The following is a 215,242-nucleotide window of genomic DNA, read 5'->3' as shown; positions in this document are numbered from 1 at the left end:
TAAAAGCTGAACCTACCTGCATAGGAAATTAAAACTTATATCTACATTCATACAATAACGTAAGGCACACGTAGGTCTGCGATGACGCACTTGGTGTTGCGTAGCTTAGAGGCTTAACTTCATTAAAGTCTGTACATTTATATTTTAAAACCATATTAACTAATTAATTGTATCGTTTTTATGCTAAATTTTTGGCTGTCATATATATATATATATATATATATATATATATATATACACACACACACACACACACACACACACACATATATATATGTACACACACACCCAGTGGTTTATTGATTTGGTTCCATACATCCTCCTCCTACAGCACAGAGAGAACACTGCGTACGAACCTCTCTCTTCATATCAAAGCCTGAATGAGAAGCAGACGGGCGTGTGACCCGAGGGTGCCACTGATTTCCATTAGAAAAGCTTTTTTTTTTAAGTGTGGGATGTTGGGGATGAATAGAGGACTGCACTGCCACACCAAGTTCAGTGTCCATGCACCTCAACAAGCGCTCGATTTGCCCAAGTGCCTTTATTCCATTAACAATAAGTTGATTTTATTTACCCATGTGCTATTGGGAAATGCAAATGTTTTCCCTGTGCGGGGAATGGACTTCAGTCTGTCTTCTATAGCAAGTGTTATTCATCCATTTGTTCCATTAATCTAAGATGCGGCACCAATTTACATAAGCAGGAGTATTTCTGAAGGATGCTTTGGCTCTGTTTGACCGTCATATTCTGTATATTTTGTTGATATAAGTTCTGAGAGCCCACAGCATCAAATTCAAACATGAACAGGAGGATGTTAACTTCTCTAAACCTGTCGTCAGGCCAGGTTGTTGCATTCAATATGTCACATGAAGTGAACAAGTCCTGTTGAACTTGGTGTGCAGGTGAAGAGACTGTGGATAGGTCTACACTAATATTCATAACTTAGCTTTAACGGGGGGGGGGGGGCTCCACGGTCACAGAGCCACTCTGGACTGGAATTTAATCATCCTCACCACTGTGACAGCTCATCCGATTAACAGATGGAAGGGGGAGGTGAGGAGAGAGGGCTGGAGAGAAGGAGGTGACGGAGCTTTTGGAACCGTGAGAGGGAGTAACCACGAAGGAGGAAGAGGACTGAGGAGGGAGACAGAGGAGGTAAAGTGAGCAGGGCACTGCCCAAGTTGAGGCACAGAGATAAACGGATATGCAGATTACATGGGGAGATGTGGACAAATGGGACATCGGTCCACTGAGGCCAAGAGGCGTCTGCGGCCGCTACTGCTGTGTGGGTAATACAATCAGCTGGACGGCATAGCAGGTCACTGTGGACACTTTAACTTTGATAAGGCATCCAGCAGCAAATGGGACTCTGACATGCTGATATAATGCATGAATACATTAGAGCAGAAGTCGATCATGTGCATGGAATGAATCCAAAGCAGATCATTTGTTGAGTCAAAGCAGCGCTGTGCCAACAGTTAATGCAGGTGCTTGAATTAGAAAATCCCACGAAACATTCAATTTATATTTCAATTCAAACAGCACGACGATGCTAAATAAAAACAGAGATGTTAAAATATGAATTATTGGTTAAACTGCAGTACCTACCATGTACTGTGTGTAACGTAATATACGACACTGCCAAATGCAAGAGGGAGGTAATTACTTTTACTGTAATTACACTGTCTGGCTGTTAATGTGCTGATAATTTATTGATGTTAAAATGTGGTATCGTTACCATCTCTGTGAGACTTGACAAAAAGTGCACCATAATGTTTTCATTCTTTCAAATTAAAGATGCTGTGATAAGTCACCACATGTTCATTTTCTCTGTGGGTGTAACAAGCCTGCCAGATATTTCACTACAGGAGCTCAGGCAGCTCATTTTCCAGCACGAGAACCTGATGGCAGCGATCGATAAAAACAAGACACTCCAACATGTCCTCCAAACTGAACCACTAAGCCCCTCCGCAAAACTGTCAACACATCGTCAGTACCTTCCACAATGCATTCGACCAGAACAAGGATGATTCACATGATGGTTTTCTGATCTGATCTGCGTCCTCTGTTGTTAAGGTTTAGCTTAGTAAGCAACTACTTGGTTTAAAGCTCCATATTTTCTTCTTCTCCTGTGTTTTATTTAAAGTGTTGATCCATAAGAAGATATATTTGTGGTTTTAAGAACCAAAAACCATCTCAGTGTAGTTTTAGATAGCCTCTCTCAGGCTTCTCTCTGGAGCTCTAGCAACAACGGGTCAGTGAGCCAATCAGAAGAGAGGAGGCTCAGAGCCTGTTTTCTGACTGATCCAATAAAAATATAGCATATTTTAGGTAAAACACTCAGAGAAACCAAATCTTGCAAGGTTTGGATGGTGGGTCCAGGTGGGCGGGGCTTGGTGGCTGCTTTGTTGAGACATCACAAAGTTCCAGAAGTCCTGACGGCTGGTTTTAAGGCTCAGTTTCTGAATACAGGCTGTGTGCATTTCTCTGTGGACTGAGGCTTTGATACTTTCACTGTATTAATATAGAAGCTAGAGCTGATCTATAATCACACTACACATGGACACAGACCTTTAGACTATATGGACCTTTAATGTTAAGGAAAAATCAGTCTTGTGAAACCAGTGTTGGAAAGTACATTTACTTAGTTTACTCAAGTACTGTACTTTACTTGAGTATGTCCTTTATATGCTAAATTATACTTCTGCTCTACTACAGTTTAGTGGGAAATATTTTATTTTATTTATTTTAATTCCACTACATTTGTTTGACAGCTGTACTTTGAAAACAGTGTCTATTTCAGATGTTTGAGTGTCAGCAGCCAAACAGACAATTCAACAAGGAGAGACTTATAGAGGAACACAAGAGGAGGAGATATTGGAAGTACAATGGAATTTACTGTGAACAGAAGGAATAGACGTTGGCACTCAGACACTTGCAGGAAGTGGACCACCATGGAAAGCGGCACACAGGAGTAAGGTCGTTCCAATGAGAGGAACGTTCCCCCGGAGACTAGACACTGGTGGTGGTGATGAGGGATGGAGCTTGAGGATGCAATGTCTTCATGAGAGGGAAACCTCTGATTGGATGGTTTGATTGGAGATGGTCAGGCTCCACAGCTGAGGTGGTGGAGGCTGGAGGTGGGTGCTGAATGACAGCGAAGAGAGAGACACTTTAAAGTTTGACAGCTTACAAGTGATTGGCTGAAGGCCAGCATGTCAGGTTGTGATTGGATGAAGATGAGAATGAGTTGGTGGAGCTTAGAGAGAGCGGGAAATCTGCTTGGGACTTGGCATGGAAGAAATAATCTTCCTGACTGAACTTTGACTAAGCTTCATTTCAAGTCAAGTCAAATTTTATTTACTAACTACTTACAGCAATGCTTACAGCTTGCTTAGCACTGTTCTTGGACCCTAAAATCAGACAAAACTCACCTGAAAAACCTTTAATGGGAAAAAATGGAGAGAGACGGCAGGAAGAGTAGCAGAGGAGGGAGATGCAACAGAGGTTGGGTTTTCAGAATAGAACAACATAGTAGATTTACAGTGTGGACAATCAGGATAACAACATTATAAGATTGTAAACATTAATGTAGAATATGATCTGGGAGGACAATATGAAAACCTGGACAGAGGACAAACCACACAAACACATCATTCACACGTCTACGAGAGGGAGGGAGACAGAGAGAGGAAACCAAGAAGGGCTTTCAATATCATCAAAGAAAAAACATTTCGACTGACATCCCAATGAGGACGGGTTCAAAATTCAAAATTCAGACCCAATAATATTAGTGAAGTTTGGGGTCTCCCAAATCGGAAAACATCAGCTCCATGCAGAATTGTGCAAAAACAGACACACAGCCACTCACACATACAAGGCAGAATTTGGACACTGCCCTTTAATATTTTAATATTACAATTCAAAAGCGAGCCAACTAATTTTCAGTCAGGATTTAGAGTACATCATAGGATAAAAACAGCTCACCAATGATCTCCTCATGGCCTCAGACACTGGACTTCTCTCTATACTTTTCATTTGATACCATCGATCACATGATCTTATTACAGAGACTAAAACATGTCATTGGCATTAAAGGAACCAGACAGTCAGACTTGTTAGATAGATTCCAGTTTGTTCATGTTAATAATGACTCTTCTATGCACACAAGAGTTTGTCATGGAGTTCCACAAGGTTCTGTGCTCGGACCGATATTTTTCACCTTATGTCTGCTTCCTTCAGGGAATACTATCAGGAAGCACCAGATACATTTCCATTCTTACGCAGAAGAAACCCAGCTGTACTTATCTATGAAGCCATACTAACCAGTTGGTCAAACTTCAGGCGTGTCTTAAAGACATAAAACATTTTTACTTCTTAACTCAGACAAAACTGGCATTATTGTACTTGGCCCAAGCACCTCAGAGACACACTATCTGATAATATACTTGCTCTGAATGGCATTACCTTGGTCTCCAGACAGTCAGAAACACTGGGGTAATTTTTGACCCGGACATGTGTTTTACTTCACACATAAAACGAGTCTCTAGGACAGTGTTCTTCCACCTGCACAACATTATGAAAATTAGAAACATCCTGTCTCAAAGGGATGCTGAAAAACCAGTCCATGTACTCTCAGTGACTCAGTGAAAAGCCTTCAGCAGATTCAAAATGCTGCAGCATGAGTACTGACAGGAACTTGGAGAAGAGATCACATCTCTCCTGCATTGGCTTCTCTGCATTAGCTCCCAGTAAAACCCAGAATAGAATATATCTCTAAATGAAGGCCTGTTTGTGGTTCCTAGAGTTTCTAAGACTAGAATGGGAGGCAGAGCCTTCAGCTATCAGGCTTCCCTTTCTGTGGAACCTCTCTCTCTCTCTCTCTCTCTCTCGCTCTAATAACACCATCATACCTATGAGTATTATTATTATTATTATTTTCACCATGACAATCAACATTCAACGGTTATGATTTGACACTGTATGAATCAAATTGAATTGAATTGAATATTATGTGTGTATGGAGATAAATCTGTGGAGCAGTTTTCACTTTTCAGATGAAAATATCTGGAACTAAACATTTTAGCAGATGCACAGTACAATATGGAAAGATCAAAGTCTATCAGTGAGTGCTTTAAAGCTTGAATGGAGTCTGAGGCTCCACATATGGTTTATATAAAGCTGAATCTGTGCACTCATATGATCCTCTTCATTTTAAAAATCATAAACATATTAATATAAAATCCACCATTAAAGATGTAATCACCAAAAGTCATTGCACCTGTCTCCTCAACTCGAACCATACGCTAGTATCACGCCAATAATTATTTTCAGCAATCACACAGTCAGTGTGTGAGTTAACACACACTTTATTTAGAGTCGTGTGTATTCATGCAGGAAACCACATGATGAATTATAGTATAGGCCACATGTAAGGCTATAGTAGCTGCTGCTGAACTGAGTTGGATTTATTGCTCACTAAAACCACTACAAGCGTCATGTGGCTCCACAAAGGCCAAAATATTGTTGTCACATTTTTTTATAAGTGTGCTGAGCACACACGCTCTGTTCCTACATCATTTATTCCTTTATTTCACATTCATAAACTTGTGTGTGTTCACATTTGGTGTGTCATCAGTCTCCTGCTGGTGGCTGCTCACAACTTTGATTAAAATAAGCCTATTTTATTTCTACAGCGCAGGAAGACAGAGAACATAGCACAAGTTCCACAAAGAGCTATAGAACAATTATTATTTTAATAATGATGAGTTTGTGTTGGGCAGGAAGTGAAGCGCTTTACTCCCGTGGTCCATTGATAAATCTCCCAGCAAAAGACTAATTAGATCTTATCACTATTTAATTTCCCAGATGTTTGATTAAATTCGATCCCAAGGAACACAAATATCAAATAAATGCCAGATATGACCTGGTTCAGGAGCACAAAGTGAGAATGTGTATGATTTATTGGATTGGACTGATCACATTTGTGCCCTGCTGCTGGTGTGGCCTGAGGATGTCCGTCCGTCTTTCAACACTCTGGTCCAGATATCTGGTCCAGCTGCTGTGGATATTTATGGTCCCCAGTGGTCAGAGTCCAGGCCAGAGTCACAGTGTTTCTGGTGGACCCCTAAACTCCAGGCCTACAACATCTGTACCTGGGCAATGCTCATGTTATCATTCTCACATTCACAATCATTTGCTAGATATACTTACCCTCCATCCTTGGTCCAAGTTTCACTAAACCTGGTACATCCCATGTTTGGGCGACCCTGAACGCAGCCCACGTATGTGATTTGAGATATCGTATCGTTTTTCAATGATTGGCTAATACACTTTTGTGGGTGTGGTCAAACGAAGTCAAACTGCTTTAACCCTGAAAAAAAAGCGGTTACCGAGACCTTACATCACAGAATGATTCTTTGTGAGTTTAAATGGAGCCCATTGCACCCATCAGGCTCATGCAGACGCTTCGAAAGGACACTGACCTTTGATTAGTGGGAATAAGTGAAAATGATCGTTATGCTGCTGATGTTTTATTCTGCTTTGTAATTATAGGGGTCTGGTTGCAAACGGGCGGGAATTTGTGGACTAAGATAAAGCAGAGGTATTGTGTGTTCAGGAAACTGTGTTCCCAGGGTTTGAAAGTATCAGACAAGATGGGAATGAGAAAGCAGGAGGAGGCTGTGCAACATTTGACCTCATGTGCTGTATATGAAGGTGAAACCTACGTCTCTGCTGGAATATGTGGTAGTAAATGAACATCAAGGAGCCTGAGGAGGTTATGGAGCTAATGAGTGCCATTCATTTGGGTATGTGACTTTAATGCACACAACCTCTTTTGGGGCAGTGCAATGAATATAATAATGGAGACACTGTGGAGGAATTTGGGTTAGGGGTTTGATATAAGAACAGGGGCAGTTTCATGCATAGACTCAGCTTTAGCATCCAGTGAACTGGCAAGGGCTGGAGAATGGGACTACATGGACCAAACAATGTTGAACATGTAACTTGCTATATATATACATTTATTATCGTTATTATCATTATTAAAGATGGAATAACATCTTGTGTGGATAGTGTTTTGCGATGCATGTGTCTGCATTCCTATAAAGAAAAACCCCAATAAAAACCCTATATTTTTCATCTGTACTGTTGTTAATCTGTATATTTTAGCCATACTGTTAAAACATTCCTAGAGAAGAGCTCCTGGACAGGATGGAATTAGCTGTGAGATCTTTAAGATTCAATGAATCTGTGTTGCATGAATGACTTGCTCTCATAAACAGTGTATGGAAAGAAGGAACTCTCTCCACCTCATGGAGGCAAGCAGCAGGGGACCGGAAACCGGGGTAAAGATGCCTCGCAGGCTCACACAGACCATTGATAGCGCTGTTGTCTCTGATAATGAAAGAGTGGTCACTGACAGGCTGGTGTGTCAGCTGCAGAGGGAACAACAGGCTTCGGCAGAGGGAGGAGCACCATGGATTCTCTCCTTTGATTCTGAGATAAAGAAAGCTATGGCAAATAAAGAGGGAAATGGTGGTGGCGTTACACATGAAATGGGAATAGGGTCTTACATGAAAGCTGTATAAAGCTGGGGTAAGAGGGTATCGCTCTAATACACCTATATATTCTCGATTTGTCTTGGTTTTTGCGTTTTTGGGGTAAATAAAACCAATATCTTCATCTAAACTCCAGTTTCCTCATTGCTGAGGAAACAACATACTATAAACGGCATTATAGTTTTAAAACACCACAAGTACTGTCGTGCATCACCAGCTGTGGGTCTGGCTCAATGCTGGAAAAATTCAGGTTTGTCAAAACAGGCTATAATCAAGTTTTGATTCTCACCCAAACCTGCTCTTTCCCTTTGTGGCTGAATTGCTCTCTATGCCAAGACTTTGGTTGCATGAACAATGCTGTGACCTTCTGATAGAGTTGCCCCCCTGGGCTCCATCTAGATAATGGATACTCACTTGTGGGTGAGTGGCTGATGTGGAAGGAATATTGATATCTGAAGTGTCTAAGGTACAGAGGAAACAAGCTTCACCACAGACACTGATGTTGGATGTACTGCACAGGACAGGGAACCCTCAGTGTTAGAATGCCACTTAAAGATACCTTGTGGTATTTTAAGTTTATATATATATATATATATATACTGTATATATATATATGTATATTTTAAGAACAGTTGACAAAATCTTTTTTTAAATGATAAATGATGGAGAAAAAAATGGATGCACACTAGAATCTCTGACCTGCAGGTTTCTGCTCATCCTCACTCCAACTTTGCCCTATGAACATTATCAAAGAAAAAAATGTGGTTGAAATTGTTGTGGGGTAGTGTGCAGCCACAAAGGAAGTGTTCACAAGAGAGTGTGAACTGGGGGCAGAGAACTCTTATTTGCAGATCCTGTAGATCCCAGGAAACAAAAGTCACAAAAGGCTTTTTCAGGTAGCAAGAAGCTTTCTTGCAGTTGAACTGAAGAGTCCATTTCCAGCTGTTGGAGCCACTTTTTAAAACGTCAAATTACTTTTGCAAATCTCAGCACACATTTAAATCCATCCATGCATTTCCCACCACTTACCTAGGTGTGGGTCACAGTTGCTGTAGCAGATTAAGTAGGTGGCCCAGACATGCCTCTCCCCAGCCACGTCCTTCAGCTCGTGCCTTGGGGATCCCACGGCTTCCCCAGGCAGATAATATGTAATGACAGTCAAACACAACAGGCACAATACTGCTGACACTGCACCAACTCACTTGTCTTTATTTGCCTCTTAATTGTAGCACAGGGGTTTTCATGTCCCTGTGGCCCCGCAGCAGGAACTGTAGGAAACAAAGGAACAAAGACGCTCAGGGCCTCATTGTCTTCAAACAGTGTCTGAAACCTCTTACCCCGACCTAGTGGGAGGACTGTGTCCAACAATTTTTACAGAGCTCACCATTCAACAAGCAGTGACTGTCCAGGTGAGAAAGTGTGCACTAAAAATAATTATATTTGGATCAACATAACACTGATGCAAGACCGGGCCTGACAGTGTCTGCCATTAGCTTTTAATCACATTACGTCTGGTTGAAGAGGCTGGTAGAAACAGCCAGTTTGGATTTTTTTGGTATACTGCAACTTTTTATAGTAATTTTTTAAACATAATTGAAAAACAGGCCTTTGTGTCACTATACTGTAAATTATACATTTTAAAAATGATGATTCAAGAACCTCTGTGAGTCTGGATTGTTGATGTGGTGACTTCTGCCAAAACAGGGAGACCAGGCTTCTGTCCTTGAGCCAGCCTGGAGAAGGGAAGTTGTTGTCAAGTGCCTGGTGGCCAGACTGGTTTCCATTAAAGTTCAGTTAAGCTCAGTCCAAAGAGATAATATAGATCCCCTGCCCTGAGGGCGGCACTGTGGTACAGTGGTTAGCACTGTCTCCTATCAGCAAGTTAGGAGTTAAGTTAAGGTTCAAACCTGCTGGTTGCTGTTTGCATGTTCTCCTGACTGAGTTCCCTCCTGGCTTCCTCCCACAGACATGCAATTTAAGTGGCAATTCTAAAGTGCCCATAGGTGTGAATGGTTGTTTGTCTTTATATATCAGCCCTGATGACCTGTCCAGGTTGTACCCCTCCCTTGCCCAATGTCAGTTGGGTTTGGCTCCAACCCTCCTGGTATGGATAATGAATGTGAGCCAGCCACCATACATGCATAGGCTGCAACTCGGATGGCAGGCTTGCTAATCCCTGGCTGCAAAAATGAGATGAGGAAAGGGCACATTTACGTTTTTTTTTTGCTGCACATTAAAAAAAATCTACACCACTTTTAAACCTCCTACTGACTTAAATACACTCACAGATTTAGATTCATCTTCACAACTCTCAACACACATTTGCAGATGATTTAACCATAATCTACTGTTGTTCCCCACCAAAAAAAACCCCCCACAAGTCATCAATGTTGCCACAGTCAACTGCTGCAGAGTAAAGTGGCTGTGTTTGGCCATCAAGCACCTGGAGTGCCAGGAGTGGGGTTTGCTTCCAGTGTGAGAGGCGTTTGAACAAATCGATGAACAATTGTCATCTGTACTTGACACCGTCACCTTCAGTTCACTATTGTTATTCGCTAAATGTCAAGCACCAGGGAAACAGTAGGATGTATCCAGCAGTGGGGGATGACATCATGTGGGTCCTGCTGGAGTGGGAAAAACAATAACAATAATTTTATTTAATTTTTTAATTTTTTCCTCCTTCACAAGTAGATACAAGACACAAGACACAAGTAGATAGTTGATATTTGAAAGCTGAGTGAACAAGCATGATCACATTACCACGGCAGCGTATTGTTGCCACCATGATTTAAATTTTGTATCAGTTTGTCATTATAATAAAGATACTTTGATTTTGTGAAATAATAAAGTTGTACTGTTACAGCAAGAGACATTTCTTGTTAAAATGTAATAATTTATTATGATAAATATATATAACAAATCAAATCAGAGAAAGACTTAAAAGACACTACTGATATCTGATGATGAACAAAATCCAAAAGTTAACCTGATCTTTTGGAAAACAGATATATCAGCACGATCCTTGTAGAAATCAACATTACACATGAAGTTAAGAAAATTCATTTAAGCATGCATGACTCAGAGTCTTCCTTTTATAACCTGAGCCTATTTGAATGACTGCATCATTGAGTAAAGTCACTCTGCTGTTTCACGAGCAATGACGAAGAGGACAAAGCCCAGACGCTATCAATCACACTCAGACAGGGAAATACGAAGGAGCTCCCCTGGCACGACTGCCACCACAGCGAGGAGCTGGACAGAGTAAGAGGGAGGGTGTGGTCCTCATTCAGCACTTTGCTGCTGCAGTCTTTAACTCAATTGACAAAAAAGCTCCTGCGTCAGAATGTCCGAGTGTTCCTGTAACAGCATTTGACAAGCACTTTTTGTATTTTGCTTCTTCTTTACACTTCTGGGAAGCCAGAGAATGCTGTTGTACCTCGGGGCACTTTCGCAGTATTGAGCCGTGTCACGTCAGGATGAAACACAGACTGCATACCAACAACACTGTGTTCAATCTGGATAATGAATTCAATACTGCTGCTGCTGGACACAGGCCTACTCAAGATGTATGGTTCTCCTCAACCATGCCAATGCATTTTCTAATGTCGTTATCTAGGATTTGAATGGGCTCATTCATTCAGTAAGTCATCATTTTTAGTGCATCTGCTCCCTAGTGGCCATTCAGTGGAATGACAGACAGAATGTACACTGGTCCCGCATCAATGACTCATCCTCTCTGCAACACTCTAAATGATGCTTTCTACAAAACTTAAGATGATATACAGTGAGCAACTGACACTATAACATTATCCAAAACTAAACCCATGAAATAAATGTGATGCTCTAGAGGATCATGTGCACTAAACCTAATCATTGTTTATGATTTCACACTTCTGAAGAACCTTAACTTCATTTTAAGTTTATAATATCTATAAATTTAATAGCACTAAATATAAAAAAACTAAATAAGTTAAAAAGTAACTGTACTTAGACACAGGGTCCTTTGAGCTGAATCCATACTCAGAATGCTAACATGCTCACAATGATAATGTTAGCATGTTGATGTATAACAGGTATCTTGTTTACCATGTTTACTGTTCACTCTACATGTTAACATTTGACTAATGTAAAGTACAGCTGAGGCTGATGGGAGTGTAAATAATGGATGTGTGTACCAAATTCTGTGCCATTCCATTCAATAGTAGTAGGGATATTTCATTGTCAGACTTCCTCTCCTGCGGTAGAGGAAACATCAGGGTCTCGATCAAAGTGGTGGAGCGACCAACATTGCCCCTCCTAAAGCTACATCGTATAAGTATAAATAGGTTTACTCTGTAAGGTGTCTGAGCTCAGCCTTGGAGATAGGGTGAGGAGCTCAGACATCCAGAGGGAACTCAGAGTGAAGTCACTGCTCCTTTGCGTTGAGGCGGTTTGGGTATCTGATGAGGATGCTTCCTGGGCACATTCCATTGGAGATTTTCCAGGCACGTCCAACTTGGAGAAGATCCTGGGGTTAAACCCAGAACACACTGGATAGACTACAGACAAGAAGGAGCTGGAAAATTTTGCTTGGGAGAGGGATGTTTTGATTACCTTGCTTAATCTGCTGCCACCGTGACCCGCCTCCAGAAAATGAAGATGGATGGATGGATGGATGGATGAATGGATGGATGGATGGATGGATGGAAAAACACAAAAATAGAAATGATGTCACATTCATTTTCAGGTTTCACATGTTGGAATTATAAAGTTCGATTCTGCATTCTTTTGAGATATTGAGCTTCAAAGCTTTTGCATTCCAAAAAGCAAAACTGATGTGATAGATAAGCTTTTTGTTTTCTAGATAAGGAAAACTTAAAAAACTACAATAACCGTCTGCCTCCGCCACTCAAATCAGTTTAAGGTTACATCCCTGTTTATCCAGAGTCGTATAAAATATCAACAGTGACAATTTCTCATAACTGCTGTGTGAAGTCTTCAGTTATGGTTAAAAAGTGTCTTGCGCCGTAACACTGACCTTGACCTTTGACCTTTGACCTTTGACCACCAAAATCTAATCACTTCATCCTTAAATTCGGGTGAATGTTTGTGCCAAATTTGAAGAAATTCCCTCAAGGTGTTACTGAGATATTGCGTTCATGAGAGACGGTCAGATGGACGTACGTACAGATCTACGGACAACCCAAAAACATAATGCCTCTGACTCTGGCTATCGCCGGTGCAGAGGCATGAAAACACCTCACACAAGATGAACAGAATAAAAATATGTGAACTCAATTTAGACAAAAATGTCAGATAGAACCTTGGAATTCCGACGGGACAATGTTGGAGCATATTGAAATCTGATTGCTTATATTTTTCATTGGTACTAATAAGATCAACTTGTGGTATCTTGATTCATTTTGAACAAATTGCAAATAATTACACTGCAGTTGATTAGAATTACACGCATCATATGCATCAGTTTATAAATGTCTGCCCAAACTTTTCAAGGACAGCCACTGATACTACATGCTTTTCTACTTTTTCTTTTGGCAAATAGAGCGCTGTCTTCAGCTTGCCCTTTTCTTTATGCATACACAGGACAAGGTTCCCTCTGGAGTATTTTGCCTTGAATAATGAAGAGATTTCTGTCAATACCTGATTAAAGATGCTGCCAGTCCCCGGCTCCAGAAGTTTTCCTGTCAAGGCCATGTTTCCATCTAACTATAAAGGAGGAATCTGTCTGTATTTCAATTTTCTTGACAATCCCCTATCTGATTGACTTCAGGCTTAGTGGGTGTACTGCTGAGGACCAGAGACTGTGAATGTTGACTGTTTTCCTGAGAAAGCTTTTCTACATGTTACTTGATGTCAAGAAAAAAATGACACAGATGATTGGCTGTCCCTGTGTTCATTCAAATCAGTTACACTGTTGTCATACAATACGATTTCTTTATCAAAACAGGAAACACTTTTATATATTTAAATCTATTATATTATATCATTATATTAAAGCTCCATATTTTCCTCTTCTTCTGTGTTTTTTTTTAAGTGTTGATAAGAAGATATATTTGTGGTTCTAAGAACCAAAAATCATCTCAATGTAGTTTTACATCTCCTCTCTCAGGCTTCTCTCTCTCTGGAGCTCTAGCAACAACAGGTCAGTGTGTTGGATCAGTCAGAAAACAGTCAGTCAATCAGAAGAAAGGATCAGAGCCTACGCTCTTCTGATTGGCTGACTGTTTTCTGACTGATCCAATAAAAATATATAAGATTTCAGGTAAAAACTCAGAGAAACTGACTGCTTTGTTGTGACATCACAAAGTTGCAGAAGTCCTGACGGCTGGTTTTAAGGCTCAGTTTCTGAATACAGGCGGTGTGCATTTCTCTGTGGACTGAGGCTTTGATACTTTTCACAGTATTAATATAGAAGCTAGAGCTGATCTATAATCAAACAACACATGGACATCTACCTTTATACTATATGGAGCTTTAAATGAGAGCAGCTAAATTATCCTGAAGCAGGATCTTTAGATTGACACAGAAAGTTCAGCCACCTTATGTCTTTCTTCATTCTGCAAGTTGAATTGTCCTTGGGCAAGATTCTGCACCAAATTGGCCTGATGTATCATTTGTGTGTGTTTGCGATAAAGGGAAGTGGCAACTTCTGAGTCTGAAAAATGAAGCCAACACTGGAGAACCAACACCTGCAGTTCCTCTAATGACCACTAGAGTCTGGCTCCAACAGTGAGTCAGTCCCCAAAGACTCCCATGTTAAAATGTCCAACTTTACAGCAGAAATAAACATGTTTACAGCCTGGTACAAAAACCGTTTTGGTTTCTACGGCTAATTTCCTCCTTCATGACACCTGTTTATATAACTCACCTGTTCACATTTTATTAAGGTTAAAGTTATGTAGAATTGAAGGCGTGGCCTCTTTGAGTGACAGGTGGTTGAACATATGCCTGCCACAAGCTAGCATGCACCGAAGTCTCGGCTCCTCTTTGTGCATTTTGGTGTTAGCCGAGAGTCAGACACTGCCAAGCTTGCTCTGAGCTTCAAAACCACACTTCAGAAACCTGTGGGTGACATCACAGAGGCTACATCCATCTTTATCTACAGTCTGTGGGTAGAAGCGATGTATCTGTAGAAGAGAGTGCTGTATGAATGTGTGTATGAATGGGTGAATGTGGCTTGTAAAGTGCTTTAAGTGGTTGACAAGACTAGAAAAGCTCTATATGAGAAAGACCAAGATGCACCTGGAGGTTTGACAATAATCTCAATAAACTGGTTTGAGTCAAGTCGAGACTCAAATTTGCACGTGTGAAGCAATGCAGTACAAAGTCATTTGTCCGTCAAGCTTCCACTGAAGAGACAAAAAATGGCGGCAGACAAAAACATAGAATCTGTGCGGAATGACGAGGAGATTTCTTATATTTAGATATTTCATCATGTTTTCTACATTGTTTTTATTTGTTAGAGGTTTGACTGTTGCTCTTTTAATTACATCATCATTACACCTTTTCCTTATGCACTGGCTTCATGGCACCTGGCTGGAGAAGTAGCGCCACTAATTGTGAATGGAAAGACACATTAATATATCAATATACATTTTCATTCATTGTATTGGAAATTTTAATCAAATCTGTCCTACATTTAAAAACCTGGCTGATAAAATACAGTATAAAGCAACCAACCTGAGCAACCATACAGGTGGCTTTTTTCAACCCTCTGATACGACCCATAGGAGTCCTGAAATAGTGCCCTGATGGCAGGCATTCTGGACCTTCATCGCCATGGTTACTATACTAATCATGTCATGGCTTGGTTAGGTTTAGGAAAAGATTGTGGTTTGGTTTAAAATAAGTACTTCCTCAACATTAGATGATCTTTGTTGTCATGGTTACAATAATAACAACGAACAGTCATGGATAATAGAAACAACGTGGGATCACCACTCTCCTGTGTCATATTCATCCATCCACCACAACCTCCTCCTCACGTGGACTTTGTCTCTCTTTATACTACGTTACCAAACTTCCTTTGCTCCTGTCATTATTACTACCACCACTAGCAACAAAACCCAACTATGATCATCATGAATTTCCCCTTAGGGATAAATGAAGTATCTATCTATCTATCTATCTATCTATCTATGGGTCATAATAACCTGCTGCACAGACGACTTGTGGGCTGGTTTCTTACAGGCGGACAGTCCAATGAGTCCAGTAACAGACGCGATTTTACAAAGCTGGAGAATTGTCAGTTCTTGTAAATTTCTATATTGCATTGCAAAAAACTGCAAGGTAAACACTAGAAATCCAGTGTTCATGTTACAAAATAAACCACTTGGAGTGTCTGCTTCAATAAACATTATGTGATGATGTCGCATTGTGTCAAAAGTGGAGACAGTGTCAACATTTTTCCCGGGAACTCTGCAGTTGCACCTCTGCAGTGCCGCAGGACAGGCTCCATTCAAATGACTAAAATCACCTGAAGGCAGTTTTAAAACCTCCTCATGTCAGAGTTCTCATCAGTTACATGAAATGAATGTTTTATTTACAGGATGAAATGGATTAGCTGTGTGTGTTAAGCTATCTGTTCTTAGTGTATGTTTTCCAATCAATTGTCTGGACATATGGAGAGTACTTTTATAATCTATAACAATGATGTCTTTGATAAGGTGACCTCAGGGATTCAGCTATCCAACAGTATCAATAGGAAATGGGTTTTCAGCAGGTAAAGTGATTGTCATGTGTGAGTGGAATAAACAGTGGCACTTCAGTGGAGGCCCCAGACACACAGTCTGATCTGCTGTTGGTATTTCCTCCCGTATGTTGACAGAAAAAACTTCATTTCCTGGTTAGATGATCAAGTGGAGCAGAATGCAGCAGCACTGGTCTACTGAACAAATAAAGCTACCTGAGTTTATAGTTAGCCTGGAACCTGCTGAGTGATTTCTAAGAGGGACGACGGGGGGCATGGACTTATGACTATGATGGTCCTCATCATAGTCATAAGTCAGTTCTGTTACTCATAAAAGTTTATCACTTAACAACGGAAATTGATGTCCTTGTTCAATTATGTATTTATCATTTGGTGGGTCATTGGCGTGGCCATTAGATCTTAGATTTACCACCATAAACCCTCACCTGGTCTATGTGACAAGTGTTCCATTTCCTTAGCAGTAAACCCGTTTAGATAGAAATCACAGTATAATGCAATGTCTGCACTTTTTTCTTCTCATATCAAAATGTGTATTAATCACAATCAGCCCTGGCGTCTTTTTAAAATGCAAGATCAATACTATCGCCCGCACCACATTGATCATGATCGATGGTCATGATCAAACCCAGGGCTGACAGTGAAAGCTGCTGCTGTGGTCTTCTTGTTTTCATTAAAGACGTCTACAATGCATTTACCAAGCAGTGTCAGGAAAAGAATTTACAATGTCAACTAAAGTGCTCATGCTTCCATTTAGCAAACCAGTGAGCTTCCATTCAGCACATCAAATACTCTCCAGTAATTGACTCGGTCCTTGTAAGTTTTCATTGTGGAGAGAGAGTTTAAAAAAGTGCTTGACAGCCGGTGAAATAGCCTGAATCACATTGCATGAATATTCATGACATCAGCAAGTTGGTGTCATGTCGCACAAATGCTGTAGATGCTGATCTTGATGTGGCCTCTCCTCTAGTAGTGAAAGGCCTTGGTGTCGATCGGATGGAACCTGAAATACTTAAAGTCCCTTTTAAAAATATCACTTTTCCACAGGACTGGATGTGCCATACTGAAGTAGCTTCATACTCTCAGTCTGCTTCACAGATACATGTGAAAAAAGAGTAGAAACTGCATGCAACAGTGCTTATTGTCAATGGACACAAATTAACAATGCGTTTGACAATTTAGACTTAAAAATCAATTTTGTTACTATCAGCATGTTAGACTTAACCAATACTGGGCAACATGTACCTGTGGCTCTTACTCCGCCCCATTCCTCCCATTTTCATCAATATACAAACACAAGTGTGTGTGTGTGTGTGTTTGTGTGTGTGTGTGTGTGTGATGTTCAAATGAAAGATGATCTTAATACAACAATAACAACAACAACAAATACAACAACAACACGACAACAACAACAATAATAATAATAACAGCAATGATATTGATATTTATAATTATAATGCTGACAATGATAAACAATAATATTAATAAAGTGGTAATGGCGGCAATGTATGTGTGCACGTATATATACAGAATAATAGTAATAATATATGATAATAATAATTTATACAATAATAATGTAATACTATATAATAATGACAATTGGGACGGTAATTATAATATTCATGTAGTAAGGATGGGGGAGAGGCCGCACCAGAATGCGAGAGGGGCAGGTGAGGGGACTCCAGTCCAACCACCCAGCGCCACAATGGGGGGCCCCTGCAGCAGACAGTCGGGTGGCCGGCATGGGTGGACCCCCTTGTGTCTTGTCTTGCTCGGGGAAACCTCCAGAACATTTTGGAGGGGTCTGCCCACCGAGGAAAGACGTGCCTCATTCTCCTCACCCTGAAAGAGAAAGGGGGGAGACAGTTGTCTTTTTTCTGGATGGTAATCAGGCCTTGACTATTGTGGTTGATTCAACACAAGATTTTAACCATACCCAATTCATGAAAACAATACATTTCCTAATCTTATGTTGTCAATAGCAACTGATGGGTCTCAACCATAGACTGTAAATCAGGATGGATACGGCCTCTGTGATGTCACCCACAGAAAAAAAGAAATGTATTTTCATGTGGAAATACCGTTTTACTGCTGTAGTGTCGCGGCACTGTGACGTGCAGCTTTACAGTACAAGTGACACATGATCCAAGTTGTGTGTGTGCACTTTCCAAAACCCATCCGTCTGACACAGTGGTCTTTCATTTCTGATAAAGGAGGACCATCATGCTTTTCTTTCAGATCACACTCATGCAAATACTTACTCTGGCATTTCTGTATCACATTAAAATATGGCTTCACTGCTAAAGACAAAAATCTTTGAACATGTTTTCACAGCTGTGAAAGACAAACAGATCAGTGGCACCACCATGTCCTTGACTTTGAGATCAGATTCCCTACGTAGATACTGTAATTTCTGCAGCTGAGCGCCACTAAATTTATTGTAATTACATCCCTTACAGAGCAGCACATTGTGTACTGACAGTAAAAGAGATGTTAAGAGCTGCACTCTCTCCACAACAGGATAATTACTGTGACAAGAAAACATTTAGGAGAGCCCACCTATTTTTGGCCCTATTGTCTAAAAAACATCTACAGGGATGTCAGAAAGTCTAAAGCATCATACTGGAACATTACCCTACACAAAAACACTTTCTCCATTTTCATCCAATTTTCGAGAGTATTGACACCTGAACAATAGTATAGAGTTCGGTTGTATAGTGCTACTAACATATATGACAATAACCCAGTTTTACCCACATCACAACCAAACATGTTTTCCCCTTACTGGGAGTGATATCAAACCACGCAGATGCTTTTAGTTTTATCTGCTGAAGCTTTAACATATGCAACCAATCCAGTACAATGAAGGTAAATGGAATTTAATTTGTTGTATTTAAAAAAAAAAAAAGAAAATAAATAAAACGAAAGTGAAGACCAGGTGGATAGATACCACGGGAGATATCTTCATATATCTAGAGGAGACATATATGTGATAGTAATATAAGTGACATACTGTATTTGACAACATCACTCTTGATATAGGCACATGTATGTCATATATTAAATGCTTGATCTCAGGGAGGAAGGATTATGAAATTACTAAACCAATACTGGCCCACAGACTAGAGAGAGACAACTCTGCTTTTTGAGTGAAATTAGTTAGGAATAAGGAATGACACCTATTCTCTCACTTGGCAAGTCAGTAGTTTCTTTTGTAAACTGTCTCTTTGAACAGCTGATTTGCAACAGATAGCGTGGGCCAGAGTGTGCCACTATTATAAAATGAACATGAGTTGATCAGGAGCAGTTTGTAGGTATTACTGGTCACACAGGCAGCCTGCATGAATGTAAAATATACATGAGGCAAACATGGTGTTTCAGTTACGTTTTGAACATTTATTTAAATAAAATACTTCAGATCTGAATTTGACAATGCATCCTATTTCATATTTCACCTTAGATGAAAAAAAAAACACAAATCATTCTCTTCCACACATGAAAACCAATCAGATAAACTCAAATAAACACTATTTTAGCATACCTCGTTAGATATATATAAATATCATATGATGATTGAACATCATCATTCAAATTATTCAACAAAACAATATGTAACAAAACAACAATATTTAGTTAACAATGAAAAAAAATATATGTATTTACAACACATCAACAGTGATATACTCTCTCAACCTCGTACTGGGTTTCTGACCTTTGCTCATATTACAGTATATCCTAGAACGCACAGAAGAGGCAGCACGATGCCTCTCTAACCAGGTCCTTGTACACTTTCTAGGATCAAACTTGGAAGTATAGTCTATGGTATTGTAGCTAGGCTGAGATAAGGTTTAAAAAAACCAAGAAAGAAAAAGTCAGAAATGAATTGCATGTGTTTGGCTAGATGCAAAGTCCAGTCTACAACATGACCCTGGGCATTACCACCTTGACTACCACATGCTGACTTACATAAAGACCGCACTAGTTCCTGCTTGTGTCAAAGTGACATACCTGTGTACAGAGTACAATATAAATGTAATTCCTGGGGAAACTGGGAAAAAGTAACAAACCTGATTACTTGCAGCTGTAACTTTGAAGGTGTTGTAAAGCATCGAGGAGCTTTTGCTTTTGTCCACGGAATTTAGCAGAAATGACAACAGAGGCCTATTTTCTTGTGGGATACATACTTTAATGCTTGAGAAATAACAAAGGCAGCTACTTGAGGTTGAAATTAATTGAAAGTGCCGTGTGAGCTCATTCATAAGTAGTGGGCAGAGAGGGCTCCACGAATGCTTCTAATCAGTAACAAAGCATGGCAATGACTTCCACCACACTACCTCTCACACTAATGGCTGGTTGCTGTCACAGTGGCACACAGAATGGACATTTTTTCGACTTTACATTCTTCATTTACATTAAGAAACTAGTCACTTTTCCTCTGGCATGCAAGCCTCCCACACCATTCTCCATTTAAGCAGCTCAGTATTGTCAGTACATGTCCAAGGCTGTGCCCCTCACATCAGCATGACCTTGAAGCGTGCTCCACTTCCACACCGCCAGGGTCAGTCCTACAAACTGAGAGAATAAAACCCTTCCACGCTGGCATTTTTACAAAGCCACACAGCCTTGATCCCAGCTTTTGCAAATTAAAATGGGGTGTCGTAACTGGAAGAAAGACCAATCATTCAGAAGCACCTCTCAGGGTTGTTTGCCATTTTCCAAATTGAAATAAATCGCATTCTGTTGTGAGTACGCAGAAATAAGCTACAGTCATACAACAAAACTATTTGGTGAAAAGAGGAATGGAAAATGGACCTCAGATTCAAAATAATCCAGCTCATGGCCAAATATGAACACTGTTTACTGCAGAACAGTCATTCCTGCTGATAATCAGTCAGAGATGTGACTCATAAGACTGATCTTGTCAGAGACCGTGTCTGCTTTGTCAACTTCTTCAGATTGAGGGCTCCCACATTTGACTGGACATTTATATTTGTGCAAAACAAGATCAGACAACCAAATGCCATTGTTCAGATGTGGAAGTGAGAGCCCCTCCATGAGTTCTTATATTCATTTATATGCCAAGTATATGTAAAAAAAATAAATATGGTTCCAGGGGATGGCAATATCAGGCAGCTGGTCCACCACTTGGGTTCAGACTTAAACATCTTTGAATTTTGTAGAGATATTCATGAGATTTAGTTTTATTCATGGCACCTGGAGGATGGATCCTACTGACCTTGATGATCCCCAGTCTTTTCCTTTCAGGAGCCAATCAGCTGCAGGGTCAGGTGTGTTGGGTCTGAGCTCTAACTCATGAGCTGGACACCAAATATGTTGGATTTTGGTTGTCTATCAATTTATCGGCTATCATAAATTAAGAAAAATATTAATATTAAAAATATTAATGTTAAATAATAACTTTAAAATTAATTAAAGTCCTCTGGGCACCAGCCTAAACTAATAGGCAAAATAGCCAATATAGTTTTAGTCTCAATTTATTACCATTAATCTGGAGCTCTGATTAACCATTAGCTTACTAACTATAATCAAATCACCATATCAACAGTAAGTTAAAGTTGAAGGATTGGAATTCTACAAAGTAGAGGTTGGCAATATTCACGCTTGTGCAACATTAAACACACCAGTAGTTATACTTAAAGACATTTATTTACAATGGAACAGAGTAAAACACAATGTCTAATCTAGTATATACAGGTGTGTGTATGTGTGTGTGTAGGGGTATGTGTGTGTGTCTGTGGGGACACAAACACAGGCAAGATGCCCCTTCAGGTAGATGGCATCTGTGTACAGGGATCAGTCCAGTTTACTGTCCAGGTGCACACCTAGGTATTTATAAGTGTGCACCACCTCAATGTCCTTCCCTTGAATGTTGACTGGCTGAAGGGCCTAGACCTCTGAAAGACCATGACCATCTCCTTGGTCTTCTCCCTGTTGGTCAGATCCCTGTACTCCTCTTCCTGCCCGTTCCTGATACGCACCACAATAGCTGTGTCATCCGAGTATTTCTGAATGTGGCAGGACTCAGAGTTGTATTTAAAGTCCACCGTATACAGGGTGAACAGGAACAGAGCCAGAACAGTCCCCTGTGGAGCCCCAGTGCTGCTCATCACTGTCCCTGAGACACAGTCACCCAGCCTGACGTACTGTGGTCGTCTTGTCAGGTAATCCACAATCCAGGACGTGAAGCAGGGATCCACCCTACAAACTAACAAAAATATCAAAGATGTTACAATTATCCCTGGGCTCCTCTACTACACTGTAAATGCAAACATGGTATTTAATTAAAAATAGTAAATTGACTTAAATCAGTTTTTATCAAATTGCTAATAACACTCCTCACTTAACACTAGTCGATATTCGTAGCTGTGCCGTTTCCATGGTTACCACGTGTAGCTCACCCACTGTTTACTCGCGTAGTGCTTGTCTGATCACACGAGGAGCGCAGTGAGAGCCCGCAAGTCAGACTCTGTACAGACAAAAGTGTCTGAAAAGATCTTTACTCAGTTTATCATAGCCTGTTATCATAGGGAACGTATTTGCTGGCATACTCAGTGGCCTAAGTTATTCTTTTAGGTCATGTTGTCTAGAATATGTACATTACAATACTGTCTTTGTGGGTAATAGGCCTATGTTACAGTTTTCACTTGTACTGGACACAATATGTTTATGAGTTGTGGTGAGCTTTGGTTGTGTTAAATTGTTGTATTATTTTTAACTGTCCCCTTCCAGGCTCAGGCAGATGGTGATCAATCTACATAACCCCAGCAATAAGTTCTAAATGAGATGATCCAGACCAACCTATTCTATTTCCTGTCTGACTTGTGCTTGTGCCTTGCAAATTACTCTGTTAACTGGTCTTTTCTCTCTGTGTATTATTAGACACCAGACGTGACAGTACTTCGCTCTGTTGTCCTCAAAGGCATTCCCATTTTACTTTGTGACGACTCCAGTGAATTCTTCAAGACATGCTCTGTAAGTACTTGCACGTAAGAAAAAGTTTGGTCTGCATTAAAATAGAACTATATCTGTGCTGACATAGAAGATGTAATTCTATCTGCACAATATACAATATACATTTTGTACAGTGATTGATGTATTTTGTATAGCAATTCCTCCACAGCTAATCTGAGACGTATTTAAACAGCCAGTAAATAAAAATTAAATTTGACACATAAACGTTGTACACATTCATTCATTTTAAATCTAAGGAGCAGGAGTCTAAGTTGAAAAGTCAGTGTCACTGTTCAAGAATATATGGACCTTGTGGACCATAGCTTTAGTTTAACCATACCAAATTTATTTTGTTGGCTATATTACAACAATCCAGTGTGAACACATATTTGTGTTGTGTCCATGCTGAAGAAATTGTGTGTGTCTTTGTAGGATACAGCGAGAGACGAGGCCCTAGAATGCATCACTGTTGGTGTGCTGACAGTTGTCAGTGAAGATCGTCCTCACGAGGGTCCGAGTTCAGTGGACCTCCAGCCCATCTCCACTGCCATCATTCTGGAGGGAGGTATTGTCATGGATCGAATTAAAAACTTGCCTCAGGCAGTTTGTCTGTTATTTGGGCTTACATATGCTTTGCATTTGGATTACCCAAAATGCATGGCAAATTTTCCCCACTGGGAAAGAAAAACCTCCCACCAAAACTGTTAACTCTGAAGAACAGTCTACTGGGTTAGACCAGTAAGGAGCCATCTTGGACTGATGCTCGCTTTGGGACACAAAAGCATTTGTTGTACTTTCAGTCTTGATCAGAAATGCAATGATTTTGCATGCACTGAAGTCCTGTAATTATCAGGTGTTTACCTGTTTAATATTGTGAGACTGTTACATGCATAGAATTAGCTCACAAAAATGTGGTTTTATTTTTGCCTTGTCCGTGTCATGTTCTACAGTCAAATCAAACCACAAGTTTGTTGTTAAGCTGCTGTTTTGTACTTGAATGTACAAGAAAGTGATACTTGGGAACAGAACACTTGAGGCTGAATAATAGATTTAATGCATATTGTTATTACAATAGCCTAACAGACAGATCACACTGAGCAATTTTACAATTAACTTTAAAATACATTAAATATGACAAGAGGATGGAGAACAGTAATTTTATTGATTATTGTAAGGTTATTACATGAGTAATAAAACACACATTTTATATTGGAGAATTGGAATCAAAAGTAATAACAATATCAAATGTTAATTGTTCATCCTAGATCTGTCAATGATGCAATTATTATATTTTTAATAAATATTGTAATGCAGCTGAATCAACCCAGTGAGTTTTCTTTTAAAGTATATTTTTGTGGTGTTGTTGCCTTTATTAGGTAATAACAGCTAAAATAAATAAGAAATGGGAGAGAGAGAGAAGAAGGACAAGGACCCATTCAAGGAAATTGGTTTGTTTAATTTAAATGAACTTGAAAATGAGTGAGTAGTAAGTTGTAGGTATTTAGTCATTTTAAGTGGGGTTAAATTTGTATCAAGTAGTCCACACAAAATGAAAAAATTAAGTTAACACTAAGCATGGCTATTAAGTTACATGAACTACTTGATTTAGTACTGCACACTTAAAATAAACAAGCTTTTCTAACTCACTAATCTTAAGATTACTTTGCTTAATTCTTTTGAGGCAACGAGTTTGTATACTTTTTTTTAAGTAAGGTCAACTAATTAGATTTTACAGTGTAATAAGTACAAGTGAACAAGAAGTGAAGTCAGGGAAAAATGGGGCGACATGCTGGCAAATTAAAAAGAACTTACAGTGTAGGTATTTTTTAATGGGCACCTGCATCAGAAGCAGTTTATAGGTTATAGTTATGAGATACGCTGAGCTTGAAATATCAAGACGTAAACTATAGCTCATTCTGTCATATTTTAGCTTTGATATTGTGGAATGAACAGAAGCCTGTGAAACTGAAATAACCAATAATGGTTCTTTACAGACCCAAAAGCAGAACACAATGGAGCTTTTTGAACTGAGTTTATTGTAGAGATAGTGGCAGGACAGGTGAAGGCTGTATGAGCACTGTGAGGTGGGCAGGCGATGACTGGCGGAGTGGAAAATCTGAGAGGAGGGAAACGGGGCAAAGGGACAGGTGGGAGGTGAGTGTCTGAATGCAGAGTCCATCGGTGAGGGATGGCGGGATGGAAAATGAGCAGCCGGCAGGCAAGACATGAGGAGTATGCTTCACTAGGAGGCCTAGACGTTATACCACAGTGGTAGACTGAACGATCTGGTGAAGAGTGACTGGAGACCTGAAAGGTGAGGGCAGGACATGGAGAGAGGGGGAGAGTGGCTGTGTGTGGACCAGTGTGGTTCTAATCTCACTCTCTCCTCCTCTCTCTCCTTATACAGAGGAAAGTGAATCTACATTTTTAATGTGCTGGTTGTTCTTTTTGGTGTATTGATCTATTGATAATTCATTTATCCTCAGTTTACTACATGTTTGTTGTCCAGTGTGAGAGAGGCTGTATGAGATGGTGTGACTCCAGATGAGATTTGGTGGGCCCTGCTGAGCATGATGCTATTAGGCTATCTGAATATTCCTGTCTTTGTATTATTGTTATTATCATTTATCTTTAACTACCTCTGGGGCAGTGGACCAGTGGTTATCACGGTGGCCTCACAGCAAGACAGTTCTGGGTTCGAACCCGCCGGCCGGCTGTGTCCTTTCTGTGTCTATGGGTTCCTCCCACAGTCCAAAGACATGCAGGTTTAGGTTAATTGGTGACTCTGAATTACCAATAGGTGTGAATGTGAGTGTGGGTGTACCTCACTGTCACCCAGTGTCAGCTGGGATTGGCTCCAGCTCCCTTGCGACCCTATAAGGGCAATCAGCAGATAAGCAACAGGCTAGTGGATGGATTAACTCCTTCTCCCTCCGTTCTCTTACCCACTTTAGACAAATATCCCAAAACACAAAACCTCTCTGAGTGGGACCCCTGATGATGTGTGCTGGTCACGTCTACCAATAGTTTGCATGTGAGGCATTTAGGGGACATCTGTAAATTGTAGCATCTACCTGTAGTAAAAAATAAATAAATAAAATAAAATCATGAATTTCCCTTAGGGGATAAATAAAGTATCTATCTATCTATCTATCTATCTATCTATCTATCTATCTATCTATCTATCTATCTATCTATCTATCTATCTATCTATCTATCTATCTATCTATCTATCTATCTATCTATCTATCTATCTATCATCTGTGGCAGCATAGTCTATGCACTGCACCTAATGTGCCTTGAACGCACCTTGATGGCCTGATAGCCTATCCGTGAGCAGGGGCCAGTATTTAAGACGGCCCTCTCCCCTGCTCTTTGGCTTCCCAATTCACTTCCGGTAGCAGGCCGGCTTCCTTTTTACCACAGCGTGCGTCCCGCTGTGTGTACTGCTCTGTTGCTCCTGTATGCTCCTGTTTGGCATGGAAATGCTGATGTCCAGAGTTGTCCCTCTCGTCCGCCCACCTGTATGAGTGTGTGTGTGTGCGCGCATCCACTTCTGCTAAAGCTTGCGTCCTGCTTTTGCCGCTTTGCTGCTGTTTTACTTGCTGCTTGGGTGGCGATTGGCGGTTGCAGTTTCCGACGGACCTTTTGAAAAAGCTATTAAGCTCTTTCAAAATAAGACTCGTTGCTGCAGGCTACCTGGAGCCTTCAGGTCCCCCCTACAGTATCTCTGCATGGCATGCTTGTGCTAAGCTGGATTTGCTCTTTTATCAATATGATTGTATGAGTGAGGTGTGGTTTATATGATTTGAATTTGGGTTAATTGCTTAGGTTAATTTGCTTCTTTTCTTTGTGTTTCTTTTGATTTAGTTAATTAGATTTCCTTTGTTTTTCCTGTGTTAAATGATATTTTGAATTGTGTACTTTCTTTGAATTATTTTTCTTTGATTTCTATTGGGCAGTTATTATTTGGACATTTAGGTTTTTCTTTGTTAGTTATACATCTGTTTTTTTAGGTTTAACTTGCCCATTAATTGTTTTTCTTGGTTGAGTTGCAACTCTCTTAATCTTTTCTTTTTGTTTCAGTTGTCAGAGGCCGGTGGTGGTGGTGGCGTCGGTGACTGGTGGTGGTGTCCCCCTCATTTGATGTGCTGTGCTCCCTGGTGGCGGTTCCTTCAATGTGTGTGTGTGGGTGATTTATTTCTATTTATTTTGGGTGAACCGCTCCTGTTCACTAGTACCTGCCCACCTGGTAAGCCTCTGCTCCTGACTAGTTGCCCTTTTTTTGGTGTGAATGATTTTGATTGTTAATTATTTTAACCAATTGTAATAAAATATATTTTTATACCTCGAACCCCGTCTCATGCCACCTGAATAGAACGAACCTGTGTGTCTAGTAGTTAGAACTGAATTTCCCTGGGTGCAATTCCCAGGGTGGCGTTGTTGAGCAACTATATAAATCTCTCAAACATATTTGACATCTGAGTGCAAGCATCCACCCTGCCCTTGCCACATATCTATCTATCTATCTATCTAGTCTACATGTAGACTGGGGGGGGGGTTTGGGGGATGTGGTCTTCGATGGGTGTCTTTGGTTTGTCTCTGTGTTTCTGTTGGATCTGATTATTTAGCTCACTCTTCTCCATTAGTCAACATTTATGACATAATTTGTGTCACGTATGGGTCTCCTTAACCTTTTGCTGATGTTTGCATCAATAAAGGTCAAAGGTCACTAAATGTGTCTTGAGGCACACTGGATAATGAGAGGTGGTACGTATGCGAGTGTAAACAGCGTTAACAGAACAAGCTTTAACTTTGACTTTAACTGTGAAGTGAGTAAATTACATGTACAAATCAGGGACATTGGAAAAAGCAGATGTGACCAAACCCTGTATGTTCAGAGCTTTGGAGAGACACAGCTGTGTCACAGGTTTCCAGGTCCAGTGCTTTTAAGAGGTAGGTGTGATCAAATGCTGGCTGCAAGTAGAGCAGCAGCTCAAACAAGTTAAGACAACGAGCTCACCAATCCAGGGCAAGTCAAATCTTGACTGCTGGGAGGAAGCGTATTACAGTGATTAGACAGCAGAAGGTGCAAATACCATCATCAGTGATACATCCCCTGAGGAGGCTGCCACACATAAAAAAGCTGCACCCCAGAGTGCAAAATGTTTTTCACCAAAGATTGGATGAACTGCTGCTGTGCACAAGAGCTGACACCATGAGCACCATTCAAGAGGCTTGTAAGTTTTACTGTTTATTTCTTTTACTAATGCACTTTCATCTTCCATTTCGCAGAAACATAAAATGCAGTTTGATTTAATTGATATCTTGTTAATTGAAACTTTTAATGATGAATTTTTATTTATCTTTTATAACTTTTCTCTCTTTTAAGAGTTTTTAAAAAAGCATAATTCAAAAGTAAATTTTTAAAATGATTCTATCCTACAAATAAATAGAGGATTTTTTTAGGAAACTGAAGTTCACTGAACTCACTGTCATGTTGATGAAAGCAGTTTGTGACATGGAGCATGATCCTGCTGGAAGGAGCTATTAGAAGATGGTGAACTGTGGTCATGAAGGATGAACATGTTCAGCAACAATACTCAGATAGACTGTGACATTCAGACCATGATTGATTGGTATTAAGAAGAAAACATTCCCCACACCATCACACCACCACCACCAGCCTGGACTGTTGACACCAGGCAGGTTGGTCCATGGATTCAGACTCTGACTCTACCATCTGCTGCCTCAGCACAAATCCAGATCCATCAGACCAGGTCCTCAACTGTCCAGTGTTGGTGAGTCTGTGTTCACTGCAGCCTCAGGTTTCTGGTCTGGGTGACAGGAAGTGGAACCTGACGTGGTCTCTGCTGTTGAAGGTTGGACGTGTTTTTCCCTCTGAAGCTTCTCTGCTCAGCACAGTTGTAAAGAGTGGTTATCTGAGTGACCGTAGCCTTTCTGTCAGCTCCAACCAGTCTGTCCATTCTCCTCTGACCTCTGACCTCTCTCATCAACACAGAGCTGCTGCTCACTGGATGCTTTTGTTGTCTCTCCATTCTGAGTGAAAATCCAGAAGATCAGCAGTTTGAGAAACACTCAGACCAGCGTCTGACACCAACAATCATGTCCAACAATTTGTCCTCTTTCTGATGTTTGATGTGAACATGAACTGAAGCTCCTCACCTGGATCTGCAGCACTTTATGCTGATTGGCTGATGCATCATGGTGTTTATTCTTAATGGAGTTTTTCCTTTTTCCTTTTTTTTTCTCTTAAGTCACAGTTTTCACCTTAAAGCCTGGAATGCAACTCTATGTCCTCAAAATGACATTTCTATACCACTGAACTGAAACAGCGTATATGTTTTATAGGAAACATATTTATGACTTGATTACATTTCTATAAATATAATGACACGTCACATGTCAATAGGACACACTACTATCTAAACACAGTGTCCCCTGAACCAGAATGTGTATGAGACAGTGTCATCAGCCCAGCAAACACAGAGTCACAGGTGAATGTAAGCTAATAAACATTCTGTTTTCAGCAGCGTTCAAAAACACCCTTGTTTTCCAGCATTAATTCAGGTCTGAGGATGTCTTTAGTGTGAATTCACAGGGTGCTCACTCTGTTGTTTAGTCACACTGGATCACACAGAGAAGGTGACAGTATAATTACAGCGATGTGGCATGGAGTGGGTGAATACTTAGAAAGTTTTTCTTCCCTGTGTCCTCTGTGTCAAAGCGTGCATTCAGCATCCCTGCATCCCTGCTGCACGCCATGCTGAAACGAAGTGAGGCGGCGAGAGATGCTGCGAGGACCCTCCCGGTGTCCCCTGATCCCCTGCATGCTTTGATGCTGGAAATATCCTTCAGCAGCTTTCAGCTCACCTCGGTCTGTCGTGAGGCTAAAATAAGCCAAAGAACAAATGAAAGCCGCTCCCAGACATGTCTTCATGCCGTGCAGATGAATGTTAATCATCAGAAACAGAAATAGTGTGAACACAGTAGGAATACATGATGGTCAGCCAGAATAGCAATGTGCAGATTTGCAACGACTGTGCCTTCCAAAGACCTCAGTCTGTTGATTCTCAGCTTCTCTGTTGCAGAATGCAGAATTTCTGTCTCCTGATTTACTAAGAAATGAATACAAATCAGATTATGGCACAAACCAGCTTTCTAAAAGAGCACCTTGCAAGCAAATGGCTCCTTAATAATTTATACTGCTAAGTGGAAATAGGAAGCCCTCCGAGACAGGTACTCTCATTTCAAGTGCCTTTTTAAAACCGGAGCTTTGGAGATCTGCTGAGAGTTAGAGGTTGAAAACATTTCATCTTATTCCTCAGCAGAAAAGCTCAGTCGTCATGGACATGTAGCTCATCACAATTTGGTTTTTTTCTGAGTATTTTAAAAACTAATACTGTGTTCAATCACTCCATCCTGTTCCCTTCAACATGTATTCAGTTTGATGTGGCTCTGCTCATGTGATGCTTTGAACAACAGTGTTGTTGAGACTGAATGAGCCAAATGTTGCAACCACTCCTCCAACCTAAACAAACATGTAGCTCGTTTTTTCAACCCTCTGATACGACCCATAAGAGTGTCTCCTGAAATAGCGCCCCTATGGTGGCATGCGTACCGGACCTCGGTTGTCATGGTTACCACAATAAACATGCAACTATACTGAGAGCAGCGTGTCGAAGGTTCCCGTGGTTACTATAATAATGGTAATGGTTCGGTTAGGTTTAGGCACAAAAACTACTTGGTCAGGGTTCGGAAAAGATCATAATTTGGGTTAAAATAAATACTTCCTCATCCTCAACATAGAATCTACATCATCACATCATGGCGTAGCCGTCCCTTCAACCGTTGCTGCTTAAAGGCCTTGTTATTCTGCTACAGGGGAGAAATGCTTTGGCTTGTTTAAATTTGTTTAAACCAATCACAATTATTGTGGGTGGAGCTGAGCCCAGGATGCAGCAATAGTTCTGCTGCAAAATAGAGTGAGAAGGTAGCTTGCCAATTGCATTCACAGTAAATATATAATAGTGTTACTGTTATCCAGTGACAATAAAGGGTTATAACATGTATTATTGTATTAATATAACATTACTGTGTTTCATCAATTGAGCAAGTACAAAGTCATAGTTGGTTAAGTCCCGGTCCTAGCTGAACATGACGGACAGATTACAAGTATACCTGCGCGATCAGGAGCTGGTTTCACAAAGACAGACTTTGACTGTGTCTTAGATAGAACCAACAGTCAGACTTCAGATACACTGAGTCTTAATTCATCTGTTGCACAAAGCAGTTTAGTTCTTGACTCTCTTTTAGCCAGACTGTGGTACAATGAATTCTGGGTCAATTTAAAATAATGTCCGAGGAACCACATCCAACCTCTGAGCTCTGTTTACCTCAGTAGGAAACATTTGTCTTCTGAAAGAATTCAACAGTTACAAGCGTGTATGACTGGTCGAATAAAAAAATAAAAATCTAATTTGGAAAAAATGCCTTTGGTCTCAAAAACCACTTTCCTTTCTCGTTGCTCTCTCCATAACAATGTTAGCAAACTACAAATTATGAGCCATGTTTTCCTGTTTTTTTGTTGTTGGATATTACTGGTCAGTGCAGGTGTCATTGACTGTTACCATGGTAACATTGGTCTTAGGCCCCAGTTAGCCTTGGGGTAATGTGTCTCATGTTTTGTCTATATTTTTGTGAAACGGTCTGACTAACAGACTGATCTATGAGCAACATTAAGACCGGACCAACACTACAGACCAGTCTGAGGTATCAGTGTGAAACCAGCCCCAGGACTGAGACAGAGACAGAGATGAGATGTGCTTGTGTGATGGCGAGCGGAGCAAAGAAAGTAGCATGTAGCAGTAAAAAGTAAACCTACCAGCTAACGAACCAACACAGAAGATTACCAAAGTATAAGCAACTGGAAGTTTGAACGCTGGGTTTTATCTCTTCCAGTGTCTCAATCTGGTTTTATGGACAGAGTGAGAGCCACTTCTAAAGATCCATTCCTGTTGATGGCCAGCCTCCCAGCTGATTCTGCCTGGAACCCAGAACTGACTCATCAAATACTCCACGTGATGATAGGGTGGTGCATGTCACCAGGACTGCCACACATCCACAAAGAGTGTTCTACAGACCACAGACAGTGGATGGACCAATACCCAAAGAAGACTATTACTCTTGATACCAATTTCTCTATATTTTTATATTCATTAATCTGTTATTTACATGTTGTGAATGATCACCTGCAAGTTCATTTCACTAAAGGTTCCCATTTGAAACTTACCTTGTATTTCATCTGTGGTTATTTCAGTTATGTTACTGAGCTCCTGGTGTAATTATCAAGAGTGGGTAACAATATACTTCATTTTTTCAGATTACTTACATACTCTTCCTTGAGTCATATTTTAAATGTAGCAATGTTGCTTGTAATTGATTCTTTTCAGCATAAAGAACATGAATACTGCAGCACTGGTTGTGTTTGTGTCCTAATCAAAGTAAGTTCAATATTCACACTTTTTTTAAGCTCTGTTTTGGTCTCAGAAACAGCCAAACTGCTACAAACTGCTACTGAATGTTCAGATGACGATGCATGAAGTGAATAATGTTAGCTACAGACAGGTTTAAAGTGGTTTGATTTGTATGCTGTTGGCTGCTGTCCAGGTAATGTGCATCTTCCTGTTACACATATTCCCTGATGTTAGTCGGAGCCCATATTTTGTTGCGCTGTTGGGGCTGTAAATCAGCGCAGGCAGCCAGATCCTCCTCTCTAATGCCTGCACAGGGAGATACACACATATCACTGACGTTAAAGATTCAGATTAACCGGTCCTCCTGTGACACTTGGATTTTTATCTACATTTCAAGCCTTTGTTTGTGGGACAGCCGATCGAATCTGACCTTTGCGTAGATCAGATCCTGCTTCTTGTGCTAATCCATTGTGTGAAACCACAGCACCTGAGGGAATTGAGCAATTATCAAGACGGTGGCAAGGGGGTCTCCTTCCTGTCACAGATGTGAATGTGTTAACTCTGGTGAAACATGGAACACAGATTAATAGGGAGATACTGCTCTGCAAAGTGTACTGGTTATTATTCCAAATCAATAAGAAGGACAAAGGCTTTTATTTATTAAATTATAATCTGTAACTTCTCCACATCAAAATGTCTAAAAACAACCAGACCTATGTTCTATATGTTGTTGTTGAGACTCAAACCAGAGAAATCTGTGATTTTAATCATGGTAACGCTGTTTTATTGGCCGCCTGTCAATGACATCATATCTAATCTCATCTCATCTGTCATATCTGACAGACTCTCAAAATGGACTTTTATCCAGTTTTAAATCACATTTTTAAGATTCACTTTTTACATGTAGCATGAACACCACAATTTAGAGTTTGCTCTTGTTGAAGGGGGGCACCAGTCCTCAGGGAGGACAACGATGAATTACTCAATCTCATATCAGAAGCCATGACTTCTCGATTCAATGGATCTCCAGTCTCTACGTCAAAAGAATACAACAGGACAACAGCTGGGTGTAAATAAAGGAGTTTATTAACTAAATTACTATCTACAGAGTAAATGCAAGGTGTAATAATCATAAAGATGAAAATAATAATGAATGAGCAGTGTGATGAGTTGGCATTGGTGGGAGAGGATATGTTATGGATATACACTCTGGCTATACAGCTAATGATGCTACATCTACGAATTAGGTTTGATGATTAAATATTACTATATTTCGACATCAACCCAGTCATGAGCAGAGTGTTAAGACCGGCCTACTGTGAGTTGCGCTGTAGCTGAAGACCCTCGGCTGGAACCCAGGTGGCTGTGGTTGCCATGGTAACCCTGGAGACGCGGGATCTAGGTGGATTCTCCTGGAGGCCGTGTCCCGTTATCACGATGACGGATTCTGCCGGTGTCTCAGCGGTTCAGCTCTGGTGGAGTTTGCCAGGAGACTTTCTGTCTCGGGAACTCTTGATTTCTGCTCGGCTTCTCTGCAGGCGGCCGTGCAGATGTGTCTCTGCTGGTGTCTCTTGTGGGTAGATGCGAAATAAACTCTAATGCTCTTCACTTTGGCTGGATAACTTTAGAGGAGACTGGCGTTGACCAGATGAAAACTTGATAATAACTAAAAAACCTACGAAATGACACTCCTGTTGTTTTGGTTCAGTTGGTCTTGGCTTGGCTTATAAAAATAAAAGATCGCGCGTGTAGACAAAAAGAATGTTACTTGGAGCACGTGCCAAAGAAAGAATAAAGGACGCGCACAAACGATAACGTGCAAAAATGGCTGTGAGCCATGAGTTTGTGGCGAGCAGCTTAGAGCTAACAGCCTGGAGCTACATCGCTGCAGAGCTGTTGGTAGGAGCTTGGACTACAGAGCAATGTGTGAATTGTTTTGTTTCAGGGACCTCACTCGTCTTCTCCTGTGTTTCCACTTGGAGAAGAGAGTAATATTCCACTGAACTTTTGAATAGTTTAATTCTACAGTTTACCTATAAATTGCACATCAGTCCTCCAACATCACCACAAAAAAAAAACACCTCAACATCAGCCATACTTTAACACACACATTATTTCACATGTTCTCTAAGCAGGAAAATGCTGAGTTACGTGGACATTCATTCAGGGAAAAGGCCAGAGATGATGCGAAAAAAGAAAAAAATTCAGACTGTGAGAAGACGGGAACAGAAAACAGCAACCATAAACACTGCTGTGACATGACCAACAGTTATATATATTATGACATATATTATACATGACTTTCATGACAAGCATTGGAGGTGGCTGGATATATTTTAAGATGGCTTTAAAGGGACAAAAGAAGGGGATCTGTTGCAAGCGACAACATTTAAGGAATAAACTATAGTGACTGGGGTGAAACGCTAGATCACAAAACTCCACGGTGCTGGATGACAGCAGAAAGAGAGACACTTTTAGAGTTTGATAGCTTATAAGTGATTGGCTGTGGGCCAGTGTGTCAGGTCGTGATTGGATGAAGAGGAGAATGAGCTGGCGGAGCTTCGAGAGAGTGGGAACTGTACTTGTGATTCCATCCTGACTAAACTTCATCTGGTATAATATGCAAAATGGGAAATTCCTTTTTTTCTGTATAGAGTCCTGCACGTTCCCAGTTTTGCAGCATTGAAACTAACCTGCATTGGCTATAGCGAGTCACCCATTATGCACAAATGTACAAAAAAATGCAGCTCAGCTCTCTGCTTGACAAGGAGTCAGCCTTTACCAAAAGGACACAGTCACGACCACAAAAATGACAGAAACTATACTCATAGTCTATTGTCATTACAATGGCTGGTAGTCAAGCTAGCTTCCAGAGACAATAGCCTGGTGTGGCCACAAGAGGGCAGTAAATTACATGATGAATGCAACAGGCATCAGATCCTTTATGAGACAAAACCACAGACTGTAAATAAAGATGGACGTAGCCTCTATCGTGTCACCAACAGGTTTCTGAAGAGCGGTTTTGAAGCTCAGAGTGAGCTGCTCCACCATTGCCAGTCAGTGTCTGACTCCGCCCCTAACTCCTAGTAAAAAGAGGAGGGGCGTGTGTGGAGCTGAGACTTCGGTGAATGCCAGTTTGTGGCAAGCATACGCTCGCCCACCTGTCAAAGAGGCCACGCCCTCAATTATACATAACTAATTAATCTTAATAAAATGTAAACAGGTGAGTTATATAAACAGTTGTCATGAAGGAAGAAATTAGCTCTAGAGACCCAAACTGTTTTTATACCAGGCTGTAAACATGTCTATATCTGCTGTAAAGTTGGACATTTTAACATGGGAGTCTATGGGGATTGACTCAATGTTGGAGCCAGACTCTAGTGGTCATTGGAGGAACTGCAGGTTTTGCTTCTTCAATGTTGACTTCATTTTTCAGCCTCGGCTGATGCTTGGACAGAACACTGTTCAGATGTGAGGAGAGATTTCTCTTCCACTTCATCATCGTTCTTTAGCTTTACCTGGTCAAGCACTGCTTGCCTTGCTTGCCCTGACGGCACACCGCTGAGTTGTCCATAAATCAATTCCAGACCTGACCTGGCCTGACACATTAATATATACTCATGATCTGACCAGAATTCTAATCAAATATGCTCTGGGCTGCTGCTGGGCATTAATGGCAAAAACGGTGGGGGCACAGAGCAAGGATGTTAGTGAAATGTTAAAAAAGATAAATAAGAAAGCGGTTAAACATGCAGATAGCAGACGAAGAAGCACCTCCACTGTGTAGGTAAATTATTTTCAGCTGTGTCTCCTCCTGCTTAGACCCACCTGATGGCACAGACACACACTCACGCCTCTGCAAAACTGTGTGTGATATTACGCAAACCTGTCACAGCATGGATGCCTTCATTAATTAGTTCAATCTTCTGACACAACACCAGGATTTAACAGGCAAGTGGCCTTGTGTGCTGTTCTGAAAGATTCACAGTACATAAGAAGGAATGGTTGCAACAAGTTATTTTCCTCCAATCAGAAACATGCTAGAATCAAACGAACTTACTGAGTTAGAATCATAGTTTAGTTGTCGTGGTTAGCATGTGTCCAGGTCAGCGTGTCTAGCTCATGATGCTCTGTCACGGCTGACAGGTTGGAGACGGTTGCGACAAGTTTTTGTAACTGTCCTCAAACTGAGCAGCCGGATCAACACAGACCACACTACATATATGTAGCTCATTTTGTCCCGTAGCTCAACAGATACGACAATAACAGTTCACTTCAACACATAAGAGAAAACAAACAAGTTACCGTGTGAATTATTTTGTGGCTTCTCATGGTCTTATAATATAGTTGCCTGTTCTGCAATAAAATAAAAAAAAAAAAGCATATTTTGCCTTAAGATAGGTTCCATTTTCTACACAAAACAAAACTCAATAACTGTTCATGATAAATATTAATAAATAGATAAAAAATACTGCAAGTTTAAGATGTTTTCATGCTGTATAATGTATAATGTTAATTTACAAAAATATATTTACAGTGTTTATACAGTTAATTATTTACACATTTATATTCACACAATTATTATTAACATATTTACATCTGCATCTTTAAAAACAGTTACAGTAACCTCCTGAATCCATCTTTGTAGTTTTCCTCTTATTTACCTCAGTCCGAGACCTTCTAGCCTCTAATTGGTTAGTTTAGCGACTTGTGACTTATAGACAGGAAGTGTTGCTGTTGTGAAGTAAAGCTACTTCTTAAAGAGTTAATCCATCTTCATGCAGCTGTAATCCAACCCTCAGACCACACTGCAATTTAAGAAAACACATGCAAGGAGACAAAACACATACATCTTCATTAGTTTGACAACACATGAGCTGTTGAACAAGTGCGTCCCAGCCAGATTCGTCGCTTTTTAGCGTCCCCTGGAAACACCTCCGTTGTGTTGTGAGTGTTTGCGGCTCATGCGTTGTCAGACTGATGATGTTTTCCTGAATGTGGTGGTGTTTTGTCTGTTTGCATGGGTTTTCTTCAGCTGTAGTGTGTTGAGCTCTCAGGGCCACCGTATAATTCTTCTAATCAAATGAATATAGTAAATGATATGTGATATGTAATCATGTGTAAATGGTATAGGCAATGAGCAGACAGATGGAAGTTTAATATAAAACCGTTGTGGTTGGTGTGGTCCAAATAGTGTCTGAGTGACTGAAAGAAATGTTGCCACTCTTCTGTACACTGTCTTTGCCCACAGCTATGACAGCACGCTGCCGACAGCAGACTGAGCTCCTCTTGTCACATTTTCATTCACTCAGGTTTTTCAATCAAATCTTCCAATCACAATGATTGTCTCAAAGTAAAGAGCTGTTGCCTGACATGCTGCCTGTCAACTTGACTGAAAGCTACCAATAACGCTTTTGCCAGTCAATTTTTTGGTGATGATGAGTGGGTGCTTCTTGTGTCTGGTGTCTGTGCCCCCTCCCTCCCTCCCCTTCCTCTGAGATCATCATAAATCAAATAGATTGAACATGAACTGAAAGAAAAGCCATCACTTCACTGATGATAATCAGTTCCTTCACAGTACATACAGAATCATGCCTCGGGGAGTTGCACTGCCCTGATGAAATGTTGCCTATTTCTGGACACTGATCTAGAGTTTATTCTGAGTTTGTGAATGATGACAATGCAATGATAGACATGTTTATATTTATGTGAATGTGATTGCTTATGTAAGATTATTCAGACACTTGAATTTCTTCAGGATCTGTTATGACATGGGGACATCAGGTGGCAGGTGCTCTTGAATGAGCTACTCTCATGACATTTGTCAAACTAAAGAGGGATCAGAAAGCTGCCTGGTGTCTCTGAGTTAATTAGTCTCTGCTTGGCTCAGTTACCGGGGTGACTCTCTTTGATGGGCTCAGCTCCGACTGAGACCTGACCTTTGACTGAGCTTCAGTCTACATTTGGGAATACAATTAGTCCTCAAAGCTCTTGCAGGCTGTTTTATCTGTCATTGTCCATTGATGAGAGGAATAATGGATTTTCTACTTAGCAATATTTTACACTTAATCAATTAATCATGAATGTTTTGGGGAGCATGAATGTGGATAGTAAATGTCAGAAGATTGACCCAAAAGAGAAGTTGATACTGTGGTGTAAAGAAATAAAATGTGTCAAATATGGAAAGAGTTTATTTTCTGGGGAACATGAATGTCCACAAAACTAAATGCTAAACTCGCAGTTTACCTTCCATATGAGCATTTTCTGATCCGACAGCTCTATCAGTAGAAAGCAATAAGTCCTCCAAATCATTTGTCCATGCACTCTTGAACACAACATAGTGTTTCCAGAGCTGATGCCCCTATCAGCAGGATAGCACAATTTGACTTTTACAAGTTACAGTTGGATAAATACATAATAATAATATGTTTTATGATGTGACAAAGCTCTGGGAAGTTTTGGTTAAGTTTAGGCACAAAGACAGGTCGGCTGGTTTGGGCGAAAAAACCTTCATCCTTTACCCCAACTCAGATCGTAAGAATCCTGGGTGTCGCATTTGATGACAAATTATCCTCCTCTGACCATGTTGCATCCATCTCTCGGCCGTGTCTCTTTGCTCTATACATCAGTAAAATCGGACCTGACTCAGTACTCCACCCAGCTCTTGGTCTCTCACCTCGACAACTGTAATGTTCTTCTGGTGGACCGGAAACCCTTACAGATGGTCCAGAATGCAGCAGCTCGTCTGGTCTTTGATCACACGTCACTGTGTTCCTCTAATGAATGTGGTCTGGTATCAACATCCCTGCACACAAGACAGTCTCAGTCCAGACTGTTCTGCTCTGTGGTTCCCTGATGGTGGAACAAGCTACCAAAGTCTATCAGAGCAGGGTGTCCCTCTCTATCTTCATCTCTTCTCCTCACACCTCCAACACCCTAACATGTCTAACTGGCTCTTATTGTGAACTTTCTCTGCACTTCTTCACCTGCTCTCCTTCACTCATTGAATAGATGTAGTACTGTACTTAGTTCTTACACCAAGGTCTCCTACTGCTCTGAAGCTTTAGTGATGTCCCTCATTCTAAGTCGCTTTGGATAAAAGTGTCTGTCAGATGACTAAATGTAATTTCTCACTGTCCATCGACACCTCAGCAGTGCTCATAATATAAACTTTGGGAGGCCGGGTTCAAACAGAATTGGCTTTGGCATACTTTGTGATTGGACTGACTGACAATGAGGTGAAGTTTATGACATATGAATGACGTCTTTGACAGGTCTGAAGTAGCATCTTTGAAAGAAGTCGCCACCATCCAACTTACCCCTATTCACGAAAGTCAGTTTGAGGGTCAGGCACCACTGGATTTCCTGTCCTCATCTTCAAAATCATGATCTTACATTTCATTTATCAATTACTTTCTGAAATAAGTGTCTTTACAGTTATTACTCTCTCACTCTCGCTTCATGAGAGAGCCTGAAAAATACTTTCGATTTTTGGGTGTAGGTACTGTTGAAAAAAAGGTGAACTTTGGGGGATGGACACTATCCATTAAACTCAGGAAGGTTTCCTCATCAATTCCCCCCTCAGTAATGTTAAGGACCTGACTGCATTAGGCAACAGGGTTTCATCAGAGCCACATGATTCTCAGATCTTACTCAGGAACTTCCAAAACCACCCCACATGTCAGCAGACTAATGTTTTCATCTTGGAACAATGGTGGCAGTGATGGATTTGACCAGAGAACTTACTGTATCAGGGTCTTCTGTTAGGCAGTGGTCTCTCTGTGAGTCATGCTCCATTGTTTGCATGTGTCTTCAAATACAGAAGAAATAAACTCAAACAGGGGCCATTCTACGATCAGACCTTTAGGGGGGCTCAGCCCATTATAAGAATGACATGCATACAGTACCTTGCAAAAGTCTTCAAGAGCCTGTGCTAAAACAATAATCCTTTATGTATGTAGTATTTCTTAAAAACAAGTTTGGTGCTTTACACACATTAAAGTAGAAGATACACAATGCACCAATGAAATGCCAGTGGAAAAGCCAAAGGTCACTGACACATTATCAGCGAGCAAGGCAACATTAGTCATTAATTAAATATTTAATACATTAATTAGTCATTAATCATGAAAAGTGAAATGATCTTGGAGATGGGGCTACACCCCTTCACCTGTGCGTTTACCTGGCTGACTTGCTGCAGCTCACACACGTCTGTGTCCACACCACAGCCCTGTCTGTCTACGTTCAGTTTGCTTTTGATAATGCACGTAATTAATGTTCTGTTTGATTTAATTTCATTATAGCCTTGTTCAGAGACATAGAGAGAGAGAGAGAGAGAGAGAGAGAGAGAGAGAGAGAGAGAGAGAGACCTAATTTTCTGTTAACCTATTGACATAATATATTAATATAATTTTAGCCTATAGTTCACATGTAGCCTCCATCTTCTCCTTTAATAACAGGAAATTGCTAAAATAATTAAAGAATATATTTCAATTTTTTCCATGTCTGTGATATATTCAGATAATGACAGTAGGCAGTTTGAGGGGAAAATCGGGGGATGAGGGAGGATGAGGGGAGATGACACCCCCATTGTTAGAAAAATAACCAAAATGTGCACCACCCCTTGTTAACCACTACCGACTGACACCCCCACCCCTCTCCATCCCCTTGTAGCAGAGAGAATGCAGGGTCTAGTCTGGTGGACTCATTGATCCTTTATCTGACTGAGGTTTGTGTAAGTCAGAGCCTATTGATAAATCCATGGCGCTGTCCGTGGTGCTGATGCAGCTGATGGAGTTGGAACTGTGGCTTTTTCTCTCAGTCAGTTGTGGATATAATCCTCACTAAACTATAAATACCCAACTCAATATCATACAAGTCTTTTCCTTGACTAAAAGTAGACCAAAAAGTTTATGTTTTTTTTATTCAGATGAAATTGACTGACTAGCAATAAAAAAGATGAGGTTGACTAAATATGACTAAAGCTAACATGGAGTTTTGATCTCAGGACTGAGACTAAATTTAAATTTTGTTGACAAAATGAACTCCAGTGCTTTTTCTACACGTCCGAACTCCTCACTCCCTAGTCCAGACCACCTGAGAGGGATCAGGACCACTACCACCGTTAAGTGAAAGAATGACATACAATTCATCTAATCATGGGTTCATTCTATGTATTTATTTAGAAGTTTTAGGGACTGTACAAAAATCATTAGGGGGTGAGACGGGGTCATTGAGAAGGGAGGGTTTTGTATTTATTCATTTAGTGAAGGGAGGGTGGTCTTATCTTTCATTTTGATATTTTACTGTGTGCCATTTGGGAAACCTCTGCAACATGCCTGGTCATGTGACTGACACATCATGTAATTGATCTGACTGACAGTTAGAAATCTGATCTATAGCATCATCCGATTCAATTCATAGGTGTATTTTCTATAGTGGTTTCCAGTTTGGGGTAAAGTATTGTGGTGCCCAAATCCATCAGGAATTCAACTGTTTTGCTAAGATTTCCATAAATATTTCATTTGAAATATGAGAGGGTGGGGGCATTGTGTTTTCTTCCAGTCCAAAATACTGATTCAGCCCTGCCCCCACCTCAAGATTTTCTTGTGCAGTCCGTCAACATTTGTGGTGGATTTAATGTCCATAAGCAAAAGCAAATAACTGAATTGAACCTGTACAGACGCTTAGTGCCAACATGTTCCATAGACAGTGTCCTTCCACAGCAACCTCCTTCTCCATCAAACCAAGCACAGCTGTCCTCAGACGGGCCTTCAATGACATTTTCTTTAAGATCCCTCCGCTGGTCATTTGTTATGAAACTCTCCATACTCATTCTTAGCTCTGACCAGTGGTGTGAGGGAGTGAGAGATGTGAGCTCACACCAGAGCCATCGTTTTAACTGGAAGGAGAAAAGAAGCGAAGCTAACCTGTTATGTCACATCATTGTGTGTCTCTGAAGCTTGAAAATGGTGTGATGTGGTGTGTGTGAGTATGTGAGGTGGTGCTGAGCTTGTTGCTCACGGGCGCTCTGCTGCAGAGTTGCTGTGCTAAGCTGGCGGAAAACATGCCCAGATGACATGTCACGCCTTCTTATGAAGGTGTCACTCAGACGACTGACTCTATTCTCTCTGCTGCCTCTTCGCATTAGGTTCGTGATTACTGTTACACTGATTGACCCTTCCTGCTGTACCAGCCAATCTCTGTGCACTCCACAAACACAAATACAACATCACAGCACCTCTCACTCCGGGGAGAAAAGTTCATCCATAAATCAATACCAATGAGACTCCCAGTCTGCTGTTACAATAAGTTACAATAAGGACAGACTGGTTTTATTATCTGTCCAGTCTTGTCCTTTTACAAAGACTCTGACTGAGGCTTCTGATCTGATGGCAGGGGCTGGTGAAGCTAGTGGTAATGGACAAAAAGCTGGGACTACTTAAAAATAATGAGCTGTGTGGGTTATAACCTCCAATCATATAGTTGGTCAGACCAGCAGGACTGAGATCCATCAGCGTTATGCAAATCACATTTGCCTGAGCTCTGTGCTGCGACTCCTGTGAGCTGAAGGAAAATAGTCAGTGCAATATGATGAAAATAAGTAATTGTCTCTGTAAAATTGGCTTATTCACAGTCTAAAATACATTTTCTAGTGTGTAAGATATAACATAATGTGAAGTAGAATTAATTATAGGTTATTAATTTATGTGTTATGGAGGCAGCAAGGTTTCAGCCATATTATTCAGCAATGTCATTTTCACATGCTGACTATTAATTAGACTGAATCTTTCCAAGATTGTACAGATGTGTTTACAGGAACATAATATGAGGTTATACTAGAGAAATGTGTATCCTGACTCTTGGTTGGTGTGTTTAGAGACAGGCATTATGCTGGTAGGAGCATGTGACATTATTTACACATCCAGCAGACATTGGAATTTGGAGCAGTGTTTCTGTCCAGATCTTTAATGTAAGTTGACAAACGCTAAAAGGCTGCATTGGGCTGAGTGGAACCGCGTGATAATCATAGACTGTAGATAAAGATGGATGCAGCCTTGGTGACATCACCCACAGGTTTCTGAAGAGCGGTTTTGAAGCTCAGAGTGAGCTGCGCCACCGTCACCATCTCGACAGTGCCTGAATCCACCCCTAACTCCATGCTAATCGAAAAATGGCCAAAGAGGAGGAGCGTGTGTGGAGCCAAGACTTCAGTGCGTGTGGTTTTCAGTAATAACTGGCAAGCATACCTCCTGTTAGCACAGCTGGGCATCTGAGCAACTTGCTCTAAGGCAGAGACAGCTGAGAAAGGAGAAGACGCACTTACAATCATTTCCTGTATCTGTGTCACATGGTTTCTCCACCTCCCCGCCCCTTTAGGAGACCAGCAGCAGGTCTGAGTCTGTCCACTCCAATAGGAGAAGTGAACATGATCACAGATTAGGATTCTTTCACTTCATAGTCACTGAAATAAATATTGGATCCATTTTTCACAAGCCTCACATCTTCTAAAATTCTGACATTAAAATGTCATTTTTCTGACAGATCAGTAGCAAATGGACTTTGTTCGAGACGTGTTTCTGTTTCAGCAACAAACTCTGAGATCTGACAGATCTCTCTTCTCTCTGTTGGTTCTGGTTTCACTGCTGCAATAGAGCTATCATCACTTTCCAACTGGGTCAAAAAGATGTAAATATGTGAAACCAGGAATTAAAAGTTAAAAGTGAAAACTTGTGTTTCTTTGCTTATTAATGCTATTATTAGTGCCACGGGTGCTCAGCTCCGAGGCACTCCTCTACAGCTAGAAGAGCCCCGAGGCATCTATTAATCTTCTGTTTCGGGTTTATTATTCTTCCGCCAAATTTCGGCGCGTAACTCGTCCCGCAGCTTTGAGAAAACCCTGGTAATATATACATCAAAACGTGCGTCTTGATCCCGCAAGGGGTGCTATGACTTTTGGTGTTAAAATTCCAATTTTTCCCAAAGTTATTCCCAAAAAACTGGGAATAAATAATGCATTAGAAATGCATTGGAATTTTCTTTAGAAACCCACCTTTTTTCGACAAAATTGCACCTTTTTTCTGAGTCACCCAGCTCCCTCATACCTGCACGTAGAAATGTGATTCAAACTGTAAAACGGAGGAAAACTTCTGCTCTCTCAAAAAGATAGGAACTGTTTTTACATAACATGTAAACTTTTCAAACTGTGAGCACTCAAAGGAGGAGTGCAAATCACTTTTTCTTCAAAGTTAGAGTGAAAGCGTCAGTTGGCTAGAGTGCGTGAAGTAGTAAAAAATAACCTTTATTTTTATTTTTAACTCGAGCTCGCGGCCAAACCGTAAAAAGGAGACAAATAATTCTTTCTGAAAATGTAGACATAGTTGTTGGGATTCATAAAATGTAACTTTGACAGGCATGGTCTGCACAAAATTTAAACGGGGGTGCCGAGTCCGGCAGCAATACCTGTCTCACTCCCATTGACACCTAATGTAATCGTCTTTTCTTTTCAAAATAATCTCACTCTGTCTTCGCACTGAGCTTACTTACTCATTTTAAGGAATATCTGAATAAAATAGAGACTGTAGAAACTTCTGGCTTCAGTGTCTGGCACGGTCTTTTCGGTTTATGAAAAGAAGTAACGGTTTTCTCATAATTTGCAGTTGTTTGAAGCCGTGTAGAAGCCAAATTCTGGGCAGATTTTCACATTGCCATGGCAACGGCAGCTCCTGACCTGTGTGTGTGCCTGCGTGCGCCTAGCAACCAGAGAACCAACTCTCCAAGCTCTGCTAGCTTTACATTAGCCGCATGTTAGGTCTTAAATGACATTTAGTTAGGTCTTAAATATGTAAGTCCATTTACTGCTTCCTTCGTTGCTTTTTTTTTTGTTTTGTCAAAAGAGTGAATGAAGTTGTGACGGTCTCCGCTGAGACAGATAAGAGGAGAAGCTACTAGCCCTCTCTCGCTGTCACTTCTAGTCGCGTTGCTCTCCTCCCCAGTAATGTTAAATTTAGCACAGAAAAAAACATAATAGTGGTAATTTAAATAGCGGTTCATGGGATTTATTAACCCTCAGGGGTCCCTCTGTCCTTTTTTGGACATTTTCTTCACTTTTCTTTTTTGATTTGCTGATCATTTTGGCTGTGTTACAGCTGAAGGTATGGATTTCTGCAAGAAAGTGTCTTTTTTGACATATTTTTAAAATCTAATGTCAGTTACTGTTACAGGTCTATTATACACTGGTAACACATTTTGTACCCTCTGGGGTTCCTCGCGTCCAAAAAAGGACACACAAAGAAAATGCTATAAAATCATCATATATCAATATTTTTTTCTGCTTTTTTTGCATAAATCTCTTAAACCACTTCAGTTCTGCTCAAACCTACCAAATGTTTATTAGTTTTCAGGATTTTAACCCTTTAAATGCCAGTTTGTAGACATGTTGCTTTTATTTAAAAAAAACAAGACAGAATATGAGATATTTCCCACATAATACATGATTGAGGGATGTGACATTGTTTTATATCAGAGTCTTTTATATCAAGACATTTCTCATAAGCAGAATATGATCAGGGTGACTTTTGAACACTGGAAATAAATCATGTACTCATCCCGGCAGTAGCCCCCGTGGCACTCAAAATTTCCCTGGAATTTTCTAGTTGTTATTATTATTTAACTGCTTTGTATGTAACTGTAAATTCGAAAAAAAGTCATATATTAAGCTAGTAAATGTCAGTAATAAGATTTGTGAGACTTTGTCATTTCTCAAAGTGCTGGTCACACAAAGGTTTTGATCCAGTTTTGACCTGAAAGGTCAGTAGTTGACTGAATCAATAGGAGTTATTTTCTGGAGTTCATGAATAACCACAACATATTTCATGTGAGTGTAGCCAGCATACTTGCTGTAGAGCCAAGTGTTGGATGATGTGGGGATGTGGGAGGGGATTTTACTTCTGAAGGTCTATTCTCTTCAGTCTGTTTTCTCTTCTTCTGTTTTACTACTGTGGTGTCAATCTAAGAGCATTATGACACGGTGGTGCCGTGGTTAGTAATGTTGCTTCACAGAAAGGAGGTTCTGGGTTTGAGCCTGACGGCCAGCTGGGGCCTTTCCGTGTGGAGTTTGTTCTCCTCGTGCCTGTGTGGGTTTTTTCCCCTGGCTCCTCCCACAGTCAATAATCGGAACTACACACACCGGTCTTGATTGAAGTGAAGTAAGCATCTTCAGTTTTCCCTTGGGTGTAACCTCACTGTGGGTCATATCTGTGTTTCAGTGGTGCTGTGGGGGTTAAAAAACACAGCACAGGCTTTTCTCTCAAATTCTCCAATTGACTGACGTTGATCCACTGCTAAACTAAACAAGGCACTAGGATTAATATTGAATACATAAAGGGCTGCATGTTTCTATAAGTTATAAACTGTAGGTTAGTCCAAGGTTTGACACCTTATGGATACAAGTGTCACATTCTTCTACAGTGTGAGTGTCTCTCAATCGGAGCCTTGTTGGTTGTTGTTTGCTTGGAGGGACATGCATGAGACATTTTCAGATATGTCAAAATAATAAAAATGTTAGTTTGAAAATATGCTTTTTTCCTCTGAAGAGATGCCATCTATGATAAAAAGGATTCCAGACCTTGAGGCATCAGATATGTAAGCTGAGATCGGAGCTTTGATGCTATTGGTGGCTTAAACAGCATGTTTTACTTGCTTAAGGACAAAGTGCTATCTATTTGGTATTGTCTCACACAATGAATAGTATAAATACACAAGCAGTGTAAGAGTAAAAGTACTGGAGACGACAAACAAATGCAAATGTGTTATACTAGATCTGTGTGACTATAGATCAGGCACAGATATCCAACATGAAAAAATTCTAAAAATAACTGTGAAGCAGGCAGCAGACATCATCCACTGTGTCCCATAGAAAAAACCCCCTGCTGAGTAATTGACTTTGAATAATTGATGCTCTCCCCAGCTCCCTATTTATTTTCATGAAGCTGAGGTGAATGTTCAGGAGGGAAGAGATTAGGAGCGGAGAACAGTCTTTATCACTGTTCGGTCTGAGGAAGTAACAAGAACAGTGGTTTAACAAGACCATGACTTAACTGCAGATCTATAACATTTCCCAGCGCATGGTGTCAGAGCAGCTGGGAAAAGGTGAAATAGAATATACCTCATGATTTTATTTTTGAAACACCTATGATGCAGCAGTAATTGTTCTCCAGGCTGAAGGAAAGAAAGTGGATTTTAAATAGGACCAGTGGACGTCATCAACATAGCCTTTTGTCATCTCTGTCACTGAGTCAACAGGATGTGACAGAAATCATGTCGCTGAGGAGTGAAGCCTAAAACTGCCTGGTAATTGCAGGACAAACTCTAGAGATACAGTTTGAAAGGAAAATCATGAAATGAGGTTACCCTACACTTAAAGGTCAGGTAAAGAAGAATACAGTTCTCCAGGTGGCACCATATTCCATAGAAGGTACTGTTTAGTTTAATCAATACAGCTCTTAAATAGGGAAAAAATGTGTAAGAGCTGATGTGTTGTGTTCTGTTGAGCTGTGGCTGGTGTATTTATTAGCTCTGTATGTGGTTAGATGTTCACAAAGTGTCTGTCTGCCTATGAATCATAAACAATCTGTAGGATTAGTGTACACACAACTCAGGGAATTATACATTTGTATAGAATGTCTATGCTATCCTCTTGGCTTTTATTTTGAAACATTTACCTTTACCTTTACCTGACTATCTTTCTTCACTCCTCAGTTCAACTATGAAAAATGAAAAAATAATAATATAAAAAACAGCAGAATTGGAGAAAGAAAAAAAAAGGCTGTTCTTCTATTTTTTGTTTTTGTTTTAAACAGAAAAACAAACTGAAAGTACACGGACCAAGTACACACAAGTATACAAGCCATGTTTCCTAAGCTGTGAAAGAGGAATTCACACACACACACTCACACACACACACACTAACACACACACACACGCACGCACGCACATGCACACGCACACACACACACACACACACACACACACACACACACACACATATTGTTATCTTATGTTTGCAGAGAGGACACTCATTGACCGAATACCCCTACCCTATATCTTTAACCTGAATTTTAAACCTAAAACCAAATCTTAACCGTCAAAAAGCCCTTTGAAGTTCTGAGGTCCTCACAACAATGGTTTAAAACAATGTCCTCACAACCATAGAAAGAAATGTACACATACACACAAGCACAGCACAGCTGTTGAGCCTACATCATTTTAGTTTGCCTGAGCACAGTGAGTCACTGTTGACCATATGGACCTGTGATATTTCAAGTTAACATGGAGTGCATTAAAAAGCGTGTTGGTCTGCGCTACAGCAAAATGGGCCAATTACTACAGGTATTTGGAACACTCAATTTATTTTTCAAAGTGGTGAGAAGAGTCTCCAATAAACCCAGGGCTTAGACTGCTCTGTCAAAACATCACTCCACAGAATGATTCGCCATCAACTCCTCTGCTGACACCTCAGTTTTATAATACTGGGCATTTTAAATCAAAAATCAATCATCTCAAAGTGTATGATTTCTTGCAGACATGTTTGTAAATGCTGCCTCATAATCACTAACAAACTGTACATGTTTTAATTATGAACTTATGCTGATTTAACAGTGTGCAATAGTAATATGTTGAAATTGGATGGAGTTTTGACTGCAGGTAATAGATGAGCTGTAACTGAGTTCCCTGGGGTTCAATGCATTACATTTACTTTTCATATAAATGGTATCATTAAATGTTCTTGCATGATATATTAGCAGCCCCCTGCTTAGAATTTAAATTTGAATAAAGACAGTAATGTATATTATAACTAAGGTTTAGATACAATAAAAGCTGATAGCACTCTACAGAAATATCTCATTAATTTGAATAGAAATAATAGAAAGTGTTTTAGTGGCCCAGCCTCAGAGTGGACTGATATTTTTTATAGCCCAATAAATAAATCATATCTCAACACAGATTTCCAATTAGGAGCTTTACATGCCCACAGATGTCCCTGTTATGACTTATCCTGGTATCAATCATATTCTATGATTACAGATGGATATCATATGGAATGAAAGAAACCTGCTTATTCAGCTGTATGATTTGAATATTCTAGAGGTTTTGGAACCTCTTTGGGTCTTTTGGACTGTCCTTTATGTCTGCATTGACGTGCAGATGTTATCAGTAACTCACTTTAACTTAGTTATGGCCTGGCCATGATTTTGATCCAGTATCTACTTTGTGTTTAGTTGCAGTGTTTGATTCTGTTTTGTGAATTTTTATGTTTTAAACTTTTTTTTAATTATATCTAGCACATATTCTAGTCTTTGGTCATAAAGCAAAGTGGTGATGATGCCAGAGAAAAAGTGGTAGGACCCCAATAGTTGTATTCATTCTGAGAAAGGCTTGAATGTGAGAAGCAAATGTTTTACCTCCAACAGGAACCAACCAACCAACCAACCAACCAACCAATCCAAAATCATAAACCAACCGACCAACCAACCAACCAACCAACCAACCCAAAATCATAAACCAACCAACCAACCAACCAACCAACCAACCAACCAACCAACAACCAACCAACCAACCCAAAATCATAAACCAACCGACCAACCAACCAACCCAAAATCATAAACCAACCGACCAACCAACCAACCAACCAACCAACCAACCAACCAATAGAGAGCGATTTGTCTCAATAATGGTTTGGTGACAAATCCATGTTACATAACCTTCAAATGCAAAGAAGATTCACAAATATTCATGAGGATTTATGGGTAACTTTCAAATATTGTTTTTATTAAGCCAAAGAACATACAATGCTACAATGCTGCCTCTCTCACTCCTTTATTATACAGGTTACATGTGGTATATGAGGGTATTACATTGTGGGAGTCCGTGCTTTAAAACATATCTTATCCTCTCCAAATATAATGAACTGGTTAGATCACAGCGCCACATTTAGGAGCCTTTGTTTCTTCCTATAACCTAAGTAGAGTTTTTTTTTTTTGCTATAGCAGCGAAAGAGGAACAGATACTCCAAAGGTCCTGGTTCTGGTGGAATATTAATCATTTCTGAGATAATATTGAAGATATAATACAAAGCTGAGGAATGACATGTATCACATGTAGGTGATACATTTGGATATTTGCTATTTGGATATTCTTGTCTATGAGTAATGGAGTCTATGTAGTATTTCAAAAGTGTCTCACATTGTTCAAGCATTTGTGCAGATGTATGGGTAATTTATGGGGTTCACAACTGTATCATCCGATCCTAAACAAATACTGGCTAATTGTACAAATTTAAAATAATTTTACAAATAAATACATCGCAGCTTGAATAAATATCTGTATAATATTGATCTGTTAAAATTTGCTTTGAAAAGCTACTGTGCTTATGAATATCTATTAAATGTATGTCCATGAATCGACACCTGTAGATCAGGTTACATTTGTGTGTGGAGTTTTGAGACTTTTCATGTTACCTGATCCACCAGTTCTGCTGGAAAATTTGGACTTTGGATTTTTCAGGACATTCATGTGTATTATAAAAATGGGAAAGACAGCTGGAGACAGATGTTTGGTGAGGAAAGGAATGAAGTTTGATGATGAACTCTCAACACTTCTTCCAGACTGGTATAAACAGCAATGTTAACATTAGCTACAGTATATAGCAAAACTTATAAATAGCTCCTTTAAGAATGACGGAAACTGTTTTGTATATAGACAGGTGTGTATCTGTCCACATCATGTCCAATCAGCTTTGAGTTTACCACAGATGGACTCCAAATAAGGTGGAGAAACATGTCAGAGATGATCCAGAGAAATGGGAGAAACCTGAGCTAGTTCAAGTGTCATAGTGTCTGAATACTCATGTCAATGTGATATTTCAGTTTCTCCTTTTTAACAAATGGAAAGGTTCTGAATGCTCCGTATAATACAACCCAAATGCAATGTTTTATTATGAGAAAAAAAACTCAAATGAACCCCATGAAGGGCAACAGCTTATTTCTTTGACTGCTGTTACACATAATTCAATCATTTCTTTTTGTCCCGTCACGCTATTGACTGACTTCAGCAGTGTTTGTTCTCCAACACTCTAATTTCACACTAAGAACACACAGTGTTTGCCAATAATAATTGATTCATAATGGCTCCTGGCAGAGGATCTGGTCCTCTTTAGATAACCCTGCTGGGCCTGCATTTAACAACTATATAATATTCTGTTGTAATTTCACTATATATATGACTCATACAGTATAATAGAACATTCACAATACCTTAAATATTTAATAGCGCTTTATTATTATTTAAATGCTTTCTTTAGCAGTAAAAGTTAAAATTCTTAATAGCTAATAACATGGAGGTTTTATTCAAAACCTTGTTCTGTTGTTGACAAAAACTTATCTTATTTTATGTTAAAGCTGCATTCAATGACCATGTGTATTGATGTGTATTGAGAAAATGGTTGCCCATACGAATTTGAATTTTCACCTCTGCTCTACAGGATGTTTTAGCATCTTTAAGCTCATTGTGTTGGTTTTACAACAAGACACCATGGCTCAGTCTCACTGCTCCAGTCAACTTTATTTGGAGCAACAGCAGGAAGCTAGAAGCCGGCAGGTTGGGTCCATGGATTCAAACTCTGACCCCACCATCTGCTGCCTCAGCACAAATCCAGATCCATCAGACCAGGCTAGAGGTTTATAATGTCCAGGGGAAAACCCCATAGTGTGTGGCCATGAAACTATGCGTTCAGTCACACATTATGTCAGGACAGTTCCCTCCTTCTGCCTTTTTAACCCATCTTGATATTCTTCTGTTCTAGAGCTAACCGACGGTCAAAGCAAGGCTGCAGCCCCGCAGCTGCTGGAGGGGCCTGTGTAATCTACAACATGGCTCTCCAGTGCCATTACTAGTCACTTGTTAATCTGGTCTTCTGCTACCTCCGAGATGTCTTTGTCTTTAAAAGTATACATAAAACACTATTTGGTACCTGGTTTGAGGGGTGAATGGTGTCTATGACTCCACAGTTTTCAGTTTTCAGACTTTCAAAAACACTGCTGGACCAGTTTTAGTCTGAAAGCTCTGGGGTTGTTTTATTTTGAAAGCCTGTGTATATTCTCATTTGTCCAGGTCATAGTATCCTAAAGGAGTTTTTAAATCGAAAACAACTGGACTAGGTTATTTGTCTGTGAAGACGTTTCACCTCTCATCCAAGAGGCTTCATCAGTTCGTGTACGCATCTGACCAGGCTAGGACTGGTCCTACTTTCTGGTGTGGAGACCCAGGTATTTAACCTCTTGTGGGCGTTCACAAGGATGATGATGTCACTGGTTCCCTTTTGTGCTCCAAGTGTCAACGACAGTCGTTTGCATGACTGTCGTTGGTGGAAAATTGGTTTTGACTTCGTTAGTGCTCTATTGTGTTATAACGACAGTCGTTGGAGTCACTCGCCACTTGTGAACAGTTGTTATTCTTGGAGGCTAGATTGTTGAGTCTCCTGGGAAGGGATGAAAGAGCAGCATTGTAAATTGGAGATAGGTGGTGTCTGAGACCTCCTCCCCTGTTGAGGGATGGTTTCTCTATTTTAACATAGATGGCCTCTTTTACTCCTCTTTCGAACCAACTGTCCTCTCTGTCTAGGATGTGGACATTGCTGTCCTCAAAGGAGTGGGCTTTCTCCTTGAGATGTAAATGAACAGCAGAGTCCAAGCCTGAGGAGTTAGCTCTCCTGTTTTATTTTGAAAGCTCTGGGGTTGTTTTATTTTGAAAGCTCTGGCATTGTGTTTTATTTTGAAAGCTCTGGGGTTGTGTTTTATTTTGAGAACTCTGGGGTTGTGTTTTATTTTGAAAACTCTGGGGTTGTGTTATCGTCTAGATGGACAAAAACTGAGACCAATCTACTTCCTGTTTACACCGGCTTGCACATGCTCAGTTTACGTGAATGGTCATGTGATATGTGTTTTCAGGTGTGTTAGTATTTACAGAGATTATTTCCGATATGGAGTTAATTCGCTTGTCTGGACGGAGATCGCTTTCATTTTAAAACAAAGTGACCTCAGTGGCCCTCCGCTGAAGATAATTACCTGGTACTCCCCACCAGTCAGTAAAAACTGAAGAAATGTCCTGGATGGGGGTGAAATGTCTGTAAGTATCTACAACCAAGTCCAGTTGCAGAGAAACCCTTCGTCAACTATGACCTGGACGACTGAGAACACTTTGCCATTCAAATACTGTTAAATCCACCTTTAGTGACACACCTTTACATAAATGTAACAGCATTATTTTTGACTGAGCAGGTTAAAACAAGAGGCATCTACTCAAACACTCTCTCAAACACCCAGACTCAGTTCTGATCATTCTGCCCTCACACTCATTCTGTATAACAATGCTGTTTGGTCCTCTCCGGTGCAGAGGCGTGATAAACACTTGTGCCTTTTCAGCTCTTATTGGACATTCATCACCAGGTATAACATCTGTGCTGGGATAGTACTAACTGTACTCTACTAAGTCCTGCAGGTTTACTCTGAACTTGGAAAATCTGCCAAACACATGGAATAATCTACAACACGAGATGGACACGCTCACTACCCCTGGACAACTCAAGACCATGATTTCAAACCACTTGACTGAGTGTGTTAACGCTTTCACTCAGTATTGTCGTCTATGGAATTTTTAACTCTGTGTATTTTTCATTGTAAATGAGAGAAATGGGTTTAAATAAATAAATGACAATGAAGAATATCTGCAGAGATCCCACATGAGCCCTTACATTAAATCTGATTCAATTTCCATAACTTGCAGGAGTAGGATTGTCTAAAATATGAATTCCAAGCTGATATTTTAATCGTTTCTTGAGAGTTCATCAGTCTGCTACTACTGACCACTCTGGAAAATTCACTAATATCCTCTAATTTCCCTGAAGAACTAATTAAAACTTTTTGTAAATATTAAATTATTCAAAGACCGTTATGATCCTTACAGGAATTAGTCTTCGTATTTAATAGATTTGAAAGCACTGAAACACCTGAGTGACCTGAGTGATTGACATCTCTCTTTTGTAAATCAGATTTAAAATGCATCCAAAATGGTTTTGATAGTGACAAAGGAGGTGCCGGTCCCAAACAATTGCCAGTGCCAATCTGGATCCTGTTCTAGCAAGATCCGGTACAAATGAAGCCCTACTTCTCCCTCATTACCATCACTGTTCATCACCGTGGTCAACAAAACCTCCGCATCTTCAAATTGATTCCACTTGATTAGCAGATTAATACATTGGGGCTTTTTCCTCCAAATGACGTCAGCTCACTTAACACCGCAGATGAAGCAGGACTGATGTTTTCCTCTCAGACTTACTGCACACACCTCTATACACAACAGGTTTGTGGTGAAGGAGCGGTGAGGGTCAATGAGCCTCAGATACTCCCGGGCAGTGGCTTCTGTCAGCAGGTTACAGGTGAAGCCACTGGACAGGTGGTGTAGAGTTGTGGTGTCTTTTAAAGAGTCTCATTCTTAGCATTAGCTCATTGTTTGTTGCTCTGTGTGTGTACAGGCAGTTGTCGAAAGCTGTACACACAAACAATATGTTGCCTTGTAAATTTAGTATGTGTTCAGAGACTGTTAAGATCTTTCCTTTTAAAGTTCCATATTTTCTTCTTCTGTGTTTTAAGTTCTGATCCATAAGAAGATATATTTATCTCAGTTTAGTTTTTACATCTCCTCTCTCAGGCTTCTCTCTGGAGCTGTAGCAACAACAGCTCAGTGAGCCAATCAGAAGAGAGGCTCAGAGCCTCTTCTCTTCTGATTGGTTGACTGTTGTTGACTGTCTGAGTGGTCCAATAATAGCAGATTTCAGGTAAAAACTCAGAGAAACCAAATCCTGCAAGGCTGAATGGTGGGTCCATGTGGGCGGGGCTTGGGGAGTGGCTGAGAGCGGTGACGGCATTGTTGCGACATCACGTCAGACGTTCCAGAAGTCCTGACGGCTGGTTTTAAGGCTCAGTTTCTGAATACAGGCTGTGTGCATTTCTCTGTGGACTGAGGTTTTTATACTTTCACAGTATTAATATAGAAGCTAGACCTGCTTTATAATCAAACAACACATGGACAGAGACCTTTATAGCGTACACTATAACTAACTATATACTGCCAACCTGTGGTGTTGCTACAGAAAAGGCAGAGACTCACAGTGGTTTAAATGTTTGTTAATGTTGATGTCCTCACATACTCTGCTGTAATATGAAATCTTACATATACATGTATGTGCAGGTTATCTGAATCTGTAAATCTCTGCCTCAACCAACCTGAACTGAGCTCCGTCAGGTTCTCGTCTAGAGTGTGGAACCACTGGCGTTGCTACCTGCTGTGTCCTTAATAAAGATTGAATGAATTAATGAATTAATATTACAACTTTATAAGATGATTATGTAAATGTTCTAATAGCTAAAATGTACATGTAACAAGGTCCATTCTGTTCTTGGTTTGATGGCTGGCTGGTTTTTAAGCAAACCTCATAAAGGATGGAGTCTTTCAGTTTAATCCAATTCTGCTGTTTTCCAACAATAAGAAAATTGAGTTCATATATTCAGTCAGCCAGTGAGTCCAGTCAGTCAGTGAGTCCAGTCAGTCAGTGAGTCCAGTCAGCCAGTGAGTCCAGTCAGTCAGTGAGTCCAGTCAGTCAGTGAGTCCAGTCCTGTGCTGGCTTCCACTACAAAGTGGGGAGAAGTGGAGTTGTGCAGCAATCTGCATAAATCAAAGGAGCTACCTTGTGCTGTGAGAATGGATGGAAAGATGATAAGAAGGATTAAGAGTTATGTCCTCTCTTCTCTCTCTCACACTGAATGACTGAACATAAAAGCAAGTGGTTTGAATGGTGGCAAGAACCAGGAATCATAAGTAAGTGGGTGTTTCTGAGGGGGTGTGTCTTGGCTTCCCCAGGCAGCCAAATCCAGTCAGCATTTCTAACTGGTCCAGATAAACACGCCTCTGCAATGACTGCGCATATCGCCATGAACTTCAGTACGTCATGGCATCTCTGTCTTAATGGCAAAGAATAAATAAAGAAAGAAACGATCAGTATGTTCCTTACTCTCTCCAGCTCTATGTTATTGAGAGCTGTAATGAAGACTGCACACCCTCGGGTGCCCAGGCTGTCAGTCCCTTCAATAGTCTTTCTCCCCGTCACTGTTACATAAATGCCATTCATAAGCCAAGTGGACCTCTATGAGACCGATTCTTCATGGGCCACGACAACAGGTGAACAACAATGAGCGTTTCACTATTTAACAAACTGAAAACTGAAATTTCTATTTATGCTGCAGGTGCACATCTTACCCAGAATGCATTGTAATTTATGCTCCCCTGTATAGATAACAACTAAAGCAGAGTAGTATACATTTGTTACTCTCATATTGTCTGTAGGTCAAGTGTGCTCCTTTTTCCTCTTCTGCTCCCTGCACACACCCCCACCCCACTCTATAAGCAGCTACTTAGTAACATATGGTGCTGCTCATTACCAAGTGCCAGGGGGAGTGATGGAGGTCGTATTAAACAATTACTGAAAGAATCCCCTTGCTTATCATCCCTCAATCAATTACAGCCCGGGCCTATCACAGTTCATATTAATCACTGATTTCATTAAGAGATTGGACTGTGTGAGATTTACATATCATACCGTTACATACAGAATATCACAAATAGTAATTAAAAGTTGCTCCGTTTGTATCTCTGCACTAAAACCGAAGATTTTTATACATTTATTTTTTGTTCTGATGAATTAAGGAAGGATATTGATGCAGGCTGCAGCTTTTAAACCAGTTCAGTCTGTAGAAGGATGCAGGATTTCTTCCACAGTCCAAAGATATGCAAATCGCGTCGGTAGACTGACATTGTGTCCCTGTGTCTCACTGCTGTCCATCTAGTGCATGCTGGGAGAGATGAGACATCTGGAGATTGTGACGGCCACAGCGTATGATTCACATTATTTTCATACGCATCAAACAATCAGCGAGCCCTCCTGCTCTGTGGATGGAGGGTTAGGGTTAGGGTCATTATGGCTTCAATCAGACATGACAGGACTGTGATGAAGAGAGCCACAAAAAGAGGAAGTATCTTCTGCTGCTTGTCCAACAGTGCACAAGCATAGCAGGCCTCTCTTTGCTATTTCCTGTTCCTTTTTTCTAATAAAACATTTTTTCTCAACATCTTTTTTTGTCAACATCCCATTAGACATTAGCAACAATGACTAGCACAGCAGATGATATGCTAAAGTCTCATTGGGAGAACCGAAGCTTTTCCCAGTGGGCTGCTCAACACATTGGGCCGGTGGCTCAATGGCTCAAGAAATAAAACATGAGAGAGAGAGAGAGAGAGAGATGTGTCTGTGTTGTGGCCCAGTGGAAGGCTAACTCTGGTGCTATGAGGCCGTCATCTCTAACACGTCCGTCTCCCTCTCCTCTCTGTTCAGTCCTGCAGCTCCGCCCACACGCTTATATTCATATCATATCATGGTTCAACTCTGAGGCAGCAGTGGACTGTTGCTGACAACAGTGAACATAGTCAATAACAGGTTATTTCTTTCAGGGAAGGTGCCAATACGCTGATTTATTGACTATACACTGTGGTTTTTTTTGTGTGTGAACGTCTGAGTTGATACTACACCGGACTGTTATGCTCTCTATGATGTCATTCAACTCAGACTTTTTAAAGATGTCACCTGGTCGGACGTCATGTGAGTGGCGCTGTTTCAGCACTAATTCAGACAATGAGTCAGACATGTAAAGTCGACCGAGGGGCGCGTCTGAAAGAGGCTTTAGTAGGTGAAATGGATGACTGAATGTGTCTTGTCAGTTTTAATTACAAAACATAACTGCAACAAAGAAAAGCATCCCATTATCCAGCTGTTAACAAACAGAACCGATGTAAAAAAGTGGAGAAGAAAAACTGAAATTTGAATTTTGAGAGAAGACATCACTGGCTCCTGTGGCTGTCAGGCCTTATAAAGACTGGCAGATGTTAGGTATTCCCAAGCACAACAAAAACAACATCAACAGGACGCAGGGGTTCAAAGCAGCCTTTTACTTTGAACAGATGCAGGACTCTCGGTCACAATTAATACATTTGTAAGTTGCATGACTGATTACTGTTTAATTGTGGGGAAATGAATGGGGTGTTTGAAGTCTGTGGGAGGGAAATGGCACATCAACAACCATGAGTTGACTTTTATAACAGCCCTAACACCCCCCGTCTCTCCCCCTCAACACATAGCTTGTGGCTTTTGTGTGGATTCAAGTGTTCATATTCCCACATTAGGGCTTCACCCCAACAATGGCGACATCACCCCTGAGGCTGATGCAGTGCCTCTCCCTCACAACCATGAGCTCACAAATGTATTCATATGAAGAAAAAGTTGACAAAAGAAGTAATTAGCGCCATCTTAATGCACCGGCGGAGGAGCACGACGAGCTAACTCTTATTAAAACAGTAAGAGAGACAAGCACAGGAACACAGAGATATTACACAGCACTTTAATACAGTCAAATGTTCTTAAAAGCCTCTACTGGCTTTGAGTAGCACTCTTCATCTGGAGCACTCAGAGGTAAATATCAGTGGCCTGAATAACAGCGCCTTGTGTTATTTGATGTGGGAGGCCGGCGGCCTCACTTGCCATCCTCCTGGATGTCAAACTGTCTGTTGGGTTTGGTGGACTCCAACATGAGTTCGTACAGTTGGCCGATCTGCTCTTCCTGGAAGTCACTGAGTTTCCTCTCTGACAGTTCAGCTCCAAACTTGGCTGAGCTGAGCTGCCTCCCCGCCGAATCCAGTACCTGAGTCTGCAGGGTGTCCTTGTATAGCTGTGGGGGTGGGGGGGAGGTGGGAGCACAAAGACAAGAACAGCAGCAGCATTTAGCACTTGGTCTTCCAGCCCATCACCACTTTCAGATTCACTGAACAACTTTTAGTTCAAAATAGACTGGCATTGCATAGTTCTCTGTGTGTGTATCAAAACCTGATGTATCGTATTCCTCTGAGCTACACACACACACACACACACACACACACACACACACACACACACACACACCGTCCTGCTGCCCCGAACACTACAGCACCAAATGTGGATTAATCCACCGCTGAAAATAGTTCCGACAAATGTTCTGTCTCCTCCTGTTTGAGTTGTGTTTGTTAAAAACTACAATGTCCAGCTATTTTAGGAAATTACTCAAAAGGACTGGTATAAACTGTATGTGTTTTAAAGGTTCAGTATGAAGGAATGGGCTGGGGTCTGAGAGCCACACAGACATCAGGGAAGTCAGGACGGACTAACACATCGTTGGTTTTTGTCTCTTCATGGCATTTGCTGTCTATAAAAAACATACAACTAGAATCACCACCTCACTGCGGTATCCCTCCACCAACCCGCCGAGTAAATATGGTCACAGTCTCTCCTTCTTGAGTTACAGCAATAGCGTTTTCACAGAGCATTATGATGTCACAGTGAAGTTGACCTTTGACCTTTTGGATAGAAAATGTCCTTACTTCATTTCATCTTTATAGACATTTGATTTGAATTGTGTCATAATTACTGTATGAATTTGTGAGTTATGGCAAAAAATATATTTAGTGAGGTCATAAGTTCCATCTTGAGTCCAAGTGAATGTTTGTGCCAAATTTGAACACACTGCCTCCGACCCTGACTGTCACTGGCATAAAAAAACCTTATCGTTTCAGACGGACATCAGCCTTACTCCACTGACGTAGGTCACTCCAGCAGAACTGGAAGCTCAGACAAATCTGAGAAATTCAGCCGGTCAAAACTACATTCACTACTTGGATGGCGTGGTGGCAGGTAAAGTCTCAAACTGATGCAACTTGCTGTTGAACTTGTCCTGATCCAGGACACGACATTAACTGGGAGTTTTCAGCAGTGTTTTGCTGTGGCAAAGAAATCTACACCAAAGCCTGAAAAACTGACTTTAATATTTTTCTTAAGCATGAAATATTCATATTCTTTATTAACAGCTTACTATTGAAAAACAAATTTTCTTCATCAAAAATGTCAAACACTATCAAACCAAATGTTACGAGACTCTGATTCAAATAGTTCTAAATCCTGATTGGTTCACTGGAGTATGTGACATCACTTTTATCTAACAGAGCTGCATCTACTTCAAGCCAATGAGAAGAGTTCAGAAACCAGCACAGACAGAAATCTCTAATGTGAAACAGCCACAATTATTCCCATTTTTTTCCACATAGGAGCCCATCACTCGCTGAAAAAAAATAGATGCTGCCCTGAAAAACTTTATAAAAATATATAAATAGAACTTCATTGAAACTTTTTTTTGCCCATCGTTACGATCGGTTATTATTGTAATCTCAAAATAACGGCGGGGAACGGTGGGAACAAAACACTGAGCAGGAAACACGTAAATGCACAAACAGTTAACCTGATTAACAAAACCACTTTATTTAAAGTAAAATCCAAAGTGAGCATACCGGGAATAATCCCTAATAATCCCTCGCTCCATGGGAAAGCTTTGTAATCACGTCACCATGTTCCCCGATTTCAGCAATCAACTGGGTGAATAAAAGCTGTTTGGAGGATAAAAGTCAAAGACCTAATAATGATCTTTAGCTTTTTACTCCATGTGTTCCTTTAAGACCAGACGGATGCTGTTAGAATGAAAGCAACGTGACTGCATTGGCTCTGTGTTCCTCTCTATCACTCTCATCTCCAATGGTACAACTAGTCCTTGAATTGAAAAATTAAAGTGTAATATTTACTGTATTGTAAAATCAACATTATGCTGTTAAGTTACAACACTGATACCACTCAGGATCAATGAAATCGATTTCTTCCTCCAACAGCATGAACTGTCCAGTTAGTCTCAGGCCATGTGTGACGTGCCAAAGCTGTCAGTGGTGTGTATGAATCATCCTGAGCAGATCCACGGCCACCTCCATGTGTTTGACTTCTGAGAAGTCATTCATCATCTGAGCAAAGAGCACGCAGTCACTGTCTGGTTTCCCCATTCACAAAAGCATCTTGTGTTTTTGGAACGCTCCCACTGTAAGCAATAACAAGCCTTTTATCTAAGAGGCTTTTTCCTGCACATAATGTAATTATGTTGAACATTTGCCAAGGGAGAAATTTCCTCCCTGAAGTGGGAGGTTACAGCTCAAAGGAATACTCCGATAGTTCATTACACTTGTGCTCGTACATTTTACTTTTCCTTCCAAAGACCTACTGGAAAATTTTAGGTGATTAAATGTGTGTGTTCTTCTCTCTTGTGTGTGTCAGTACGGCACAATAGAAAACAGGCAGTTTTGAGTACTTTATGTTTATATATCTGTGGGTCTGTGGACAGACTTTGTCGCCATAACAACAGCATCACAACCTGCAAGATACAGTCACAAAACGCTACAGGTGTGTAGCTGAGATCAACATGAGGCCGAGTTCAAAGGTGGGTGCAGAGTTCAAATGGGAGTGGTCTGACCCATGACCACCGAGTACTCATGTAATAATGTGGTAATATCTACTGAGCACTCATGTGATGATGTCGTAATAACTACTGAGTACTCATGTGATAATGTTGTAATGACCACTGAACACTCATGTGATGATGTCATAATAACTACCGAGTACTCATGTAATAATGTTGTAATGACCATTGAGTACTCATGTGATGATGTCATAATAACTACTGAGTACTCATGTGATGATGTCGTAATAACTACTGACTACTCATGTGATGATGTCGTAATAACTACTGAGTACTCATGTGATGATGTTGTAATGACCACTGAGCACTCATGTGATGATGTCATAATAACTACTGAGCACTCATGTGATGATGTCATAATAACTACTGAGTACTCATGTAATAATGTAGTAATTAATACTGAGTACTCGTGATAATGTAGTTATGACGGCTGAGTGCTCATGGGTCAGAAGGTCAAACTGCTGATGGGTGTTTCGTTGGTGTGATGCCTCCCCTGTTCCCACTCACAGTGCACTGAGCCTGGCTCCCCACTGCCTCTGAGGCAGGACCCGGTCTGTGGGATAGATATTGTTTGTGTACAGAATTGAAAAAATGCGATGAGAGAAAGTTTAACAGCTATAAGGGTTTAAGAAAAACCTCAAAAACAACACTGAATTCGAGATTTGCAGACTTAAGAACAGCAGAGAGGATGTAAAAAACTAAATTTGAGAGAAGGGCTGATGATAGTATTAAAGAAAAGACTCGTGATCCCCAACAGTTTTGAACTGAAATTAAGACTGTGCCCCAGAAAGTCAAGGGAAATACCCATGGAGATAAAACTAGAGAACTGTTGCTCTGCTCTAAAGAACTACAAAAGTGACTTGATAGGGAAAGGTGGCCGCGGTTTGCCATGAAACAGGAAGTCGCTGTAACTCAACTCCATTCTTCAATCTGCCCCAAATTTCACGTTTGATGACAGTCTCCCATTGACATCGGTGTGATAATATGAAGTCATAGTCACCGCGGCACCTACTGAAAACAGGAAGTACCCCTTGATGGCCATCATCATTTGATTTTAATAATAATAATAATACATTTTATTTGGCAGCGCCTTTCACAGCACTCAAGGACACTGTCTTTTCATGACATTTCCATCATTGGCTCTACGCTTGATATACAGGAACATATTGTGAGCTTGTTGCGTGGTCTCTGGCTTCACACAGTGGACACAGTTGCATTTATATAAATAGAAAAATGCAACAGAATGTTTAGAATGTACATTGCCCAATGCACTGTGTTGTTGTATTAGGTGTGTGTCTATTTCCTGAAATATGAAATGACATTGAAGTATTTTCAGCTCTGGATCAAAGTTGAAATAGATTCTCTAGGCCTGGACGCAGGGTCCATTAGAACAAAACACCATTAAAGCTCTCACCATGAGAATTTCTGTCTGCTCTGGGCCATCAGTCCAGCTCAGGTACCCATTCAAAGACCAAAGGTGGTTTTTACACCAGTGTATCACAGACAGCTTTGGCTTTGTGTTGTTTTGCTTTGGCTAGATGATGCAGCAATTGGACAGAAGCTACGTTTCCCTAGAAATGTTCTCATTTGGAATACAGCCAGAGGTTTGGGTAACTATGACAAAAGCCCCATAGTCCCTGATTGGGACCAATTCAGATGGACTCTGGGTTTGAAAACAATGCATACTTGATATAGTGAGGTGTAATGAAAGTATCTGCCTCCTCTCCTGTGGCTTCACAGCTACTGCAATAACAAAGAGATCTCTCTGGATTTCAGCAGCAATCACCATCTACTTCATTAGGGAAATTACCTGCAGATGGGTGATTTACCATTCCCCTGCTCTGTTTAATTGTTCTGGGAAACATTGGCTCTCCCCCATACTGAAAAAAAAAAAATACTTGGCACACTCTCACAAAAGATTATTTTGGGAACTAGAGGACGAGTTGCAAATGTACTGATCCCATGTCAGCACATGAATATTAATTATATTAAATTACTCAAATTTACAGTCACTGTGGTCTAACTCTTATACTCAATATACCTTACATTGGGCCTATTTTACCTCCCATTGCACAGCAGGAGGTCCTAGGCGCACGGACGGTCCGACAGGATTGGCTGAGGTGGAAAATGAATGGGAGGGTGTGCTGATTATTAATTCACTCTTACCCAGGCATAGTGCTGGTCTCATTGCTCTGAAACAGCTGTGGCAGTCAGTGACACATGACAGCTCAACAACTGAAAAGAAGCTGGATGACGCAGAGCGATACAACCTGAACACACAGCATCTTGAGTATGTGACCACATCAATCCAACGCCATTTCAGCTTCTGATTCTATCTCGTAAATACTCACATTATATCGGCAAATGTAACACAACATTTACAATGTAGTGCATTTCAAGAGTAACACACGAAACACAACTTTTGCTAAAAAATAAAGTTAGAGAGGAAGCAAAGACGTACGCGACAGATGAGCGGCTGTAATCTCCCACTGAAACATCAGAATACCAAGTGTCTAGTGTGTAGTATAGGGCTGTCCCAAACCATTATTCTTTAAACGATTAATCTAGAGATTATTTTTTCAATTATTCGACTAATCTAACGATTCTTTTTTATTATTTTCCAATTAGTCATTTAATATAACAATTTGCCCCGTCCAACATCTTGACTCGCTGCACCAGGGTGTTTCCTCTTTATGTGCTCGTGCATGACTGTCGTGCTAGAGTGATATGCCAGATGCACTTTGCAGAGTCTGCAGACTACCGCACTGTTGGTGTCAAGATTAAAGTATTCCCAAACTCTGGAGGACCGTGTGCGAGCTTTTTTGCCGCGTGTTGCTCCACACGCTCCGTCGTGCTGCTGGTAGACGCCGCCGTGTTTTTCAAATAGATTACACAGACGCAAATCATTCACGTATCAATGACTTCAATTACGTCACCGCGTTGTCCCAGTCCGTGCGCTGCGCTTGTATCCGGGTAAACCAAAGACGATGGATATAAACGGTCCCATTAGAAAGTTCCGGTTTTGTTCTATGAACATTTACCCTGTGTGGTTTTACACGACGCGTCGACACTAAAATTCCACGTCGAATAATTTTTATAATCGACAACGTCGATTACGTCGGATAATCGTCCCAGCCCTAGTGTAGTATTGTACGTATTGTATACTCTGTAGGAGCCTGGTGTCATTAGCACATGATTTAATGAAAGTAAACCCAGTGGCCATCTGTGTAATGGCACTGCACTCCGGTACTGCTCCAATCAGAGGCTGCTGGGAAGCCGGAGCAGCTCAGTAGACTGCCTGTAACATGAAGTGTAGTCCTGATCCCCCTGGTCAGCATCCACACACGCTCCAGAAAACAGGTTCATACCCAGTCTGTTTGAAACAAAGTCTCTAAACCCAGAGACAATGAGCTAAGTTAACATAAGTTAACAACACTGCAGCTGTAAACACCCAGAAATAGAACCTGTTTGTACCAGAAATACCAACTCAGTGACGAGGCACTGGGCTGACCAGTGGTGGAAATATGATCAGTCAGTCAGTCAGTCTGTCAGTCAGTCAGTCAGTCCCCTCCGTTGTGGTCCAGCCAAAAAGTGGCAGCAGAGTGACAAGGTGCCAGAAACATACATTTCATTTAGGGCTGCTGCGGTAGGATAACAGTAAATACACAGTAAACAGTGTATGTGATATAGACAGGTCTGTTGTCAGTGTAGAGAGATATTGTTGATGATGACTGCAGGTGGTGTTGGGTCAGATGACTGGAGAAGGCAGTGTGTGTGGCAGCCACCGCTGTGGCTCCAGCTCTGTAGACAGTAATGTTCAGGACAGACACTAGAACCTGCTGATATACGCTCAGTATTAGACGTTACTAATAAAAACTACTGACGCTCTGTTCTTGAACACTGTAATGCTATTTTATGTTATCTTGCATGATAACTGAATCAGTTAGCCGCATCAACATACTAACATTCCTGGCATCACAGCCACTGAACAGAGAGTTGACACTGATGACGGCTGACTGTAAATCTAGTCTAGTGTGGAACTTTTTTCAGTTCTCAGCAAAGCAATGCCGCTGTGTGTGAAGTGTGTGGGAGGACTGTGAGGTGCTGTGGCAACACCACAAACCTTGTTAAGCATCTGTGATTCAATCACAGTACAGACTCTGATGAGGTTATGCAGCAGTGGTCTGGAGAAGAGGAGAGGTGCTGCTTGGGTGAGACAGACTTCACTCAGTGTTTCAGGTACAGCGACAGAGAGAGAGAGAGAGAGAGAGAGAGAGAGAGAGAGAGAGAGAGAGAGAGAGAGAGAGAGAGAGAGAGAGAGAAGCCATTGGTAACATTCATCACTGTCACTGACTGTTGGGAAAGTGATTCACATCTGTCCCAGCCTCAGTTTGTGTGATGATGTTCCCAACATTCTTAAAACCATGTAATGCAGTTTCATTCAAAATGAAATAAATATGCTAGATAATTAAATAAATATGATAGATAGATAGATAGATAGACAGATAGACAGACAGACAGACAGACAGGCAGACAGACAGATAGATGGTGGTTAAGGTTATGAAGGAAGTAATTAAATAAACAATTGCTACAATAACAAGCTCTATAAAGATCAGGCCTGCAACTGCATCAGTTGTATGATTATTGGATATTGTTTATTTGATTTATTTATTTTCAAAGCTGAAATGTTTTATTGTCAATATTCTGTATATTCTAATGACACTTGCGTATCCAAATACATACAGTAAATGATTTACTCTACAGGCATCAAACCTCATCTCATTAATGTAGGCCCACGGTTTAGACCCGGTCTACCTTGTTTCATTTCATTGTGACATTGGCAAAGGTATATGCTATCAGTGATGACTGTGCTACAATCTTTAACCCAATCAGGGTTTAAGGATCTAAAAAGCTTATAATAAATGTATGACGTAGACAGAGCTTCAGAAAGACGATCATCGACCAAACTGTTGCCAGTGGTGTTGCATTGTGGGTAGAAGAGTTCTGACAAGGCAGAAAAATATTTGGAATAAATAAACACAATATCTCTGGTTCTGCTTTTTGATTGGACCGCAACAGGGCCAGCCATATAACAACAGATGTCACTGACTGACTGATGATATTTCCGATCCGCAGCCTACTGAGCTGCTCTGGTTTCCCGGCTGCTCTGTAACTGCAGGGGAGAGGACGAACACTTCCAATACACTGAGCCTCATCTCCATCTCAGCAAATAAACTACATTCATTATGTGTACTAAAGGAGACAGAGGAATAACTAAACATAAGACACACTGAGCAGAGAGAGCAGGAGAGAGGGAGAGAGAGAGAGAAGTCATTGGTAACAAGGCTTTGTACTAATGACTATGACAAACTCTACATGTGAAACAGAGGGAGTTAGATATAAAGACCTGCCTCTAATAAAAGTCTGTTACGTTCTGGAGTTGAAGTAACTAAAGACTTAACTGTTGTGGATCCAGACAGAGGCTGTGCTCTGTGTGAGAGACTTAAATAAGAAAGATATTGTGTCTCTTCTAACTTTCTCTGAGTGATCATGTTACAGTAAATCCAGCTGAAATCACAGCTCAGTCTTTGTCTTTCACTTATGTATTTTTTGTGATTTTGTCAGATGATGTCACAGTTATAAAATCAGGATTTGACCATAGGTCCAGACATATACTAGGTTTAGTCCTAGCCTTGTTTTAATTTGAAGAAGTCCAATATCAAATCCTCTTATTGAACCTGATTAAGTTTTGCTTTGATCATTTGCAAATGACTAAAGTTTAAATAACTACAATTCCAAGATTCAGTTTAGATCTGTGACCAACTGTTGTCAGGTGAGAAGCCAGAAAAATTTCAGTTTTTAGTGGTATATAGACTGATTATTCTGACACATTATGGAGGTCCTGACACACAACCACAAACTTGCTGGGCTCCAAATATTGGTTTGATCTGCATTCATAGTTGGACTGGGACTCCCTTACATTTAATGTGCTGCAATCAGCTGATTAGTCCTCTGGAGAGGAGTCATGGTATTTACCAACAGACAGATGTTTCAGTGCATCTGTTATAGAACTCACATTCGATAGCTACAACTACAGGACAAATATCAATGAGGGATATATGGTATTACACACACACACACACACACACACACACACACACACACACACACACACACACACACACACACACACACACACACACACACACACACACACACACACACACACGATCAGGCACACCAGAGACACACACTCAAACACAGCCATCAGCAGCCAGGCTCTATCTCACCTCTAGATCAGGTCTTTTATTCTCACAAACTGACACACACAGGTATCATGACGAGGAAGTGGCGGGTCAGCAGTCTGCTGCTAATGAGACTGAACTTAAATGTACACACAAACACCTACACACCGGGCATTTCTCTGGCATCTGAATCATAGCTGCAAGATGATTGAGACAGAGGCTGCAGTCCGCAAGTCTGGATGCTGATATGTGATACGAGCGATGTGGGAAGCGAGACAGAAGACTGTGGCATGTTGATATGTTGATCTACAACATTAAAACAAGTTTGTATGTACACTGTGTCAGAAACTGGCACATAACCACTGCACAAGAGCGATGTGTAATCACATTCGGCACAGGCATGAGGACGTGCTGGTGTTAGCACTGCTAATGTTAGCCACACTTAACAAAGCAGTATGACAATGTTTACCAGCAGGCGCCATTATTAGCTCAGTGTTTTCTTTCTTTTAGACAAATCAAGGGGTCTAAATTTGAGCTTACGTTTGAACAGGGAAATTAGACAACATCCCTATTACTCAGCTTACTTTGTGTGCAAAGCTAGGTCTAAATATTATTTTCACAAATCTATTTAAATGGTAGTTTACAATCTATTATAAACACTTACTGTATAACATAATCTAGTACAACACTACCACTGAGGCCGACAAAATCAGCATCTTTGTACCACAGTCCGAGCAAAACCGAACATTATTAGTGAGGTGATTTATTTCAAGGTTCTTTTTGATTGTGGAGGATTTTCTTTTGTCTGGATACTTTCTGACTGACTCACATTTCAAGTGGATTTGCTAATGCTGTTGCATCTTTGTTAAACTTAATAATCATATAGTATAAAGGTAGATGTCCATGGGTTCTTTGATTATAAAGCAGGTTTAGGTTCTATATTAACAATGTAGAAGTATCAAGATGGTTTTTGGTTTTTAAAACCACAAATATATTTTCTTATGTATCAACACTTCAAATAAAACACAATATGGAGCTTTGACTGTTAAAATCAGTTTGATGAAATCTTACTGCTAAAAAGAAGTTTGCTGAAGTTAACTGAAATGTTCATCCTGGGTTTTGACTAAAACGTCCAGAGTTTTGTCGACTAAAAACGTAATGTACGTAACGTAAATACCTAATGTAGATGGTTCATGCACGATGTTACCATGCAACAAACTTAAGAAAGTAAAGGAAGCACGATGTTCACTGTGATGGCTCACCAGTCTCTCAAGTCTGTGCCAGTTGGATTTTCTTGCTCTGTTCACAGCTGGTCAGAATGCTGTCGGCCATGTTTTACCTATTGTATGTACAGTGTTCGAGTCATGTGGTGGTCTGAAGAATTTCCAATGGACAGGTGGGGCTTGGACTAATATCAGGTCTTGTTAACAGTTGAATTGGAGATATGTGCCTCACCTTTACCTCAGGGTCAAAATGTCTGAAAGTGTCTGAGGACAACAAATACCTCTACCTCCGGGTTAAAACCTCTACAGTACCGCTGGCCTAACAATAACTATTATAACAGCAGCTACAACATTTACACAGTGACCTTTTACAGTACAACACAATTCTAATTATTAGTTAAATTTATGGACATCTACCTCTATCAGACTCTTAATGTTACCCTTGCTGTTTTCTAAGGCTGCTCCGCCATCATGTGGTGTTGGACTGATATTACACTCAAAGATAACATTACTGATGACAGGAAAATCTGTGTTTAGTGCAGTGTTTAGTGTTTTATAACAAGGTGAGACACCTATAAGATTTCTTATCTTCCACTTTAACAAATTCAACACATTTAACAAACACAAAACATAGACACGATGATGGTACATACTGTACCATCATTAGTACTCCACCCACAAAACTAAACCAAGCCAAATAAGATTATAATTATAATTAAAAAAAACCTCTCCATGAGCTGTGGAAAAGTTACTGAAGCACTATTGGATGTGCAAGGATGATCGATTTGATGTGGGTCAAATGTTTTCTTCTTCTATGCTGTGGTCTGCTGCAGCAGCATCTCCACTGCTGACATTAAAAGGCCGAACAGGCTGATCAAGAAGGCCAGCTCTGTTCTGGGATGACCCCTCCTCCCAGTGGAGATATTGGGCGACAGGAGGATGATGGCTAAGCTATCATTCTTGTTGGAGAACATCTCCCACCCCGTGCAGGACTGACAGCACCGAGCAGCTCCTTCAGCAACAGGCTGCTGCTGTCAGGTTGTACAGCAATTATTACTATAACCTGCCATACTTCTTACTCGTCCCTCAGCTTTGAGAAAACCCTGACAAATTATCTATCAAAACACGTGTTCAATCTGGAATGGTGTGCCATGACTTTCTTAGCGATTCGAGTAACCATGGCGATGTAAATGGCAATAAACAGTGAAAAATTAAATATAGAAAATGAATGAAGCGATGCCGTGAAAACGGCCAAACCCACTCCTCTTTGGACCCACACTGCTTCGCCGTACTTAAACATGAAGACATGGTTGGAACTTTAAACTGGTTAAGAGACTTAAGACTTTTTTGGATTAAACTGTTATTTTAATAGCTATTACAGTTTTTACAAAATCACAGTTCACATTTCATGTCATTTCCAGATAGTTTCAGATTTTATAATGGGTGTGTAGTGCACGGACTGTGGGAGAGTTGCCATCCCTGAAAATTGTCTCGGAAAGAAACAAAAATCTACTGATGTCTTGGGACACCAGTAGTGAAGAAAGCTTTCTGATTTCACTTGTAGTTTTCTCCCTGTGATCCAATTTTCTATGCAAAGTTTCATCTCCACCATGTGGACTCACCACCAAGAGTCTCAGACAGGTAAGAAGAGCTTACTGGAGGCTCTGTGGTAGAAAGGTTAACTAGTTTCTACCAACACACACACACAAAAACATACAGCAATGCTTTCAGGTACTACGAGGTGAACGCCACCGTCACATCCAGCCTCTGGCTACGATGCAGTGCTCCCTCACATGCAATTACACAAACACCCAAACAGCATCTGACAGCTGATTGATATGAACCTAGCAGCTTGTGCACCAAGAAGCAAGCACGTTAAAAATTTCACCAGGAATTTTCTAGTTCAACATATTTTTTATATCTATTGTACATACCAGGTTTTTCCTGCGTAGAGAATTGGGAAGCGGCCGCCTCTGTCAAATTTAATGGGCGGTACTTCCTTTCTCGGTACTCGGTGGATTTGACGTTTGTAACTGCAATTGCAGCTGTTTGCCACTACGGCAATGTAGTGGCACTGTATTGTAATCCATCGTAATACTAACGCGACCTGGTTTTGCAGCTCTTCAAATAGTTGAATAGGGTCGCCACCCGTCCCGCATAATACGGGATCGTCCTGTATTTGAAAATAAAATGCTGCATCCGCCTCCTGACAAAATTCTAGTACTTGTTTTCTTGCTACTCGGTGGATTTGGATCAATACAGGACACAATTTGTCCCCATATTTTCGTTCAAAGTGCTGTGAATAATGTAATGTCAATTAAAACCAAAGCAGTTGCCACCTTGTTTCACATCTCGTTTATATCCAAGCACACCCAGCTTCTTGAAAAGTTTCCCTAAATTAACGTTACATCCAATCGTGTATGTTTTTTTTTTCAGAAATGCGTCAAATCACAGAGAGTTCGCGAGGAGGAGAATCATGAGGACAGGTGAAACAGTGCAGAGAACAGACATCTTTAGTTCTTCAATATGGAGAGAAAAGTAAATTCATGTTACTGAGGAGATACGGTTAATGTGTCAGGACTGACAGCAGGCCTGGTTTTCAGCCACAAGTGCAAGGTGCCGGTGGAGGAGAGGATCAGAGCGCGAGAGAGGAGTCAAGGCGAGAGTACCAAGTCTTTAGGAGTGTATTAAAACTGACGTTCATTTATTTAAAACATCAACCCCCCCCCCCCCCCCCCCGTTTTAGGCTTAGTACCACCACCGCCTAATTTTCGCCTAGGAAAAACTCTGCATACTATATTGCTATACTATATTATATTTATCTACTATTCATCTTTTGTTAATTGTTAGTATTTGATGTTTTCATTTAGCATTTATTTTGTACTGTCCACATTGTTCCTGTAACGCTGCAAATTTCCCCACTTCGAGATTAACAAAGGACTATCTAATCTTATTTTATCTAATCTTATTTTATCTAAATAACGTCAGAGACAGTAGAGAAGCCGAGACGCTTCATTTCCGTTTATTTCCTGTATCTGTGTCACATGGGTTTCTCCACCTCCCTGCCCCTCTAGGAGACCAGCAGCAGGTCTGAGTATATTCATTCCAATGGGCGAAGTGAAGGAGATCACAGACTGTCAGATTCTTTCGCTACATAGTCGCCAAATTAAGTATTGGACCCAGTTTTCACAAGTCACACGTCTTCAGAACATTCTGACATCAAAATTCCATTTTTCAGATGAACAGATCAGGAGAAAATTACCTTTATTGGAGACCTGCCTCTGTCTCAGTGCCATACTCTCGCGAGATCTGTCAACTGCCGACATCATTTGCCAACCGATAACGAGATGTTTAGATGGACCAGAGTTATTTTTGGATTGACTTACTTATGTGTGAAACCATGGATTAAACTTTAAAACTTAAATAAAACTTGTTTTCTTTGCTTAACAACCGCTAAAACAGATAATTAGCCTATTAAACTGACATGACTTTGTACTGGGCTGATCAGATGTCGTTAGTAGATAAAAAACATCGTCAAAAAAGGCCCAAATTTGTCCGTGTTGTATCGTCTACTGCTGTATTCTTGTGGCAGGGATAAGTAATCCATCAGTTAGTGTTAGAAATGCCCGAGCTTCGTGCAGCAACAGGCTTTAATAACAAGAAAAACAGATGCGTCTTTTCTTTTCCCAAAGGATGCAGAGAGGTAAGTCTAGACAGGGATAGATTTTAATATTAGCTACTGTCACATTTCATGCCAGTTGCATTCGCTTGAGGGAGGGAGACTTTGGAGACTGGAACTGTGCCCCATTTCATACCACTGGTGCTGCCTCTAATGCGGTATCTTCTGTATAGAGGATCTTTGATAACATCAAGAAAAGTCAGAACCCATTGTCTGATCGGCAGAGTGTGTGGGAGCTTCCACTGTACAGCGATCCTCCTCTTAGCGGCTGTTAAACCAACAAGCACCATTCGCTTCTGATATTCAGGGACCCGAAGTGAAGAAATGTCGTTCAGTTCCATCACCTGAGGCTCATAGACTTAAGACTGATTCCCACTGTGTGATTAATGAGATCATACACTGTTGATGCAGCAGTCATTACTGTAGGAACAAACTGTTTTAGCACATGATTCAGAATCAGACATAGTGACTGAACAACTCCACTGTTTAAATAATGACTATGTTTAGGCCAAATGAATAAAGTGGTATCGTGTCTCTCCACCTACATTTTACTCCTGACTCATGTAGACTTTAGCCGGAAACACTTCTTTACAAGTCAGTAACGTTTTAATCATTTCCAAACATTTTTTTCAGTAATCAGTGTAATACTATCCAAGAAAAGGCAATATTTATTATTTTATTTTACCATTGCTTCTGTCTTTCATCCTGACCACTGTGCAGATATGGTCAGCTAATGTATTTGTCAGGCTGTCACCACCACACACTTGACCTTTGTGTTGTGCATGTGCAAAACTCACATACAGTCATTATGGATTCAGCTCCAGAGTCTCAGCCCGAGGAAGAATCACCATGGAGACACTGAAGCAGTTATTGTTTACAAAAGCAAAGCTGACAGTATTTTACTTTTTTGGTTTATGTTATGGCCAGTGAACAAGTTGGCACTATTTTTATTTTTCTTATTTTTAATTTGATCCTTTTTCTTCTTCTTCCAGTGTAAAGTAACTGGTAGCTTGCAAAGCTCTGCTTTTACAGTAACTTACCCAACACTGTTTATATATTTAAACTATTGACACAAACGTGTGTTAAATATAAATCCACAAAATACCACCTGAGTTACTCCATACACACACTTTGATTAAACTAATGAAGCTGAACTTTTCTACTTTCTTAAGTGAAAGTAGCGCCAGGTGTTGGTGCGTTCATGAAGATTTTTTCTGGTTTACCTGCCACTCCGTCATGAAGCTCTTCACCTCCTCGGATGACGCACTCTTGTGTCTCCTGAACTCGTCCTTCACGTACTGGTCCCCGAGGGCTCTTAGATCTATAGGCAGGAACCGGTGCAGGACCAGAATCCTCTTGTACAACGAGCGGACCGTGGAGACGTGAGCCGAGGCCGCCATTACGTAGTAACTCTAGTTTCTAACAGTGTACGTTTAAAACTGATGACTGGTGTCCTATTGCTCAAAAACAGCGACAGACATTACGGTGTGTGTGAAGCTAAAGACAGAATATCCTCAATGATAGTTATTCAACACATGTCCTTGTTTATTCCGGAAGTTAACCTTCTCTTTCTTCTGTGACAAACGAACTAAGAACCGCATTACCGCCACCTACTGCACCGGAGCAGTAGCGCGGCAGAAAAAACTACATTCTCTGCATTTTCATCAGAGTAGTTAAATAAGTATCTACGAAGAAAATAGTCCCCTTCGTTCATCATAGACTCAACATTACAGAGCAGCCTACACGTTCAATGCATACTGGCATTACAGTGAGTGTATAATCCAAAATGGATAAATGTTGACCATTCGTTGATATTATATTTAAATTTCATTGGTTAAGTGTTCTATAATTTGTGAAGTGAATGTGCTTCCAAAAGCGAAGTGAGACATCACGTCCTTTTAAAAGAAGAACAAAGTTTAAGTAACAGATGAGCTCAGCAAATAAGAATGTTCTGTAATCAATCCAGATGCTGGTCCTCTTTGAAATGCCTATGTACAACCTGCCTCCCCTTTTTCTATGAGTTGATCAAGAGCACAGTTCTATTATTCATAAGGTAAATAAGCCACCGCTTGTCCAACTGATTTGTTTGTTAATGTTAGACATCATATTGTTCTGGAAATCCTGGCAGCAGAAGCCTGAGCGACACAGACACACAAACAGGTGAGCGTCGGGCTCTCAGGTGAGCTATGATATCACAGACACACAAACAGGTGAGCGTCGGGCTCTCAGGTGAGCTATGATATCACAGACACACAGACAAGAGTTGATACTGAAAGGGAGAAAGAGAGAGTGTCTAGCTGGAAGGTTTAAGGCAAGATGACTGAATGTCCATCTGGGTGAAAAAAATACAAGGACTACTAAAAGATTATCAAAAAGGAAGGTTGCTCGGTTGAAGTATCAGCTTGTATTTCATTGATCTTATCAGGTAGTTTGCCAAACTTCTTTATATGTGAATGTCAGTGTCAGGTACAACAGTAGTTTTCTTCAGCATGAGCATTGCTCCCAGTTTCTATGGCAGGAAAGTGATTATTATACAATAATATAATTATATTAATAATAATCATAATAGAAAAACATTTTGTTGAATTTATAGAAATAGACTACATTGTTTTCAAAAACATACTAATAACTAGAAAATTCCAGGGAAATTTTGAGTGCCATGGGGGCTACTGCCGCGATGAGTACATGATTTATTTCCAGTGTTCAAAAGTCACCCTGATCATATTCTGGTTTTGAGAAATGTCTTGATATAAAAGACGCTGGTATAAAACAATGTCACATCCCTCAATCATATTCTGTGTTGTTTTTTTAAATAAAACAAGAGGCAACATGTCTTCAAACTGGCATTTAAAGGGTTAAAATCCTGAAAACTAATAAACATTTGGTAGGTTTGAGCAGAACTGAAGTGGTTTAAGAGATGTATGCAAAAAAAAGCAGAAAAAAATATTGATATATGATGATTTTATATAATTTTCTTTGTGTGTCCTTTTTTGGACGCGAGGAACCCCAGAGGGTACAAAATGTGTTACCAGTGTATAATAGACCTGTAACAGTAACTGACATTAGATTTTAAAAATATGTCAAAAAAGACACTTTCTTGCAGAAATCCATACCTTCAGCTGTAACACAGCCAAAATGATCAGCAAATCAAAAAAGAAAAGTGAAGAAAATGTCCAAAAAAGGACAGAGGGACCCCTGAGGGTTAATAAATCCCATGAACCGCTATTTAAATGACCACTATTATGTTTTTTTCAGTGCTAAATTTAACCCTTAAGGACGGTTGTCTCATGCCCTATTTATGTTCTGGATGGTTCCATGTTAAGTTAATCCTTGATTTTTCACTCATGAAGTCCCAGAGTAACACCTATAGCGCATTTATGATAGGTCATGTGACCAGTGGGGTGATCATGTGTTTCCATACCAACCGACTGAACTTGACTGAAATTTGCATTTGGAAAAACCAGCTACCTAGCTAATTTGAAGCTGCTCTTTCTGAGGCAAAAAAGTAAGATTTATCCAATTCAAGGATTGCAATGTTTAAATATCATGCTGTTTGTTAAAAATAAAATATTGTTTACACATTTCTTGAAGAACTTTGTATAAAACGATCAAGTAAATATTGGTGTGACACAAATGTCACATCGGGCGATTAGCCTAAAAACTGTTGAAAAAAATTGTTGTGACTTATGTGTCACAATAAGAAAACTAATCATGATCTGATCAGTTTACTTGGCTGATTCAATTATATTTAGTTATATATTGTTTATTTTAGCTTAATTGAACCAATATCACTTATATAATTTTATTCATGGGTTGCAATAGACCTGTTGGGCACCAAGTAGCTAGCTACTAAAATGGCAGGTCTAGGACTACATCATGACATCAGCTGCAAGGCATGAATATTTACCATTTTTTCTCTCTAGATGAACAGGGAAAAGAGATGGGATTGGGATAAGCATAGCCAGTTGATTCTGGACATGATTCAGAATGGAGATGAAAGTGAGATTGAGGGATTTGGTGGTACCAGCTCAGATGAAGACGATCCTGTCGAAGATCCAGATTACACTCCCTTGAATCAGGAGTCAAGTGAGTCTGAATGTGAGTCAGAAGGGGAAGTGCCTCAACCAGAACGGGAAGTGCCTCAACCAGAAGAGGAAATACCTCAACCAGAAGGGGAAGTGTCTCAACCAAGAGAAGTACCTCAATCAAGTACCTCAACCAAGAAACATCCTACTGGCCAAGAAAATAAGTTCTCTTGGAGAAAGAAACCTTTTGAAGCCCCTGACTGCCCCTTCAAAGGAGAGAGTGTCACACCTCCAGATGAGCTTCCCACTCCCCTGCAGTACTTCAGGAGGTTCATTACAGAAAAGATGATTGAGTCAGTGATGGAGCAAACCAATCTGTACAGTGTCCAAACCTCTGACACGCTCAAGAATGTGAACACCACAGTCAAGGAGCTGGAAATCCTAATTGGCATGTACCTGTGCATGGGTCTTTGCCAGCTTCCAGGAAACCGTACCTACTGGGAAAACAACACAAGGTGTGCCATTGTAGCTGATAACATGTCACACAACTGTTTTCAGACCCTCCTCGCATCTCTTCACTTCGCTGACAATACGGATTCATCAAACAGGCAAGAAGGGGACAAGTGCTGGAAGATCCGGCCATGGCTTGATATGTTCCGCAAACAATGTCTTGAGATCACCCCAGAAGAGTACAACTCTATTGATGAGCAAATAGTGTCTTTCAGAGGAACGCGCAGCCCAATAAGGCAGTATGTCAAGAGCAAGCCCCATCCCTGGGGATTCAAGATCTGGGCCCGTTGCACTTCCACAGGAATCTTCTGTGATTTTCAGGCATATGAAGGTGGCACTGGGTAAAGAACCACACTTGGCATGGGAGGAGACGTGGTGCTCAAGCTGTGTGAAACTCTTCCACCAGGCCAGAACTACAAAGTGTTCGCCGACAACATCATCAATTCATATCACTTCCTTCCATAATTATTAAGATAAGCAGTTAAACCTACTCTATGAGGTAACATGTTTTTTCATTGTTCAGATGGTACTTTTCTTGTTGTTGATCTGAGAAAATGCCTAGACTAAATCTACAAAGAGTTTTGTTTTCATTATTCAGATGATATTTATGTTGTTGGATGTTGATCTGAGGATATAAAAATAAAAAGACAAAGAAATACATTCTCAGGCTGATTTATTTTAAACAAATTAAGATTAAGGTTTAACGTATAATTTAACTATTTTAGGACCGAAGTGACATCATGAGTTATGCGCATCTATTAATATTCCTCAGACTTATTATTATTCTTTCGCCAAATTTTGGTGCGTAACTCGTCCCGCAGCTTTGAGAAAACCCCAGTAATATATACATCAAAACGTGCGTCTTGATCCCGAAAGAGGTGCTATGACTTTTGGTGTTAAAATTCCAATTTTTCCCAAAGTTATTCCCAAAATACTGGGAATAAATAATACATTAGGAATGCATTGGAATTTTTCAAAAACCCACAAAATTTCACCTTTTTTCTGAGTCATCCAGCTCTCTCATACCTGCACGTAGAAAAGTGATTCAAACTATAAAACGGAGGAAAACTTGTGCTCTCTCAAAAACACAACAATTGATTTTACATAACATGTAAACTTTTCAAACTATGAGCACTCAAAAGAGGAGTGGAAATCACTTTTTCTTCAAAGTTAGAGTGACAGCGTCAGTTGGCTAGAGTGCATGAAGCAGTAAAAGATTATTTTTAAATCGAGCTCACGGTCAAACCCTAAAAAGGAGACAAATAATTATTTCTCAAAATGTAGACATAATTGTTGGGTTTCATAAAATGTAACTTTGACAGGCAGGGTCTGCACAAAATTTAAACGGGGGTGCCGAGTCCGGCAGCAATACCTGTCTCACTCTCATTGACACCTAATGTAATCGTCTTTTTTTTCAAAAGAATCTCTCTCTGTCTTCGCACTGAGCTTACTCACTCATTTTAAGGAATATCTGAATAAAATAGAGACTGTAGAAACTTCTGGCTTCAGTGTCTGGCACGGTCTTTTCGATTTATGAAAAGAAGTAACGGTTTTCTCATAATTTGCAGTTGTTTTGAAGCCATGTAGAAGCCAAATTCTGGGCAGATTTTCACATTGCCATGGCAACGGCAACTCCTGACCTGTGTGCGTGTGTGTGTGCGCCTAGCAACCAGATAACCAACTCTCCAAGCTCTGCTAGCTTTACATTAGCCGCATGTTAGGTCTTAAATTACATTTAGTTAGGTCTTAAATATGTAAGTCCATTTACTGCTTCCTTCGTTGCTGTTAAAAGAGTGAATGAAGTTGTGACGGTCTCCGCTGAGACAGAGGAGAGGAGAAGCTACTAGCCCTCTCTCGCTGTCACTTCTAGTCGCGTTGCTCTCCTCCCCAGTAATGTTAAATCTAGCACAGAAAAAAACATAATAGTGGTAATTTAAATAGCGGTTCATGGGATTTATTAACCCTCAGGGGTCCCTCTGTCCTTTTTTGGACATTTTCTTCACTTTTCGTTTTTGATTTGCTGATCATTTTGGCTGTGTTACAGCTGAAGGTATGGATTTCTGAAAGAAAGTGTCTTTTTTGACATATTTTTAAAATCTAATGTCAGTTACTGTTACAGGTCTATTATACACTGGTAACACATTTTGTACCCTCTGGGGTTCCTCGCGTCCAAAAAAGGACACACAAAGAAAATGCTATAAAATCATCATATATCAATATTTTTTTCTGCTTTTTTTGCATAAATCTCTTAAACCACTTCAGTTCTGCTCAAACCTATCAAATGTTTATTCGTTTTCAGGATTTTAACCCTTTAAATGCCAGTTTGAAGACATGTTGCCTCTTGTTTTATTAAAAAAAACACAGAATATGAGATATTTCCCACATAATACATGATGGAGGGATATGACATTGTTTTATATCAGAGTCTTTTATATCAAGACATTTCTCAAAACCATAAATATGATCAGGGTGACCTTTGAACACTGGAAATAAATCATGTACTCATCCCGGCAGTAGCCCCCGTAGCACTCAAAATTTCCCTGGAATTTTCTAGTTAGTCATTACCACCTTTAATGTCAGATGAAGACACCAAACAGACAAACCAAAACCTTTCTGCTTAGCATTACATTCTTTATTCCTACAATTGGAAGTGTGCACACACAAAATCAGTTTATCATGCATGCTCTACATTTTAAACTGTAAAGCTACATCTGTACAAGTTCCTTATATCAGTTCTTGATAAGATATTAGGGACATTAGTCCACACTTGCTTCCTTCCAGTGTGAAGAACCTTAAACAGAAGCCTCCTCCAAATCACTGTCCCAACGTGGAAAAGCCTGCCTCAGAAATGCATTCAGAAACAGACTGCAGGACAAGGAATACAGAGCACCTACAATGTGAGTCTGCAGTGAATACTGTTTATAATCGGCTGACAATAAGATTTCGACCATAAACTGTAAATAAAGATGGATGCAGGCTCCATTTTGTCACCCACAGGTTTCTGAAGAGCGATTTTGAAGCTCAGAGTGAACTGGCTGAACACATGATGATTATTATTTTCTGAGAGATGTGCATCCCTTTTGCTCAGTGTGCCCAGCTTATCAACATTTTAAATTCAATATTTAACCAATAGTCAATGCCAATCCATCTTGCATAAATCCAGGGTTGTAACTAAAGCTTGACTCAGGGATTAGATAATGATTGTCTTGTTTTACAATTATTGTCTGAACTGGTCTCATGCTGCTGGAAAGCACCAATTTCATTTGGACTTTGTTCACACACATGACACAGTCATCTGTACTAAAGTGCAGCTTGTAAACATTATTGACTTTTTGCATCCATCAAACATAATAAACTGCTATATTTCAGACAGTTATTTGGTTGGAACCAGTGTATGGATTTACAATGGTAAATTGAGGGGGGCAATCCTCAGGAAGGAGGAGGGGGGCATGTCTGCCTGTCGCTGGTGGATTTTGTTACTTTTGAAGAGAGCTAGTGTAGTTGTTGATAGCAAAATTAGCTTAGCATTAGCTGAGGGATGCTGGATTAACAACCTTTCAGATTGTTTATCATGTCATGCAAAGCATCATTGGTGAGAAATAAAGTGATTAATGTGTAATTTTCATATATGGAAGTCATTTTTACAAATTGTCTTGTCATTATATATTATATCTATAATAAATATCTCAATATACATTTCTCTATAATGTGTTTTATGTGCAGTATAAAATTTGCCATTGGTTTTAATCTGTTCTTATGTCTGTAAATCACTTTGCAAAGTTGTAAATTTAATGAATTAATTATGATATAATTGTAGGGATGTCATTATGCCCTTACTTATCAAGAAACATTATTTTGCCATGCTGCTGAATCAGCTCCATGTCTGCAGCAGTTACCTGTTGGCAGGTGTTTATAAGTTTTTCCAGTGGGTGGGGATCATTCTTTTTGATGACGTGACGGGATGCGTTTATTCAGGCTCCACCCGGACTGAGACTGCAGAGATCAAATCAATTTTACTGGGAACACCTGTGAGGGAAGGAGTGGTGGTCTTATCCTGTGAAGTCTGCCTTTGTTCCTCAACAACCTCCGGCTTTGGGCTCAGCTGGTAAAAAAAATTGAATTACTGATAAATAATTAGTGATTGAAATGATTATTTCCATCGCTCATTCACAGTTCTTGAAGCATTTAAGGTTTTATTTTAATGGCATCAGTTTATCTTCAGACAGCTGATTTAAATTCAATTGACCGGAGAGTTTAACACAGGTAAACCGTGTAGTTAGTTATTTAATAACTAACTGTTTAATCCCACACTGTCCCACAGGTAAATCGGGAGGATGAGGCGCATCCCGTCTAATTTAATCTTCACCACTGGACTGTTGATGGGATTTTTCTGCCTTCGGTTTGTATTTGACTCGAACTTTTCACCACAACAGCGTGATGTCAGACCCGCTTCACAGCCGGTCCACAAAGGTAAGGCTTTCTGTTCTAAACTTTTTAGGTGTGGGTCATAAATAAATGCATAATATGGTGGAATGGTTTCTAGTTGCCGCACCCGTTAACTTGTTCTAAGAAGACCGACATGTTGCGTTTACATTCTATTAAAACTGATATATTTAATTTTGGGATGTCAAATATGGACACAGGTTTTCTTAGAGCCAGTGAGTAAATGACTCAATATGCTGCCTTGTACCAGTGTGACGACTTAATTGTCGTGACTCATAATCCATTCTGAAGTTTTTTCCTTGCTGTTTATTTTGAAAGGGCGCAGTCTGCGTACTGCTGACTTCTTGTATGTTTTTGCAATGGACTGCACACAGCTGGTGCTGCCACATTCAATGCACAAGCATCATTCAATGCACAAGCCTGCCTCACATGCAAAGTACGTGTATGTAAAAACGGAAATGTCACAGAATGATCTTTGTTTTCTGGATGGAGGGTGGTCCAGGACGTTTTTATCCCTGCCGCCGTCTTCACATGTATTTTATAAATGTAGGCTGTTAGAATCAACATGAAAAAGCTGCAACCAGTCATAAGTTAAATACAATGCAGGTTTTATGAAACCATGTGTATTAGAAATGAACTAAATTGCGATTGTGACCAGATGACCTTTCCTGTTCTTGGGTCTGAGCTCTGCCTCATGAGCTGGACACCATAAATGTCGGACTTTCAGTTTTCTATCTATTTATTGGCTATCATAAATTTTGAAAATATGAATATCAAATAACTTTTAAATGAATTAAAGGCTTCAGGGGCACCAGCCTAAACTAATAGGCAAAACAGCCAATAAAGTTTCAGTCTGAATTTATTACTATTAATCTGGAACTCTGATTAATAATTACCTTAAATTACCATAGCAACAGTAAATTGAAGGATTGGAATTCTACAAAGTAGAAGTTGGCAATATTCACAGTCTCAGTTTGCATTGTATTAAACTGTAGCTCTGGGGCATTGGTTGTAAATCAAAGGTGAACATTTCACCACATTCAGCTCCAAACAATGTTACAAAAAGGTGGTGTGAAAAAAAAACAACATTTTTTTCCACCACATTTACTGCAATTTTTGTGGAACTTTTGTCATATTTACTTGTTGAATGTCAAATCAAAATATTTAAACTCTTGTAGGCAAGAATCCGAGAAAAAAAACACGTTTCATACACACACACACACACACACACACGATCAGGCACACCAGAGACACACACTCAAACACTGTCATCAGCAGCCAGGCTCTATCTCACCTCTAGATCAGGTCTTTTATTCTCACAAACTGACACACACAGGTATCATGACGAGGAAGTGGCGGGTCAGCAGTCTGCTGCTAATGAGACTGAACTTAAACGCACACACAAACACCTACACACCGGGCATTTCTCTGGCATCTGAATCATAGCTGCAAGATGATTGAGACAGAGGCTGCAGTCCGCAAGTCTGGATGCTGATATGTGATACGAGCGATGTGGGAAGCGAGACAGAAGACTGTGGCATGTTGATATGTTGATCTACAAGATTAAAATAAGTTTGTATGTACTGTGTCAGAAACTGGCACATAACCACTGCACCAGAGCGATAAGCCACATTCGGCACAGGCATGAGGAAGTTACCCGCAAGGTAAGAAGGCTGCTGGTGTTAGCACTGCTAATGTTAGCCACACTTAACAAAGCAGTATGACAATGTTTACCAGCAGGCGCCATTATTAGCTCAGTGTTTTCTTACTTTTAGACAAATCAAGTGGTCTAAATTTGAGCTTACGTTTGAACAGGGAAGTTTCAGTCTGAATTAATTACTATTAATCTGGAACTCTGATTAATAATTACCTTAAATTACCATATCAACAGTAAATTGAAGGATTGGAATTCTACAAAGTAGAAGTTGGCAACATTCACAGTCTCAGTTTGCATTGTATTAAACTGTAGCTCTGGGGCATTGGTTGTAAATCAAAGCTGAACATTTCACCACATTCAGCTCCAAACAATGTTACAAAAAGGTGGTGTGAAAAAACAACTTTTTTTTCCACCATATTTACTGCAATTTTTGTGGAACTTTTGTCATATTTATTTGTTGAATGTCAAATCTAAATATTTAAACTCTTGTAGGCAAGAATCCGAGAAAAAAAACATGTTACACACACACACACACACACACACACACACACACACACACACGCACACACACACACACACATCACAGCCACAACCTTTGGCTATGGTTAGCAGGAGGCTAAACTATTAGCAGCATTCACCATAGCCCCTTACCTGCTTCCATGGTAAATCTACCTACACAACCAACTGCTACAACACATTCAGAATGTGATGGGATGTGATTTACCAAACTCGAGGGCTAGATTTTCTAAAAACGGAACGTCTGAAAACGGAACCAAGAGCAGGGGTCTGTTCCAGAAAGCTGAGTTAATGAGCCCTGAGATGAGAAACTCTGTTTTCAGTTCCTGAACAGCTGATCTGAGTTAGTTCAATCAACTCTGAGTTAACCACGTGCATGAAGAATATAAAAAGCCATCATCAATGGACCTCTTAGTCAACGATTCACTTTGGCAACGGGTAAATAAAGAGCCAAGCCTCCATTTTGCTCAATTTACAGTAAAGGTTTCAGTGCAGAGGAACTGACTGACCATATGACAGGTGTCCTCATAGTTTCAGTGTTATAGAGACGGACAGTGCAGATTTAAATCTGAGCTGAGGATGAAGCCTCCATGTGTGACATTTGAATGTCAGAGGTCTCTGTCTTCGTCCTCACTCTGACTGATCACAAAACAGGTCATGCAAGTAAAGACAGGTCTTGGGTAACAAACTTATATCCAATCGGAATTTTCCCAACGTAAACCTGTTTATAACTGGCTGTGATCTGCACTTTGGTCCAGAGCGTATGAGTCAGGAAATGACGCACTATGTCAAAAATACTTCTTCAGGCCTAACAAGAGGAGCTGGAGAGTAACTCAGGCTTAGTTAAAGAAAACCTGCCAGCAAGCAGGTCAGCTTCACAGACTCAGTTACCATGGTAACAGACTCATCTCCGTTTCTGGAGCAGAAAACCCAGACTCATCTCAGGGTTAAGAAACTCAGTTTTCCCTAAACCCGCTATCTAAAAATGATCCCTCAGGAGCAGCTGTGTAGTTTGCTCTGAAAACTTGAATGAAAACATGCTGAAAGGTAATGCAATGTTTTCAGAGGCAATACAAATTTTAGCTTTGCTATGCGTTGAATAAGAGATACTGCTCCTACACCCATCTTGTAGTACGAAAACCACAAATCCTATAATTAATCCAGGTATCTGGTTTGACAGGTTGACTTGGGCCACTGCCTGTAAATGTTCCAACTGTAACTAGACTCTTCCTTCTTCTCATGATGTAGTGGAGAAAATATGATTTTAATGTGTGAAGACAATGAAAATGAGAAACTGTAATGCATTGTATGGATAGGTGTTTTTTCTTGCACAATTTAAAATGCACAGAAAATGACAGAAAACAAATTACAGTGCAGGGAGAGGCAAGAGTCCAAATGGCTCATTTAAAGCCCCGCCTAAGTAATGTTGAAATATTACAAAATTATTAAAAATACAAAATGAACATACAAGAAAATAACCTGACTATATAAAAATGATGAGAAAATAATACACAGAGCCGGACTTTGAGCAAAGTTCTCAGCTTCTAGTTTTCTGCATCGTTCTTCTAGCTTCAGCTTTTCAGCCTCTAGTTTTTAGCTTCGTTTCTTCGGCATCTCGCTTCTTAGCATCTTAGCTTTTTGGCTTCTCCCAGTTTCTAGCAATGTGTGAATTGATCACGACTGTTTTATCCCCTGGGGGCTGGCGCATGTTTCAGGGGCGTCGCCCGTCTTCTCCTGTGTTTCCACTTTGAGAAGAGAATCATTTTCCACTGAACTTTGGAATAATTTAATTCTAGAGTTTACTTATAAACTCGCACATCCGTCCTCCACCATGACCATAAAACATTAAATGAAATAACATAAAAACCTAATGGCACTAATAATGACAGATGGGAATAATACGAGTGTTGATTTCATATCACATCCTTCAAACCTGGAATTAATCATAATACAAGTGGTTAACTGATCAAACAGCAATATACACATTTCCTTAAGCTAATAGTCTATAAATGTGGATTACACATCAGTTCTTTGACTGTAATAATAATAATATGGACATTCTGGATGTCATGTAGTGTGTGTTACCTCATGTGAAGGGTGCTGACAGTATGGTCACATGAAGGACATTGTCTTAAAATCTACATGTTACATTTCAAACATTCTATGGGATAGAAGTTTGGGGTTGAACTATTACATAAGAACATCTCATGAGTTACAGAACAGTTAGATATTTAATTTTACATTCTTCCTCAGATCTGTGTCTGTGAAGAGAGTTCTGCTGGTCACTACCCAGGATTGGAATGTGGGTTGTAGTTTGATTCTTATCTAGAGAGGGACAAAGGAAGGGAGGTTGGTGTGTGTGTGTTCATGTGTGGCACAGAGTGACCAGTGTTCACACCTTAGTGATAATCAGACCTTTTGTTGTTACTCGTCCTATATAAGAAACAATCGAATATCATTAGACAAAATCTTATTGTTACAAACTGGAGATTTTGCCTATGTTTGACCTTTGGTCTGGTTCTGTGTCTCTCTGGCATAATAAAAGCATGGACTGTTTGTGGGAGACGGGTCCTTTGAACTGAGTAGCTATTCTATAATCTAGGCAAAGCTGAATTATTTCTTATCCTTTGTGGAGAGTTATCTTTTGTTATGGCAGCTATGTTAGCAGTTAAACAAAAGGGCCTATGTCTAACGAGAGAGAGAGAGAGAGAGCGCAAGCTATATTGCTTAAACTAATTGGACCTAGTTTCTCAGGGGTTAACTAGTCATACAGGGTTATCTAACATTTATCACGTTATTTACACCATCTCAGTCTGTTGTGGTGCTGACTAAGGTGGAAAGAGGGACAAATATGTATAAGTAAACATGTCAAATGGTACAATGGCTAAACTAAAAATTGTGGGACCAGTATCCCAAAGCATAGCAGGCAATAGCATGGTTACCAGTTGCGTGTGAGCATAGACAACCTATAGTATTGATAGCGGCATAGCAGTGTGTCTACTGCACCTGTGGTCTTGAGCAGGATCTTACAGTGCCTATAGAAAATCATCATACCCCTTTGAAATAGTTACTTTATTTGTCATACAGCCTGAAATCAAAACCCATTTAAAAAAAAAAAAAAAATCTTTTTCCAGTTTTATTTACAAATTTAGCCGTACAACATCAAAATAATGACAAAAAAGGCAACAGTTCTGAAAATTAATGAAAAACTAGAATAACAGGGTTGGAAAAAGTCATCAGCCCCCTGATTTAATACTTTGTAGAACTTCCTTTTGCTTTAATTACAGCCATCAATCTATTTGGATATGTCTCTATTAGCTTTGCACACCTAGATTGGGGAATATTTGCCCATTCTTCCTTGCAGAATTGTTCAAGTTCAGTCAAATTCTGTGGGGAACGGTGATGGACTGCTCTCTTCCACTCAATCCACAGATTTTCTATAGGATTTAAGTCAGGGCTCTGACTTGGCCACTCAAGGACATTCACCTTCCTATCCTTAAGCCACTGCTTTGTTCTTTTGGCAGTATGTTTAGGATCATTGTGGTGTTGGAAGGTGAATGACCTGCCCATCTTCAGCTGTCTAGCAGAGGGACGCAGGTTTTCCTCAAGAATTTGGGTGCACTTGGCAGCATTCATTTTCCCTTCGATCCTGAGCAATTGCCCAGTCCCCGCTGAAGAGAAACATCCCCACAACATAATGTTGCCCCCACCATGCTTCACATTAGGTATGGTGTGTTTTGGGTGTTGTGCTGTGTTTGCTTTTCGCCAAACATAGCGCTTGGAGTTCAGTCCAAAAAGTTCAATCTTCGTCTCATCTGACCATAAAACCTTTTTCCATATGGTAACAGAATATTCCAGATGTGTTGTGCATAGCGCAGATGAGAATGTGAGAGTGTGGCACTTTTTCAGAAAAGGCTTCTTTCTTGCCACCCTGCCATACAGACCAGCTTTGTGTAAAGCTTTTGAGATTGTTGTCACATGCACAGACCGACCAGTCACAGCCATGAAGACTTGTAAGTCCTTCAAAGTTGCCTTTGGCCTCTTGGTAGCTTCTCTGATCAATGTCCTTCCGGCTCGGTTATCCAGTTTGGACGGACGGCCTGATCTAGGCCAGGTGTTGGTGGTGCCATATGCTTTCCACTTCTTAATGATGCTCTGAACGGTACTCAGAGGGATAGATAAAGCTTTCGAAAGCTTTTTGTAGCCTTCACCTAACTTGCGCCTTTTTACAACTTTATCCTGGAGTTCTTTTGAATGTACTTTTCCAACCATGTTGAATCCTTTCACTACCATGCACTACGAGTAGTGGAATTTTCAAGAAAACAGCTGGGTTTTATTCTAAAGTAATCAAAACCATTGCAATTAATATCAGGTGGGAGGCAATTAGCCTGGTGTTTGATCTGGAAGTTGATTGGTTGCACCTGAGTAAGTTTATAATGGTATACTCTATTATATATATAGAATATTTTAAAATGTTATTTTCACTTTAATGATGAGGGTTATTATGTGTACATGAAGCTCAAAAAAGTTTGATTTAATTTATTATAATTTCCAGGGTGTCAAGTGACAAAAAGTAAAGATTTTCACAGGGTATGATGATTTTCTATAGGCACTGTATAAGTGTATTTGCAGCCTGGTGAATCACCCCCACTTGTACACATTTTAAGCAGTCGACAAATACCGTACGTTTAAATGGCAGAGAGGATTGTGAAAGGTGGATTTGACTGAAGACACAACACCAGCTCTTTTCAACACAACCAATACTAAAACTGTTTACACTCGCACCTGGCACCTTAGGATGTTTCAAGTGTGCACTTTATTTCATAGTCTGATTCTAAAATTGTCATAAAGCATGTAGTGAGAACGGTTGTCAAACCTCAACTACTGGTAATAGGCACCTGTGGGTGCTTACAGATTTTTGTTATTTATGACCTGATTGGGACAAGATTGTCCCAGAAGAGTCTCATGAGGGCTTTGTGTGGTTTGCACTGTGTGCAGTTGAGACATTTGGGAGTTAGCTTTTCTTGAGTTTTGCTAGCCTTGTTGTGGTGCATAACAGGAAGGAGTTCATCTAAGAACTTGTGGGGACGTGAGCAGTGGGGATGGGACATACAGGTAAGTCTTCCAGTGCTTGAACTGGCTGTTTCAGTTGTTTGCGTGAGAGCGTGATACAACCATGTGTCCCCCACTTGGAGTTTGTCATGGGAAGCTTTTTGGTCATAATGGGCCTTGTGATTTCTCATGCTCTTTTCCAGGTGTGTCTGGGCAAGGGCAGAAATGGTCTTGGTCCTCCTGTGTCTTGCACATGGTGATTTGTGCGCCTGAATTGGCATCATACCCTGTGGTTTTGAGGCACCACGAGCATAGGAGAAGTGAGTGACTCAGAAACATGGACCTGATGGCAGGAACCAAAGAAAGTGGGCATGGCAGCAATGGCAGTTGAGACATTAAGACATATAGAAGGCGCAGCAGCTTTTGAGTGACAACGCAGAAATCAGGGCTGGGAGGGTGGGAACAAAAGTAGGGGTGCGATGGAGACCCCAGGGTGGATGTCCTAGATGTGCCCTCCAAAGCGCCATGTTTGGTTGAAACATCAGTCGGTCAGATGGGACACATTGAGCCATTGTTTTGGTCTCTTTCACCTCAAGAGCACAGCACAGAGCTGCAGTGTTTAGGGGGAGGTAGGCAGAGGTTGGCAGACTTGTGCTTTGGTCCACTGGGGCCATGGTAAAGTTCTTCAACCACCTCGATGGGCTGGTTTGAGAGACTGTGTTGCAGTGTACCCTTTGGTGCTACCAGTGTGACTGGGAAGAGATCAGCTTTCTAGCTTTCTTCCTTAAGCCAGTCTCTGAAAAGACGTTTGATAGTTTTTAGGTCTTCTTGGCTAAGACTAGATGTTTTAGTCTTAATTTCAGCATTGTCGGTTTTCTGCTGAAAGGATCATTTGCTTTTGCCTTTGTTCATGTTCTCATCAGATTGATGCTGATGTAGTGGAGTTTGGTTTCGCCTTTTCTGTCCCTTATAGTCAAAAGCATTACAGTTTTCCCATTTGTTAGGTGGGAACCTGCTTCGGTGGGGATTTGAGGCGTAAAAGTTTGACTTAAGTCTTGAGTGTCTCTGTCCTTTGTCAGACCAATGTGTTCTGGAAGCCTTATGGTCCTCACAAGTTGGTTGGGGCAGAAAATGTTTTTGCTACTTAGCAGGCCAATAAGTTTTGGAAGGGTGTGCGTCTGAGCCATGCAGTTCAATGCCAGGAGCACCTTGTAGCTCCATGGGCAAGAAGAATTTGTGCTGAGGCTGAAAATGGTAGCCGGCTCTGCCTGTTTAGTGTGGGACTGCATTTGTTTTGCAAATCGAAGCGAGGCGAGTGCGCGTAGCCATTGGCTGGTTGATGTGCATGGGTTTGCCAAGACACCAAGATGATGACTGGTACCAGGATGGAGGTTTTGGACGAAGAGGGTTTTGAAGTTCAAGTCTTCCTCCATCCCTTGTTTGTTTCTAGAGCCAAAGTATGCCTGAAGAAGGTGATAGTAATATTGCTGGGGAGGTTCTTGTCTTCCCTGCTTAACTGTTATAGCAGCGGTTAAGCCAGCTGATGAAGTATGGTCAGAGAACTCCTGCTCTAATGCTTGGCGGAGAAGGTCATAGTTCACTCTGACATGGTTTGGTTGATGCTCAATGAATCTGCTTACCTCATGACTAGATGTCACCTTGATCAGGTACATCCTGTCATTAGCAGTAGACTTTGGGAACCTTCACAGGTAAAAGTCGATGTCATTCAAGTAGGTGGTGATGTCATGAGAACCATCAGGACTGGGTTCAAAGTGTGATATATTGTGAGCAATCTTATCTAGCTCTGGATCTGAAGGACCCTGTGATATGTGGGTGCCTGAAGATAGATAAGACCTCGAAGGAGGAATCACTCTAGTCAAGTCCAGAGGAGTTCTGCTGGCCCCGAAGGGGTCTGGCTTAAGAGGTGAGAAGAAACGCCTCCTTGAACTCCCCTATTAGGTGGCTCATCTTTTCTTTCCTCTTGGGAAGTTTCAGTCAGGTATGGTTGTTGGGTTCGATCTATCTTAAGAGAATGTTGCAGTTCTCTTTTAACGGCTACCCGTTCTTTTTCTATAATTTCTTGTTGCTGGCAGGCCTCTGAGAGTTCGTCTCTAGGCTCACTTAACTGTTCTTGCATCTTTTGGATCTGCTTTTGTTAAGCATCAAGATGCAGGTCATAGGCTCTGTTCTGAGCTTTTAGCTCATTGATATGTGTTTCAATCTGTGTTAAATACTGTTCTGATTGTTCAAACTGTTGGAGTTGATTTTCTCCCTATAGTTTCTATAAATTTTGTGGGCCACAGGATTTCAGTTTATTTCCTGCCCATTCGAACCGATTGTGTGCATGTCTGACCTGTGCAGTTAACACAACAGCCAGGCTACTTAACATTTTGGTCAGTGCCATGTCTTTTGGTTGCTTAGTCAGGGACTCGTCTACGAGTCAAAATTGTCCAGGTACAGTAACTGTCAAAATTGGAACCTCCAATTGAAGGGATCACCTTTATAGTGTCAAAGCTGAGAGCAGAGCAGACTGAGGTGCACAGGCGACAGGAAAAGTTACTCTGGAGGAGAGAATCAATCACCAAAAGGAAGCCACTCTTGTTTCAGTTGTGCCACTGTAAGCACAGTAAGCAGTCCTCAGCAGTGAGTAACTCTAAGGAAGTTGGACCTCAAAGGGATAGAACTCAAAATCGGAAAGTTAAGGACCCGAGTTACTGTCAAAATTGGAACCCCCTCCCAAGATGTCACTGGTGAGCAGTGATCACCTTAGAGATAGAACTCCAAATTGAACAGATCCAGGTGCAATAACTTCCAAAATTAAAACATCCAATTGATAAGCCCACCCTATAGTATCGAAGCTGAAAGCAATGCAGACTGAAGAGCATCGGCAAAAGGGCAGTCACACTGAATAGAGAATCAAAAGACTCAGATATTGGCAAGTTTTACAGTAAACTTAAAATCAGTATATGATGTTCACCGATGTAGCCTACTAGAATGTGGGGGAAAATGCCTTTTAAAAGGAGAGAACAATTTAATTTGAAGTGATATATAATAGTGTGAAGACACACAAGAGTACATGTGAAATCTCAAATTCAAATAGCGTTGACACTTAATAAGAATTTGATAATGTAATCTAAATCTGGGGTTAGTATAGGGATTTATACTAAAGGGAGAAAAGCTAAATTGAAACTATTTGTCTAAAATAGTTTTCCTTAATGCTGTTACTAGTGTTAGCTTACTAGATTCATAGAACCACAAGCAGTTTTAAAATGATTAGGCTTCAATTGAATCAGAACTTTAAGTTTAACAACTACAAGTGTGTTAGATTAATCACTTCAAATGTAGAATTAAGAACTTGGGTTAATTCAATAGTGTGAGTAATTGATATAGCCAATTATGAATTTACAAAGCTAGCAGCATTAGATTTTAATCTGTTGCATGCACACCTTCATTGTTTGAATAATGCAATCCTCAAACTTAGTTAACCAAATCGGCCACCAGATGATGCCAGATTTTTATCAGCTTGATGTACAAGGAGAGGGGGTGAGGTGACGTCAGTATTGACGACCTTAGTACCGCCCACTGATAGACCTGCGTTAGCCAGGTAGGAAAAGCTTCCTTTCACTCAGAGCACAGACAGAGAAACTTCTTTGCTAAGTTTCAAAGAACAGACAGCGAGGCGCGGCACCCTCAAGCACGCCTAGCGAGTGGGTATTATGTTGAATAAATTTGTAACATCACTGCAAGTCTGGTCTGGGACGTTCAGTAAAGCACAAGCACTTTCATGCACAAGCTCAACTGCAAAAGTGTTCACCGGGTTCGGTTACGTTCAGTAACCACAACGTTTTAACAAAAGTCCTCTCTGGAACTTCGAGCAAGCAGGCACTTTATTCCTTAACACATTTTTTTAAAAAAGGGGTGTTTACAGAGCAAGAATTACTTCAAGTAACTGCTGTTTGCAACACAAATCATCTGAGACTTAAAGCAATCAAACACAATTATATCGCGTTACTACTCAGACCACAGGGTATTCACACAGTAACAAAGTAACAGCTATTGTTCAATACGGGTCTGCTTAAAGACTCCAAACAGGCAGTTAAACACTTTATTCTCTCCCAGTCCAACAACACGGGTATTTTCACCCTTTTCAAGACACAAACGCTGTGAGTCTGATCACACGGGGGAGATAACTTCTTTACTGTAACGGCAGTGCCAGCTACAGCTGCTAGCGGGTCAGGTAGCTAATCTGATTGGTTAGCACGGAGGATCTGAGATGGTCTAAATTCACTGGAATACGCGGATAAATTTAGCCACACTCAGGGCGGATCAACGACTATTGGGACACGCAATAGCCGGTACCAACCATCAGGCCTTTTCTATGAGCGTTTCATCACGCTGTTGCATGTAATTTCTGACAAATAGCTTAAAGCTACAGTCTGTAGCCTCAACACTTTTATCGGTGTTTTTAGCGGAGTTGCTTAGAGCTACACTACAGCCACCACTGGTCTGGGCGTTACTGTCGGCGGTGAATGTACAGACAAGGTTACAGGTTTTACCATTAAGTGCCAATATGCAGCTTAATCAAATATTCTTTTTGTAGTAGAGACGGTGATATTAAAAATCGCCTGACACGGGGCACCAATAATATGTAGCGTTAACGCCATAATTTAGAATTTACTCTCGTTGAAATGGGGCACCAGTCCTCTGGGAGGAAGACAACAGTGATGTTGCTAGTTACGTTTACTGCAGTAAACTCACTATCCATGCATCCCAGGGACGCAACTCATTTTTCCTATGAAAAACGATACATTGTGAAAAAACAACTTGTGTTTAAAATCACAGTAACTAGCAAAAGTAACTTCGCTGTCAGCAGACCAGGCAAGCGCTGTTTCAACCCTCTGCGCATCTACTCCACGCAGACTGTGCACAGTATCGCGACATGCTAGTTTAGCCACTACCACAACAATTAGCCAATCACCGCGGATTTCATTTCAACAATTAAAGATACGAACTTTATAGTAGTAAATAAACTCATGTTTCCACTGCTCGATGCTGTGTTCACTCATGTCGACAATGTTTTAACGTCTAGGGGACGTGCTGTAATGAAATAAATAAAACATACTCCTGAGCTTAATAAGCTGCTTACAATACACCACAAACATATCTGCATCACTTTATTTTTCTCAACAGACTTTCCACTGTGTTAGTTAAGTTTCATTTGTGTGCTAAAAGTTTCACAGTGATTGATTCAGTTCATTTGATTTAGTTGATGTTCAGACAAGAAGATTTTGGTCTTATTTTGGTGAAAATTTATTTGTTGACTCTGTCATGGTGATGAGAATGTTTTCTTTATGTGTTAAAATCAGCACTTTTATTGATAATTTAATATATTAGTCCGATTATGATTTATTGTGATTTTAAGCAGTAAAGCTTTTAACTGAATAACTCGTTTTCCCTTTAACCACACAAATAACTCTCAATACGAATTTTCCATGATATCAACAATCATAGGTTTAACACCATCTTACTTTTCAGAACATTATCTTCTTTGTTTGTTGCTGTTGTCATTTGTATAAATTGATGATTTATGAACATGCAGCGCCCAATCCAGAACACCGTCTGCTCGTTATCATAGCCCAGAGGCATGATGGGAGTGACACTGCTGCGCATATTCAGTGGGCCGCATAATGCAGAAGTAACCCGGAAGCCAGCAATTTCTGTACAACTGAACAGGTGCCATTTTTAGATTCGGTATCCAGTTCTTATAGTACATCCATGATGCAAACACATAGCATTTCCTGTACCTGCTTCACAATAAAAGCGTCCCGCTAGTTCTTGGATGTAGAGCTTTTATTGTGAAGAAGCAGCAGGCATGTGCAACACAGCTTTCTCTGTGATGTCCCGGAACAAACTCATGTATTGTACGAACTGTAAACAGTGTTGCTATCGCCTGCTGTGAGTAATGTTCATAGACTTAATATAAAGTTATACAATGATATTTACATACCATGCTTACATATGCTCAAGGATTGGCAGGGCTTGGCGGGATAAAATTAGACCGACCTGGGTCATGCAGCAAAGTTAGCTAGCTAACATGTCCCAGACCCACCTGCTCTCTAAAACTACATGAGCACGCCAAAATATTGAACACGTCTTGTTTCACAAACCCAAAATACAATCATACTCAACGTGAAAATACAAAAAATATGTATGGGTGAAAAGAAATATCCTCCTACTTTTTCCGACTCACAAAATGAAAACAAACGGCAACCTTTCCGCAAAATTAACTGAAGGAAGATCTGGAGGTCAAGTGGCCGTACACATGTGCAGTCTGACTCACCTTAAGCATTCATAAAGTAGCCAAAAGTTAATATTAGCATAACAAGTCATATCCAGGTTTACTTGTGCCTTTACTGTCCTTGCTCAGCACCGATGACAGTTAGAGCCAGAGGCAGTATTTCAGGTTTTTCCACCCGTCAATAGAATATCCCTGTAACGCTTTGAGAGAATTTCTTCAAATTTGGCACAAATGTCCACCTGGACTCAAGGATGAACTGATTTAGATTTTGGAGGTCAAAGGTCACTGTGATCTCACAAAACACGTTTTTTGCCATAAGTCACGAATTCATACACTAATTATGACACAATTTAAATGTCTCCAAGGATAAAATGAAGTGATGACATTTTATATCCAAAACGTCAAAGGTCAACTTCACTGTGACATTATAATCTGTAAAAACACCTCTGGCCATTAGTCAACACTGTAACTCAGGAAGGAGAGACTTTAACTTGGCTGGTTGGTGGAGGAGGTGATTCTAGTTTTGACTGGTTATTTTATAGCAAATCAAACTGCTAATGAAGACGGGAGCGCCATGCTGAAATTATTGAAAGTATTGTTACCATCAGAATATTTCACCATGATATAGTGGTGGAACTGAATATGTAACCAGAGATTACTTACTTAGTTTTGTTACTTTAGTTCCATACAACACTTTTCTGATGTTTTGTGCTTGTTATACTTCCAGGTGAGAACAACAGCTCAGCAGCTAATGTTTCCCAAACAACACGGGTCTTATGTTGGATCATGACGGGACCCAAGTACATGGAATCCAGAACCAAGCACATCAGAGAAACGTGGGCCAAGCGCTGCAACAAAGTGCTGTACATGAGCTCTGTCAAGACTGACTTCCCCACTGTGGAGCTGAATGTGAGTGAGGGGAGGGACAACCTGTACTGGAAGACCATTCGTGCTTTCCAGTACATACACCAACACCACCTGGATGAAGCAGACTGGTTCCTGAAAGCGGATGATGACACATTTGTGGTCGTGGAGAATCTCCGCTACACCTTGTCCAAATATGACCCAGAGAAGCCTTTGTACCTGGGCAGAAGATTTGCCCCTTTCATCAGCCAAGGCTACATGAGTGGAGGAGCAGGTTACGTCCTCAGTAAGGAAGCACTGAGGAGATTTGTGAAAGGCTTTGACACCGGGGAATGTACACACTTCTCCACCATAGAGGACATGGCGCTGGGGAAATGTATGGAGACTATGAAGGTGGCGCCAGCAGACTCCAGAGACATGAAGGGGAGACAAACGTTTCATCCTTATCCACCAGACCATTACCTGGTCAGACAGCCCCCAAGACCACGGCCTTGGTATCTGCTGTATGATCACTACACTCCAGTAGAGGTACGCAACACTAGACACAAAAACCTACTCAGTATCTGGTTTTAGCTTGGTCTCAGGAAATTTCATGAAATGAGCACAGTGTCTCAAGATGCTCACTACCACTGCATGCATTCCTGAATTAATTCCTAGTGGATGATTCTGCATCAAACTATGTTCATCCAGTGTCTATGCAAGAAGTAGTTTGCCTTTTCAAAGTCAACTTTGTCAATTCTGCCATATGTAAATATGACATACAGAGGATCGAAATGCCATTTTCCCCACACCCCAGTGTAGACATACACAAGTACTAAATGAAACGGCAATGGGTTAAAAAATATTAAAATACTAGGATTTGCTGGAGCTTGGAGCAATTACATTACAAAACTGTAATAATATGGTGCAAATGGTTACAGACTTAAAATTCGTCATCCACAGGATGAGTAATTAACTAGATATTAAGTAGTATTCTGTACAAAGTGACTGGTGCTGGAATGAAAAAGGGTACATCAGTTAGTAACATTAAAGCTCAGGCTCTGCATTTGTGGTAATTAATACCACCTACATTTAGTTGTTTTTAATGAGGCTTAATAGATTTCTGCAGGAATGAGTCCTAAAACTGGATATTAGTTGTATTTTAACACTTCCCGTTCCCTGATCCTTAAGTCTCTGGTTTGTTGAATGTGTTTTTGGTTAGAGGGCTGAAATAAGGTCTGTGATTAAAACACAAGCTCAAGACACTTTCACGTTTTATTCCAAAAACGTAAAATGCATCAGTTAATACCCCAGTCCTGATTTCTTGAAGCTTTAAAAAGGCCGGTTGCTAACAACATCAGATCTTGATGAATGAATTATTCGAGTTTAAAATCTTTATTGATGTACAATGTATAATTTGTTGAGAACAAAATGATAACAGTTTGATCAGAAAAATGTACACCAGTAGCCTCATGTTGTGGGGCTCTGGCAGTGCTCCTTCTGCGCCTCCTTGCACAAAGGATTTGGTTTTCCTGTTTACAATTACCTCCTCGTCCTGTGATGGTGCAATAGTTTTTACATGTGTTCCATCTGTGGCACCGATCACAGAGGGTAGACCGACCATGAAGCTGCTTTATTTCTCTGTAGTTGTTGAACATTGAAAGGAAATGGTATGAATGATGATGTGGGTCTACAGAGACATTTTTCGTTTGGTGAGTAGATCAGCTTACAGACGGCTGACAGATCTCCAAGTTGTAAGCAAGTTACATTTTCTCTGTTGCCAAGTAAAGCAATGTTGCTGAACACTTCATTTCTGCTCTAATCGGGTGGTTTCAGTTGGTAGGAGCATCCTTCACAAACCCCACAATGATCATTATTCCCTCGTGACTGAGTCGTATCTTCTAAGTAACTCACCTTTGCTTAAGGTTTCCAGAACATGCCAATACATGGACATAAGTGTATTGGCTTATATTCGGAAGCTTTTCAAGTAATGCTGCAATAGTAATTTCAGCTAGAAAACACCTGCCTTATTCATCATAGTTTGAATAGAATAGAAAGCTTTTATTGTCAATTTACAAACTATTAAACAAAATTCAGAGTGGTACTCCTGATCAGTGCAAACAGGAACACTAGGGGTGGGCGATCTGGCGATCTTATATTGTGGACAATCTTATTTTGGTATATGAACTACCTTTCAGATGAATTGTACAGATTGCGTCATTAAAAGGTACTATATTTAGTTATTTCAAAAGTTCAATCTGAAGGAGCTTTTGCTGTTTAGAGAAAAAGGGTGAGTGCAGTGTTCAAAATACTCAAAAGACCAGTGAATGTCCACACCAAAGAATTTAGTTCAAATTGTTTAGTGAATCTTTTCAGCAAGCAATGAACAATTACAGAATTCTGGATCAGATGTGCCTTTTCCTAACCAATAACAAGTGTTGGTCAGTCCACAGTCTGACAAACTAACTCTCCCTGATCCAGTGTATTTATACAAGTACAAACAAAGAAATGTGCACGGGCGTTTTGTCGTCTTCTGATTGGCTCTGCTGGCTTCCTCCTTCCCATCTGACTCCGACCTTAAATGTCACCTAAAGCTCAGCACGCTCAAAGGAAGACAGTTAATATATACATAAATTACTACTAATCTACCTCTGTTACCTCCGGCTGCCCCCCCCCCCCACATGCCCATAGGGTGATCTTTATCAGTGGTTGTAAATAGTTTCCCTGAGGCAGATGTTTAAAAGACCACTCACCCTTAGCACCTAAATATCCACTAGTATAAATCATTAAACAGTTTTAACTTTAATAGCCTGAATTACTACAACAAATCAAAGCTAACCAGCCCACTGTCAACTGTTGAAAACTAGCAGCTAGCCCGCTAACTGCAGCTGCCAATGTTAGTCCTTGTTCTGCTCTGCAGCCTTGCGAGTTTGGCGTAGTGGCACGTGGCAGTCCTCCACCTGAGCAGAACAAGAGCCACTGTCACAAGCTGCAGTACAAGATGGTGGAGTTAGTCTGCCTGTAAGACATGCCTGTAAGTTAGCAGTTAGCTGGGGGCTAGCTGGTTAGTAGTGACTGAACTTTCAAATTAAAGCACTTACATATAGCACCTCATAGATAAATAACAGTACTGTCCATACGAATACTCCGGATGAACTAAGCAAAAAGTCTGATTGATGATGGCTGATGGCTGTGACACAGTTTGACACAGAAAACAAGCGTCCAAAAACAGCGTCAAGATATAAGAACTGAAGTCAAGACTTTTACAATAAAATCAGAGCGGAAACAAAATTGTGGTTTTACCCAAAAGGATTTCACAGGTTGAAATTTGGAGGGAGGCTGCTTTGATGTGATATGAGATTAGTCTTTCAAAACATTTTGTGGCTACTGATGTTAGTGCAGTTGTTCTGTGGTCATTGAGGCTGTTGATGGCTTCTTTGGAACAGGGATGATGGTGGGTGACTTCAGACAAGGAGGGATGCTGGCTTGTGGCTAGCTTCAGCAGTGCAGAAACAGTGATGCATCAACTTATTGTATTACAGACTTTACATCATTTACATCAAGAAGTATTTTCTGTGGCCGTGTTCTGTTTACCTCTTTACTGTTAGAGTTTATGTCTCTCCTGTGACCTTTGTCAGATTGCATTGTGTAAGAGCTTGGTCTCACGAGTGTACACAAGAGGATGGACTCTGACCTATAATGACTGAATGTGTGGGGAATAAAAGAAAAGTATGTAGAAATCAGTGGCGGCTGCTGGTTTTATAAGGAGGGGAAGCTCATTTTCAGCCTACATCATAAAATGTGTCTGTTTATTTATATATAAATTCGCAGAGTGACAGAAGAGAGTCGCCAAACACAACGCTAGTCGTTTTTAACAAAGACAAAGTCGCTGAGGATCAGTAACGTCTCCAGATCAACTCCGAACAACGGAATGAAAAACTTAAACGGCTCTGGTGGATGCTTATACTTCAAGATCGCTGATTCGCTCATTTCGCTGTCAGCCTCAGACAGATCATCCAATCATCATGCAGAAGCCGAGCGTCCAGCCCACTGTCCCATAGATCCCCAGAGACGCTGAGCGTCCGATGGGCGGGACAAAGCCCAGCATTTATCCAATCACCGTCTAGTTTGGCTGCAGTGGAACAACCCACTCTCTGCTTCCCCATTGAAGTCAGTAGACGCTCGGCGTCTGCACTGTGTAAAGCTCTGTGGTGCTGTGGGGATGAATGAGAAGAAGTCGTGTCGGTTACCTGTGATAAGCAGCTGATTCTGAACAAAAGATGAACGTGTTCTAGCGCATATTTAGTCAATGAAATGTTCACACAACAGCACATATTTGACCACTTATTTTGTTGACATTTTAGGGGAAGCTGAGCTTCCCTTGCAGTCTTAGAGCAATCGCCACTGGTAGAAATTCTGAACCAGAGAAGATTGTATCATAACACCTGAGCTGTTTTTGGGTACAATGTTGTGCTCTGTTCTCACCCCAAAGGGTGCTAAGATGTTTTGGGGCTCAGTGTATGCAAGACTGCTCAAATGCAGCCTGTGCCTGTCTGTTCCGCACCTGTGCCTATTCTCTAAATCTGTGGAGAAGGTGCTGTTGAAGTTCTTCTCTTCAGAGGTGGAGTCATCCAAAGACCCTGTTTGCCATCGCAGAATACAGGCTAGAGAGCACTGTGCAGCCAATTCCTACTGGCTGGTTAACATGTTAACAATATTTACAACACGTTTAACTGTTACTGGTTACTAGTGTCAATTCCATACACTTGTAAAAACTACCATCCATACCAACATTCCTTTGAACAGATAATGTAACGCTAATTAAAGGTTGATAGAACACCTGTTAAGCAGAGTGATACATGTAGTTAAAAGTCCCAGTGCTGTTGTACTTGTGACGGCCTCCTGCCTCTAGGGCCTGCTGTTGGGTTTTGTGTTGGCTTCTTTTGTGTTGTGTTGGCTTGTCCTTCCCTGCAGGTCGTAGGTGGGGCTTGCCACACCTGGGTGGACCTGGCCAGTCCACAGGTGATAAGAGCTGGCACTGCTCCTCACACGGGCTCTGCCCTGCTCTGCTATGGGACCTACCAAAACGACTGCGCCCGCGATCCCTCGGCGCATTGTGTTTTGGTTTAGTTAGTTTATTTGTTAGTTCAGTTAGTGTTTGATTATGTGGCCAATTTCCTAATTTTATATTGTTTTGTAATAAAATCATTTCGTTTTTGCTTTGGAAACCGTACGTCTCCTCGTTTTTGTCATGGCTTTGAGCCAGGTCATGACATACTCTATATCAGCACTCATGGAATGCCTCTCGTCCAATCAAATTACTTGGTTGGAACTGTTGATAATCTACTACAAAGAGAAACAGCTGAACATCTTACACATCTTGTAACTCTCTGAAAACAGAACAAAACAACTTCTACTGCAGTGACATTAATTTAAGGACCAGTTTCAGGAATATATAACAGTGAGTTTTACAGTACCTGTGGATTGATAGAGGACGAACAGGCCAAAGCTTGTTTTTCTGTGAGCTGCACATGCACAGTAGCTGTGGCTATAATCCTTCTTGCAAATCCACGACCAGAGCACCAAAAACTACTGAAAAGGTGTATTACCTCAATATAAACAGTACATGAAAATGTTAGCAAAGTTCACAATTATGTCTGTTTCCATAAAACTAACACAGTAAAATGGTTTTGGTGAACAATCTCAACATATCACTGTTGCAACCTCATGTCTACAGTGTTGGCTAAGTCTCTCTTTTGGCTTCTCTGATTAACCAGACAAGACCTTAACACAGTCCACTTTACCAAGGAGTTTCTTTGGTGAAACATCCCAAGAGCTCTTGTACTTCTTGGATGAAGGAGAGTTGAAGATGAGGTAAATAAAAAAGTAGAAATATTAAGCAGGGCTAAATCTAGCCAGTGTGAGGCATCAATCAAAAAGTGTACGAGGAAAAAAGTTTAGGATGGTCCCAGTCTAACTGCAAAAATATTAATATTTATTTACAACTTGGTTGAAGAAAAATTCAAGTCAGGATTGAAAAAAAAAACAAACAACAACCAGTGGCTGAAACCTGCTTACGCCTCGTCCGAGTTCTACTTCTTTTAGCGACAGGTTGCCGTTCAGGTGTTTTTACTTGTTCGTAAATGAAAGCAGTGTTTCGAAGTCTTGATGAAAGACAAGACAGTGGAAATAGTGGCAGGGATTGAATTGGAGGCCATAGAAAAAGCGGAGGAGTTGTTTGACTGTGACAGAAGAAATATATACCACCACAAAGTTAGTTTCATTTCATTGTGCTGACCTCTCTCTCTCTCTCTCTCGCTCTCGCTCTCTCTCTCGCTCTCGCTCTCGCTCTCGCTCTCGCTCTCGCTCTCGCTCTCGCTCTCTCTCTCTCTCTCTCTCTCTCTAGGGTCCAGGTTGCTGCTCCGACTTCGCTGTGTCCTTTCATTACATCTACTCTGTGCAGATGTATGTGTTGCATTACCTGACCTACCATCTGCGGCCATATGGATACAAATACAGATTCAGTCCTGATGAAAACACTGCACTTAACTCCACAACTAAGTCCATATAAAACCTGTACACTAAGTATAACATCTTTTTGTTGTTAAATACCTGTTGTTTCCCTCAACCTGCACAACTGTGAAAACCTTGCTTATGATGTTTGGGGTGTCAGTGGATCTGTTTTACTAAACTGCCATTTTGTGTGTATGAAGAAATGTAATTGATAATGTCTTCAATCAATCTTCCTTCCTTATTTCTGTGTTTTACAACTTGCATTTTACTTGAAGGGTGTCTCTTATAAACATGTATATACTGTATATTCTGTGTTGAAACTACTGTAAAAAGCTATAATAAATAAAAGCTATATAGCTGGACAGCAACAAGGGGTAAACCACACAAACATTGTGACAGTTGGAGTCTATGGGTGAAATATTGGGGAGATATCTCAAAGACAGAAAAAAAATAAAACAGTTTATTTTGTACTGGCTGCCAAAATAAAGAAAACATACATACATCGGTACACATTCTTATATATTAGTTTGGATCTCATCTCACTGGCAGAATACACCACCAGCAGAACTGTAGCTTTGCCCTGATACGTATATGATTTGTTGTTATTCTCTAAGTTGACACTGTGAATGACAAAGCACTGGAATGATTGGACAGTTATGATCGACACTTAAAGAACTAGTTTGACATTTTGGGAAATGCACTTAGTCACTGTCTTTCCATGGGTTGGATGAGGAGATTGATACTGTTCTTATGCTTGTATGATAGAAGTGAAGATCTTTAAAAGACTACAAGACTTCTCACTTGCACTTATGAGTTATATGTATAGTCATCTTATTGTCTACCTGGTTTTGTATCTGAATTTACATTTAAATATACATACTGATCATAGTTTATGTAAACATGTCTACCTGTTTATGCGAATACATATGTGACTATATTTAAATCACTCAAATTTTGCATCTCTGCATATCTCTGTATTAATATTTCTTTGTTATTTATTTTATTTCTCTGTGGTATTCTGGTGGGACTGTAATCACAACATATACAGTGTGCTTCTGACCTGTGGAACTCTACTGTCACTACACAGCCAGAGGCTTCAGCTCAGCCTCTAGCTGAGTTGCACTTTTGAAAAAGGTTACTGAAATGGGCAATTTTTAAGAAATTATATTTCATTTATTGAACATTTTTGTTTAACATATTTTTCTATTCCTCCTGGTACTTTTACAGCATTGAACAATAAAAGAATACATATTTTACAATCAAGTGTGTCTCTATTGATACAACATTCTTTATAATAGAGATTAAAGGATTTTGTTAAGATTAACTATAAAAGTTAAGTAATAAACACTGAAGTAACTACAACATCATGTAAAAATACCATAAACAGGTTAAGAACTGTCTGTCTGGTTAAAGAAAGGCCCTAAAGGCACCACTGACCTACAAACACTGACCCACAGAAACAATATATAACAAAAGACAAACCCCACAATTTAATACCCTAAAATAAAACATGTTTTATAAACTGCTGGCTCCATAAACTGCGTCTATAACAACAGGAAATTGACTATATTCACATTGCAGGTGAAAGTGCCTCAATTCTGATTTTCTTTTTCACATGGTAGAAGTTTGGTAATAATACAATTTAAAGATGGTAACTGTTTAAAATCGGTTGTCATAGTAACTGACAGAAACCTGTATGTAAAGTATGAGTCCCGCAACAACCTGCATGGAATAGATGGCATTTGCAGATGGTGATGTAAGGTTTGAATTCATTTTTGTTTGTCCACTGTACTGAAACATGGCACCTGGTATTCTGTAGCTGCCTCTGCCCCCATGATGCACTGTGACACATCCAGTGACAGAGGTCTGCACACCTCCATCATTACTCTGCTCTTGATTTACACTTCATCTACTTTGCGTGTTTCCATTTTCGCACTTTTTACCACACTGTGATTCTAAGTTGCACATTACTTTTTACTTTTTGCACATTTTTCTATCCACTTCCACTGTCCACTAATGTTTAGTATTATCAGTATTTAGGGTTCATTTGTTAAATCATCATAAATCTCAGTGTATTTGTACTTATGGAAGAAGTGTGGAGCAACCAGCTACGCAAACTGAGCCAAACTGAGCAATCAGCAGAGAGGGGCCTTGGTAAGAGTCCTGGTTGTTCCAGACTTCTTCATGTCAGATGGAGGACACTGTGCTTCTTCTTCCTTCAACCTGTAGCAAGAATGTTTTGAGACCTTATATAGACAGGTGTGTGTCTTTCCACATGTCCAGTCAGCTGAGTTTACCACAGGTGGACTCCAGTCAAGGTGAAGAAACATCTCAGAGATGATCCAGAGAAATGGAGGAACGTGAGTTACAGTAAAGTGTTTGAATATTTATGTCAATGTGATATTTCATTTTTATCTTTTTAATACATTTGAAAATATGATTGTTTTTCTTTCTATGAGGCTGCAACAAAAAGTGAAGGGGTCTAAATACGAACTGTGTGTTCAGGGTAAATGATTATAATCACATGAAGTGTCCTGGGGTCTGTATCATGATGTGAGTTTAATACGTCGTCCAGCTTAACTCAGGTAGCACTAAACTGACTCACTTTGGACAGGGTTAGATCACCATGGTAACGTATGCTACAGAGCAGGTTACCTGATCAGGATGCCGACAGCCCGACCACTGACCAAACAGATGTTGTTACAGATAAACAGAATGATAATTAAACAGGAATAGTTCTCAGCACTCACACAGACTAATACATGGTCATTATAGCTGTAAATTAATTGTACACGCTGTTAATTAGCTCTAAGTTTAATAAAAATATTTAGTCAGATAGACCAGGCATGAATTTCTCTTCTTCAGTTTGTAAGTGTATCAGTTTTTTTTAGGTATTATGAAACAACAAGAAAAGCTAGATGTAACTAGAAAATTAATTATTAGTCTAGACTACTTGAAAAGGTCAACTATGTTTAAAAAGGTCAATTTAATTATTCCCACACTAATATTGGGATATTTCTACTTTTCTTACAGCTGTTCTATTCATGTTGCATTATCATACTGTGTCATGTTTATCATTTTATATTAGAGTAACTACAGTCGTGGTGCTGAAGATGTGATGGCCTGTAATTAAGAACTCTGACCTTCAGGGGTCCCCTATAAAACTCAGAGTTAACTGAGCCAGTTATCAGTTATCCAGGATCGCCACTGTAACTCAGAGAGTAACAGGCTGACGCCATGTCTACACAGAAAGCATGTTAGACGTGTTCTTCAGTCATTCTCTACACAGCAGTCTACACAGGTACAGTCCTACTGTTTGCATGTAAACACATCCCAAAGCACCGAGTCTACTTTCCCGTGTAATCCACCTGTAACTACAGTGATTGTGTTTTGGGCCCTAAATGCTTCTGTGGACTGAACACCTCCTGTGTAGACACACTTACACAGGACTGAAGCTGCTAACATGATGCTAACATGATGCTAACATTCTGCTCTCACCACGCCTTCTGTGTAGACACACAGTCAGCTCCTCTTGATTTGTGATACCAGCCCTTGGCTATTCAACTCTAGAGCTAGACAACAATGGAAAGGAAGTGAAAGTGAAGATAAAGCCAGTTGTATATGGGATGACATGCTGAACTAGTGGTTATGATGGTCCTGTCAGCTTGTACTGGTTCGTAGTTGGTTTACATCCTGGGCAGATATAAGTGGTTCTCCAGACTTAGTGGACAGCTAATGTTGTGTGCAGCATTTCAGAATTCAAAAGGAGCACCTGCAGTGTGAACGTAGCCTGAGAGACAATGAGGAGGGCCACGTCAGCTCTCCATCATCTCCTTCACCTGCAGCAGTTCACAGCAGCAGCTGCTAGCCTGAGCTCTAGTCAAACAATAAAACCTGCGTCATCAGTCCAATCTGGTCCTCAGTGACGCGGATGGAGCATGTTAGCTTTGCACACACCCTTTTTCTCCAAACACAGCCTTTTACGTGTAGACACAGGAATTCCTGCAGTTGACTTCAGTCTCAAAGTTGTTTGCATTGCCCTGACAGCCACCGTACCAGAACTGGGCACAGGCGTTGGCCTCGGGGTCATAGTACCACTTGACCACATACTGCCGACAGGGACCCGGGTCCAGAGGCTGGCTGCAGCCTTCATCTGAAAGGACAAGAAAGGTGCAATGAGTGGACTGTTTCATCATGTACTGGGTACCCAAACTTTAAACAGGTCAGGAAAGGTTCTGTCCTCTGTCCTGTAGCTCTCTTGTCTGCATGTCAATATGTTTATTAGTTCCCTCAGTCCCTTTACAGTAACACAGTTGTAAAGTTCAGCCCATTATAATCTGTTATAGAAATATTCAGATCCTTTACTTAAGCAAAGTAGAAATACTACAATAGAAAAATACTTTAAAAACCTGAAGTAAGTACAGGCATATTATCAGGGAAATAGATGGAGTACTTTATTGCAGCCAAAAGGAAAATTAGAATTAAAGTATCTAAACCAAAACTACTCTTTACACATGTAAATGTGAGCATTATATTATTATATGATATTTGAGCAGTATAACTATTGTATTAATGTGTAAGTAGCTTTTACTTATAGTTGATAGCTTCTATAATGAATATAGTAAAATAAATGCATGTTTAAATTTGTATGAATCTGAGCTTTGTGTGTTTGATCTATATATTTAGATTTAACATACAAACTACAATACTAATGGTAATACTCAAGTAAAATACAAGTATCTAAAATGTGTAGATTTATTCAAGTACTGTATTTAAATAGATTCCATCACTGAGTCTGCTATACTAAATCACAAAAATAAGACAGTAAAAACAGTAAACCACAGACCCCCACCAAGGCCACTGTCAAACATCATACACCGGACTTGAGAGGAAAAACATCAAATTCATAGTAAATGATCCAGATCTGCCCCATAATTGAAGGGGTTCCTCCCTGGCCAATGCTCCTTCCCTCCACCAAGGTAAGTGCAAATCGGTTCAGTAATCTTTGCATAATCCTGCTGACAAATAAGCAAACATGGGTGAAAACAGAATCACCTGGTCAGAGGAAATGAATAAAGAGAAGAAAGGGCACGCCCAATTGAGGAACAACTTCATCCTCATATTTTAATAATCTCTCTCTTCCTGCCTGACAAAAGGAAATTACTTGTGAAACGGAGGTGTCAAGATTTCCTAACCAAAACAAACACAAAATGTGATAAGCGGACTTATGTTGCCTTGCGCAACTCCAGGTTTCCTGTAATGTGGCTGTAGTACAGGAAGGCCACACACTTACCAGGAAGATCAAAGAGATCATATGTAGTATCATCAGTTGATCTGCTTGTTTACCTGGCACTGACGAGTCTGTCAGGGGTGGAGGAGGAGGGCTGACAGGAGCCTGAGTGCTCTTTGCCTCGTGCAGCCAGTCAGTTGGAGTCTGAGGGCCCACTAGGGAGGTCACCCCATGGCCCTGCTTCCCTCTGCCACTGGGGGAGGCAAATGTGACATCTGGGAGACTGTTCCAGGGCTCCACCAACAGTTTAGTATCAACCAGGTTCTCCTCAGGCCACCCTGACTCCAGGGGCTGTACAGTTGGTACCTCCACTGTCTGTACTGTGAGTTCATGCTGGGAAGCAGAGGATGAGCTCAAATCAGACACATTATATCTTTATATTCTTGAATGTAATCTTAGCAGAGACATAACCAGGTGGATGTTGTGTCAGATTTCTGCAGCAATCTGTCCAGACTACCTCAATTGGGAATATTCATGGTCCCCAGAGGATGATTTTGTGGTCCCTGTTTTCTTTTTTCTAGTGTCATCCAGCCAAATCCCCCTTGATAGTATCTCAACAGATAATGGACTTGATTTGTAGAAAATTTGCTGTGGGCTCATGGTGCCCATAGGATGAACCCTAAGGTTTTCAGTGACACGAGATCTCCTCTTGTACGGATAATATGATCACATTTGATCAACTCTTCAGACTGTCAAGTATCCATCATATAGTGTTGGATATCTGTTGGCTGAGGCCCACTGGTGGGCCCCAAACGTATTACAAATCATTTGCAAAACAGTACAGTTTTGGTGAAGAGATGTAATTATTAAAAAAAAAAAAATAGAAATCATTTTTAGATGTTTTAAAACATAATCTTTACATTAAAATGTTGAAAAACTCTGTTATTGTTTTTTTTTTTTTTTTTCACTGTGATAAGACAATGATAGAAACTTTTATGTTGTCACTGCTAGTACACATCATATACTTGTTTACTATCTCAGTCTGATTGCAAACTAAGAGATTACATCCATGGTAAATCTGCAGAATCTAAACGGTTAGCTGGTCAGCAACAGGAATTTAAAAGGAGTTAAAAAGAGTCAGAGACAGAGGGTGAATCAAAAAGTGATCTCTCCCCCGTCAATCAAAAAAGAAAAATGGATCTTCTCCTGTCAGTTCAGTCCTGAATGTTCGATTGTTATCCTCAAAATAAACAGTGCTCTGAGAACGTATTTGGCCTCTGTATTGTTACGTGGTCGGATGTGGGCCATGAGATTTTCAAGTGGAACGTGAGCTGTTTGTCATGTTCACAATGTTAGCTTATGTTAGCATGCTAACATTTACTAATTAGCACTTAACTCAAATTGCAGCTGAGGCTGTAGTGTTTAGTATTTAGTAATTTAACTAATAAAAGATAAAAAACTGATTAATTGATGATGGTGCGAGAAGAAAAGGGAAAAACAGAGTTATTATATTTCACCCAAAACTTCATGGCAATCCATTCAGTCATTGCAGAGACACTCAAAACTAAAAATGTCAACCTCAGGAGTGCAGCAGAGGAAAAGTCAGGGCATCACTAAAGTCAGTAGGGTTGATCCTCTGAGGGCCATGAACGTATGTTGTCAGTTGTTGAGATATTTCAGTATGGACCAACAAACTGACCAACACCCATGTCACTAGAATGGCTAAAAAGACAGTAAACACCATTTTTAATAGATATTTCATACAAAAATGTAATGTTTTTAAATGTCTTAATGAAAACTCACACAGGCAACGTTCATGTATAAGATAACCCTGCGATAAAGTCACATAGAGCTGTTGGCCTGTGAGTGGCAGCAGCAAGGAAGAACACCTGCCCAGTGCTGGGGCTACATGGTTCGCCTCCATCAGTGATGTAAGCCTGGTCTAGCACCCCTAAGAGTCTATGACTAAATAATGAGTCCCCATGCCATTGAGTAGAGATGAAACAGTTACTGGTTTCACACTAAATCATGGTAAAAATACCAGACGATTAATAATGCCGTTTAAATTTTACTATCACTATAACAGTGGTTAATTTCTGTGGTTAATTTTAAATCACGTTAGGTACTGTACAGCATCAGCCAGCAACAGTCTCCTATGCTTGGCAAGCAATGTGCATTCTAATACCTTTTCACACCCTTTTTTAAACAAGGGTAAAGGACACACAACAAGCGATGTCATCACTTGCAATTAAGGAGCTCACACACAGACGCAGGGAGAAACAGTGAGCTGCTAGCCGCTGTGCAAACTGGTAAAACATATCCATCGTGTCTCAAAGCCGGGTTGATGCTCCTGTCAATGTGAGGCACTTTGATCTGTGATTGTGTGTTTTTGAAACTTATTTCAGGGCTGCAGTTCACTCTTTCGTCCCTTAGCAGTATATCTGTGGTGTTTCTGGTGTAACAGCACCATGCTGGACAGGTGACAATAGGTGGTAATACATTTTCTATTCCCTTGTTCACACAGTGGGCATGCAGCAGGTAAACTCAGTATTGCTTACTGTCCTCATCTCTAGAGTTGAGTATTTTAAATGCAAGGTTAAATGTTCACCATATTTTCTAGTATCGAATCTATCAGTGTTTCCATATGAGATAAAAGGAGAGTTACTTGTATATTCTCTTCCTCTGGGAACTCTTTGTCCTCTGGAACCTCTGGGTGGATTTCCACAGATGGAAAGACTGAATGTGGTTGAAAGGCCATCGTGTCATCCTGTTCACATATCCGACTCAGGATTTGGCTTTCCAGGGCTGCCCCAAAACAAAGACATGACAACATTATATAAATTATGGTTAGAGATTGTACTCATCACATAGGATGACAGAGGTAAGAGTTATAACAAGTGAATACATGAATAATCAATGTTTGAAGAACCTTCTCACTTTGAGGCGGCAGCGATAACCACTCTAACATGTGAATAAGTTGTTGGAGTTGTTCCATCATTTTTGACGAAGCAGTTTCCTTAAACACATCCCAGTTTTCTGTGCTGGACCAGTGGAGGTATGAGCGCGACTGACTGAGAATTCTCAACTCAGCCAGGTTTTTTTAGCAAAAAAAGTAGATGATGGGTGGAGGAGGGAATTTGAAATGCTTCATGAACAGAGGCAGCACCAGCACCAGCACCTACCACTGCAGGTTTTGACCAGGAAAATCTCCAGTCACCCGAGACTCACAGTAAACAAGGTCTTAATATTCTGCTCATGACTGGGTTGATGGTGAGATAAATAACATTTACTCATCAAGTTTCATTCCTTATAATTAGTTTAGTATAATTAGTAGTAAAGCCGTATTATAAATAGCCAAATCATATTCTCTCCCATCATTGCCCAACTCATTACACAGTTCATTTGTTCAGCTAGTAATTAACTTGATTATCAGACATTACATTTAAACCTGTATTAGCAGTTAGTAGTTAATATATTCTTTATTTAGACTCAGTCAGGGGTAGAGAAGTCACAGCTTCTGATATCGGGCTGATTGGAGTCATATTAATAAATAAATAAAAAGGTAAGGTAGATAAATGTATCAACATGCCAGTGTCGCTAATGATGATGGTGATGATGATGTGTGCTTGCTTACTGGGGAGTGTCCTGAAGTCATCTATAAGGTAGACGTGCTCCTCATCGGGATCAGAGGCGATAGCGTTCATCTCAGCCTGGAACTCTTCGGACAGAGGGTCGGTCCTGTTCACCACTCCGATAACAAACATCTCGATCCCCTCTGCATGGGCCTGTGTGGCTGTTTCTTCAAACTGCATGACATCACGTGGGTCGGCCTGCCCATCGGTCAACACCACCGCCACTTTCCTCACACCAGGGCGTGAGGCCTGGAACAGCTGGTTTGCTCTGTGGATGGCGCTGCCAGTGAAGGTGCCCTCACCTAGGTAGGGCATCTTCCTGACAGCGGCCTTGACATCTTCCTGGCTGTATTGCTGCTGCAGACTGACCACCACCATGTCCACGTGGCTGTAGAGGACCACGCCGATCCGGCTAGCCTCTCGGCTCACAGAGACCCGGTCAATGAGAGCATTCACAAAGTCCTTCACCAGCTCAAAGTTTTCCGGTCCCACGCTTTCAGAGCTGTCGATCACAAACACCAGCTCTAGAGGGCTCTCTCTGCACTTCAGACCACAGCCTAGACAACAAATGTAACACTTACATTACAACTGTGACAAAAGTGCGGGAGCAGATACAAAAACATGACAAACAAAGCTGTAGCTGTGTCCCACTTCTCTCATCCTTCAGAGGCTGCATTGAAGATCGATTGTGTTACAGCAGCGCGACTAGACACCCTCCTTCTACTGCAGCAGAGACATGTGGCCTTCTTTTCCTGGGTAACAGGTGAATCCTTCATGGTGCAAAGTTTCCCAAGATTCATTGCATGCCAGTAATGAAAGCAAACAACACTGACATAGAGCCCACAGATTACACTCTTACGTAATGTAATCTCAGTTGGGAAAAAAGTTTACATGTTGTCATGGTTGCTAGGCAACAGCTGGCAATGCAAAGCGAAAATCCTCCAGGCACATTTAGATTGAGCCTTTGCGGTCTGCGATGGCATCCTCCAAAGGATGCGGCCTCTGAATTGGGACACAGCTTGTGTCTCCATGCAGCTAATTTTACCTAATGCCTTGTTCAGACCCAACCGCTTTCGTCTTGACTCAACTTTACAGCATGTTTCAAAGCATATTTTTCTTGTTTTTGTTTCTAATATTTTGTCCAGTTAATTTACATTTATTGCATTTGATTACCAATGATTGCTGCAAAACTTGACAAAAATACGTGATTTACCACAGATTTCCCTTATGATTCTGATGACCTCTTCTCTCTGTGGAAGATGAAAAAATTAGGTATTAACATTTAATGTTAAAACATACAACTCATGTGTCATTTGTGTCAGTCACTTTACTCACTGTCAGTCCTGGTTCACCCTTTTCTCCAGGTCTTCCCTGTAATTAAACTCACATTAGGAGGTAGAGTGATAACATTGTCTAAGGATGATTTCGTGAGGACAAGTACATGGTGATGCTCTGGTCACTATCAACTACATTTTATCCTGATGTTTTCCACTGAATACTGGAGAGTGTGTTAGCATTGTATGATCAGACACAAAAAATCTAAAAATATGATTACATGTTCTCTGACAGTTAAAATTTAAAAATAAAAAACTGCAGAAAACAGCACCACTCTTTCTAGGTTTTATGTGTCTTATCAAATAAAAGGTAACTGAGCTCTCATGTACACAACGATATGATGCCAAAGTTAAAGGTCTGTGTAGTCTAAAGGTAGATGTCCATATGTTCTTTGATAATAAAGCAGGTCTAGATTCTGTATTAATACTGGGAAAGAATCAAAGTAGCTGATGGTTCTTAAAACTACAAATCTTCTTATGGATCAACATTTCAACAATTTAAACCTGTAGGCTACATGGCTTGATCGGTTGTGTGATTCAGACAATACACTGCCTATATTAGTGCCATGTTGTATGTATAGCGCAATATTACACACCTGCAGTCACCTGCTGTTCCACTGTTCATCTACACCTGTAATGTATGCTTACAGGTGGGGTGATTATTTATTCCTATACTGCTGTCAGCCAGTGTTGGGAAATATACAGTAACAATATAAACATTTCTCTTACATATAACCCTGAGATCGGTTTCGCAGGGTTATATTATATATATATATTATTATATATTCGCAATTTTGAAAAAACAAATCAATTAAATATAAAATAAATAAACCCGCGATCGTACATGAATCCAGCTTTTTTTTTTGGTTGCAGAAGACATAAAATCATTAGTGTCAAAAGGTCAAAACACTATATATTAATAAGCTATAATAAGCTCAATGAACATCTCTCCTCCCATGTTTAAACGCCACCACAACACCTGATCAGCTGAACCTTTGGAGCTTTCCTGCATATTGACTGAGATAGGATTCTAAAAGTAGGACAGAATTTATTTATATTGGTTTTCTCTTGTTTTGTTTAGGAGTTTGTTGCAAAACCAAGAAGATGGGACATGCTGCATTACCATTGGTCCAGTAGATCCAGGTTCTCCATAGTCTCCCTTGTCTCCTTTTTTTCCCCGGTCTCCAGGAATGCCTCTGTTACCCTGAGTGTGTGTGAAATCACTCTTTATTACAGCAGATCTTAGACACTGATAATCTAATGCCAAATTGTGGCAGGCCATGCTACCACTGGCATATGAAGTAGCTGTATTGAAGTACCTTCTCTCCTGGAAGCCCATCCCCTGGTGCTCCCCGAGGGCCAACTGGACCCTGAAACCCAGGCTCTCCCTAAGAATAAAGACTGATGAATTGGTGAGAGCGACAAGGGTATCATCAGCATACAGTGCATTTACCATGATGCGGCTTCTGATGCACCTTCTTACCATAAGGGTTTGTCGTTCAGCCATTCACACACACACTCACACAATGGCGACTGAGCTGCCATGCAAAGCTCTGGCACATGGCAACTTAGCAGTCAGTGTCTTGTCCAAAGACTCCTTTACATGTGGACAGGAGCCGGGGATCAAACCACCGACCTTCTGATTAGAGGACTACCTGCTCCACCTTCTGAGCCACAGCCTCAATAATCGATGAATGAAACATCATCATTGCCCATCCTCGCTGAACAACTTAACAGAGCTGGAATAAATGTGTGATCCCATTGTCTTGACTTTCAGTATACTAGCGTTGTCAAGTGTTTTCTCTTGCCTACCTTTGGTCCCTGGATGCCCTCTCCTGGAGGTCCTGGGAGGCCTCGTGGACCAGGCTGCCCTGTAGAGCCCTGGGAATACAATACATTATGGCAATTGTCCAGATGTAAGGCTAATGTCATTATGATATGAAGAGGAAATGGTTTATAAAGACAACAGAAACTGTTAATACTGTATGTACACTCACTGACCTTTGGTCCATAAAGTCCGATTCCAGGAGGACCCGATGGGCCCGGGACCCCTGGTAAGCCTCTGTCACCCTGACACACAAAATAAACACATTAAACTTGGACTAAAATTTCTTTCTGCTAGTTATCCATCGTATGCAGCCCAACCAGATTTTTAGTTCCATTTCTGCTCCTGTGAAGTCAGGTCACGGTTTTACCAGTTGATATAGTCCAATGTAAACAAATCCACAATTTATGAGGAGGTCATTTCTGCTTTGTTGGGTGTGGGAACTGATGTCAAGCAGTTAAAACTCATGCTGTGAATCAGCTTTAGGGTTACATTATGCTGTGACCTGGGTCTCCACCCTTTTTCCCTCTGAGAGCTCCTCATGTCTTATATTACTGATTACATTTATTCACACATTGTATCAAAACACTCAAACTGAACTCACATCAGTCATGATTCAGTCAGACCTGAACACAGACATGAAAACACCACAGTAAATAAACCTCCATAAATCTGATTAGAGATCAGAGAAAGAAGAAGCTCCTCAGTCAGTGAATGGTTCATAACAGACAGGAAGTTAAAATAGATCATTCACTACACTTCATCTTACAAAATGTAAACAAACATTGGGAAAATAAAAAAAAGTTGATATCTGTTGTGTTATCAGAAGCGTTGCTACAACTGCATGTGGCCTTCAGCTGATCTGATGTAAACAAACTTATTTGACTGGCAACTGACAGATAATGATGTGGTATTGGGTGTTGGGGTGGGCGGGGGCAGATTTACTGAGTGAAGTTATGTTGCTTAAACTTTGAACTACACATCCATGGTTTGTACAGACTATATTCTCTGAACCTTTGTTGTGAGCTACTCTAAAACAGGGGGAGCCACTGGTAACTCACAAGCCACCTGTTGAAGACCCCTGTGCTATGAATATTGCAAATAAATATTTGAAAACTGTTTAATGTTGAATGGTACTGCAGTTCCCATCAGCCTCAGCAAATGTCCCTCTGAGGCCTTGGGGACACATCAGTACACTTACCCCCACTTCATGAATTCATGATTTAACACTTGCGCCTTACCTTAGGTCCAGGTAGTCCTTTCCCTTCAGGTCCTGTCTCTCCTTGCACTCCTGCTAAGCCAGGCAGTCCCTGATGATCAAGGACAGGTTGTTCATTCGTCATCCTTTCTTTCTTATTCATTGAATACAAGCGCAACTGTACCCTTAATGTTTGATGACTGTTCCTTCTTACCTGTGGTCCTGGGAGGCCATCTCCCTTCATCCCCGGTGGCCCAACAGGCCCAGTATTTCCTTTGATACCCTGAAAAGGAATCATGAGGACAGTAAAAACACTGTCGGGGATGAACACAGCAAGAAAAGAAATAGGGACGTGACAAATTAAAGGAAAACCAACGTAGAGTCTCAGTCAGGTGTTGTTCCACCACATGCTGCCAGCGCAGCTTCAGTGCTTCTTGGCACTGATTCTTCAGGTCTCTGAACTCTACTGGAGGATGAACCATTCTTCATAAACATATTCATCATGTTGTGTTTAAATGATGGTGGTGGAGAGTGCTGTCTAACACGCCGCTCCAACACGCCGCTCCAACATCTGATACCTGCTGTATGCTCACATTATAGACGCCTGGTTATTCTACAAAGCAATGTCCATAAGGTTTCTCTGATTCTGATTGTTCATGTCTTTGGATAAGGAAGAAATATGTGACATCAGCATATACAGTACAGCACTGCTACATAGCTGAGGCAGGTTCCATAGTGTACAAATGTGTGATATATTGATAGGATTATTATATTGTGCTTGTGTTCAGGAGATCCTTTGTCCCCACTACCATCAGATTGTATACCTCAACACCTCAACCAAAGGAAGTATATTTATTGATACTAATGAGCTGCTGGACACCTGAATTTCCCCATCTATCTATCTGTTACCTTTGGTCCAATGATTCCTATTCCAGGTTCTCCCACTGGTCCAGCTGCTCCTATAGGCCCAGGATCTCCCTGTTATTTGGACAAGAGAACACACATACTGACCGAATAAATAAGGTTCATAATATAAGCAGTACATTTTATTTATTTATTTATATACCACATATAAAAATAATTTAAAATTTTGTTTTGTGCTGTGTATCAGGACACTGTAACAAAACAGTAGTAAACAGTTCAGTCATTGTTCTAAACCAGGGCACAGTCTATATTAACATGTAAGCAACCAGAACGACTCTGGTAATTATTTGAAAAATGAACGTCAAGCGTCTTTGGCTTAGTTTGTCCATTATTCCATTATATCTGGACACCTGCTCCTGCTTACATAGCCTTGATGCGGGGTCCCCCAAGGCTCTGCCCTTGACCCCATTCTTTTTACCATCTACATGCTGTCCTTAGGTAAAATCATTCAGAAATGTAACATCTCTTACCACTGTTACGCTGATGACACTCTATCTTGAGTGAGTGCCTTGAGGATATAAAAGTCTGGAGGGCTCTAAACCAACTTCAGCTGAACCAGGAAAATTCTGAAGATGTTCTTCTTGGCCCCCAGGACTCCATTGTCTCGATCACCAGTAACCTCAGCCATCTTTCCACCTACATTAGGCCCTACACCAAAAACCATGGCATAATCTTTGACTCTGCCTTCAAGTTCTTCCTCTCATTTACTGACTTAGAAAGAGTCATCCGGGGCGTCGTGTGGCGTAGCGGTCTGGGCGGGCGCCTCATGTGTAGAGGCTACAGTCCTCGCTGCAGTCGGCCCCGGTTCAAGTCCCGCATCGGACGGCCTTTGCTGCATGTCATTCCCCCTCTCTGCCTCCCCATTTCCTGTCTCTCTACTGCACTATCATAAAAAAGCCCAAAAAATCTACTAAGAGTCATCCATGCTCTTATATCCTTCTGGCTTGACCACTGTAACTGCCTGTACTCTTGAATCAGTCAGTTGTCCTTGTCTCGCCTGCAACTAGTCCAGAACGCTGTGCCCCGGCTTTTGACTGGTTCTACGGGGACAAATCACATTACTCCTATTTTGGCCTCTCTCCGTTGGCCTCACTGTCCCTCGCACTAACCTCAAACACAGAGTGGCCCCCAGACTGTGGAATATCCTGCCCATATCTATCAGATCTGCTACATCCATCGACTCCTTCAAATCCAAGCTCAAAACATTTTTATACTCAGTAGTGTTCGAGCCAAGATCAGTTGTCTCCCTCATTTCAGTCTGCTTGCTTGTTTTTGTCATGCTGTTTTTATTGTCTGATGTTTTTGTTTCTCTGTGTTGTTTGTGTTATCTAAGTGTTCCAAGTGTACAGCGCTTTGGTCAGCTGTTTGCTGTTTTTCACTGTGTGCTGATTTGATTTGATTTGATTTGATTTGATTTGATTTGATTTGATTTGATTTGATTTGATTTGATTTGATTTGATTTGATTTGAAGTGACCCCTTGTGGTCTGCTAGTAAATTTGATAAAATATCATGTTTTAAATACTAAATGACTGTCTGTCAGTGACCACAAAGCCTGGTCACGAGTCACAAACAAGAGAGATGACACAAATGAATTTGCAACAGCCATCTGTTTGTGGTTAAGGCTGCATTGTCCGCATCTTGAATAATGAAAAATGTCATGACTGTGCAGGTGCACCATGCATGTTTAACTTTGTACATAAAGGAAAAGGAAAGGAAAAAGTTTTAGGTCTTATTTTCAGTAGTTATGGTCGTCATTCATTTTCTCACAAACTCGATGCTCAATAGGAGTCAGAGCAGGAACATTACCTTCCTGTGGTTAATCTGTAATTGCATAGAGAAACCGTGTGCACACAATGAGGTCAAGGTCAAACAGAAAGGGAGTCTGTAATATCCACCACATTCATGTTTGCCTTTTACTGGTGAACAAAAACATGTGTGTGTGTTACCAGGATGTCATTACCTTTGGTCCTGGTAAACCTCGTCCAGCAGGTCCAGGTAATCCCACCAATCCTAGGCTGCCAGGTTCTCCCTGAACACAATAGTCAAATATTAAGCTGCCAGCAGATAAAACCGTCCTGTCAAGATTCCACAACAGCTTCTTCAGCAATATTTTGCATTAAAGCTTCTAATAAGTTATTTTCTCCATTGTTCTGAAGCTATCATGTCTAAAATGCATTGTTACAGCCCGCAGAAAAACATAACCATAGCATTTATGATGTCACCTGCTTGTGTCTGCACATTTTCATTCTTTGGTCTTTTGCTTCTGTCATCTCAGAAGTTACTGCGCACACATACAGAAATGTAATATATGACTTATGCGTCCCTATTAGAGTTGTCACAATATTAGAATTTCAAACTTGGATACCGATACCCAGGAAAATAGCTGATACTCAATAGCATTTTCAATAGCACAGGGAGAAAAAATGACCCTAACCCTTTTTTAAAAAAAAATGAAGATTAGAACAATACAAACAATAACATCAATACCACACTATTTTTAGGTTGTCTGAGGTAGTGTACAAGAAACAAAAGCGTAAGGTGTATATACAGTATGTGGCATGCAAATGTATTCAGCTACGGCCCTGTTTATTGTCTGTGCTTCTGGTGGCTTGGCACCATATTTTCGTTGCTGATCAAATAGAGTTGTAGGGTAGGCTCTGCTGTTGTTTCTGTCTAGTTGCTGGTCGACTTTTCTCAGCTTCAATCTGGGACTTTAAGAGAAATATAACACTTTTCAGACACAAATAACTGTATTATCCTGTTAAATTAACACTGTCTATTAACGTTACAGACGGGCAGGACTGATAATGTTTGCTGCCTAGCTCCCACATTAATGTTTGTTGTTTTATTATTTTATCATTAGCCATAGCCACTAGCTTAATGATAACTTAACAGACGGCTAATGTGGCAATCGGCTAATTGCTAATAGTTAAATGGCTAACATTAAATAGTGCTTTTTTTTTTTCATTTTCAACTAAAACAGGTTGCGAAAGTCTTGCCATGTTAATTTAATTTTATGCTGTTGACACCAGCTCAGTGTTGTTAGCGCCAGCTAGCATTCAATGTGTTGAGCTGCTAGTGAGGGGAGGGGCTGTGTGCCCACCTGTCTGCAGTGCTGCTGTATGAAGCTGTGTGTCAACTGGAGGAGGCGAAAACGGCACTGTTGTTATCGATACTGTTGCAAATAAGCACCTAATCCGATACTAATTTTTAGTATAGATTAATATTGATTTTTTTTGACAACCTTATTCCCTATATAGTGATGTTGCCATACATACTTGTATCATTATTACATATCCTCTGGATATATAAATGCACTGCTCAAAAAAATGAAGGGAACACTTAATCATCACAGTATAACACCAAGTCAGTTAAAGGTCAGGTATATCAATCTGTCCATTTAGGACGCACAAGTGATCGTGAATCAATTTCACCTGCTTTGGTGCAAATTAAAGTGACAACAGGTGTCTGACTGATCCAATAAAAATATAGCAGATTTCAGATTTCACTCATAGAAACCAAATCCTGCAAGGTTGGATGGTGTGGCTGAGAGCGGTGACTGGCTCAGTTTGTGAATACAGGCTGTGTGCATTTCTCTGTGGACTGAGGCTTTGATACTTTCACAGTATTAATATAGAAGCTAGACCTGCTTTATAATCAAAAAACACATGGACATCTACCTTTATACTATATGGATCCTATGGATCAAAATGACTACATGTGATGTGAAAGGGGTTGCTCTTAGTGATCGACCCACAGACAATTATCATGAGCATTGTTTTGGTTTTACGACCCACAGCTCTGCCGTTTATAAGACTGCTACAGTGTTACCCCTGGCTACAGACTGCAGGTGAAAATGTTAAACTGGTGTAGCTTCAACTTGACTGTGGACTTCAAAAGTGGAAGTTTCCAGCTGTCGTGTGGGACTACTACAGAGCCCCCAAAGCCCTGAAAGGTGATATTTTTTATCTGTTATATGCGTAGCGGTAAGTAGTGGAAACAAATATCTGTATAGTAACGGCATTAGAGGCCTATACCTTGGAGACCAGAGGTATAAGTTGCGTTTAAAGTGTTAAAGAGTTTGTTGATTTCTCAGCTTACGATACACCCAGTAACTCACACACCAAAAGGTTTTGAATGATGAATCAATGTGCCAGAGGTAATTGGGTCCCTTTGTGAAGTACTGTTTCCTGTGAAGTCTGTATATTGGAACCTCAGGATCCAGCACAGCTAACTTTTTCTTTTTTCACTTTAAGGCCATTTACATCCATCTATCCCCATGCGTCTTCCCCGGACCCTGTGATTGTTCCTGGATGAAGTCAATGACAACCTAAATCTGTGTAGTCCTTCTGTTGGCTGAGCCTCTATGACATTCCAAGATTAAAATAAAACTTGATTAGCTGAGCTCTCTCCATTATGGAGGCTGTGTGCATCTGAAGTTGTAATAGACACATATACATTTATAGTAAATTAACTTGTGATGACATGATAATCATTTCTGATAATAACTGTGGATCTGATCTTTAACCTCTGTGACTGTAACAGCTATCTGAACCTGACCTTAGCTGAGTCCCTGAGATGCTGGATGTCCCACCTACAGCAAGCAGACATATGAACCTGACGTGAGTAACCTGTATTTAACAGACCTTAGCTCCAGCAGGGCCAACGGGGCCTGGAGAGCCTGACAGTCCCCTTGGCCCACGGTCACCTCTATCTCCCTGTGGAAGAACACAGAGACACGCGCGCACACACATACAAACACACACGCACGCACGCACACACACACACACACACACACACACACACATACTGTAACAGGAAGCAAAGCTCACCTATGTCTCGGCTCTGAAAGGTAAATACAGCTAAATACCATGACTTACTTGGTTAACTTGGCCTAAGTCAATGAAGCCACTGTCAGTGCTGCTATGTAAATATGTACCTAAAGCACTTGAATTAAATGATTTACATATGTGCCTGTGTTTTTACAGCGTGCATGTACAGAAATATCACGTGTGAGGGCTCTGAAAACAAACGTGTTCATGTTGAACATACAGCAGTAAGGAGACTGGGACTAAGACACATGGGCAGCAGCTGCACTGTGAGCGATTAAAGATTACCTTTTCTCCAGGGATACCTTTACCCAGTGCTCCCTCCTGGCCATGCAGACCTGGCAACCCCATCTCTCCCTAGATTAAACACCACATGAACCAACATCACAGCACGAAACAAAATGACATTTTCTATTGAATGGCAAGCTGGTTAGTAAGTGGTCAGAAAATTACAGTTCACGTCAGGTAAGATGAAATGATGAGAAGATAAACTGTGAGCTGATATGGCATATTTCCATGAGGTGGGAGGAAGGCTGCGTTATCAAATTCCAGCAGTCACCAATGCTATTATAGCAGTAACATGACCAGCGGATCTACACACAGCAGTGCTATGTAAATATACAGAATTGTTATGTAAATAGTGACTGATATTTGAAACTGCAGTAGAAGAACACGTCTTCCAGCTCAGTCAGGTCAGTCCCTCACACATTTTAGAATAAAACTGGTCACAACTATCACAACTTGATAAAATGTTGGTATGAGGCAATCACTCGTTAAAAGGTGGAGCATTTCATCTCTAGATCAGTGGTTCCCAACCTGTGGGCCCTGAGGAATTGCAAGAGGGCTGACTAATCATCTGGCAAACAGTACAATTTTGGTGAAAAGATGTAATTATAAAAAGATGTAATTAATAAAAATATATAAATAATGTTTTAAACAAAATGATCCTTAAAAACTTAAAATTAAAAAAAAAAAAACTCCTTTCACTGTTTTTTTGTCCTTCTTGTATTAAGACTCATTGCTGTGATATAGTGCAAATGATAGTAAGACAAGCAATCCCCATCCCCACCCCCATCAAACAAAAAAGAAAAATTGAGCTTCCCCTGCTTTTAGTTCAGTCTTGAATGTTCAATCATTATCATTACAATAAAAGTGTTGTGAGTGTCATTATTTGGCCTTCATTTTGTTACGTGGGCGTTTTTGAAATTTCCCAGTGGGCCATGAGTTGGAAAAAGTCGGGACACACTGCCGTAGATTAAACAACGCATGAAACAGCGTCACAGCATCACAGCATTAAACAAAGTGACATTTTCTTCTGAATGACAGGCTGGTTAGTAATGTAAGTGCTGTGAAAAAGAAAGTTGACTTCAGGAAAGATGAAATGATGAGAAGATAAACTTTGAGCTCATGATGGCTGTGTTTCAAATTCTGGATTTTTTGTCTAGATATCTGCGTCCTCCACCTTTAACATATAGGTGTGATGATGCAGGTAATTAAGTTATTAACATTATTTGCTCTATTCACTTACAAACATCAGTGTACGGAAATGAACAGCTGCACTCAGGCAACTTCTGTTATAAGCTCATATTGTTTATACCTCCCATTACAAACACTGAAGTCACAGAGGTAACCATCAGTTTGTTAAACATATACCTGTGATGATTATGTAATCCAGATTGATTGTGTACTTCCAGAACCAAACCTGTTTAACCTGATTCCCTGTGCTACAAATTAAAAGTGCTGGCACCTGGACAGGAAACAGAAGTGCAGTGGGAGGTGATTTTTTACAACCTACTGGTCTTTTCAGACTCCAACGGTTCATTATATATATATATTTTTTTTTAAGTATATTTTTTTGGGCTTTTTATGCCTTTATTGGACAGGACAGTGGAGATAGACAGGAAACGGGGAGGCAGAGAGAGGGGGAATGACACGCAGCGAAAGGCCGTCCGATGCGGGATTCGAACCGGGGGCCAACTGCAGCGAGGACTGTAGCCTCTACACATGGGGCCTGCTTAGACCACTACGCTGCACGACGCCCTGGTTCATTACATTTTAAAGAAACAGAGGGTTACCTCTGTGACCCAAAGCTATGGTCATATACTGTATATTGTTAGATTATCATTATTATATTATACACATAAAGAAAACAAAATACCAGTATGTTCTGAGGTGGTCAGAGTTAAAAGACAAGTCAATAGGTGGAGCACTTCCCTGTTGCTGAAACACATAACGTCATACATAATCCTTTCATTTCTACCCATTTAAACTGGAACTGTGTGTGTTCAGTCTTTTAACTGCAAATTGAACCTTCAGTGACTGACTCACCTTAGGCCCAGCAGCTCCATCCTCACCAGGAATACCAGGTATCCCAGCAGCCCCATCGGGTCCTGGCTCCCCCTGGAAAACCACACATACATAAACTCACAACATTTATTGATTCCACTGTGTTTTTTGTGTATGTATACAAAAGGAGTTTGGTTGCCTTGCCTTTGGTCCTGGCTCACCAACACCTCTCTCTCCCTGAGGTCCAGGTTCACCAGGGAAACCCTGGTCACCCTGGAAAACAACACAAATCAGTGACTGAAAGTCACGTCTGATGACTAAAATCCAGTTAAAATAAAAAGTTAAAAATGACCAAGATCTAAAACGTGTATCATAAAAATGAGGCTTAAAACTGGATAATAGTCCATTGTGAGCTTTTGGAAACCACAACAGTGATGCACGCACAAAGGAGACATGACGCCATCAACCAGTCCTCCAACACGACCCATAGGAGTGTCTCCTGAAATGGCCCCTCACAGCCGCCGGTGTAGTGGATCTTGGTTGTCAAGAGACAGAGTCCACGTCAAGAGGAGGTTGTGGTGGTTGAATCAATATAACACAGGAGAGCGGTGTTCGATTCCCATGTGAAAGTAGCAGTTTATATGTTGTTAATATAATCCATTAGTGCTAATCATGTTGTTATTAATAATAATAAACACATAGACTGTACCGACAATGGCGTACCAACCTTCGTACTATAATAACAGTCATGGTTACAATAAGTACTTCCTCAACATTAGATGCTCTTTGTTGTCATGGTTACAAAAATAACAACATGATTAACGTTAATAACGAACGATAATAGAAACAACATAAACTGCTACTTTCACATGGGAATCGAACACTGCTCTCCTGTGTCGTATTCATCCATCCACCACAACCTCCTCCTGACCTGGACTTTGTCTCTTTATACTACGTCACCGCACTTTTCCCTTTGCTCCTGTCATCATTACTACAACCACTAGATGTTGCCTGGCAACAAAACTATGGGTCAAAGTGACCTGCTGCACAGACGACTCGTTTTTTACAGGACAGTATTGAAGCCATTGAAAGGCCACCAGGTGGAATGGACCGTTACCTTGATTAAATTGATTCAATTTGTGGAAACATTTCTGATAATGTAAGAACACAACTCAACCAAATATATAACATCAGTCTACCTGTTTTTAAACATTTTAATGCAGACACATTACATATTATAACTTTGAGTAAACTGAGAACTGAGTATTTATTCAGGCACTGACTGTAAATGCTAAAATGGAAAAGTGAATCATCAAACAGACTCAGCAAAGTTTATTTATCTAAACGTTGATTTCAGATAACATCAGCCAACAGAAAGCTTTGGTCATAACAGATCAAGTAAGGCTGTGGCAGAAAAGTGTACTGAATTGAGTATGAATGTCTTTAATGTTTATAAGTTCAGTCCTTAATTACATTATTATGATAATTATTATTTATTATTATTATTTACACAATCTTGCTTTAAAGCAAAGTATTGTACTGTGTATTTACCATATATATTCTAATGAATGTCATAGAAAGTTTGATGGCTGTTTAACATATCACTCATAATTCATATAAAAGTGACATTGTCAGTTCTCCACTGGTCCTATGCTACTAACCTTTGGTCCAACTATACCCAATCCAGGAGGTCCCCTGGGACCAGAAGGCCCAGCAGGCCCTTGGTCCCCCTAAGACAGGAAGAAAAATCAGAATTTAAGTTTATGTAGTTTCACAAATAAAGAATATAGAGTGGAAGAAAACGCTTCCATTTTCATTGTCCTTGCCTTTTCTCCTTGGATACCCGCCCCTGGAAACCCCACCAAACCCGGTAGCCCGGGGGCTCCTGTGTTTCCCTGACAGTCAGACATGTAAGAGGTCAGACAGGTCATCCTTTACAGCATCACAGTGTTGCAGTATACATGTGTCTGTAGGCAGAACCACCATAAACCATTATCCATACCTTATCACCTTTGTACCCCAATCCTGGAGATCCACGGCTGCCCTTAGGACCCTCATACCCCCTGTCACCCTGAAAGAAACACACTGGTGGTGGTAAGAGAAGAGGAAGGCCTGGAAGGATCTTAAGAATCAAACAATACAATGATAATTATACCTTTACTTATAGTCACAGGACACCAGAGCAGACAGCAGTGAAGTTACATTAGTGAATTTTCTATCAAATAAAGTAAGAAATCATAATAATAAAAACCATGCTAGCTGTAGTGAAGGAGTTTGTCCTGGAACTTACCTTGGGTCCTGGGAGACCCTCACCTGGAAACCCTGGAGATCCTTGCATCCCTGGTGGCCCTGCTGGTCCCTGAACACATCAATACAGATGTAGTGAATGTTAAATAGTGAATTAAGAGAGATAATATTAGCTGTCACTGTACTGACTGAGTGTTTAATAATATAACATGAATAAAAATCCAAGGTGATTTGTTGCAGACAATAGAGCGACTGTGTTGTTTACTACCCACACTAATCAATTTTTAAATATGTCTATATACAACACAACCTTTAACCCTTAAATTCACATCTGGTCCAATAATGGGATGCTGACACTGATGTCGGCTAGCAGGTATGGTGGCCCTGAGGGCTCAACCAAATGCAACTGAAGAAAACACATGGAAATAGACAAAACACAAACAACTTGCATTGTTACATTTGACAACACATGTGCTGCAAATACTGACAACACGATGGAAGTGTTTCCATGTGTTCAAATAGATCAGCTATAAGAGCAGAACCTGGAGTTTCACTTAGTTTTATGAACTCACCATTGGCCCTGGTTCACCCATACCCGTAGGTCCAGGTGGACCTGGTCTTCCGTGGTTCCCCTTGTCACCCTGAAAAATAAAGTGTAAAGATTAGCAATAGATAGATAGTATTAGATTATTTAATCCAATACTAAACCTAACTTAAATTTACCTTGGCACCAGGGAACCCAACACCATTATCTCCTGGAGGTCCAGGTGCACCCCTTGGTCCTCGCTCACCCTTTAAAGGAATGGAAAATGAACTTACAAACATGGCCATAGTTCTAACCTGTGAACTTAATGAACCATTTAATGCATCTAAAACTTGATTCCCAGGGTTCTTACTTTGGAGCCAGATGGCCCCTCTTGACCCTGGTCTCCAGGTCCTCCTATGGCTCCCTGACATAGGAGCAAAACAGGAAAGGGAAAGTAATTACATTTGATTCAATAAATAACATAAAATGAAGTTAATTTTAAAAAGACAAACCATTATGTTTTTTAACATTGGTATACAAATACTTAGCAGTGTTTGCCTCTAGTACAGTTAAAGCAAAGGTCAGACAGGTGATGAAGGGTTGTACTGTTTCTTTTCCTTTTTCTTTTGGAAAGGACCGTTACCTCAACGTCCCTGTAGTGGTAACTAAGAGTTTCTTCAACTGCACCACCCAAGTACACATGGTCATACTTATTGGTTATTGGTGTGCACAAAAAAGGAAAGTTGGATCTGAACACTGTTGGCATTCTCAAACATCACATCATGGTCTTGCATCTTTGAGTTTATTTACCACAGATGACATGTAGCAGAATCATCTTTCTACTCAAAGCATTCCTCTTCCTTGTGCCCCCATTACCCACAATGCAACTCAACAAGTTTGGTCAGAGGTTCAGGTGTGTTATGCTGGTGGCAGGTTATGTGGCCTGGGATCTCTGGCCTCGGGCAGAGATGAGGAGTGAGGATTCCACACCCCTGGACTTATTTTATTTCCAGAGCCCACACCGACTCAAGTGACATCACTTGAGGACAGATGTCAGATGTCACACAGCTCCCCCTGCAGACACTAAATGCTTTACACAACTTTTTTCCTCATATGCGTTAGTATTCCCAAACACATGGAAACACACTTTGATATGTACAAGTGAACCTGGTTATTCTGACATCAAGACAAACGTTACTCTCCATTCATTCAAATCACCTGAGACAGTGATGAAACATTGGCTGAGCATGTTTTCATTTAACTGCTGAATCATATGTGCCAGACATGTTTGACATGTACAACATTGGGAATCTGCTGGTGAGCTGTGACTGCCCTCTGCTGGAGGAGTGTGGCTTCATTGTATGAATATCTGAGTCACATGGAGCTTTGTCCTCGGGTGACAAAAATCCACAGAAATTCAACATATAATGAAAAAGCTTGTAACTTTAATATTATTTGTCAAAACTATCAGGGCTTTTGTCAGATGACCTATCTGATCTCATTACCATGCATTACCTAAATAATAAACTCTAAAAAGACATAATATTAACTGTGATACATTAGATGACTGAAGCGAGTACCATATTTCTCTAGGAAGGCTCCAGGAAATAGACTCCTCAAACCAAACCATTTCTATTCTAGTCCTGAACTCTTTAGGACTAACCCAGGCTCCTGTTCTGTATGTCCAGGTAAAACTTTGACTCGGGAAATATGAAGTCGGAAAGATGTGATTTGTTGTAAATGAGCCAAAATAAACCAGCTGTTTCTTTAAATTGATCTCAAGTCAAACTGATACCAACTATGAGGCTTGTTTGAACTGCTGACACCTGGTGGATCCTGATACTTTGATGGTGAATGCTTTGGTATAATAAAAGCGACTGAAGTGTAGGTAGATTTCATGGGAACTGGAGACAGATCACATGGACATAAAACCTAATGGCACTCAGATGGTGGCTGCTGTTGTTCTACCGATGCTGAAGGGGGCAACAAGCATTTAAGGAGAGAGGGAATGGATAACATGTGCCCAAATCCTAATCCATTGGGACAACGTCTGCCAAAAGACTACAACTAAACATTGCAAGCTTGAATTCCCTGCTTTAGAAAGGCTACATTAGGAGCGGGATAAGACCTAATCCACAACTCACATTCCACAAGTGCAGAGCAGAGGATGGACTCTGAGTGTGTGGCTCTCACTGGAGCACTGATTGTTTCAGCGTGGGCACATGGGGGGGGGGGGGGGGGTTAGGCTGGGTGGGGGGTGGGGGGTGGTGGGGTTAGGCTGGGTGGGGGGCACAGGAATCTTTCAATTTGACCACACACCCGTTCAGATATGAGGCTAATACAAATAGTTATCTGCAATTTTTACACTAACACATATGTTTCATAGGTGTGCTACACGATGGTGATTTCAGGCTTTAAAATCAACGTTGAAGGTTGTTGTTAGCTGAAAATGGCCACACAAATACCTTCTCAGCAACACCCCCCCCCTCCCCCGAAAGTCTAGACATTCTTGCTCCACTGCGTTGAATGAATCATTTCTTAAAGGGAAGGTTCAACATTTTAGGAAATGCACGTACTCACTTTGTTTCTGAGGTTCAGGATGTACAGTAGCCTACCTTAGTATAAAGCCAGCTGGCCTGGCTCTGTCCAAAATATAAAACACCTACGAACACATCCAATGTTTACTAATTAACACAAAATATTTGTTGTTTAACCTGTTCACAAACAGAAATGTAAATACACTTATTTGTGGTTTGAACAATAGTTCATCCATCTGCCCGGTGCTTCTGAAAACTATTTCTGTGAATGGCACATGTTGCCAGATAAGCACAGGTGATGGTCTCTGTATAGGCACAATGGCAACCTTACTATAATAACAACATTTTGGGATGGTGTGCACACTCACTGCACTTGGCTGTTGTTTGGGGAAAAAAAATTTTTCATAAACCTAAAACCATATAGTTTTCTCTGTCTGTCTGTGCACAGATGAAACAAACCTGAGGTTGTTACTCAGTGACCTTTAAATGTGTTTGTAGGCAAATATTTCAACTGTGGCCAGAGCCAGGCGAGCTGCTTCCCCCTGCTTCCAAGTTGCAGCTAACTGCATCTTGACTGAATTGCATTCAAGTACATCAAGTACATTCAAGTTATCAAGTAATCTACTCCATATAAATGAGCTACTGTAGTGACAGTAACACTGATTGGAATGATAAAGATTGACTTCTTGTTAATTATAAACAATAGAAGCTATGAACTTATTATTAGAATCTAAATCACACGGTATATTGTGGGTCTATATTTAATCATTTAAAAATTATATGATACATGGAAAAGTTGAAAATCTTTACCTGTTCTCCTCTGGGGCCTCTGGGGCCAGGAGGTCCATCTGCACCCTAAGGAAAAACCTTAATACAATATCACTACATTTATGCACAGTACCTGGTCACAGCAGCAGACATCATGGCAATTAAATAAATATAAAAAAGAAACCTACTTGTTGTCCCTTTTTACCAGGGGCACCGCATTCACCCTGTTCTCCCTAGAAAATACGATAATATGATAGTAATTGTTGGAAAAATTGTGATACTTTATGAATAACATAAACATCTTAAAGGGAAACTGTATTATCCTGAATAGAACTTTCTATTATTGTGTTTGCTTGTAAGACAGGTGGTGTCCGAGAGGAGCGCAGTGACCTTCGCTGTTCCTCCCGGCCAGTGCACCAAAACATTAAACTATGATAAGGCGCTATTATGCCTAGTCCCATTTCGCTCTCACGAATCCTGTGTATAAAATTCTATGTGAATCTTGCATCTGTTGAACATTTGCACTGTGAGCTCTGGTGTGTAACTTGTTCCCTTGCTGCAAGAATAAATATCCTACTCTTATAATTTTCAGACGGTGTTCCTGAGTTTTATTTGTTTCATATTATATTATATTAATAGTATGATAATAATATGAGGAAACAGATAAAAGCTTAATCTGGGCTATGAACCAAATCAAACTCTCTGACACTGAAGTTCTGCACTGAAAATATGAGATACATGTTTATATGTTCTTTATGATATCTGCACACACAGTGGTGAGGAATATCACAAAAACAGAAGAATAGGTGATAACAGTGCATACCTTTTCCCCTTTGCTCCCAGGTTGACCCTATAAACAGAGAACAGTTCAATTCAATTTTCAATTATAAACAAAAGTCTGTAGTGACAGAGGTGCTGTGTCATTCAGTTAGTCATTGATAGACATTCACAACCTCAGAGAATATATATATGTGGGTCTATATTGTGAATACACACACACACACACACACACACACACACACACACACCACTTTGTCTGACTCATGATTGGTGAGCTTTTCTCCAGTCACTGAACACAGTCAGTCCAGTGGCACCACAGCCACATGAGAGCAGCTCTCATCAACAAAGAGATTCATGGTGTGTTCAAAGACCGCTACATTTGACAATAGGTGCTTTTCGAAAAAAAAAGAAAGAGTCTTAAAAGTCACCGGATCTTTTGAGAAAGTTGCTAGTTTGGCAACACTGTGCCTCTGTGTCATAGCTGGAGACACTATTTCTGTGTTGCAGCTAAAGTCCTTAACACTTTTTCATCAAGAAATAGAACAAATTGTTGTTTTTACAGTTCTTTAAACAGACCAGTGTGCTAAATAATGAGCTTTAGAGGTGAAACTCTGCAATAAAAGGCCCAATACAGTCAGTTTGGAGCAGCATAAAATGCTCACAGACTGACATGACAGCTGAAATCCCTGTAACCCCAACAAGAGAAGGTTAAGAAAAACATTTGATGATTACCTCAAGGCCCTCAATTCCTGGACGTCCGTTAATACCAGGTTCCCCCTACAGTGACCAGGCCCAGACAAAACAGTACATCAAACAAAACTTCATAGATTCTTTCGGTTACCAGCACTGGATTATGGAGACAATAGAGACTTACACGAGATCCCTTTGGGCCGGGCGCTCCATCGGACCCCAGGTCCCCTGGTTTCCCCTAGATGACAATAAAATGTGAGATTGTGCAGAATGAGAATATTTGGGCCCCTTTTACGTTTGAGCTTTGTGTATGTATAGGCAAAGGTGGGACGGGGCATTCTCAGTGTGACCTGTCTGTAACCCCTGTCCAACATAAACCACCATCTCGGTGTAGCAGATTCTCAGATCATTACAGCCTGTGTGTTTGCTCATGCTTAATCTTCCATCCTTGACCTTTGCTTTTTTCCAAGGGCCTCTGTTCAGTAGGACGGTCAGTGAAAACAGCCCTTTCAGCCGCCCCGCCGGCCACCTGCTACACTTGCATTGTGGGAAACATTTCCTGCCCTTTCACATTTTTTTTCACTGTAGTGCTTTGGATGCAGGCCAGACACACCTGCTGGCACAGGCTGCCAGCCCGGGCGCACGGCTCGGGGGATGCCACTGTGTGTGGCTGAGGAAATGACTGTCAACCTGAAGCCAGCAGACACTACAACAGCCAGTCAGTCGGCTGGTACAGATATAGACACACTGTGCACTGGTATTACTGAAGCCTGTAAAAACACTAAAAGTCCTGCATGAAAAAGGTAAAAGTAGATAAGTATTAGCAGAAATAATGTAATTAAAGTATAAATATATATAAAGTCATGGCTAGCTCCCTCTGACTCATATATTATTATATATGACATCATTGGATGGTTAATATTGAAGCATCAGTGTGTCAGCAGCATGTTACTCTGGAAGCTGCTGGAGGTGGAGCTGTTTTGAACTACTACACAGGGACAGCAGAAGACTGGAATGAAACCATGTGAGAAGTTTAGGGGGAAAGATTGCTATTGGAGAGAACAGTTAACAGCTCATACACATGTGAAATCTGTCCCTGACTACACACTGATGTTTGTAAGATGCCAGAAGCCAAAAATGTTAGAAAGCACTGTTTTGTGTTGTATTTTAAAAGCTTATTATTATTCGTTGAGTCAAATCTTCATCTTAAAAGTAATTAATAACTGTCAATAAGCTGTCAAATAAATGTAGTAGAGTACAAAGGACAATATTTCCCTCTAAGATGAGTGGAAGTGTAAAACAGCACAAAATGGAAATACTCAAGTAAAGTACAAGCACCTCAAAACTGTACTACTTGTTAGCTGGGTAGGTAACACGTATGTTCATCTGATTAAGTATCTCTGTTTCGGGGGCACCTTGGTGGCACACCTGGCAGAGTGCGTACCACATGGGCTTAGTCCTAACGGTCCTATCTACATGTCTACATGTCATCCCCTACAAGTCAAAGGTGCCCAAAAATATATATAAAAAGAGAATTGCTGTTTTGATGAGTCTTGGATCACCACTGATTCGCACTTTCTTGACCACATTTGCTCACTAGACAATGAAATGTATCTGATCCGACTGAGACTGAGCAACTGCCAACCTGACAGACATTTCACACGCACACACACACACACACACACACACACCCGATACACATCCCATCAGTTGAGCTTCCCCTCAGTGTGACCGCAGCAGACGTGAGACATCAGCCTCCACAGGGCTGCAGGCCCGGACAACATCCAAGGCCAGGTCCTTAGGGACTGTGCATACCAGCTCTCAGAGGTGCTGACAGACATCTCAACTCCTCACTGTCCCAACACGCCTCAATACTGCAACTGTTATCCTCGTCCCAACGAGCTCAGCATGTCATGCCTGATGTATTTCCTAGTAGCACTCACCCCAATAATCATGACGTGCTTCAATCAGCTGGTCATGAAGACCATTGCTGTCACAGTGGACTTCCACCCATGTGCATGCAGACACAACCGCTCTACTGCAGGTGCCACTTCATCTGTGGTTCACCTGGTCCTCCCTCACTGGGAGAGCAAGGATTCCTATGTTAGATGGCTCTTCTTGGACTTCAGTTTGTAGATGACATGGTAGTGATGGGGCACTCACAGTGGTGAGTCCAAGTATAGACTAGAAATACCTCCTCACTGTTGTATTCCTCCTCCACTCAGGCTAGTTTCAGGTCACATCCCTGTTTATCCAGAGTCATAGAAAATATGAACCATTTGTGTGAAAAGTTTGTCATAATTGCTGTGAAGTCTTGAGTTATGGCTAAAGTGTTTGGTGAGGTCACACTGACCTTTGACCTTTGACCTTTGATCACCAAAATCTAATCAGTTCATCCTTGAGTACTAGTGAATGTTTGTGCCAAATTTGAAGAAGTTCCATCAAGGCATTACTGATATATTGTGTCCATGAGAATGGGACGAACTAACAACCTGAAAACAAGGTAGAGGTGGTCTCTGGCTTTAAATACATGGGCATGCACATCTCCAATAACCTTAGCTGGAGAAGCAGCACAACCAATACAGTGAAGAAGGCCCCCCAACATCTCTCCTTCCTGATGAGGCTGAAGTGCACTGGTCTTCTACAGGTGTGTGGTGCAGAGCATCCTCACTTCCTGCTTCACAGTGTGCTGCGCTAACTCCTCTGCTGCAGACAGAGGAGGCAGGCAGTGCAACAGGTGGTAAAGACTGCACAGCCCACCCAACATCAGCCACATTTACAACAGCAGGTGCAGGATCATGAAGGCAGCATCAAGGTCGGGACCACCAGGCTGAGGAACGGTTTCTTCTTGGATGCTGTGAGACTGATTTTGATTCTGCACTTCAAGACTGAAAACTCAGACTCACTGAAAAGTTGCTGCTTCTTCATGGACACTTTGTTGTTTTGATTACTGCTGTTTCATATCAGAGCATTGCTGCATTCTACCTGGCCAACTTTTTTTTTTATCTTTTAGACATTTACAGTTTTATTCCTTTCCACACAGTCTGCTCATTTAACACTTCTATTTATATATTTATTTACTCATTTTTATTTTTAATGGTGTTTTACTATGTGCTTTCTTCTTGATTTTATTATTGCTATTACATGAACTGGAACGTGAGTACCTCATTTCATTCCCTTTCATGTTCTGAAATGACAGTGAAAACATCCTTATCCTTGATTTGATTGGTTTGCCAATTTTCTGAACAAATTTCAATGGTTGTTATAGCTATTCAGTTTATGGACATTTCTGAAAGCTGCAATATGACTATGTTTAGGTCTGCAAGAGATTCATAGTGTTAATAAATCTGGTTTATTGTCCATACCTAGATGATACCTGTGTGGTAAGCCTCTGACGCTGCCTTTAGCACCAAAAGTCTTGATCACACGCAACATACTGCATCTCATAAACTACTGGGCATGCTCTCCATGAACAATCAGGACAAACATTGAATTCTTTTATCCAAGGAGTGGTAAGGTCCAAACAGTTCCAACACATTCAAGCCAGTAGAGGGCCTCAGGACTTGAAGGGGCTATTTTTAAGTTTTTTCTTTTCGCTTAGCGTGGTTTCCTATCGGGTGTGGATAATGGTGATTGCCACTTGACAAGAACTTCGGCCATTGTTGTGTTTATAATACAAGAGGTTGTAATACGTCCTCTGTGCAGCTACATCTTCAGGGCAGATTGGAGGCTGCACTGAGTCACTATCAGAAAGATGGGCTGGGGCTAGCTGGTTAGCATGCTAACTTCAGTAGAAGAAAAGGCGTGATAGAGACAAGAGTTAACATTGGTGTTTGTTTCCACCTCTGGAGACAGATGTTGGTGAGTAAAGAAATGAAGTTTGATGCTGAACTCACAATGTTTCTTCTAGACTGGTAAGTAAACAGCTGCTAATGCTAAAGTTAGCTATGTAGCAATAACAAAACTTACATATAGCTCAAATGAGATTTTTGATTTACTCATTACTCATCATTCAGTTTAAAGTTACCACCTGGTTCCACTCCTAATATTTTAGGTAGTAAGGGACACACAGGATGTACGTTAATAATCAATAATCATTATGGGAGTTAAGTTTAAATGAATAATATAAGAACATAGAGAGTCTGAGACCTCAGTGTCTATAGAAGGTAACATACAATTTAAGTAAAATATTCAGTGTGTGACGTCAGGAGAGATGAGAATGATACTGACAACAATGCAGATATACAATGATTCAGATCAACAGTATATTACTCACAGGAGATCCAGGGTGACCTCTTTCCCCCCTTTCACACATGCAGGTCTTTGGGTGCGGGCACTAAAACAAAGACATAAGAAATATATGATCCAAAGTCAACAGTGTGCAATATAAAACAAACAAACAAAAAAAAAAAAACAAGAATAATTAGAATTAACATTGAGAATCTACGATTTAAATGTTAAAAATCATGTTACTTACCCCAGTTTTCACAACTGCGCTCTGAAAGAAACAAAGAAAGCTAGAATTACTCAGCAATTATGTCTACTGAGTTCTGACTCAGCAAAACACTCAATACTGTAGCACTTAACATTCATATCCACTCATTGATACTGTATCACCCTGTGGAGTTCCCACTGTAAACAAATATAGTTTGAACCTGAATTCAGCATTTGATTTCTGATTTCAACATGTCTGCTGTGAACCAGACCTGTCACCAAAACACACTGTGGTTATTCTTAAAGAAATAATTCTACATTTTGGGAAACAGGCTTATTCACTTTCTGATGAGTCAGATGAGAAGATTGACTCCACCCTCATGTATGCCCATTAAATATATAAATACTGCATAAGGCCTCAGCCAGCAGCCAGTTAGCTAACTGTAACTGGTACAAAAACGGTGTAAAAATAATTCAGCATTATACCTGTCTGCAGGATGTTACTGGTCGAGCCAAGAAATAGTCTGATACATAATGACAACATGTCATTTTAAATGACAAAGCACAACAATAAAATCTACAAAAGTGAAGGGGCCTGAAAACTTTCTGAAGACACTGTACACAACATGTCACTAGTGAACTTAAGAGGTGGTGACAGGCTGATTAGGTTTGTGTTGGACGCAGCTAAGCTAGCTGTTAGGCTAACCAGGCTAACTAGCTGCTGGCTGTAACCTTATATTCAACACAGGTGTAAGTCTCCTCATCCAACACTTGTTTCCCAAAACATTAAAAAACTTAAAGCCATACAAACATGTTAAAGGTATTTTCTACTTCATGAAACTCTTTGTGTTTTGAGACCTGCATTGTTTACATCTGGGTTTTTTGCCAGGCGACCCTTCATTTTTACCACTACCACTGTTGTGTGTATTTGTCTGCCTGCTCCTAATCGGTCGGCACTATATGCTTACATGACCCTAAATTTGATATTGTTGCTTTTATTGTTTGTGTTTTATAATATTTTCATTTGATCTGTTTTATTCTGCTATTATTTTTAATACACATACATATTATTATTCCTTCTGAGTATGTTTATTTTTTTCACTGTTTTTGTGAATGCATCCTTTCCACATAAGGCTGTTCACATTGAAATCAGCCTGACACATGAGCAGGCCTGTAGATGTGACTGACCAGTTCATTGAAGAGTTTGTCTTCCAGTTGGCTGTCGGTGAGGCTGAGGACGTGCTGCTGTGGGGGGGCGCTGGCAATGGAGCGCAGCTTTGCACCCATGGTTCCATCCTTGGTCAGGCCCGACAGCCTGATGGCGAACATCCTGATGTTGTATTGCTTGGCCTCAGCAGCAGCTGTCACGGCGCTGGGGCTGCGAGGGTGGTCCGTTCCGTCCGTCATCAGCAGCGCCACCCTCAGGCTGCTGGAAGACGTCTCGCGGCTGAACACCTGGGTGGCGTTGGTGATGGCGTAGGCAGAGTAGGTACCGTGTCCGATGAAGGTCATGGTGGCCACCCGGCTCTGGAACACGTCCAGATCCTGCCAGTCTCTGAAGTTGTGCTCCACTGAGACCGTGCTGCTGTACTGCAGAGCGGCCAGGCGCAGGCGCAGCCGCCAGCCAGCGGAGTGGAGCTGCATCAGCCTGCTGCTGAAACGTAGGATGAACTCCTTCTGTCGCTCAAACAGCAGAGCTTTGGCTTTCTCCGAACTGTCCACAATGAACATAATCTCCACTGGGCAGATCAGGGCTGGCAGCAAAACACAGCAGGAAGTGTTAGGCTACATTGTTCCCACCGGCACTGGTGCTCCACTGATATTAGTCCCTCCACCCATTCAACACTTTGATCAACTACATTCGCTGAAAATGAATGGCCAGATTGCTACTAAACGTGATATGAATTATAACAGTAAACAGAGGGTGATTCCTAATGCTTTCAGTAAACCTCTGATCTTTCATCAAACGCTACCACTGGGTTTATTTTGTTCCTGGAACCAACAGACTGGCCCTGCCAATAGTGTTGGATGTGATTCGCTTATTACAGACCTGCTGGTATCAGCACATACTGTACATGTAAGATCAGTAACAAACCACAAACAAATATCAACTGATATGCTGTATCATTTTTTGTTCTGTCAAATATCAAAATGAGTATTGGCCTCAAGAATTCAACACCTAGGGCTCTGATTTTCAAATAATTCAAGCTGGATAATAATGGTCACCTGAGGATTCAAATACAGAATCATTTTGTTTACTTTGTTCATCTGCTGTTGCACAAAAGGGTGAAAAAGGCAAAAGACACGAGACACAACTGACGGTTTGGGTTAAGCACAATAATAATGAAACTGTCATAAGGACAATTCATGAAATTCTGTGTTCCAACCTCAGCGGCTCTTAAACTCTGCATTCAGTCATTCATACAATTCAGTTCATAGTGATGCAGTACAAACATCTTCAAACAGTAACTTTAAAGATCAACATTTCTAGCTGACTGAGTACCTGTCAGTTTTTCTACCTGAAAGAAACAACATATGTTAACTGCTTTTAAGTCATTTGACACTTAACAGACACTTAACACTCAGAACAGGACACAGGGTTTACACACTGATATATTTCATGGCTTTTGAAACACTTACTTTTGGCCTCATTGATGATGATCTGGTTGTCCTCCCTCTGTCCTTTCCTCCGTCTGCTTTGGCATCTGGTCGAGCTCGACAGAGTCAAAATAACAATCAAAACCTTCAGGCCTAACCGTAACCACCGCATGGTCATCCTCCGGTCCGCTCAGCCTGAGGAAACAAGGAGAGGGTTACAGAGGTGAATGAATACCATCAGTCCTCTGCCACACAGCTTCACTTCGACCCACAGGGTGACGACTGCAGCAGCTACTCACAGAAGCAACGGTTGGTTTCCCTCAGCATCCTGCGATGGTTGTGATATCCTCTACGTTCTGTGGGTTACACACTTCACCTGGCGGCTCTCTGTTAGAGCTCAGGTCGTATCTTTACAATCACAGCTGCTGCTTGACATCACTGTCACCTCTGCTACTCTTCTGTTACCATCTACCACTGCTGATACTAGGGCTAGAATATTTTGATTATTTCTGCATAAATGTGATTAAGTATTTTTTTATCAGTCAGGTATTTACAGTAATTCACTGGGCTAGCCATAAACAAACACTCCTGTCTGCTTATTTTATCTATGAGCAATTTCTCAATATATTGTCCAGAAACTGTGTTTTTCAAAATACATATCAATATCATGATATAGAATTACATACACTGATTTTATCCATATCACCCACTGCTAATTACCACTACTACTACTACTACTGCAATTACTACTGATATTGTTACCACTGATACTACATTTAATGACAACACCACCACCAACAACAACAACAACAACAACAAAAACAATAATAATAATAATAATAATAATGATAATGGTGTTGCTATAGAACTACTTGCGTGAATTTTATGTTGTTAGATTTAATTAACCCTTGTACATAAAATACACTGAATCATCAACATCAACTTCTAATTACTTTTCTGCATAAATTTTCTACAATTTTTTTTTTTTTTTTTGTACATACAGCCTGTGTCCACATTATCATGTCACCGACAATTATGAGTAATTATCATCCATGATGAAAATTGGTCACGTACCTGTGTGTTAATGAAGTCAGGGCACCAGGTTCATTCATCAATGAGCGCGAGCGGCGCTGACGTGCTTTCTCCCGGTGTGGAGGCGCAGAGAGCGGAGAGCAGCGGCACCAGTGGTCTCGCTCACCGGTGACAAGCCAACCACACTACAGCAAGTCACACGTCCGGTTACTCCTTTCACAATAAAGCTTTACCTGAGAGAGACAACGATAGTGTTTTTACTCTTGAATGTGTCTACAGCTACAGTTGTATTTCATACTTGATGGTGTAAATTGGAGTATTGGAGCACATTTTGAAATTTGTCTGCGCTGCTCAACACTTTTTCGTGAATGACAGATTTTCTGCTTTCATTTTGAAGACAAATCGTTTTCTGAAATTAACAAACTGATGCATCTGCCCCCATATGTCACTGGTGAACATCTATAAACATGTGAACATCTATAAACATCAAACAAGTAGATGTTTTATTGTATGATGTATTTAAATCATTATCACTGATGGACGTATGTAAAAGCAGCATATTAATGCTTTAGCATTTTAAGGTGGAATTTATTTCAGCTACTTAGTTTAGTCTATAACAACATATCACACATCCTATTTTATAGACTGATATTTTCTGGATGGAAGTTAACTAGTATAGGCTGGAAAATGAATGTGGTGGAATATTAAGTACAATGTGAAAGGGATTTAAGTTGAAGTAGAAAGCAGTATAAACTAAAATGTCATGGCTGCCATATTGGCAAACAATTAGCCCAATTACACTTCCAACAAACACAGAGAAACCTCAGAGAGAACGGGTGTTAATCCAGAAAATGTTATTGCAACTATCTTTCACTGAAGAAGAAGACAAAACAGTCCAATACAGAACAAGTAGCCTATATACAAAAAAAAAGACTGGTAGAGTGACTGGAGAGTCTTTCAGTGTCTGGGGTCAGACTGAAAGATGGTCCTTCCAGGGTGTGGGAGAAAAAAAGTAATATTCAGGATGTTTTGAATCTAATCTTTATGCAGAGTGGCAACTTAAGAATGTTGAGTGACTGTGAGAAATTGTACCTGGAGGATGTTGGTATGAGAAACTATTAGCTGCTCCCATAATTCATACAGACAGGCTCAGATAAGGCCTCATGCCCAGCTCCTTACATAAATCATGAATATGTCAGACCTGCCACCATTCTCTGTGAGAAGTTACCAGTCATTCAATAAATATTACCTGGAACCCTGAAGAAAACCTTATATAACACTTTCATTTGCTACTGCTGAAAATAAACCCTGCTTTGGACTGACCCAGATCAAACTATCTGCATAATAAGTGCTCGATGTCTATGTCGGCACATTAAAAAGTTAGTAGACTAAAGTGGGTTCACATCCAGGACTGGTTCATTGTGACAATAAAATCCCGGCAAGAGAAAGAATTGGAAACTAAACAATGGAAAATAAACGATGTATATAAGATAATTTGTTTCATAAATGCACACAATACACTTTAAGCTGCAGTAATACACTTTTTTGTCCACTTGGGGGCAGCAGAACTAGCTGTACACAAACTATCCCATAAAGTTTTATGACTACCGTGTTAGCAAACAGTTGCCTATTTACACATACAGCAGACACAACACAACAACATTAAGATTCATTCAGTCATACTTGTGGCCATCAAACAAATGTGAGTCCAACATTCAGTCTCCTTTTAGCTTTATTTTGGTTTCCAGCAACTCCAGAGAAACATGTCTGTCTCTGGCTGCTAAATGAGCCTTTATGTTCATCAACCAGTAGCTAGTGTTGTCTGTTTGGTGCTGGGAAGACAGTGTATACTGGGTTTATTGGAGATTTATGGCTGAACCCACCATGGGCCAGTGTTACATGACTGACTGACAGACTGACTGGCTGACTGACTGACTGACTGACTGACTGACTGACTGACCGATATATTTGAGTGAGTGATGAAGTTCATTGTTCAGCTGCGTGTTGGACTTTTCCCATTGGCTGTACAACAGTTTCTGTTACATCATCAGTGTGCATTTACAGCAGGTACACAACAGTTTTCAACAACTGTATTTGCTCAAATAGTGAATGGGGCTTTATTTTACCTCAACTGCAGAAGGTAACAGGTCTTTATTAGAGACAGGTCTTTATTTCTAATTCCCTCTGTTTGATATGTATAATTGGTCATACTGGTATTTTAGTATGGTACCTCATTTTGATCCACTCCCATTTGCCATGTTATAGGTAAACATAAACTCAACATGTCCTGTAATCGTTTCAAATTAAATTAATTTATTTCTTAATAGAGCTTTTATTGCTACAGTTAGTGTCTCATTTCTGGTTTCTGGTGTTTGGTGTCCGCTAGTTTCTTTGGCAGTTAGCAATGACCTCTCCCTCCCTCCCTCTCTCCTGCTCTCTCTGTTCGATTCCTCTGCCTCCTTTAGCGATAATGGCGTGTATAATTAATGTAGTTTATGGAGGTGAGGCTCATTGAATTGGAAGTGTGACAGGCACACAGAGAGGGTTCGTAAAACCTTCATTAATATGGCAGCCCACCAGGATTTCTCCTTGCTCCTGACGGCCGGTCCAAGTACGGAACTGTGTGAAGCCCCACACAATCCAACCAAAACAATGTGCTGAAAATGGCTAAAAAGTTCTGTAGAGCTCGGGGGAACTGGGTGAGAATTACCTGTGGGTCGGCAAATTAGAGCACACCTTTCATGTTAGTCAGTTTCTCTGTTGTTAATATAAAAAACGCTCTGTATATATCGAGCATATGGAGAGACAGATATGGACAGTCTGTGTGTGGATGAACCAGCCTGGGTGCCTGGTGCTGCTGGCTGGATGGGAAGAGACTGGTGGTAATGCTGGCAGTGGCACGCTGTCTGCAGACAGCTCTGTGCTAAGACAACACAGCCAGACAGCAACAACACCAATAACAGGCTGGGAGTTTAGAGAGCGCTTCCTGCGGCAGTTCAACAGATTTTGACTGGGCCAACAGGCGTTTTTTTTTCAGCGCACGGCTGCACAGCCAGACACTCTCCGGACACAGGCATGGAGAGCTGCTGGTGGTGGGCGGGAAATGTGCCACAGCCTCGCAGCAGGAATTATCCCAAAAATCTAAACAAAGCTCAATATTGAAAGTTGAGGTGCAATAGTCTGCTAAGGTTGTTAGAAGGAAAAAGCAAGTAAGTGGTCCTTGAGTATGTTTGATTTTGTGTTAACTTAAAAAAGTATTAAAGGGCCGCTGTGACATTATGGGAACTCGCTTGTTTGCCATCTTAGATTCCTTTGCACAAGTGGTCACCGTCAATGCAGACATGAACCTACTGAAAACAGTGACTCAATACAGATATTAGTTGGGTATGCACAGTATATAGACAAGCTTAGCACAAAGCTGCTAGATTAGCTTTGATTAAAGGATTCCAGCAGTATGTTTTCACACAGGAACAAGGTGAAAACATACACAGAACCTTCTCAAACCGGCTCTGTAGATGACCTGACTCCAGGTCAGTGTCTGAGGATCATCTGTTATTCTCTCCCACTTTGTATGGTCCTCATCAGTGTTACTGGCTGTGTGTGTTTGTGCTGCAGTGACTGGAGTCATCATTGTTTAGTTTATTTTATTTATTTATTTGATAGGGAAGTTGCAATTTAACATTTCAAAACAAAGCATGAAACTAATGTGCTGCACAGAGAGTTTGTAGCTGTTGCTAATTTGCCCCTCCTGCCCCTCGTTGGGCTTTTACATGTATAATGTCATTACAACAGTCAATGGCAAAAACAACACAACTGATTATATCCTACAATTAGCTAAAAATAGACGGATGTTCACCGATTCACCACGCTCCTAGCTACTGTTACTGTCTTGTCCTTGGATATATCTGGAGCTGAACTGTTGATACATTTATAAACTAATTTGAGAAAGCAAAGATAAGTAGATTGTATCTTTACAGTATGTGACCGTGATGCTGTGAGAAAGGCTTTTTGCCCATTATTTCCAGGGCCTCATCGTATCAGGATGAGAGGGGTCTGAGTGTGGATGGTGACGCCTGAGCCCACACTGTGATACAATATGAAAATGTTAAAAAAAAAAAAACCCATAAAGTGCATAAATACCTGTGTTTTGAGATCTTGAGCCGTGATTCGTTCACGTACTGATGTATGTCCTTGAGTGCATTTGAGCTGTGACGTGCAGCTGTGCCTAAGGTACAAACTCAAACAGACTTCAACTTCAAAGTGCCATATGCTGCATCTCTGCCAGGCTCCACAGACAGTTTCAGGGCCTGTGAGTTCTTACATTAGGTGCTCGCAGGTATGAAGGTCTTCTTGAACCTGCCATGCTTGGATCATTCGTTAAAGCTCCCTGTGGCAGTTCAGACTTTGGCAGGCCTGACAGCTTCATACAGTCGGTCCAGGAGCCCCACTCAGGGGCCCTGATAGGCATGTGATAGATAAGCAGAGGTTGTTTTAGACATGTTGGCTCACATTGCATCAAGAGGAGCTGCTGCATTCATGGCCAACTTCAGTGAATAACAGTCTGTGTCCACTTTGGTATGTGGAATATGACCTGATGACCTTTGGAGGTATGAAGGTATGGGGGTTTTAAACATAAAGAACTTTACAAGAGCCACAGCTCAGTCCAGCAGTTATTGTGGTCATTTTGGGGTTAACAGGCAGAACAGAATGGCATCATAAACATCCAGCCCTCCAAAAAAGACTTAAGATGGATTCATCTGAAGATGGGAATTTACATTACTATGACTGATGATGACTTAAACTACCTGACAAAGGCAAACAGGAAAGCAGAGACAGGCTTAGGCTGATATATGAGTGTGATGATGAATTGGGCAGATAATTGCTTTTTAAAATAAACGGGCTGTGGTCAGTGAGGACCCACCAGCAGGATCAAGACGATCATTTTATGTGACAGTTTCAGGAGTGTCGGTCTATAAAAGCTGCAATGAAACTTGCCTCACTCTGCCTATGGAGCCATTAACTCATTCAAAGAATTTCTCTGTCAGTGTCCTACTGAACCACTGAATACCTGTCAGTTTGAAACCTTTTAAGCTTAATAATGATCCATTACATTACTTACAATCATCAGGTGGACACAAACAGGACTCCAAATCAATGCTTAGGAAGTGTAATTAGGTTTACAGATCTTTTCATTTTATACTGCTTTCTACTTCAACTTCCAATCCAGTTCAAAAGGAAACATTGTAGTTTTTATGTTACTACATTTAACTGAAAGCTATAATAATGAGTTACTTTGCAGCAAATGTTCATCCACCAAATATCAGATAGATAGATAGATAGATAGATAGATAGATAGATAGATAGATAGATAGATAGATAGATAGATAGATAGATAGATAGATAGATACCATAGCAACTTTTAAAGGTGATAATATGCTTGTTCAGTTTGCCCAAAGTGGCTAACAGAATGAATCAATACTGCTTTAAAATATCGGTTTTTGCCCACCACTGTTCAAAAATTAGTATTGGTATAAGAAATAGTTCATTTGATTATTACTTAATCAGCAGTTTTTCTCTTTCTTTTAATTAATAGATTTATCATTTAGTATATAAAATGTCAGGGAAATGCAGATCACTATTTCCCAGTCTTCAGATTACAGCCTTGATGATTTTAGAGGTCTAAACAAACGTGTCGGCACTCCCTAGTGGACAAACACTGCCATGGAGACACTGTTTCAACATCACCTCAAACACATCTGTGGCATTCAGGTGCTGAATGTTATGTTACTTATTGGCTGGCTAACAGGACTTTTAAGTTTTACAATGGTTTGAAACACAGAAACATTTAAGGAGCTAAATGCAGCACATGTTGACATTTCTCTTGATAAATGATGTAAAAGATAAACCAGTGATCAAAATGATCAATTCATTTTTTTGTTGATGGACTGAACTGAACATTTATTAAATGTGTCAGGGCTATAAATTCTTTATGGGTTAAAGGAGAAAAAAAAGAATGAATGACTGTGTTTGTGTGTGTGTGTGTGTGTGTGTGTGTGTGTGTGTCTGGGGTTGACAGAGATAAGCAGTGGCAGAACATGAAGACGTACCCATGATAAAACGGGACATGGAGGTGAAAGTGTGTGTGAACAGAAGCAGATGGAGCAGATGCTGCTACATTAACAGCAGTGTCTCAACTTGCTGGAGCACGGCAGCTGCTTTCCTCCAGGCTACTCCTCCGACCGACGGTGGCAGGGACATACTTAGCTCTTTTACAGCAGTTGACATTATCACCCCGCCTCTTTGATAATGATATACACATCCATACTCTGGTTTGCCATAAAACTATATTTTACAGTGATAATTTCCTCCTTGATCACATTTAATGTCACTATTCTGAAGTGGTGGGAATTTAGCATTCTCTGGAAAGATGAGACTTAAAATCCTTTCAACACACTCTGAAGCCCAGGGCTGTGGAAAAACTGGATCATGTTACACACTGATTCAGGACCAGATCCGATGAAAATGAATCTAATGATCAGATTTTCTGTCCAATTACCTGAAGTGTGATGAACGACTTTGAAACTGATGCTGCAAAACCGCCCCAACAACTTTAAGAGCCAAAACAAAATACGTATAAATGAACTTTTGTCAGCGGTGGAAAAAAAGTATATTTAAAAATATTTTAAATTCAAGTACAAGTTTTTCAAATGTTATTCTACTTTACACTTCCTATGCCAATATATTTCAGAGGAAAATATTCTCATTATAACTCTTTTTTCTTATTTATACAAAAAGTTAAATTGAAAAAATGATTGCCATACAGTAAAATAAAGTATATAACCATATCTAACAGTTCAAAACCTATGATAACTTTAAAATGCTACTTACTGGCCTCTCTTCACTGGTTACAGTGAAGTGTAGAATTGATTTGTTTTTAAAGAGCTGGCCTCAGGTTACATCTCAGAACTCGACGTCCCCATTTCCACATGCAGACCCCTGAGATCTAATGACCAATCACTGCCCTCCGTTCCACACATCCAGTTAAAAACCAAAGGTGAATGAGCTTCTTCGGTTGTTGGCCCTAAACTGTGGAAGTTTCCCACTAACAATTAGATCTTCCTCCTCCTCTGATATCTGTGACACTCATCTAAAGACGCATCTCTTTTCTTTAGCCTTTTGGTCGTCATAGTGACAACATGCCTGACCACACTGGCTTTTGTTTGTATTTTGTTGTTGTGTTATCATGTTATTCAGATATTCTGTGCTTTTGTTCATTTTCCTTTGATCCTTCCAAATAATCCTATAATTTAATCTCTGTAAAGAACTTTGATCAATGTCTTTTTTAAATGTGCTCTGACTTGAGTTTAATATTTTAGAAAATACACACAAACCGCCCTCATGTCTGGTGCTGCGCATGAACGTGAACATGAGCGGCAACTTTTACGCTACGCAGCGTTTGAAGCAGTTCCATGAAAAAACAGGTGAAGACTCAGACGGATTATACTTATATACGGATTTTAAATGTAACTCATGTCCATGATTCCTCAGGGGTGAACAATAACTCATTTAGTTTGGGAGTGGCAGTGACTTGGGGCTGGTGATGGATGGGTAGAAGGAGGTTCTATTGAAAGAGAATAGCGGCCTATTTAAAAAAAAAAAAAAAAAAAAGGCAAAGTCAAGGTGGAGAAACATATCAGAGATGATTAAGAGAAATGGAGGAACCTGAGCTAAACTTCAACTGTAAAGTGTCTGAATACTTATGTCAATGTGAGATTTTACTTTTTAATAAATTTGTCAAAATTTCTAAAATTCTGTTTTCACTAAGGAGCACTGCTTGATGAAGGAAAAAAAGATTTATTTTCGTGTCAGGCCTTTCACGCTCAGATTTCTCTACAATATAAATGGCAAGAATCATTAACAACATTCCTCTGACTGCAGCTTGCTGTTGTGTTGTGGTGCGGTGCTGTCTTACTACATCATGAAAGACAGATGGTTCTTCCCATCTGCTGCCAAGGATTTTTTCAGTGCCTGCTCCTTTTACTCTAAAATAGATATTCACAATAGAAAGACCAACATTATGACTCACTACCTATGTGAACATTTAATATTGTGATTGTCACTCCCATTAGGTAAAATCTATTTTTGCTTGATAATTGACACCATTAGGTTGTAGGTCAATATAGGAACTTGAGTTTAATTGAAGGAAACAAAGCTTTGAGGGTATGAATGAGTTTTATCCCCGGATCTGTCGGGCTAAGGACAGCGCATGTGGTCATACTGCCCCCTGCTGCCCAGCACAGTCCATGTTCATGCTGCTTATATTAGAGCGGAACGACCATCCAGTATTCCACGCTTATACAGAACATTCCACAGAGCCACTATTTATTCAGTAATTAGTGCATTAATGATTAATGAACGGACTGTAAAACATGCCAAGAATGTTGTAGTTTAAAAAGAAGTGGATCATGTGCAGGTTTGGAAAGCTTCTCGTTTGATGGCATGCAATGACATAATATTGATAATACAGTACATTGTTTATCATTGATATAGGGACTATTTGTAACTTCACCAATAATAGACTTTTGATTTTTCAACCATCAGAACTGATTGGGTTGAAAATGGAGACCAGATATAAACAGGTGATTAACATTACATAAACGCCATTATACAACTTGGGTGCAGGTGGAAGGCAACAAAATAATCAAAACATAGTCTTAGTCAAAAAGATGTTTTTATTTTTAAAATTGTTGGACATTGCATGTGAAAAGAAACTTCCAACTTTATTCTTTAAGGGTCTAAATTATATTGCAAAAAATGATTAGATAATACAGATCTGGGCAAATCTATTCTCACAACAGAAACAAGCACAAAAACGAACAGTCTTCAGACGTGAGGGCTCATCCACTCGAAGCCACTTCAAAAGGGTAGTGCTGGGGGAAGTCATGGACGACCTTCAGGGCTTCATTATACAGCTCTAAATCTGTGGGACAGATGGACACTCATCAATGCCGCTGTGTTACAAACACCTCATCTGTTCATGAAATGACACCTACCAAAAAGGATGCCCTTGTCCTCTCGCAGCATGTGGTATGTTGTGGCCATTATTCCTCCTTTGTTGGACACCATACCAATCACCTCCACCACGCCGCTCAGCTCCTCTTCAAGCTGGAGAGATAAATGTACTTAAACATGTTTAAACTGTTGACTGAAAACAGGTTTAGCCTTTTATTCTAGAGCTGTGCAGATGATACCAACACACACCATTCAAACACATGCATGCAGCAAAGGGTCATGGGTCAGACTCAAACCCGTGCCACTGCCTTAATGGTACATGCTCTACTAGGTGAGCCACCAAGGTGCCCCAGTTTTATTTTCCATATAAAAAGAAATCAGCAAAAGGAAAATTGAATTCAATTTTCTAAAATTGTATTTTTCATTCATTTGTCAGAATGTATAATTGAGATTTTGGTCTCTTTTTTTAAATTTGTAACTATGGACTGTTACAAATTCTATTAATGCCCTGGCTTGCTTGAGAGGGCGGGATCTAAGCAGCCGGCTCAACATGGAGGTGAGTTACACCAGCTGTTTTTTCCACAGAGCTTGACAGCTACATGCAGAGCATTCATAAAGTCTTCACTTTTTCATGTTATGGTTCAGCCTCATGGTAAAATCAAAAATTCTACAATTTTCCCTCATCAATTTACACTCAACACCCATAATGACAAAGTGGAAACAGATTTTTAGACTTTTTTTTTTCAAATTTATTAAAAAGTAAAATATGGTGAAATATCACATTGCCCTGTGTATTCAGATACTTGACTGTGACTCAGGTTCCTCCCTTTCTCTGGATCATCTCTGAGATGTTTCTGCACCTTGATTGGAGCCCACCTGTGGTAAACTCACAGCTGATTGGACATGATGTGGACAGACACACACCTGTCTATATTAGATCTCACAGCTGACGATGCAGATCAGAACAGAAACCATGAGGATGAAGGAACTGCTGCAGAGCTCAGAGACAGGACAGTGTCAGGCTGACCAATCAGGTCTTCCTGCCCTCTCAAGCAAGCCACGGCATGAATCGAAATTAAAGTATTCAGATTTTTGAATTTCTATCCAACAGTCCTTAGATGGAATTTTTAAATTAAACATTGATCTGACAAATGAAAAATAGATACAAATTTGAGATTTAAAATTTTTTCTTGTTAATTTTAATATTCAATCTAATACGAACATATGATGAGTATTATATGGAGCCAATTTGAGTAGATATGTTTGTGTAGTATACTCATTCAAGAGACCACGTTTCTTTGTTACACAGACAAAGGAACTCACTTCCCCACAGTTCCTCACTGTTCACACCTGGGGATGACCCGCCCCCAGTGTGTGACATGTGACCCCCCAGGGTGTCACCAAACAAAAGTTGTCCTTCTTTGCTCTCTCTCTCTCTCCTCTTCTCAGCTTGCTCTGGAGAGCAGCTCCAGCTCTCTCCTGTTGGTTCTTCAAAGGGCAACAAGGCCCCAGCCCAGGTCAGCTCAGCTCTCTTCAGAATCAGCAGCTACAGCAAAAGGCCAGCTGATTTTCCACACAGCAGCATAGTCTGTCTGACAGGTGACGCAAAAACTGTGCAGACTACTGCTTGAGAGAATTGCCACTTACTGTGTCATCATTGTGCAAGACGGGCCATTCTGAACAAACCCACACAATCTGGTGACAGTGGTGAGGTTGGTAGCAGCTGCTGATGGCAGAGATGCTAGACCTCAGAGTACCAGCATCTCTCCTGCTGTTACAGCTGAAGAAAGCACAATGCCCCAATAATGTAGTAACAACTACAGATGGGCTTCACAGCTGCTGTGATCCCATCGCAAGATGATTTCTCGCATTATTATTGTTTGAATACATTCCTGTATGTCCCAAGTTCATTCTCAGTCATGTAAAAGTCTCTTAGAAAATCAGCTGCCTGCTCCGTGTTTAACAGTTCTGCAAACTGTTGTGACCATGACTCTGTTGAATGAAACATAATCTGCTTTTTGTCCTCTTATTTAGGAAAATTATTCTTTTAATTTATAAACAACCCAGTCACATCAGTACTGCTATCTGGCTGCAGTTTGTGTCGATCTGAGAAACCCCTGAAGGTTTAAGGACACTTTTTGCAGTTCTGAAGTATTTCCAGACCCATAGAAGACTTATGTTAAATCTGTAAACAAAAAATATACTTGATAAATAACGATTTTGACCTATCTCCCCCTTGTTCATTTTGTACAAAACTTGGAAAATGTAAATGTAAACACAATATAACATGAATATAGACATATTTAGTTGCTAATGAAACATTTATTTCTCTTGGAAAACAGGCTGGTTTACATCGCTTCCTGTTTAGAAGAGTTATTAAACCCAGTCTAGAGAATCAACAGTCACATCGGTATATTGCCTTCAGTTTTAGAGAAGCAACGTTAAACCGTCACTTAATGTACTCACGGGTTCGTTGAGTTCAACTGTTGCACTCTTTCCTTCTCCGTCCGACACAGTGAACGTTTTTCCTGTTGGGTGAACCTGACAACGCATAGAATAACCACTTTATGTTCCTGGCATCCACAGTGCAAGTCACCGTGTTTACAAACACACTTTAATTTAAACTAGCTGCAAATCACACGAACCTTCTCCACACGCCCAACGAAGCAAACCGGTCTGTTAATGTGCTGCGACAGCATAGAGCAGTTTATTCTTGGTCTTGGGACGTCCATTATTCCTGCCATTTTACGAGTTGGAGTCGAATGCTTTACTGAGCTGGCACAATGCTGAATAGCGCGGGAAATACTTCGTTGTATACTTTTGTTTCACACGGTGGGCCGAGCGGGTGGAGTATCTAAAATGACGTCTAAACCCGCATTGTCTTGTAGTTACGGCAAACCCAGGAATCTAAATCGAACGCCCTCAGCTTCTACTATGACACATCCGTTGTGCTCTGACATTCTATTCCCCAGAAACACCAATGGATGGTTCCGACACATGTTTGCAATCTGCAGCGCAACCGACGGTGGCATTTATAGTTTCTACACGAGCACGGACCATATTGAGGTCAGTGACGTCACGTTATAACATAACAACATGGATGATCTTGCACGGAGGAAGACAAAAAAATAATAAGGTTATATTGAGTGGTTTATAGTAGGTTGGGGAAACTAAACCAACACTTAGCGGAGCTAGAGTTCACAAAGTGGAAACTAACCGAAGTAAACTAAACTAATTGGCAGTAAAAACCTTACGGAGCCATGAACTGACTTTACTCTGAACTTCTGGTCAAGACACAGTAAGACTCGGCGACAAGTAAGACCGTCACTTTATCACTTCATCGCATAGCTTTCATCTTGCCTGTTCAAAGTAGACTCTCAGTAAAAAGAATGTGTGGTGTCGTATCAACAAAAATAACAAACTGCTATAAGCTGTGCAGCGCTGTGGCGTGTGACATTGAGTACACGGTGACTTTAGTAAACAGTTGCTAATATTGGTTAATTTGAAAAGGAAATCGAAACCTAAGTGACCTGGCGATATGTATCAGGTAAACGTAATTCAGAATCAGTATTCAGAAGCTTAATGTTCGATATATTTATTTATCTTTTTAGGAAGGCTCTTTTCCTGTAATGTAGCTCAAATGTAAAAATGCTTTCAAATTTGTTTTCTTTTTCTTTCTTTTTTTTGTTAATGCTTTATTGTTCAAAATATTTTCCATATCAACTTATTGAAATAATTTAACATTGAAAATGGAGGAACTTCTGAAATAAGATACATATTAAAATATGAACAATACATACAAATTAAGTAAATACAATCAAAGGAAATAAATGCAGCATATAAATAAGGATGATGAAACAAATATAATAAACAAAAGTATTTCAAAAGGACTAAAGGACAAAACAAAACTATATACATAGGGGTACCATGAAAGAAAACAAAGATATTAAAGGAAAATGTTTAAGGCTTTACAAGTTACTATTGCTTTTATTGCTTTACTGTTCTTAGTCCATGTAATCAATCAATATAATGTCCAATTATTATTTTGAATTGTTAAATGTGTGGTTTCTTTTTAATCAGTTTGTATTGGTGGCTTCAGTATTTTCCAAATAGAATAAAAATATTCAAAACAAATAGTTTTTACAATCAGTATCATTCTCATCATAGAAATATATCTAACCAAAACAATTTAATAGACAGGTACTCATAAAATAAATGACAAATACTCTCAGTTTTGCAATTGCAAAGTACATTTTCCATCAATATTGTCTCTTAACCTTGAAAGTACCTAGTTCACAGAATAAATTGAGTGTATAATTTAAAATGGAACTTCTCTAATTTTGTTTATGACACAATATTTTTTTATAATTCCAAATGGTTTTCCATTTAATATTTTCAAATGTAGAGTTCCAAAACAGTTTGGCAGGAGGTGCTTTTTGTCTGTGAAGCATACACCAGCCAACATAATTATACTTTTAAGTTGTGAATTTTATTTGTTTTCAACTTTGTGAACAAACCTGTAAATGAAGTCATAATTCAGTGAAATGATCATTTCTAATACTGGTTTCTAACAATTCAGTGTGACGAATTTAACACTGGCAGCTCACATGATCTAATGGCTGCTGGTCTAACCTTTCATTTCTTTTATTGACAGAGAAGAATCATGTTGAGTTTCCTTGGACTGCGTAAAGAAACAAAGAAGTCAACATCCGACAAGGAAGTTGATGGAGGCTTTGTTATCATCGGTGAGAAACACACGCTTATATGAACATGAACCTGACATTGTGGTGTTTGGAGTAAGACCATATTTGGCTGTTTAAGTTGCCTATAATGGTAAATAAGCAGTGGTAGAGTGTGGTAGGAAACATGTTTAGTAAGTTGGATGGTTGGTTTGATGTGTTGGTTTGATATTATCCATCGTTCCCTATAAGCAGGGCATTGTTAAACTGACAGAATTCGGAGTGGAATTTGGTGTGATGTTCCCTTCATTCTGCCTTTAACGATATGTACTGTATTAGAAAGTGGTCAATCACATCATGTTAGAGTCACTTCAAAGCTCATTAATGATACAAAGAGACATAGAGTAGACATTAAAGAAGCCGATGCTGGCCGATGCCGATTCCGATATTAGGGAATAAAAAATTCCGATAACCGATATATCAGCCGATTAAATTTTTACATTTTTCAATTTAAAAAAAGACGAAATACCTGTCTTTGATGGCTTGAATATAGTTCCAAACACTTGTTACAAAGATATAAATTGAAGGGAGAACATTTTACTATTTTCAAATGCTTTTATTATCAGAAAGTGTGTAGAACAAGCAGCATATGAACAATTTGAACATAAAATAAATCAAAAATATGATGTGCAAAAAGGCAGTAAATGTCTATCTGTATGAATTAAGACATTTACTTTCACATGCCCCCTCAGTACCAGAGTTCCTCTTATTATTGCCAATCTAACAGAGGTAGGCTATAGTGCAAGAAGCACAACTTTTTTAGTAAACATCTTTGAAAACAAACAATAAAAAAGTAACTGCAAAAGATTGAGGTATTTTGTTATGTGTCAATCCGTAGCAGTTCCATATCTTCACTATTTCACTCTGATGCAGTGTGACTGTGAAGCGTGACATGAAAGCAGTCGGAGCGTCCTCTACTGGATACGTAACACAAGGACATAATTTCTAAGAAAAATACCATATTACCTGCATTTTATTAGTGAAAAATAAGTGTAAACATCGGCGTCAATCGGCCAACTTTTGGCCGATTACCGATTATTCTCTAATGGCTATAATCGGCCGATTAATCGGTCGGGCCCTAATAATGAGAAAGACAGTAACAATAACAACATGGGAAAATGACATCACTAGTGCAAATAAACAACTGTACAGATAAATAACTGCCTGTACACATTTTGATAAAAGTATAGCTGTATGACAGATAGTCCTAGTGCAATAAAAAACTATGTTACACATCTACAGTATAGTGTGCATATTGGCATGAGAGCTGTATGAGGTATATGAACATGGATAGATAGCAACAAAGTCCAATAGCAGCAGGGTCAATGTGGAAGCAATGGAATGAGTGTGTTTGCAGCAGAGGTGATCAGTGTGGGATGTGAAGTGATGAGAACGTGAAGGGAATCATATTAAAGGAGATATTAGTGCAGGAAAGTTAGGGTGGTTCTCTCATGACCATCCTTCACTGTGTGACACAATTTGTAATATCATAGATTGTGTGACTTTGTTTTGTGACACAGTGAACACAGTTTTCTTGTTGCTCTTGGAAACAGTAGTCTGACTAAAAATGTTCACTCAAGGTCCCATTGCTTGCATCTCTTGGTCCTCATCAGTGTATGAACATCTAGATATTACCCCCATATTTGACCTATATTACCTACAATCCTCACTTTGGTCACATGACAACGACAGATATATCCCCATAGCAACTGTGCAACTTTATGCAACAAAAAAACCCAGAAAATGCCAGTAAGAGGATTTTAAGTCAAGATTTATTTGTCAAAACAATATTTTAAATCAGTTAATAATCGTAACACATGAGTTAAGGTAGCAGACATTACAACCCCTGGAATAAAATGTTGGCAGTTAGCCAACATTGCATGACACTGGAAAAGAATGTGTACATAAGGGGTTTTCTTTTGATATTTGCCCAGTAGAGGTGACAACTGTATATATATCCTGCTTCTCTGGTTTGTCTAAGCCATCTGTTTCTACCCAAAACCACAAACATCCACATGGAGCAAGGTAAATCCTTAATAAAACCAAATTTTACTTCACTCCCAGAGAAGTGCAGTATTATTTGCTGTTAATCCTTCTCATGGCTTTAACTGGAAGAGCTGGTGGAGCTGACACAGATGGTCAGGAGCTGCATGTTATTTTTGGCAGAAGAGAACAAGTATGGGTGCCAGTCTTTCTCTTTCAGACTGAGATAACCAACTGAGCTCACAGACATCGACTGTAAACCTGCTGCCTACCATCTATAAAAGACGGCCTCATGCTGTAAGCAGCAAAGTGCTGGTGAATGGTTCATATACGCTCAAACATGACGTCCCAGATACAGCTCCATCAAATCTGCTCACCTGAGGTTTAGAGTATGAGGGGAGAATGCATTTGTTCTTAAATGTAAGGTTTTCTTTCTCATTCATGAACCATCAGGTAGATTTCATCTGATCAGAGCAGATGTCCACAGCTGAGCTGATGGTAGCAGGCAGGACTGAATAACAGGTGCATGGCTCCTCACTGTATCAGACAGGCCAGACCAAGCTCAGGCTGTGGAGGTTCGAGCAGGGCGAGGCTGCCGGTCACCTCTGCCATGTAGTGTCCCTTCTCTTCAGTGTGTGTAGTTGTCCAGGCAGAGAGCAATCCTCCCAGCACCGCCATCACTGGGCTCAGAAGCATCACTTGTGGAATATTTATGGATCTTGAAGGTTTATAACACGCACTGCAGCTCTCTCATGGTAGGATAATCCAAACATCTGTTCATGATGATAATCTTTTCTTTCTCTATTTTTTACAGTGTAGAACCTTTCATAAACAGATTTACAAAATGCTGAGCAAAGAGAAAATAGCAATAAAATGAAAGTGATTAAAACACATTAAAAACAAATCAAGGGCTCACAGACAAGAATACAGGATAAATACAAAATAGGAGGTGGCAATGATTTCAGATTGAAATCTTTAATCTCTAATCTAATCTAAGATTTACAAACATTAACAGAATCAGTTGTTCTAATATGATATGATAAAATGTTCCAGAGTTTCAGGGGCTATGAATGCAAGTTCAGTTTGACAGACACTGTTGAAGCTAGTGATGATCACAGAATCATGAAGGATTGTATGCTTTCAAAAGTTTAGCCATGTACTCAGGCCTTTCCATGCAGTGCTTTATAGATGATGAAATCATTTTAAAATCAACTCTATTGATTATATTATATCTATCTATATAAGTATTGTTAGAAGTCTGGCAGCACAAACTGGAGTGGATTAAGTCATGCCTGAGATATGTAAGTGAGTTATTGTTATAGTACTCTGACCAGGAAGTTACAATAGCATAGAAGCTGATAAAAATTGCTGGATTCGCCCCTTTAACTGTATCGACACCAAAATGTGATGCGTTCTTTCCTGGTCCATGCCGAGGTTCTCTACCAGGTTTGGTGCAAATCTGTTCAGTACTTTCTGCGTAAACAAACAGACATGGGTGAAAACATGCCCTCCTTAATGGAGGTAATTAATCAAGAAAATAATTGTACATATGGGCCATTGAGTTAAGTCTCTGCACTCCAGCACATTGGATCTGAAATAAACAGATTTTTACTTTTAATTTGAACTTAAACTTCACTGCTAACTGAATCAGGATGTGAACATCCCCAAACCCCAAGAACTCACTTTGACTTCAGAGTCACTGCTTCATGTTGAAAAAACACATCTGCAACCACAATAAGAGTAAACATGGCCGACAACAGTGAGAAACATTATCTGAGCTGATGTTGGGTCAGATGACTGTGGATATGATCTAAAGGCACACAAAGACGGCCCTGAGGAAAACTCTCTTCTTCCACTGACATCAGTGTGAATGATTTCATTCTGTGGACAAAGTCAGCTTGGCCCTGGAGAGGAAGAGGAGGACAACAGCAGTACCTTCTCACTTTCTCCTCCCATCAGCACCTCTATTCACTCAGTGTTTCAGCTACTTGACGAGCGATCTAATGATTTGGCGCAGTGACAGCAGCCTGTTGCCAGGCCCCTTGCATAACCTTAAAATAGGTAGGGACATGGACTAGTCCAGAGGGTTTTATGTCTATGTTCTGGCACATCTGTAGCTTATTTTGTCAGTGTAGTTACAAACAGTATAATCAGTCAATAGCTACAGTGTTGTTGTAACACACACTCACTGAGCACTTTATTAGGAACACTGTAGTGATACTGGGTTGAGCCTCGAAACTTTCCTCTGAGACTCTTCTACCACATCCCAAAGGTGTTCTACTGGATTCAGGTCTTCGGGGGGGGGGGTCACTGAAGTTCACTGAACTCACTGTCATGTTGATGAAGCCAGTTTGTGACATGGAGCATGATCCCGCTGGAAGGAGCCATTAGAAAATGGTGAACTGTGGTCATGAAGGATGAACATGTTCAGCAACAATACTCAGATAGACTGAGACACTCAGACCATGACTGATTGGTATAAAGAAGAAAACATTCCCCACACCATCACACCACCACCACCTCCACCACCAGCCTGGACTGTTGACACCAGGTGGTTGGTCCATGGATTCATCTTGTTGACTTTAATTCTGACTGACATCTGAATGAATTTGGATCCATCAGACGAGTGTTGGTCTGTCTGTGTCCACTGCAGCCTCAGGTTTCTGTTCTTGGCTGACAGTGTAGTGAGTGGAACATGGCCTTGCAGTGAATGTATTGTATTGTATTGACAATGTACAGTTTACCACGGTTGTACTTAATCACAGCATAAAACAAAATTATCCCAGTTGATTTAGAAGAGTCTGTCCTGATCTTAATTCTCTCTGAGTAAATCTCATGTATGTGTTAATGTTGCCAATGTGGTGGATCAATCTGTGAATGTTGGTGCAATGCAGTTTGGGTAAAGTGCAACCAAATATAGCTATCTATTCAGAAAGGGGCTGTGGCAGAGAACATCCCATGCCTGAGACACTGACTGTCCACATCTGTCTACATATATCTAGTGTTGGTCATGGACACATATATGCAGGAATAAACCTTGTCTGGAGAGACCTGGAATGACCAACATATTGCTTCTCTCACCCCTTTGGCATTCTTTGGTATAAACTGACTGTTTAGTAAAACTGAATCCTGAAAGCTTGTAATATCACCTCCATATCTCTTTGGCAGTTGGAGCTGCCATTTTGTATTTTTAGTAAAATGTTTTATATCTGCTTTATTTGCTCTGCAGGAGAGACATTTGAAGAGCAGAGGAGGAAGATGCAGAACATGAACATCGCACACCCGTCAACAAATGTCATAGTGCAGCCATCAAAGGTGAGCTCATGAAATGACATTTAAAGAAGAAAACAAAGTGTTTTCACCAGAGGAGAGGACCTGGAAAGGTTTTATTCCTCTACCAAGTGATTTGCCTGAGACCAGTAGCATGTCCTGCATGGTTCATACAGAACTATGTCCAGTGCTGTGATGCTGTCACCATGGTTACTGATTACTGTCATGGCTTGGTTATGTTCAAGTTTAGGAAAAGATTGTGATTTGGGTTAAAATAAGTGCTTCTTCAATAAACGATATTTGTTGTCATGGTTACAACATAACAACATGGTTAACTTTGTCGAATGCTCATGGATAATAGAAAAAACATAAACTGCTACTTTCACATGGGAATGGAACAGCGCTCTCCACCACAACCTCCTCCTGACGTGGACTTTGTCTCTTTATACGACGTCATTGCACTTTCCCTTTGCTCCTGTCATAATTACTACCACCACTAGATGTCGCCTAGCAACAAAACATAACTATGGGTCATAATAACCTGCTGCACAGACGACCTGTGGGCTCGTTTTTTACAGGTCGGTCTCCAGTTACCATGAGTCCCACAGTTGATGAATGCCTCATAATATAAAGTTGACTTCGGTGAACCCATATGTTTATGTTCAGGAGTTTTTATATTATTCACATATTTGTTTGTGTCACTATTTTCACTTTTACTTCAAGTCAAGTCATCAATATTTTTATATTAACTGCTGATCAAATGAAATTTTTTGCATCTTCATGCGTCAGTACTGTCAATAGTAACACATTTTTAGCCGTAACTCCAGAATTCATACGCTAACTCTGACAGTTTAACACAATATGTGTTAAGTGAACATACAGCGTCAACATTTTTCTCAGTAAATATTTTTCTAATGGGGCTATTGACATGAAATTGTCACCAGATATCGGAAACAACCCAAGTAATCCACACATACAAAGAAATCAAAACACATATGTCCATAAATTAAGTAATGTGTAATAAAGTGGAATGACACAGGGAAAAAGTATTGAACACCCTTACTGAAATTTATTTAATACTTAGTAGGAAAGCCTTTGTTGGTAATGACAGCTTCAAGACGCCTCCTGTATGGAGAAACTAGTGGCATGCATTGCTCAGGTGTGATTTTGGCCCATTCTTCCACACAAACTGTCTTCAAATCTTGAAGGTTCCCAGGGCCTCTTCTATCAACTCTGATCTTAAGTTCTTTCCATAGATTTTCAATTGGATTCAAGTCAGGTGATTGACTGGGCCAGTCTAGCAGCTTTATTTTCTTTCTCTGAAACCAATTGAGAGTTTCCTTGGCTGTGCGTTTGGGATCATTGTCTTGCTGAAATGTCCACCCTCGTTTCATCTTCAGCATCCTGGTAGATGGCAGCAGATTCTTATCAAGAATGTCTCGCTACATTTCTCCATTCATCCTTCCTTCAATAATATGAAGTCTGCCAGTACCATATGCTGTAAAACTGCCCCACACCATGATGTTCCCACCTCCAAACTTCACTGTGACGGTGATGTGCAGTGCCATTTCTCCTCCACACATGGTGTGTGCTATGACATCCAAAGAGTTCAATTTTGGTCTCAACTGACCAGACTATATTCTCACAGTATTTCAGAGGCTTGTCCAAATTTGTGCAGCAAACTTTATAAGAGCTTCAACATGCTTTTTCTTCAGCTTTGGAGTCTTGCGCAGTGAGCGTGCATGGCGGTTGAATGCATTACTTATTGTTTTCTTTGAAACAACTGTACCTGCTAATTCCAGGTCTTTCTGAAGCTCTCTGTGAGGGTGTCCTTGGTTCTTGGACAGCTCTTCTGATTATTCTTTTGACTCCTCTGTCAGAAATCTTGCGAGGAGCACCTGGTAGTGGCTGGTTTATGGTGAAATGATGTTCTTTCCACTTCCGGATAATGGCCCCAACGGTGCTCACTGGAACATTCAGAAGTTTAGAAATACGTCTGTAATGCCATCAGTATGTTTCGCAACAATAAGGTTGCGTAGGTCTTGAGAGAGCTCTTTGCTTTTACCCATCATGAGATGCCATTTGTGTGACACCTTGGTAATGACAAAACCTTTTTATAGGCCATCATTTAGGCATAAACCAGCTGATATTAATTAGCACTGATAGGGTGCAGGATTGCTTTCTAAATACTGACAGAGTTCTCAACATATTCAAACTGGGATTTTAATCTCAGCACTAACTTGTCTTGGATATGTAAACCTGTAACATCATTCTGTCACAGTGCCACAACAAATAAGAAGCCCTGCAGTGTCAGAGAGTAACCAGTGTACTTTAAACAAAGCACTGTAAAAAGTAATGATCAATAAATAAATTAACTTGAGTCTCAAGAATGTCTAATTCCACAGTGAGAACAACAAAATAAATGTGTTTAATAGTAGGATCAACAAGAATGCACGTTGTTTGATCATATGAACTTGTCAGCATTGTTGTTTGTTGTCTGATTGTGTCAGCTCTGGAAGTGAAACAGTTCCACATGTCGTGTGTCCAAGTAAGTTGTAGGAACACTAATCTCATAGGAATGCACTCATCCAACGTTTGATATCAGGATAAAATATCCAATGCCTCAGCTCTCTGCTCATACTGACCGCCAGACCAGGACCACTGACGTTCTCGTCTTGTTCTCCTTTTCCTCACAGTCATCCTACACAACTCCAGATCAACCCGCTGACAGAGTGCTCCCTGCAGCTTTACCCACCATGGGGCCCGTACTGGGAGCCTCAGCAGTGGAAGCTGCTTCAGCTCTCCCAGATGTCCTTAGGGATGTTCCCTTCACTTTGGCTCCTCATGTCCTTACCATGCAGGCTGGATTTCCCCTCATCCCTGATGTGCTGCTGTCCCGGGACATTAACTACAACCTGGCTAATTTTCAGTATGACTTCACTTTAGAGAACTCTGTGCTCCATAATGCCTAGTCTGTTTGAATTTCAATATCAGGACTGTTATTAGGAGTTCATACTGTGTGGAATTATGAACGATTGAAAACTCACTAAAATTACATTAAAAATCAAAAAGTTGTAGAACTGCAAAGCATTGAATTTATGAAATTAACTCCCTGTTCATTAAATTTCAAAGTAAATCTTTGGAAATGAACTGAAGGAAGCATGGAGATCTGACTGACTGTAGAACTGATGATGATGAAAAGCTCTAACTTTATTGCTTTGCAGGAACTGAATGGACTTGTGGTTGAGTTAGCTTGTGCTGCTCTCAGTGTGAACACAGTCAGGAAGTACAATGTGTTCCAATAATGTTGTGTAACTGTGAACAGGATAATTATGGTTTATTACAACCTGTGAACACTGCTGCACAGAGGTCAACAAGGTAAAACCAAAAATAAACACACCTGAAATGTTGGTGTTAACCTGTCATTGCCAGCAATTATAATAAATATGATAGGTCAAAGTAGCTTCTATAATGGGCAGTGTGGGTAATAATGTTACCGTTCCCCTTTGTTTTTTAACTAACCTTTCGACTTTGTTTACACCTGTCTGATCATATGGTTTCCTTTTACTAGAATTGTGCTGCACCCGGAACCTGACAGGTCCAGACAAAGTAACGGGCTTTCAGCCTTCTAGCGGTGTAAAACTCTGGGCTTGGGTTGGGTTCATGTTTGGTTATCCTCAAAATGCTGCCCGTCGTCTATATCTGTGTGTCTATTGTAGCAACTAGACTCTCAGTGACCACAGGGAGGAGTGAGTGGACAGTTGTAGCTGTTAGCTTGGCTAACTAAGCATACGTAAATATAACTTCAGGTCTAAGTTTAGGTCTCAAATTTGGCAGTAGCAGTCAGGTTCAGATGAGTTGGGTCGTGAAGACGTGTGTACAGGCTACAGCTGCTGTCTCTTGTCCCACCAGACTTTTAGCAATGCCTCCATTTTTCCAGATCTCCATGATTAACTTGGAGAGTACAGTGCTTTTATGACACATATAAACTGTATTGTGACTACAAAAATAAGACCCGTTTGTACTAAATTGGAATTATCCTTCACGGGAAGTTGATATTTTATTGCATATGGTTCCATAGTCCTTGTGTCAGCTGTCTATTATTTATAATAGGGTGTCATTAAATTCAGTATGAGAACTTCATTTTAGCTCATTTGAGGATATGTTACCAGGATGATGAATCAATAGCTTTATTCAAAGCTTAGTACTTGGACAAGGAATCACACAGACAACAAGACCAGGTCAAAACCTGGTACATGTCTGGACTGTGTGTGGTCAATGTGAGAAACTGAGGACGCAGGTGAAAACCACTGTAAACAACTACTGTCAATGGAAAGTTGGTACATTTTGCTAGATGATGTAATCACCGATTGGCACATTCATGACATCATTGCGTCATATGTGCATTCAGCCTAGAGTCAGCTGGTTACTGTGATCACATGTACAGTGTTTTAACATGGCCCACTAAGACTACATGTTAACCAGCAGTCACTTCCAAGCTGCTGCTAAAGTCCTGATTTAATAAACACAATGTCATCTGACAACATCACCAAACATCACTTAAAGACAAAGACTGAGCTGTGATTTCAGCTAGATTTACTGTAACATGATCAGTTAAAAGAGACACAATATCTTATTTTATAGTCTCTCACACAGAGCACAGCCTTCGTTGGGGTAACGAACTGCTGCTGCTCCTCCTCTCTGAGACTCACTGAACAGAGAGGGCAGAACTGGAGACTCTCTTCTGTGGAAAGTTTCTAGGTTTTGCTGCTAGGTGTTTTTTATTTAAGTCACTAAATCCGTCTGAAAATGAAAATGTTTGCTTTATAGAAAAGAGCAACAGCCAATGGGAAAAGCCCAACACTCAGCGGACCAATAGTGTAACTTAATCACAAACTCAACTCTATAACTCACTTACTCAGTCATGGATATTCGGGGGTGTAACAAAAATGCTGACCTTCACTAGAATCACAGCATAGAAAGTCTCATCTGTTTATGTAGGAGCTGTAACATGAGGAGACTGTTTGAATGATAAAGTGAAAATGTGCAGTAAAAATAATTTTACTAACTACAGCTCTTATATGATGTCATTTATATGTTTGACTATATGCAGGAACAACACTTCTAACAAAAATTGTTTTTAAAAAAAAAATATTTTACAGCTTTTCTTCTCCACACATGTCCGCCATGCTTTTATTTTGCTTTTTGTTTTTCTGCCATTATTAACTAATTTTACAATTTATTCTGTCTGTGTTTTCCAATGGTCTTTGCTTCTCCTGTGTATGGAACACACTTTTCCTTTCAATGCAGTCAATTATACATAGATCAGTTCTGACTTGGCTCAGTACACAGTTTGTGCACTTTTTAGTTCTACATACATTGTTTCACGTTATGACAGCATGTACTGTACAAAGGGTATACCTGCTGTGTCACCACTTGTTACATTTTTAAACGCTGAATGTTGTGAACTGTATGAAACGTATCTCTTTTAATTGATGCTGAATAGTGATGCGGTACTCCACATTACAGGAAGTCACTATAACAGCCTGATGTAATACATAAACTCTTTAGGCTTGAGAGCTGAGAGTTGTCATAGTCCAGGTGTTTTTTTCTCAGGCATTGTTAGTGCCCAGCCTTGTTTTGTTTTTTTGCTGCAGCCTCAGCCAATATTTGAATATCAGCTTTTATTTGAGAATTGATGTACTTGCATAAATCTTAGTTGTCTCTTGTGCTTTGTTGTTGGTTAACTCAAAATATATAGGGGATTTCACTTCACCTTTCATTCATCTGTAGTTTTAAAATTGATGTGTTCATCCCGGTTTGATCATTTTCTCAATAGATTACATGAAGTTGGCTGGATTGATGTCTTTAATTTATTTTGATAATTACGAGTTTCCATGAATTTACCCATTAATACTGTATTTGTACCTCTGATCAAATATGGTCTCTTCAAACCTGTTGTGCCTTTAACATGCGGTCCATACAGAGGCGTACACTTCAAGGGGGGATATGTCCCCCTCAATATTTACAACATGTGCAATTGCCCCCACCCTTCCACATTAAAACAGTTACTTTACTCATTGATGCTACAATTCTTCTGTCTTTTTTCTTTAGCACTGAAGTTTTTTTTTATTCCCAAAACATGAAAATGAATTATCCACACACACACACAGTGATGTGATCTCAGTCAGTAGCACTGTGCACACACAGGCAGGTTGAGGAGCAGGAGGGGAAAAGAAGGAGCAGCTCTGATTTTAGAACATTTTATCTCAAAAACTCTCAAAACCAAGTGAGTTTTGAGCCCTTAGGTGCTGTTTTTAAGTTTACTTTAAGGGTGTTCTTTGATAGATTGCTAACTACTCTTGAGGTAATATTACCTGCCCATAAAAGCTTGCTAGCTAGTGGAGTTAGCAGCAGACAAGCTAATGTCCAAAGAGTCAGAAGAACAGAAGCATGTGATTTGTTGACAGCGTGAATCAGAGTGCCTTACTGCATTACATTCCATTACATTTTGAATTGTCACCTGGAGCCTGAAATGTGTCCTCCCTTACATAAATAAAGTCGTATCCACCATAAATTGAGGCTGAAAAGCCAAGTTATTGTGATATCGCAAATTACATTTTGACTCTTCAGAATTGTTGTGCATGACGTTGCTCATGCAAAGCTTCCAATTGGATTCTGGCCTAGCAAACAAATCATTTGAACAGTGTTAGCAGAAGAAATGGCGTTTGCTGTTGTGGATAAAAAATGTAGAAAATGCCATGAAATAGAACGAGCTCATAACCAAGGAATTTGTGGGGAACGAGAGCTTCGTTCACTTGAGAGTTGTTCTACAAATTTAAATTGTATTGAACATTCATTGTCTCCAGACACACGATTGCCCTTCCTCCTACTTGCCATAACTTCTGACATAATTACAGATATCTGCAACATCAGTTGGCCTAGTCATAACTCTACTTCAAGATATCTTTAATTATATTTTATCTAGGCAGAATGAAAGTTAAAGATATCTCCAATTTGAGATATTTATAATCAAAATTCATTTGAAGATATCTATAACTTGATAATAGATATCTACAATTAAAATTATTATTATCCTTAATTCCAGTTTGAGATATCTACAATTTAAATCTGATTAGTCAAAATTCAGTTCAATATATCTATAACATCGTTTTGACTAGTTAAAACATGATTTAAGATAACTGAAAAGGACAATATAGATATCTTTAGTCATAATTTAGTTGCACATATCCACATTTGACATTGTGGCTATCTACAATTGAATTAAAGATATCCGTAATGAGAAACCCCATACACATGAATGTGAAATGTGACGTCATTTGTCCTAGGAAGAAAGAAGTTTTGGATATCTGAAATGACAGTTGTGGATTGGAAGAATGTCATTGTGGATATCTGAAATGTTCATTTTGACTAGGAAGAATTGAATTACGGATATTGTAATGCATATCCAGACTAGCCATTAAATGTTAAAACGGCTTGTTACACACACATCCTTTAACAACCCATTGAATTACCCAGGAAGTAGCCCAGGACCAATCAGAAAGTACTCATGGTGATTTGGTCCCACCCAGATTCCAACCTCCTCCGTCAGTAGTTAGGACTGACAGCTGCTGTCCTGGAAACTGAGGTAGAGGGGTCCGGAGAGCGAGAAAGTGAACAACCAGTTTGACATGGTACCGCGATAATAACAATGTTGGGGCAGAAAGTTAATTAACTTCACAGATGTGTTTTTTTTTGTTCGTACTCAGCAGAGGAAACAGAAGTGTTACCTTTATAGTTGTCGTCGCTAGTAGCAGAAATGTAACGTTAACACTGTTTGGAGCGGACGTCGTAAATGAACTTAAGGAACTTTGGTAACTGATCCTGCAAAGTTTGTTAAAAATGAATAACGTGTAGCGTATACTGAAAAACAACGCCGTAAAGTTAGGTTGTGGTATATTCAACAGGACGTTTTATTCTACTTCTCATGTTTTCACATAAACAACTTCATCAAGTGACGGTGGCAGATCATGTCAGCATCAACAGCAGCAGCCAGCGGGTTAAACACAGCCGCTCCCCTTCAGCCTCCTGCGCTTCTTGTGGCAACACCACCACGGTCCGGTTGCAGCCTATCCGCGCCACGGTGCAGTACCAGCTTTTGCGTGGAAATCAACACAGCCCAACCCGCTCCGTTTCCTCCTCCTCCTCAGTAGCCGGGAGCAACACAGGACCGACGAAGTCCCGTTGCTCCAGTTCCGCCAACCCGAGTGCAAGCGGCACGGACGGTAGACTGGTCCCCGGGCGGAGACCTTCACCGCCGGACAGCAACAGCCCACTGAACGCTTTCCCTACGCGCCTGTTTCCAAAGGTAATAACACCCTTTTAAGTGGTTGAAGTTTATCTCTACTGTACCCATCAACGTTCAGATAGCTTGGTGCTATGCTAAGTGTCGTTCCTGCCTCGTATGTTGCGACCGTCACACCAAACTAGCTTAAAAACCTGGTAAATGAATGGTTTCGGGGATGAATGAAGGAGATGCATGTATTTAGAAATGGGAACCAATAATTTCCAACAGTTACATGCTATTCTTCTATTCGGCTTGGAGAATGGTCGACCATCCAACATTAAACTTAAATAAAATCTCAACTTTATTCACTGTTCCCACCATTGGCCATCAAGCGTCACGTTGTGTTTTGGTGCGAGAAGCAAGTGCAAATAAGAGTCGAAGCAGCAAAAAATATTACGTTTTTTCTCAAACGAACACATTTTTGTATATAAGATGTAAACCGAATTGTAAAGCGGACTGTTATCATTCAGACAAAGGCGAAGATGATATTTTAAACCGTATCTAACTTCCACTGTAAGCCAGACGACCAAATATTGTCAACTTTTCCAATGCTAATTCAACTTAGCAAACCGTTATCTCTGTAGCTTCGCTTGTGCTGCCCATATCGGGGCATATGCACATGCTAGGCTAGTTGTCTAGCTTTCTAATTGGGTTAGAATACTCCGGGGATTAGATGTTTGACGCGTAAATCATAGAGAAGGTAAATATAATCGCTATATTTTCACGATAGGTCCCGCAGCCACCGATTCAATTTCAATCATAATAACATTAATAATTATAACGCTCCACATTTTGAGCTGGTATAGTGTGTTATTCGGGTGTTATGATGGCGTTTTGAACGTAATCATTTGATATTAGCTAAAACGCTTGTTATTCCATTACATTGGCATTACCCTTGCTGAGGTAAATACGTTAGGATATGGATGCCTGTGTAGTGATGATACAGCTTCTCTGTCGAAGATTAAAAGGGCTCACTGATCTACACGATACGGATGATTAGCCAGATTTTCAGAAAATGCTGTGAACACTGAAAGCTTGCTATTAATTCGTCACTTTGAGGTTGTTTACCGTCATTGAAAGGGAAAAAATACGTTGTCAGCTGGTAGGTCTATGGCTCCTATGGCAACACTGGGGCCTAGCAGTCTGTGAGATATAAACAGAGCCCTCTGGGCAAGCAGACCTGCCTCTGCAACTACATACATAAAAAATACTATTTGGCAAACATGAACAAATGAGAATATACATCTGTCTACAGAGAACAATATAATGTCCTTGCAAATACATGAATTACTTTGGTGTTTTTGTAGTTAAGCCAATGTGCAGCTTGAGTCATGGCTATGACATGGTCTCTATATTTGTGTGAAGAGCCGTAATGTTTTCTTTTCTGGACTAAGATATACTGTCACTGAGAACTTTATTAGAAACACCTGAACACCCGGTTGTTCATGTAATTATCCAATCAGCCAATCATGTGGCAGCAGTGTATGAACTCCTGCAGATGTAGGTGAGGAGCTTCAGTTAATGAGGAAAACTGTGACTCAGTGACTTTGACTGTGACATGATTGTCGGTGTCAGACGCTGGTCTGAGTGTTTCTCAAACTGCTGATCTCCTGGATTTTCACACTCAACAGTCTCTAGAGTTTTTACTCAGAAAGGAGCAACAACAAAAGCATCCAGTGAGCAGCAGCTCTGTGTTGATGAGAGAGGTCAGAGGTCAGAGGAGAATGGACAGACTGGTGACAAGCTGACAAAAAGGCTACGGTCACTCAGATAACCACTCTTTACAACTGTGCTGAACAGAGAAGCTTCAGAGTGAACACCACGTCCAACCTTCAACAGCAGAGACCAAATCAGGTTCCACTTCCTGTCACCCAGACCAGAAACCTGAGGCTGCAGTGAACACAGACTCACCAACACTGGACAGTTGAAGACCTGGTCTGATGGATCTTGATTTGTGCTGAGGCAGCAGATGGCAGGGTCAGAGTCTGAATCCAAGGACCAACCTGCCTTGTGTAAACTATGGATGGTAATCAAGAACCGGTTCCAGTTGTGATCTGGTTCCAAATGGTCCAAACCATCAGAATCATATGGCCATGAGCTTATCAATTTCTTTATTGATGCCGGCATGTTTTTTTTTTTTTTTTAGAGCTGGGTGGCCCTATGTGCTCACTTGCATAGGGCTCCGCAAGGCCCCGTCTCCCTCTCATGTCAAAGTGGTTGACAGTGTTAACCACTTTGATGAGCAGAACTATCTTTTTGGTCACTAAATAGCAGGACAGGGGAGTGAATTGTGGGAACACAAATCTCAGTCAAGGTTTTGTTACAATTCGCGATTTAATACAAGATGGAAAGCAACTGTTTCTCACTCTGCGTTCTTCTCTGTACTTGTGTTCCTGTGGACTTGTGAAACATTCCAATTCAGAACAGTACCTGGGCTGAATACGTGTCATACGAATTAATACGTAGTCAGGTTTTCCAAATAATGCCTGTTTGGGAATTTGCATCAGTGTTTTGGGAGATGTAAGGACCATCCTGCTGGATGAGGTCATATGAGGAGCTCGCTGTCCGCCATCATCCTGGTAGGAAAACAGTTATATCTGCAAGCCCTTTGGCAATTTACCACTGGCTCTGTTATCTGTGGTGTTTTGATATATGATGAAATTCCTTATGGAAGATGAAACTTGGGTCTGAGTTGAAATAAAATATTTGTTGTTGACAGTTAGTCTGAGAAGATGAAGCTGAAGAAAGACATGATATGTTGAACAGTTTAACAACAGCACAGCCTCTGTGGGCTTCATACCACCACTTTTTAATAAAAATTAAATGTATATGAATGTCCATATTAATTTTTTTTAGATTTTTCATATGCATTACAGATTGGATATGAATTGTATCTTTTACTACACTCACTGTCAATTATGTGTTTTTCCTGAATGTCAGTTTGTGGAGCTATTAGTGAGACAGTTCAGTTGGGTACAGTCACATACAGTTGGGTACAGTCAGGTTCAGCCAGGTACTGTCGGGTTCAGTCGAGTACAGTCGAGTTAGTCAGGTAAAGTTGGGTTTAGTCAGGTACAGTGAGGTTCAGTGAGGTACAGTGAGGTACAGTCGGGTTCAGTCGGGTACAGTGAGGTTCATTCGGGTTCAGTCGAGTACAGTCGAGTTAGTCAGGTAAAGTTGGGTTTAGTCAGGTACAGTGAGGTTCACTCGGGTTCAGTCAGGTACAGTGAGGTACAGTCGGGTTCAGTCGGGTACAGTGAGGTTCAGTCGGGTTCAGTCAGTTTCAGTCGGATTCAGTTGGGTACAGGTGTGTTGAAATGTGATCCCCAGTGCTGAGCTGAGCTGCTGATATGAGGAACAATGTTGCTGTTCCAGTTGTAAATAGTCCTCCTGTCCCCAGGAGTCTGGACCTCTGAGTTGAACTAGTTCAAACTCCCAAGTCTGAACTTGGTGTACTCTGTATTGAGAAACAGCCATTGACTATTGATTAAATACTGAATTTAAAATGTTGATGCTGGGAAATATAGATGCACATCTCTCAGTAAATAATAGCACCAAATATTTAGCCAAACTGTAGTGTAAATAGTATTTTATATTTGAAAATGTTTGAAAGGAAATCTGGGGGATGCAATGGCAGCCATAGCAGCCATAGCCTATAGGCTTATGTTTACACTGTATAGCCAAAGCCAGAGTTATACCATTGTTATATTTCATTATTTTGTACATTTTTTTATTTATGTTATAGTTATGCATAATATTCACATAAGAAAATATTCTATTCAAAAAATCCTTCATGACCACAGTTCACAATCTTCTAATAGCTCCTTCCAGCAGGATAATGCTCTATGTCACAAACTGGTTTCATCAAGATGACAGTGAGTTCAGTGAACTTCAGTGACCCCCCCAGTCTGAAGACCTGAATCCAGTAGAACACATTTGGGATGTGGTAGAACAGGAGATTGACAGCTGAATGTACAGCTGACAGATCAGCAGAAATGATGTGATGCATCATGTCAACATGGAGCAGAGTCGTAGAAGAAAGTTTCAACATCTGGTGGAGCCATGACATGAAGAACTGAGGAACTACCCAGTTAGTGTGCTGTTCCTAATAAAGTGCTCAGTGAGTTTATTCACTTGATTTTGCATCTCTCCACTCTTGGATATCCTTGCTGGTAGCAGTGGTGTATGCAGGGCATTTTGATTGGGGTGGCTGAGGTATGGCACTGAGCGTGGCATCAGACCTCTGCCAACAGTTAATAAACAGACACAGATATGAATCTTTCACGATCTTTACTGAAAAATTCCTGTGTCAACCAAACGAAAGGCTGCTATTGCCATTACTTCCTCATTTTTCTTCATTGTCATGCTGTCTGTGGACATTTTAGTGTATGGTGATATTTTCCTTCCAGTTAGTACCTTAAGGTATTTTAAACACCTTTCAGCCGAAGCTGCAAGAATTAATATTTTTATATTTACAATGAATCAAATTTAGTGTGTGTGATGTGAAACATGTCTTTTGTAGTGATGAACCCACAGAGAATTATCACCAGTGCTGCAGTTTCCCTCACCTCCAAACATGTAGACTAAAACAGGATTTAAGGAACAGAGGAAGATTGTGCCAAGTTTTAATGGCCACAGCAGGTGATTGTGATTTCACTAATCAGGGATCGTACCTGCTGTCTTTGGTCTCTGGAATAATGACCTGGATTTACTTGGCACTCTTGGCCCTGGTACATGGGATATAAACAAATACATGCACATTATTCTCATGTGAGAAAATAGTGCACTCTGAACAGATGTGAATGGCATCTTGATTTGTGCAGTAATATTTGTTTTTATTTTTCCCTTAGGTGACTTGTCACCTGAGTGATTGAAATTTGAAGCATGGGCATAACTCTCTTTCTCCAGTGATTTCAGTGTCTCCAGTTGTCATTGAGGATGAGCATTCAAAAGTCCACTTTGAAATCATGTAAAAAAACACATTTCTTACTACAAACCGATCTTCTCTCATCAGCATGATCATGCTTAGATGCTTTCTTCAGTGTCAGAGTAATCCAACGAATGTGGACTGTACAATCATGGTTACAGACATGGTGCAGACAAGCAAACTGCTAATAGCTAACTCAGTGTGACTTTACATGGTGCAGATTTGCCAAAACAAACTTAATCATTCCACCAGCGATATAATTTCTGAATCATTACAATTAAGCTGATAACTGTTTCTCTGGGTTATCAGTTCAGAGCTTCTGTGATGCACAAACTGACTACATTAAATTACTGTATCAGAAAACACAGCAAATACTTTATCTGCAACATTTATTACCACACACTACTAACAAGGACAGACACAACAACACAACGAACGCTACCTACACTTGCAAGGACGCTACAGTGGAAGAATAGATTAATCTAATGTTTGACAGGGGAAATGCAACAGGTGAATAAACCAGTATATGTGGCATTCACTACAAACAGCTGGTAAAAGCATCGGTAAATCTAGAATCACGTTTGGATAGAGAAGCAAATTGTACCTGGTTGGCAGAAAAGAAGGTATATGCTCCTCTGTTGAAAATCTGATTCTGATGAGGGTGAGATTAGCCAAGCAACGTGGAGACAGAACGGAAACCAGGGCCCATATTCACAAAGTATTTTATCTTATCACTAAGAGTACTCCTAAATCACGCTAAAAGTTTTCTCCTAAGTCCTCTTCAAAAAGCTGCTGAGACCAACTTTTAGTAAGGAAAAGCAAAAACTCCTAAGCTAAGAGTGTGACTCCGTTGTTATGGCTGACATCAATTTTCATGGATTCCCCTACAGGAACCACAGCGATTGGTTGATGGAAGAACAGAGTGCGCTGGTAAAAACGCTATTAGCCACAGCCTGTTGTAGCTGTACCTGTTGTAATGTAGCTGTAGCTGTAAACCCAGCTGTGGGTTGAAGTGTGAGATTTCTACTGTCAGATCCATGATCACATCCATGAATCCTGTGTAGATCCTGGACACTGTACAACAATGTCTACAACTGTATAGGTAGCATCGAATACAACCTGTGTGTTGATGGTGTGATTTTGTTTTCCTGTTTACAAATACCTCCTTGTCTTGCGATGTGTTCCATCTCTGGCACCGATCACAGCGGGTAGACTGACAATGAAGCTGCTTATTTTTTCTGTAGTTGCTGAACATCGTATGAATTGTCCTATGATGTCGGGTCAGAGCGCAGTTATTGTTTGGTGAATAGATCAGCTTTTCTCTGTTGCCAAGTAACGCACTCGTAACACTTAATTTTGGCACTGATTGGGGTGTGTCCGTTGGAGATGTTATTGCATTCCTCACAAACTCCACAACGCTCATTATTCCCTCGTGATTGAGTCGTATCTTTTAAGTAATTGATAGCAGCCCTCTAAGATTCTTTGTGATTTGGTCTTAGTGAGTAAGGAGTCCTCTTGACTACTTCTAACTTCTCCCAGACTTAGGAGCTACTTTTAAAGCTAAGTGGCTGAAGTTGCATTCAAGGAGTGCTCTTATATAGAGTGTCTTGGGCAAGAGGCACATAAAGACATCCAGTCTAGGTGTTGATTCAACTGTGCAATCTTTCTGGTGCTGTTGATCTGCACTGCATTCTATTGACAGATGTTCCTATTGTTTTGTCCACCACATTCAAATCAATGAGGATAGACTAAACAATAGACTCACCTCTGTGGAGTCCAATGCAGTTCAACAGCAGCACAGATTGCAGCCTCCAAAATAGAAAAGTTGAACCAACACCGCATTAATATGGCAGAAAACTAAACATTTTAAGGATTAATTACAGGACTGTTGTGTTACACAGCTAGTTTTAGCCTAGTTTTAAAATGTTTCTAATAAACTGACAACTGAGTATATACAGACCTATATAAACTAGGGTTGTCACGATACCAAATTTCTGTTTCGATACCGATACCAATATGTATTTCGATACTTTTCGATACTTTTTGTAAAAAATATTTCATTATATTATGTATTGCCTTAATGGGTTATTTAAATATTTAAAGAATGTAATTTAATTTTTAAAAATATATTTTTTAATGTATCTATTAACCATGGACATGTTTTAGCTCTCTGTTTGCAGGCTACTGTAGGTTTACTACTGGGCTGGGAGGGGCTTTGTACTTCTTTCATTGACATTACAGTGCAGTGAACTGGTGAACAACATTATCACCTGTCGTTTTTGACTAAAGTCTCGGAACAAGTCCGCATGGTTGTCCTTTAAATGTTTCGACAGGTTTGAAGTGTTGCCTGCTTTTGCGAGACACACTTTGTAGCACCGCTTGCACTGCGGTGCCTCTGGGTTCAGTGGCTCGCCTTTATCGTTCGGTTTGAACCCGAAATATTTCCACACCGTACTTCGGGCCCCCATTTTGTCCACAAGTACGGGCTTTTCTGCAGCTGCCATCTCTATCTACTGTATTTTCTTCAACCCGCTCCGTCTGTCTAAGACGCGACTTGTCGTTTCTCTCTCCTCAGTCTAAACATGCGAGTGCGCGTGGGAGGCGGCTTACATCCGCTCGGGCAACTACGTCACACTCGCTGGCCTCGCTGTGCTTAAAGAGACAGGCTCCAATTTACCAATTCATTTGCATTCAATAAAATGAAATAAAATTACCGTTTGTTTTTAAATGCTGGTATAGTACCGTTTTCAAAACTCTATTATCGCGGTACTATACTGGTACCGGTATACCGTGCAACCCTAATATAAACTATAATATAATATAGATTCCTGGAGAAATTTTGAATGTGCCTGCTGCTTGGTGCATGTACTTCACTCCTCATGAGTCAATCTGTACAAAGGATCTTACTTTCAGTTTCATTCATGTCGTAGAAACTTATCCTGACATTGACCTGGCCAAAATGACCTCACAATAATGGCTTCTAACCAAAAATTGTCCACACAATTATAGAAAGACATATACACACTCAAAAGAACCACACATCAACAGGCACACACAAGCACATGGAAATATACAGTGTTGATTTATCTTAGAGTTGCTCTCATACCTGAGTTAAAAGGCTAAGAATTAATGAGTTTAATTAGCAAATCAGAATCAGCTTGGCCACTTTCTGCCTAGTAACACCTGCTCCTGGAGCTGTGCCTAAAGTAAGACAGCAGACATCAACTAGAAAATTCCAGGGAAATTTTGAGTGCCACGGGGGCTACTGCCGGGATGAGTACATGATTTATTTCCAGTGTTCAAAAGTCACCCTGATCATATTCTGGTTTTGAGAAATGTCTTGATATAAAAGACTCTGATATAAAACAATGTCACATCCCTCCATCATGTATTATGTGGGAAATATCTCATATTCTGTGTTGTTTTTTTTAATAAAACAAGAGGCAACATGTCTTCAAACTGGCATTTAAAGGGTTAAAATCCTGAAAACTAATAAACATTTGGTAGGTTTGAGCAGAACTGAAATGGTTTAAGAGATTTATGCAAAAAAAGCAGAAAAAAATATTGATATATGATGATTTTATAGCATTTTCTTTGTGTGTCCTTTTTTGGACGCGAGGAACCCCAGAGGGTACAAAATGTGTTACCAGTGTATAATAGACCTGTAACAGTAACTGACATTAGATTTTAAAAATATGTCAAAAAAGACACTTTCTTGCAGAAATCCATACCTTCAGCTGTAACACAGCCAAAATGATCAGCAAATCAAAAAAGAAAAGTGAAGAAAATGTCCAAAAAAGGACAGGGGCCCCCTGAGGGTTAATAAATCCCATGAACCGCTATTTAAATTACCACTATTATGTTTTTTTCTGTGCTAAATTTAACATTACTGGGGAGGAGAGCAACGCGACTAGAAGTGACAGCGAGAGAGGGCTAGTAGCTTCTCCTCTCCTCTGTCTCAGCGGAGACCGTCACAACTTCATTCACTCTTTTAACAAAAAAAAAAAAAAAGCAACGAAGGAAGCAGTAAATGGACTTACATATTTAAGACCTAACTAAATGTAATTTAAGACCTAACATGCGGCTAATGTAAAGCTAGCAGAGCTTGGAGAGTTGGTTATCTGGTTGCTAGGCGCACGCACACAGGTCAGGAGCTGCCGTTGCCATGGCAATGTGAAAATCTGCCCAGAATTTGGCTTCTACATGGCTTCAAACAACTGCAAATTATGAGAAAACCGTTACTTCTTTTCATAAACCGAAAGGCCGTGACAGACACTGAAGCCAGAAGTTTCTACAGTCTCTATTTTATTCAGATATTCCTTAAAATGAGTGAGGAAGCTCAGTGCGAAGACAGAGTGAGATTCTTTTGAAAAAAAAAGACGATTACATTAGGTGTCAATGAGAGTGAGACAGGTATTGCTGCCGGACTCGGCACCCCCGTTTAAATTTTGTGCAGACCCTGCCTGTCAAAGTTACATTTTATGAATCCCAACAACTATGTCTACATTTTCAGAAAGAATTATTTGTCTCCTTTTTACGGTTTGGCTGCGAGCTCGAGTTAAAAATAAAAATAAAGGTTATTTTTTACTGCTTTACGCACTCTAGCCAACTGACGCTGTCACTCTAACTTTGAAGAAAAAGTGATTTGCACTCCTCCTTTGAGTGCTCATAGTTTGAAAAGTTTACATGTTATGTAAAAACTGTTCCTGTCTTTTTGAGAGAGCAGAAGTTTTCCTTCGTTTTATAGTTTGAATCACATTTCTACGTGCAGGTATGAGAGAGCTGGGTGACTCAGAAAAAAGGTGCAATTTTGTAGAAAAAAAGGGAAATTTTGTGGGTTTCTAAAGAAAATTCCAATGCATTCCTAATGCATTATTTATTCCCAGTTTTTTGGGAATAACTTTGGGAAAAATTGGAATTTTAACACCAAAAGTCATAGCACCTCTTTCGGGATCAAGACGCACGTTTTAATGTATATATTACCGGGGTTTTCTCAAAGCTGCGGGACGAGTTACGCGCCAAAATTTGGCGGAAGAATAATAAACCCGAAGGCTCCGCCCCGAGGCACTCCTCTACAGCTAGAATAGCTGAGAGGAGCACCCGTGGCACTAATAAGTCTATTCTAGCTGCAGAGGAGTGCCTCGGAGCTGAGCACCCGTGGCACTAACTAGAAAATTCCAGGGAAATTTTGAGTGCCACGGGGGCTATTGCCGGGATAGGGTTAGGGTAAAAAATCTTCTAACTAGGAAATGCATTCCCTGCTTAAAATGCGTGTGAATGCTGAGAGCTGAGTTAGATTGCTAAAACAATGCTGAAGAAGCTGAAGCAATGCTGAAGAAGCTGAAGAAATACTGAAGAAGCTGAAGCAATGCTGAAGTAGCTGAAGCAACTGCTGAAGCAATGGCTGAAGATTAGAAGCAGAACTTGTAAGCTGGAGGTTGAATGTCCTGAAATGGTTGAAAAAGGCCTGAATAGTTGATGTAAGTGTAACAAACAGCACAAAACTGTACAAAATATACAAAATGTAAAATGTCTATCTGCCTTTCAATCTGTCTACCTTTCTGTGTGTCTGATTGTGTGCGCGCGTGTTTGTGTGTGTGTGTGTCTCCGGTTTGTGTGTGTGTGTGTGTGTGTGTAAGAGAGAGTCTGGGTGTTGAAGACACAAAGCTCATACAATTCTATGAGAGAAAGTGGACAGTAAACCTCTCTAAGTCCTGCCATTTAATACAAAACAGTACTTAATATCACCAAAGTTATCACACGGCCAGCATCACAGGACTCTCCTGAATACCTCTATGTGGTTTTGGTGTTTCTAGAGCCAAAAGTGTGGAAACAGGAGCGAGTTACAAAACAGGGTCAGTTCTGGTTTTCTACTCAAATCCGCTCCTATTGTAGTCTATGGGACAGTTGGAGGGTGCTTGCATCACTTGGAAGGTCACGTTTCAAATACTGTTAGTCTCTGTGCTACGGTAGACACTTTCTATGAAACAGGGCAAATTTGGCTACAAATGAGGAAGAAATTATTTGTGAAGACCGAAATATGTGGCCGTGAGGATGAGTTAAACAGTATTTTCTAGAGCTCCTCCCACTGTAGCGATGATGTCATCCACTCTAGCCTCGAACATTCTGTGCAATACACACCCATTATAAACACAAAAATGATCAGAAAAAAGCATAAAACTAGAACGGTGATAAATCAAAAACTGCTGAAGATATCAAAAAGTTGAACACAAGGTATAGCTGATAGGCTTGTTTACAGTTTAAAGGTGGAATGAAGTCTGTAGCTGAAAGTATGCTGAAGAAGTTACAGTTCAAAGGATTTGAACATGGGCTCCATTCATTTGAATGGCAAAAAAATGTCTTAAAAAGCTTAATATTTCAAAAATTATAAATAATACCAAAAGTTGAATATATACGACACTCTACAGAAAAAGCTGAACATTTTTGATTGTTGACCGATTTTTATAGCACAAAAACTGTAGGAGTAGTGAGATGCGCGAAAAGCGCGAATGGAAGGTTTAAGAATAATAACTAGAAAATGCATTTCCTGCTGAAAATGCGTGCAAATGCTGAGAACTAAATGAGATTGCTGAAGCAATGCTGAAAAAGCTGAAGCAATGCTAAAGTAGCTCAAGTAATTGTTGAAGCAATGCTAAAGTAGCTCAAGCAATTGCTGAAGTAATGCTAAAGTAGCTCAAGCAATGGCTGAAGATTAAAAGCAGAAATTGTAAGCTGGAGGTTGAATGGTATGAAATGATTGAAAAAGAATACCTCAGCATTCACACTAATAATATTATATGCCTTTAATGCTATTGCATAGCCGGCACATGATAAGTATGCAGAATAATAATATATGCCTTCAATGCTATTGAATTGCAGGCACATAATTAAATTAACTTTAATCAATATAGCTGCAGTATAAAGCAAGTGATTCAGAAAATCTTAAACCACTGCAGTAATCAACATTTACAGTTTAAGCCCCATAAGGAAATACTTTCTTGCACTAACACTGATATGTATTCTTTGTACCCTCAACGGTGTTGACACAGATACGGCCTCATAAAGATAGATGTAGCCTTTGTGAGGCTAGAAGGCAAGCAGCGTGTAGATATTACTGCTGCTGGTGTAGAAACGGATGTACACACACACTGTACAGAGAGATGCACTGTCAGGGAATACCCAAGCCCTGCTGCAGGTCCTCAGGTCTGCTAGGGGTTGGTGTGGTGGTATCTTTAACTTAATTTTAGTGTAACCACAGCTGAGTGTTGAAGCCAGTGGACAAGATGTATTCACCAGCTGGTTGGTTTATCAGAGCTTTTATTCTGAAAATAACTGAGATAACTCTGACACTATAACTGCTTCTCTAACATTGAACTGACATTCTTTCTCTCTCTCTCTCTCTCTCCTCTCTCTCTCTCTCTCTCTCTCTCTCTCTCGTGTTTTTATTTGTGCATGTGGTAGGACAAAGTCACAGGAAGTAGGTAGTTTGGGGGCCACTGAGCGGACTTCCTCCTTGGGCACCATCACTTGGTCCTACCTCACAGGACACTTGTGACCCCCATGTGCTCTCCTCATCTTGTATGAAAGATAAATCCACACAGGTAAGCACATCCCACACCCTGCCTTTTTCCATCATGTGTCCTCTATAGAGATGAAGTCATGTGTCATTGTGTTGGCAGAGGAAATTGAAGGCAAGTGTAACCATGTATTACAGGTCTGAACTGGTATGTTGATACAATATGTGGCCTTTTATTGAAGGATTATACTGATTGGTTGGTTTGTTTTGTTGTATGAGGGTGTTAAACAAGATGTGATGTAGGATGATAGTGATTTGTGTTAGTTGTTATCAAGTACCAAAAACTGCAGTTTCTCCAATGACCACTAGAGTCTGGCTCCAACAGTGAGTCACTACCCATAGACTCCCATGTTAAAATTTCCAACTTTACAGCAGAAATAAACATGTTTACAGCCTGGTACAAAAAACAGTTTTGGTTTCTATAGCTAATTATGTCCTTCATGACAACTGTTAATATAACTTACTTGTTTACATTTTACCGAAGCCAATAAAGGTTGTACTCGCAAATATTTTTTATACTGTTATCTCGAGATAAGGGAGCTTTGTTTCCTCGAGATAACAAGATATTATCAGGAGAAAACTACGACGCCTCTTTCCTACTGTGTTAAGGTGGACAACACGCTACAACATAGTTTTCATCAAACGAGCCGTCCTCTGACCTGGAGGAATAACATTGATCTCTATGAGTCAAGTGCTCAGGGACCGCCTACAAAGTGCAATATCGAAAACAGATGTATTAGTTAGTATTCAATAACCAGGTGTGGACAAAGTTCATGGCTCCATTACTTGAGTGAAAGTATAGATACTGGTCATCAAATATTACTCCAATACAGTGACAGTTGTTCAGTCAAAAAGTTAAAGTACTGGAGTGCTTGATTTTAAAAATACTGAAGTATTTAAAAGTAAATATTTTTTTTATGTCAACTCATTGTTGTATAGTTCCACATTTACAGAACCTAATGACTCTTACAACCTATCGAATAACTGACTGACTATAAAAAGTCTGTAGAAATGGCCATAAAATACCATAAAAACAGCAACTACTAAGCTGTCTGTTTAAAAGTTTATCTGGAATTAAATAAATGTTACATAAATGCGTTGCATATCTCGATATGCTTTCTCAAGTTGGACGACGAATGTTTGTAGAGAATGATGAAGTTTCGTTGTGGTAAACACAGCAAACATTTCAAATTAGATTAATCTTTCTTTATTACTAAACCTTCAAACATGGACTTCAGCTCAGACCATGGTCTCTGATGAAGAATCTTCTGCCTCATCTTTATCTAACATAGCCATCTGCTGCAAAACAGGTTCATACTGAGCTGTTAAAAGTCTGTCCAACCCTATTAATAACTTCACTCTTATGCTCTATAGTGTCACAAAAATCATGTCACACATCAGTGAGCTCCTGCTGTTTATACAACAACACTTAATTTGGAGAAATGTGCTTTTTCTCTGTTTTTGGGAAGTTTTTATTGGGAAAATAGTAAATAACTTCACACTGTAATGTCAAAAAAATCAGTCTAACCACTAGCGGTTTCCTGTTGGTTGTATTAGTATTATTATAATTATTATAATTAGGAATAAGTACATTATTCCACATTAAGTGTTGTAGTATAACCATTAGGAGAGCATTTATATGTGACATGATTTTTGTAACACTACAGTGAATAAGAGTGAAGTTATTGAATATTAACTAATATATCTCTTTTTGGTATGGCACTTTGACTCGACTCACAGCTGGCTGCTCATAGAGATCAATGTTATTCCTCCAGCTCAAAGGACGTCTCGTTTGATGAAAACTAGGTTGTAGCTTGTTGTCTACCTTAACAAAGTAGGAAAGAGGCATTGTTTCTGTTATTACAATGTTTTGGCTATGAGTTGTTGAACCGAGGAGTTCGAATCTGTGAATATCTTTCCAACTTTAAGTATAACTGTCTCATTATTTCAAGATAACAAAAATATCTCGTTATCTTGGGATAACAAGCTTTGTTATCTTGGGATAAGGGGATGAAAAAATATTTGCGAATATGGCCTTTCTCGGTTTCCGTAACATTTTATGGATGAGCGTACGCTTGTTACAAACCGGCATGCACTGAAGTCTTAGCTTCACCCACACACCTCCTCTTTGACCATTTTTGGTTTACCTGGGAGTTAGGTGTGGAGTTAGACACTGCCAAGATGACGAGGGTGGAGCAGCTCACTCTGAGCAGCTCACTCTGAGCTTCAAAACCGCTCTTCAGAAACCTCTGGGTGACATCACAGAGGCTATCTCCATCTTTATTCACAGTCTATGGTTGTTAATTGTATTAAATTGTGTATCAAAAAGTAGGGCTGGGCAATTAATTAAATTTTATTTTCATTTACGATTTTGGCTTCCTACGATTATAAAAACAAGATAATCGAGAAATAACGATTATTGTGCTGCATGCTATTGCACAACAAATTCCACCCCCCCTACGAAAGCCATCTGATGTGTTAAAGTGTGTTTTGGTCTTTTTCATGTAAGGACGGAAAAAATCTCTGGACACATCCAGTCAAAGGCCGTCACATACAGATGGAGAAGTGTTATTGACCTCCTAGTGCATAGCTCATCCGACTCTGCGTCAGGTGTGTTTTGTATGAGTTAACAGAGTTAACTAAGTTATACAGACATAAGTTAATGATGAAAACTGACCATTATCCAGCTTGGTGGGGGGGGGGGGTATCCCATGCTCAGGTATCTTTTACTCATATTGTGTATAAGGGAAATAATTAAATGGACGCAACGTTTTTTGTTTTGAAATCAGTTTTTTAATATTCTGTTTTTTTTCCAAAGTCAATGAGTAATCCTGATCTCAATATTGATTAAAATAATCTTGATTATGATTTTTGCAATAATCGAGCAAACCTGTCAAAAAGCATGAGTCATTTCGTTTCATTTATTCAATGTATAAATGATTAAAAGGTCTGTGGTCTTGTGTCATCATTCATATGTTTGGTTGTCACTTAATGGCCTCAAGTGGTCATTGAAGGAACTGCAGTTTTTGCCACTTCCATGTTGGCCTGCAGTATAATGTGTTACAGATGACGGTGTGCTCACCAGCTGCACGTCATCGACCCAAGGTGGGGGTTCGATGAAATGTTTTAACCAACAGATGTCACAGATCTTTCCAACCATTATATCAAGGTTTCCAATTGAGCAGCCCCAAATTACCCAATGCTTAGATCTGGTGGGGGGTCAACTTAGGCCAGGGGGGCCCACTGGGTGTGGAATACAAATGCAGAAACCCTGAGTACTGGACAAATTGAAATTTTGACCTGATAATGGCACTAGATGAAAAGTCAGGACATCTCTTACACGATATTAGCAGTACAACTTCTTGCATTAATCAAATTGTCTCTAATTTAGCAGTTTTCATATATTGGTCTAATAAAATAGAAAAAGTCATTGACACAGTCACATAGATATACACTCCCAAATTCTGCTAGAAGCCTCCCTTCCCCCCTGTTTTGAGTCCTGCTGTTAAGAGTGGTTTTCATATGTTAGTGAGTACGACTGCATTTGATCTAGAGGGAGCTGTGTGAAGTCTGACAAATGTCCTCAAGTGACGTCATTTGAATCAGTATCGGTTTGGGCTGGAGACAACAAGTTTGAGAATTAATAAAATGTGGGAAAGAAGTGAGCTCGCCACTCCTCTGTAAAACACTCATCATCTTTGAGTGAAGATAGAGGCTCAAGGGCACGTTAGCTGCTACTGGCATAACACACCTGAACATCTGACCCAACTGTCGGCAAACGTGTTGGAATATCTGCAAGAAACATTTGTTTTTATTCACTTTTTCAACCCTCATGACTGTGACGAGTAATCAATAGAAATTTACTACTCATAGAAACATTTTTTAGGTGTAGTTACTCCTTAAGTTTCCTGTAATTAGTATTGATTATTTCACTTACATAAGACTCACTGGAGAGCTACAGTCTCAGTCTCAGGGTGTGTCATTAGTGGAGGATCTTCAGTTTCACCATCTGTAACCTGAGCGAGGACTGTGACTTGCCACTGTCAGTCTCTATAGTTGTGGAGGATTAGGAACGTTTACTGAGGATAAAGTAAGGGTATCCACTTCATGTCCATGGCTTTAGTTCAGTGGAACTGAACTGATCTGACTGTCAAATATTGGTGTCATTTTACTTCTCAGGCTGTTGTAGTAATGTTCTGTGTCATTCTGTCCACACCTTCCTGCCCTGTGATCCTCTCAAGACACAACACAAGAGAGGAACGCATCACTAGATCACTTCACATGCTCTTATATCAGTACTGGCTCACAAAAACAACTTATTTCCTCATACAAATACTAAAATGTGGAACACAGGTCCCGTCAATCAAATATTTTCTGTCATTGGCTGAAAACAGTGATGGAAGTCTGAACTTCAAAACTCTGTCTGAGGGGGCGCTGGTCATTCTGGTCTTCATTGTGGCAGCAGAGTGCGGGTTCAGCCTTTTATAAAATGAATAAAATTACAGCCATGAGAAGTCGTCTGTATGAGGCAAAGATGCAAAACCTGACAGTCACTTCTGCGGCAAGCCAGCACCCTGTTTAAATCCAGGGAGGAAGGTTTGAGTTGATGTCACTTCTGTTCAGTTTAATTGATTGTCAGTGGTTTGTTCATGTTTTAGTTGTAGCTGTGTATCATTCATATTGACTGTGTTAGTTCCCTCTGCTGTCACTGCAGAAAAAAAAAATTCATCTGCTTCATGTGCTGTTAACATGAAAAGTGACGTACACTCAGTAATGCTATTAAGTAGGACATGTCTCATTATTATTAGAAATGAAAAATAAAATGACGAGTAATAATAGATTATAACAGATGTTCTACGACCCTGATCAGCAATAACCTTTAACAATCTAAAGCACATTTCAAACAGTACCTGGTGGAAGGACAGTCAGCTCATAGACAAGTTTACTCTCTAGTGTCTGTACAGCTGCTTGTGTTGTTCATTAATGTGTTGTTCTTGTTCTAATTGTAACATGATTCTTTCTGTGTTGTTGAACAGGGACCTGCTGTAAATCAGTTTTTAACTGAGTCAGACCAGTTTAAATGTTTCAGTGTTACTTTGAAACTTTTTCTGTAAAAAAAAAAAAAGAAATGCTGCTCACTCTCAGCTGCCCACCTGAACTCACCTCTATCACCTTACTTCTTCCAGGTTATGTGACATTTACCACCTACTTCAAAAGCCCCATGACCTCTCTGCTTTTAGTTGAAGGCATGACTGTGAGAGTTGTATAGTTCCTCGGTTTCTAAACCAACCCTCTGACCTAAACAAATCGCTACATGACTATGTTTTCATGTGTCATATTTACAGAGAGGGATTAGGTCAATGTCATTGTTCTCTTTTTTTTATTTTTCTTCTTCTTTTCTTTTTCATTTTATTCCTCCGCACCAGCGACAGTCAGAGCCAGAGGCATATTTTCAGGTCGTCCGTCCGTCCGTCCCATTCTCATGCACAATATCTCAGTAACACCTCGACGGAACTTCTTGAAATTTGGCACAAACATTCACTTGGACTGAAGGTTGAATTGATTTGATTTTGGTGATCAAAGGTCAAAGGTCAGTGTGACCTCACAAAACACTTTTTAGCCATAACTGAAGACTTCACAGCAATTATGCCAATATTTCACACAAATGGTTCATATTTATATGACTCTGGATAAACAGGGATGTGACCTGAAACTAGTCTGAGTGGAGGAGTTTCACTTTTTTTTTTTTTTTCATTTTCCTCTTCTTTTTTCATTTTTTTCTTATACTATTGTGATTTAATGTCAGTGTCCAGAACAATGTTTCATGTAGAAGTAATTTTCCACCACAATGACCAAAGCCTTAATCATGGTTATCAGAGTTTGAATAATTTTTGTAATATGATCCAGGCACCTCTAATGCTGATATGTATGGGCTCACATTAGGATCAAAACGATTTTGACCTTGTAGGGTGATGAGTTTCTCTCTTTTAAGTTTCTTACAACCAAGCAACTTCTTCTACTCTTTATATGGGGTTACAACACAACAGCTGCTGAGCCTTATGTAAAACAAAAATTAAAACAGCTCATTTCGTTAGCTTTTCATTTAAACAACAATAACACAATATAATCATGATTCCACTCAGAGCTGACAAATAATAAATACAAAATCTAAAATAAAAGTGACCAAAAACTGAAATAACACAGTTCAGCATTTGGTGCACTTTCAGAAATTTTAAACTGTATATTTATATATTATATTATAATTGTATGTTCACAGTTTTCCAGTGGAGTGTGAAATTACAGTGTAATGCACATTTCAGGAGGCCTTGTCTTTCACGTGAATGATTTAAATAGTATAGTTAACTTGGGATTCATCTGACTTTATGTTGTATGTCCGTCTCCATTATAAATTGTGTCTTTGGGTGAGGGAGTATCATAACCAAATGAAATCTGAATACATAGACGTCATTTACACACTTATGGAGTCAATGCAAATGACTTTTTCCCATGATCATGGAAATAAATTCACATAGAAAATTGTAGACAAGAAGATACTCGTCATGGCTTCCCTCTAAAGTCCTGCTGTTAAACAGTGAGTGAAGAATCAGAATCCAAACCTCAGCTCAGTGTCACTCTACGTCTGTGCCGTCAGCTGGGTGGCTTCACCTTCTTCATCCTTACTAAGACAGAGTGACAGAATAAGAGAAGAGGCTCCAGTAACTAAAACGCTGCTGAAAATAAACAAGTGGCTCTTTGAGTTAGACCAATTAAGATGAGCAGGATAGCAGTTGAGTTTCTTTTGTGTTATAATATGTGTGTGCTTAGATAAGTTCACTATAGTGCTCTCTGTGTCACAGAGCTCAGCTCTGCTTTCACTGTATAATGTGTCCATGTGTGTATGTCTCCACATGCTGCTTCTATGAGTTTGTCACAATGATAATCCATCACTGAAACATACAGGCTTGACCATCTCTTTGACAGACTTTAGTGACTACAGTGTAATCATGACTGATAGAAATAGCCAAGTTATAAACGAAGGATATAAATAGTAATAAATCAGAATGATCCTTTAAAGGTCCATATAATATAAAGGTCTCTGTCCATGTGTTGTGTGATTATAAAGCAGGTCTAGCTTCTATATTAATACTGTGAAAATATCAAAGCGCTCAGTCCACACAGAAATGCACACAGCCTGTATTCAGTAACTGAGCCTTAAAACCAGCCGTCAGGACTTCATCTCCAGCTGGGTACACTATTGTAACAGTCTGTTGTCTGGTCTTCCATTAGACAACTTCAACTCATTCAGAACACTAACAAGAACCAGGAGATCTGAGCACATCACTCGTATTCTTAAATCTTTAAACTGACTATCAGTTACCAACAGAATAGATCTGTGAGGCGGCGCCTCAGTAGCTCACTTGGTAGAATGCGTACTACATAGGCTCAGTCACTAATGATGTGGGCCCAAAATACATTTCTGATCTCTTTGAAGAATGCAGGTCTTTAGGAAGCAGTTAGCTGATCGAGCATGGAGTCAAAAAGGGAGAAGCTGCTCCCAACTACTGTGCTGCACACACGATGTAAAATGTGCCCCAACTCTGGCTGCTCTGCTCCTGTCTTGCGCCTGTGATTCATTGGTTTCTCTACTGCACTTTTACATATTGGTATTATTTGGGGCAACTTACAACTTGTTACTGTATTTCTGTATTTAATTTCCTTTTTCATTAATTTTACCTGTTTTTTTAAAATCTGATTTTATATTTGTCTCTGTCTTTTTTGATTTTATTTAGATTTGTATTACTTATTGTTTCTTATGTCGTTCTAATGCTTTTCTTTGCCTTTGTGAAGCATTGTGAGTTGCCTTTCTGTTTGACGTGCTGTATAAATGAAACTGCCTCCCCTTGTGTAGAACAGCATAGCATATGTTGATAGTAAAGTGGCTGTGATGTTCTTTTCAGACTTGATGTCGGAGTGACGAAAACGGGAAAGAAGAGGAGCACCGACCAGCGCTCTGCGTCCTGGGGCAGTGCTGACCGGCTCGAAAAGGCATGAGCACAAATACACACACATTCAGGCCAAACCTCTTGTTTGATGCACAGGATGGTAAATTTGCACATGGTGCTTGTATGTGGCTCCATGAACTGAAGTTTCCCACACACCCCCTTCTCTTTTTCCTTTCCAGCCTTTTGTATACATGCAGCAGAAGTAAAGAAATTTACTTAATTTTAATGAACAAAGATCCACGGTGGTATCATCTTACACATACATTGGCTTTGATAAACTGTCTTTGAAATTATATGTCGAGGAACTCACAAAAGATTTAAACAAAAGCTACATTTTATTCACAATGACACAAAAGTTATCTTATACACTCAGACAAGAATTACATCATTTGACAGTAACTCCACCAATCTTACACATCGAAGTGTGTTTGTAGGTGTCAGAGAATAGTAGTGTATGTGAAAATGTTTTATGAAGTCTCTTATGTCTCTAGAGGCAGCTGTTGGTTGGGGCTGAAAATTACAACTTAAGAAATGAAGAAAATCAGGGGGTGCAAACCCACAAACAGCAACAAGCAAGGTTGACTACTGTTGAAGGAGCGAGACCACGCCCACACTTGTTTCTTCATCACAAAGCCTGAGATGTTTTGGTGATGGTGCGCTCAAAGTTTGTCTGTTTGTCCTGCCTTCATCAAATGTGAGCAAAACTCTGTGTATGAGCAGGGGATGCGCAGGATGTCTCCAGCGAGTTCAGTCAGGATTGCTCAAAATCAGCTTTGGTTATGAAGAAATATGTGCTAGGCCACGCCCACTTGTACCAATTCAGGGGCTGCATCCTTTGGAGGACCTGGTCTACGAAAGAGTGGACCCTCCTTAGACCATGAGGTGGTCTGGCCTACGGAGGATTTTCGCTTTGGTCACCTTTGCTTCACACAGTGAGGCTCCTGTCGCCTAGCAACCTTGACAACACGTAACTTTTTTTCACAGAAGCATGAGGTTATAAGACCCGTAGTTTTAACAGTTGTACCGTTAGCTGTTGTACTGAGCTGAAGCACAATACTTACATTTAATAGTGTAATCCTCAGGCTCTCTGTCAGTGTTCTTTTTTTTTCATTATCGGCGCACAATGAATCTTGGGAAAAGAAAAGGCCTTAAGATATCTACCAAGCCCCGCCCTCGCCTAACATAATTTGATTGATTTACCAAATGTTTCACTAATTGAACAATAATGAAAGGTCCATGTTAAAGAACCAACTGCATCAGAAGTCAGCCCCCCATCATCACATGTTTTCAGGTTGTCTGCCCCCCCCCCCCCCCCATTATGACTGAGGAATGCAACCGTGAGGCGGTAATTCCCACACCTCCACCCAACCCTGCAGGCTGGTTCCACACACAGACCTGCAGCTCTTTATACATCCATGACACAGACAGAGAGCAGAGAAGAGAGATGAGGACAGCGATGCCACCTGGTCACTGTCTTTTTATAGAGTCCCACCCTCACTCTCTGTTTGCTGTTATTGGTTGGGAGCTACACACCCACTGCCCAGAGGTTGCGGTCCAGAAACATCCTGAACACAGCAAAATAAGAAGAAAATAGAGGTCTCTGAAGAAACATACACCGCCACACACTTTGGTCATAAGTGAAGATTGAGAGGGATTACTTTTGTATGAGTCTATACATCCTGCATAGTATAGCTTTAAATGTTGTAAATATGTATCTGATACATTGAAATAACAGTTGTAGATATTAAATATGACACAGCTGACACAACTTTCTTTAGCTACTTAATCCAAATACTGAAGGTCCTGTTACCACTCTGCATGTGGAAGTCTTAGTACAGAGGAGGTTGTGATACTTTTTTATCTATGTTTTCATCTCTTAGTTACATTGTTGAAAATGACATGATGCTGTACTTGAGAAATCATGGTTTAGTATCAGACCTACAAGTTTGATGTGGTGAGGAATTAAGTGCAGTTGTTGTAATTGACAGTTTCCTCTGTATAACCTCCTGTGTGACATCATAGCATCACATTGTATATGTGGCTTTATGGTGCTGATGGTGCACGGCAGTGACAGACTCACATTCTCTGAAGCTGCACCCTGCATGAAGCTCTCAGCTCCACCCTGCTGATACTCAGCAGCGGCAGGGAGGCGGCAGATAACGCTATCTCACTCTTAACTACCAGCTTCCTCTCTTTGCAATGGCTATAACCTGCCGCAATTTATGGTCAGCCGAGCCCCAGCTGGCTCCTCTCCTTCTCCTGCAGCAAAGAGAACTATGAGGACTGGGTGGATGACAGCTCAGCCCTCATTAATGTGTGCACAGGCACCTTACTGAGTTACACGGCTGCAGAGGAGGAGCAGCACTGACACAGATTCTTCAGATGTCAATACACGAGGTGCAAGGAGGAAGAGGAGAGGGGACAGACCTGAGCAGTGCAGCTACATGAGAAAAGTCAGCTGGAACATTAGTGTGAATAATAAGACTTCTCTGTCTGATCCATCTGTATCTGAATAATGAAGCAGGTGTGTTGTCCAAGCAAACTCTGTCTTAGTCTAACTTAGAAAACTGTAGCTACAAACTTGAGGGCTATGTGTGGGGGAAGGGGTGAGGAAGGTGTGTGGTCATTTTTACATTTAGCACTAGAATAAACCATAAAATATTGATGAATCATTGAACTATTAGATAGGGTTGCTGCAGTAGTCTGTTACCAGAGTTACACACACTGATTATAGAACTTATCCACTGTCCCCATTGTCTTTTATCATGTTTTTTATAGACATAAAACCCATTTTGCCACTTTAAAACAATAGATCTCAATATTTTGTTGAATGCTACAATTTGACTTGATTTATTAACAACTTATATTAAAGTAAATATGCTTGCAACAAAGCCCATTAAAGACAACAGAAATCTAACCATGCCTTAACCTCCAGGCTGAAAAATTAAGCCAAGACTCAAGTGCCAAAAGCTGCAGTTCCTCTAATGACCACCAGAGTCTGGCTCCAACAGTGAGTCAGTCCCCATAGACTCCCATGTTAAAATGTCCAACTACAGCAGAAATAAACATGTTTACAGCCTGGAAGATACTAAATCTGACACAGCCGACACAACTTTCTTGAGCTACTTAATTCAAATTGAAGGTCCTTAATCAAACCTGTGAAGTTGATCATCTTAAATTATTGATATGATATAAATCAATCTAACAATCAGTTAGATAAAAGGCGTATCACTGTAATGTGTCACTCCTTTACATCTGCCTGGCTGTCATGAATGAGCGCTGTGCTACATCACTAGCTGAGGTGGACCAAATCCAGTAGAGTACAATAAAGAAAGGATCGAGTTTTGATACTGATCGAGTCACCACTCTGCGTGTGGAAGTCTTAGCACAGAGGAAGTCGTTATACACAGCAGTTTTGGTCTCTATAGCTAATTACCTCATGACATGACAATTTCTTCATGACAACTGTTCGGGGGGTGAATTTTTTATACAACTCACCTGTTTACATTTCATTAAGGCTTAAAGTTATGTATAAATGAGGGCGTGGCCTCTTTGAGTGTCAGATTGGTAAGCGTATGTTTGCCACAAACTGGCATTCAATGAAGTTTCTGCTCCACACAAGCCCCTCCTCTTTGTCCATTTTTGGATTCACTGGGAGTTAAGGGCGGAGTCAGTCACTGCCAATATGGTGACGGTGGAGCAGCTCATTCTGAGCTTCAAAACTGCTCTTTAGAAACTTGCGGGTGAGGTCCATCTTTATTTACAGTGTGTGAAACTTACTATAAACAAATTGGAAGCTGATCTATATTCAGATTGTTGACAAGTACTAATCTGAAAACAAACACTATAATCCTCCTCTCTCCTGTCCTCCTGACCCTGATTAGTGAGTAGTGTCATGTTAACTCACTCACCTGCTGCGGGCGAACAATTCTAAAACTGTGTTTTCACTTTGTCATTATGGAATATTGTAGATTGATAAGAAAAAATGATTTTCTACATAACAAAATGTGAAAGAAGTGAAAAAACGCAGCATTTTATCATCCATCCTGTAATAGTGACTTTTCAGGTATTTTTTTTTATTTTTATTTACTGTCCCTGTCTAAACAAAGGCTGTGCATCCTGAACTCCAGCCTCAGCTCAGCTCTGTCACATCAGAGTATTGAGTCATTTCCCACAGTCCAGCGAGAGTGTGGTGAAGCTGCCGTGGTCAGTGTTCCTAGTTTCTTCAGGTTCTGATTGTGATTCAAACTGTTAGTGTTTTTATAGAGTGTGCACCGAGGTCTGTCTTCATCTAAGCTCAGAGGCCCGACAGCTTTATAGAGCTTCCAGTGGGATCTTATTGACTTGTTTCAAGTCCACTTACCTGCTTCATGTTTATGTTTCTCCATGTGTTTCCTCTGTCTGCTCGTCCTCCAGCAGATTGCAAAGCTTCAGCAGCAGCTCCAGCGCGGTGAACCAGGAGGACACCACAGTGAAGACAAAGACCAACTGTCCCCCCCTCCAGAACAACACCATCGCCCACTCCATCCTCACCAGCACCACCAACCACACCTCCACAGCCAACCACGTTCAGGTAGCGTTCTGCCTGAAAACCTTTATCACTGTCCTGAAGATTTAAGGACCAAGCTCAGATTGAAATATTCAGTCACGTGAGTGTCTGTAGACAGTCGCACACATAATCATGAATCTGGTGTGTGTACAGTCATCTTACAGATGGAGGGATTACTGTTGCTATAACCTGTCATCATGAATGAGTAGACTAAGTAGCTTACATGCTATGAGTGAAATGAGGGTATTATACTGTACATCTCTTATAATTCACCCTGTGATCAAATTCACCATGTGATTTAAAAGTACAGGTCTTCTTTAACAACGGGCCAGGTGATTCTCAGTCTCTGGCCAGAATAGAGTCAGTGTGTTGATCATGTGTTTATTCCTCTGACGTGGACCAGAGAAGAAGCTTAGATCCTGAATATCTATGAATGTGAATGTTTTTCTTTAAAGTCTGGTGTGTGTTAAAACTCGACCTTAGAGGCGACTAATGTGTTAAACAGCTACATTATATGTAGTTATGGCTTTTGCTCTAAAAGCTGCTGATATGATAAAGATCAATACGGCTGTGGCTGATTGATCTGTCCACTATGTGATGTCTGACTGATGAATTTCAGAATAAAGGTCGTAGTGTCGGCTACAACCAACAGCAGCTATAAACAGTGAACATTAGCTTGGTCATGTAGCAGAATATGAAGTGATTCGGTGAAAGAGTGAACAATAATGTGGAAACAGTGGAGACCTCTGCTGGTCACTTTAGACAACACTAGCTGGGAGTGTGTTTACACATATTACAGTTTTTCTGAAAAGCTTTGATGCAATTCACTCATCAGAAACATCATTCTCACAACTCTTAATGCAGTTCTCAAAACAGTTCATAGATTTCTCCTAACACTAAATCGCCAGTGCAAAAGCCTCTAAAAAAAAACCTTGTTCACATGTGTTGAAACATGCAAAGTCAATCAGTCACTTCAACATTGTCACTAATGAATTAAACCTTTTCACCAGAGCTTCAAGACTTAAACTACAAATGTTTTGATGTTTTGATAAAAACCTGACTGACTTTAGAAAGAGACAACTGCAAAAAATACAGACTAAAAATGTTTAACACTGCATTGGTGTTTATTGGACGTTGAACAATTATAACCTCTTAACAGATCACTGTCCTGTCATTTTAGAACACTGTATGGAAATGTATATACAAGCCTATGGAAAACAGAAGAGCTTTAGATTTAGAACATGGTGTATCCAAAGAATTACTATACTGAAAAAATTGTTGATGTTTTTACTGTATCATATTTTCAATGCAGTGTTTCATTTTGCAGCAGATTCGTGGCACTTTGCATTCTGTGTGCAATTTATGGATGTATGTGTAGAATTTTGAAAAAATTAGACCTAGTTTAGAAAATGTGTAAAAGCAGTTGAAAAAAATTTGATTGAAAACACTGATGCTGCAGGACAGTATCAAAGTGAGTGAGAGGTCTGTCATTCTATCTGATGCAAACAAACTGTTTTCATGAGTTGTCAGAGTCAGATGAGAAATGCATCGACACGATGAGAAAACATCATTAGAAGTGAACTATGTGTGGATACAAAGGAAGCTTGTACAAATACAATGAGAATTGCTAATTAGTGAGAGAAAATGATGAACTGTTTTGAGAACTGCATTAAGAGTTGTGAGAATGATGTTTCTGATGAGTGAATTGCATGAAAGCAATTGAGAAAAACTAATTAATGAGGCTATTAGTTCACGATACACAAGTAAATATTCACACACTTCTGATAAAATATTTTTCATGTATTAATGCAAAGAGAAAAAATATCTTTATCTATCTGTGCTTGTAGACTGGCTATTCTATCCTCTTGACTTTTATTTTGAAATATTTACCTTTACTTCCACCTGTCTACCTTTCTACATTCTTAAATTCAACAAGGAAAAATGAAAAAAAGGAATTTACAAACAGCAGAATTGTTTCTTCCAATTTGATTTTCACAACAAAAACAGGAAAACGTTTTCATGTTTTTGGTTTAAAATGAAAAAACAAACTGCCGGAAAGTGCACTGACCCATTAGCCAAGTGATTTCAGTCTGTGGAGAAATAATTTGCAGGGGCAGCAGTCTGCTAAAGTGGTGGTCTCTTCAAGTCCAACACTAAACTGGCAATCAGGTTGTATTGTTAATGTATTGTAATGCCGAGGTGCCACAAACTCGTGACTCTCTCCTCCAAGTGAGTCTCCAGAGAGAAGTTTCTGAAATTTACCAAAGTCCAGATCATATTTTAGTGTTTGTGTGTGTGTATACATGTTTTTGTTACCACTTTGGGATTCTTCTGGTAGAAACACCTTGTTGGCATCAGACGTTGTCATGACAGTACTGATGACGCAAGATGTCATTCCTGAGGTCCTGGTTAAGGTCAGGGGGTCAAGGTGAAGGGTAGGGGTCCACATTGAATGTCTTTACAAGGATAGCTGCACGAACTCTGTGTGTGTGTGTGTTGTGTGTTGTGTGTTGCAGCACTTTTCCATGTCGAAGTCGGCCCAGATGCCGCTGTCCAACATCACAGTGCCAAAGCCCTCCATCTCACGGGTGCCCAGCAGCATGGAGGGCATCAACCATGAGCTGGAGAAGGTCTTCATCAAAGACAACGGAGAGAAGGAGGAGCTCAAGGTGAGGCTCTGTTTGATCCACGTTCATCCTGAGACGGACTGTGATCAACCAGTGTTCAGTAAACCTGTTTCAGTCTAACTGACTAACCTGGACCGACTTGCTTCTTATCAGTTTTCTGGTCTCACCCCCTGCTGTCTGTCTCCTCTCGGCCTCTGCAGTCCCTGGAGGTTCCTGATGGGCGGCGAGCACCCTTCCCTCCCCAGCAGCGCAGCAGCAGCACTCGCAGCATGGACACCCAGACTCCCTCAGCCCCCGGCCGGTCCAGCAGCTGCTCCAGCCTGTCGCCTTGTCCCTCGCCAGCTTGTCCCCCAGGATCACATGACGGCAGTCCCTACTCCACAGAAGATCTACTGTACGACCGCGATAAAGGTAAAGAACATTGAACTGATGACCCACTAAAGCTAAAACACAAAATTCTTGGTCCTGGATCAAAACACAACTCAGTCTGACCTTCAGTTCAGGTCACACATCAGGTTACTCCGAGCAGCCTTACCTTTTTTTGAAGGAGCTTCCTCACATTAATGCTCAGAGTTTTTGGGGGTATCATCTGTTCAATTACCATTTGTTAGTTTCTTTCAGTTTGCATTAACAAACAAAACTGCAAAAGCCAGTCGACTGATGACGACTGCTCATCACATTTTAAGAACACACGAGGCAGTACATGTTGTTCTTATACGGATTAGACAGATCATCATTTTTTTTATTTTGCCCATGATGAGCAGCTGTCAGAATGTTGGCTAAAAAGTGACATTCTCTAAAATATATAAACAAAATCTACATGAGACTGACATTTATTTTCAATACTAGTACTGATATGAAACCTGGTTTTCAGTATAAATAGTAATACTGAGTGAACGACTTCTAACAATAGAGATGCTACTTTTTGTCCAAACATAATCAGTTATAAGAGAACTTACATAAAATACAGTCTAACCTTGATTATCAAACTATGATTTAAAGCTGCACTAAACAATATTTTTATATTAACAGTGGGTGAGATGTCACTTGTCATGACAAATCACCAGAGAATGAACTTTTTTAGCTAGTGTTTTAGTTTAGTTTTCTTATCAGCCTTGTTCATGAGTCCTACGCAGCATGGAAATGTATAGAATTTGACTTCAGTAATCTCCAGGTCTGGATAACTATGGAAAAAATCAGAGCATTGAAAAACTTTTGTATATTGTGTATTATTTTCTAAAATATGAAACTTAGAATTTCTGAAACTAAGTTAATCATACATGGTGTTTGGAGCAGGCAGCCAGCGCAGTCAAAGTATTTTCCACTGCGTGAGAGAGCGAGATCAGTGTCATAGAAAGCCAGGCAAGAAGTGTGTGGGAGGAACCTGAGTTAAATTTCAAGTGTCATAGCAAAGTGTCTGAATACCATTGATATTTCAAGGGTAAAGAGGAATTTAGACATAATTTTGACAAAAGGCTGCAACATAAAATATGAAGCGATCTGAATGTTAGGGAGAAATCTTATCACCGGTGGTTGAGGTATTTCGGTGAAGAAAGAGCGCTGGAGTCCAGGATGTCTTATGCTGATGATGTTTATTTAAGCTTGATCAAGGACAAAGGAGGAATCATCAATAAAGACTTCTGTGCATGATACGCTCCATATTACCTAAAAGAAGAGGGAGAAGAAGGATGTGCGAATATACTATTGCTCCATTGACTATAAACAAGGAAACATGATTTACACACACCCAGGTGCTGATTCTCACAACACCCAGCCACTTGTTACTGACCGAGGTCTTCTGTTATTAATCGTGGCACCAGCAGTATCAGCAGAAAACCACAGCTGTGTCTGGAGGAGTCGCCTGAGCATCTCTATCATATGTCCTATGAGCTCCACCTTCCAGCCAACAAGTGCAGCTTGAGGCAGACCCTCAGAGGAGTGAAGAACCCCTGAAACACCACAAGTGTTAAGGGGCTCACGATGGAGGTCCTAAATCACATGTGCCTGCTCACAGGAGCCAGAAACCCCCCTTATGTTGACCAGAGATGGACAAAAAGACCCCTGCGATGACAGGGAGGAAAGACCTATTTTCTATCCCTATCTCATCCAGATGTATCCTTATTAATGTAAAGAGGTACTTTATGTAGTTGATTAACTTGAGGTAGTATTAATATCAAAACACACTTAAAGAAGTGCAAACCAAAATAGGAGTTATATGAAATCACAACAATCAACTTCAAATCAAAACACAACAAACAAATCAATTTCTAAATCATATCTAAATCAAGCAAATGCAAGCTGAGGTATCCGTGTGTCTTCAACACGTGTACAGTAGAGGGTCACCACCATGGAGAGGTTACAAGCACTTACGTAGCATGGTGGTATGGAATCCATCATGTTGAACCATCCTTGTTCTTCCCATGTGATGAGATATATTCCCCTTCAGTGTATTCTTTATTTATTGAGATAGTATTTAATCTATTGTACATGTCATGATGGCATGATGCTTTCTTCATATTGTTACAAAATGATGAACTCTGCGATGAATGCAGGTGCTGAGAGTGTCTGATTATGTCATCTCATCAGATTAAAACTTCAATTAGCAGCAATCTTCATGCCTCATGAAATCATTCAAACGAGGTTTCTAAATCAAATGCTACTGTGATTATTATAATTGAAAACAACAAACAATCAATCAAAACTTAATTTTTCAAACCCAGATTATATTGAAATTACTCAAACTAAAACATATTTAGAGTATAAAAGAAATTACACAAATCACACAAAATAAAAAATGTAAGAACTAGGTTTATATGGAAATAATAAGGAATTGTAGGAATCACCCCAGATTTATTTCAACCTCTGATTTGGTTGTTATAATGCTTCTCGTCTCTGGGTCCATTTTCTCCTAATCCTCTCAGTCATTGTTGTCAGTGATGTAATCAATACCTAGTCGCTGTAACCAATCATCAGGGTTCAGAGTCATAATATTTAAATAGTAGATGCCTTGTGGCTCTTCATATGGAATGCATCGATACACCTTGTCTAAGGATGGGAATTGCAGTCCTTGGTCCGCCACCGCCATCATCTAAAATGGATCAAATGAGAGAATATTTGTGCAGCATTCGTTTTTATTTAGGTTTTAAGTCAAAAAAAGAATCTGTTGTTAAGCCTGGCCTGCATGCGTTGTGCTAATGTTAACATAACCCGACATTCCCCATGAGCTGAGGAGGAGGGACGGGGAAGACGTGCCGGAACGGAGTGACGTGCTAGGAGGAGACGGTTCAAGCCAGTTATACCCTCCATCATCATGGGGAACGTGAGATCTCTCCCCAATAAGATGGATGAGCTAATGGCACTAACCTGGCATCAGAGGGAATACAGAGAGTGTGGCATCATGCTGTTCACGGAGACATGGCTGACTGCACTAACCCCAGACACTGATGCCAGGTTGGACGGTTTCCAGCTGTTGCAGGCGGATAGGACAACTGAGAGTGGTAAGAGGAAAGGAGGAGGGCTGGCAGTGTTTGTGAATGATAGATGGTGTAACGCTGGGCACATCACTATTAAGGAGCAACTCTGCAATAAAGACACTGAGCTACTAGCTGTAAGCATGAGGCCATTCTACCTGCCGAGGGAATTCTCACATGTTATCACGTTAGCAGTGTACATTCCCCCCCTCTGCTAATGCGGATGCGGCCTGCGATGTCCTCCACTCTGTCAAAAGCAGGCTGCAGACATAGCACCCTCATGCCCTCTTCCTCATCTCTGGTGACTTCAATCATGGCTCTCTGGACTCCACTCTACCCACATTCACCCAGTATGTCACTTGCCCCAGCAGAGACATTTATTATATAGGTAGATGGTGATCTGCTGTGGCATTACTGCCTGACGCACCTTCTTCAGTGCCCTTGGGTCGGCTGGCTGCAGGGTCGTCAGCAAAGTCACCAATCCACAACGTTTCGCCCTTTTAAACCTGGAACATCTCCTGGTGGTGGGGCAGTGGCTGGGACATCTCCCTGCCACCCCCTGCAGCCAACCCCCGCGCTAGGTGTTACTCCAACTCTTGTCCTTTCTCCTCAGCCAGAGCCAAAAGCTGCACTTCTCAGCCTCTTCAGCCAGGTCTTTCAGGGCCTTCTGCTGGTTTGCTCCTGTTACTCCTATGTCTCTCATGAAGCGGACAGCTGATGTTCCGATAAAGCCGTGGCATCCTACCTCAATTGGGTAGATGATGGCTCTCCAAACAGCCACCTAGAACTCAGTGGTGAATTTAGAGTACTTCAGCCTCTTCCTCTCTGAGGCAGCCTCCAGGCCCTCTTCCCACGGGACAGTTAGTTCGATGAGGAGCACAGTCTTTGTGTCACTGGACCACATCACTATGTCAGGGTGGAGGCTTATGGTGGTGATCTCTCTGGGGAACTGAAACTGCTGAGATCAGCTCTCATGCTGCAGTCCTGAGTGGCAAGAACTGACCTTGGTGGAACTCTTGGTGTTGTGTTTGTGTCGACCCCACCTTCTCTGACAAACTGGATGTGATGGTCTGCTGGTGGGGGATGACCTCTGCTCATGTCCAGCCTGCGTCTCTCCAGCACCTCGGCCAATTTGGTCAGGACCTGGTCGTGTCGCCACGTGTAGCGCCCTTGGGAGAGCGTGATCTTGCAGCCTGATAGGATGTGGTTGAGGCTTGCATTTGGGCTGTTGCAGAGGGGGCAGCACTCACACAAACCAGGAGTGCAAGTTCAGTGGGCAGGGGAGTGTGTCATACGTTGCCCTGATGAGTAAACTGAGCTATGACTGCGGGATCTTCCACAGGTCTGCCATGCTGATGTTCCTGCCAACAACGCCTTCTACCTTGTCCAGCCGCCCTGACGTCCCTGTGCTATGGCCTTGATCTTAAAGCGCTCGTTCTCCATCCTCGTCAGATGTTATAACACTGGACCTATTCTATGCCAACTCAAAGGAGGCATACAACTCATCACCTCTCCCTCCCCATGGGAAGATCAGACTACAACCTAAAACTGGTTTACCTCCTCCCTGTGTATGACCCTCTTGTACACAGGCAGCCAGCAGTCACTCGCACTGTCAAGAGTTGGTCTGATGAGGCTAACGAGGCTTTAAAGGACTGCTTTGATTCAACTGTGTGGGAAGTGCTTTGTGGTGACCAAGGGGAGGATATTGATAGTCTGACACACTGCATTACAGACTACATAAACTTCTGTGTGGAAAATGCCGTACCCACCAGGACTGTACTGTGTTTTTTGAACAATAAACCCTGGATAACTCCCGACATCAAGGTCCTCCTCAAACAAAAGAAGAGAGCCTTCAGGTTGGGAAATAAGGAGGAGCTGAAGGAAGTGCAGAGAGAGCTGAGGAGAACGATCAGGGAGGGAAAGAACAACTACAGGAGGAGGATGGAGAACAAGCTGCAGCTTAACAACATCAGCGTGTCTGGAGGGGCCTTTGAATAATCTCAGGCTACAAGGAACCCAACTCCCAGCCTGCAGGGGGGAAGGAGGTGGGCGAATGACCTGAATCTCAATAGATTTGATAAGTCATCTGCCCCTTCCCCCTTCCTGTCCTCCCGGCAGCAGCTATCACCGTCTGAGCCCCCTGTGGGCTGCCCCACCCCCACCCCAGCTCCCCATCACACATCACCTAGCTCACAAGCACACACATTCACAACATCCCCTGTCTACTGCCCTTCTGCCTCATCCCCAACCTCCAGCACACAGTCACCTTGTTCCAACCTGTCCCTCACAACAAGCCAGGTGAGGAGAGAACTCAGGAGGATCAAGGCAAGAAAGGCTGCTGGTCCTGATGGCATCAGCTCACAGCTCCTCAAGTCTTGTGCTGATCAACTGTGCAGGATAGTGGAGCACATCTTTAACCCGAGCCTGAAGCTGGGGAGGGTGCCACAGCTGTGGAAAACTTCCTGCGTGGTACCGGTGCCGAAGACTCCACACCCTAAGGACCTCAACAGCTATAGGCCAGTGGCGCTGACATCCCACCTGATGAAGACCCTGCAGACTTCTCTTACAACTCCACTTACTGCCACCTGCAAACATTCTCTGACGGGGACTACAGGGAGTACAGAGAACTGACCTAGGACTTTGTGGACTGGTGCCAGCGGAACCACCTCCAGATCAATGCTTGGAAGACCAAAGAGCTGATGGTGGACTTCCGCAAACAGAAAAACACTCCTCCCACACCAGTAAACATCCAGGGAATGGACATTGAGATAGCGGACTCTTACAAGTACCTGGGTGTCCACCTGAACAATAAACTGGACTGGACTGACAACACTTTTACGCACTGTACTAAAAAGAACAGAGCACGCTGTATCTGCTGCGGAGACTCAGGTCTTTTTTGGAAAAGGCTCAACAGACTGATCAAGAAGGCCAGCTCTGTTCTGGGATGCCCCCTGGACCCAGTGGAGGTAGTGGGCAACAGTAGGATGATGGCTAAGCTATCATCTCTTCAGTAACAGGCTGCTGCACCCACGGTGTGCGAAGGAGAGATACCTCAGGTCTTTCCTTCCAGCTGCTGTCAAACTTTACAACAAACACTGCACTCAGTGACCTTACACACCAAAAACTGACAATAAACCATGTGCAATACAAGTCATCTGCTGCTACTTTTTGTATTTTGTATCTTGTATATTTAGTATTTAATTTTACATATTATATTTAATTTTATTTTATTCCATTATATTATTTATCAATCTGTTTTTCTTTCTTTGTACTGTCCACTTACTGCCGTGATGCGAGAAATTTCCCCACTGTGGGACTAATAAAGGAATATCTTATCTAAACCTTGGAATCATCTCTTTCAACAAACACTTCACAACTGTTGGTGCGTCTTCTTTTCTGAAAGAATGTGAAAGAATCTTTTACATTAAACAGTGCATAAGATAGTTGAATTGGGATAGCACACCCCTGTGGACCAATAAACAAACATTGCTCCCTCACCAACCCTTGTTGTTGATTTAAAAACCAGTCAGCTACCTGTCTGTACTGCTCTGAAGGGTTAATTGAGGCTGTGCAATGGCAATGTAGAAGTGGCCTCATAGCAAACATCAATGCTGCGCAGGGTGAAGAGGTTTTAGCAATTGCTTGGATACTGGGTACTGTGAAAGTGGAGAGCATGTTCAAATTTGGCAGAGTCCAGCAATATAAAAACAAACCTTCTGGCCGTACAATGGATTGATGCATGTAATTTACATAGAAAATTTCTCCCCATGAGGTTGATGGGACTTTTGTCTGAAATCAAGAATGAGTGTTTTACATCAGCACCTTCAACATTTATTTTAGCATTTTGGCAGAAAAACACCAGAAACACCTGCAGTTGTGACAAATTGTCCGTTGGTGTACACACATTTTCCTCTGTTCTCACAGTAGAGATAGTTGTACCACTATCAAAATGTCAACAATAGCACCATTAACCTGAACAGGTATCATTGGGTCTTGTCATTGCGGATTAGTGGAAATTTGAGTTGTCATTGCTTGCATTGGAAAAAGTTGCTCTGTTCCTGTTTCTCCTTGGCCTCCCTATGGTTGGCGATAGTATGTGTTTTGTGCATTATCAGCTGGCAGAGGCGGAGGAAGAGGAAGGGCCGGTAGAGTTCCTGGGGGAGGAAGAGGAAAGGGTTCCCTGTTTTGAGTCGCTGTATTGGGAGCCCAACTATGGTGGTTTTGATTCGGGGGATACGGAGGATTAATTCTGTTCTGTTGACGTTTACTTCTACATTCTTTAGCCCAGTGACCTGGTTTACCACATTTGTGGCAGTTTCCTCTCCTGTAGGTTTTACCATTTGTGTTGTTCTGGTGACTTCTGTCTTGTGAGGCACAGTGATTCATTTGTTTATTAGTAGAGGGGAGAACACACCGATCCTATGCAACGCCATCATTTCGTTAATGGTTGTTTTCCAGTCTATAGTGTTCCAATCAGTGTTTGAAAGCTTGTAGGCTGATGCAATCTGTGGTCTCATATTTTGCAGAAGTGTTTGCACAGCAAAGAAATCATGATCATCATGTTTTATTCCTGCATTAGTGTCCCACACTTATGTGAAATGTTGAATAAATTCAGGCAATGTTTCTTTAGGTCCCTGTATACAGTGAATCACTTTAGAGAAATCAGTTAATTGACTTGCACATTTCTTTACCGCCAATTTGGCCTCATTATTCAACCAGCTCAAGAGCATTTTGGTATAGGCCATTGATTATCCTCTGCAACATCTGGAAATGCTTACATAACGACCATTCTGCGCCTTATATATATGTGAGCAGTTGTCACACATCATACTAAACAGTTTTAAACACTAAACGGTGCATGCCTGATTTAGCCACAAACAATAGTCATTAGGATGTGTGAACGGATTTGGAGCTTTGTTTGTCTTGTCTAAAATTTTGCAGAGGATTTTGCAGGGGTTTGCAGACAGGCGTTTCACCTATCATTATTTTTGGAGCACTGAAGTGTGCTGTTTTGGATCTATGAGTTCCTGCATGACCTCGTCCACGTGGGACAGTGTGCGCATTTCTTCTCGTGCTGGGTCTGAGTGTGTATGTGTGTGCCATGTCATGTTCAGTCTCTGCTCCTGTGTCCTTGCTACTTTATTTTTATTTAATTTATTTATTTATATCGCACCTTTAAAAACAAGGGTTTACATAGTGCTTTAACATAGAAGCATAAACATGCAAGAGAAAGAACTCAAACAACAACAGCGACATATAAACCTATAGGAGCCCAAGCAAGCACCTCAAGCAACACAAGCAACACAATGGCGGAAGAACCCCAGCAACAGCAACATATAAACCCAAAGAACCCAAGCAGGCAACCCAAGCAACACAAGAACCCAGCAACATGAATTGAGACCAGGAGGACCAAAGTAAGATGAAAGATGATGTAAGCAATTAAAGGGGACAGGAATAATAAAAGGGGGTATAGGCACTAAAACAACATAAAGCAACAGAATGAGATAAAAAATAATGAATACAAATAAGGGCATAAGGAGTAAAAATGGTAAGTAATAGTAAAATAAGGCGAAGAAGCGATAAAGGGGAAAAAAACAAAAAGAACACATAAAAACATTTGTAAATAGATAGGACAATAAGGAATAAAATAAAGATAAGGATAAATGGAAACAATACAAAGAAATTTAGGATGTTAGGGAATTCAAACAATTACAAGAGTAAATAAAATATATGATAGGATAAGAATTAAAGGATGATACAAAGACAATAAGAAGACGACATCACATAAAAGCAAGCCTGTAAAAGTGAGTTTTAAGAAGTGACTTGAAGAAGATGTCACTGATTCTGCACACCTTATCTCCTCGAGCAGGTTGTTCCAAAGCCGAGGGCCCTGATGACAAAAGCACGGTCACCCTTAGATTCGAGCCTTGACTTTGGAACGACCAGGAGAGCCCCGCCAGAAGATCTAAGGCTGCGAGGTGGCTCATAAGATGTCAGCAGCTCTGATATGTAGCTTGGAGCCAGCTTTAAAAGTGATTTTACTGATCACTTCTTAAAATCTATTCTAAAACTAACAGGAAGACAGTGTGGGGTGAGGTGATGTCGTCTGTTAAAACAGTAAGAAGCCTAGCTGCTGCATTTTGAAGTTGGGGGCAAGACAGTGCTTTATGGGTAATTCCAGAAAGGAGAGAGTTGCAGTAGTCAAGCCTGGAGAAGATGAGGGTGTGGATGACTTTTTCTAGGTCCGATTTGCAGTGTCATGTTCTATATAAAAAATTTTGTGTTTTTCCCTCTGGTGGGCAGGATACAGAGAATTTATTTAATTTTGGAGATGGTGCATAATTGATAAAAACATGACTGTACAACTTGTTTATTTGTGACTCAAAGGTGAGGTTGCAATCAAATACCACTCCTAAATTCCTTGGCAGATAGAGCACTAAGGCTGTTCTCGATGAGATGGATGGGGTTAAGTAGTAATATCTCTGAGACAGTCTTTAACAGCAGCTAGGCTTCTAGGGTCGTCAGGTCTCAAGGGGAGGTATATCTGTTTGTCGTCTGTGTAGCAATGAAAGGAGACATTGTGGCACTGAATTATTTGGCCAAGAGGCAGCATATAAATAGAGAATAAAATCGGACCTAAAACTGAACCCTGCGGTACACCACAGGCAATGTTAGAGGTAGAAGATGAGTAATTACCTATGGTGACCAAAAAGGTTAATTCTGAGAGATAAGAATAAAACTAAAAATAAAATAAAAGTGCAGTGTCGTTGATACCAAACCAATTTCTAAGATGATCAATTAAAATCGTGTGATCCACTGTGTCAAAGGCTGCGCTCAAATCTAAAAGAATGAAAAATGGCACTCTCCCCTCTATCTGCTGCTAAATGTAGGTCATTTGTTACCTTAAGGAGCGCCATTTCCGTGCTATGGCAAGCTCTAAAACCAGATTGAAATTTCTCAAAGAGGATATTTTGAGACATGAAAGATAAAAGTTGTGTAGAAACCAGTTTTCTAAAACTTTGGATAAAAATTGAGGCTTTGAAATTGGCCTAAAATTGTTAAAATCAGAGGGGTCAAGGTTAGGTTTCTTTGAAAGAAGTTTAAAAGCAGAAGGAAAATGCCTTCTTCTAGGGAGCTATTGATAATTGATAAAAAGCTGGGTCCAACTGTGTTGAAAACCTCTTTGAGAAACTTGGTGGGAATAAAATCAAGACTGCATGTAGTTGATTTCATGTGGGATATGGTGTCAGATAAAAGTGACAAGGACACAGGCTCAAAACTGTGAAAATAACTGTTGATTTCCCTACTAGTGTGTAAGATGCAGTCTGGGGGAGGTGATTTGTTGTCTTATGTCCTTGACTTTATTTGTAAATGAGATTAAAAACTTATCGCACATTCTGGGGTTTGAAAGATTTGCTGAAATCAGATTAGAATAAAATGCAGCTCTTGGGTCTTTAACCGCCTTTTGAAAGTGTATCAATGCGTTTTTGATTTTGTAAAATACCTGCAAACCAGTTTTCTTCCATTTCTGTTCCTTTCTTCTACAGTCCCTCTTTAAGTCCAATATTGATTCTGTTAGCCAAGGCTGGGGTGCTTTGCTTGACTTTCTAACCTTGTAAGGAGCAACAGAATCAACAGACTGACAATTATGATTAAATATGAGACTAGCTCCTCTGTATTAAAATTTGGATAAAAGGAAGTTGAAGAGGCAGAAATAAAATGCTCTGAAAACTTGCTAGCAGACATTTAGTTAAAAACCCTGTGGCAGACAGGTGCGTTGTTCATAAAGCCAGCAGGGATAAAACCATACTGAATAAAACTGCTTTGTGATCTGACACACAGATATCCTTGGTCTCAAAGTTGTCAGGGCTGAGACCACTGTACAAATCTAAATCAAGAGTGTGGCCCTTTGAGTGTGTGGGTTCTTATATTGCCTGGGTGAGGTCAAAAGATTCCACGACGGACAGCAGACCTGTATGAAGCCACTCCTCTCTCTGTCTGGCTCCATGTTCACTCTGCTGTATGTCATTGTCCTCATAGTCTCCGTCGAGAGCAGTCACGTCTGGGTCTGAGTCTTCACTTGAGCTTGTGTTTTCTGTTTTCTTACTTCAGCTTAATCTACACTTTGGTCCCACTGGTTGTTTAGGACGGGTTATCTATTCCTACACTGGTCTTATTTGTGTAACTTCTAAGTTCCCTTATGTCTGTGTGGTTAGGCTCTGGCTCCTCTTCCTCAACCCTATCTGGTGGTCTAACCCAGGCTACTCCCACGTTCGCCTCATCTCTTTCTGTTGCTGTAGTATCTCTCTGCTGTTGTGAGTGGGTGTATTAGTGTTAGTAGCACTAAATTGCAGGCAGTTAGTAATGGACATTCTGTTTTCTAAATGCTCTGGCCATTCCAATCTAGAATCTTTCAAAAGTTTTGGCAAATCCTGGGGTGTAACAGCTTTAGCTTGCCGTTTCACCCAGCCATGAATCATTACTTTTGCACACGCTTTTATGTTATCTGCATGTTTTTGTTTGATCTTCATCATTTCTATGGCTCTTGTTTGCAGCACACTCTCCATCACAGGCATATGAAACGCAGTCACACAGTCAGCTATTTCACACACATTGACCCCGCATCTCTGATTAGCAACTGACAGCCACATACATTCCTTGTATGAATAATTCCAAGACCCACATTGGGGTTAACCTTCCCAGCAGCCACTGTCAATTTGTCTGCCTCAAATGAACCACTTGTCCATTCACACATGAGAAATGTGAAAAAACATAATTCCACCCTTTCAACCTGCCAACCAAGCCAGCTGGCACTTGCGGGGAAATCATCTCTTGAAAATGTGCTACAGTTTCCTGTGCTGGTGTGTTTTTGACATGTTTATCAACGACAGGTTGACTTTTGACTGCCTGTTGCTTATTTGTTGTTTAGTTTTTATTGCCTTTTTTACTTTTTGGTGAACTGACCAATTCACCTGAAGACTCAGCCTTGTTTTTTCTGCTTTGGACAAATTGTTGCCCATTATGCATCAAATAAAAATGCATAGAATTCAACAACATTTCACCTGCATCAAGGTCTCATTGCTTTATTCCTTTTTCAGTTGTGCTGTATTTTGTCCTGTGTACACAACTTTTTGTCTCTATCGGCACCTAGGCTTCCATGATCAGAAATCCTTTATGTTTCCCATGGGTCACAGATCAGGTGATCCCGACCTTGGTTTTAAATGATAATAGATCTATTTCACTTTATCCCAAAAACGTCTTTTATATGGTTTAAACCTCAGGTGAGCCCCTGTGTCGGGTACGGCCCGGAGCTGTCCCAAAAAACCACAACGGCCACTTAGTGGCACAGTGGGTGATCAGAAATACACACCCCATTTTTTAACAGCTTAATCAGTTTAATTCAATTTCTATTACAGTATTATCAAATTGCTTTGAAAGGTATAGGTTTTTTAGCCATTAACTGTTTCTCCCAAATTAAAATTATACAGTTTTCTTTTGATTTCATCAAAAGACATGGTAAGGCATGATTTTAAGGTTTTGCACTTACCAGGCTGTAGTTCTGTTGAAATCCTGTTCGTGACACAAATTTGTTTGGGAGAAATCTTATCATCGGTGGTCGAGGTACTTCAGTAAAGAAAGAGCCAAAAGAAAGAGTCCAGGATGTCTAATGCTGAGAATGTTTATTGAAGCTTGATCAAGGAGAAAGGAGGAATCATCAATACAGACTCCTGCGCATGATGTCACCTCAATTCTGAAGAAGGAACCCCTGTGGCTAGTCTTGATGCAGATTACCATAGATAACTTACACTCTGTTCTGTCAAATACCTAAAAGAAGAGGGAGAAGAGGGATGTCTGAATAAACTATTGGTCCATTAACCATAAACAAGGAAACATGATTTAAACACGCCCAGGTTCTGATCTCAGAACACCCAGCCACTTGTTACTGACCATCCAAGGTCTGCTGTTATCAATCGTGGCACCAACAGTATCAGCAAACCAACAGCTGTGTCTGGAGGAGCCGCCTGTAAGATTTAATGCAGTAGCTGTGGCACAGAGACCTCGGGCCTCACACTGACTTTTTACCCTGAGTTAGTCATTCACAGTGTACAAATAAGAAAAATTCCCTCACACTGAATATTTTCTGAATGCACTGTAATAGCAGACATAGTCAGAAAGTAACATGCATGTTAACTATTTTAAAACCGTTACATAATAAACATCCTATTTGTCCTCAGATGTCAAATATGGTCTAAGAAATCTACCGACAAGTCTGGAAAATTTGGAAAGTTTGGACGAGTTTTGAAACAGGAACGGTGTAGTTAACCCTGCTTGTTGAAACGGTCAGCTGTAAACCTCTGGATCCTCATTTAAATAAAAAAGTGTCCACACTGATTGACTCTGCCACCTGAATAAGTAATTTGGATGTGCAGACTTCATTTTATTAGCCTTCATTACATGTTCAGTAGGAACCAGTGCCATAGACAGAGTAGGAGAGACAACTACAACAGTGTTGGATTTCGTCTTTTCATTAGATTTGTTATTAAAGATTTAGAACAATGCCAGTTTGTCCCTTAAGTTAAAAGTAACTTTTCTGCATTTTAAAGGTCTAAAAACTACTAGACCTATGTTATTTTTTGAGTTGTGTTCTTACATTATCCCAAATATTTCCATCAATTTTTCAAATCAGAGAAATCTATGATTTGTCAGTATCGTGTTTGTCTGACAAAAGCTCACTTTTTCCCACTTTTAAGCCACATTTTTTGCTACACTTTGTAGGCCTCGTCATTTTTAACAGTATATTTTTACCAGAATATTTTTAACAGATGAAGGATTTTAGTCACGGACGTCTGGATCTTAAGAAAAAAGCTGAGCAGATGTTAGCAGCAGAAATGTGAAACTGCTTTATTCAATGTTTTGCCTTTTTTTTTTAATCATGTGGGGCCTCATTTTTAACCGTTGTGTACGCACAAAACAGGGCCTGAAAGATGCGTACGCTACTTCCCAAGCAAAGGTTGGCATTTATGAAAACAAACTTGATGGGGAAAATGTGCACACCTGTACGCCAACTCTGACCCATGCATACGAACATTTTGGAGAATTAGCGATGCAGATGGTGAGGTGGTGAATGGAAGCCAGATTGTAGAAATTAAATGCTAGAGCCCTCCCATATTTAATTAAGACACATATACCTACATATTTAATTAACTAGTACTGTGCATATATAAGCATGTACATACACTTTCATATTGTTTTGTGTGTTGCAGTGAACACAACTGTGCTGTGAAGCTCCCATGATCCCACGCTATTTCACAATGTCACCAAACTCCTTCTCTTGTTATTGTTTTAATTGAGAGACACCTGGAGGTAGAAGTTACAAACTGTGTCTTTAAAAGCGTCACATCAGACAGGAGACATCGAGTGCTGCTGAAGGGGAGAGTCAGAGTCAGTGCAGGTTTAATACGCACAGATACTTCATGAGACAGATGAGTAGAGGACAAATGCTCCACAAACACTTTGAGAAATGCTGCTGCCGTTGATGACGCTGACACCTGTTCCCACCCTGTGTGTCTGTGTTCACAGACAGTGGAAGCAGCTCACCACTGCCCAAGTTCGCCTCCTCGCCCAAACCCAACAACAGCTACATGTTCAAGCGAGAGCCACCAGAGGGCTGTGAGAAGATTAAAGCTTTTGAGGAGATGAGGTATACAGTGATATTTGTGTTGAGTTTAAACCCCTCCCTGCTGCCTCAGCAATGTGTGATCCTTACTGACACTACTTGTGTTTCTTTGCAGCTCAAGGCAGTCCACATCGGCGTCAGTCCCCCTCTTCTCCTGCCCCGACAAAAACAAGGTCAACTTCATCCCGACAGGTTCGGCATTCTGCCCCGTCAAACTCCCCGGCTCCCTGCACCTCATTCCGGCCTCAGAGCCCGAAGAGGACGACGCGGAGGCGGGCCCCGGCTCAGAGCCCCAAGGGGGTACACTGCTCTATGGCGCCCCCTCTCAGGTCTCCACGAGCACCAGCACAGACGACCCTGCGGAGGAGCCCAACATGCCCTCAGAGACTGCAGACCCCCAGACAGACAGCCCAGCCATCAGCTAGACCTGAGCAGAGCTGGCCTCTGGCTCCGGGATACATGCTAGCAACCACCAACCATCACCACTAACTGTCCCACCAACACCTCCCTCTGCTCTGCCAGGGGGGTTTCCGACTCTCTGTGCTGACCCCCTCCATTCCCTTCTATCTCTGCATGACGTAGCAACAATGTCCTGATTAACCACCACCACAAAGACTTGCCACCTTAATGTCCTGTCCTGCATCATGCACCTGTTGTTGGTAGAGAAGGACCTGATGGTTTAAGGTTTTCATATGCAGGCATCGGAGGGAGGAATGGAGTACTTTGGATGGGGGGGGGGGGTTAAACCTGTAGTTTATTTCTGATTAAATTATGTGTTGATTTCTGTTTCAACAATCACAGTATGAATAAGCTCTCTCTCTCTATCTCCCTATTAATACATATATATATATATATATATATATATATATATATTAGGGCTGTCAAGTGATTAAGAAGATTAATCTAATTAATTACATGCTTTGTGATTAATTAATCTACATTAATCGCGTATCAATATAATATTTGCTTAGTTAAATGGTGCACCATAAAATAAATGTACAGATGTAAACAGAAGGTCGGTGGTGCTGCAGTTCCATCAGTGCATCTGTCCCTGCACAGTCTCTGCTTCATGGTGTTGTCCCACTTTACCAGTGTGTCATGTTTCAAGTTGTCGGTCAACTTGACAAACGTAGTTTTCCCCGCACTGAGAGCAGAACATACAGTCCATGCCGGTCCTTTCTTTGCAATATATCAGCCACGTGAACTGCGTGAGCCGTTCCTGTTGGAAACAAAAAGAGTATTTATAGAGAGGACATAGACAGGTGACTTCCCACATTCTGTATCGGGACAAGGGGCATCGTAGAGTGCAATTAATCTGTGTTAATTTTTTTTTGATGCGTTATTTTTTTATAATTAATTAATCAAAATTAATGTGTTAGACAACCCTATATATATATTATATATATATATACATATATAATATATATATATGTACTATATATATACACACACACACACACACACACATACATACATACATATATATATACATACATACATACATATATACATATATACTGTGTGTATATATATACAGACAAATGTGTGTATATATATATATATGTATATACATATGTATGGACACTATATATATATATATATATATATATATATATATATTTATATGTGTGTGTGTGTGTGTGTGTGTGTGTGTGTGTGTGCACATAATATATATAAAAAAGAAAAATGCTTGTTAAAAAGTACAGAACTGTGTATTGCTGTGTTATGTACTGAACAAGAAAAATAGCTGTACTCTGTATAGATTATGTTTACACTGTCTGGATCACATTATCAAAGCCTGTCTAAAAAATGCCAAGAGCAAATAATTTGGGCAAAGACTAAAAAATAGAAAATGGCCACAAATTGGTTGCACAGTGTCTGCATCTGGCCTTGCTTCAGGTATTTCACAATCAGAGTCTATACTCAGGTAATTTGGAATGTATGTCCATTCAGATATCTGCAGCTGGACAAAGCAGAGCAGATTCACTGTCACTTTCTCCTGGTTTTTCTCATTCCCAGACAAATCATTCCTTTCTGATCAGAGCCCAGTCTGAGACTGGACCTGACACAGGAGCTGCAGAGGGTGAAGGGCTGGTGGTGGGATACTGTATGGACCACACACACTAGGACTGGTGGCATATATGGCTGTGTGTGTACTGATGGAAGCATGCTGGACAGAGACTTGGAAGACATACAGTGGCAGTCTGTAATTTAAGTCTGATGACAATTAGTGGCTGTTGACAAGTGGTCAAATCTGCAGTACCATCACAGGACAATACAATCAAAGCATTTGGTTCTATATGTGTGCTGATTGGAGGTTGAGTTGTATAAACATTTTTCTAAGGTAGGAATAAGTTAAATCTCATTAATCTGACCCAACAGAGACTAGACCCGTCTGATACTGGATTTCTGAGGTCCATATCAATATTTGTGAATTTTAAAAATATATATATATTGCCCAGTAATAGGAACTCTATAAACATGTACATCACATAAACAAACATTCTGCTGATAATACCCTAAAGTTGGAAGAGTTTTACTGAGCACAACACAGTGGTGATAAGGTATCAGACTGACTGATGTATTAAGGTTTTTAATTGAAAAATACAATCAAATGAATGACCAAATGAAAATTAACAAGTAATTCGTTGGAAAGTTACTGGGACCTAAAAGCATCTGGAGCTGTTTTCTCCATTCTTTGCAGGTGTAATTCCTGCAGAACTGTGTCATTGTGGGCACAAGTACCAGTTCCAGAATCATTGTAACTGCTGAAACATAGAGTAACAGTAGCACAAGCAGATCCAAATCGTAAAGTCGGCAAACTGACACTAATTACGTCAGCAAGAGGATGTTTAGTCCTCATAAATTAACATTTTCAGTTGCAAGAAGAGGAGTGTTTTATTTCCTTTTTAGAAGTCACACAGTCTTACTGTAAACTGTAGCAGCAATCAAAATGTCAAATACTGTAAAACAGAATCACAAGCTAAGCTTTTGTCACCAGAAGCTACGGGTCATTAGAGCTTTTTCAAAAAATCAGTCAAATGGAATGAAAACTAACAAACACAACAAAAACAAACGCTTCAGCGAGTTAAGCCAATGGGTCACTCATTTATTTCATTTAAAATAAATGCCAATGCCTGCTGTCCAATGTTTTGTTTTCAGGTGGATAAAAAAATCAATTAAGGCAGCTTTAAATCTGAATAGAGAATAAGCTTTTGGCACTTCACAATTTCTGATAATCAGTGGCACAAACACGTTTCTATTAGTAGCAAAAAGTAATCAGGTTCCATGCCCAGCCCCAGGCAACAGTGGATGTAGCCACACAGTGTGGTTCAAGCTAGAAACTAGGTCTCCCCATACAAGAAGAATGGTTGTACGATTTTAATCTCCAGTCTGCATTCAGATCATATCCAAACTTAGACTGATAATTCAGATAATTGTTTTCCATTGATTACATTCCATGAGATTTTAGCATCCAAGACATAAATAGACTCATGATGATGATGATGATGATTCCTAAAATCTCAGCCTTTTGATTTGATTGCTGTAAAACACAAGCTACAGTACGAGGAGATGTCTGGTTGCAGATACAGTGGAATCACAGATAAAGGATCACACCTGCCTGCCTCCCTCTCACTGTCTGTACGTTATTATAGACTGTCATAGGCATCCTGATGTACCACCAAGCAACAAAAACTTATGAACATCTCATGTATACTGTGCAGGACACCTTCCTCTAGGCTGTTAGATGAGCATCGCCATGCCCAAGTGTAAATGATTCACCACTTTCATTTGCAAGAGTGAAACATAATCCACATTTATTTTGATATCTGGTGTGCTTGTGGAATCCCTGCATTGATGTTACATTCATATTTTGCATATATGTGGCTTTTAAAGAGGCTCAATGCAGTGTTGTGGTTTCTAAAGACATTTCAGCACCTTACCAAGAGCTATAGCTTTTCCAGTGTCCCACATATACTCGGCATTGGTAAACTAGATGTGTGCAATAATAGGAAAAAAAAAAGGGTGTTGTCCTCCTGGATGATGTCCATTCTTTTACTCAAGCGTCTCATCTTGCATTCCTTGGTTTTGAGCATGGGGGCTGGATCAGCAAGGAGTTCTTTGCTAAAGCCATCAACCGATACAAAACCAGCACTGAGAGTGACCAGAGCACATCACTGGCAGGTCAGAGTGTTCATAGACTCACTACATGATACTCCTTGTGTAATCTGCATTGTCAAAGTTCATGCACAATGGCAATAAAAAAAACTATTGGTTGTTTTGTCCACTTTTTAGTGTGTGTATATCACTAATAGATAGATAGATAGATACGTACTTTATTTATCCCCTAGGGGAAATTCATGTGTCCATTAGCTCATTGTTGATAATAATAATATTAATAGTAATAATAATGAAAACAGTTAATGAAAAATGAACAATAATAATTAGATTAATCCACTTTCTTTGGCTGAGGTGTTGTAGAGCCTGATGGCAGTGGGAACAAAGGATCTCCTGAACCTCTCTGTTCTGCAGCTGTAGCTGCTTCTCTGTCCTGCCAGAATGTTGTAGAGACGGTGGTTAGTATTGTCCAAGATGGCCTCCATCTTACATTGCATGCATCTCTCCACAACAGTCCTGAGTGAGTCCAGACTCCTGCCAAGCACAGACCCAGCCTTTTTTACCAGCTTGTCCAGTCTCCTTGTCTGACATGCTGCTGCCCCAGCAGACTGCAGCATTAAAGAGTACACTGGCCACCACTGACTGATAAACATGTGCAGCATTTCACTGCAGACCTCGAAGGACCTGAGCCTCCTGAGGAAAAAGGCTCTGCCCCTTCCGGTAGATGGCATCTGTGTTCAGGGATCAGTCCAGTTTACTGTCCAGGTGCACACCCAGGTATTTATAAGTG

At 40.4% G+C, this 215,242-nt stretch overlaps 6 protein-coding genes and 1 long non-coding RNA gene across 7 annotated transcripts; 4 read left to right on the top strand and 3 right to left on the bottom strand.

The window, feature by feature from the left end:
• The first annotated feature begins 22,905 nt into the window (after positions 1 to 22,905).
• LOC130183339 (uncharacterized) lies at positions 22,906 to 23,855 on the top strand. The gene is made up of 3 exons (XR_008829816.1): positions 22,906 to 22,966; positions 23,170 to 23,262; positions 23,674 to 23,855. It is a non-coding gene; the product is annotated as an uncharacterized LOC130183339 (long non-coding RNA).
• Positions 23,856 to 58,835: 34,980 nt separating this feature from the next.
• Positions 58,836 to 74,998, bottom strand: sdhaf3 (succinate dehydrogenase complex assembly factor 3). Its single transcript, XM_056398537.1, has 2 exons — positions 74,649 to 74,998; positions 58,836 to 59,626 (listed from the first exon to the last, which is right to left on the bottom strand). Exons 1-2 carry the CDS (start codon positions 74,823 to 74,825, stop codon positions 59,432 to 59,434), a joined length of 372 nt encoding a protein of 123 aa, XP_056254512.1. The 5' UTR covers positions 74,826 to 74,998; the 3' UTR covers positions 58,836 to 59,431.
• Positions 74,999 to 81,974: 6,976 nt separating this feature from the next.
• c1galt1a (core 1 synthase, glycoprotein-N-acetylgalactosamine 3-beta-galactosyltransferase 1a) lies at positions 81,975 to 106,523 on the top strand. The gene is made up of 4 exons (XM_056398471.1): positions 81,975 to 82,065; positions 82,282 to 82,430; positions 96,654 to 97,318; positions 103,176 to 106,523. The coding sequence occupies exons 2-4, from the start codon at positions 82,295 to 82,297 to the stop codon at positions 103,338 to 103,340; spliced, it is 966 nt and encodes a 321-aa protein (XP_056254446.1). The 5' UTR covers positions 81,975 to 82,065; positions 82,282 to 82,294; the 3' UTR covers positions 103,341 to 106,523.
• On the bottom strand, positions 104,553 to 139,293 carry col28a1a (collagen, type XXVIII, alpha 1a). Its single transcript, XM_056399628.1, has 34 exons — positions 139,164 to 139,293; positions 137,712 to 138,277; positions 136,567 to 136,587; positions 136,366 to 136,425; positions 132,274 to 132,327; positions 132,132 to 132,176; positions 131,443 to 131,469; positions 130,808 to 130,852; positions 130,662 to 130,706; positions 127,685 to 127,738; positions 127,512 to 127,580; positions 127,361 to 127,429; positions 126,832 to 126,900; positions 126,544 to 126,612; positions 126,368 to 126,436; positions 126,203 to 126,271; positions 124,746 to 124,814; positions 124,584 to 124,655; positions 122,544 to 122,612; positions 122,073 to 122,144; positions 119,387 to 119,455; positions 117,411 to 117,479; positions 116,716 to 116,784; positions 116,545 to 116,613; positions 115,480 to 115,548; positions 115,291 to 115,359; positions 114,798 to 114,866; positions 114,602 to 114,682; positions 113,480 to 113,515; positions 113,358 to 113,394; positions 112,147 to 112,701; positions 111,178 to 111,317; positions 108,629 to 108,905; positions 104,553 to 107,435 (listed from the first exon to the last, which is right to left on the bottom strand). The coding sequence occupies exons 1-34, from the start codon at positions 139,291 to 139,293 to the stop codon at positions 107,263 to 107,265; spliced, it is 3,525 nt and encodes a 1,174-aa protein (XP_056255603.1). The 3' UTR covers positions 104,553 to 107,262.
• Positions 139,294 to 148,865: 9,572 nt separating this feature from the next.
• rpa3 (replication protein A3) lies at positions 148,866 to 152,064 on the bottom strand. Its single transcript, XM_056399275.1, has 4 exons — positions 151,811 to 152,064; positions 151,632 to 151,706; positions 149,207 to 149,318; positions 148,866 to 149,133 (listed from the first exon to the last, which is right to left on the bottom strand). The coding sequence occupies exons 1-4, from the start codon at positions 151,907 to 151,909 to the stop codon at positions 149,051 to 149,053; spliced, it is 369 nt and encodes a 122-aa protein (XP_056255250.1). The 5' UTR covers positions 151,910 to 152,064; the 3' UTR covers positions 148,866 to 149,050.
• Positions 152,065 to 152,217: 153 nt separating this feature from the next.
• On the top strand, positions 152,218 to 163,202 carry umad1 (UBAP1-MVB12-associated (UMA) domain containing 1). The gene is made up of 4 exons (XM_056399274.1): positions 152,218 to 152,480; positions 153,820 to 153,910; positions 159,117 to 159,202; positions 161,854 to 163,202. Exons 2-4 carry the CDS (start codon positions 153,829 to 153,831, stop codon positions 162,127 to 162,129), a joined length of 444 nt encoding a protein of 147 aa, XP_056255249.1. The 5' UTR covers positions 152,218 to 152,480; positions 153,820 to 153,828; the 3' UTR covers positions 162,130 to 163,202.
• A 3,628-nt stretch (positions 163,203 to 166,830) lies between these two features.
• On the top strand, positions 166,831 to 214,619 carry glcci1a (glucocorticoid induced 1a). The gene is made up of 11 exons (XM_056399627.1): positions 166,831 to 167,525; positions 178,248 to 178,255; positions 179,893 to 179,983; positions 183,093 to 183,112; positions 187,966 to 188,053; positions 192,427 to 192,659; positions 194,898 to 194,973; positions 195,076 to 195,228; positions 195,387 to 195,597; positions 210,237 to 210,357; positions 210,449 to 214,619. The coding sequence occupies exons 1-11, from the start codon at positions 167,145 to 167,147 to the stop codon at positions 210,756 to 210,758; spliced, it is 1,692 nt and encodes a 563-aa protein (XP_056255602.1). The 5' UTR covers positions 166,831 to 167,144; the 3' UTR covers positions 210,759 to 214,619.
• Positions 214,620 to 215,242: the final 623 nt, after the last annotated feature.

Source organism: Seriola aureovittata, chromosome 16 (genome assembly GCF_021018895.1).
Source record: "Seriola aureovittata isolate HTS-2021-v1 ecotype China chromosome 16, ASM2101889v1, whole genome shotgun sequence".
Taxonomy (NCBI): domain Eukaryota; kingdom Metazoa; phylum Chordata; class Actinopteri; order Carangiformes; family Carangidae; genus Seriola; species Seriola aureovittata.
The sequence above is the reverse complement of the archived record's forward strand: the minus strand, read 5'-3'. Positions and strand labels throughout refer to the sequence as shown.

Excerpts from the sequence above, each read along its gene's own strand:
- sdhaf3 (XM_056398537.1), bottom strand. The coding sequence starts at position 74,825 with ATGGCGGCCTCGGCTCACGTCTCCACGGTCCGCTCGTTGTACAAGAGG. Across the intron at positions 59,627-74,648 it reads GCTTCATGACGGAGTGGCAG|CTATACAAGGACACCCTGCA; the intron begins GTAAACCAGAAA and ends CCACCCCCACAG.
- c1galt1a (XM_056398471.1), top strand. The coding sequence starts at position 82,295 with ATGAGGCGCATCCCGTCTAATTTAATCTTCACCACTGGACTGTTGATG. Across the intron at positions 82,431-96,653 it reads TTCACAGCCGGTCCACAAAG|GTGAGAACAACAGCTCAGCA; the intron begins GTAAGGCTTTCT and ends TTATACTTCCAG. Across the intron at positions 97,319-103,175 it reads ATCACTACACTCCAGTAGAG|GGTCCAGGTTGCTGCTCCGA; the intron begins GTACGCAACACT and ends CTCTCTCTCTAG.
- col28a1a (XM_056399628.1), bottom strand. The coding sequence starts at position 139,293 with ATGCGGTGGTTACGGTTAGGCCTGAAGGTTTTGATTGTTATTTTGACT. Across the intron at positions 117,480-119,386 it reads GAGGTTTACCAGGACCAAAG|GGAGATCCTGGGCCTATAGG; the intron begins GTAATGACATCC and ends TCCAAATAACAG. Across the intron at positions 112,702-113,357 it reads AATCATAAGGGAAATCTGTG|GCTGTGGTCTGAAGTGCAGA; the intron begins GTAAATCACGTA and ends TTTGTTGTCTAG.
- rpa3 (XM_056399275.1), bottom strand. The coding sequence starts at position 151,909 with ATGGCAGGAATAATGGACGTCCCAAGACCAAGAATAAACTGCTCTATG. Across the intron at positions 151,707-151,810 it reads TCGTTGGGCGTGTGGAGAAG|GTTCACCCAACAGGAAAAAC; the intron begins GTTCGTGTGATT and ends ATGCGTTGTCAG. Across the intron at positions 149,319-151,631 it reads CAGTTGAACTCAACGAACCC|CTTGAAGAGGAGCTGAGCGG; the intron begins GTGAGTACATTA and ends TTATCTCTCCAG.
- umad1 (XM_056399274.1), top strand. The coding sequence starts at position 153,829 with ATGTTGAGTTTCCTTGGACTGCGTAAAGAAACAAAGAAGTCAACATCC. Across the intron at positions 153,911-159,116 it reads TGGAGGCTTTGTTATCATCG|GAGAGACATTTGAAGAGCAG; the intron begins GTGAGAAACACA and ends TTTGCTCTGCAG. Across the intron at positions 159,203-161,853 it reads TCATAGTGCAGCCATCAAAG|TCATCCTACACAACTCCAGA; the intron begins GTGAGCTCATGA and ends TTTTCCTCACAG.
- glcci1a (XM_056399627.1), top strand. The coding sequence starts at position 167,145 with ATGTTTTCACATAAACAACTTCATCAAGTGACGGTGGCAGATCATGTC. Across the intron at positions 183,113-187,965 it reads CTGCACGTCATCGACCCAAG|ACTTGATGTCGGAGTGACGA; the intron begins GTGGGGGTTCGA and ends TGTTCTTTTCAG. Across the intron at positions 194,974-195,075 it reads TTCCTGAGGTCCTGGTTAAG|CACTTTTCCATGTCGAAGTC; the intron begins GTCAGGGGGTCA and ends TGTGTGTTGCAG.